The sequence below is a fragment of the Microcaecilia unicolor genome, chromosome 1, assembly GCF_901765095.1.
Source record: "Microcaecilia unicolor chromosome 1, aMicUni1.1, whole genome shotgun sequence".
NCBI classification, from domain to species: Eukaryota; Metazoa; Chordata; class Amphibia; order Gymnophiona; family Siphonopidae; genus Microcaecilia; species Microcaecilia unicolor.
In genome coordinates, this window is record NC_044031.1 from 49,174,127 (window position 1) to 49,409,350 (window position 235,224).

Sequence of the window (235,224 nt, forward strand, 5' to 3'; positions counted from 1 at the left end):
GCTCTGGATGTGAAGGACAAAAGAAGCAGTGAGTGGTCAGCTAGTGCTATTTTGAATTTCGGTGCCAGCGGATCAAGAACAATCGGACATTCCACCTACTTGGAAAACTCTTGAGCTGCCCTAGTATAAAAGAGGGGCTGGTGGGAGGAAATCTTTATTTTGCTTTTGCTGGATTCAAGTAGTAGGGTTACCGACCCAGCTTCTGTGGCAAGGAGGACAATGGCATTTCCAAGGAGAGAAGGGGGTTATGCCTAAGGAGGCCTCCCTTTTAGGGAACTCATTTGTGCCTGAGGGAAAGGGGAAAGGCTAGTTAAAGCCTCGTTTAGTTTAGTGCATCTTGCCCTTGGTATACCACCTTTCTGAGGTTTTTGCAACTATATTCAAAGTGGTTTACATATATTCAGGTACTTATTTTGTACCAGGGGCAATGGAGGGTTAAGTGACTTGCTCAGAATCACAAGGAGCTGCAGTGGGAATCAAACCCAGTTCCCCAGGATGAGAGTCCACTGCACTAACCACTAGGCTACTCCTCCACTAGCAACATTCCATGTGGAAGCCTGCCCTTGCAGATCAGTAATGCGGCCGCGTAGGCTTCTGTTTCTGTGAGTCTGACGTCCTGCACGTATGTGCAGGACGTCAGACTCACAGAAACAGAAGCCTGCGCAGCTGATCTGCAAGGGCAGGCTTCTACATGGAATGTTGCTAGTGGAATAGCAACATTCCATTTAGAATCTCAAATAGTAGCAACATTCCATGTAGAATCTCAAATAGGGAAATGGAACTGGGACTTGATATACCACCTTTCTGAGGTTTTTGCAACTACATTCAAAGCGGTTTACATATATTCAGGTACTTATTTTGTACCAGGGGCAATGGAGGGTTAAGTGACTTGCTCAGAATCACAAGGAGCTGCAGTGGGAATTGAACTCAGCTCCCCAAGAACAAAGTCCACTGCACTAACCACTAGGCTAAGGGCTATTGTCTCTTTAAACACCATAGCCCCAGGCCACAATACACATGATTTTCTGTCCCTGGTAACTTATTCCCAGTGTGAATGCAGGAAGTTAATGTAACCTAGTAAATAATGCCCTTGCTTTTTTATTTTTTTAAATTAAGGTATATGTGATGGACTTTGTCTTTGGAAATAAATGGTCTATGACCCTTCATAAACTGTTTACTTCTAACAGTGAAAACAGGGAATATTGACAGTCTGACAGAGATAACACTTTGGCACCATTTTCTCCTGCTACCCCTTCCATTCCAAACCTATTTCTTCATACTTTACACACAAGCATCAAAGCGGTGATAAGCTGGTCCACAGTCCACTTCTGTCCTAAATACTTTTGCAATTCAATTGTTGCGATTCTCTTTATTTAGGTATAACCGTTAGGCTGTCCCATTAAAATTCAGCTGATCCAGAATCCAGCTGCTAGACTTATTTTTTGTAAGTCTTGTAGTGAACATTTGGGGAATTGCATTGGTTGTCGGCACAGACTAGGATTCGTTTTAAGGTATTATGCCTAGTTTTTAAAATTCTGGAAGTAATTGTCTGGAGGATTTGTCCCATTTACTCAATACTTTAAGCTCTACTGTGACCACCACGATCAATCAGCTCAGATATTCTCACATCAATTGCTGAAAATTGGGAATGGAAAGGTGCCGGTTGATCTGACCTCAGGACGAATTTCATTGCCTCATAACTTCTGCAATTTAGTGACCTCAAAAGAACAATTGGTTGAAAAAGTATTTCCCAATATTCAAACCAATTATAAGAATCAAGATTCGCTGAGTGAACGAGCTATTCTTGCGGCCAAGAACAAAGACGTCTATGAACTGAACAATATTATTCAGTCTAACATTCAAAGCGAGCCACTCACATACAAGTCCGTCGACACTGTTCTGGAAGCAGATGAAGCGGTTAATTATCCAACAGAATTTTTCAATTCACTCGATCTGCCAGGGATGCCACCGCACGTACTACAATTGAAAATCGGCATGCCAATTATCATGTTGCGAAATATCAACCAGCCAAAGCTTTGCAACTGCACGCAGCTTGCAGTAAAAAAATTAATGAGCAATGTCGTAAAAGCAACAATCTTCACAGGACCTTTCAAAGGTCAAGATGTCCTCATTCCTCGCATTCCTATGATTCCAACAGATATGCCATTTCAATTTAACAGATTGCAATTCCCAATTTGATTGGCGTTTGCAATCACCATCATGCAATCACCACCAAAGCTCAGTGCCAATCTTTAGAATTCACCCGTTTACATCTACACATGGATTGCTTCTCACATGGACAATTATATGTTGCATGTTCTACAGTCGGCAAACCAGACAATCTCTATCTCTGCACACACAATGGAACAACAAAAAATATTGTATACCCACAAGCATTGTGAAATTAAACATATTAGAAACGTGTGCTTCCTCTTTTCTTTTCTTTCTTTTCCATTTAACCAGACTGAGCCACAGCAACGCGTGGCCGGGTAAAGCTAGTAATAAATAAATAAAATTGGGGTTTGTGTAGCTGCATCTCCTGTGGGTTCAGCATCTCTCCCCATCTCTTCCCTCCATCCCCTGCAGTCCAGGATATCTCTCTCTTATTCACTCTTTCCCTACTCCCGTCTGGCATCTTCCCCACCCCCCATAGTCTAGCATCTCCCCTCTCTCTGCTCAGTTCCCTTTCCCTAAAGATCCAGCACCTCTCCTGTCCTCCTCCCCCTGCAAGTCCAGCATCTCTCCCTCTCCCTTCCTTCACATCATCTCCATAGGTCCAGGGCCTCTCCCACTCTCCCTATAGGTGCAGTACCTCTCCCTCTTCCTCCCTTAGTCCCCTGCAAGTCCAGCACCTCTCCTTTCAGCAACTCCTCTTTCCCGCTTCTTCTCTCAGCTCCCTCCCTGGTCTTTCAAATTCAATGTCTTTGCCTGGGCCAATTTGGAGCCATTCCTCTGCAGTGTCCTGCCCACACATAAACAGGAAGTTATGTCAGAGGGTCTGGATGTAGCAGAAGAAAGGTTCCAGGTTGGCCCAGTGAACATGTTATCGCTGCCGGCAAAGAAACCAGAATTGGGCTGAGAGAGTTGCTGGAGGGGAAGAAAGAGAAGCAAAAAAGATGATGCAAAACTATACAAAAACAAAAACCCTTCCTTTGTGTGCCTGCCCTCTGATACACCTCCAGGTTGCTTATCACACATTTACATCAGTTGAGAACCGCTGCTCTGTGGTATAAGGGGGCAATTTTATAACAGGGTGCCTCCAGTTACAGTACAGTCTTTAACATGCAAAGGAAGCAGGCCTCTTTAAACTGAAAAAAGAGATCTGGAATGAGGAGTCCTAGGATTTATTTATTTATTTATTTTATTTATGTGTTACATTTGTATCCCACATTTTCCCACCTATTTGCAGGCTCAATGTGGCTTACATAGTACCGGAGTGGCGTTTGCAGACTCCGGTGTGAACAAATACAAGTGATGTTATGGTAAGATAGTGTTCGTGTGGCATAGCCACATTAAGGAATCGTTCATTGGAGGGTTGTGTTATGTCCATTATGTATTTTAATTTTGTTGTGTTGCAGGGATCCATTGTCTAAGTTGGATCAGTAGGGTATGCCTTTTTAAACAGATGAGTTTTTAGTGATTTCCTGAAGTTTAGGTGGTCTTACGTCGTTTTCATGGTCTTTGGTAGGGGGTTCCACAGTTGAGTTCATATGTAGGAAAAGCTGGATGCGTAAGTTCATTTGTATTTAAGTCCTTTGCAGCTTGAATAGTGTAGGTTTAGGTATGTTCGTGATGATTCAGATGTGTTTCCAGTTGGTAAGTCAATCAAGTTTATCATGTATCCCGGGGCTTCACCGAGGATAATTTTATGGACCAGGATGAAGGGGAGAAGAGATAAACTCAGGAGTAATCCCAGGAAATATTTCTTTATCAAAAGGGTGGTGAAGATAAGGCCTGTATACAACTTCGAGAAAACATAGGACAAGCACAGAGGATCTCTAAGGGAAGAAAAAAAGATTGTAGACCTTCCTGTCCCTTGGTAGCTGGTATGGCCATATGGTCTTTTTCTGATGTCATTTAGGGAAGTGGGTGGGAGAGAGAGATAAAATATGGGAAATATCCCTAGTTAGTTATGAATGAAGGCTCATGGAGAGAGATCCCAGTCCTGCTTCCAGTTGAGTAGAAAGGAAGCCCATAGGAGCGAAAGGAAACCACTAGGTCAAAAAATAAAATGCAGTTCTCTGCAAATAAGTTCAGCACCAATCAAAGAAAAGGATGGGAACTTGAAAAATTTCTCCTTATTTTTTTTTTGGTTGAAATGCTTTCCTCATCTGTGAACACTAAAGAAGATACATACATGTTTGGCACAATGGCCTGGCATTAGTGTAGTATATTATCATAAAGGCACCCTGGGTTCTTCAGCTTGACAGGGGCTTGATTCACTGGAAAAATGGTGTTAGTAGACCCAAAAAGGGAGACTGAGGCCTGTTCGTTAAATCAACACCTGATGGTCAGTCTATTGCAGAGTCAACACATTACTGTCTCCTATCTTGATGACCACATGAGGTTTCAGAATTACAAAGAAAAAGCACAGCAGAGAAATGTACAAGTACAAAAAAAACCCTAAAGTGAGGCTGTGCATGATAGCTCTGAAAAGAAGGTCCCTTCCCTCATAATTCCAGTCTGCTGGGTTACCCAGCAATAAAGACCCAAGGAAGAATGCTCATGTAGAGAATCTATAGAGGTCAATACAAATTGAATAAATAGTCTAGAAAGTGAGATGCAAATATACAAAAACATATAACCTTCATACTAGCAGTGCACTAACCTAATTCTCCTTTTCTCATACAAGCAGAGTGCACTAGCCTAATTCTCCTTTTTCCTTTCTGTTTATTTTCTCTGTTTGCAAACCAAACTGATAAAGTTCATTGACTGTTTGTGAGACAAACTTGTTTGCTTCACCATGAAGGGTAGAACATTCTCCGGTATTGTGTGCGCATTTTGTTGGTTTGTTAAGCAGCAGGTAGATCACAATGATGCTCTGGGCTGCAGTACTGATCCTGGTTGCTGGTTCTGCTGTGGCAGCACCATTTTCCGAGACTCGTCCGGTGCCCAAGGAGGTGGCTCGTGCTGCCGTGGAAGTTTACAATCAGCAGAATGAACAGGCAGCTGCATTCAAGTTGCTGAAGCTTGTGCTTGTGAAGAAAAAGGTAATGATTCTCACTTACGTTTCAGTACTTCTGTGGCGATTTGCTGGGGTTCTTTTACAAAGGCATGCTAGCATTTTTAGCACATGCTAAACTTTAGAGACGCCCACATATTTTTATGGGCGCCTGTAGCATTTAGCGCGCACTAATACCTTTGTAAAAGACACCGTCAGTCAAGCAAGCTCCTATAAGTGTCCCCAAATTTTGATCTTGATCATTATTTTAATCGATGGGGCAAGTGAATGCATATTTAGTTGCAAAATAAAATCACTTGTGGAGGAGCAGCCTAATAGTTAGTGCAGTGGGCTGAGAACTTGGAGAACTGGGTTCAATTCTGAAGGCGACGAAACAGTGTGATAAAGCGGTGGCCGTAGCTAGAAGGTTGCTAGGCTGTATAGAGAGAGGTGTGACCAGCAGAAGAAAGGAGGTGTTGATGCCCCTTTATAAGTGGTTGGTGAGGCCCCACCTGGAGTATTGTGTTCAGTTTTGGAGGCCGTATCTTGTTAAGGATGTAAAAAGAATTGAAGCGGTGCGAAGAAAAGCTACAAAAATGGTATGGGATTTGCGTTACAAGATGTATGAGGAGAGACTTCTTGACCTGAACATGTATACCCTGGAAGAAAGGAGAAACAGGGGTGATATGATACAGACGTTCAAATATTAGAAAGGTATTAATCCGCAAACAAACCTTTTCCGTAGATGGGAAGGCGGTAGAACTAGAGGACATGAAATGAGATTGAAGGGGGGCAGACTCAAGACAAATGTCAGGAAGTATTTTATCACGGAGACAGTGGTGGATACTTGGAATGCCCTCCCGCAGGAGGTGGTGGAGATGAAAACGGTAACAGAATTCAAAAATGCGTGGGATAAGCATAAAAGAATCCTGTTCAGAAGGAATGGATCCTCAGAAGCTTAACGGAGATTGGGTGGCAGAGCCGGTGGTGGGAGGCGGGGCTAGTGGTTGGGAGGCGGGGCTAGTGCTGGGCAGACTTCTACGGTCTGTGCCGTGAAAATGGCAGGTACAAATCAAGGTCAGGAATACACATAAAGTAGCACATATGAGTTTATTTTGTTGGGCAGACTGGATGGACCTTACAGGTCTTTCTCTGCCGCCATCTACTATGTTACTATGTAATTCCTGCTGCAGCTCCTCGTGATCCTAGGCAAGTCACTTAACCCTCCATTACCCCAGGTACAAAACTTAGATTGTCAGCCCACTAGGTACAGAGAAAGCACCTGCAATAATATATGTAAACCATTTGGGTTGTACCCACAGAAAGGTGGTAAATGCAATCCATGACCCTTTACCCTTTTATGCTTTTCATTACTCCACAAAAGAAACTGAATGCAAGTCTTGTGATCTGGAGCACATGACACAAATTAAGATGATGGATTCCAACTGGATTCTGCAGATGTGCTACAGATTTAGCCACACAATCCTAGACTTATTTTGAATGCAAGTGCCCATACCCCATGCACAGCCCACACGCACAAAGATAATACTGGCTTCTTTGGAGACCTGCAATCAAAGCTTTCTTTGCTCCTGCCCTGATACTCTTTCTGTATGATTAAGCACATTTCCCTCAGCTATTTAAATTGAATGCACCCATCTTCCTAGGTTCTGTCTTTCTGGCACTATCCAGCTTATTTTCAAAGGAGATCGCCAGCCATCTTCCAACACAAATCGGGAGATGGCCGGCGATCTCCTGAACTCGGCCAAATCGGTATAATGGAAAGCCGATTTTGGGCGTCCCCAACTGCTTTCTGTCATCGGGACGGCCAAAGTTCCCAGGGGTATGTCGGAAGGGTAGTGAAGGCGGGACAGGGGTGTGCCGGGGAGTGCTTAAGAGACGGCCGATAATGGAAAAAAGAAGGGCCCTCGGCCAATAATGGAAAAAAGAAGGGCGTCCCTGGCGAGAATTTGGTCCACTTTATTTGGTCCCTTTTGTTTCAGGTCCAAGTCCCAAAAAAGTGCCCAAACTGACCAGATGACCACTGGAGGGAATCGGGGATCACCTCCACTGACTCCCATAGTGATCACAAACCCCCTCCCACCCTCAAAAAAATAACTTTAAAAACTTTTTTTGCCAGCCTCTATGCCAGCCTCAAATGTCATACTAGGTCCATTGCAGCAGTATAGAGGTCCCTGGAGCAGTTTTAGTGGGTGCAGTAAACTTCAGGCAGGCAGACCCAGGCCCATCCCCCACTACCTGTTACACTTGTGGTGGTAAATGTTGAGCTCTCCAAACCGCCCCCAAAACCCACTGTACCCACATGTAGGTGCCCCCCTTCATCCCTAAGGGCTATGGTAGTGGTGTACAGTTGTGGGGAGTGGGTTTGGGGGGGGTTGGGGGGCTCAGCACACAAGGTAAGGGAGCTATGCACCTGGGATCAATTTGGGAAGTCCACTGCAGTGCCCGGTTGGTGTCCTGGCATGTGAGGGGGGCCAGTGCACTACAAATGCTGGCCCTTCCCACGACCATGTGGCTTGGATTTGGCCAGGGCTGAGTTGGCTGGCTTCGGTTTCCATTATGGGCGAAAACCGAAGCCGGCCATCTCAAACCCGGCAATCTCAACATTTATGTCGAGATTTGGCTGGCCCCAACCGTATTATCGAAAAAAAAGATGACCGGCCATCTTTTGACGGTTGGCTCCACCCATTTACGGAGCCGGCCACGGAAATGGCCAGCCACGGAGATGGCTGGCCCCATTCAATTATGCCCCTCTATATCTCCCAGAATTCCCAGTGTCAGGGCAGCTCCTCTAGTGGTTGGATGAATGCTTTCAGGAAAGTAACACACAATCTTGCACTCTCATTTTTGTATCACAGACCAACAATACCCTACTCTTTAAATGCTATTCATAAAATCCATCTGAAATAGAGCACAAGATCCACTGTTTTTCTTTTTTTTTAAACATTTTATTTGATTTGGCAGGTCATGCATATAACAGGCAATAACTAGTATAAATACATGATCCAACAAGAGAAACAAGTGGTAAAAAAAACAATCAAGAACAAATTACAAACTGGCACTTTGTAAACATGAAGTAAAATGGGTTTACAGGGTTCTACAATCACAATAAGCTCAATACTTGTTCCATACCTTGGAATAAACATCACATCTGTCTTTGAAAGTGTAAGATAACTTTTCTAGCAGGGTAAAATAACTATCAGTGTAAGATAAGTTTTCTATCTTTTTTGGTGATTGAAGTAATTTGGTTGTCCAGTGATGCATTTGTATGCTGGTGATACAATCCTCATTCTAAGAGGGCAGTAGTGCAAAGGTCTCATCATTTCCATGTGACTGTCCTGAGTTCCCCCATCCTTCTCCTTTGCCAACTTGGCAGGTGTAGCTTTCAAATGCCAGCATATCTGCGAAATGCACAGGTAGTTTCTACTTGTGGACTTTGCACCAAATTTCAAGGTGGAAGTTCACACATGCTTTCACTTTGAACATGACCTGAAGAAAAATACTTGCACACATCTGCTTTTTTTGGTGCAGGTACTTTTCTTTTCATCTAAAAATATGTGCATACTTTTTAAAGGTAATAAATAGAAACAAAACAAAAAAGAAAAAAAAAAGATGATACCTTTTTATTGGACTAAATATATTTTTTTGCAACTGCATCTTTGTGGGTCCAGCATCTCTTCCCTCCATCCCCCAAAGTGCAGCATCTCACTCCCCCCCCCCCCATGGTTTGGCATCTTCCCTCTCTTCCCCTCACCTGCTTCTCTCACCTGTAGTCTGCATCTCTCCAGTTCAGAAAATTCAAATGTACGTGCCTAGTTCCAAACTCTGTCCCTAAAAATAAGTCCTCCCTGTGTCTAGCGGTACACTGGGGGTTAATTCTAGAATGTAGTCACTAACATTCAAGCGCTGATTACGAGTTTAATCATTTAGAATACCAGCATATACATGTGCATGTGTGCCAAAAATCGGCCTAAGCACTATTGTATAAACACGTGCATCATACATAATGCGTATTTTACAGGTAGATGTACAAATAGGGAGAGTCTGGGTGGAGTGTGGGTGAGACTTGCACACAAGTAACTTTTACTCCGGCATCCCTCTATATCTCTCTTGCTTACTTACACCCTATTCTCCTGGTAGGACCCTCTGCTCCTCCCAGGCCAATAACCTCACAGTCCCTTCCCTCAGTACCATCTGTCATAACTTTTTCCACTCCCGTATTTTTTAGCATAGCAGCTCCTACTTTGTGGAATGCTCTCCCCTCTGTTTTATGGCTTGAGGAGTCCTTTGCAAGGTTTAAATGTGGCATAAAAACTTTTTTTTCATTTCAGGGTGCATATCCTTCATAAAGCAAAACAGATGGGTTGCATCCACCATAAACGGTGTATATGCTAATCAACCAACTGTGGATAGAAAGTAACCAAAAAAATATGCAAAAAGGAAGAAAATGTCTCAGAGAACGTCTGTGAACATAAAAGAATTTTTCTTTCACTGTGTCCCAACAGACAAAAACTTTTAGGCCCCTGTATACAAAGCCATGTGGTAATGCTGACACAGCCCAATTACTGTACCTTACTGGCTACCCCCTCCCACCTTGCAGCTCCCCACCTCTAAGGAACCCATGCGATCACAACATAACTCGCCCCTCAATGATGTCAAAACCCCCTTTCCTCTTCATAACCATCCCCAATCAGACCCCTCCCCATTCCCGATCTCTAGAAACCTCCTCCAAGTCACTTTCATGCAACCAATTTTCTCCTCCTTAACTAAAAACCCACCCTCAGACCCTCTACCCACCCGTAGGACCTACCTGGAGGTGATTGTTGGCATGTAGAGGGATTGGGTTGGAGCAGTTCCCCTTCTGCTCTCACCATCTTTGGCTTCAAGATGGCATCAATGACCTCTAGCAGTAGTCTCGTGGTACTGCAACTAGGAGTCAGCCTTCCATATAAGAGTGTTTTGAAGACTGCTTAGTGCAGTCAGTAGGTATCATTCTACACACTACTGTTAAAAAAGCTATACAAGTTAGTCACTAGGTTTCACAGTAGAATTTACAATAAAGAAAATAAAATATATAGCTGAATATGAAGAGTCAGCCCGGCAGGGATGTGGCAGCAAGGAGAAGGGAATGATTGTGAATACATGTGGAGAATACCTCATGGAATAATTCCCAGTGCTTTTGCATGTGTGTATTGTAGTGTCTGTGCATATATGTGTCTGTATTTTGTTTGGGTATATGTGTATGTCTTTCATGAATATACGTGTCAGTAGAACTGTATGCGTGTTGATTTTGGTGCTCTGTATGACTGGCAGAGGAGATAAAAGGGGAGGGCAGTTTGAAAGATACAATTCCCTAACCGCTATGTTATTCATTTTAAGTATTTATATACCGTTTAGGCTTAAACAGTTTCATTTTACAGGTACTAGGACTGTCCCTAGTGGGTTTACAATCTAAGTAGTACATTGTACTACTGTTGTACCTAGGGCAACGGAGAGTTAAGTGACTTGCCCAGAGTCACACGGAGCTGCTTAGTGAATTGAACCCAGTTCCCCAGGATCTCAACCCACTGCTGACCATCAGGCAGTAGCGGGAATCAAATCCAGTTCCAAGGTCCGCAACCCGCTACACTAGATGCTGACGCCGCTCCCTTAGAAATGCATTAGGTCATATTTTGAAGACTTTATTTCTCTGGAACCTCCAATCTAATCTGGCCCATTTTCAAAATGGATTTTTTCTTCATACCAAATTTGGTCTCACTGTTAAATTTTAAGAGTTCTGTTGGGTTGCAAAGAATAATAAAATGAAAGAAAATGTGATGATATATCAAGCCATTAGATGCCTCTGTCAACAGATTCTAAAGATGGAGTGTCCCACAGCAATAGATTTTAATTATTTATTTATTTCATTTGTATCCCACATTTCCCCCACCTAATTGCAGGCTCAATGTGGCTTACAATTTTCCGTCATGACTTATGTCATTTCAGAGTACAAATACAATTAGTATTGTTCTCACTGATGGGGTGACGTCCACGGCAGCCCCTCCAATCGGAACCTTCACTAGCAAAAACCTTTGCTAGCCCTCGCGCGCCGATGCGCACCGCGCATGCGCGGCCGTCTTCCCGCCCGAAACCGGCTCGTGCCGGCCAGTCTTCTTTTCTCCGCGCTCGGTACGGTTGTGTTTGCCGTTCGTGCCCCGAAAAGTCGACCTCGTGCATCGTTTTCGACTCGTTTCCGTGAGAAACTTTGTAAATTGTTTCGGAAAGACCTCTTTTGGTTTTTCCCTTCCTGTACTTCGAGTTTTTTTCGCCCCGGTAAGTTTTCTTTCGTCGTCGGGGTAGGCCTTTATTAGGCCCCGGTTGAAATTTCCTTCCCGCTATTTTTCTGGTGCCAAATTTCGCCATTTCGACTTTTGATCTCGCCGGCGTGATTTTTCCGCCCATGACATCGAAGCCTTCCAGCGGCTTCAAGAAGTGCACCCAGTGCGCCCGGGTAATCTCGCTCACTGACAGGCACGCGTCGTGTCTTCAGTGTCTGGGGGCTGGGCACCGCCCTCAGGCCTGTAGTCTGTGTTCCCTTTTACAAAAGCGGACTCAGGTAGCGAGGTTAGCCCAGTGGAACATTTTGTTCTCGGGCTCTTCGTCGGCATCGGCACCGGGGGTATCGAGTGCATCGACGTCTTCAGCGTCCAGACCTTCATCCTCGGCTGCCAGTGCATCGAGGCATCGGCCCTCTGCATCGGCGCTGAGACATCGGACGACTGTATCGACATCGGTGGTACCGGGACCTCGTCTGCTGATGTCGTCGGACGGTGGTGCTTCGTCTGGAGTGCAGGTGAGGGCTGTCCATTCCCCTGCTGGTGGCGGTGAGCCTTCGGGTGGGTCTCCCCCTATCCTGAGGGCTCCTGCGGTACAGCCCCCCCGAGACCGACCCTCTTCGGTCTCGGCCCTGAGGAAGAGACGGCTGGATTCTACGTCCTCCTCGTCGGTGCCGGGAAGCTCCGGTGACATGCTTCGTAAGAAGTCGAAGAAGCATCGACACCGGTCCCCTTCCCGCGTCGGCACCGAGAGCTCTGGGTCGCCGAGGGAGTCGGCACCCAGCAAGCATCGGCATCGAGAGGACCGCTCACCCTCTGTTTAAGAGGTGTCGATGCGCTCCACTCTGGACAGCCCGGAACAGCCTCCACGCCCGGAACAGGTTCTGACGTCGACGCCTGCATCGACTTCCCTGCCTTTTTCTGCAGCCGCTCTGAACGAGAGCCTCCGGGCCGTTCTCCCAGAGATTCTGGGAGAGCTGCTGCGCCCTACCCCTCCGGTACCGTCGGTGCTTGCGCCACCGGTACCGTCGAGCGTGGCGCCAGCTGGTCCATCGCCCGGGGTGAGGTCGTCGGTGCCGCTTGCAGTACCGACTGCCGTCGCCTCCCAGGAAGGCTCCCCGACTACGTCGGCGGAGGGAGCTTCGCCGATGCGGGCCAGGGAGTCTACCTCTCGATGCCCCCATCGTGGACGTGGTTCCACAGAGTCGAGCCGGGTGCGGTTGCAGACACAGGTTCGTGAACTTGTGTCTGACACCGAGGGTGAGGCCTCGTGGGAGGAAGAGGAAGACATCAGATATTTCTCTGACGAGGAGTCTGAGGGTTTTCCCTCTGATCCCACTCCCTCTCCTGAAAGACAGCTTTCTCCTCCTGAGAGTCTGTCTTTCGCTTCCTTTGTCCGGGAGATGTCTACGGCCCGGTGGTTGTGGAGGACAAGCCCAGGGCTGAAATGTTTGAGCTCCTGGACTATCCTTCTCCGCCTAAGGAAGCGTCCACAGTACCCATGCACCATGTCCTGAAAAAGACATTGCTGGCGAACTGGACCAAGCCTCTAACTAATCCCCACATTCCCAAGAAGATCGAGTCCCAGTACCGGATCCATGGGGACCCAGAGCTGATGCGCACCCAGTTGCCTCATGACTCTGGAGTTGTGGATTTGGCCCTGAAGAAGGCTAAGAGTTCTAGGGAGCATGCTTCGGCGCCCCCGGGCAAAGACTCTAGAACCTTAGACTCCTTTGGGAGGAAGGCCTACCATTCTTCTATGCTCGTGGCCAAAATTCAGTCCTACCAGCTCTACACGAGCATACATATGCGGAACAATGTGCGGCAGTTGGCGGGCTTGGTGGATGCACTCCCCCCTGAGCAAGCCAAGCCTTTTCAGGAGGTGGTCAGGCAGCTGAAGGCGTGCAGAAAATTCCTGGCCAGAGGGGTGTATGACACCTTTGATGTTGCGTCCAGGGCCGCTGCTCAAGGTGTGGTGATGCGCAGGCTCTCATGGCTGCGTGCCTCCGACCTGGAGAACAGACTCCAGCAGCGGATTGCGGACTCGCCTTGCCGTGCGGATAACATTTTTGGAGAGAAAGTCGAACAGGTGGTAGAGCAGCTCCACCAGCGGGATACCGCATTCGACAAGTTCTCCCGCCGGCAGCCTTCAGCATCTACCTCTACAGGTAGAAGATTTTTTGGGGGAAGGAAGACTGTTCCCTACTCTTCTGGCAAGCGTAGGTACAATCCTCCTTCTCGACAGCCTGCGGCCCAGGCTAAGCCCCAGCGCACTCGCTCTCGTCAGCAGCGTGCGCCTCAGCAAGGCCCCTCGGCTCCCCAGCAAAAGCAAGGGACGGGTTTTTGACTGGCTCCAGCAGAGCATAGCCGACATCCAAGTGTCAGTGCCGGGCGACCTGCCAGTCGGAGGGAGGTTGAAAGCTTTTCACCAAAGGTGGCCTCTCGTAACCTCCGATCAGTGGGTTCTTCAAATAGTCTGGCAAGGATACACCCTCAATTTGGCCTCAAAACCTCCAAATTGTCCACCGGGAGCTCAGTCTTACAGCTTCCAGCACAAGCAGGTACTTGCAGAGGAACTCTCCGCCCTTCTCAACGCCAATGCGGTCGAGCCCGTGCCACCCGGGCAAGAAGGGCTGGGATTCTATTCCAGGTACTTCCTTGTGGAAAAGAAAACAGGGGGGATGCGTCCCATCCTAGACCTAAGGGCCCTGAACAAATATCTCGTAAAAGAAAAGTTCAGGATGCTTTCCCTGGGCACCCTCCTTCCCATGATTCAGGAAAACGATTGGCTATGCTCTCTGGACTTGAAGGATGCCTACATGCACATCCCGATACTGCCAGCTCACAGACAGTATCTGCGATTTCAGCTGGGCGCACGTCACTTCCAGTACTGTGTGCTACCCTTTGGGCTCGCCTCTGCGCCCAGGGTGTTCACAACGTGCTTGGCTGTAGTAGCAGCAGCACTTCGCAGACTGGGGGTACACGTGTTCCCATATCTCGACGATTGGCTGGTGAAGAACATATCCGAGGCAGGAGCCCTGCAGTCCATGCAGATGACTATTCGCCTCCTGGAGCTACTGGGGTTTGTGATAAATTACCCAAAGTCCCATCTTCTCCCAGTGCAGAATCTTGAATTCATAGGAGCTCTGCTGGATTCTCGGACAGCTCGCACCTATCTCCCAGAGGCGAGAGCCAACAACTTGTTGTCCCTCGTCTCGCGGGTGCGAGCGTCACAGCAGATCACAGCTCGGCAGATGTTGAGATTGCTGGGCCACATGGCCTCCACAGTTCATGTGACTCCCATGGCCCGCCTTCACATGAGATCTGCTCAATGGACCCTAGCTTCCCAGTGGTTTCAGGCTGCTGGGGATCTAGAAGACGTGATCCACCTGTCCACGAGTTTTCTCAAATCCCTGTATTGGTGGACGATTTGGTCCAATTTGACTCTGGGACGTCCTTTCCAAATTCCTCAGCCACAAAAAGTGCTGACCACGGATGCGTCTCTCCTGGGATGGGGAGCTCATGTCGATGGGCTTCACACCCAAGGAAGCTGGTCCCTCCAGGAACGCGATCTGCAGATCAATCTTCTGGAGTTGCGAGCGATCTGGAACGCTCTGAAGGCTTTCAGAGATCGGCTGTCCCACCAAATTATCCAAATTCAGACAGACAACCAGGTTGCCATGTATTACGTCAACAAGCAGGGGGGCACCGGATCTCGCCCCCTGTGTCAGGAAGCCGTCAGCATGTGGCTCTGGGCTCGCCGTCACGGCATGGTGCTCCAAGCCACATATCTGGCAGGCGTAAACAACAGTCTGGCCGACAGGTTGAGCAGGATTATGCAACCTCACGAGTGGTCGCTCAATTATCGTGTAGTGCGACAGATCTTCCAGGTGTGGGGCACCCCCTTGGTGGATCTCTTCGCATCTCGAGCCAACCACAAAGTCCCTCAGTTCTGTTCCAGGCTTCAGGCCCACGGCAGACTGGCATCGGATGCCTTCCTCCTGGACTGGGGGGAGGGTCTGTTGTATGCTTATCCTCCCATACCTCTGGTGGGGAAGACTTTGTTGAAACTCAAGCAAGACCGAGACACCATGATTCTGATTGCTCCTTTTTGGCCGCGTCAGATCTGGTTCCCTCTTCTTCTGGAGTTGTCCTCCGAAGAACCGTGGAGATTGGAGTGTTTTCCGACCCTCATCACACAGGACGAAGGGGCGCTTCTGCATCCCAGCCTCCGGTCCCTGGCTCTCACGGCCTGGATGTTGAGAGCGTAGACTTTGCCTCTTTGGGTCTGTCGGAGGGTGTCTCCCGCATCTTGCTTGCTTCCAGGAAAGATTCCACTAAGAAGAGTTACTTCTTTCTGTGGAGGAGGTTTGCCGTCTGGTGTGACAGCAAGGCCCTAGATCCTCGCTTTTGTCCTACACAGACCCTGCTTGAATACCTTCTGCACTTGTCTGAGTCCGGTCTCAAGACCAACTCTGTAAGGGTTCACCTTAGTGCAATCAGTGCATACCATTACCGTGTGGAAGGTAAGCCGATCTCAGGACAGCCTTTAGTTGTTCGCTTCATGAGAGGTTTGCTTTTGTCAAAGCCCCCTGTCAAGCCTCCTACAGTGTCATGGGATCTCAATGTCGTTCTCACCCAGCTGATGAAACCTCCTTTTGAGCCACTGAACTCCTGCCATCTGAAGTACTTGACCTGGAAGGTCATTTTCTTGGTGGCAGTTACTTCAGCTCGTAGAGTCAATGAGCTTCAGGCCTTGGTAGCCCAGGCCCCTTACACCAAATTTCATCATAACAGAGTAGTCCTCCGCACTCACCCTAAGTTCTTGCCAAAGGTTGTGTCGGAGTTCCATCTTAACCAGTCAATTGTCTTGCCAACATTTTTTCCCCGTCCTCATTCCTGCCCTGCTGAACGTCAGCTGCACACATTGGACTGCAAAAGAGCATTGGCCTTCTATTTGGAGCGGACACAGCCCAACAGACAGTCCGCCCAATTGTTTGTTTCTTTTGATCCCAATAGGAGGGGAGTGGCTGTATGAAAACGCACCATATCCAATTGGCTAGCAGATTGCATTTCCTTCACTTACGCCCAGGCTGGGCTGGCTCTTGAGGGTCATGTCACGGCTCATAATGTTAGAGCCATGGCAGCGTCGGTAGCCCACTTGAAGTCAGCTACCATTGAAGAGATTTGCAAAGCTGCGACGTGGTCATCTGTCCACACATTCACATCTCATTACTGCCTGCAGCAGGATACCCGATGCGACAGTCGGTTCGGGCAGTCAGTTCTTCAGAACCTGTTTGGGCTTTAGGATCCAACTCCACCCCCCGAGGGCCCTGTTTGTTCTGTTCCAGGCTGCACTCTCAGTTAGTTGGTAAATTTTTTAGGTCAATCTCAGTTATGTCCTCGCCGTTGCGAGGCCCAATTGACCATGGTTGTTGTTTTGAGTGAGCCTGGGGGCTAGGGATACCCCATCAGTGAGAACAAGCAGCCTGCTTGTCCTCGGAGAAAGCGAATGCTACATACCTGTAGAAGGTATTCTCCGAGGACAGCAGGCTGATTGTTCTCACAAACCCGCCCGCCTCCCCTTTGGAGTTGTGTCTTCCCTTCTCTTTGTCTTGCTACATATGAGACTGGCCGGCACGAGCTGGTTTCGGGCGGGAAGACGGCCGCGCATGCGCGGTGCGCATTGGCACACGAGGGTTAGCAAAGGTTTTTGCTAGTGAAGATTCCGATTGGAGGGGCTGCCGTGGACGTCACCCCATCAGTGAGAACAATCAGCCTGCTGTCCTCGGAGAATACCTTCTACAGGTATGTAGCATTCGCTATATATATATATATATATATATATATATATATATATATATATATATATAAAACATGGATGATATCATAAACAGGTGGAAAAGGGAAAACATACAATTGGTATCATAAATTGAACATGGATTGCACAATAAGTTAAACAATAAGATATAGGGAGAAAATAATCCGATTGTTAAGTAAATGATGGTGAATTACGGTTCCAATTTTGCTGTTTTTCTCCACTACCAGTTGGCAGTACAGATAACAACCAGTAGCAACCTGGTTCAATCACTAGGGGGTTCATTTTTGAAAAAGAAAAAGGTCCAAAAAGAGTCATAAAGCAACAGTTGGTCAAATTAATTCTCAAAATGCCCAAATCGGTATTTTCAAAACCTATTTTGCAGACATTTGTCTATGCAAGTCATCTGCAGTGCATCCAAATTACATACTACATAGAGCTCTGTGGACACCATCCAGCTTATAATTGAAAAAGAAAAACGTCTATATTGCGACCCAAATCGGGAGATAGACGTTTATCTCACAAAAACGAATAAAGCGGTATAATCGAAAGCCGAATTTGGACGTTTTCAACTGCACTCCGTCGCGGATGCGGACAAAGTGGATGGGGGCGTGTCGAAGGCGTGGTGAAGGCGGAACTGGGGCGTGGTTATCGGGCAATCAGAGGTGGGCGCCTTTCGCCGATAATGGAAGAAAAATATGCGTTTTTAGCGAGAATTTAGGGCACTTTTCCTGGACCCTGTTTTTCCACGAATAAGGCCCCAAAAAGTGCCCTAAATGACCAGATGACCACTGGAGGGAATCGGGGATGACCTCCCCTGACTCCCCCAGTGGTCACAAACCCCCTCCCACCACAAAATATGCCGTTTCACAACTTTTTATTTTCACCCTCAAATGTCATACCCACCTCCCTGGCAGCAGTATGCAGGTCACTGGAGCAGTTATTAGGGGGTGCAATGGACTTCAGGCAGGTGGACCCAGGCCCATCCCCCCCCCCCACATGTTACACTTGTGCTGGTAAATGGGAGCCCTCCAAACCGCCCCCCCCAAACCCACTGTACCCACATGTAGGTGCCCCCCTTCACCCCTTAGGGCTATAGTAATGGTGTAGACTTGTGGGCGGTGGGTTTTGAGGGGCATTTGGGGGGCTCAACACCCAAGGGAAGGGTGCTATGCACCTGGGAGCTCTTTTACCTTTTTTTTTGTTTTTGTAAAAGTGCCCCCTAGGGTGCCCGGTTGGTGTCCTGGCATGTGAGGGGGACCAGTGCACTACGACTCCTGGCCCCTCCCACGAACAAATGCCTTGGATTTATTCGTTTTTGACCTGGGCGCTTTCATTTTCCATTATCACTGAAAAAACAAAAACGCCCAACTCACAAATTGTCGAATAAAACATGGACGTCTATTTTTTTCGAAAATACGGTTCGGTCCGCCCCTTCACGGACCTGTTCTCGGAGATAAACGCCCATGGAGATAGACGTTTTTGTTCAAAAGATGTCTCCAATCGATGCTGGTCTTGTATTAATCATATAGGAACTTTAGACCACTTAATATATCATTGTCCACTACTGGATGAATATTGGTCCTGCATAGAGAAAACAATTTCTCACATTTTAAGCTTAAAGATTTCTTTAACTTACAAAATCATAATTGCAGGGGAATTTGGTATTAATACCGCAATGCCATCACATATGTTTAAATTACTACGTATATTGATCCAATTGGCTATAAAATTGATCTATCAAAATTGGAAAGACTTTACAAAGTTAACTCATGAAATGTGGTGGAATTCAGTATGTCTAATTGCTAAATATGAAAAAGTAGCAGCTGAGAAATGTGGCTCCCTTATAGCATTTAATAGAATTTGGTCTCCTGTGTTTAAATATTCATCCAGTTAATTAATAAATAATGTAAAGGTACTATTCATATATAGGCATTAATTTATAACATCTGATATGATTGCATACTCCATACGTATATAGTCAGTGTACATTGACCTATTTATTAAATTGTTATTGTCATTGGTACTAAATTTACTGTCTGTTATGGAAAAATTAATCAAAAAACTGATTGAACAAATTACAAGAGAGAGTGCTGGGGGCATTTCAGGGGCAGGATTAGAGCGTTCCTAACACTTGGACATTTTATAGCCATCATGGAACAAAACAAAAATGTCTAGGGATAAAACAACAACATTTTGATCTAGACCTGTTTTTTAAAATGAATAAGGCACACAGATGTGCCCTAAATGACCAGATGACTACAGAAAGGAATCAGGGTGGACCCCCCTTACTTCCCCCCTGATCTCTGACACCCTCCCCCTCCCAGATATGTGAATAAAAATAGAACTTATCAGCCTCTATGACAGCTTCAGATGTTGTGTATTGAGAGTGTGACTGAATTTAATTAATTAATTTAAGAAGCCTCTCGCGTCTTTTAGGGCTTCTAGAGGTGTGGCTGAGAGCTGTATGGAAAAGCTCCTGTTTTAAAAATAAAATAATTTAATATATCAACCAATATTATTAATAGTTTGATAATCTGGTGTGGCTTGATCAGCCAATAATAGGTCACACTGAGAATTTTTGTCAAATGTGTAAACTGGGGTTCATATTTAAACCTGTTATGCTGAAGTGGATTGTGTGAGAAATAATTGATTTAAAAAAATCTCTACAGACATCTAAATAAATTACTTTGAAAAGGAAAAGTAATTAAATTAATTTAAAAATACAGTGAAATTTAGAGCAGCTGTGGGCTGTTCTGTTTCAGAAGACTTTATAGTCACTGAGTTTGAATAATAGTCTCAGTAGTTCTGTAAGTGAAAGAGAATCATACTGAGACTTTTAAAATCCTTTTGAAAATTATTTGTGGGAGGGTTAGCATAGGATTAAATAATTATACTTTTTTTTTTTTTTTAACTGGGGAAAGCTAGATAGGGAAGTAATTTAGGAGTTTGGTACTTTTTTGGGGTCTTCCCAGGTATTTGTGACCTGGATTGGCCACTGTTGTAAACAGGATGCTGGGCTTGATGGACCTTTGGTCTTTCCCAGTATGGTAATACTTATGTACTTAAAATTCCATGATTGACTGAATGGTGTAGGTTTTTAAAAAAACGTTTTTAAAGTTTAGTGTAGTAGGTACCCCGGATCTGGTTCCTGGTTTCATCACGTCTAAGGTACCCAATGATAAAAGAAAGGTGAAGACCAGAAGAAATACAAGAAAGCTGGAAGAAATAGCTAAGTTATTTAATTCAACTATACAAGTACATAAAGGACTGACACACAAGAGACTAGCTAATATATATATATATACTATATAATAAAACGCACCTCCAACGTTCTACTACTACTACTATTAAACATTTCTATAGTGCTACTAGACTTACGCAGCGCTGTACAAATTAACATGAAAAGACAGTCCCTGCTCAACAGAGCTTACAATCTAAATTGGACAGACAAACAGACAGCTAGGGGTGGGTAAATTGCAGTGGTAGGGGTGATAAGTGAGGGTGTTGAGTAAGAGAGTCATGGTTAGGAGTCGAAAGCAGTAGCAAAGAGGTGGGCTTTAAGCCTAGACTTGAAGACAGCCAGAGACTGAGCCTGACGTACTGGCTCAGGGAATCTATTACAGGCATAGGGAGCAGCGAGATAGAAGGAACGGAGCCGGGAGTTAGCAGTGAGGGAGAAGGGGGACGACAGGAGACATTTACCCAGCGAACGGAGTTCACGGGGAGGAGTGTAGGGAGAGATGAGAGCGGAAAGGTACTGAGGAGCTGCGGAGTGGATGCACTTGTAGGTCAAAAGGAGAAGCTGACTGCATGGCTGAGGCATTCCTGCTCTCTGAATCCGTCTCCTGAATTGACATCACGTACTTCCGGGTTCGTAATAAGCAGAAGTGACCAACCACACGAGGTTTCTCGGCTTCAGAATGTTGGAGGTGCATTCTACTAAATAGGATTGGTCAGTTCCTTGAAGCATAGCCAGAGCTCAGCGTCCTGCACAGTAACGCTCAGACACCAGAGAGAGGGGGGGGGGGGCCTGACACCAGAGAGAGGGAGGGGGGGGCCTGACACCAGAGGAGGGAGGTATCTCTGTCACACACACACTGTCTCTCACACACACTCTCTCACAGTCAATGTCTTTCTCTCTCTCACTCTCACACACTGTCTCTCTCACACTGTATCACATTCACTCTCTATGTGTCATGTGGAGGGGCATAATTGAACGAAAATGTCTATCTACATGGGCGTTTATCTCCGAGAACGGGTCCGTGAAGGGGCGGACCGAACCGTATTTTCAAAAAAAATAGACGTCCATGTTTTATTCGACAATTTGTGAGCTGGGCGTTTTTGTTTTTCAGTGATAATGGAAAATGAAAGCGCCCAGCTCAAAAACGAATAAATCCAAGGCATTTGTTCGTGGGAGGGGCCAGGATTCGTAGTGTACTGGTCCCCCTCACATGCCAGGACACCAACCGGGCACCCTAGGGGGCACTTTTACAAAAACAAAAAAAAGGTAAAAGAGCTCCCAGGTGCATAGCACCCTTCCCTTGTGTGTTGAGCCCCCCAAATCCCCCTCAAAACCCACTGCCCACAAGTCTACACCATTACTATAGCCCTAAGGGGTGAAGGGGGCACCTACATGTGGGTACAGTGGGTTTGGGGGGGTTGGACGACTAAGCATTAAGCAGCACAATTGTAACAGGTGGGGGGGGGATGGGCCTGGGTCCACCTGCCTGAAGTCCACTGCACCCCCTAACAACTGCTCCAGGGACCTGCATACTGCTGCCAGGGAGGTGGGTATGACATTTGAGGGTGAAAATAAAAAGTTGTGAAACATCATGTTTTGTGGTGGGAAGGGGGTTAGTGACCACTGGGGGAGTCAGGGGAGGTCATCCCCGATTCCCTCTGGTGGTAATCTGGTCATTTAGGGCACTTTTTGGGGCCTTATTCGTGAAAAAACAGGGTCCAGGAAAAGTGCCCTAAATTCTAGCTACAAACGCATACTTTTTTTCCCATTATCGGCGAAAGGCGCCCATCTCTCCTCGGCCGATAACCACGCCCCAGTTCCACCTTCGCCATGCCCCCGTCAACTTTGTACGCTTCCGCGATGGAGTGCAGTTGAAAACGTCCAAAATCGGCTTTCCATTATACCGATTTATTCGTTTTTGTGAGATAAACGTCTATCTCCCGATTTGGGTCGAAATCTAGGCGTTTTTCTCTTTCAATTATAAGGTGGACAGTCACTCACACACTCTCTTGGTCTCATACACTCAGTCTCACAGAGAGTCTGTGTCTCACACACACTCTCTCGCACACACTGCATCTGTGTGAAACACACTCTCTCTCTCTTACACTGTGTCTCACATACGCACTTGCACACACTCTCATTCTCACACACACACACTCTCTCTCACAGACACACTCGCACCCAGACTCACTCTCTCTCTCTCACACACACACTCGCACATTCACTCTCTCTCTCACACACAGTCACTCTCATATACACTCTCTCAAACATACACACTCCGAGGAAAACCTTGCTAGCGCCCGTTTCATTTATGTCAGAAACGGGCCTTTTTTACTAGCATATTTAATACTTACCTGCTCGTTAGATGAAGAATCTGAAAAATAAATAATCACAAAGAATCAATTCCTACAAATTAGAGGGATTTTATAATAAACTATTGATGATAAATCTGGTAAGGGACAGATGTATATGTGTGAGCGAGTCTGTTAAGGTGGTTTAAAAGGGTAAATTTGTGCAGCAAATGAGTGTGAGCTAAGGCATGAGTGATTTAGTTAAATTCCGAGCCCTGCGGTGGTTTGGGGCTCAACGCTGAGTGTCTATATGTGTGAGATAACAAAAAGGGCTGTAAAGGTGGGAAAGATGTGGTTGAGAATTGAGAGTTTTGACAACTAACAAGAATGGCTGTTGGGATTATACTATAGATTGGGGAAATTAGGGATTCATGCTTATCTGTTCATTTTTTTAAATAGTTAAAACAAAAAATTATGAATTGATGCAGGGCATATTCAAAAGGGAGCATTCACGTAGGGAGAGAGTTCCTTGTTATTGAGTTGTTAAAGTCAGGATATTAGAGTGAAGTGATATAAGCAAAACCTAGGCTTGATGCCGGCCAACGCAAGCAAGAGAAAATTTCAAGCAGAGACATTATAGACATAGAGAAATATAAAGAGAAAAAGAGAAGAAGAAAAAACGTACTTGTTTCCAGAGCTGTTGTTCTCATGAGCATTCTGAAGAGCCTGTAAGACAAATTTATTCACAAAGAATCACTCTCAGAAGGGAAAGGGTTAGTCAGATAACTTGTTATTTCCATTAAACTGCTAGAGATAAGTATTAGAATTACTTATCTGATGTTTCCGTAGAGTCTTGGCATGATATGACGTTGATATGTTCTAAAAGTTCTGGAAAGAGAAAGACAGATAAAAGCCTTAGTTAATTTGTATAAGTATTTCCAAATAAAATTTATACATATTGTTAAACTCCCTGGTTGGCGTAGAGTTCATTTGGGGAAAACACTGTGAAATAATTTGTACCATCACTGTAATACCTTGCTCCACCACCAGGGGGCGTACACTACATTTAAATATTATTTGCGCTAATATTTGGTGCGCATGTTGTTTCCCGGACTAGATCCCTCTGAATATTCTGCGCAGATTAAAGCCAGTGCTAGTCTAGCGCTAATTGGCTCTAGCACCGGCATTAGTTCTGAGCATTAGCCTGTTAGAGAGCTGGAGATGTACTCTGTAGAATGGCACAACTGTATTCATACCTACCTACCTAGTCCATATTCATATCCTGAAAATTTCTGTGGAAGAGAGAAGGGAAAGTATAGATACTGAGGTATCTTATAGGCTTCCAAAAGGTAACTACCACTACCCCAATTGCAGAGGACTCAAATACAAATCACTACACGCATCTACCTTCACATACCTCTGCACAAAATCATGGAATAAACTTCCAAATGCTATAAAAACGCATGACTTGACAACTTTCCGGAAGTTACTGAAGACGCATCTGTTCGAAGAGACTTACAATAAAAATCCTCCTTAATGACTTGATTCCATTCTATATCTAAACCAACTAAAACTGATCCCTTCTCATTTGATTATGTTAATCATATTATCACTATTGGTCATTATATCTTACCTGTTTATTTTGTATTATGTAAATCATTCTACTGACCTATCTACCTAATTTCTTACACAGTAATATGTTAAATTAGACCATACCTCTTACTCTGTTTATGTTTATACCTTTTGCAACATAGTGTAAGCCACATTGAGCCTGCAAATAGGTGGGAAAATGTGGGGTACAAATGCAGCAAATAAATAAATAAATAAAATAAAACTAACTAGTATTTTTTCATAGAAGAGGAAGCTCAATGGCAATGGGTGAGGTGAGTTGAGGAAAGGAAAACTCAAAAGCAATGTAATTAACTTTTTCATTCAGAGGGTTAAAGGACAGCTGGAGCAATAGGACAACAGAAACAATATTGGTGGCAAGGCAAGGATAGGGAAGGGGCATGGGGGGCAGTGTCAGTGACAGATCAGGACTAGAAGCAGCAGACAGCTCCACTGAGACAGACTGGGTGGACCATGCAATCCTTCTGTGCTGACAGCAGTGCGTCTGTACTTTCAACTGTACTACATTTATAGAGCGAAGCTTCGCCTATCCACCACTTTCCCTTTTTATTTATTTGCAGAACTTTGATTGGGGAATACATTTCAGCATCAACTTCACAGTAAAAGAGACCTACTGCCAGAAAACTGCAGCTTACAATTTGCAGAACTGCAAGTTCAGAGAAAATGGGGTAGGTATAATTCTGCTGATATAATGATGAGTTCTTCTAGATAGATTGTAAATATACGTGAAGACCCATTTTACATAGAATGGAGGGATCAGAACTGAAACATCCAGGTTGGGACCTGCTCAGTTCCAGCGGTGCTTTAATGATGCAGAGCCCTGCCTAAAATACCTGCAGGAGTGCATGTGCATTTCCTGGCACGTACAGTGGGAGTGGCCGTTTTAGAAATATACATGGATAAAATGAACAGCATGAATCCAGCATTTCCACGTGGAAATGGCGAGTCTACAGCTTCATAACAACCAAGATCAACAACATTTAGGCTATCTTAAATTACAACCATTTTGTAATGTGATCGGTCAATAAGTAATCATAGGTCAAGAAAAACCTCTCAAAGAAAATCATGTAAGGTAGATTTAAAAAAATATACTGAATTGATTTGCTCCTTTCTGACACTGACAGGCCAGCTATGACCCATGACCTACATAGCTAAAGGCTCAAACTTCATCTTTCTGTATTATTGCTGAGAGCTGTAAATGCTGTGAATACAAGGTCATGCTGAACCAGCAAGGAGTGCTCGTCCTCTCCCTGGCAGAATTGGTGCCAGCTCAGACAAGGTCATTAAGAATGTATTTACAGTTTGAGAGGGAAGAAGTGTTGAGATTTTAGATAACACTATGATAAACATGGGTACTGGGGAAATTCCTGTAATGAAATGGCGACCAAAATCTTCGGTAAAAGAACCTTGGATTTATATTATAAGATGCTGTGTTCCATAAACATTTAGATACTGTGTTTCATTCTATGTAAACAATAAAGTAAGACAGAAATTAGCTGAGTAACAAGGAAATCAGCTGAAATTGCAAGTTGGGAGAGGGATTTATGCTCAATCCACTGTATATAAGGCACTGCTATGCTGTATTAGAGGCAGAGATCATCAATGGTGAGTGTGTCTTCACCACAGTGATATCTCTTCCTTCCATAACAAATGCTGCCATTTGTTACGGCCTAATTACTTTACCTGATTACTTAGCCTAATTACTTTGTCTAATTACCCTGCCTGATTGCTTTATCTAAATTGCTTTATTGCCTGATTGCTTTATCATCATCTATATTGGAATAAAGACTATTCCTCTGGAAGGAAAATAGCTTCTGTCTTTTCTGTCACCCCATATCTTGGGGGTGGCTGGTCCATTGTATCTTGGGTGGGTGTAAGGAGGTAGAAACCCTATTTGCCCCACATTTCCAAATTGTATATTTCTTATGGTAAGTAGATATATCAGAGAAATAATTCCCACATAATTACAGCCCTCACTGATGCTAGGTTGTCAGAGGGGGCCATATAAGAACAGACTCCACTATAAACAATACAAAACTTTAATAATCAATTATAATATCTACCAAACAAGCTTATGCACAAAAAAATAAATATGCACCAAATTTCTCACCAATATTAATGTAGAAAAAAAACAAGTACTTAACTTTGGACGCACAGCAAATAGCATAGCTGTGTACTTGACTTTTATCTGCTATACAATTCCAATAAATCCAAAGCTTCAATTTCAAGTCTTCAAGTTAATAAAGAAGATACTTTTAATTAACAGTATAGCATGAAAATGTTTGTCCACATTAATATTGATGAGAAACTTGGTGCATATGTATTTTTTGTGCATGAGTACATGGGCTGTATAAGAGACATTCCCATATTCTCACTAGCAACTGTTCCCCCTTCTAGAACAAATTCCATTCATTCAAGCAGTTGCCGCTGACCCTCTCTCTCTGTCTTCAGGCAAGTCAGACCCTGTCTCAGGACAGCATTTACCCGGTGATTACCGGGCTCTAGTTTCTTCCCCTTCCCCCACTTCCTGGCACTGCATTAACTTTAGGGTCCTCTTCCCCCTGGGATGGGCAGCTCATTTACCCTTGCAGCCAGTTATCTGTGAGGAAGGTCTCTCCTCCCCTCAGGCAGGTTGCTCTCCTTTCTCCTCCTCTCCTTCAGGGAACAGCAGGCTTTTTACCTTGGGGTCTTGTCTTCCCCAACAGAATGGCTCCACCTGTTTCCCAGTCTCACTTTGTAGTTCAGGGTATACTGCTTAGTGAGTCAGGGGAATTGGGTTGATCTAAATCCTGGCTTGTGTAACTTTGACAGTGCCAGCATGTGAGGGAACAAGCTGAACTCTGGAAGCTACCGTAGTCCTGCATCTCCCTCCCTTCACAAACGTTTCTCACATCACAGGGTTGCTGGCAGCAACAGCTGCTCATAACTAACCTGGAAGCCTCTCCTCTGCCACATACCGTCCAGTCAAAAACAGAAGTTGCATGGAGTGGTGTGGTACGTGGCAGAGATTCAGACGAGGATCACATGGGCAAAGAAATGCATGGGGGAGGGGAGGAAAGAGGTGCTGCATATGGGGGAGAGGGGAGGAAAGAGATGCTGCACGTGAGATGGGGAGGGAAAGAAAGAGGTGCTGCACATGGGAGCAGGAAGAGCGAGTGTTAATTTTTGGGGAGGAGGGAGGAGAGAGATGATGCATAGTTTGGGGGAGATGGAGAATTGTTGGAGGTGGGATGGGAGAGGAGATGCTGCATAGGGGTGTAGGGGCGAGAGAGGAGAGATGATGGACATGGGGATGGGGTGGATTGGGAGGAAATGTTGTATGGGGAGAGAGGGGGAGAAATGTTGGATGTGGAGGGGAAGGAGGGATGCTGTATGGGGAAGAGGGAGGAAGAGAGAGAGAGAGAGATGTTGGGCCCAGGGCACAAGGAAAAGAGACAGAGCGAGCGATATGGACAATGGAGGAGGGAAGAGAGCTTGAACATGGAGGTGAAGGAGAGGGAGGGTGAGAGATGCACAGGAGGGGCAAGAGCAAAAGAAGGAGATGCTGGATCCAGGGACAGAAGACAGCAAGGGACAATTGGAGGGAGGGAAGAAAGGAAGAAATGCTGGATCCCAGGGTAGAAGAGCATGAAGATTCTAGGGAGGGGGGGGAGTGGAAGGGACATTAGGCTACAAGGATGGGGAGGGGAGAACGAGGGAGCAGGTGCTAAGCTAGAAAGGTTGAGGGAGGAAAATGGTGCAAATGGTGGATTTGGGAGAGGCCAAGAGGGGTGGCAAGGAAACAAATGAAAGGAGGATACTGATTATGAGGTGGGTGTAGAAATATGGAATGGAGAGTTGATTAAAGATGGAAGGCTGGGGGAAGGAGTGAGATGAGGAATGGGACAGCTAATGAGTGAGAGAAAGATGGAATTTGATAAGTAGCTGAAAACAAAGGAGAAGGATGAGAAAGAAGGTGAATTTGAGTGAACAGAGAGACAGCAAAGAAGAAAAAAAGAGAGAAAAGAACTAAAAAGCAAATATCAATATGTCAAAGGTAGGTGTAGTGAGGGAATGGAACAAGAGAGGAGAAAAGACAAATGGACTGCAGTCGCTTAAAGGAGAATTAGCAGAAGACAGACAAGAAAGCAGAAAAGAGAAACTGGTACCAACATGATGGAAAAGTAAAATGTCCAGACAACAAAGATAGAAAAAAGCATTTTATTAAACTAAATATGTTAGTTTTGGGAAATGTGCATACCAGAGGTCTTTGTATTGTGTTCAGTAGTAAAGGAAATGCATACCTGTTTTTATTTCTGTAGTGTTACAGTACATGCCAAATTTAACTTCTTGGGGTTCCCAGTTCAATTTTTGTGATCTTGTTCTGTATTTGGTGAGGGTCTGTTGGTATGATAGTAATGCAGGTGGGGAGATTGGGGGTGAGGCAGGGATCAGGAGGGCCCCTCCTTTATTTTCTGATCTGGGCCCCAGCATGTCTAACAGCAGCTCTGACCCTTGTTATAGTTGGTGGAGATCTCCAAGCATTGCCAGCTGAGGACCTTCTCCAAAGTCAACCAGAACTCCCTTGAGTCACTGATAACTATGCATGCGTAGGGTGCTGACATGGGTGGCTCAGGGATATTGCTGCTACCTGCCAAACTTGGTAAAATGGAGTTCTGGCCACCTTCAGGGGAAATCTTCCACTGACAGAGCTTGAGGATCCTCATGAGCTAAAGTATTGATATTTTGAGTGGTGAGGTGCCGGGGGAGGGCTGAAGAATGGGAGTAGGGTAGGGGTAAAAAAAATGTTGTGCCCACCCAATTTGAGTTCAGGCCCACTCAAAATTGGCTGTCTGGCTACACCACTGCTTCAGAGGAGGTCCTCAGCTGATGGAGATTGGGGATCCCCACCAGCTACAGCAAGGGTCAGGACCAGGGGCGTAGCCAGACACCCAACTTTGGGTGGGCCTGGACTCAAGATGGGTGGGCAGAAGAACCCCTCCCTGTCCCACAGGTGATTTGGTCTCTCCTTGTCTCACCTGCATGCCATCTGCTATTTACAAGGTATGCAGGAGGAACAGTAGTTGGGAGTTTTCAGCTGGTGGGGCTAGGGAATCAGCATAGGTGTGCTGCTACTGGGTGGGCCTGAGCCCAAAGTGGGTGGGCCTGGCCCACCCAGGCCCACCCTTGGCTACGCCACTGGTCAGGACTAGTGATAGACATGCTAGGGCCCAGGGCAGAAAATAAAGAAGCTCCCCCCCCCCCAATTCCCTCTCTGCCTCTTCTCCAATCTTTCCATCTACCATTACAATCACACTGACAGACTCTCACCAAATACAGAATATTTGTCTTTTCTCTGTTCCATTCGCTCACTAGACTTGCCTCTGACATATTGATCTTTCCATTTTTGTTCTTTCCTGCTCTGTTCACTCAAATTTCACTCTTTCTAACCCCTTTCCTTCTTTTTACTTTTCAGATACCTATCAGATTTTCATCTCCTTTCACCTACTAGCTCTTCTATTCCCCATCTCACTCCTTCCCCAGCCTTCCATTCCCTTCCATCTTCAAACTACTCTCCATTATCATAGTTCTACCCCCCTGTAATCACTATCCTCCTCTTGTTCATTTCCTTATCAACCCCCCTTGGCCTCTCCCACATGGTTCCACCATCCCAGTGTCTCCATCCTTACAACCCTTCTAGCCCAGCATCTGCTCCCTCTTTCTCCTCTCCCCACCCTCCACCCCCTCTCAGCATCTTCCTGTCCCTTTTTTCTTTCCTTTTGTCCCCTCCCCCAGGGGCCAGCATTTCTCCCTCTCTTCCCTCCCACCCATATTCCAGCATTTCTCCCTCACTCCCTTCTACCCCTGGATCCATCATCTCCCTCTTTCTTCTCCCCTCCTTTGCAGCATCTTTCCTTCCCTCTCCTCCAACCTCATGCTCAACATTGTTCCCTCTTTTTCCTCTTCCATCTCTCCCATTGTCCACCATCTCTCTCTTTCTCCCTTGCATCCCTTGCATCCCATATCTCACATCTCTCTCCCCTGTGCAGCATTTCTCCCTCCCTCCCAAGTCTAACAGTTCTTTTTCTCTTGTCCAGTACAGCATCTCTCCTTCCCTCCCACCCTACCCTACATCCAACAATTATCCCTCTCTCCCCCCTCCTTGCAGCATCTCTCCCTCTATCCCCACATGTTCAACAATGATCCCTCTCTTCTACCCGCCAATGTAGCATCTCTCCCTCCCCTCCACTCCCATGCCCAACCATTTTCCCTCTCTCCTACATCTCCCATGCATCATCTCTTCTTTTTTCCCTCCCCTCCACTCATCTCCACTGCCCAACAATTTCCCAGTTTCCCTCTCTCCAACCCCCACTCCCCTCATGCAGCATCTCCCCTTTTCCCCCTCCCCTCCACTTCACTCCACTCTCATGCCCAACAATTTTCCCTCTCTCCAAACCTCCCCCCCCCCCCACCCGGTGCAGCATTAGGAAGCATTGCAGCACCTTTCAAAGGGTCGCCTGCAGCGTTGCTGCCAGTTGACCCAGAAGTCTTCCCTCTGCCGCGTTCCTCCCAGGAAATTACATCATAGTTGGGGGGGGGGGGGAAGACGTGGCAGAGGGAAGGCTTCCGGGTCAACCGGTAGCAGTGGCAGTGATTCTTACATGCCAGCGACCCTTTAAATGGGCACAGAGGCAGAAGGAAGGCTTCCAGGTTATCCGGCAGCAGCGGCAGCGATTCTTACATGCTGCTGTTGACCCTCTGAACGGGAGCAGCTGGAGAAGGAATGACGGATTCAGGAATCTAGCTTGCTCCAGCATTGACAAGAGTGCACCGCTGCTGGGTGGGCCAGAGCTCAAACGAGTGTGCCCAGGCCTATCCGTGGCTACGCCCCTGCTTGGAGCATGCCACAGGCTCCATAAGTACATAAGTAATGCCACACTGGGAAAAGACCAAAGGTCCATCGAGCCCAGCATCCTGTCCACGACAGCAGCCAATCCAGGTCAAGGGCACCTGGCAAGCTTCCCAAACGTACAAACATTCTATACATGTTATTCCCGGAATTGTGGATTTTTCCCAAGTCCATTTAGTAGCGGTTTATGGACTTGTCCTTTAGGAAACTGTCTAACCCCTTTTAAACTCTGCCAAGCTAACCGCCTTTGCCACGTTCTCCGGCAACGAATTCCAGAGTTTAATTACGCGTTGGGTGAAGAAAGATTTTCTCCGATTTGTTTTAAATTTACTACACTGTAGTTTCATCGCATGCCCCCTAGTCCTAGTATTTTTGGAAAGTGTGAACAGACGCTTCACATCCACCTGTTCCACTCCACTCAATATTTTATACACCTCTATCATGTCTCCTCAGCCGTCTCTTCTCCAGTTGATCTGTGATGTGCCTTCACCTGTTCACCACCAGGAATCCTCTGTGCCCATCTTAAAACTAGAACAAAATCCCACTCATGTATGAACCGAAAGGGAATGTGTCTCAATGCTGTCAAAATCTTCAATCAGCAATCTTCCATTTAACAAAATAAAAAGTTATAACAAATTTCAAATAAACACCTGAAAGATTCACTAAAGTGTGGAAGGAAAAGCCTTCAAACCCAATTTTACAATAACTTCAAGACATTCCACACTTCAGTGACTATCTCAGATGTTCGTTTGAAATTTGTTATAACTTTTTATTTTGTTACATGGAAGATTACTGATTGAAGATTTTGACAGCATTCCCTATCGGTTCATACATGAGTGGGATTTTGTTCTACTTTTAAGATTGCTTTGATCCTCTGTGCTCATCTCAGGCTTTACCTAATGGTTAGTGCAGTGGGCTGAGAACCTGGGGGTTTGATTCCCTTTGCAGCTCATTGTGACCCTGGGCAAGTCCATTGCCCCAGGTACAAAAACAGATTGTGAGCCCACTAGGGACAGAAAAAAATACCTGCATATAGTATATGTAAACCACTTTGGTTGTAGCCACCGAAAGGCAGTATATCAAATTCAAGACCCTCCTCCCCGACCCCTTCACTAGCTTTGTTTCAGTGACCATCCCTGGAGGTCATTCCATCCTAAAGGGAAGCTCTATCAACACAAGCACAATCCTGTAAATAGCTCCTGTATTGAAGAGGTAGCTGGCACATATGCACAGAACAAAAACAAAATCACAGGAAATATATTCATATACGACATTTTTGTTTTAAATTGCACAGGAAGATCTCGTCTCACCTAAAATTGATTGCAGGTTTAAAATGCCCATTCATTTAAAAACAAATTGTGGCTGTCTGGGTTGTGTCGCATTCAGGTAAGTGAAACCCACATTTCGGCCATGATGCTGTGGCTTTTCTTCAGGGTGGTATGAAGTCTGCAAGATTGTCTTTCTATAGTGGGTCCTCAAACCTGACTGACTGGCAGGCTGCCGTTTGAGGTGGGCAGTTTCAATGGAGCAGTTTTGATTCTGGAAGGCAGGAAGATTCATTGATACATTTTAAACTGTGGAAGGCAGGAAATTTTTGGCGGGAAAGACAACCTTGCAGGCTTCACATCACCCTTAAGAAGACACAGCATGATGACTGAAATGTCAGTTTCACTTACTTGGATTTGACACAACCCTGTCAACTGTGAAAGCCTAATAGAACGTATGTGTGTTTTGTCCTGCTGATATGCCTGCAAATCTAAAAAAAATATATATGTATATATATATAAATAATATATATTATGACCTGGGACAGTAACATTATAGATTATGTAGTCAACCAGGAATAGTTTTGGCTACTTTAAAATTCAAATCAGATGATTTTTCTGTAGATTCTAATTGATGGATGTGGACTTCAGGGAAATGTGGAAAAGCCCAAGGCTCTTAGAAGTTCAACTAAGCAGATTTCTTTTTATATTTGTTTTTTTCTTACCTACCAGCTGGTGAAAGATTGCTTTGCTGAAGCTACTGTTTTGGATTTCGTTCAAGATTTACCTTTGACATCTGTGGAGTGCCATCAGCATAACGTGAGTTCAAGAATGACTGTGCTTTATTATTTTGGAACTGGACTTCCTTTACACTGTCTACACTAAATGGTTGTGAAACTATGGATTAGGACTCACACAAAGGTAGTAAAGGGGCTGCAAGTGGAATCTCAGATGAAACGGCAGTTGGGGGGGGGGGGGACACCACAAAAACGACAAGTTGAAAAGTACATGTGCAGTTGAGATTGGAGCACGTCAATAAGTGAATGAGTGAAAGGTGCTGTAAAGACAAGCAGGGGGACTAGATGAATAAGTAGACTAGGTGTTATCATTTATCATTTATTCATTTTATATACCGTTTCTTATTGCAACTGGCTGGGGCTGAATAAGTAGATTGGGAGTATTAGTGACTTATGGGGCTGAAGAAATGGATGGAAGGACAGAGTGAATGGGCTGAGGGTTGATCAGTGGCAGGTGGCTGACTTGAATGGATGTTAGGGTTCTGAGTAGCATTGAGGCCAAATGAGTGCATGAGGCAGGACCAGCATAACCTATGGACCAGGTGAGGCTCTGGTCCAGGGTGCCAGAGATAAAGGATGTCAAACGCCTGAGTCTGTGATGTCTTATAGTTTAAGCTTCCCGTTTCATCCTTCCCGTTTCATCTGCCCGCAACCTCGGAGTCATCTTCGACTCCTCCAACTCCTTCTCTGCGCATATCCAGCAGATAGCCAAGACCTGTCGCTTCTTTCTCTTTAACATCAGCAAAATTCCTCCTTTCCTCTCTGAGCACACCACCCGTACTCTCGTCCACGCTCTCATTACCTCTCGCCTTGACTACTGCAACCTACTTCTTACTGGCCTCCCACTTAGCCATCTATCCCCCCTTCAATCTGTTCAGAACTCTGCTGCACGTCTTATATTCCGCCTGAACCAATATACTCATATCACCCCTCTTCTCAGGTCACTTCACTGGCTTCCAATCAGATACCGCATACAGTTCAAGCTTCTCCTTCTTACCTACAAATGCACTCAGTCTGCAGCCCCTCATTACCTCTCTACCCTCATTTCCCCTTACGTTCCCGCACGTAACCTCTGCTCACAGGACAAATCCCTCCTTTCAGTACCCTTCTCCACCACCGCCAACTCCAGGCTCCGCTCATTCTGCCTCGCCTCACCCTATGCTCGGAATAAACTTCCTGAGCCCTTACGCAAAGCCCCCTCCCTACCCATCTTCAAATCCTTGCTCAAAGCCCACCTCTTCAATGTTGCTTTCGGCACCTAACCTTTATACCTTTCAGGAAATCTAGACTGCCCCTATTTGACTGACTGTACATTTGTCCTTTAGATTGTAAGCTCCTTTGAGCAGGGTCTGTCCTTCTATGTTAAATTGTACAGCGCTGCATAACCCTAGTAGTGCTTTAGAAATGTCAAGTAGTAGTAGTAGTAGTAGTAAGCTGGCCCAGAGCTTACCTACAGGCGTTGTTTGTGCAGGGACAAAAAGACTAGCTGACAACCCCCCCCCCCCCCCCCTCTCTCTGTCTCAGTCCACCTTTCCCCATCTACCTTTAAAGGCAGTTTTTCTCTCCCAAACACAGACAGCATTTTACCTAACACTACCTGCATCAGCTCCAGTGTCTTCCTTCTGCCGTGCTCTGGCTCCTCCTTTGACATCACTTCCTGTTTCCACAGGGGAGCGGCTAAGGGAAGACACAGGGACTGATGTGGGTACCATTAGGTGAAACGCTGTCAGTATTCAGGAAGGGAAAATTATCTTTAAAGGTAGGCTGTGGGGGAGGATGACTTGAGAGGGGGACACGTCAATGGGAGAGCGCTAAACTAAAAGCTGAAGGGGACAGAAGCAGCTCTGGTCGGAGAGAGGGAGGGCTGGAGCTGAAGGGGCAGAGGCAGTGCTGGAGGGAGGGAGCTGAAGGGGACAGAGGCAGTGCTAGAGGGAGGGCTGAATCTGAGTGGGACAGAGGCAGCGCTGCAGAGAGGTCGTGAGCTGAAGGGGACAAAGGCAGCACTGGAGGAAGGCTGGAGCTGAAGGGGACAAAGGTAGTGCTGGAGGGGGAGGGAAGGGAGGGAGGGAGGGAGAGCTGGAACTGAAAGGGCCAGAGGCAGCGCTGGAGAGAGGAAGGGAGAGCTGGAGCTGAAGAGGACTGAGGCAGCGCTGGAGAGAGGGTTGACTAGAAGGGAACAGAGGAAGCACTGGAGGGGAGGGAAGGAAAGGAGAGTGATATGCTGCATGACACAGAGGGGGCAATGCCAGACTTGGGAAGGGGTATATGGAGACAGAGGGATGATGCTAGACATAGGGGAGAATAGGAACATAGAAGGGAGATGCAGTACTTAGTGGGGGCATAGGGATACAGAGAAGTGATGCTGAACACAAGGAAAAGGGATAGGGACTTAGAGTGGTGATGAAGAATGTGAGGAGACGGACACAGGGGGGATGCTGGACAGGGAAGTATAGGGAACACAGAGAAGGGAGATGCTGAACATGAGGAAAGATAGGTACACAGAGATGGAAGAAGGATGGATGAAAGCATGGAGAAAGAAAAAATGTCAAATGGGCAAAAGACCCTGGTGAGTGTGTTGAGAAGACAGAGGGAAACAGAAACCAGAGCCTGTGACCAACATGATTTAAAAACCTAAAATGACCAGACAACAAAAGGTAGAAAGAAAATTATTTTCTACTAGTAAAAAAGGCCTGTTTCTGACACAAATGAAACGGGCGCTAGCAAGGTTTTCCTCGGAGTGTGTGTGTTTGGGAGAGTGTATGTGAGAGTGAGTGTTTTAGAGTCAGAGTGAAAGTGTGAGTCCAATCCATGCTCCTCTGTCACCTGGCCCCTCCATTCATCCCTATCCAGCAATTCCGCTGTCTCCCTGAGGGCTGCCCTGCAATCCATATGCATCCATGGCCATCTGTCCCCTCCATTCATCCCTATCCAGCAATTCCCCTCTCCCTGAGTCCTGCCCTTCCAATCCATGCCCATCCATGCTCCTTTGTCACCTGGCCCCTCCATTTTTCCCTATCCAGCATTTCCCCTCTCTGCCTGAGGCCTGGCCTGCAATCCATATCCATCCATGGCCATCTGTCCCCTCCATTCATCCCTATCCAGCAATTCCCCTCTCCCTGAGTCCTGCCCTTCCAATCCATGCCCATCCATGCTCATCTGTCACCTGGCCCCTCCATTCATCCCTATCCAGCAATTCCGCTGTCTCCCTGAGGCCTGCCCTGCAATCCATATGCATCCATGGCCATCTGTCCCTTCCATTCATCCCTATCCAGCAATTCCCCTCTCCATGAGTCCTGCCCTTCCAATCCATGCTCCTCTTTCACCTGGCCCCTCCATTCATCCCTATCCAGCAATTCCCCTCTCTGCCTGAGGCCTGCCCTGCAATCCATATGCATCCATGCCCATCTGTGCCCTCCATTCATCCCTATCCAGCAATTCCCCTCTCCCTGAGTCCTGCCCTTCCAATCCATGCCCATCCATGCTCATCTGTCACCTGGCCCCTCCATTTTTCCCTATCCAGCATTTCCCCTCTCTGCCTGAGGCCTGCCCTGCAATCCATATCCATCCATGGCCATCTGTCCCCTCCATTCATCCCTATTCAGCAATTCCCGTCTCCCTGAGTCCTGCCCTTCCAATCCATGCCCATCCATGCTCATCTGTCACCTGGCCCCTCCATTTTTCCCTATCCAGCAATTGCCCTGTCTCCCTGAGGCCTGCCCTGCAATCCATATCCATCCATGCCCATCTGTCCCCTCTATTCATCCCTATCCAGCAATTTCCCTCTCTCCCTGAGTCCTGCCCTCCCAATCCATGCCCATCCATGCTCCTCTGTCCCCTGCCCCCTCCATTCATCCCTTTCCAGCAATTGCCCTCTCTCCCTGAGCCCTGCCCTCCCAATCCATGCCCATCCATGCTCCTCTGTCCCCTGCCGCCTCCATTCATCCTTTTCCAGCAAGTCCCCTGTCTCCCTTCCATGACCCCCCCTTGCATCCATGCTCCTCTCTCTCCCATGTCCCAGCCTGGGCCGCCCTCTTCTTCCCCCCCCCCCCCCTTCGCATCCATGGTGTCGTTTCTCCCCTGCCCTCCCGCTCCCATTGTTTTTCTTTTGTGACCACCCTCTTCGCTCCCCCCAACATGGTTTTTATTTTTTTTTCTTGTTTTTAAATGTACCTCCGTGGTTCCGGCAGCGAAGCGTCAGGGAAGGAGGCAGTGCTCCCGACGTCTAGGTTTCCCTTCGCTGTGTTCCGCCTTCTTTTGACGTCATCCTTGACGTCAGAAGAAGGCGGAACACAGCGAAGGGAAGGCTAGACGTTGAGAGCGCCGCCTCCTTCCCTGACGCTTCGCTGCCGAGCGTTGCAATTGGATGAGTGTCATTGCTCCGCCCTCGACGTCATCACGTTTGACGCGTGGGCGGGGCAGACACAATGCGATCTCACCCCCTTCACTTTTGGCTAACAGAGGCTTCATTCGAACGTTGGAGGTGCGTTTTATATAGAGAGATTTTATGATTAGAATTTGTGAGATTTAAAATGTGTATTCTGCCAGAGCTGGTGTTAGATGTGGCTAGGGCTCAGGGCAGAAGTTAGGGAGGGAAGTACATAAGTATTGCCATACTGGGGCAGATCAAAGGTCCATCAAGCCCAGCATCCTGTTTCCAACAGTGGCCAATCCAGGTCACAAATACCTGGCAAGATCCCAAAAAACTACAAAACATTTTATACTGTTTATCCCAGAAATAGTGGATTTTCCCCAAGTCCATTTAATAATGGTCTATGGACTTTTCCTACAGGAAGCCATCCAAACCTTTTTAAAATTCCAATAAACTAACCGCCTTTACCACATTCTCTGGCAACAAATTCCAGAGCTTAATTATATGTTGAGTGAAGAAACATTTTCTCGGATTAGTTTTAAATTTACTATATTGTAGCTTCATCGCATGCCCCCTAGTCCTAGTATTTTTGGAAAGCGTAAACAGACGCTTCACATCTACCCGTTCAACTCCACTCATTATTTTATAGACCTCTATCAGATCTCCCCTCAGCCGCCTTTTCTCCAAGCTGCTCTAGCTTTTTCTCATAGGGAAGTCGTCCCATCCCCTTTACCATTTTCATCGCCCTTCTCTGCACCTTTTCCAATTCCACTATATCTTTTTTGAGATGCGGCAACCAGAATTGAACACAATATTCGAGGTGCGGTCACACCATGGAGCGATACAAAGGCATTATAACATCCTCATTTTTGTTTTCCATTCCTTTCCTAATAATACCTAACATTCTATTTGCTTTCTTAGCCGCAGTAGTACACTGAGCAGAAGGTTTCAACGTATCATCAACAACGACACCCAGATCCCTTTCTTGGTCCGTGACTCCGAACGTGGAACCTTGCATGATGTAGCTATAATTCAGGTTCCTCTTCCCCACATGCATCACTTTGCACTTGCTCACATTAAACGTCATCTGCCATTTAGATGCCCAGTCTCCCAGTCTCGTAAGGTCCTCTTGTAATTTTTCACAATCCTCCCGCGATTTAACGACTTTGAATAACTTTGTGTCATCAGCAAATTTAATTACCTCACTAGTTACTCCCATCTCTAGGTCATTTATAAATATGTTAAAAAAACAGCGGTCCCTACTCTCTGTTTTCTATCTTTTAACCAGTTTTTAATCCACAATAGAATACTACCTCCTATCCCATGACTCTCCAATTTCCTCGAGTCTTTCATGAGGTACTTTGTCAAACGCCTTCTGAAAATCCAGATACACAATATCAACCAGCTCACCTTTATCCACATGTTTGTTCACACCTTCATAGAAATGTAGTAGATTGGTGAGGCAAGATTTCCCTTCACGAAATCCATGTTGACTTTGTCTCATTAATCCATGCTTTTGAATATGCTCTAATTTTGTTCTTGATAATAGTCTCTACCATTTTGCCCGGTACCGACGTCAGACTCACCGGTCTATAATTTCCCAGATCTCCTCTGGAACATTTTTAAAAAATCGGCGTTACATTGGCCATCCTCCAATCTTCCGGTACCACGCTTGATTTTAAGGATAAATTACATATTACTAACAATAGCTCCGCAAGCTCATTTTTCAGTTCTATCAGTACTCTGGGATGAATACCATCCAGCAACGACAAAGAGAGTCCAAATCTCCCGTAAAAAAACACCAAAAAACAACAAGAACGGAAGATGTACAGAAAGACCAAACTAAAATCACAGGTGTAAAAAAGCCAAATTCCTTTATTAAGACCCTACACAGTCCGTGTTTCGGCCAAAGAGGCCTTCTTCAGTGGTCTTTGAAGATGGATACTTATTGAAGATCCTGAATATGGCCAACTCTGCCGCTACCCCGCGTCACAACCAGATCAATATCCGGCACGCCAACTACATTGTCCTACTGGTGCATCCAGAGCCTGTGACCAGCATGATTTAAAAACCTGGGTGGGCACGTGATTTACTGCGTGTGGAGTTCGTCGTCTTTCGCTTTAAAGCGCCGCTGAATTTGATGTACCTAAGGAGGTTACAGTTCTTAATCAAACCTCTTTGGATGCACCAGTAGGACAATGTAGTTGGCGTGCCGGATATTGATCTGGTTGTGACGCGGGGTAGCGGCAGAGTTGGCCATATTCAGGATCTTCAATAAGTATCCATCTTCAAAGACCCCTGAAGAAGGCCTCTTTGGCCGAAACACGGTCCGTGTAGGGTCTTAATAAAGGAATTTGGCTTTTTTACACCTGTGATTTTAGTTTGGTCTTTCTGTACATGAATAACATCCGGTCCAGGAGATTTGCTACTCTTCAGTTTGTAGAACTGCCCCATTACATCCTCCAGGTTTACAGAGAATTCATTAAGTTTCTCCGACTCGTCAGCTTCGAATACCATTTCTGGCACCGGTATCCCACCCAAATCTTCCTCAGTGAAGACCGAAGCAAAGAATTCATTTAATCTCTCCGCTACGGCTTTGTCTTCCCTGATCACTCCTTTTACTCCTCGGGTCATCTAACGGTCCAACCGATTCTTTTGCCGGCTTCCTGCTTTTAATATACCTAAAAAAAATGTTACTATTTGTTTTTGCCTCCAACGCAATCTTTTTTTCGAAGTCCTTCTTAGCCTTCCTTGTCAGCGCTTTGCATTTGACTTGACATTCCTTATGCTGTTTCTTATTATTTTCAGTTGGTTCCTTCTTCCATTTTCTGAAGGATTTTCTTTTAGCTCTAATAGCTTCCGTCACCTCTGCTACTCTAGCCTCAAGAGAACGAATATGTTCTCTGAGAGCTAGGAGCTCTTTGCATCGGGCACACACATATGACATCTCACTAACTGGGAGAGATAATCATACATGTGACACTCAATGCAAAAGACTGGATAGCACCCCTTTCACTGCTGGACTGCTGACTCCATCTTAGTGTTTTTGAGTTTTTCAATAATTTAAAACTTGCTACAGTATTAAGGATATTAGCCTAATATAAAGGTGTCTTTTAGTTTATATAGTATATTGTATGATTTATTTAGTGTTTCCTTCTTAGATGGTAATGAAATGTATTTAGAACTCTGTAAGAGCACTCCTTGCTTGTTACCCTAATTACAATAACTGACTATAAATGAAGAGTTGTCCTAGGGGTGGGGCGGAAAGAATAAACTAGATCCTGCAGTGCCTGCTAGATTCTATCTGTTGGACACTTTAAATTTAGATGCAGGAACAGACACCCAACGTGGGTCTGCCGTTTCTCATGCCCAGCACTTAAGAGCAAACACAGGCTTTCTTCTACTTCCAAAAGCAGTCAAAACCGGCAGATTTTGCAGAACGAATTACATGAGAATCTTGCGATATCCTCTTTTCCAACACTCTAATGCCTGCTCTGACCTGGCGTTATTTTTTTGCAGCGGTAAGGCAGTTTCGTTTCTGTGTATGTGACTGATGTATTCTGTTAGCATGAATTTTCTATGTAGCACTCTGTAGTAATTTGGCAGGCTTATTCAATATTCCCCAAGAGTGGAGGGGATAAATGTGAGGGGGAAGGGGAGACAGGGGTTTGTTGATCCTTGTTCTGTATTGGTTGTTATTGTTTCTTTTTATACTTTAATAAAATGAAAAAAAAAAACTTAGAGAAGCAGCTGCAAAGATCAAAAATTTACATCAGATGTGGATGCTGTTTAAAAATACCAAAATAAATCTTAAAACTGAATCAAAAAACATCTTATTTTATTTCATATATATATATTTTATTATATTGTTACTAACACATTATTCACACTGCATTCAGTAATTTATAATGGAGGAAAAAAAAGACCTCAAAAGTCTTTATGCAAGTGTAATTTCTTCATGCTGGCACTTTAAAGACTCCGTTCATATCATTGGTGAAAAAACCTCCACTGGTTTAAACTTATTTTCAATCATCCAACATTATATTTTGTGTTAAGGAGTGAATCAAGACACTTAGCTTTATGAATTGCCCAACGAGGCTCTCCATTTCACTCTTTACTAAAGGCTTCCTCAGGGGACTAAGTGCCTTTTTACATCTTACTGATCTATCGTTGTCCATTATACTTACTACTACTACTTAACATTTCCAGAGCGCAACTAGGGTTACGCAGCGCTGTACAATTTAACAAAGAGAGACTACATGGCTTTGTTTCATTAATCCATTTTTTAAAATATACTCTGTAATTTTGTTCTCTACCATTTTGCCCGGCACCGATGTCAGGTTCACTAGTCAATACTTTTTTGGATCACCTCTGGAACCTTTTTTAAAAATCAGCTTTACTTTGGCCACCCTCCAATCTTCCAGTATCATGCTTGATTTTAAAGATAAATTACACTTTACTAACAGTAGTAATACAAGTTCATTTTTCAATTCTATCAGTACTCAGGGATGAATACCATCTGGTCCAGGTGATATACTACTCTTCAATTTGTTAAATTGCCCCATTACATCTTTCAGGTTTACAGAGAGTTCATGCAGTTTCTCTGACTCGTTAGCTTTGAACACCATTTCTGGCACTGGTATCTCTTCCAAATCTTCCTCGGTGACGCCCGAAGCAAAGAATCTCCAAACATTCTATAACATTATGCCTAATTCCTGGGACACGCCCCTTTTTGAGTTGTACACTAGCAAATTTAGGCGTGCATGTTATAGAATAAGATGTAGGGCAGATGTGTGAATAACTCTTAATTACTGCCAATTAAGTGCCAATCAATTCCAATAATTGTTAGTGCCTAATTGACTAATTAGTTTACGTGCACATCTGAGATCCACATCCAAATCTGGGCACCTAACTTTGGACAACTTACACAGAATCTGGGGATAGGTGCCTAACTGGAAGGGTGGCATTTTATAAATGGCACCAAGATTTCAGCACCAGAAAAAATTGGCATGGAGCACAATTCTATAAACAGCGCACTTGAGTTGAGCACAATATATAAAATAGTGCTTAGAGCCTATTTCCGCACCAAAAGTTGGGTGCTGGTATTTACACCAGCTGAAACCTGGTGCAAACACAAGCACCTAACTCTGGGCAATTTGTGTTCAATTTTGGTTGCCACATCTCAAAAAAGATAAAGTGGAATTAGAAAAGGTGCAGAGGAGGGCGATGAAAATGATAAAGGGGATGGGATGACTTCCCTATGAATAAAGGCTAAAGCGGCTAGGGCTCTTCAGCTTGGAGAAAAGGCGGCTGAGGGGAGATATGATAGAGGTCTATAAAATAATGAGTGGAGTTGAACGGGTAGATGTGAAGCGTCTATTTACGCTTTCCAAAAATACTAGGACTAGGGGGCATGCGATGAAGCTACAATGTAGTAAATTTAAAACGAATCGAGAAAATGTTTCTTTACTCAATGTGTAATTAAACTCTGGAATTCGTTGCCAGAGAATGTGCTAAAGGCGGTTAGCTTAGCGGAGTTTAAAAAAGGTTTGGACGGCTTCCTAAAGGAAAAGTCCATAGACCATTATTAAATGGACTTGGGGAAAATCCACTATTTCTGGGATAAGCAGTATAAAATGTTTTGTAGTTTTTTGGGATCTTGCCAGGTATTTGTGACCTGGATTGGCCACTGTTGGAAATAGGATGCTGGGCTTGATGGACCTTTGGTCTGCCCCAGTATGGCAAAGCTTATGTATGGTGCATAAATAGGGCCATTCCATAAGCCCAGGTGCAACTTTTAGAAACACCCCTGCCACTCCCCTTTTAAGGATTTAGGCATGTGGGTTTATAGAATAGGGTGTGGGCAGATGCATGTGCAAATTTTAATCATTGCCAATTAACTGCAATAAATTGATCGTTAACATCAATTAATTGCAATTAAATGGCTCATAAGCTAATTCATTTGCGTGCAGAACTTTGATCCGCACGCAAATTTCACTGCTGAAATCTCAGCACCTTATATGGAATCCGGGGGTTAGTATGTAATTAAGATTTTTGCATATGTGTGAAAAAACAGTCACATATTTTTAAGCAGACTAACTTGTTCACTTTCAGAGTACACCTATTAAAGGGCGTTTCTCAAAAATACAATGTTTGAACATGTTGACTGTAAGCAAGACTTAAGGAAAATATCTGCTTTTTTTTTTTCAGGTGACAAGACAAAGAGCAAGAGGTGCACCAAATACCAGGAACCAAAGAGTCAAGGTGCAACCTCAAGCTATGTCAGATGATCCGAAAGTGACAGTGAGGCACTTCCATTCCTCCTTCACTATAGCAGCGCAGTCAGCAAATGTGTGAAGAAAAAGACTAAAACTGTGATCCCCCCTGAAGAAACTTGAATTTATTCCAGAAAAATGGCATCACGATTGTTACAGAGGATGACGGGATCACTTTGAGGGTGCTTACTTTCCTATCATACTAAAGGTTTATGGTTACTCAGTGGGAATAATTCATAAAATTTAATTTCATGTGTGTTCAAAGTACGAGAGTTGTGGTGGATTGTCTGTTTGTCTTTGTCCTTGTTTGGAGCCTGCTTTGGCACTGCTTAGTGCCACATTGATCAAGGGAGAAAACATAAGGTAGGAAGAGCGCTCCCCCACCCCACCCCACCCCACCCCAATCAAGCTTCATGGATGGTAGGTGAGGCTCATGTCTTTAATTCAACCATTAACCTAAAGTTGGAAGTAATTACCTGTGTGGCATCCATCTGACACCTTCTTTTGGGGCTTTCCTAATCAGGCACCCTGCACATTTTGCCAGCTAGGACTATCTTTAAGAGATGCCAATGGTGCTACTGTAGGTTGGGTAGTTGGAGAAGGGAGTTGGGTTGGATGTATGGGCCCCACCTTTTCCAGACACCAGTTCTCTCCTAAAATGGGCAGAAGCTCCTAGAATTATTTGTGTATCCTGCTGCTAGAAGAACATATTTCCAAGTTTTATTTGAATTTGATATAGCACACTCAGGGGTTCCATATAAAAATTATAATAAAAGTTGAAAAGCACTATAATATTAACAGTAAGAGCAAATGGGAAAGAGAGGGTAGGGGAAATGGTAAGTCATGGGAGAAAGAAGGGAGAATAATTGGGGGTAGCAGATTCGTTCACTACTATGTACCAATCCAAGCAGAAGACCAAATTAATGGTGGCCACAGAATGCATCTAAAAAAAGGTTTTCAGGCTTATTTTAAATTTATTAAGGGAGGATTCCAGACGAAGATGTACAGAGAGTGCATTCCAAAGGAGGGTTCCTTCATGCTAAATATTTTACATTATGTGGAAGGGCATAATCGAACGGGGCGCCCAAGCTTTCCTGGGGCCGTCCTGACAGGACGGGTCCGTAAAGGGGCGGGGAAACCCGTATTATCGAAACAAGATGGGCGTCCATCTTTCATTTTGATAATACGGTCAGGGACGCCCAAGTCTCAACATTTAGGTCGACCTTAGAGATGGTCGTCCCCGGTTTTCGGCCATAATGGAAACCAAGAATGCCCATCTCAAAAACGATCAAATCCAAGTCATTTGGTCATGGGAGGAGCCAGCAATCGTAGTGCACTGGTCCCCATCACATGCCAGGACACCAACCGGGTACCCTAGGTGGCATTGCAGTGGACTTCACAAATTGCTCCCAAATCCATAGCTCCCTTACCTTGTGTGCTGAGCCCCCCAAAACCCACTCTCCACAACTGTACACCACTACCATAGCCCTTATGGGTGAAGGGGGGCACCTAGATGTCGGTACAGTGGGTTTCTGGTGGGTTTTGGAGGGCTCAACATTTACCACCACAAGTGTAATGGGTGGGGGAATGGGCCTGGGCCTGGCCCCACCTGCCTGAGGTGCACTGCACCCACTAAAACTGCCCCAGGGACCTGCATACTGCTGCGATGGACCTAAGTATGACATTTGAAGCTGGCAAAAAAAAAGTTTTTAAAGTTGTTTTTTTGATGGTGGGAGGGGGTTAGTGACCACTGGGGGAGTCAGGGATGGTCATCCCTGATTCCCTCCGGTGGTCATCTGGTCAGTTCAGGCACCTTTTTGAGGCTTGGTCGCAAGAAAAAACGGACCAAGTAAAGTCGGCCAAGTGTTCGTCAGGGACGCCCTTCTTTTTTCCATTATCTGCCGAGGACGCCCATCTGTTAAGCACGCCCCCGTCCCGCCTTCGGTATGCTGCCGACATGCCCCTGGGAACTTTGGTTGTCTCTGCGATGGAAAGCAGTTGAGGATGCCCAAATTTGGCTTTCGATTATGCCGATTTGGGCGACCTTGGGAGAAGGATGCCCAACTCACGATTTGTGTCAGAAGATGGGCGCCCTTCTCTTTCGAAAATAAGCCTGATAGTGTCAAAGCAGGCTTGTCAATGGGTCTGTACTGTAAGATGATTATTTTGTGAGGAGCGAAGGGATCTGGAGGGTATGTAAGGTATTAGGAAGTGGGTCAAGTAGGGGGGAATCTGGAATGGTAAGTTGTTTTTTTTATAGTTCATTCAATGTATTAGCCTAAGTCCCCATGGTCTTCTCTCTTTAGCTTTTGTGATGGTTTTAACTGGTGAATTTCCTTCTATTTGGAAGACAGCGGTCATTAAACCTATTTTGAAAAAGCAATCACTCGATTCTACTCTTCTTCCTAGATACCGACCTATTTCTAACCTTCCTTTTCTTTCTAAGTTAATGGAAGAAAATTGTTCTTGATCACCTGTCTCAACACGTCAGATCTGCACATCTCCTCCATCCCTTTCAATCTGGCTTTCATGAAGGCCACTCTACTGATACTATTATTACATCTCTTCTTAACGATCTTCATGCTGCTTGGGCCGAGGCAAAATTTCTCTTCTAGTCTCTCTTGATCTCAGTGCTGCCTTCAATCTTGTTGACCAATCTCTTCTCTTATTTCAGCTTTCTTCTATTGGTATCTTCTTGGGGGTAGTTCTTACTTGTTTTATTTTATTTCTTGAAAAATTGATCTTTCTTTGTTTTTCAACCTAGTTTGAGCTCCTGCTCTTATCCTCTTCATTGTGGTGTCCCCTAGGGTTCTCTCCTATCCACAATGTCATTCAATATTTTCTTGGCTCCCTTAGCTACTTTAATCCAGTCCTTCACTATCAGATTTTATACCTATGCAGATGGTATTCTCCTGGCTTCCCATTATAACCCTTCTAATCCTGACCTCTGGCCCCTTCAGCTTTGCCTGGATGCCGTGTCGGCTTGGCTGACTTCTAATTGGCTACTTTTAAACTTTGCTAAATCAGTAGCACTATGGATCTCAGGTAATATGTCTCCCCCCCTCCCTTGCTTCTTCCTTAAATGGTGTTCCCCATTTAATTGACTCTTTTAAGTTTCTCGGAGTCGCCTTTGATCCCCAACGTTCCTTTGCACATCATATTTTGGCCACTGTTATGTCCTGTTTCTTCTTCCTTTGCTGAATTTGGTCTATCCGTAATCTTCTTTAAGACTCTTCTTGTGTTTCTCTCCTCGCCTCTTTAGTTTCCTCTCACCTTGACTATTGTAATGTACTCTTAGCTGGCCTCCTTAAAACTTCCCTCTCCCATTTTCAGACATTTCAAACAGTGGTGTAGCCACAAGTGGGCCTGGGTGGGTCGGGGCCCACCCACTTAGGGCTCAGGCCCACCCAATATTAGCACACGTTTAGCGGTAGTCGGTGGGGATCCCCAGCTCCGCCAGCTGAAGACTTCCCCCTGATAGTAACAAAAATGCTACTGTCCACAATACCGGCACCTGCGCATGCTCAGCTTTCGGCGCATGCCTGCTACAGACTGCCAAGGTGGAAAGGAGCATTTTTTTCACCAGCTGAGATAATGTTTTTGGTTGGGGGGGGGGGGTGGTGGTGGTGAAGGGAACACTTGGTGCCCACCCACTTCTTGCCTAGGCCCACCCAAAATCTGTTGTCTGGCTACACCTCTGATTTCAAAACACTTCATTTGCTTATTCGTGCACAAAGATTAGATCATGTCTCTCCCCTCCTTGCACACCACCACCAGCTCCCGATCTTCTTTCGTGTTCAATTCAAGCTTCTTATCTTGGCCTTTAAGGCTCTTCACTCTGGCATCCCCTCTTATCTGGCTGCCCTTATTTCTCCATATGCCCCCACTTGCTCTCTCCACTTGGCCTCTGCCTTTCCATTCTCAACGCTCACCTTTCACATCTTCAATCCACCCGTCACTCTACCTTTTTTTTTTTGTTTTGTTACATTTGTACCCTGCGCTTTCCCACTCATGGCAGGCTCAATGCAGCTTACATGGGGCAATGGAGGGTTAAGTGACTTGCCCAGAGTCACAAGGAGCTGCCTGTGCCTGAAGTGGGAATTGAACTCAGTTCCTCAGTTCCCCAGGACCAAAGTCCACCACCCTAACCACTAGGCCACTCCTCCACTTCTGTTTAGTTCCTTCTCTTTGGAATGCCCTTGCTTTGCCTTCAGAACAGTCTCAATGTCGTTTTAATTCCTAGTTGAAAGCCCACCCGTTTAAACTGTCTTTTCTCTTTACTGCCTGCCCGGGGAGGAGGCCCTGATTTGAAACCACAGTCTACTCAATAGTGTGTACGTTTTTTTTCTCTTCTTTCCCTTTCCTATATATTTTGTAGTTCCTTTCTATCTGTTTTTACTTTTGGAGATTGTACACTGCTCTTATGGTTTCGAAGAGCGGTGTATCAAGTTTTTAATAAACTAAACTAAATCTGACCGTGATTGGGTTCTAAGACTTTTCTTTTGCTATCGTGATGTTGTATTTCTTGGTTGCAAGGTCAGAGTTTTCCCTGATGTGTCAAGATCTATGCAGAAGTGTCGCCAGCAATTCTTGAAGTTACATCCTTGTTTTCAGCTATTGGGAGGGTTATATTAGCTTAACTTTCAGTATAAATGTGTTGTTAATTTGAATTCGGTTAAATGTATTTTTTTGATCCTGTTTATCTTAGTACTTTTTGGATTCTAAGCTTCCTAGTTCTCCACCTTCTCAGGCTGCTATTCCACCTTTACCATCTACTTTGACTCTGTAATAGATGATTGTACTGGTATCAGTGGCGTAGCCAAGGGTGGGCCCGGGTGGGCCTAGGCCCATCCACTTTGGGCTCAGGCCCACCTAGTAGCAGCACACCTATGATGTGGCTGACAGGGATCCCCAAGCCCCATCAGCCGAAAACTCCCAACAACTCTCCCTGCTGCATACCTTGTAAATAGTAAATCTTTGCCTGCAGTGAGCCAGAGTTGTTCTGCCCACCCATCTTGGGCCCAGGCCCACCCAAAATTGAGTGTCTGGCTACGCCCCTGACTGGTATTTTATCTCCTTTTTTCTTAACAGTTTTTGGATTTCCTGGGATAGTGTCTTGACTTCCTCTCCCTTAATTGAGGACTGGTATGATAGAGGAAGTGATATATTTTCTTTAATTTTGATTATTTGTAATCATTGTTATTATGAGTCTGTAATTTCCTATTCTCTCTCTCTTTTCTGTATCAAGAATTGTTTCTTGGGAATGTATATTAAAATTACTTAAATTACAAAAAAAGGTGATATGATAAGAAACCAGGAGCCAATGTTCAAATCAAAGTATAGAAGTAACATGATCAAATTTATGGGATTTGGTGATTAGGCACACATCTGAAATTTGAAATAATTGCAGTCTATGGAGATTTTGAGCCCTGGAACCTTGGAGAAGAGAATTAAAGTAATCCAGATGCACGATAACTAAGGAGTGGACAAGAGTTCAAAGCGTGGAGGTGGAAAAAAAGATATTGCACTGGATATATTAATCTGAGTTTGAAGAAACAAGTTTTAATAACATTGGTTTTACCTTGACGGAAGGACACAGTACTGTCAAAGGTAACACTGAGGATTTTGATTGCAATGGGGGAATGTGCGTTGCTGACATGATAATAGGGGAAGAGATAGATGGGGCACCAGAGCATCCTAACAATAACACTTTTGATTTGTGAGGGTTAAGTTTTAATTTGTGGGAAAATAACCAGTCTGCAATCTGTGTGAGTTTGTGGTTAAGATTGTTAATTTCTGAAGGATCATCACTGGGAAGAGTGACAAGATTTGAATGTTGTCCCCATAATCAAAAGCAGTAAGGCTGAGGGATTGAATAAGCGTGAGTAATGGGTTCAGTATGGAACCCTGTGGGACTCCACACAGGTAAGATGAATGAATCTGAGATAGATCTTATACTGTAAAATGGCATGACACTATCTTTTAGGTAAGTGGTGAACCAAGCAAGGGCTGTATCAACTATGCTTATAGAATATAGCCTTGAGAGGAGAAGGTTGTGACGGGTAGTCAATGTGGGACCTAAGAAAAGCACCAACAAAAAGGCAGCAGACAAACAATACAATACCCGAAGTGTCTGCTGTAACACAAAATGAACAGTAGAGTGTATCCAAGTACTTACAAGGTCTGACCCTGAACAGTCAGACTAGCAATCATTAAGCAGAGATGTGACCTCAGCACTCTTAACCCTGCATATGTATGTTTCACAGGTATCTAACAGGGTCTAAAATACAATCAATGGACCATCTACTGCACAAAACATCAATTCAAATCTCAAAATAGCAAATAACGAAGAAAGACTATTGAAAAAACACATTGATAGCCAAAAAACTACACTTAAAACTGAGTCCCAATAATATAAATTCCACAAAATTTCATCATCACAAATCCAAAAATGTATACATAAGGCATGGTGTCAGTATCTGAAAAAAACAAAAATAACTTAGCTGACTGTTCCAATGGATAACTCCTCACAGAACTCCAAACTGCAAACTTCTCCTATGGAACCCTCCCTCCCCCAAAACAGTCAATAATTTGACAAAACTTTCCACATCTTCAGCTATTAGACTTGCCAAATCCCAACAAAAGCCCCTTGTTTCACACTACCGCAGGCCATTTTTCAGTGCACCTTAGTAAAAGGACCCCCCCCCCCCTTTATTTCCTAGTGCCTGCAAGATCCAGCTGAAAGCAGCAGGGGTGCACTGAGAATGAAGTCATTAGCTTTTTCATAAGCTATCTGCCTGTGCTCTACCTCTCACCCGAGAACTTCATTGATAAAATGGATTGCCTCTTGAAAGCAGGAACTGATATCAAACAAATACTTGAAAAACCCAGAGTTTGGTACCATAACAAGTACAATCAAGGAACTTGAAAAGATGGGTTACAATTTCCAAGAGAGTGGGATTGGCATTCTGCACTTAAGTGCAAAAAGATTTCAAGCTAAATTGGACAAACTGAGTACATGAAATGTGTCTTAATAATAATGTTGTTTAAAATATAGTGTATTTTTTTGATAACTTAAACCTTATGGGATATTAGAAGATTTTGTTGGTTTGAAAATTGTAAAGAGTAAAGGACCTTAAATCAACTGATGCATGAAGATTTGTTTTTTTGATGTACACAGTCTCTTGTAGTTTTTAAGATCATTCTCTTCCCTAATAGGTATCTCCAGTGCTTGTCCAAGGAATCTCCAGCTGTACGTCTCCCTGCCCCCCAGGGGTGGCTCAAGCCCACCACCCCTCCCCCAGGTAGTCAGCTCCCACTTTTCCCCTCCCTATCCCCTCCCAGATAGCCAGCAACTTTGTTTCTCATCATTTTCCCCTCCAGATGCCCAGCTCTCTTCCCTTCTCCTTTATACTCCTCATAGGTCCAGCATCTCCCCTCCCCCCAGGTCTAGCATCTCTACTTCCTCTCCCTCCACCCACCATCTCGCCCCCTCTTTCTTCTACCTGCTGCTACCTTTTCCTGGGATGCTCAAAAGCTTTCCAGTAGAGAACCTTGCTCAAGCACTGCTGACTCCCGCCCTCCCCTCAACACTCTTCCGGTTGTGGGGGCAGAGTGGGAGGTGGTAGCATTTAAGCATAGGCCTCTAGAACCCATGCAGGTGCTGAGCACTTTGGGAGATGCAGGCAGAGGGAAGGAAAATGAGGGGAGGGAAGATGAGAGGAGGCTTTTCTCCTATGATACCATCCTCTGAATGCTGCTTTCCAAATCACATACCTAGTCTGCCTAGTGGCAGGTCTGGCTGTTTATATCTCTGTACCAACTTACAACCATTCCTTAGTAAAGTAAACTAAAAAAGAAAGATTTGACACACTTGTTTCTGTCATTGTCCTTCCCAAAGCTGAATACCTGAATCCTGCAACACTATGAAACCAAAGAACGTAATGGTCATAACGTAACTCTTCCTCTATATGATTCCCTAATATGCTGTTCTACTTGAAACTGATTCTACCATAACATCACTGTGTAACTGTTTACACCGGAATTGGCGAACGCCTTTATGGTACTACGGAAGCCACATTGAGCCTACAAATAGGTGGGAAATTGTAGGATAGAAATGTAACAAAATAAATACATTTAAAATGAGCAGAGAAAGCGGAGACGTTTAACAGAAAAGCCCAGGGAAAGGAAGAGAAGAGAGAATGGAAGAGATTGTGGCCATGAATGGAAGGGAAGAGAAGAGATAGAAACTAGACAGATTTGAAAAGGAGAAAAAAATGGATGAAAGTTGAATGTGAAAGATGGATAATAGGGCAGGATGAGAAAGAGGAGAAAAGAAGAAATAGTGAATAGAGATTCTGGAAGCAGAGTTCAGAGCACAGGGAAGCAGAACCAGACACACAGAATGAGAAAATCACCAAACAAAGGGTAAGTTAAATGATTTTAGCATTCCCAATCATTGTATAAAGTTGGCTCCCATCAGGGCTGGTTTAACCATTAGGCAGACAAGGCAGTCACCTAGGGTGGCAGCTTCAGGGATTGGAAAAGAGCAGCTGCACTCAAAACAAAAGCATAATAACATAGTAACATAGTAGATGATGGCAGAAAAAGACCTGCATGGTCCATCCAGTCTGCCCAACAAGACAAACACATATGTGCTACTTTTTGTGTATACCCTGCTTTGATTTGTACCTGTCCTGACTGCTACCCAAACTTAAAAGAACCATTAGTTTGTACTTTTACATGAAGGAAGGATGAGTAATTTCCAAGGTAACTTTATAAAGTGTGCACCTATTTTTTACAGAGCTGCCAAATTACCCAGTTCCAGACTGGAGACTTTTGGGCTAGTCCTGGTTTTGAACTTAAATCCCAAAGCATTGTGGAATTTGTAGTCCTCAAACTGCCCATTGAAATCAGTGCTGCAAGTCCCAAAATGCATCTGAATGGGATGGTCAGAAATCCAGGACTGTCCAAACATCTCCAGCCTGAACCTGGGTAACTTGGCATCTTTGCTTTTATATGATCTTTGTGTTGGCTTTCCCAGGGGTGTAGTTTGGGCAGAGCTGAGGGGGATATACATTGTATCAGAGCTGCCAAGTTACCCATTCCAGGAAGGAGACTTTTTTTTTTTTTGGTAGTCCTAGTTTTAAACTTACTTCCCAAAGCAGTGTAGTATTTGTAGTCCATGATTCCATCCACTCAAATCAGTACTGCAGGTCCCATAATGAAACAGGATGCCATACTGTGAAAGACCAAAGGTCCATCAAGCCCAGCATCCTGTTTCCAACAGTGGCCAATCCAGGTCACAAATACCTGGCAAAATCCCAAAAAGTACAAAACATTTTATACTGCTTATCCCAGAAATAGTGGATTTTCCCCAAGTCCATTTAATAACGGTCTATGGACTTTTCCTTTAGGAAGCCGTCCAAACCTTTTGTAAACTCCACTAAGTTAACCGCCTTTACCACATTCTCTGGCAACAAATTCCAGAGTTTAATTACACATTGAGTGAAGAAAACTTTTCTTCAATTCGTTTTAAATTTACTACATTGTAGCTTCATTGCATGCCCCCTAGTCCTAGTATTTTTGGAAAGTGTGAACAGACACTTCACAACATCTACCCATTCAACTCCATTCATTATTTTATAGACCTCTATCATATCTCCCCTCAGCCATCTTTTCTCCATGCTGAAGAGCCCTAGCCGCTTTAGCCTTTCCTCATACGGAAGTTTTTTTGTCGCCCTTATCTGCACCTTTTCTAATTCCACCATATCTTTTTTGAGATAAGGTGACCAGAACTGAACACAATATTCAAGGTGCGATCGCTCCATGGAGCGATACAAAGGCATTATAACATCCTTATTTTTGTTTTCCATTCCTTTCCTAATAATACCTACGATTTTATTTGCTTTCTTAGCCGCAGCAGCACACTGAGCAGAAGGTTTCAACGTATCATCAACGACGACACCTGGATCCATTTCTTGGTCCGTGACTCCTAACGTGGAACCTTGCATGACGTAGCTATAATTCGGGTTCCTCTTTCCACTCATGCATCACTTTGCACTTGCTCAGTTGTAGAAACCTAGGACTGGTCAAAAATCTCTAGCCTGGACCGGATAACATGACATCTTTGCATTTACATGATCTTTGTGTTGGTATTCCCTGGGGTGTAGTTTGGGCAGAGCTGAGGTGGACGTGCATCATATCAGAGCTGCCAAGTTACCCATTCCAGGAGGGAGACTTTTTGGCCAGTCCTGGTTTTAAACTTACATCCCAAAGCAGTGTAGTATTTGTAGTCCATGATTCTGTCCATTCAAATCAGAACTACAGGTCCCATAACTACAGGATGAAGTTGGCAGAAATCCAGGACTGGCCAAAAAGTCTCTGTCTCCTGGAATGGCTAACTTGACAGCTCTCTTGTATCTATGCATTTTATATAAAATATATTATATAAAATATATGTGCCTAGATGCATAGAGTACACACAAGTTTACACCTTTTGGCATTTAGGTGCTGTTGGAGGCTAGTTCTGGAGTCTAGTGCCTTTTTTTTGGATTCTACACCTAGACATGCATTTATAAAATCTACTCATTATATATGAAACATTTTAATAGTTGAAAGCATAACACCCAATTATGCATTTTTACATGACTGTTCAAGCAGCAGTGAAGTACAAGAATCATGGTTCCTAAATTCAATTAGAAGAATCTCCAAAGTTGGGGGAGGTGATGTAGAGACATGAAAGAGAAGTGCAAGGGGAGGCAAGCTGAAGGTTCGTCTAGGGCACCTAATATCCTTGCACAGGACCTTACTCTGTTGTTGCACTAACACCGGCCACCCACTACTTAGAATCTGAGAAAAGACTTTTTATTATGACCTCTAGATGGCAGAAGCAGAAAAAGGTAAGAGGTTTTTTTTTTTTTTTGCTGCTTTGATTTCCAGCTCTATTTCATCATGTTGGTTCTCAGGTTTCCATCCGGGTTGAAGGTGAAAGTTTTTCTGTAGTTTATACATTTCCCCAGCCGCTGTCAGGTCCCTGTGAAACTTGAATCCAGAGCAGTCTGCAACCAGGATATCAGCTACTATAGTTCCTGATTGATCACTTAACAAAGCCTCTTTCTTACTTTCTTTAAAAAAAATCTGTATATAAAAAAGAGTCTGTTTTAGTTTATTGATATAATTCTATAGCCAAGAGGCTTTTAGTGGTAAATTGCTGCATTATGACGTAACAGTATCAGACTCGCTCTGCCCTTTCAACAGTGTGGTTACTCTTCCTTTTTAGAACGTTTGTGGCAGAGAGTTCTAGTTCAATCAGGAACTGCAAGTCTGCATTGCCTCCGCTTCATTTCTTCTTCTTCATTGTCTTCGTAGCGTACAGGCTTTGCTTGCCCTGCTGGTAAGTCGAAGTGCGCTTCTAATTCTACACTAGTAGCCTGACAGGATTTTGTAAACGATTCAGATTTAGTTTGTTTTGTTTTCTGTTGTGAATGTGCAGTCTGGTTCTCTTTGGTGCTGTTTTTCAGAGTTTTGTCACTGCTGAAGCCCTATTCGGGGGTGGGGGGAGTAGGCTGCAAGGAATCAACAATTGGGCATTTAATATTCATCACAAAAGTAAACCGGAGACTCACTGTCATGAAGAACAATGCTAAAGTGCCACGTGGCCCATAAGTATAAAAGAGAACATGCAGCATTTTGCACACACTAAGCATCAGTAACGGGGTCTCAAAGTGAATTGGAAGTAATCCCCTCTGTTCATATTATGTCGTGGGAGTGTAGGCTCATGGTTAGAAAACCAGGTTGAGAACCTGGTTTTAGCTAGAGTTTAAATTTTGCTCACTCTGTAATCTTGGGCGAGTGGAGGAGTGGTTTAGTGGTTAGAGTACCAGTCTTGCAATCCAATCAAATCCCACTGCTGCTCCTTGTGATCTTGGGCAAGTCACTTAATCCTCCATTGCCTCAGGTACAAACTTAGATTGTGAGCCTTTCTGGGAACATATCCAGAGTACCTGAATGTAACTCACCTTGAGCTACTACTGAAAAAGGTGAACAAAATCTACTATAATAATTTGCACCTCCAGCGTTCTGAAGCTGACTCCGTGGCAGACTGAAGTGAAGGATTCGTAACTCTGTAACCATCTCTCTCTGTCCTGCCCTCGCATCAAAACGTGATGACGGCGAGGGCGGAACAGTGAGAGGGAAGGGAACACTGCAGAGTTGCTGGGCAAAGGAACGCGACATCACCAGCATGAGGGACGTATCAGAGACTGTTCTGCGCATGCGTCACTTCACAGGTCTCTCCCAAGCCACCCAGCGATTCTCCTCTCTCCCCTGCCCCCCCCCTCCAGCCACCCAGCAATTCTTTCTCGCTCCCCTGATTACCTCCGTCGAAGCGGCCGCGTCATTGAAAGCCCTGCCCGTCTCCAGCTTTCCCTTCGAGTTTGTTCCCTCAGGGTCCCGCCTTCTGACATCATTTCCTCTTTCTGTGAGGGCGGGACTCTGAAGGAAGGCTAGAGATGGGCAGGGCTTTCAACAACGCGGCTGCTTCGACGGAGGTAATCAGGGGAGAGAGGAGAATTGCTGGGTGGCTGGAGGGGAGGGCAGGGGAGAGGAGAATCGCTGGGTGGCTGGAGGGGGGGCAAGGGAGAGAGGAGAATTGCTGGGTGGCTAGGGGGCAAGGGAGAGAGGAGAATTGCTGGGTGGCTGGAGGGGGCGAGCAGGGGAGAGAGGAGAATCGCTGGGTGGCAGGAGGGGGTGAGCAGGGGAGAGAGGAGAATCGCTAGGTGGCTGGAGGGGGCGAGCAGGGGAGAGAGGAGAATCGCTGGGTGGCTGGAGGGGGGGCAGGGGAGAAGAGAATCGCTGGGTTGTTGGATGGGGGCAGGGGGGAGAGAGGAGAATCGCTGGAGGGCGGGCAGGGGGGAGAGAGGAGAATTGCTGGGGGGGCAGGGGGGAGAGGAGAATCGCTGGGTGGCTGGAGGGGGAGCAGTGGAGAGAGGAGAAACGCTGGGTGACTGGAGGGGGAGCAGGGGAGAGAGGAGAATCGCTGGGTGGCTGGAGGGGGGGGGGTAGGGGAGAGAGGAGAATCACACACACTCTCTTTCACAGACACACTCGCACCCTGCCTCACTCTCTCTCTCTCTGTCATACACACTCGCACATTCACTCTCGCACACATTCTCTCAAACATACACACTCCGAGGAAAACCTTGCTAGCGCCTGTTTCATTTGTGTCAGAAACAGGCCTTTTTTTACTAGTAAATAATAGCCACTTAACTCTTTATTGCCTAAGGTGCAAATTTAGGTTGTTAGTCCTCTAGGAATAGGAAAATACCCACTGTACCTGCATGTAATTCACCTTGAGCTATTACTGAAAAGGTGTGAGGTAAATTTTAGGAAGAATGTTAAATATTTAAAGTGTACTAAGACATATAGAAACATTTGCCTTCAAAGTAAAGATTTAATTTCTGGGAAATTGCTTTCACCTTCTTGGACAATAAACATTTTCTTTATTGTGCCATGATAAATGCCCTTTAAGTCATCATTTCAAAAATAACGTGTTGTTTTTTTTTTTGGCGTGGTAGTTTTCTCTTGTTCCTTTGGGCTTTTGGTTCAGTCTGAATTAGTTTTCATGTTTGGTTATGTTTCCATGAGCCTCCATTCACAACTACTTAACCGTTATTTTCGTTATATCCTCCTCCCGGGTTAGGGTGTCCACTGAAGTATCAGCCCCTCAAAGGAAGTCTTATGTCTTGAGTTTTTTTTTTCCTTATGGTATTTAACTCCTTCCAGCGCATCCTAGGATGCACAGGGCAAGGGCTGTGCACTGCCATTTTGAGAGCGCCAGAGGCAGGAGGGAGGAGACATTACTCCTGCCCTCCTGCAGATATAAGGTACATGGGGAGGGGGGAGCCCATCCACTTGACCACCAGGGATTTTTGGTTCAGGGGTCACTTTGGAGGTGGGGGGGGGGAAGGTAGGAAGCACAAACAGCTGCCTGTTTCCCTCCTTTCTGACTGCTTCAGAGAGCTGTAAAATCTAACTCTTGAGCTGTGCATCCCTCCTGCAGATGTAAGGTACGTGGGGAGGGGGTCACTAAACCACGGGGGGGGGGGGGGGGGGGGGGGGGAGTCCGTCCACTTGACCACCAGGGATTTTTGGTTCAGGGGGTCACTTTGGAGGTGGGGGGGGGGGGAGGTAGGGAGCACAAACAGCTGCCTGTTTCCCTCCTCTCTGACTGCTCCAGAGAGCTGTAAAATCTAGCTCTTCAGCTGTGCATTGCACAGAATGCTCATTAGAATACTAATGAACTTGTCATATATTTGCATAGGGTTCTTGGTAGCTGCTAACGGCACACTTTAGAGCCATAGAAAAACCCTGTGTGCATTACTTGGTAGATAACGTTTGCTTTAGACTGGCTACAACCAGTCTGAAGTAAAGGTTGACAGCACAGGCTTTGTGCTTCGGGCTATGAGTTAAAGTTGTATCAAATATTGCCACGTGTTAAAGAGCAACAGTCCTCTGCCTCTCCTCCTCCTTGGCAGTCAGATTAGTGATAGTCATGGTAGGCTGGTAGTGTGAGGACACAGGAAACATACATTCCCAGTCTCTGACTGTTTCTCCACTGCTACCTGTGCTTAACTGCAAAAGAAGGTGCCATGGCAGAAGAGCAGCCAAGGGAACAGGAAATATATGTTATGCCCCTACCCTACTAAGCTATCGCTATTTTGCCTTCTCCAAATTGAGAGGAACTGGAAGGAAATGGAGAGGTACTTGGGTGATAGGAGTCTGAAGGAAGAGAGGCGGAGAGGTACCTGGATGATAGGAGTCCGAAGGGGAAGAGGAGGGACGGTGAAGAATCTGAGGAACAAGAAGGGGCAGAGAGAGTCATTAATTAAATTTTTAAGATGTTATATTTTGCAAATGTGTCTATATGAAATTGTATTTCCTTGTCATCAAGCAGATGCAGCCATTACAGATGGGTTGTGTCCATCAACCAGCAGAGGGAGATAGAGAGCACACTTTTTTTCAGTACCTCATACCAGCTTGCTCTACTGCCTCTCTTCAGTATTCTCTATCTCCCCTAGCAGAGTGGCTGCAGCTTCTTCGAGCTCCATCTACTACTACTACTACTATTTAGCATTTCTATAGCGCTACAAGGCATACACAGGTTGCTCCTGTGCTTTTGCTAGTTGTTAGCAGGGGTGTTGGAGGCTATAGCAGCTTCACTTTAAAGGCACATAGGTTCGCCCTTTTTCTGCCTTACCCATACCTCCGTGGATGTGGACACATTGCTTAGCTTTCCCTGGCCTTCCCCACCAACAGTGGATGCAGGCACATAGGTTCGCCCTTTCCCTGCCTTTCCCACTCACCTGAGCCTCCGGAGTTCTATTTCCCTCTGCTTTCCTCACAGCGTTAAAAAAAAAAAAAAAAGGGAACAGAGGTTTTTTCTTGCCTTTTTCTGTGGGACCGGAGCTGTGATACTCGGTCCAGTGAGGTAAGAGTGTTTTCTGACTCCTCCGGGGTGGGCCCGCAATCGGGGCAATTTTGGCGCGAACCGCCATTTTGAATTTTACCGGCTGTGGAGACAGTAAAGTGCTGTTCCAAGTGTGGCAAGCGCAGATCAGCAGCGGGGATCTGTAAATCGTGCTGTACAGACGTTAGAGCCGGCCCGAGCATGGCGAGCAACGATTCTTCGCGCTCTGAGCTGGCAGCGGGCGCCATTTTGAATTTACCACATGGCGCGACCTCCGCTGAGACGGAGAGTCCTGAGCCCGGGGGGAGGCCTCGGAGTGAGGCTGATATGGGAGATACTAGCCCCAGCAGAGATCCGGGTGCCCAGGGTGAGTTTTTCTCCCCTGATTTTGTCTTATTAATGCATAAAGCATACATGCTTAAAAGAGCTGACTTATACGGTCTGTGCCCTGAAGAGCACAGGTACAAATCAAAGTAGGGTATACACAAAAAGCAGCAAATATGAGTTATCTTGTTGGGCAGACTGGATGGACCGTGCAGGTCTTTTTCTGCCGTCATCTACTATGTTACTATGTATGTTACTATGTTATGAGCTCTCCCACAAAGCCCAGCACGGGCCTCTTCTAATGCCCCCCCCCCCCCCAGTGGATTCTAGCCTGGGTATGCCCTCTGAGGCGTTATTCCCTGATAATTGGCAGAATGTGAAGCGCAGAAGGGCTCATTCCCCTTCAGAGAGTGCTGCACTTCCTTTTTCCCCCCTGTGGTCGGGCTGCGAGGATTTGGAGGACTCTGGCAGGCCTTCATGGTCTGAGGAGCCAGAGTCTGGTGCAGAAGTGACTCAGGATCTGGACGATCCCTCCGCTGTGAGGATTTTCCACCGTGATAAGCTGCCAGCGCTTATTTCTGATGCCCTGCAGGCTCTCTCTATTGAGGACCCTGCCAGTGGCACAGCCTCCTCTGTGAATCCTAGGATGGCTAGTACCAAAAAGCCTGCTCTAGCCTTTCCTTTGCATGACTCCATCCAAGAGCTTATTTCGGCTCAATGGGCTGACCCAGAGGGACCTTTGAAAGTTTCCAGGGCTATGGGGCAATTATACCCTCTGAGTGAGGAGCATATGGCTCGCTTTGCTATACCTAAAGTGGATGCCCTAGTCACAGCTGTGACAAAGAGAACTACCCTCCCTGTTGAAGGAGGTGTTGCCCTGAAGGATATTCAAGACCGTAGACTGGAATCAGCACTTAAATGGTCATTTGAAATTGCAGTTCTCACTATTCGGGCGTCTGCATGCAGTTGTTATGCTGCTAGAGCCTGCCTGGCTTGGTTGCAACAGGCAGTGGAACAGCCCGGTGATGGAGCGGAGCCCTTTTCAGATGTGGCTCCGCAGATGGAGTCGGCCTTGTCCTTTCTTGCTGACGCCCTTTATGATATTGTCAGAGCTTCGGCTAAACACATGGCAGTAGCAGTGGCGGCTCGCCATCTTCTTTGGCTACGGCATTGGGCGGCGGACATGGCCTCTAAGCAAAGGTTGGTGAAGTTGCCCTTTCAAGGCCTTCTCCTGTTTGGTGAGGAGTTGGAGAAAATTGTGAAGGGCCTGGGTGAGGCTAAACTCCAGCGCTTGCCCGAAGATAGGCCTCGGCCTTCCTCTAAGGGTGCGGCGGTCCACTCCTCTTACAGACCTTGCTTCCGTGAAGCTCGAAGGTACTGCCCGGGGCGTTCTGCTGGGTTCACTTCTCATGCCCGTGTTCAGCAGAGGAACTCCTTTTGCTCGGACAAATGTTCCACAGCCACTGGCTCAAGGCCTGGAGTTCAGGGGCGACCCTCTCAATGATGGTGCGCTGGCCCTCTCCTCGAGTCCTGTCATCGGAGGACGTCTTTCCCTCTTTGCCGAGGAGTGGGCCAACATTTCCTCAGATCAGTGGGTCTTGGACCTGATCAGAGACAGTTACAGAATAGAATTCGACGCTCCTGTAAGAGACGTGTTTGTGGAGTCCCGATGTGGTTCTGCCGCCAAACGGGCGGCGGTAGAGGAGACTTTACAAGGTCTGATTCAGATAGGGGCCGTGTCCCCGGTACCTCCCGCCAAACACGGCTGCGGCCGCTACTCTATCTACTTGGTGGTACCGCGAAAAGGAGGGTCTTTTCACCCTATTCTGGACTTAAAAGAATTAAACAAGTCCTTGAGAGTGCGGCATTTTCACATGGAAACCCTGCGCTCCGTCATTGCGGCGGTACAGCCAGGAGAGTTTCTCACGTCTCTGGACCTGAAAGAAGCTTACTTGCACATTCCAATTTGGCCCCCGCACCAGAAGTTTCTGAGGTTTGCGGTGATGGGAAAGCATTTCCAGTTCCGGGCCTTGCCTTTTGGCCTCGCCACAGCTCCCCGCACTTTTTCGAAGGTTATGGTGGTAGTAGCTGCCTTTCTAAGGCGAGAGGGTATTCGGGTTCATCCGTACCTGGACGACTGGCTCATTCGAGCAAACTCCAGAGTAGTCTCAGTACTTCAATCTCTGGGCTGGGTCGTCAATTTGGCCAAAAGTCACCTGACCCCCTCGCAGTCTCTAGAATATTTGGGGGCCAGGTTCGACACAGCCTCGGGGTATGTGTACCTACCCGAGCAAAGGCAGTGCAAGCTTCAGAATCAGGTCCATCTGCTCCTGAGGATGCCCCGCCCGCGAGCTTGGGACATTGTCCAGCTGCTTGGATCGATGACGGCCACCATGGAACTGGTGCCCTGGGCGAGAGCGTACCTGAGACCTCTACAGTATGCTGTACTCCAAAGATGGTCTCCAGTATCTCAGGATTACCAATGCAGACTCTCTTGGCTCCCTGCGGCCCGACTCAGCATGGAGTGGTGGCTCTCAGACAGCATGCTGCGGTGAGGAATGCCGCTGGCGCTCCCCGATTGGTGCCTAGTGGTGACAGATGCCAGTCTGAAAGGCTGGTGCGCACATTGCAAGGGGAAGCATGCCCAGGGTCTATGGACATCCGAGGAGTCGGAGTGGTCCATCAACCGCCTAGAGTTGAAAGCGGTGTTTCAGGCGCTTCTGGCCTTTCAAGTGACCCTCGAAGGATTGGCTGTCAGAGTGATGTCGGACAACACGACAGCAGTGGCCTACATAAATCGACAAGTGCAGAGCTCTAGCCGCACAGGCCGAACAAATTTGCCACTGGGCCGAGCTGCATCTACAGTTTCTGTCGGCAGCTCACATTACAGGTCAGAGCAACGTGCAAGCCGATTATCTAAGCAGGCATCAGATCGATCCAGCGGAGTGGGAACTTGCAGACGAAGTGTTCCTGCAGATATGTGCCAAGTGGGGCAAGCCCATGATGGATCTAATGGCGACAAGCTCCAGTGCCAAAGTCCCATGTTTCTTCAGCAGACGGAGAGATCCTCACGCGGCGGGGTTGGATGCCTTGGCTCAACCCTGGCCTCCGGGCCTACCGTATGTGTTCCCTCCGTGGCCCTTGTTAGGGCGAGTGCTCCTGCGGATTCGGCTGCATCCAGGAGAAGTGGTTCTTGTCGCCCCGGATTGGCCCAGGAGGCCTTGGTATGCGGACCTCCGACAGATGCTTGTAGAGATCCCCTTCAGTTACCTCTGGTTCCCAACCTGTTGTCACAGGGTCCGTTGACCATGGAGGACGCCGGCCGATTTGGTCTTATGGCCTGGCGATTGAGAGGGCGCAATTGAGAGGCAGAGGCTATTCCAATAAAGTAATTACCACTCTCCTGCAAGCCCGCAAGCGTTCCACTTCCGTGGCTTATGCCAGGATTTGGCGCCAGTTTGAAGTCTGGTGTGCTTCCAGAGAGATCACACCCCTGTGGGCTCCTGTCTCGCTGATTTTTGCAGGATGGACTTTTGCAGGATGGTGTACAAAAAGGCTTGGCCTATAATTCCCTGCGGGTGCAAGTGGCAGCATTGGCCTCCCTGCGTGGCAAGGTTGAAGGCGTGTCTTTAGCTGCTCATCCGGATGTGGCACGGTTTCTTAGAGGGGTGTTTCGGCTCCGTCCTCCTGTGCGTGCACCTTGTCCAGCTTGGAACCTGGGGCTAGTGCTGAAGGCCCTTCAGATGCTTCCTTTGAACCGCTTCGGCGTGCTTCAGAGAAAGATTTGACACTGAAGGCCGTCTTGTTAGTGGCCATTACTTCGGCGAGACGGGTGCCAGAGCTCCAGGCGCTGTCCTGTAGAGACCCTTTTCTGCAGTTTTCAGAGTCCGGGGTCACGGTTCGGACCGTGCCTTCCTTCTTGCCTAAGGTGGTTTCAGCGTTTCACCTAAACCAACCTATTTTTCTTGCCCTCCTTTGTCGAGGAGGAGTTTCCAGAATCTTTTGGGCAATTGCACCTGTTGGACGTGCGCAGGACTCTGCTGCAGTATCTGTGAGTTACTAACTCTTTCAGGACCTCTGATCATCTGTTTGTTTTGCTATCAGGTCCTCGCAGAGGGTCTCCAGCGTCTAAAGCCACTATTGCCCGCTGGCTTAAAGAATCTATCTTTTCAGCTTATTTGCTTGCCGGCCGGCCTGCGCCTGATGCCTTTAAGGCGCATTCCACTAGAGGAATTTCCTCTTCTTGGGCTATCAATAGAAATCAAACAAAATAAAACATGGAAAAGAAAATAAGATGATACCTTTTTTATTGGACATAACTTAATACATTTCTTGATTAGCTTTCGAAGGTTGCCCTTCTTCGTCATTTCTTCGTTATTTCCGATCTGAAGAAGAAGGGCAACCTTCGAAAGCTAATCAAGAAATGTATTAAGTTATGTCCAATAAAAAAGGTATCATCTTATTTTCTTTTCCATGTTTTATTTTGTTTGATTTCTATTGATAACCTTAAGAGTGGACTAACACGGCTACCACACTCCTCTACTCTTCTTGGGCTGAAACTGGAGCACTCTCTTCAAGAGATTTGTAGTGCAGCAACACGGGCTTCTAAGCTCTCTTTTGCCCGACATTACAGGCTGGATGTGGCTGCCAGGAGGGACGCACATTTTGGAGCGCAAGTGCTGGCGCGTGATGTGGCTTGTTCCCACCCTATCTAGGGATTGCTTTGATACATCCCATCTGTAATGGCTGCATCTGCTTGATGACAAGGAAGGGAAAATTAGGTTCTTACCGTGATAATTTTCTTTCCTTTAGTCATAGCAGATGCAGCCATGATCCCTCCCTGTCTGATGCTATCTGCTGTAAATCTATTTCAGGTTCTGTTCGTGTTTCCTGGAGATTCCGTCCTTGGGAGAAAGTCGGAAAACAGTCTTCAGGATTCTTGTTCAATTAAAGGAGGATGACTTAATTCCCTCCAGTTTCATGTTTTAGAGGATGAGTTTATTCCCTCCGGGAGGATGAGTTTATTCCCTCCAGTTATGTCTCAGTGGAGGATGAGTTTATGCCCTCCGGGAGGATGTTTCATTCCCTCCATTCTGAGTTAATGCCCTTTGTTATAGGGCCATCGTTCGCTGTGAGGAAAGCTTATGTTATTCCCATTGCGGTTTGCCATACTGCTTTTGAAGCTTCAAATACTGAAGAGAGGCAGTGGAGCAAGCTGGTATGAGGCACTGAAAAAAGTGTGCTCTCTATCTCCCTCTGCTGGTTGATGGACACAACCCATCTGTAATGGCTGCATCTGCTATGACTAAAGGAAAGAAAATTATCACGGTAAGAACCTAATTTTCCCTTCCATTTGTTGTAAGCCATTCTAGGTAGTCTTGTGGAACTAGAAGTATAAGATTAGTAAGCCAAGGACAAACCTTTACTGGGGTCAAGCCCTGGTGGAAGACCCATTGCTGGGCTACAGAAACGAAGCTGGGAAAGGAATGGGGAGGATGGAAGGGGCTTTGGGGATGGAAAGAGGTTGGGAACCAAAGGGGAGAGGGAAAATGTCCAAACAAAAAAACCCCCAAATTAATTTGATAAAACAAAACGGAAAAATGAACAGACCCACAACTAGTTGAGTCCAAACAGAGATTCCGTTGCCTTGGGCTTTGCTACTACAGCCATTTGAACTCACTTTGGGGTCCTTTTACAAAGGCGCGCTGAAAAATGGTCTGCAGAAGTTTAGACATGGGTTTTGGGCACATGCAGAATCTTCTTCAGTGCACCGATAAAAAATGCCTTTTTAAAAAATGTTGCCGAAAATGGACGTGCAGCAAAATGAAAATTGCCGTGTGTCCATTTTAGGTTTGAGACCTTACCGCTAGCCATTGACCTAGCAGTAATGCGGTAACCAGGTGGTAATGACCTACGGGAACCAAATGCCACTTGGCGCACATCTGATACGTGCAGCCGAAAATAAAAATTAATTTTCGAACGTGTGTATTGGGCTCGTGCCAAAAATGAAATTACCACAAGAGCCATCTGGTAGCTGTGTGGTAACTCCATTTTGGCGCACGGGCGTGCATAGACGCTTACTTGGCTTAGTAAAAGGGGCCCCTTTAATTGTTGCTCATACACTTGGCCTATTTTTAGATTGCACTTATGTTCTTTAATCTTTTTTAAAGGCATGTCACATCAAAATGGCACTGCGAGGACTGTCAGCTACCAGTCTGCTTCTTCATGGTATGAAATGTTCTTGGTCACTTAAATTCTTGACAGTGGCAACATCTAGCCCGGAGTCACCCAAGCAGAAGGCAAAGGTTGTTTATGCCAGCTCGACCAAAGAGAATACCACTCTAGTGAATTATTTACAGCATTTGGGTGTTGATGTTGAAATGGTAAGGAGGAGGCAACCTGGAGTTCTGAAGAGGATGATCACGCACGAGCAGAGAGTGGTTCAGTTTCTGCAGGACAAAGGAGCTAGCAGAGAAACAGTAGCCAGCATCATCTCACGCTATCCACGTGCCGTCACACGCACAAATGAACACCTGCAAAAAAAATGGGAGATCTGGCAAAGTATTTTAAAGACAGACTCGGAAATCATTGAGATTGTGGAGCGCTCCCCTGAGTCCTTTTTTCGTTCCAGTGACAACACCAACTTGGAGGAGAATATCAAGTTTCTCTCCTCCCTGGGTCTGTTGCCCAAAGATCTGTGTCGTTTGTTATCCAAGGCTCCAAGGACATTCTCTAATCGGTCTGAGCTAAACATGCAGATGGTAGACTTTTTGAAAGATGTCTGCCTTTCTTTAGGCGGTGATAGCCCAGAAGAGTTTGTGATGAAGGTCCTCACTAAAAATGTTTTCCTTCTTATTCGGAGCACTAAGCGAGTGAAGGCTAATATCGAATTCCTGCAGGCATTTCTCGGACTGAAAGATAAGGAGCTGCTGGTGCTGCTGCATGGGTATGGTGCTGATGTTTTAGACCTTTCCACTGAGTACATCAAAAGAAACTGTGGAAGTGCAAAACAGAAGCTGCAGTCTTTGGGGTGCACTGAGAATGACGTCATTAGATTTTTGATAAGCTATCCGCCCGTGCTGTACCTCTCTTCCAAGAACTTTATTGATAAAATAGATTGCCTCTTGAAAGCAGGAATTGATATCAAACAAATACTTGAAAAACCCAGAGTTATGGATACCAGTGTTGGTACCATAACAAGTAGAATCATGGAACTTGAAAAGATTGGTTATAATTTCCAAGAGACTGGGATTGGCATTCTGCACTTAAGTGCAAAAAGATTTGAAGCTAAATTGAACAAACTGAGTACATGAAATGTGTCGTAATAATAATGTTGTTTAAAATATAGTGTATTTTTTGATAACTTAAACCTTATGGGCTATTGAAGATTTTGTTGGTTTGAAAATTGTAAAGAGTAAAGGACCTTAAATCAACTGATGCATAAAGATTTGTTTTTTGATGTACACAGTCTCTTGTAGTTTTTAAGATCATTCTCTTCCCTAATAGGTATCTCCAGTGCTTGTCCAAGGAATCTCCAGCTGTACGTCTCCCTGCCCCCCAGGGGTGGCTCAAGCCCACCACCCCTCCCCCAGGTAGTCAGCTCCCACTTTTCCCCTCCCTATCCCCTCCCAGATAGCCAGCAACTTTGTTTCTCATCATTTTCCCCTCCAGATGCCCAGCTCTCTTCCCCTTTATACTCCTCATAGGTCCAGCATCTCCCCTCCCCCCAGGTCTAGCATCTCTACTTCCTCTCCCTCCACCCACCATCTCGCCCCCTCTTTCTTCTACCTGCTGCTACCTTTTCCTGGGATGCTCAAAAGCTTTCCAGTAGAGAACCTTGCTCAAGCACTGCTGACTCCCGCCCTCCCCTCAACACTCTTCCGGTTGTGGGGGCAGAGTGGGAGGTGGTAGCATTTAAGCATAGGCCTCTAGAGCCCATGCAGGTGCTAAGCACTTTGGGAGATGCAGGCAGAGGGAAGGAAAATGAGGGGAGGGAAGATGAGGAGGCTTTTCTCCTATGATACCACCCTCTGAATGCTGCTTTCCAAATCACATACCTAGTCTGCCTAATGGCAGGTCTGGCTGTTTATATCTCTGTACCAACTTACTACCATTCCTTAGTAAACTAAACTAAAAAAGAAAGATTTGACACACTTGTTTCTGTCATTGTCCTTCCCAAAGCTGAATACCTGAATCCTGCAACACTACGAAACCAAAGTACGTAATGGTCATAACGTAACTCTTCCTCTATATGATTCCCTAATATGCTGCTGTACTTGAAATTGACTCTACCATAACAGCTTTGTGTAACTGTTTACACTGGAATTGGCGAATGCCTTTACGGTACTATGTATGCCACATTGAGCCTGCAAATAGGTGGGAAATTGTGGGATAGAAATGTAACAAAATAAATTTAAAATGAGCAGAGAAAGCGGAGAAGTTTAACAGAATGCCCAGGGAAAGGAAGAGAAGAGAGAATGGAAGAGATTGTGCCCATGAATGGAAGGGAAGGGAAGAGATGGAAAGTAGACAGTTTTGAAAAGGAGAAAAAAAATGGATGAAAGTTGAATGTGAAAGATGGATAATAGGGCAGGATGAGAAAGAGGAGAAAAGAAGAAATAGTGAATAGAGATTCTGGAAGCAGAGTTCAGAGCACAGGGAAGCAGAACCAGACACATGGAATGAGAAAATCACCAAACCAAAGGGTAAGTTAAATGATTTTAGCATTCCCAATCATTTTATAAAGTTGGCTCCCCATTAGGGCTGATTTAACCATTAGGCAGGCAAGGCAGTTACCTAGGGTGGCAGCTTCAGGGACTGGAAAAGAGCAGCTGCACTCAAAACAAAAGCATAATAGATCCTGACTGCTACCCAAACTTAAAAGAACCATTAGTTTGTACTTTTACCTGAAGGAAGGATGAGTAATTTCCAAGGTAACTTTCTAAAGTGTGCACCTAGGTTTTTACAGAGCTGCCAAATTACCCAGTTCCAGACTGGAGACTTTTGGGCTAGTCCTGGTTTTGAACTTAAATCCCAAAGCACTGTGGAATTTGTAGTCCTCAAAACTGCCCATTGAAATCAGTGCTGCAAGTCCCAAAATGCATCTGAATGGGATGGTCAGAAATCCAGGACTGTCCAAACAGCTCCAGCCTGAACCTGGGTAACTTGGCATCTTTGCTTTTATATGATTTTTGTGTTGGCTTTCCCAGGGGTGTAGTTTGGGCAGAGCTGAGGGGGATATACATTGTATCAGAGCTGCCAAGTTACCCATTCCAGGAAGGAGACTTTTTTTTTTTTTTGGTAGTCCTAGTTTTAAACTTACTTCCCAAAGCAGTGTAGTATTTGTAGTCCATGATTCCATCCATTCAAATCAGTACTGCAGGTCCCATAATGCAACAGGATGAGGTTGGTAGAAATCCAGGACTGGCCAATAAGTCTCTGTCTCCTGGAATGGCTAACTTGACAGCTCTCTTGTATCTATGCATTTTATATAAAATATATGTGCCTAGATGCATACAGTACACACAATTTTACACCTTTTGGCATTTAGGTGTTGTTGGAGGCTAGTTCTGGAGTGTAGCGCCTTTTTTTGGATTCTACACCTAGACATGCGTTTATAAAATCTACTCATATATGAAACATTTTAATATTTGAAAGCATAACACCCAATTACGCATTTTTACATGACTGTTCAAGCAGCAGTGAAGTACAAGAATCATGGTTGCTAAATTCAATTAGAAGAATCTCAAAAGTTGTGGGAGGTGATGTAGAGACATGAAAGAGAAGTGCAAGGGGAGGCAAGCTGAAGGTTCGCCTAGGGCACCTAATATCCTTGCACAGGACCTTACTCCTTTGTTGCACTAACACCGGCCACCCACTACTTTGAATCTGAGAAAAGACTTTTTATTATGACCTCTAGATGGCAGAAGCAGAAAAAGGTAGGAGGTTTTTTTTTTTCCCCTGCTTTGATTTCCAGCTCTATTATGGTTCTCAGGTTTCCATCCGGGTTGAAGGTGAAAGTTTATCTGTAGTAGCTGATACAGTTCCTCATCCTGTGTAACTTGAATCTAGAGCAGTCTGCAACCAGGAGCTACTGTAGTTCCTGATTGATCACTTAACAAAGCCTTTTTCTTACTTTCTTTTAAAAAAATCTGTATATAAAAAAGAGTCTGTTTTAGTTTATTGATATAATTCTACAGCCAAGAGGATTTTAGTGGTAAATTGCGGCATTATGACTTAACAGTATCAGACTCGCTCTGCCCTTTCAACAGTGTGGTTACTCTTCCTTTTTAGAACGTTTGTGGCAGAGAGTTCTAGTTCAATCAGGAACTGCATTGCCTCCGCTTCATTTCTTCTTCATTGTCTTCGTAGCATACAGGCTTTGCTTGCCCTGCTGGTAAGTCGACGTGCGCTTCTAATTCTACACTAGTAGCCTGACTGGATTTTGTAAATGATTCAGATTTAGTTTGTTTTGTTTTCTGTTGTGAATGTGCAATCTGGTTCTCTTTGGTGCTGTTTTTCAGAGTTTTGTCATTGCTGAAGCGCTATTGGGGGAAAAATAGGCTGCAAGGAATCAACAATTGGGGATTTAATATTCATCACAAAAATAAACCGGAGACTCACTGTCATGAAGAACAATGCTAAAGTGCCACGTGGCCCATAAGTATAAAAGGGAACATGCAGCATTTTGCACACATAAAGTATCAGTAACGGGGTCTCAAAGTGAATTGGAAGTAATGCCTTCTGTTCATATTATGTCGTGCGAGTGTAGGCTCATGGTTAGAAAACCAGGTTGAGAACCTGGTTTTAGCTAGAGTTTAAATTTTGCTCACTCTGTAATCTTGGGCGAGTGGAGGAGTGGCTTAGTGGTTAGAGTACCAGTCTTGCAATCCAATCAAATCCCACTGCTGCTCCTTGTGATCTTGGGCAAGTCACTTAACCCTCCATTGCCTCGGGTACAAAGTTAGATCGTGAGCCCTCCTGGAACAGAGAAATATCCAGAGTACCTGAATGTAACTCACCTTGAGCTACTACTGAAAAAGGTGTGAGCAAAATCTAAATAAATAAAAGCCACTTAACTCTTTTTTGCCTAAGGAGCAAACTTAGGTTGTTAGCCCTCTACGGATAGGAAAATACCCACTGTACTACTATTACTGAAAAGGTGTGAGGTAAATTTTCAGAAGAATGTTAAATATTTAAACTGTACTAAGACATATAGAAACATTTGCCTTCAAAGTAAAGATTTAATTTCTGGGAAATTGCTTTCACCTTCTTGGACAATAAACATTTTCTTTATTGTGCCATGATAAATGCCCTTTAAGTCATCATTTGAAAAATAGCGGGGGTTTTTTTTTTTTGGCATGGTAGTTTTCTCTTGTTCCTTTGGGCTTTTGGTTCAGTCTGAATTAGTTTTCATGTTTGGTTATGTTTCCAGGAGCCTCCATCCATAACTACTTAACCGTTATTTTCGTTATATCCTCCTCCCAGGTTAGGGTGTCCACTGAAGCATCAGCCCCTCAAAGGAAGTCTTATGTCTTGAGTTTTTTTTTTCCTTATGGTATTTAACCCCTTCCAGCACATCCTAGGATGCACAGGGCAAGGGCTGTGCGCTGCCATTTTGAGAGGGCCAGGCCCAGAGGCAGGAGGGAGGAGACATTACTCCTGCCCTCCTGCAGATGTAAGGTACATGGGGAGGGGGTCACTAAACCACTGGGGGGGGGGGGAGCCCGTCCACTTGACCAGGGAATTTTGGTTCAGGGCTCACTTTGGAGGTGGGGGGGGGGAGGTAGGGAGCACAAACAGCTGCCTGAGAGAGGCATTAACTAAATTTTTAATATGTTATATTTTGCAAATGTGTATATATTAAATTGTATTTCCATTTGTTGTAAGCCATTCTAGGTAGTCTTGTGAAACTAGAAGTATAAGATTAGTAAGCCAAGGACAAACCTTTACTGGGGTCAAGCCCTGGTGGAAGACCCATTGCTGGGCTACAGAAACGAAGCTGGGAAAGGAATGGGGAGGACGGAAGGGGCTTTGGGGATGGGAAGAGGTTGGGAAGCAAAGGGGAGAGGAAAAATGTCCAAACAAAAAAAAGCAAATTAATTTGATAAAAACAAAACGGAAAAATGAACAGACCCACAACTAGTTGAGTTCAAACAGAGATTCCGTTGCCTTGGGCTTTGCTACTACAGCCATTTGAACTCACTTTGGGGTCCTTTTACAAAGGCGCGCTGAAAAATGGTCTGCAGAAGTTTAGACATGGGTTTTGGGCACACGCGGAATCTTCTTCAGTGCACCGATAAAAAATGCCTTTTTAAAAAATGTTGCCGAAAATGGACGTGCAGCAAAATGAAAATTGGTGTGTGTCCATTTTAGGTTTGAGACCTTACCGCTAGCCATTGACCTAGCAGTAACGCGGTAACCAGGTGGTAATGACCTACGGGAACCAAATGCCACTTGGCGCACATCTGATACGTGCAGCCGAAAATAAAAATTAATTTTCGGACGTGTGTATTAGGCTCGTGCCAAAAATGAAATTACCACAAGAGCCATCTGGTAGCTGTGTGGTAACTCCATTTTGGCGCACGGGCGTGCATAGACGCTTACTTGGCTTAGTAAAAGGGGCCCCTTTAATTGTTGCTCATACACTTGGCCTATTTTTAGATTGCACTTATGTTCTTTAATCTTTTTTAAGGGCATGTCACATCAAAATGGCACTGCGAGGACTGTCAGCTACCAGTCTGCTTCTTCATGGTATGAAATGTTCTTGGTCACTTAAATTCTTGACAGTGGCAACATCTAGCCCGGAGTCACCCAAGCAGAAGGCAAAGGTTGTTTATGCCAGCTCGACCAAAGAGAATACCACTCTAGTGAATTATTTACAGCATTTGGGTGTTGATGTTGAAATGGTAAGGAGGAGGCAACCTGGAGTTCTGAAGAGGATGATCACGCACGAGCAGAGAGTGGTTCAGTTTCTGCAGGACAAAGGAGCTAGCAGAGAAACAGTAGCCAGCATCATCTCACGCTATCCACGTGCCGTCACACGCACAAATGAACACCTGCAAAAAAAATGGGAGCTCTGGCAAAGTATTATAAAAGCAGACTCAGAAATAATTAAGATTGTGGAGCGCTCCCCTGAGTCCTTTTTTCGTTCCAGTGACAACACCAACTTGGAGGAGAATATCAAGTTTCTCTCCTCCCTGGGTCTGTTGCCCAAAGATCTGTGTCGTTTGTTATCCAAGGCTCCAAGGACATTCTCTAATCGGTCTGAGCTAAACATGCAGATGGTAGACTTTTTGAAAGATGTCTGCCTTTCTTTAGGCGGTGATAGCCCAGAAGAGTTTGTGAAGAAGGTCCTCACTAAAAATGTTTTCCTTCTTATTCGGAGCACTAAGCGAGTGAAGGCTAATATCGAATTCCTGCAGGCATTTCTCGGACTGAAAGATAAGGAGCTGCTAGTGCTGCTGCATGGGTATGGTGCTGATATTTTAGATCTTTCCCATGAGTACATCAAAAGAAACTTTGGAAGTGCAAAACAGAAGCTGCAGTCTTTGGGGTGCACTGAGAATGAAGTCATTAGGTTTTTGATAAGCTATCCGCCCGTGCTGTACCTCTCTTCCAAGAACTTCATTGATAAAATAGATTGCCTCTTGAAAGCAGGAATTGATATCAAACAAATACTGGAAAAACCCAGAGTTATGGAAACCAGTGTTGGTACCATAACAAGTAGAATCATGGAACTTGAAAAGATTGGTTATAATTTCCAAGAGAGTGGGATTGGCATTCTGGACTTAAGTGCAAAAAGATTTGAAGCTAAATTGGACAAACTGAGTACATGAAATGTGTCTTAATAATAATGTTGTTTAAAATACAGTGTATTTTTTTGATAACTTAAACCTTATGGGCTATTGAAGATTTTGTTGTTTTGAAAATTGTAAAGGGTAACGGACCTTAAATCAACTGAAGATTTGTTTTTTGATGTACACAGTCTATTGTAGTTTTTAAGATCATTCTCTTCTCTAATAGGTATCTTCAGTGCTTGTCCGAGGAATCTTCAGCTATATGTCTACCTGCCCCCCAGGGGTGGCTGAAGCCCATCACCCCTCCCCCAGGTAGTCAGCTCCCCTTTTCCCCCACCCTATCCCTTCCCAGATAGCCAGCAACTTTGTTTCGCCTCATTTTCTCCTCCAGATGCTCAGCTCTTCCCTTCCCCTTTCTACTCCTCCTAGGTCCAGCATTTCCCCTCCCCCCCCCCAGGTCTAGCATCTCTTCTTCCTCTCCCTCCACCCACTTTTGTGTCCACCATCTTGCCCCCTCTTTCTTCTACCTGCTGCTACCTCTTCCTGGGATGCTCAAAAGGTAGTTCGCAGTGGCTTGGGGCTTTCCAGTAGAGAACCTCACTCAAGCACTGCTGCATCCCACTCTCCCCTCAACACACTTCTGGTTGTGGGGGCAGAGTGGGATGTAGCAGCATTTAAGCATAGGCCTCTAATGGAACAGCCCATGCTGGTGCTGAGCACTTTTGGAGTGGCAGGCAGAGGGAAGGAAAATGAGGGGAAGGAAGATGATGACCACGACTCAGGTAGGGAATGGGAGATGAGAGGATGCTGTCCTCCTGTGATGCCACCCACTGAATAAAAACATATGTGTTGCCATACTGGGACATCAAGCCCAGTAACCTGTTTCTGTCAGTGGCCAATCCAGGTTAAAAGTACCTGGCAAGATCCCAGAATGCTACAATACATTTTATACTGCTTATCCTGGAAATAATTAGTAGGTTTTCGCCAAGGCCATCTTAATAATGGCTTATGGATTTTTTTTTTAAACCTCACTAAGCTAACTGCTTTTACTGCATTCTCTGACAACTAATTCCAAAGTTAATTACACGTTGAGGGAAGAAATATTTTCTCAGATTTGTTTTAAATTTACTACGTTGTAGCTTCATTGCATGCCCCCTAGTCCTAGTATTTTTGGAAAGAGTAAAACAGCGATTCACATCTATCCATTCCACTCCACTCATTGTTTTATAGACCTATATCATATCTCCCCTCAGCCATCTTTTCTCCAAGCTGAAGAGCCCTTACCGCTTTAGTCTTTCCTCATAGGGAAGTTGTCCCATCCCCTTTACCATTATCGTTGCCCTTCTTTGTACCTTTTCTTATTCCACTATATCTTTCTTGAGATGCGGTGACCAGAAGGTGCGGTCGCACCATGGAACGATACAAAGGCATTATAATATCCTCTTTTTTGTTTTCCATTGTTTTCCTAATAATACTTTACGCTCTGTTTGCTTTCTTAGCTGCCACTGCACTCTTGAGTAGAGGTTTTCAACATATCATCAACAGTGACACCTAGATCATTTTCCTGATCGGTGACTCCTAACTTGGAACCTTGCATCACATAGCTATCGGACGAATTCCTCTTTCCCATATGCATCACTTTGCACTTGCTCAAATTAAATGTCATCTGCCATTTGGATGCCCAATCTTCCAGTCTTGTAAGGTAAATTTTCACAATCACCTTGCGATTTAACAACTTTGATTAACTTTGTGTGTTCAGCAAATTTAATTACCTCGCTAGTTATTCCCATCTCTAGATCATTTATAAATATATTAAAAATCAGCGGTCCCAGCACAGACCCCTGAGGAACCCCACCATCTACCCATTTCCATTGAGAATACTGACCATTTAACCCTACACTCTGTTTTCTATCTTTTAACCAGTTTTTAATCCACAATAGAACACTACCTCCTATCCCATGACTTTCCAATTTCCTCTGGAGCCTTTTAAAAATCCAGATACACAATATTGGACTGGCTCACCTTTATCCACATGTTTTTTCACCCCTTCAAAGAAATTAGATTGGTGAGGCACGATTTTCCTTCATTAAATCCATGTTGGCTTTGTCTCATTAATCCATGCTTATGTATATGCTCTGTAATTTTGTTCTTTATAATAGTCTCTACCATTTTGTCTGACACCTACATCAGGCTCGTTAGTCTATAATTTCCCGGATCACCTCTGGAGCCCTTTAAAAAAAAAAATCAGTGTTATGTTGGCCAGTCTATAATGCAGCTGTCAAAGTCAGATACCTAGTCTGCCAAGTGGCAGGGCTGGCTGTGTGTATCTCTGCACCAACTTACAACCATCCCTTAGTAAACTAAAATAAAATCCCGAAGCTGAATTAAAATGATCTGGTAAACCAGAGAAGTTTAATAGAATTCTGAGAAAAAGTTTGAACACTCTCTCATATGAGTTATGTATTTTAGCACAAGTTATACTCAAAACATGATTAGGTCCTAATTTAAACCCTTATAAAAGAGGAGGAGGGGGGGGGAGAGAAATCTTTTAGTCATAGTTATTTTGATTGTTCAGCAACAAAATTCACATACCTTTTCACACAGGGACACTTGGAGGTGGAGTTACATAAAAGAATTGGTTGAATGATGCTAGCAATTTTAATGCTGTGGAAGTGAGTGTGATATATGGAAATGTAACTTTGGCTCTCCCCCCCCCCCCACTGCTCCCACCTAAATACTTTTGTCTAGAGACCTCACTGTCTTCCAAACGGGCATAGCCAGACACCCAATTTTGAACAGGCTTGAATCCCAAGTGAGTGGGCATGGGAACCCCAGTCCCAACCGGCAGTTCCTCCCCCTTCAGGCAATTTGGCACGTCTTAACTTCACTCCTACAACTCTCCCAGTACTTTGAAAATCCTTCAGTGCTGGGCTGGCAGTGAGCAGTGACTCATACCAGCTTCTTATGCCAAACCTGAGCCTTTTCTCTGATGCAGCTTCTGATCTTTTGACCAAGAAGTTGCATAAGAGGGAAGGCTCGGGACCATCAGGAGCAGCTGGTGTGAATTGCTGCTAGCCCAGCACTGAAGAATTTAAAAGGTATCAGGGAGGGGTTGGGGGAGGAAGTTAGAGATGCCGGGAGTCTTCACCTAGGGAGGGGGCTTTGTAGATCTCTGCCAGCCACATAGAAATGAATGAGAAAAATAAGCTTTCCAGTGAAATACTAGGAAAATGATCACAAACTTTAATAAAAATCACTTCAAAATCCCATTTTACAGTGTTCCAACCACACTCTATTTTCCAAATTTAAAATAACTTAAAGTACAAGGCACTATCACATTTCCTTGTAAAAGTGTTCAAAAAAATTAAAAATTCCTAATGTCCATTTCAAAAATTAAAATATGACCTCAGCTTCTGGTATAAGTGAGTAGAGTCCAAACTAGAGAATGACGCGGGGACAAAGTTTGTCTCTGTCCCCGCCCCCGCGAACACTGTCCCCATCCCCACCCCGTCCCCACGAACTATGTCCCCATCCATAGAAGCCTCAACAGTTTGATTTTATATTTAAATCTTTTTATTACAGTATAAAAATGAACAATAATAAAGCAAAAATAGAAGATACATCCCCCCATCTTCCCTCCCTCCTCCCCTGCTTTCATCAAGTGATCCCCTCCCCTACATTCCCTCCAATAAGTAAAAAACAATCTTTTGTCCTCCACCTTTTAAGGCACTGCCTATCCAACTAAAATAGCTTTAGACTTGTTACAGATGGACCAACAATAAGCAACAGATTTCCTTGTTTTGTTTTGAGTGTACTGGATGACGGCTGCACGGGGGAGTGGAAACAGAGATTGAGCAGATTGGCTTCCTTGCTTACAGTGGACTACATAGGCTCACTCCCACTCCTGTCTATTAAACCTCGTCACAGCAGGTCATAGGTTTGCTTGCCTTGTTTTGTTTTGAGTGTACTGGATGACGGCTGCGCAGAGTAGAAACAGAGATTAACCTATCTGGCTTCCTTGCTTACAGTGTGTGTGGATGGACTAGATAGGATCACTTCCTCTCCTGTCTATTAAACCTCCTTGCAGCAGCTTATAGGTTTGATTGCTTAGTTTTGAGTGAATGGCAATGATGGCTGTGCAGTGTGGGGGAGTGGATACAGAGATTAAGCAAATTGGCTTCCTTGCGTACAGTGGACTACATAGTCTCACTTCCACTCCTGTCTATTAAACCTCCTCACAGCAGGTCATATGTTTGCTTGCCTTGTTTTGTTTTGAGTATACTGGATGACGGCTGTGCGGAGTAGAAACAGAGATTAACCTAACTAACTGGCTTCCTTGCTTACAGTGTGTGTGGACTAGATAGGCTCACTTCCATTCCTCTCTATTAAACCTCCTTGCCCTGACGGCGGCATCCTGGCCTAATCACTGCCTTTGGTCTAGAAGACTGTGAGAGGGGGGAGGGAGAGGTTTGAGGGAGGGAGCAGATGCAGGGAGGACAAGAAATGACAAAGTTGAACAGGGAAGAAAGAGGAGAGAGAGAGATCAGAATGATACTGGAACGTGCAGGGGAGCGAGAATCAGGCACTCTGCAGCAGTGTTTGGGGAGGCAATGCCCCCCTTCGCCCTCCAAACCATTGATTCGTCCTCCCCCTTGGACCCAGCCCCAGAGTCTTTCATTATCTGACAAACTGCTTCTTATAGTCCTACTGGTAAGACGTGGAGGAGTGGCCTAGTGGTTAGGGTGGTGGACTTTGGTCCTGGGGAACTGAGGAACTGAGTTCGATTCCCGGCACAGGCAGCTCCTTGTGACTCTGGGCAAGTCACTTAACCCTCCATTGCCCCATGTAAGCCGCATTGAGCCTGCCATGAGTGGGAAAGCACGGGGTACAAATGTAACAAAAATAAAAAAATAAGTAAAGTAGTGCACGACTGCACGTCTTCTTCAGCAAGGTCTGGCTGTGCCAGGGGTGTAACCACGGGTGGGCCTGGGCGGGCCTAGGCCCACCCAGTTTGGGCTCAGGCCCACCCAGCAGTGGAGCACCTTTATCAGCACGGCAGCGGAGGGAAAAGGCTGAGCTCCCATGATCCTGCATCTACCTCCCTCTGTCTCAGCAGCGATAGCGATTCATACATGCTGCCTCCTGCTTCTAACCTGGAAGCATCTCCAATGCTGCGTCCCACCCCATTATCAAAACTTCCTGTTTCTGCTGGGGCCACCAAAACCCTTATTCACACCCTTGTTACTTCTCGCTTAGACTATTGCAATTTACTTATAAGTACATAAGTAGTGCCATACTGGGAAAGACCAAAGGTCCATCTAGCCCAGCATCCTGTCACCGACAGTGGCCAATCCAGGTCAAGGGCACCTGGCACGCTCCCCAAACGTAAAAACATTCCAGACAAGTTATACCTAAAAATGCGGAATTTTTCCAAGTCCATTTAATAGCGGTCTATGGACTTGTCCTTTAGGAATCTATCTAACCCCTTTTTAAACTCCGTCAAGCTAACCGCCCGTACCACGTTCTCCGGCAACGAATTCCAGAGTCTAATTACACGTTGGGTGAAGAAAAATTTTCTCCGATTCGTTTTAAATTTACCACACTGTAGCTTCAACTCATGCCCTCTAGTCCTAGTATTTTTGGATAGCGTGAACAGTCGCTTCACATCCACCCGATCCATTCCACTCATTATTTTATACACTTCTATCATATCTCCCCTCAGCCGTCTCTTCTCCAAGCTAAAAAGCCCTAGCCTTCTCAGCCTCTCTTCATAGGAAAGTCGTCCCATCCCCACTATCATTTTCGTCGCCCTTCGCTGTACCTTTTCCAATTCTACTATATCTTTTTTGAGATACGGAGACCAGTACTGAACACAATACTCCAGGTGCGGTCGCACCATGGAGCGATACAACGGCATTATAACATCCGCACACCTGGACTCCATACCCTTCCTAATAACACCCAACATTCTATTCGCTTTCCTAGCCGCAGCAGCACACTGAGCAGAAGGTTTCAGCGTATCATCGACGACGACACCCAGATCCCTTTCTTGATCCGTAACTCCTAACGTGGAACCTTGCAAGACGTAGCTATAATTCTCACTGGTCTTCTGCTCAATCATCTTTCTTCTCTCCAATCTGTTCAGAATTCTGCAGCTCGACTTGTTTTCCGCCAGAATCGTTACGCCCACACTAGCCCTCTCCTCAAGTCACATCATTGGCTCCCTATCCGCTTCTGTATACAGTTCAAACTCCTCTTGCTGACCTTTAAATGCATCCACTCTATGACTCACTCCTCACTACCTCTCCTCTCTCCCTACATTCCTCCCCGTGAACTCCGCTCTCTAAACAAATCTCTCTTGTTGTCCCCCTTCTCTTCTACCGCTAACTCCAGATGTCGTTCCTTTTGTCTTGTGGCACCTTATGCCTGGAACTGTCTTCCTGAACCCATATGTCTAGCTCCTTCTTTACCTGTTTTTAAATCTATGCTCAAAACTCACCTTTTCACTTCTGCCTTTGGCTCCTAACCGTTACTCATTTGCCCCCCTCCTCCCTGTTCCTCTCTACCCTGTAATTCCCTTCCCTTGCCTTGCCTATAATGTCTCATCTGTCTGTTTCCACCTAGATTGTAAGCTCTTTGAGCAGGGACTGTCTCTCTCTATGTCAAATGTTCAGCGCTGCGTGCGTCTGGTAGCGCTATATAAATGCTAGTAGTAGTAGAGGAGACATTTCAAGATTAGCGGCAGTAGGCAGCATCTGGGAATCGCTGCCGTAAGAGAGAGGGAGACAGATGCAGGATCGTGGCGGTGGTAGGCAGCGTCTGGGAATCGCTGCCGCTGAGAGAGAGGGAGGCAGATGCAGGACTGTGGAAGCTCAGCCTGCTTCATCCAAACCCGGGGCTGTTAAGGGTGGTGCCCCATTGAAGCGAGAATGAGCGTTGGGGGGAGGTCTCCTTCCAAAAGATAGATGCTGCATTGGGGGGGGGGGCATGAGGTGGAGAGGGGCAAGAGAGAGAATTGTGGGACATAGGGTAGAGAGGGGTAAGAAAGGAAAAAATCTTGCATGGGGAGGGGAGAGGGATGAGAGAGGGAGAAATGTTGGACATAGGGGTAGTGGGGAGGGAGAGATGGTAAATGTTGGACAGGGGGTGGTGAGGAGGGGAAGATGGTGAAAAATTGGACATGATGGTGGAGGGCAGGAAGAGATGCTGTAGGGGGAAGCGCGAGATGTTGGATGGGGCACAAGGGAGGGGGAGAGGCAGAAATGTTGGACATGGCAGTGGAAGGGAGGAAGAGAGAAAATGCTGCATGGGGGGAGGGGGGAAGAGAAGTGTTTGGACCCATGGCACAAGAGAGGGAGAAATGGTAGAAAGTGGGAGAGAGGGAGATTGGACCTGGGGGTGAATGAGATAGACCTCTATCATATCTCCCCTCAGCCGCCTTTTCTCCAAGCTGAAGAACCCTAGCCCCTTTATCATTTCCTCATAGGGAAGTCGTCCCATCCTCTTTATCATTTTCGTCGCCCTTATCTGCACCTTTTCTAATTCCCTTCCACTATATCTTTTTTGAGATGCGGTGACCAGAATTGAACACAATATTCTATTTGCTTTCTTAGCCGCAGCAGCACACTGAGCAGAAGGTTTCAACGTATCGTCAATGATGACACCTAGATCCCTTTCTTGGTCTGTGACTCCTAACGTGGAACCTTGCATGAAGTAGCTATAATTTGGGTTCCACTTTGCACTTGTTCACATTAACCGTCATCTGCCATTTAGTCTTTTAAGGTCCTCTTGTAATTTTTCACAATCCTCTTGCGATTTAACCACTTTGAATAACTTTGTGTCATCAGCAAATTTAATTACCTCATTAGTTACTCCTATCTCTAGGTCATTTATTATTATTATTAGCATTTGTATAGCTCTACCAGACGCACGCAGCGCTGAACACCTGATACAAAGAGACAGTCCCTGCTCAAAAGAGCTTACAATCTAAATATTTATAAATATGTTAAAAAGCAGCGGTCCCAGCACAGACCCCTGGGGAACCTCACTAACTATCCTTCTCCACTGAGAATACTGACCATTTAACCCTACTCTCTGTTTTCTATCTTTTAACCAGTTTTTAATCCACAATAGAACACTACTTCCCATCCCATGACTCTCCAATTTCCTCTGGAGTCTTTCATGAGGTACTTTGTCAAACGCCTTCTGAAAATCCAGATACACAATATCAGCCGGCTCACCTTTATCCACATTTTTGTTCACCCTTTCAAAGAAATGTAGTAGATTGGTAAAGCAAGATTCCATAGCGTCCCACAGATCAATCCAGAGACGAGTGGGTTATGTCCCCTTACCAGCAGATGGAGATAGAGAGAACTTCAGAGTCTTACTATATGTGGACCTGTGCAGCCAGCTTAATCTCAGTATTTTCTCTATCTCGGCAGGTGGATGGACATATCCTGTGCAGCTCTCTGGATTGGAAGCTCCTAACCTGTTCCCTCAGGATTAGTTGAGCTAGGGGTTCGTGGCCAGGTTGGGCCAGTAAGCGGTACACCTGGTGGTGCCAGGTCCCTCCCCTACACCTTTCCTGTCTCCATGCTTTGGTGGCATTCCTTGGCTCTGCATTTATGATTCTCCCTGCACTCCTGCCTCTTTAAAAAAAAAAAACAAAAACAACAACGCACAGAGCGGAAAGAAGTAGCAGAGATTTAGTAAGGACATTTCAGCTCCGTGCTGGACACAGCAGCAGTTGGTAATTTTCCTGCCTTTGGGCGCTGTTTTCTGCTTGCATATGAGGTGCGTGTCATTTCATTTTTTAATCGTTTGGAGTTGTTCATTCAACCCTGAGCACGGAGATGTTTTATTTCGCTGTGTGGGAGCTAGCAGGGGCACATTATTTCAGTGCGCCGTTATTCTGGGCATATTTCAGTGCTTTGGTGTGCCTGACAGTCCGTGCTGTAGTTTTGGCGGGCTGTCGCAGTCGCCATCTTGTGCTGGGGCTTACTGCGTGGTGCTCTGCCTTCAGGTACTTTTACGTTTCGCCGGTCAGGCTGGCCTTCGGTTTTTCGGAAGCGCGCTCAGAGGCCTAGCGGAGATTCTTGGGCTCAGGGTGGTAGGATTTTTTCCGACCCGACTTCTGATCGTGGCTGACCTGGCGAGGGGGAAGGGGAACGTTTGTTCTACCCCCCCCATCTTTTTTTCTCGTTGAACTCTGGGTTTCTGGAGTGTTTAGCTTGGCCCTTTTTTGGTGACAATTGCCTTTCTTCCGCTGTGTAACGGTTGCAGTGAGGACATTTCGGGGGCGGCACCTCGTTTTCCTCACGGAACGGCTTGGGTCACAGGTAACGTGGCTGCTGGCTTTTTGGTTTCCTAGTGTAGGAGCAGCAGGGGAGCGTTTTCACTGGGCTCTCACTAGCCATGCACGTTCCCGGCCCTTACAGTGTGTATGGGGCAATTTTTCCTCACTCCTGCTGCTGGGTTGATTAAGGATTTCTCTCCTATGGCCTAGTGTAGCAATTCAAGTTTTTTCTGTGGGGGGGTGAGGTTTATTTTACCTCAGGTTCCCTCACTGGCTAGCTTTGGTACGCAGCTAGCATGTTTAGCTACATAAGTGCATGGTTTTGCCATGTTGGGACAGCCAAGGTCCTGTAAGGCCAGCCTACTGTTTTCGGCAGTGGCCTATCCAGGTTTTGAGTGTCTGGCTAATATATTTATTTATTCTGTTGAACATGGTGCTGGAAGATCTGTTGTGTTTGACTGCAGCTAAGGCTCTCCTTTCAGAGTTCTCCTGGTTACCATGGTAATCATGCCTCTAGAGGCTGACATGGCAGTTTTCTTCCTCCTGTGGTTTTCAGGTGCTCTGCTTCCTGAATAGGTTTTTCTCCTCTGAATGTGGAACCTTATTTTAGCCTCTAGACATGGAGGCCTGCTCCGTTTGCTGACACCAAGCCGTGCTTGGTCTCTAAGACTTTGAGGGTGTTTTTTTGTGGGCTTTGCTTAGTCTCCGGACGTTGTGGTCTGTTCTGTTTTTCAGGCTTCTGGATTTTTCCTTTTCCGGATTTCTCCGTGGACGCATGCTAGTGTTCCTGGGTCTGCAGTAGGCAGCCTTTAGGGGCCCTGTGTGTCCACAGCACTTTGCTTGGTAAGGGTTTGCAGGGACAGGCATTGATCTGGTGGTACGCTTTATTTTGCTGGGTATGCTCTCCCTTATAGTGGCATTTGCCAGTCTTCTGGGTGGCTGCATCTTACAAGTTTGCTTCTGTGCTGCAGACGAGTTTCGGCCTCAGGCACTTTCTCGCTTCCTTAGTTTCCACCTTTAGGGGTGGACTGGTAGGCTGCGCAGGGGAGCTGGTGTCTGTGTGGCATGGTAACTGTTTGCTCTGGGCCACAGATTGCTAGGGTGTTGTCTTTCCTTTCGCCATCTGGGGGTGTTGAGCCTTGCCCTGTCTAGGGACGTCAGGCCCTGCTCCTGTCTGCTGGCGTCTATCTGGTTTTGTCAGGACTGCACGCCTGGTGGTGTTCGCCTTATAGTCCTTGTGTGTGGCTCCATCTAGGCATACTCTTCTGGTGTCTCAGGATGTTGAGCCTGATTGCGGCTCGGGACCTCGTATTTTGTTCTGTCGCAGAACATTCCTCTTTGCAGCGTCTTGGGACGATAGTTGTGATAGGGTTGGAGTCATTGAGGTTTGTTCTGGCTGAGGCCGTTGAAACTTGCTTCGGCTGTAGACGTCGAACCTAGCTTCGGCTGAGGTTGGCGGAAATTGCTCCGGCTTAGGCCGTCGAACCTGGCTCCGGCTGAGGCCGTCGGGCCTTGCGCCGGCTGCGGCCGTCATTTTCTACATCTCAGAACATTGAATCTTGATCCACTTGAGACCATCTGGCTTTGGGCCGGCTCTGGTTCTTGGCATTTTTGCAGCAGTTGGGTATTGCTCTGGCTACGGCGGTTGAGCTCGTATCTGCCGACAGCAGTAGAGCCTTGTTCCGACTGTGGCTGTCCAGTTTTTCTGTCTCTCAGCTTCAAGCCTTGCTCCTCTTGAGGCCATTCGGATTTCGCCGGGCTCTGGTTGTTGAGCCTTGCTCCATCTGTGGCTGTCAGGCCTTGGGTCTCGGGCCATGGTGCCATACTTTGTTTCTGTATGTCATACCTTGTTCCATTCCAGGCCGGCGGTCATTACTTTGTCTTGGGACGTCCAGAATCGCCTTGGATGGGGCTGTCGAGCCATGCTCTTTTCTGTCTCTGATGGGCAGACCTTGTTCTGTGGTTGGACGTCGAGCCTTGGGGTTTCTGCAGGCGCTTGTTTCTACTCTTTCGCGGGATGACAGTAGGCCTGTGATTCTGAGTGGCGGGGCTAGTATGATCTCTGCTGGTGTTGGTTTCTGCTATGGTGGCGTTGACACGTCTCTGAATATGTGGGGCAAGGGCAGCCGTAGGGGGACGGCGCTTCCTATCGCTGAGTAGCGAATTGGACCATTTCGTGGGTTTTGGACTTCTTTTTGGTTCAGCCAAGCTACTCTTCCTCAGCTCCTCTCGAGACTTCTCAGACTTTGGCTAACGGGCTGGTCTGGGGCCCCGCAGTATGTTTGCTGCTGTTTTTGACTGCTTCTCTTTGCTGGGCATGGTCTTCTTCATCTTGCATGTAGAGTCTGGCCTGTCCGGCAAGTAGATTTTTACTCTGTCTCTGGAGACGGCTATTTTTCTATTTCTGGAGGGCAGTCTTTTCCGGATCCGGGATAGCTCGTTCAGCTATTTTGGATATACCTGAATTCAGTTCAGCGGGTTGCAATTGGTCTGGTGCTGGGTGTCCAGTTTTCCTGTTTCTGGGCCTTTCCCTTCCAGGCTTTGGACTTCAGTCTCTGTTGCTTTAGCTGGCTTGTCTCTGCCGTCCGCCTGGCTTCATGGTTGCCTGTCGGACATGTTCCTCCGTCAAGCTTTGCTCTTATCGGGGGGGGGGGGAGGGGAGCCTAGTGTTCTGGTCTGGGTCTCTCCGTTGGACATCTAGGGTGGTGTTCTGGCTGTGGCTGTTTGGCTCTGGCTCCTCGCGGGAGTCGGGCTGTGGTTCTTTCTTATTTGACTGTGCCTACTAGATGGCCTTCTTTCTCCCTTTGGGAGCAACCCAGGCTTTCTCTCGGTCTCTCGAGAGTAGTGTCCTTTTGGTCAGTATGGCTTCTCAGCTCAGTCTGCAGTTATTTGCTTCGTAGCAGATCAGCATGGCGATGGACACTCCTATCGTTCAGGCTGGACCAGTCTCAGGAACTCTTGAGCCTTTCTGGGCTCTGCTTTTCGTTGTGAGTCATGTCCTCTTCTACGGGATAATGCAGCGACCGTTCTATATTTTTGTCCGTTTCTCCGTGATCTGGGGAATGCTTTTCATTTCATCTGGTGATGGTGAGTCCTCTGGGAGTGTTGGATTTGCTCCGTCCTCAGTCTTGAGATTTGGTTCAGGTCTGTTATCGGGCCTTGGTCTATTTGGAGTTCCCACCCTACTTCGGGGACTGCTTTTGTACATCCCACTCGTCTCTGGATTGATCTGTTGGGACTAATGGAAAGAAAATTATCAGGTAAGAACTAATTTTACCTTCCATAGTGTCCCACAGATCAATCCAGAGGCCTGCCCTTTGATGGTTTTGGGTCTGTATAATTTCCCTTGTTATGAAGGGGCTGTTTATTCCTGTTCTGGTCCATTAGGTTCTGTCCTTTTCTAAAGGACCAACGGGAACTAAACGAAAACTACAGAGGATGGAGCACTATCATGATTCCAATTCACAACTTAAGTGGTTTCCCTCCCGCTGTAGCGGTAGAGGAAGAGCCTGCAAGGGTTATGTGGAGGCAGGAGTGGAATTTGTTGTTGGATTTGCTTTTCATCTTCAGCTGCTTTGGTATCGACAATACTGAGATTAAGCTGGCTGCACAGGTCCACATACAGTAAGACTCTGAAGTTCTCTCTATCTCCACCTGCTGGTAGGGGGACATAACCCACTCATCTCTGGATTGATCTGTTGGGACTAATGGAAAGAAAATTATCAGGTAAGAACTAATTTTACCTTTCCCTTCACTAAATCCATGTTGGCTTTGTCTCATTAATCCATGCTTTTGAATATGCTCTGTAATTTTGTTCTTTATAATAGTCTCTACCATTTTGCCCGATACAGACGTCAGACTCACCGGTCTATAATTTCCCGGATCTCCTCTGGAACCTTTTTAAAAAATCAGCGTTACATTGGCCACCCTCCAATCTTCCGGTACCACGCTCAATTTTAAGGATAAATTACATATTTCTAACAATAGCTCCGTAAGCTCATTTTTCAGTTCTATCAGTACTCTGGGATGAATACCATCCGGTCTAGGAGATTTGCTACTCTTCAGTTTGTAGAACTGCCTCATTACATCCTCCAGGTTTATAGAGAATTCATTCAGTTTCTCCGACTCGTCAGCTTCGCATACCATTTCTGGCACTGGTATCTGACCCAAATCTTCCTCGGTGAAGACCGAAGAAAGAATTCATTTAATCTCTCCGCTATGGCTTTGTCTTCCCTGATCACCCCTTTTACTCCTTGGTCATCTAGCAGTCCAACTGATTCTTTTGCCGGCTTCCTGCTTTTAATATACCTAAAAAGAATTTTCCTTTGTGTTTTTGCCTCCAATGCAATCTTTTTTTCAAAGTCCCTCTTAGTCTTCCTTATCAGCGCTTTGCATTTAGCTTGACATTCCTTATGCTGTTTCTTATTACTTTCCCACCATTTCAATATCGACACAATACCAATACAAAAAAAAAATAAACCTTCACAATTTTTGCAGTGTTTTTCACTTGTAACTCTTAACACTAGCATAACATCTCAAATCACCAGAGTTACAGGGGCAGTTCCTTCAGCCCCTTTTTCCTGTAAAAGAAATGTTAATGTCACAGTTAAGGCACCAGGCTAACCAGTCCAAATCTCCCTACTTCATACCCTTACCCATATCACTTAGGGTCCAGGTTTTATTTTAATTGAGCAGGGTGCGGGTAGAGGGTCATGGACTTGATATACCGCCTTTCTGATAAAACCAAGGTGGTTTACGTATATATTATATGCAGGTACTTTTTCTGTCCTCAGCACATCTTGTCTTGGTGGGGGGACATTTTAAAATCCTTTCATCTCACCGCTCCCAAGCATAATAACCAGTATTGGGGAACTAAGGCCATGGCCAGATAGTCTTCTATGGTCTGGATCCTGCAAATGAAAGGTGAAGAATCAGCAACTCCAGTTTGGTGCATCATTCTCTTAGCGTAAGCTGCAAGTGAGTGTACTGTTAGCAATACTTAAGAGAGAAAGAGAGAGGAGTGGCCTAATGGTTAGTCAGTGGGCTTTGATCCTAGTGACCTTGGTTCACTTCCCACTACAACTCCTTATGAGCTTGGGCAGTCAATTAGGGGGTCCTTTTACAAAGGTGCAGCAAAAGGTCTGAGCTGGCATTGGTATGTGTCTTAGACGTGCGTTGAGGCCTCCTTTTACCACAGCGGATAAAAGACAGATTTCCCCTTCCACTTTTGTCTCACAACACCCCTCCTCTTTGGGCTAGACAATATCCCTCAGCATTACTATCATTCTAGTGGCTCCCTAAGGAAATCTCCAGAACTCTATCCTGCAGCAGTGGGACTTTCTAGGAGGTTACAGATGGTTCAGTGAGCATGAGGTGGTTTCTAGTCTTTTTAAAGACTACTCCATCTCTTCAATCCTTTGTGCCTTTTGACACATCATCTGAAGTATTTGAGTTCTAATATGTACAATAAGACTTGATGAAGCTGCTTTTACCAAACCACAGAGTTGAGTTGAGTTTTATGAATAAACAATGTGTCTGACATCTTTCATCTCCCTTGCGGTTTTTGGAACAGTTGGCTATGCTACTCTCTCGATATCTTTGACTGCTCATAGTGTTTCACGTTCCTCCACCCTGGTGGTTGACCTTCATTAGTTTACCTGCATCATGAATAAAAGTCTTTATCAGCACACGTGTTAGGAAACAGTTACACTTCATGCCTTTTTACACTGGCCCCTATATGGGACATTCAGCTATAGCAAGGGTTGTCAACCCAGCACTCAGGACGCACCTAGCCAGTCACGTTTTCAGGATACCTACAATGAATATACATTAAATAGATTTACGTGCAGTGGAGGCAGTTTATGTAAATTTGTCATGCATATTCATTGTGGATATCCTGAAAACCAGACTGACTGGTATGTGCCAAGGACTGGATTGAGAACCCCTGAATTACAGTGATTAATCTCCTACAATGGAGCAGGCAGATTGATTGTGGGTTGTAAAATGAGTGACCTTATTACTCCTTTTTGGTTGAATTACATTGGCTTCTGTAAAGCTTTGTGTCAGGTTCAAGTTTCTCAAACTTTTCCAAACCATGCATCTTCATCTCTCACCATTCGTACTTGGCCTTTCAGTGTTATCAACCTTGACGTAGTTTGCGCTCACACAATAAAAGGCTTTTGGAATGTCCTTCACTTAGCTGAGCTTTGTCTGACATCTACTTGATCATGATTTATTTTTTATTTATTTATTTATTTATTTATTTATTAGCCATCTTTTTGAAGAGATTCACCCAAGGCAGTGTACAGCAGGTACAGTTTAACATAAAACTTACAATATTGATAGCAGAATAACAACAGTAAAATGACCAAGTATAAACGTAAATACAATAAATGAGGTAAACTTGAAAACAGAAAATTGAAACCTAATAATAGGATTAACATGAAACAGGATAAAAAATAGACACATTTAACAACACTGAAATTCAAATAACATTGTTACAATACTAATGCTTTTCTACAATACAACTTACCATATAGCTGAGGGGCCAAGTGCAGATACATAGATGAGGGACAAGATGCGTGGTACAGAGTCAGTTGGGATAAATAGATGGTTGGCTAAACTCAAGGCAAGTTCTTTAAGTTACAGTGTATGTAGCAAGCTAGTCCAGGTGCAGAATGATGTATAGTCAGTCACCCTGTGTATTAAAGGCTTGGGAGAACAGCCAGGCTTTTGCTTGCTTCCTGAAGTAGAGGTAGTCTCGAGTTATACGCAGCCTTTCTGGGAGTAAATTCCAGAGCGTGGGGTCTATTCCTGAGAAGGCTCGCTGGCAGGTATCACATCGTACAATTTCTTTTAATGAGGGGACAGATAGTGATGATCCTTGAGAGGATCTTAGCGGTCTCAAGGCCCTGTTTTCTAAGGTGTGTTAGTGTTTATAGCGTGCCTACATCATGTAGGCGCATATAGGGATATTGTAGGCACGCACATGGTTAATGCACGTTAACACGCCTATAACTGCATAGTAAACAGGGCCCTTAAAGGTGTACAAAGGGCTAATTCTTTTTAATTACTTGCTGGCAGAGAATAGGAAGGAAACATCTTTTAGGGGAAAAAGTCAAAATTTATAAAGCTTGATAAAATATATTTTAGTGTTTCACTTTATATGATTGTTAGTGGAATGTTATTACCTAAAAGTGTAAAGGAGAGGTGAACATATTTTAATAATAAGAACAACAACAAAATATGATACCATTATGGACCAATTCACCAATGCTGTAGCTACACAAAATTCTATGAAGAATCAGGTTTTAACAACGTTTACTATTTCTCAAATGGTTTTGTACTTCTTTTTATTATCAAAAACATATTAAGAATTATAACACCCCCCCCTACACACAAAGGATAATCTTAGAGAAGGGGGTAATTCAGTAGATCTTTGCGTGCGTCTGGTAGCGCTATATAAATGCTATTAGTAGTAGTTGTAGTAGATCTTCATGTTAGTAGTGAAGTGACAATTGTCAGAGGAGGGGTTGGGAGGTGATACTGGAGAGCTGGTGGGGGGAGGGGCATAGCCTCCTTTTCATTGCTGTTGGCTAACTCCTCCTCCTAACCACCTACATATGTCTTACCTTAGTCTGCAAGACTAGTAACTGGAGGTAGTTGGAATTTTTAGGTGGGAGCTATGAGAGGGGAGAGGATTGTAAAGGTGCTCATAATTATTTAGTGTTAGTCCATTCCTGTTAGTGTTTTACAATTTTCCCACTATAATTATAATTATTTCTAGTCGCACACAAGAGGAAACCAATGTGTCAATTAGCTGGTTAGGAACTTCTATTTTCCTGCAACTCAAAACAAAAATATGAGAAAAAAAACCTGTGAATTATCATTCAGTGCCAAAAATAAACATGCTATTTGCCATTTGAAGAAATCGCATGCCTCCAATCCCAAGACAGGCATGTGTACTACTGGAAAAAGCATCAGAATGATAAATAGTAGTAGTAGTAGATTCCATATCTCACAGAGTGCATTGCTCCACTTTCATCAAACTAAAGTTGTCGGAAACAAAAGTAGTTTGTCCCAAGCCAGGACCTGTAGTAACCAGAAGTATTGTTTTCAGGGAAGCCGGACCCCCAGTTCCCATAACAACTTCACTACAGCTTGGACCTCGTGCACTGTGTAGACCCAACCAGAAAGATGTTCGTGGAATTGAATCATTTACTGAACAGTGACTTAGATAAGCTGAAACAGGTAAGAGTCTCGGGGTGGGGGGGGGGGGGGGGGGGGGGAGGGAGTTTCAAATGATGGCTTCCTGGATATAAAACTCTGTTCACGCACATTGGAAGTAAAACAAGGCAGCAGCCTCTGAATGGGGTAGTGCAGAAGAATCTAAGCATTCCTTACAAAGAAGATGCCAGTGTGTTGGATTTGTTAGGTTATGATGGTATCTGATAGCGTTTTTAGCTTTTATTAAGTAGCTGGTTGGCATCATTTTGTCTTGCAGTGCATTCTAAGTGTGACATCAGCATTACCTACCTGCAGCAGTTTCTTCTGTGGTCACAGGGCTTTGGGAGATTGGAGGGAGGTGCAGGAAAATCACCCACAGAAAATAGACTCTCAACATACTCAGGACAGTGAGCACAAATTAGAAACTGAAATCCTCAGCAAGCCAAAATGCATGCAGTGCAATGCCTGAGAAATCAAAATAGAAATGCACGTCCATCTGTACTATGCGGTGAGACGTAGGCACAGGATAAGCAGTTCAGTCAAGGATGTTGAGCTTGTGTAGATGGCACCTCGGAGGTACTAACCCAGTAACTTCCCCATATTCAAAGCGATTTAAGCGGGCAGAAAAGGCTTCCGCCTACTTAAATTGTTTGGGGCTGCCCAACCACTGATATTCAGCCAACACTTAACCGGGCAGTGCCCATGAATATCGGCTCTGACCAGCCGTGTCCAAAGGGGACAGGTCGGGGCCTTTACAGGGGGCAGAGTTGGGGAGGAGCCAGGAGTTAACATGGGTGCTGGCCAATATTCAGTGCCAGTAGCCGCATAGCTAACCGGGTGAACTTAAGACATTTCAAAAGCTGTCCTAAATTCAGCCAATTAGCTATGCAGGTGCCGGTACTGAATATTAAAGATACAGCAAAAAGCATCAAGAGCCTTCAGAAACGGGACACAGTTCCTTTTATTATAAAAATTGACTTTCCGATGTGGAAGTATCACAAAGGAATAACCTTTCATCAGTTAGAGTAGTAATTTGTTCTAAATCGGAATCGGTGTGTCATTTCAAGAGGCTGGTTAAAGGGACACCATAACACATGCACATAGTAAAAACTTGTACTCCATTTGCTGATACAATACCTACTCGGAAGTGGTCCATAGATGTGGCAGTTTTCATCTAGCTTTTTTAGAATCCACTTCTTGTCCCAGTTCTCGATGCCAGTTATTGAATATATTGTCAAAGTGCCAATCATGTCGCAAATAACCCAGCCATCTATGAAGTTCAAAGATTCACCGCATTCATACGGACACTAACATGTTTAATTTTTAAACATGAAGGATTCCGTTTCAAAAGGGTTTAACTGAACAGAAGATGCTCTTTGTTAAAACCCACCAAGCCAGCCATTTACCAGTATTCCACGGCACTTAAGCAGATACTGCTGCTGAATATTGCTTATGACTACTGTGGCACTATCCGGTTAGTTCTGGGGCGATCCGGGGCAGAGCCAGAGATAACTGGGCAGTGGTGATATGCAGGTAGTTGGCTGATTATCAACTATTGTTTAGGTCAGGGGTATTGAGGTCGGTCCTCGAGGTCTGCAACGCAGTCAAGTTTTTAGTATTTCCACAATGAACATGGATGAAATTTATTTGCATGTACTGCTTCCATTGTATGCAAATAGATCTCATGCATATACATTAGGGAAATACTGAAAACCTGACTGGGTTGTGGACCTCAAGGATCAACATTGAACAACCACTGGTTTAAGTGATGTCAATCGCCCTCAAGAGCGAACCTCCCACCCTTCTAGGTTCCCCCTGCTTCCCTGTGGCCTAGTATATCAAGAGCAGGAGCAATCCTCGCTCGTTTCTACCCATGTCGGCTTCAGGTTCAAAGTTCATCAGGCCAAGATCACAAGGCGGTGGCTCCCTGGTCAGTCTGGTGCTCTAACCACTAGGCTACTCTTTCACTCCACCTTCTTTGCTTTCTCTAGTCTTTATCTTCCTCTCCATTCCACCTCCCCCAACTTCTCCAGTATAATGGAGCCAGCTACTGCAAGAGATGGTTGCAGTGGTTCCTGCATACCCTAATGTGTCTCGTTTGCATGCTGTCCCTGGCTGCACCAGTTTCTCTACACCTCACTCTAACTCCTGGCCTTGCTCAGCCCCTGGACTAGAAGCAGCTACTCCTCTCTCTACTGCGAGCTGACACTCAATGAATTTTAAACAGCTGGGTTTTCAGCCCTACTCCTGTGTACAATTTCTTTATTTTACTGTTTTCATTCGCATTCTCTGAGACCAGAACATTCAGTACTGCAGAGCCTGTTCTAGTAGATAGCACTGTAAGAGAATTTCTCAGTTCTTATTATTATTGCATTTGTATCCCACCTTTTCCCACCTATTTGCAGGCTCAAAGTGGCATAGTTTTGTTAACACAATTAGTCCTGGATGTCAGGTACAATTATTGTTGTACAGAGATTAGTTAAGGGAAGAAGTGGAGAATAGAAGGAAGGCATTTATTAGATATAGTAGACGGTAGGTTTTCAGCAGTGGATTAGTAAGGTTCTGGGTTTTCATTGTATGCTTTGTTGAAGAGATATGTCTTGAGGGATTTGCGAAAGAGAGTTGTTTCGTTGATTGTTTTCAGGTTTCTAGGTAATGCGTTCTTCATGCAGGGGCTATCATTGCATGGTTAGCACCATCTCCAGCCCTCTATGACCTATGAAGGGAAAACAGCCATTTTTGGAGAAATCAGCCCCTGTTTTCCTTATTACTTATTTTTAAAATGTTTATTGTCTATGTTATAGTGTAACTCTTTCTCTTGAAGGAGGAATTGACATTGATTTGCGACATCAAGACAGATGGCAGCTTCCTTGTGCATCATTTTCTCTCTTTTTATCTCAGAGGTATGTGACCTATTCTTGAAACATAAACCACTACAGAATGCCAGAGGGACATGTAACTTGGAGTCAGCCTTTAGGATAATTCCCCTTATAGAAATGTATTTTAGGGTTAGCTCTAGGGCTTTGATGTTGCTGTTTTATGGTTATGCATTTTTAGACACATTTCTCCAAAAAGATAAAGCGCTGATTGATGAAGGTCTGTTTGTGCTTGTGTAAACAGATGCATGTGGGCTAAAATAAAACAATGGCTTGGAAGGAGTATTGAGCCACAGGGTAGCAGGGACGTTGGGCCCCATCACCTGAAACTCAGTAGGGCCATGACAGTGCTGCTGAAGAGTAAGTAGAGGTTCTAACACCCCTGTCAGAAGCAGTGCCACCCCCCCCTACCCTAACGGTGAAACTGTAGTTGGAAGGAAGGTAACTGACATGCCATTAATTGTCAATCATTGTAGGCCAGGACTGTTTCAAGCTGAGAGGTGATAAGAGATGAGGGGCAGAAGGGAAGAGAAAGTGAAAGGCAAATAAGGGTGAGAAAGGAGGGTAGGGTAGATGAGAGGAGAAAGGAGGTGATGAGAAGGGATGCTACAAGGCAGTGGCGTTCATAGGGGGGGGCGCGATGGGTGCGGTCCGCCCCGGGTGTACGCTGCCCCGGGGGGGGAGGGGAGGGGGGGGGGGGGCCGCGCGCGCCTGTCCTCCGTTGTTCCATGCTTCTTCTCTGCCCCGGAACAGGTTACGTCCTGTTCTGGGGCAGAGAAGAAGCATGGAACAACGGAGGACAGGCGCGCGCGGCACCCCCCCCCCCCCCGGCGTGGGTGTCCTTTCGCCGGGGGGGGGGGGGGGGGCGCATCGGCGATCCGCCCCGGGTGCCAGCCCCCCTAAGAACGCCACTGCTACATGGAGAAGAGGGGAGGGAGTTAGAGAGTTGAGGGGAAGGGAGAAAATGTTTCTCTCTGATAGAGGCCTGTTCTGCACACAACAGCCCCCATACCTAAACATTTATAAATATTCCCTACCTGAACACACACATCCTTCCCCTTCCTCCTCCTCTCCCCACACACATACAACTCTCCCCATGGCTCATGTATACCGCAAATACGCATGCCCCTTACACAGAGAGCTACGTGCTTAACTTTCCCAAACTGTTTTAACACAAACATATACACCACCTAACCAATAACACAAATGTAGGAAGGGAAAATGTGCCTTTTCGTCACACTGTAAGGGGTACTTTACAACTTGTACATATTTTGTTTTCTTAGTATTTTTTCTGTTATCCCTCACATATTCCCTCCCTTAGGCCGTTCTCAGTGGAATGGTGTGGGAAGTTTCCTCTGCACTAATGTTTGAGCAATTCTGATAGGTCAGGCCTGCCCTGGTCCCAGTGCAGTGCATGTTGGCCAGTTTCCTTTATTTATCCATCAGGCTTTGATATCTCATGGCTCTTAATTAGAAAGGGATTGCTCTTTTTCTGAGGTGTGTTCACTGTGTGGATAATCTACCCATCAGAGTCTTTTTAATCTGTGCCCCTGTCCTCTAGTATTCCTTCTTATGCATGATGTGTGAGTGGAGGACTGTACAGGGCTATTCCACTCTCCTAAAACTACAGACTACCTTTTTTAAACTATAAAGTTTGTCTTTGAAGCTGTTGGTATGTTTTACCCAGGTTTGTGAGCCTGCTGATGTTTAGGGAACACACAAAACTTAGAAATCTTTCGACTTTGGCTCTAGTAGGCAAGCTGAGGGTTAATTAAAGAGGGAAAACCTTTTCATTGCTGCATTTTCTTCTTAACATGCTCGAAAAGAAGACAGACCTAAAGAGTAATGATGGCTTAGTTTTAGAATTTATTCCCGCTTGCTCAGCCTGATGCCTGGAGCTATAGTTTCTCTCTATATGTTAGACCCCCGCCCCCACAATCCAGCCACTAACATTATAAAATGGGGTGTGTTTGTCTGAGCAAGGAACATCTCTCACTAATAAAGGATAAGATTTGGAGTCTTGTTACAGACAGGCTGGGAACAGAGCGCAGCCTTTCAATTTTGTGTACATATTGTTTCAAAGTTAGTCAGGTCAAGGGGGATCAGTTTCCTTGCTGTTTATAAAGGATTACATGTTGATTTCTTTTATTTTTTCCAGCTGGCTGTAAAGTATGTTTTGTGGCCCTTGTCCAGTCCTTTAGTCACTACAACATCGTAGCGCAAAAGCTGGTAAGATCTTCACACCTGGAATCTGTTTTACATTCAAGCACTAAGGTGGGAAGTTATCAATGTAGGCTGCGGTTAAAATAAACCAGTACAACAAAAGAAGTGGGAAGGTGACCAAGGATACCAAAGACTGGAAGATGTATGTTGGTAAAAGGGAGTTTATTGAAGTACGAAGTATTCCCGTCTTTGGTATCCTTGGTCACCCTCCCACTTTTTTTGTTGTTGTACTGTTGTATTTATCGTGGGGCGTTTTGAGTTCTCCGTCTTAGGGCGGATTTCTTCTTATACGGTTAAAATAAAATCGTCTATATTTTAGCAGAGAGTCTCATTTTATTCAATGATACCCTGTGCTAAAATAGCACAATATGGTAAAATACCTCATCTTTACAGTAGCCCACATTGATAAATGGCTTTTTTTTCCTCTTCATCCTTTACTGTTTGTAAAGAACTGACCTGATAGAGCAGCACTCTTATGACACAAATCACCAGCTCACAGCCGATGTAGCCATTTTTCAAAGCAAAGTTTTATGTGTTTTTAATATTTCTGCTTTGGTAATGATTGTAATATCATATCCCCAGTGCAGCCAGGTGGCAAAGCAGCAACCTTTACCCCATACGTCCCCCTCCCACATATTGTGGATTCTCAGTTAAAAAGACCAAGAAGGAACCATCTCCAGCTGATACCTCAGACCCTATTCTTGGATCTTAGTCAAAAGGCTAAGAAGCAATCGGAGAAAAAATACTGATGCAACTGACCATGAAATGTCAAGTTTTTCTATACCCTGCAATGAGATCTCTAGAAAAGATACGTTGTCCACTGGTTTCACTTATTTAAAACAATAGTTAATGAGACTAGCTATTTGGCACAGAAGACTGAAAGGCTGAGCACAACTGCAGGGCTTTAACGCCAAGTCAAGAGGAGGCATAGAGAGTTACCATTAAAGCCTGTTTTTTTCTTTTTCCTACAAGCATACATACAACCAATAATTAACTGCACAGTTTTTGTGGCTTAAACAAATGACATCCCAGGCCCTCCACTTCATTCCCTTTCCCCATGCATCTTGAAGATGGGAGGTAGGAGCGATGCAATCTAGCAAACTTTCAGCACCTGACCCTGTGCTATGTGGGATCAGTCAGCCAAATAAGGGAATTTTTGCCTTATTTGGCAAACTGACCCTGTTATTATGCAAGTTGGCAGCACAGAGGCTAGAGTGAATTGAAGCAGGATGTTTAAGGCACCAGCATGGCAAGAAACAGCGGCACTTAATCATGCACTCCTCTGGCTGTACCATCTCAAAGGTCTTCCTCTGAGGCTCTTGCATGTCTTGCAGGCCACCCCTTCACCGCTCTGACAGCGCATATGCACTCTTTCCCTGACATTAGAGGGGCGGGGACTCTCAACACCCTGTCATTCTAAGTGTCTCTTTGTCTTTTCCCATTAGTCTTTCATCATGATTAATAATAATATCAAATATGTTTCACAGATAATGTGTTAACCCCCGAGGTTGATGGATTTTCTTCTTCATGATTTGAGCTCTACCTAACGGCTTGGGAATCATGAAGGTATCACCTGATAACACATGAGGAGCTCACCAGTGAGGCTGTCTGTAGTTGGGCTGTTGTAATTTGTTCTAGTTTTAGACAGACCAGATTTCTTCTGCGTCCTTGTGGTATTGCACCTAATTCCCTGATGACAATCTGTAACACTATTGATTTTCTTTTTCCAAATTCTGTGAAGTTGTAGGATGATAATTCTTGTAGGGTTTTTTTTATTTTCTTTTTGTGGCTGCAATATTTCTTATTCGCCTTGAACCTGCTATGGTGGGGTAAGGCGGGTTAGAAGCATTTTATTATATAGTATAGTATTCTTACAATTTTTGTATTTGCAAATCATGATGTTTTGCTGGGTTGTTTGAACTTTATATTGATTAACGACGGTTACTACCAGAACTTTACCTGCTGCACTTCTATCTTTGCCTCGGAGACAGGAGTAGCCTTCTGGAGGTCTCTTGGGGGGGGGGGGTGGACCCTCGAACAAATCTTTACTCCCCCAGGCAAGAAAAGACTCTGGCTACTAAATAAATATTAGACTTAATAAATGTTTATTCAAAGAAGCCAATAAGCAATTATTCAGATATTAAAGAAAATAAAAACCCCAATAGAGTTAATATGTAGCAAATAGAGTTTTCCCTGGGAGCTGTCAATATGTCCACCACTGAGGCCCTCCATCCTTAGTTCTATTTCCTCTTATATACATTTTCTTTCCTTTTTCATTATCTTAATTACCCTTCCTACTTAATGAATCCTGTTCCAGTACTTTCTACCATCTTCCAGCATCTATCATTTATTCCCTCATTGCATGTACAGCTAGGGCCTGTCATGCACCTAAGCATAAGTTTTCATTAGATAGTGGTTTGACCTATGTCCTTGTTATGCACAGTCATTATGCTAGTGTCCGCCACCCTTTTGCTGAAGTTACAATTTCACCCACACCCACTTACTTCTCCTTCTGATTGTTTATCTGGATACTGCAGGTGTCCTTAGTCATAGGAGTCTCTCAGGCTCATTTTCGAAAGAGATGGACGTCCATCTTTCGACATAAATTGGCACTTGGACGTCCATCTCTCAGACATGTTCAAATCGGTATAATCGAAACCCGATTTTGGACGTCTCTAGCAAAAGTCCGTTGCAAGGACATCCAAATCTCAAGGTGGCATATCGGAGGCATGGTGAAGGCGGGACTTGGGCGTGCCTAAGACTTGGATGTGTTTGAGCCATAATGGAAAAAGGCAGAGACGTCCTAAACTAAAACTTGGACATCTTCACCTGGACGTGTTTTTATTACGAATAATGCACAAAAAGGTGCCCAAACTGACTAGATGACCACTGGAGGGAATCGGGGATGACCTCCCGTTACTCCCACAGTGGTCACTAACCACCTCCCACCCTCAACAAACTTCATTAAAAATATTACGTGCCAGTCTCTATGCCAGCCTCAGATGTCATACTCGAGTCCATGATAGCACATGCAGGTCCCTGGAGCAGTTTTAGTGGGTGCAGTGCACTGCAGACAGGTGGACCCAGGCCCATACCCCCCCACCTGTTACATTTGTGGAGGAAACAGCGAGCCCTCCAAAACCCATCACAAAACCCTCTCTACCCACATCTAGGTGCCCCCTTCACCCGTAAGGGCTATGGTAGTGGTGTAGATTTGGGGGGGGGGGGGGGGGGTTGGGGAACTCAGCACACAAGGTAAGGGAGCTATGTACTTTGGAGCATTTTATGAAGTCCACTGCAGTGCCCCCTAGGGTGCCCGATTGCTGTCCTGGCATGTCAGGGGGACCAGTGCACTACAAATGCTAGCTCCTCCCACATCCAAATGGCTTGCATTTGGATGTTTTTGACTTGGACGTCTTTGGTTTCAAAAATTGCCGAAAGTCAAAGACGTCCAAATCCAAGGACGTCCTTAGTATTTTCGAAATGAAAGATGAGCTTTTCCCCGCCTCCAGATTTGGACGTTTTACAAAGACGTCCAAATCCCAACTTAGACATTTCTTTCGAGATTGCCCCTCTCTGTCTCTTAGTTGTTGACCAGCAACTTATCACGTTAGCATAGGCCAAATGTCAAACCACAAATTTCTACAGCCTTAGAAAGGTAATTACATAGTAACATAGTAAAGTAACCCAGAGAAACAAATGACTATAATGGATACCAGAAAAAAAATTACATTTCTATCTGTCTTGCAATTTCATGTCTGCTCCCAGCTCAGAAAAGCAAAACAGCTATATTAAAATAAAAACTAGAAATATAGAGAGTTTGCACCTTGCACTGCTTACTGCGGCATGAATAGACTGGATGTAAATGCTGAATTGATTTGCCCAATGTGATTTTTTGTCATTTTTTGTAGAGGAAAACTTATCTAAATAGAGAGAAAGTTGTTGATTGACATACCATTTCATTATTTTTGTAAAGATAGGAATACTCAAGAAAATGCTGTAAAAGTTTTATATAGGTTGTACTTGACTCCAGCGCGCCTTCACCACATGTTTCCGAAGGTATCACCATTGGGTTGGAGGGAATGTGGACAGAAGGATACCATGGGTCATCGCTGGTGGTCATGTGTTAAGGCTCGGGCTTTCTGGAAGGCAATTCAACACAGACTCCAGGGCTGGCTCTCTAAGCCTATAAAGTGGTCACCTGAATTTTTTTCTTTTTCCTAAAAAACCTCCAGGCTTTACTTAATCTCAGACCTTATTGGTTCTCCATGCTATGTCGGCCGTTGGGGTCACTCTGGCCGCTCAGTGGGAGTCTCCTCATGTTCCTTCTTTGGTAAAATGGTTAAAGAAGGTGTGGTACATCTGTGAAATGGAGAGGCTTTGGGCCATGCGTCGTAAAACTTTGTCCAAGTGGGAAGCTATTTGGGAACCTTTTGTGTCGCATTGTTTGTGTTGAGTGCTTGAGGTTGGAAGGTGGGGGATGTTGTTTTGGGTTGGGTTTTTTTTTGCTTTCTTTGGGGTGGGAGGTAAAATACAAAATCTTGTTAGAAATCTTAGGAGTATATTGTAAGTGGATACTCTAGGTTTGAGAGTTTATTACACCTTTTTTTATTGCTTCCATTGATCATTTGACTTTGTACTGTTTTACACTTGTGTTGTATTTGCCTATGTTGATGGCCGTGGCTTATTTGCTTCTGTAGTGCCTCTCAATAATTAATAAAGACTTCTATAAATTAAAAAAAAAAAAAAAGTAGGAATATTCGCCACCTGCCTTTAACTAGATGGTAAAAGCCATATCCAGAAACTTTTCGTTTTGGAGTCAAGATAATCTTGCCCATATTTGTTGGCAAAGAGCCTGATTGCAGTAAAGCATTTATCCTTAAAAGGAGCCATTCTAAAATTTCCAGCGGAATGGCAGGCAATAATGACACCGGGCTTCAGTCTAAGAATGTGAGCATTTTAATAGAAATGACTTAAACTCATTGCATGAAATTAGCTGAAAATTCTCCCAGACCTGATCTACATAAATAAGTGGATCTGAAATCAGAGTATCTTTTAATAACATTCTGAACCAGCTTAGACTGAAGCACTTCTGATCAAATTAGTGCAACCTGATTTGAAAAGGATGGTTGTAAATTAAAAGCATTATCTGTTTGCTACGTTTTACAATTTAAGAAGATCAGAATCTATTAATTTACTGCAGTAACATTTCCTGACATCATTCATTTTCCTTTTGTAAAGCTTAAAAGATGCCCTCGAAGATAGCCTAATTTCAGGGTCTTTACTTTTCCACCATTGTCTCTCAAGACGGCAGCAATTTTGTTTCAAGGTTTTCAGTTCTTCTGAGAACCGTGGTGTTTTTCGCACCCCATTAAACTTCTACCTGTTCATTTAGTGCTATGTACTCGAACTCTCCTTTCTTTTTAGGCTTCTAGCATTTGTATACAGACACTTCAAATTTTGTTTTTTTCTTTGCATCTACAAGCTGCTTATTTATTTTATTTATTTATATTTATTTATTTATTTATTGTATTTGTACCCCACATTTTCCCACTTTTTTGCAGGCTCAATGTGGCTTACAGAGTATGGAAATGAGAACGTCGTTACATGATTTAAGAAAACAGTTGATCATAAGCTGAGGTGAAAGAGGAATTCAGATGGAAAGGTGTTAGGTAGGTCGTGTGAGAGGTGTTTTTGGTGTACTTGGGTAGTTTAAGGAATGATTTGTTTCATTGAGGGTGACTTTTGTAGGCTCTGTTGAAGAGATGTGTTTTCAAAGCTTGGCGAAAGCTTGTTAGATTGGTCATGGTTTTCAGGGCCATGGGTAAGTGCGTTCCAAGACTGTGTGCTTTTGTACGCAAAGATAGTAGCATAAGCCTATTTGTATTTCATTCCTTTACAGCCGGGGAAGTTCAGGTTGAGGAATTTGCGGGCCGATCTTTTGGCATTCCTGGGCGGTAAGTCCACTAGGTTTAGAATATAGAGTGGGGCATCTGCATGAATGATTTTCTGTACAGTCGTGCAGATCTTGAACTCAATTCGTTCCTTGAGCGGGAGCCAGTGCAGTTACATTTGTATCCCACATTTTCCCACCTATTTGTAGGCTCAATGTGGCTTACATACTACTGCTACTACTACTTATCACTTCTATAGTGCTATAAGGCATACACAGCGCTGTACACCATACATGAAAAGACAGTCCCTGCTCAAAGAGCTCACGATCTAAATTGGACAGGCAAACAGACAGAACAACTAAGAGGTAAGGGAATTAAAGAGGTGGGGATAAAAGGGTACAGGGCAAGTGAGTAGTGGTTAGGAGTCAAAAGCAGTGTTAAAGAGGTGGGCTTTTAGCCTGGATTTGAAAACGGCCAAAGATGGGGCTAGACGTACAGGCTCGGGAAGTCTATTCCAGGCGTGAGGTGCAGCAAGATAAAAGGAACGGAGTCTGCAATTAGCAGTAGAGGAGAAGGGGACAGACAAGAGAGATTTATCCACAGAATGGAGAGGGTGTTTGCAGACTCCAGTGTGAGCAAATACAAAGTGATGTGGTAAGATAAAGTTCATGTGGCACAGCCACATTAGGGCATCGTGTAAGGGAAGAGTTGTGGTATGTCCATTAGGTACTTTAGATTTGTTGTGTTGCAGATATCAGGCATTTATGTTGGATCGGCCAGGTTAGTTTTTAGTGTTTTCCGGAAGTTTAGGTGATCATACATAGTTTTCAAGACTATTGGTAATGCGTTCCATAGTTGTGTGCTAATGTAGGAAAAACTGGATGCGTAGGTTGATTTGTATATGAGTACTTTGCAGCTTGGGTAGTGCAGATTTAGGTACATTCGTGTTGATTCGGATGTGTTTCTAGTTGGCAGGTCGATCAAGTCTGTCATGTATCCTGGGGCTTCACCGTAGATAATTTTGTGAACCAGAGTACAGATTTTGAAAGCAATGCGTTCTTTGATTGGGAGCCAGTATAGTTTTTCGCGGAGGGGTTTTGCGCTTTCAAATCGCATTTTTCGGAAGGTAAGCCTAGCTGCCGTGTTTTGAGCGGTCTGAAGTTTCTTTAAGGTTTGTTCTTTATATCCTGCATAGATCCCATTGCAGTAGTCTACATGGCTTTGTACCATTGATTGTACCAGGTTGCGAAATGTTTCCCTCGGGAAGAATTGCTTCACGCATTTGAGCTTCCACATTGGAACATTTTCTTTGTTGTGGATGTCACTTGGCGCTCTAGTGTTAAGTAGCCATCCATAGTAACGCCGAGGATTTTCAGGCTGTCTGAGATGGGGAGGGTATAATCTGGGGTGTGGATACTTAGAAGTTAACAGGGATAATGTGCATCCTTTACTCTGCTCTCCCCTTAAACACTCCTGGCTTTTTTCACCATTGTTGAAACCTCTCTATTGGGATTCCCTCAATGTCCTGTTTCAGTAGTATCCTTCAAGGATACGCCACACTGAATCATGCACCCCTGGGTGACTGTCAGATTCCCCCTCCCCCCACACACATTTAGTAATCTGCGTGGCTTAGTACCATTGATTGTATCAGATTGCGAAATATAGCCCTCGGGAAGAATGGTTTCACGCGTTTGAGTTTCCACATTGAGTGAAACATTTTCTTTATGGTAGATTTCGCTTGGTTTGTTCATACACACTCTCTTCCGTGAACGGTGCTCTATCCACTTCAATCTCATTTGTACTTTTTCCAGTCCATCGCGGTCCTTCTCCAGGATTTTCTTCTGTGAAAACAGAAGTATCTATTTAGCAAATTTGCTTTTTTTTCATCATTATCCACATAGCGGTTCGCAGTATCTTTTAGTCTCACAATTCCTTTTTTAGTCATTCTCCTTTCACTAATATACCTGAAGAAAATTTTTCCACCCCTCCTTACATTTCTAGCCATTTGTTCTTCCGTTTGTGCTTTCGCCAGACGTATCTCTCTCTTGGCTTCTTTCAGTTTCATCCGGTATTCCTCCTCGTGTTCCTTTTCTTGAGTTTTTTTTGTATTTCTGGAACGCCAACTCTTTAGCCTTTACTTTCTCAGCCACTTGTTTGGAGAACCATATCGGTTTCCTTTTTCTCTTGCTTTTATTTACTCTCCTTACATAAAGGTTTGTGGCCCTATTTATAGCTTCTTTCAGCCTGGACCACTGTCCTTCCACTTCTTGTATTTCCTCCCATCCCATCAGCTCCTTCCTCAGGTATTCCCCCATTTTAATAAAGTCAGCATGCTTGAAATCCAGGACTTTGAGTTTTGAGTGGCCACCCTCCTCTTCAGCCGTCATATCAAACCAAACTGTTTGATGGTCACTGCTGCCCAGGTGGGCACCCACTCGGACATTTGACACATTATCCCCATTTGTGAGTACCAGATCTAGCGTCGCTCCCTCCCTCGTGGGTTCCGTCACCATTTGTCTGAGCAAAGCACTTTGAAAAGCATCCACGATCTCTCTACTTCTTTCCGATTCCGCAGACGGAACCTTCCAATCTACATCCGGCAGATTGAAATCTCCCAACAACAGCACCTCTCTTTTCTTCCCCAACTTTTGAATATCAGCAATCAGATCTTTATCTAGTTCCTCCAATTGTGTCGGGGGTCTGTAGACAATACCCACGTGGACAGAGGTTCTATCCTCTCTTTTTAAGGTGATCCATATCGCTTCTTCCTTTCCCCAGTTCCCTGTCATTTCAGTCGCAGTGATATCATTTCTCACATACAGAGCTACTCCTCCACCTTTACGCCCCTCTCTATCCTTTCTAAAAAGATTATAGCCTGGTATGTTTGCATCCCATTCATGGGAACCATTGAGCCATGTCTCTGTGATTGCAACTATGTCCAAGTCTGCCTCCAACATCAGGGCATGAAGGTCATGAACTTTATTGCTTAGACTGCGAGCATTTGTGGTCATCGCTTTCCATCTACATTTCCTAGTATGTGTTTCGGTTTTAGTGATTTGGGGGTGTCTTTTCTCTTTGGGTACCTTCATATCTTTTTGTTCCACCTTCCTTGCTTTTTCTTTCGCCTCAGTTTTATTTTAAGGAACATCACAGTGCTGTAGTGGAGCAAAAGAATTCTGTAGGGGCAACACTTGTGAGGGCGGATGCTTCTGTGTCACATAACGAAGCCTGCCTGAGTCTACTGTGAACCATCTATTCTTATGTGGTATTATCCTTTGAGGCAGTGGTGAGAATTTGGTATGGTTCTGTGCAGTATGATTTTGTGCAGTCCTAGAAGTTGCTTTAAGTGCATTCAATTCCTGCTTTACTTTGCTGAGTTCCTGTTTTAAACTATCAAGCTGAAGACAGACAGGACAAGCTTTAAGTCTCCAGAAGCTTGGTCTTGAAACTAAAGCACCACAATTATTACAGAGTACAATACATTTTATGCTGCTTATTCTAGAAATACTGTAAAAAGAATTAGGCGTTCTACTTGTTAAGTTGTCAAAACTCAGCAAACAAATACAAAAAGTAGAAAAATAGATAAGTGGGTGTCACACAGTACAATACAACTTGAGTTTTGGGGATGTCTCATACAGTGGGGGAAATAAGTATTTGATCCCTTGCTGATTTTGTAAGTTTGCCCACTGACAAAGACATGAGCAGCCCATAATTGAAGGGTAGGTTATTGGTAACAGTGAGAGATAGCACATCACAAATTAAATCCGGAAAATCACATTGTGGAAAGTATATGAATTTATTTGCATTCTGCAGAGGGAAATAAGTATTTAATCCCTCTGGCAAACAAGACCTAATACTTGGTGGCAAAACCCTTGTTGGCAAGCACAGCGGTCAGACGTCTTCTGTAGTTGATGATGAGGTTTGCACACATGTCAGGAGGAATTTTGGTCCACTCCTCTTTGCAGATCATCTCTAAATCATTAAGAGTTCTGGGCTGTCGCTTGGCAACTCGCAGCTTCAGCTCCCTCCATAAGTTTTCAATGGGATTAAGGTCTGGTGACTGGCTAGGCCACTCCATGACCCTAATGTGCTTCTTCCTGAGCCACTCCTTTGTTGCCTTGGCTGTATGTTTTGGGTCATTGTCGTGCTGGAAGACCCAGCCACGACCCATTTATAAGGCCCTGGCGGAGGGAAGGAGGTTGTCACTCAGAATTGTACGGTACATGGCCCCATCCATTCTCCCATTGATGCGGTGAAGTAGTCCTGTGCCCTTAGCAGAGAAACACCCCCAAAACATAACATTTCCACCTCCATGCTTGACAGTGGGGATGGTGTTCTTTGGGTCATAGGCAGCATTTCTCTTCCTCCAAACACGGCGAGTTGAGTTCATGCCAAAGAGCTCAATTTTTGTCTCATCTGACCACAGCACCTTCTCCCAATCACTCTCGGCATCATCCAGGTGTTCACTGGCAAACTTCAGACGGGCCGTCACATGTGCCTTCCGGAGCAGGGGGACCTTGCGGGCACTGCAGGATTGCAATCCGTTATGTCGTAATGTGTTACCAATGGTTTTCGTGGTGACAGTGGTCCCAGCTGCCTTGAGATCATTGACAAGTTCCCCCCTTGTAGTTGTAGGCTGATTTCTAACCTTCCTCATGATCAAGGATACCCCACGAGGTGAGATTTTGCGTGGAGCCCCAGATCTTTGTCGATTGACAGTCATTTTGTACTTCTTCCATTTTCTTACTATGGCACCAACAGTTGTCTCCTTCTCGCCCAGCGTCTTACTGATGGTTTTGTAGCCCATTCCAGCCTTGTGCAGGTGTATGATCTTGTCCCTGACATCCTTAGACAGCTCCTTGCTCTTGGCCATTTTGTAGAGGTTAGAGTCTGACTGATTCACTGAGTCTGTGGACAGGTGTCTTTCATACAGGTGACCATTGCCGACAGCTGTCTGTCATGCAGGTAACGAGTTGATTTGGAGCATCTACCTGGTCTGTAGGGGCCAGATCTCTTACTGGTTGGTGGGGGATCAAATACTTATTTCCCTCTGCAGAATGCAAATAAATTCATATACTTTCCACAATGTGATTTTCCGGATTTAATTTGTGATGTGCTATCTCTCACTGTTACCAATAACCTACCCTTCAATTATGGGCTGCTCATGTCTTTGTCAGTGGGCAAACTTACAAAATCAGCAAGGGATCAAATACTTATTTCCCCCACTGTAGATAATGATTTGGCTGTATATTATGACAAAAAACTTTTGTCTGTCAGCCGTAACAGTCTTTAATCATTGACTACCCCCTCCATCCAAATTTAAATGAAAATAGATATTCATGTGAAAAAGTACTTAGGGCACACACTTATAATGGTAGGAAGAAAACTATTTGAACTACCACTAATCAATTATCAGAATAACTTATCTTATATATCTTGTGAATATAATGAGGAGCATCCAGGAACCTTCGTTCTAGAAATAAGCAGTGGATTTTCCCCAAGCCCATTTTAATAATGGTCTGTGGAAATATTTTCTCCGATTCATTTTAAGTTTACTACTTTGTAGCTTCATTGCGTGCCCCCTAGTCCTAGTATTTTGGGAAAGAGTAAACAAGCGATTCACATCTACCCATTCCACTTCACTCATTATTTTATAGACTCATACATACATACATACATAATATATTCTAAAATCTATAACATACATTTCAGATACTCAAAGGACATCAGCACATACATTCTTAAACATATACATGTTTGCTGGCCTGCAGTCTGTAGGATAAACTATTGGAACTGCAGGAGCCATTTGGGCTTTAATTTTAGTGATCAAGTACATGAATTTTGTGAATATATTAAAGGCTGTGGAAGAAAACATTTACATTGCTTTGCTTTCCTCCAGGGAGTGAATTTGACTACAGCAAAAGAGCGGGGACAGCTGGTATTCCTGGAAGGACTGAAATCCTCGGTTAATGTGTTGCTTGCTGACGGACAGAAATCGGAACAGAAGAATCCACTTCAGTTTTTAAGGTACTCTTTTGGGCTTCCAGCTCAGTCAGAACTGGCCTTCATTTGCAGCTACCGTAGGGTTTTATTATATCCCCTTCCCTGACCAGCAACAGTTTTTCACCAGGGGCCACAATCAATTGCTCCCCCCAGAATCCAGCTACTGTAGGTCATAAATCATCACTAGATGTTACTGCTGTGCAGTGGCTGAGATTTTCTCTCCTCTACTCTATGGTTTTCGATCACTCTCTCCAGCTAAAATGTACTTCTGGCAAAATAAATAATTATTGTAAAAACTATTCAAAATAGGCTCATGTGCAAAACATTTTTGTAAAAACTTAACGTAAACTGGTACTAACAAACAGACATGAAGCTCCCCCCCCCCTCCAAAAGGTTACTGTAATTATAGTTTTATACCAAGTCACCCACATATAGTGTGTGCAACACGTAATTGGGCCCCTTCTCCAGTTCACACGCTTAAAGGGCCCGATCTCGTGCATTGGCATCCTCCCCCGCCACCCAGTACCTCTCCTCTTGCCACAATCTGTGCAGTGCCAGTACTTTCAGAATTAGTATAGCAGACTGCTTCAGGTAATCTTGAGGGCCTTCCTGCAGCTGCGTCCCGCCCTTGCTGAAGTAAAGCCACGGGATTGGCTGAGCAGCCTGCTACTCAGCAATAGCTGCTTCATCCAAGCCCAGGGACCTTCCTTCAGCTGCGTCCTGCCCTTGCTGAAGGAAGGCTCTGGGATTCGCCGAAGCAGCCTCCTATTGCTGAGAGCTCCAGCCCAGCACTGTATAGATTGTGCAAGGAGAACTTTTAAAAGCAGAGGCGAGGTACTGGATGGAGGGGGGAGGACAAAGAGAGAGAGATGCTGTATGGTGGGAGGGGGGGGCAAGGAGGGAGACAGGGGCTGTATGGTGAGGAGGGCAAGGAGGGAGACAATTGCTGTAGGGTGAGGATGGTAAAGAGGGAGACAGCTGCTGTAGGGTGGGGAGAGCAAAGAGGGAGATGTTGCATGGTGGGGGGGGGCAAGGAAAGAGACAGGTGCTGCAAAGGGAGGTAGAGAAGAGAGCGATCCATTGAGGGGGGTGAGGAAGAAAGGAGGCATGGAGAGGGAAAGAGGTGCTGAACTTTAGAGGGGGGGAGGACGAGAAAAGAGAGAGGTGCCAGGTCTTGCAAGGAAAGAAGGAAGAGGGAGAGGTGCTGGTCCTGCAAATGGGAGACAGAGCAGGAGTGAAGGAAGAGGGAGGAACACTTGCTGCACCCCTGGGGAACAGGGGGAGGGAAGAGAGAGGGTGAGATGCAGGCCAGAAGAGAGAGACAGGAACGAAGAGAGAGAGAGAGATGTTGGCTCGTGGAGAGAGGAGTGACTGGGGACACACAAGACTTATGCTGGGCAGGGCAAGAATAGGGACACAGAGATGGGAGATGCTGAACAGGACGGCAATGTCCAAAATCATGTCCCAAACATTAATATATTCAGCAGGATATTTCCGGATATATTCAAAATATATACAACACGATATCTCTCATAATCTTATATAGACACTTGTAGGGATTATCAGAACTACATGCATCTCGCAACCATATGAACAATCTTCTTCTAACGTTATAAACGAAATGGTGCAGTGCAAATCCTCATAGAATCCCACTTTTATTCTTGTGTGTATATACTTTTTTTTTTTTTTCCAAAAAATGTTCAATTTTGTATTCCAACTCGCACGTTATAACAAAATATTTTGGCATAGCAAAAATGCTCTTTCATATAAACTTATCTTTAGTGGCAGCAACATAAAGACGTCAGGGAACCCCCTCCGACATGGCCAAGTTTCGCATAATGCTTTATCATGGAAGAGGCTCGCTGCAACGCAAAAAAGTTAGTAAAAATTGTGCTGACATCAAAAACAGTTTCTTACGAACTTAAAAATTTAGAATAGATTATGTTCTTTTACCATTACATCCTTCATATGCTCCTGCATAAAAAAGATGGCTGCGGCATTTCAGCGCGAACCTCCCATTTAAATAAGCTACAGCTGATCACAAAAGAGACTCCAGGATTGGATAACCAGCTAAGAACTTCAGCCAATCAGATTAGACCAACGACCACCAGTCTATTTCAGAATTAAGACAGTCAGGATACAAAGTTTTAAGCTGAAAGATCCATCTTTGTTCCTTAAAATTTAATAACTGAGCAGTGTTACCACCCTCCCACCCTACACATATATGATCAATGATTCTTCGTCTGAGATCTGTAAGAGAATGATGATGCTCTAACCAATGTTGTACCAGTGGTGCCGAAAGTACTTGATTTTTTTTATATGAGATTTATGTTCATTCAGACGCACCTTAATAGGTCTGCTAGATCTCCCTACATACATTTTCTGGCAGGGACAGGGAGGTAAGAGAGGCGCTGCAGGAGACAGCCGCGCGATTTCCGGTGGCCGGGGACGATTGGGCACGTCCCCAGATGTGGGACGGTGAATCGTGCATTTCCTGGGAGATCGGGGCCTGTTTGGGCCGGTCACGGGGTTTTGAAGGTGGCGGAGGAAAGCCCAGTGTTTGCAGGGCCGGTTTTGGTGTCGTTCGTGTGGGGGAAGTTCGGGGCGGCCGTCTCGATGAGCGGGAGATTGAGGCGTCCTTGCAGCTGTTCTAGTGGCCGGTTTTCTGGAGGGGGGCCAATTTCAGGGCCGTTCTTGGGGCCGGAGGACCGGGTCGAGCAGCCGTTCCGGTGCAGGAGTGCCGAGGTTTTGCGGGGACGCCGAAGAAAGGTTTTGGGCCGGAGAGGGAACGGCGTGCAACTGGAGCCGGGAGGTAAGAAGAGAGGACGTCAGAGGGGGTGCACGCTCCCAGTGGGTGCGCGCCTCATGCACTAATCGGGAGCGTGCACCAACCCGTTTTGTCGGAGCTCTGGTCGGGCCTAGAAGCCTGGGCTTTGATTTTTGACCGGAGTTCCAGGCAGAATGGTGGTTTTCGGGGCATTTTTTGTTTTTAGCTCCGTTTTCCGTTGAAGACGTGCGGGACCGGATTTGTTGGTTGTGGTCACGTAAGGAGAAATTCCTGTTTAAAGTAAGGGGTCATTTGGCCCGAAATTTTAATTAATTTATTTTTTAAATGTGAGAGATGTGGTAGCCGTGTTAGTCCACTCTTAAGGTTATCAATGGAAATCAAACAAAATAAAACATGGAAAAGAAAATAAGATGATACCTTTCTTATTGGACATAACTTAATACATTTCTTGATTAGCTTTCGAAGGTTGCCCTTCTTCCGATCTGACGAAGAAGGGCAACCTTCGAAAGCTAATCAAGAAATGTGGAATGTTGGTGTGGGGACTGAAAATGGAATGCTGAGAGAAGTGTGATGATGCAAAGGTTGTCAGTCACTCTTTCTTAGCTCAGGGATACACAAAAACATAGCTTAAGCCCTGAAAGAGAAGGAATTTTAATTAATTTGATTTTGAGGAAGTTATTTGGCCACAGTTACCCTGCTAAGCTATTTCACTAGTGGTGATCTTCAAGAAGAGTTAAGGAGATAGGGTTTTGCCTACATTTCCTTTGATTAAGCACTAGGTTTAGGAAGAAGTTTGACACAAGGACCGACGGACGGACCCCTGAGGACATCAAGGGCCCCCACGCAAGAGAGTCTACACTGCCAACCAGAGTGGAATCATAACTCAGCTAAGTGGCATTATTGAAAGCAGGGGCGTATCTGCGTGGGGCCACAGGGGCCTGGGCCCCCGCAGATTTCGTCCTGGCCCCGACGTCAGACGCCGAACTGGATTCAACCAATCAGCACTGCAGCGTTACTTCCTTGAAGCACATGGCCACTGAGGAAGACGAAATATGGAGATTGCGGGTCGGACCTCGGCTGGCGGGGGTTGGGGCCCCCCGCCAGCAAAAGTAAGCAGCGGGGGAGGGTTGACGGCGGGGAGGGGGTGGAGAGAGGCGGCGGCGGCGGGGGGGGGGGAGGGAGGCAAAAATGTGCTCCCCCTCTCTGGCTCTGGCCCCCCCTACCGCCGGATTCCAGATACGCCCCTGATTGAAAGCAAAGGAAAATTTTGAGAAAGAGAAAGACTAAATGTTGACAGGGAAACTAAACCTATACTTAACCTTAATTATCCGTGGAAGCTGAGGAGTGCGATAGAAACTCTGAAAAACAAAATAATAACCAAAGAATCAAATTCTTGGGATACTAGAAAACAGAAAGAAAAGTAACAGAAGGAAATTTAGTGAATTGGTTTTTAAACAGATACTTATCTGATGTTGGGTTTATGCTGAAGGGAAGGGTTCTAGAACAAAAACAAAAAATTAATTAAGGTTACTTCACACACTGTTCTTAAAAAGATGCATAGTTAACAGTTGTATTACCTACGAGAAGAAGTGTTACATTTGTTTGTTTACTTTACTCACAAAGAAAAATGTTTAAAATTAAAACTGTTACACTGTTTAAAAGTATATGATGTTCTGCATGGTCTCTTATTTAATTTAAGAAAGCATCCTAAACTAGTTTATTTTCCTCTCTCGCGCTTAGAGGACGAGAGACGAGGTCAGTGAACCTGAATCATTCCCTGTGTTCCGTGGTGTACCCCAATACCAGCCACGACTACTACCATCTGGTTTTGGGTAATGCACCAAGATTACAACGGAACTCAAGGGGGTGGTGACATTATCCAGAGGCCTTCTGCATGCCTGTCCTAGGCATTACTGCTAAGAACGGGAGGTTTAGAATTTAGGTACATCGCACTAGAACAGGGGTAGGCAATTCCAGTCCTCGAGAGCCCCACGCAGGTCAGGTTTTCAGGACATCCAAAATAAATATGTATGAGAGATTTGCATGTACTGCCTCCTTGGTATGCAAATCTATCTCCTGCATATTCATTGTGGATGTCCTGAAAACCTGACCCGCCTGAGGCTCTCGAGGAGTGGAATTGCCTACCCCTGCACTAGAACAAAGGCAGTTTGTTCCACATTTCAACTGGAAAATTTCATAAATTCCTGCAAACTGTCCATTGGAAAGCTGTTTTGCTCAGAGAGCATGGTGATTGGTCTGTGCATCTCAGGTACTCTTTGGCCTGGTGGCTACTTCTGTAATGAGAAGGGCAATGATAGTTAATAGTGCTCCTAAGAATTAAAAAAAAAGAATCTGTCTTCACTGTAAGCTATAGATAGGGGTGGCCTCTTTTATATGTATCTATACAGCACTGTATCTGAGTAGTAGTAATGACTGAATCAGTGACATTGCCACAGGTGGGCCGGGGTGGCTATAGTCCCACACACTTTGGGCTCAGGCCTAGGGCACACCCTTTCTGCAGCTGGTGGGGATTCCCAAGCCCTGCCAGCTGAAGAGCTCTCGAAAGTGCCCAGAACTCCCTCCAGCACTGCTCGGCGGTCATCAGCTGTTTTCCTGTACTGCTCTACACCAGCACTTGGTGGAATCTTAGTAAGCCAAACGCCTCAAAGAAAAGGGTTTTGTGGGGCATCGAGAAGAAAGATTCTGTTCTCACCTTTACCTCTTAGTGCCTGACTCTGAACAATTGCTATAACCTCTGCACACACAAAAATAGCTCAGAAAAGTGATGTTTCCTGGTAACTCTCATTCGTTTGATATCTATTAGTCTTAATTTAGGTTCTGGGTTGTTGTTTTTTCGCAGGACTCAGTTTTAGTTATGAACCATGAAAAACTGTTTTTCTTTTTTTTTTTTTTGTATCAGTAACACGTTGCTAAAAGTGTATTTAGTGGGTAATATGAAACTCTCTGTTGATGGACATAATGCTTCCTCCTTTCTATTCCCTTATGTGTCTGTCACACATGCACCTTATTATACCATAATATCACTCTGTATTTGTCATACCGGAAAGGCGATGGCCTCACGGTACTATGTAAGCCACATTGAGCCTGCAAATAGGTGGGAAAATGTGGGATACAAATGCAACAAATAAATAAATAAATGCTAAAATCTGGGGCAAGAATGGGATTTTACAAGTGGCTTCTGCATTTCACTGATAAATCCCATTATCCTCTCACACTTGTGTCCCTCTTCATGTGTCAGTTTTCCCGCCCCTCTTATCCCCTCATGCAGGTGCTGGTCTCTTCTCCCTCCATGTAGATTCCTAACTTGATGGCTGGCTGAAAAGAAGTTTATTATTAGCACCAAGTCTGTCCTTCCAAGGAACAGCCTGGTAAAAAGCCTGACATGGTAACAGACCAGCGTCAGCACGTGGGCTTGTTTCTTTAATAGCTCACACTTTCCAGTGTTTAGTTCAGAACACATACACCTTGTCCATGTTCTGATGCACTGATGGTGACACACAGACACAGCTATAAACCAGGCACATAGCCTTCTTTCCAAGCACCGAATAAAGCAACAAATCCAGATTCATTTCTGCTTTGGCAAGCAAGCTGAAAGGTTTCCACCTTTGTAATAAAGCACTCGTAAATCAGAAAGGGCAGAGGTTTATTTTTAATGTGACTAATTGGATTATTTGCAGCCAGAGAATTTCAGCAGCGCAGGTTATACAGTGTGAGTTTGGAATTTTGTCAGGGCATTGGGTTTATTTGTTCTTTATTTACACACTTTATTTAAAAAAAAATACAATTCAGGGTGAAAATAAACAATACAAAGAAATGAACAAGAAAAAAGCAATAGCATGTTTTATCATTGTGTTTAACAACCACATAAGACAGGACCATGGTGGAAATCCAGAGCCACATGTAGTAGACCTCAGACTTGCAAGAAAGTTAAATTTTGATTCCTTTTAAACAGGAGTGTGAACATAGAAGTGAAAATCCTTATTCCTTTATCTAAATACAGAGTCTTCCTTAGCGTTTCACACACTAGTCCAGAACTTGGGGATGTGTCCACATCGTCCAGCAGGTGGAAATAGAGACTGCAGAATTGTGGTATGCTCTGATAGTACTGTGTACAGCTCCTGCAGTTCAGTACTTTTCTATCTCCAGTAAGTGGAAGACAGTGCTCTTCAGCTCCTGTATTAGGCTGGCAGGCTAGCTTCAGAAACTCACCCTTTTCATTTCTGTACCTTGTTCAACTTCTTCTCATTGTTTCCTTACTGTTGTCTCCTGGTTCATCTTATCAGTTGTTTCTAAAGTTTTATTTGTTTGGAGTTCATGTAACAGAAGAAGGATGATGGTATTCTAAGTATCTACTGGGGCTTTTCCACTGCTTCATTACACATACTGAACTGTAAGATATACACACAGTACTGTTAGAATACACTACAATTCTGTATTCTCTGTCCCCACCTGCTAGATGATGTGGGCACAACACCTGCAAGTTCTGGACTAGTCTGCAGGGACTAAAGGAAAGAAAATTAGCAGGTAAGCTATATTTCTCCTTATATTGCATCTCCTTTCCAATACCTGTGGCCACTGAGATCCTAATCTTCAGGAAACTGTAATGATACATAGACATTTAAAAAAAAAACAATCCCAAAGATTTTTCTTCTCCTTTTCTTTCAGTGATACTAGCTGTGACCTAAAAGTCCTGTATGATTTTGTCCGAAATTCTCTTGCTTTGTCGAGCACCAACACCTGGAAGTGCCCTGTGTTGCTGGTGGATGATGTGAGCGTACTTCTGAGCTTGGGTGTGAATACCATTCACTTGCTGGATTTTTTGCATTACTGCAGAGCAACCATCTGCTCCCAGTTAGAGGTATTAATTGAGGGGTGGGGTGGAAGTTTCAGTGTATTGTTTATCTATCTTAATCAGCAGAATCTTTTTTTCTCTACTCCCCAAAGTAATTTTCCTTATCCTGCTAGACCAGTCCAGACGAGTAGGTTAAGCTCTCCAACCAGATGGAGGCAGGCAACATAAGTACATAAGTATTGCCATACTGGGAAAGACCAAAGGTCCATCAGGCCCAGCAGCCTGTTTCCAACAGTGGCCAATCCACGTCACAAATACCTGGCAAGATCCCAAAAAAGTACAAAACATTCTATATTGCTTATCCCAGAAATAGTGGATTTTCCCCAAGTCCATTTAATAATGGACTTTCCCTTTAGGAAGCCATCCAAACCTTTTTTTAATTGTCAACAATTTTTTATTAATGACCGCGTAAAGAATACATATATGCAGTTTCAATGTTATAACACTCAGTTAGAAAAGATTGTCTACAACGAGTATATAGTACTTCACACCATCATCAATCTTTTCAATTCTATGTTTCCCCCTCCCCTTATCTCATAGGTAACATTTGAACTACCAGGCTTTAAAAACTAGATGTTCAACTTTTGAAAAATAACAGACCTCACCCAATAAAGCTTCTTCAAGTTTAAACCATGTACTGTGACCTGTCATTTATCTTCTCATCCAAACCTTTTGTAAACTCTGCTAAGCTAATAGCGTTTACCACATTCTCTGGCAACGAATTCCAGAGTTTAATTACATGTTGAGTGAAGAAACATTTTCTCCGATTCGTTTTAAATTTACTACTTTGTAGCTTCATCGCATGCCCCCTAGTTCTAGTATTTTTGGAAAGAGTAAACAGATGCTTCACGTCTACCTGTTCAACTCCACTCATTATTTTATAAACCTTTATCATATCTCCCCTCAGCCGCCTTTTCTCCAAGCTGAAGAGCTCTAGCCACTTTAGTCTTTCTTCATAGGGAAGTCATCCCATCCCCTTTATCATTTTCGTCGTACCTTTTCTAATTCCACTATATCTTTTTTGGCAACCAGAATTGAACATAATATTCGAGGTGCGGTCGCTCCATGGAGCGATAAAAATGAGGACGTTATAATGCCTATGTGTTTTCCATCCCTTTCCTAATAATACCTAACATTCTATTTGCTTTCTTAGCCGCAGCAGCACCCTGAGCAGAAGGTTTCAACGTATCATCAACGACGACACCTAGATCCCTTTCTTGGTCTGTGACTCCTAACATGGAACCTTGCATGACGTAGCTATAATTCAGGTTCCTCTTTCCCACATGCATCACATTGAGCTCAGTGACATCATCATCAGTATAAGGCATGCTGCAGCTGTGAAACTTGCCAGTATTCTCTACCTCTAGCAAATGGTTCCAGTGTGGACAGGTGCATCAGGCATTTTTTTTTTTGGTTCTCAGGCCTGACTCCCTAGGGTGCAGGCTGCAACTTGTAGCCCTTAGGTTGAGTCCCTTTGGCTGCTTAGAATTCTCAGGGATTAGTCTGTGGATCTTTACCCTGATAGAACTACAGGTTGCTTCCCCTGCCTCAGGACCTCACTTGGGGTGGGGGTGGAGTCTTGCTACCTAGTGTGACTGCCTGTTTTTGGTAGAGGTCTCCAGAGGCCATACCAGGAGGTGTGAGTGCCTCTCTGTTAGGTTTTCCATCCCTTCCAAGAATCTTACTCTCCTGTTGGGGTAGTAACCTTTAAATCTTGCTTCTGCTACTGTTCTCTGAGGAATAAAATGACAAAAACAAAAAAAGACTGAGGCCAGTGGACAGTAGCTCAAGCCCCCCCAGTATATCTTGGAGGCGTTGCCAGTGACATTGTTCCTTGTACTATGTGGTTGAGTTTCTGAGGATTTGTTTGCAATATGCTCAAGTTTGCTTTTTCAGATCTGCTTTGACAATAGTATACTGTCAAATTCTAAGGCTGCACCACTCCTTATAGTGGTAATGATGTTGCTGAAAACTCAGTATTCTCTTCTGGTTAGGGAGCATAATCCACTCATGTGGACTGGGCTAGCAGGACTCAAGAAAAAGAAGTTGGCAAGTAAGAAGAAATTTCAGCTTTGTGACTTGTTACAAATGTTTTATCTTAAAAAGTGTTCTGTTTGCAGTTTGTTTGTTATAAAGAGGGAACTTTCTGTATACTGTATGCCATATGTTAATTCTCACTGAACGCTGAGGAAATCAGGTAAAATGCATTTTTAGCATGCTATTCTTTTTTTTTTTTATGTAAGCTGGGTCATCAGAACCAGGCAGCTCTGCTAAAAGAATGTTGACAGACTTAAGAACGTAAGCGTTGCCATACTGGGACAGACTTGAAGATCCATCAAGCCTAGTATCCTGTTGCCAACAGGGGCCAATCCAGGTCACAAGTACCTGGCAAGATTCCAGAACAGTAAAACAAATTTTATGCTGCTTATCCTAGAAATAAGCAGTGGATTTTCCCAAGTCCATGTTAATAATGGCTTATGGGCTTTTCTTTTAGGAAAGGAGCCAAACCTTTTTTTTAAACCCTGCAAAGCTAACTGCTTTTACCATCGTCTGATAATGAATTCCTGAGTTTAATTACACGTTGAGTGAATACATATTTTCTCTGATTTGTTTTAAATTTACTGCTTTGTTGCTTCATTTCGTGCCCCCTAGTTCTAATATTTTTGGAAAGAGTACGTAAGCAATCCACCTCTACCCATGTACTCCACTCAGACCTCTATCATAGCTCCCCTCCGCCATCTCTTCTCCAAGCTGAAGAGCCCTAGCCACTTTAGCCTTTCCTCATAGGGAAGTCGTCTCATCCCCTTTATCATTTCCATCACCCTTTGTACCTTTTTCTAATTCCGCTATATCTTTTTTTGAGATGTGGTGACCAGAACTGCACAGTATTTGAGATGCGGTCACACCACGGAGCGATACAGAGGCATTATAGTATTCTTATGTTTGTTTTTTATTCCTTTTCTAATAATTCCTTCTTTAAAATTTGTATTTGAGAGTAGCCTAATGGTTAGTGCAGTGGCCTGAGAACCCTGGGTTTGATTCCCACTGCAGCCCCTTGTGACTCTGTCACTTAACCCCAGTGGCGTTCCTAGGGGGACTGACACCCGGGGCGGATCGCCCCCGGAACAGCGCGACGCCCCCCCCCCCCCCCGGCGAAAGAACTCCCGATCCCCCGGCAAAAGAACCCCCCCGGGTGCACGCCCTGGGAGGGGGAGGGGTGCCGCGCGCCTGCCGGCTCTTTGTTTTCATGCTCCCTCTGCCCTGGAACAGGAAGTAACCTGTTCCGGGGCAAAGGAAGCATGAAAACGAAGAGCCGGCAGGCGCGCAGCGTGCACCCGGGGTGGACTGCCCCCACCGCCCCCCCTTGGTACACCACTGCTTAACCCTCCATTGCCCCAGGTACAAATAAGTACCTGTATATATTATTTAAACCGCTTTGATTGTAACCGCAGAAAGGGAGTATATCAAATCTTTTTCTGCCGTCATCTACTATGTTATTATATGTTACTATGTAAATCCCATCCCTTTAAAGAAGAATGTGGGAGAGATGTATGTTGATATCTGCTCAGCTGTTATCTGTTTTGTAGCTTTATCTTCATAACATAAAAAACAGTGCTTCCCTCCCCACCCCCACCCCCAAGGATGGCCGCTTTTATATTAAAAAGAAAAGTCTGAACAGATTGAGCATGCTTAATGCATTATTGTGGGAAGGACACTTTGATCTGGTTCCAGGTCCGGGAAAAGTCAATGTGAGCTTTGGCTGGAGAAGAGTTGTTGCAATGCCTGGACTACTGAGGGAGGCGAGAGGGAAGCCGGGGGAAGGTGCTCCTCCCTTCTCCTCCCTACATTCACTAGCAGCTTTAGTTGTGGGCCCTACCTTTCTTATGTTGTCTACTTCCAACGGAAATTTGCTAGCTGGCCCCTCCAAAAGAAACGTGATGACCTAGGGTAAAGTGACAGAGTAGATAAAGAGGTAGAGAGAAGTGTTTATAAGAGCTTGTCCGGTTGGGCGGCGGGGATAGTGTTGGGCAGACTTATAGGGTCTGTGCCAGAGTTGGTGGTTGGGAGGCGGGGATAGGGCTGGCCAGACTTATACGGTCTGTGCACTGAAGAGGACAGTACAAATAAAAAAGTAGCACATATGAATTTATCTTCTTGGGCAGACTGGATGGACCGTGCAGGTCTTTTTCTGCCGTCATCTACTATGTTATGTTACTCCAGTAAGACGTTTTACTGTTTTTTTTTTTTTTGATACAGGGGAATATGGTGGTGTTAGTGCATAGCAGTGATGACTCTGAAGATGAAGAGAATGAACTGCTAGTGAACTATCTCTGTCATCACAGCAACTTGATCCTTCAGGTAGAGGGCCTGGCCACTGGCTTTTGCAAGGAAGTACATGGACAGGTAAGCCTCAGAAACAGAATTTTAGCTAGACTTTGGGTTTGAGGTGGTCAGAGATAAAAAGTGGCCATCTACAACAGCACTTGACTATTCTGTAAAAGAACAAAGGTTTACTTGGATTTCTGACTGGGCTTCAGACAAGAGCTCTAAATATACTGCATTAATAGTAAGACACAGACTTACTGATATAAATGTATGTTTGTAGCTTACTTTTAAGATTTTGCTTGCTTTGAACAAAAGCAAACGAGGCTTTGGGAATTGTTAAAGAAGACAAGCTTTCATTGGAAGGACAGAGTATGATTTCTGTGCCTGGTTTCATGTTACTGTGTTGTTTCTGAGCAGTTCCTAAACTGTGGCCCGGCCTGTGGAACTTATTTTTGTGGCTGGAGGAGGAAGGGTTTTCTTTTTTTTTTTTTGTCTTTCTTTCTTTCTTTCATTCTTGGCAGCAGCAAAAAGGTTTACTGGTTTCCCTAGACCCTCCCAGTGGAGGATCAAGATGAAATATGAAATGGCTGGAGGAAAGGAGGTGACTGGGTATGAGTGAAAAGATGGGAGAGAATGAGAAAATGAGGGGGAAAGCATAAATTAGAGTGGAGGAGAGGGAATATACCACTCACATACATCATCTCAGGGCAAATACAGGGTTGTCAGGGGTTTGAAAGAATTGCCAACATCTGAGAAATCTACAATTATTATTATTCACACTCTTGCTATCTGCCTCCTCTCCTTTCCTACAATGTCAAATGATTGAACTGTAAAATAAACGTGGTCCACGACTTATCGGATTCATAAGAGGATATTTGGCTACGTGGACCATCTTATGTTGTTTCCAACAGTGGCCAAGCCAGGACTTTTCCTCCAGGAAATTGTCCAAACCTTTTTTAAACCCAGATACTCTAACCGCTGTTAATACATCCTCTGTCAAAGAGTTCCAGAGCGTAACTACTCATTGAGTGAAAAAATATTTCCTCCTATTTGTTTTAAAAGTATTTCTATGTAACTTCCTTGAATGCCCCCTAGTCTTTGTACTTTTTCAACGAGTAAAAAATTGATTTACTTCTACGTGTTCTACACCACTCAGGATTTTACAGACCTCAATCATATCATCCCTCATTCGGCTCTTTTCCAAGCTGAAGAACCCTAACCTCTGCAGCCTTTCTTCGTATGAGAGGCGTTCCAATCCCGCTATCATTTTCGTCACTCTTCTTTGAACCTGTTCTAATTCCGCTATATCTTTTTTGAGATGCGGCGACCAGAACTGAATGCAGTACTGAAAATGAGGTTGCACCATGGCATTATAGTATTTTTGATCTTATTCACCATCCCTTTCCTAATAATTCCTAGCATCCTGTTTGCTTTTTTGGCCGCCAACGCACATTAAGCAGAAGATTTTTGCGTATTATCTACAATGACACCTAGATCTTTTTCTTAGTTGCTGACCCCCAAGGTGAATCCTAGCATCAGGTAACTATCAGGCTTATTTTCGAAAGAGAAGGGCGCCCATCTTTCGACACAAATCGGGAGATGGGCGTCCTTCTCTCAGAGTCGCCCAAATCAGCATAATCAAAAGCCAATTTTGGGCTTCCCCAACTGCTTCCCGTCGTGAGGACGACCAAAGTTCCCGGGGCGTGTCGGAGGCATAGCGCAGGTGGGACTGGGGTGTGCCTAACAGATGGGTGTCCTCGAGCGATAATGGAAAAAAGAAGGGCGTCCCTGACGAGCACTTGGCAGGCTTGGTCCATTTTTTCTTACGACCAAGCCTTAAAAAGGTGCCCGAACTGACCAGATGACCACCGGATGGAATTGGGGGTGACCTCCCCTGACTCCTCCAGTGGTCACTAACCCCCTCCCACCCTGAAAAAAACAACTTAAAAAAGTTATTTTGCCAGCCTCAAACGTCATACTGAGGTCCATCACAGTAGTATGCAGGTCCCTAGGGGGGGGGGGGGGGGGAGGTGTGTGTGTCTGCGGAGGCATAGTGAAGGCGTGGACATCCTTCTTTCAAACATTTTGGATGTCCTGAACTGCCCGGAATGGAGGAGTGGCCTAGTAGTTAGAGCACTGGTCTTGCAATCTAGAGGTGGTTGGTTCAAATCCCACGGCTGCTACTTCTGATTCAAATAAATAAATAAAGGGGGTGTCGGAGGCATAGCAAAGGCATGGACGTCCTTCTCACAGAAACATCCACATTTTGGACGTCCTCAACTGCCCATTGCAGGGACGGAGGCATAGCGAAGGTCCTAACACTTGGACGTCCTTCACCCATACTCTTAAAAAAAAAAAAAAAAGACGTCCCTGATGAGCACTTGGATGTTTTCACCTGGACTAGTGTTTTTCTAAGGTTGTAGACTGCTATTATACACGCAGCTTGTCTGCGTGTATGACACCGTCTTTGCATGCGCAGAGCAGCCACGCATAACACTTGGCTGCTCTGCACTGGCTTCCCCTCCTTAGGAAGGAAATCGTGTGCAAATGAGTTAACAGTGAGCAGCTCATTTGCATGCGATTTCCTTCATGCATGCCCATTCCTTTCCGAATCGCTAAGGGATCGGTAAGGGAAGGTCTTTTTCCGTTCAGTTAGTGCATCTGGCTGAAGGTAAGGGAGCTATGTACCTGGAAACAATTTGTGAAGTCCACTGCAGTGCCCCTTAGGGTACCAGGTTGGTGTCCTGGCATGTGAGGTGGACCAGTGCACTATAAATGCTCACTCCTCCCATGACCAAATGGCTTGGATTTGGTCGTTTCTGAGATGGGCGGCCTTGGTTTTCATTATCGCTGAAAACCAGAGACGACCATCTCTAAAGTCGACCTAAGTGTTGAGATTTGGGCATCCCCGACCGTATTATCGAAACAAAAGATGAAGCAGCCTCAAAATCTACTGTTGTTTGTTGGATTAAGGAGGCCATAGAAACAGCTTTCCTCCTGAATAGCAAAGAGCAGGTCTCAGAGTTCACTTGACTAGAGCTCAGGTGTCTTCTTGGGCAGAAGTTGAGTAGTCAGTCCTAAGAATATCTGCAGAGTGACCACTTGTTCCTTGCTGCTTTCTTTTGTGAAACATTGCAAGATTGATATTCAAGCCAGAGGAGATGCTGTCTTTGGTAGAGCTGTGTTGCTATGTGCCTTGTCTTCCACCCAGTGAGATAAAGATTTGGTACATCCCATCAATCTGGACTAGTCTGGCAAAATTATCAGGTAAGAGCAAATTTCTTCTCCTTTATCATTCTGTTTCCTTAAGTCCTGGTAGTCCAGTTCAGGATGTATTATTATTAGCATTTGTAAAGCGCTACCAGATGCACGCAGCACTGAACGACTGATACCCTGGTTGTTCTAGGCTTTCAGGCTGCCCTTACCTGTTCATTATGCATAGTTTTCTTTAATGTTCTGCAGAAGGTTCCTCAGTTGATAATAGGTTCCATGTTTATATAGGTTTCTTTAGTTAATTCTTAGTTTTCGCATTAACATACTGGGAATATTCCTGGCTGGCCCACCTGTTATACTGATGATGTCTTCAGAATCTTCAAGTCTCCACCTCTATCTGCTGATAAAGAGACATAACCTATAGGTCTGGACTGGTCTAGCAGGACTCAAGGAAAGGAACTGATCAGGTAAGAGTAATTCTCGCTATCTCTGCAATGAATATATGTTTTTTGTTTGGCCACCAATAGACTGAGATAGATTAGCATACCTATTGCGTTCCTTGTATGCAGAGCCTACTTATGCATATTCATTACAGATATCCTGAAAACCAAACCAGTTTGTGGCCCTTGAGGACTTGACCAAGTGCACTCCTGTTTAGATGTTGCCATTGTGTCCTCAGGGGCTGTGAGCACACCGCTGTGCAATGCTCAACCCTGACTGGAGCAGAAGCTGGCCATGGGAATTGAACCCAATTCTTTTCCGTGGCAGAAAGTCACTGGACCAGCCTGCTGTGTGTCTTTTTTTTTTTTTTTTTTTTTTAATGATGTATGTGCTTATTTTTGGAGCTCCTGACAGATTGTTTTAGTAAAGGAATCTTGTTTTGGAGAATTTTGTTTTGGTATCTGCATTTTTCTGCAAGGGGGGGTCCTCAAGGACATATTTGGGAACCATTAGACTACACAGTACCATCGTTTGGGGAGGGGTGGGGAATGAAGATGAGAAAAAAAAAAGTTTAGACAGTCACCCAATTTGGTCTACATTTTGCTCACTCACAGGCTGCTTCAGGGGTATGATACCAGAAGTGGGAATGCTTGAGAACTTAAAATCCCAACTTAACTATGCTGTTTTCATTGAGAATAGTCTGTGTTAATGCTGCTGCAAGCATTATTCTGCTGTACATTCTTCATCGTTAAGTTGGGATTGTAAGTTTTCAAGCATTCCCACTTCTGGTATTATACCCCTGAAGCAGCCCTTGAGTGGGTGAAACGTGGCCCATGTTGGGTGATTGCTCCGAAACAAGATTACTTTATTAAAACATTTTGTTTGGGATCTTTTTTTCTGCATTATTTTGGTGCAAATCTTTAGAGTCTCTATTTGCTGGAAGACCCCCCCCCACCCAGTTGAGTTAGTTTATCCATAATGAATGTGCATGAAAGAGATTTGAATGTAGTGCAGGCCAGTGCATGCAAAATTTATTTCATGGATATTCATTGTGGATATCGGTGGGAGTCCTCCAACACAGGTCTGAGAACCACTAATCTAGTAAGCAAGTCCTCATCACATTTCTGTGCAGATTTTGGGCTCTGATCTCTTTTGTGTGCTATAAATAATTGTATCCATTATTGTGCATATTAATGCAGTATGAATAATGTTCCTAATGCTGTTACTTGCTTTAAGAAAATTTACCCAGTTCTAGTTCATGCTCCAGTGCATTTTAAGATACTTTCTTAAGTAGAGGAGTGTGGTAGCCGTGTTAGTCCACTCTTAAGGTTTTCTATTGACAAAGATACTTTCTAAAATTATTATTATGAAGCATTTATCCTGTAATTAATATAATCTAATATATTTGACACACGCCAGATAAATGTAAGCACAAAAACATTTTTTAGCAAATACTTTTATTTAGTCTGGCTATTCAGATCATGGAAATAGCCATGTGTTTGTGCAGACTGGGAAACACTTCTCTTACTGTTTTCTTCCTTGGCAGTTAAGAATCACTTGGAAAGGATCATGTCGTCAGAAGGGGGAGAAGGATGTTGTGAAAGATTACCAGTACAGAATACATGACAAAACAGTCACATTTTTTGCCCGAGGAACATCTGCTGCAGTGCTATGAGCTGTTGCTTGGGACTGTTCTTACAGTTTTATGACTGTATTTCATTATACTTTTCTTCATGTAGATATTGTCTCTGCGCAACTATATACACAGTGGGACTGTGTGTGCTCAAAGGTATTTTGTTTTTTTTCCTACTGTGCCTTGCTTCTGCTGCTTGCTGATATATGGTTTGGAATCTGCCTTAACTGGGGTAAGCTGCCAAGAGCCTTCATTTACAGCCACCCAGCGTTTTTTCTCAGTTTTATTCCCTCAGCCATCCATTCAAACCATTGCTATGACGCTTTCCTTCCCAAGAGATATGGATGCTTCCTCTACAACATTCCAAAATCCAGCCAACTAGGAGAGTCTTGGAATCGAACCTGGTATATGCTAGCCTGGATGCAAATCTGTTACGTTTTCTTTTTCTTTTTAATGTTTTAGGCTTACAGCACTAGGAAATGTGGCCACATCCAGTTCCCTCTCCTGTCTGTACTTACCCTGTGACCTTTAACAAGTCATTTAACCTCTTGGTTAGGGTTACCATATGGCTCCAGAAAAAAAGAGGACAGATTAAGCCAGTCCAGGTTTTACTATTGCTTTCAAAGGAAGTAAAATCCGGACTGGCTCAATCGATTCTTTTTTTCTGGAGCCATATGGCAACCCTACTCTTAGTGCTTGAACAAACGGTTGCCTGCTCTATAGGAACAGATATTGTAATCATGTGAGTTTGTGAATACTTATTAACTGCAGAGTGCTAGTGTACACAGTTTACTACTACTACTATTTAGCATTTGTAAGTACATAAGTAATGCCACACTGGGAAAAGACCAAGGGTCCATTGAGCCCAGCAGCCTGTCCACGACAGCGGCCAATCCAGGCCAAGGGCATCTGGTGAGCTTCTCTGGAAGTTTCTCTGGAACTCAGAAACAGAACCACATTCATAGTGACACTCCACCTCTTCTGTTTATAAATAAACTAGCCGTTAAGCCCGTTAAAACGAGCGAGATTTGTGTTTTGCAAAATGTAATAATTCTTACCTCCATCCATGTGCAGCAAACCTGCTCTCTCCCAAGCCCTCCCCCCCCATCCAGCAACCATCTTCTCTCCCCTGCCCTCTCCCCATGTCCAGCAGCCCTCCTCTCTCCCCTGTCCACCGATCCTCCCCCCCCCCATATCCAGCAGCCCTCCTCTTTTCCTTGGCCTCCTCCCCTCCCCCGTCCACCAACCCTGCCCTCCCCCCATGTCCAGCAACCATGCCCATCTCCCCCCTGTCCTTCCCCCATGTCCAGCTACCCTGCTCGCCGAGCCCCTTGCACTGACCTGACAGCGCCTCTCACCTCCATGTGAAAGCGCTACAGGCAGCAGCAGATCGCTCTGCTGTTGCCTGCAGCGCTTCCACGTGGAGGTGAGAGGCGCTGTCAGGTCAGTGCAGAGGGCCCGATATGGATGGGGGCAGGAGCGGCGACGGGTAGGGTGGAGGTTGGTGCGCGCGATGTTCATTTCCAGGCTGCAGCGTCCGACAGTCCGACTCCGTTTCCCTCTCTGTTCTGCCCTCTGATGTCATCACATCTTGACGCGAGGGCGGGACAGAGAGGAAGTCTCTACTGCCCATTTGCAGGTGAGTCGGTCACTTGCCATTTATATGTTTGATATCTTGTTCTGGTTTTTCAATAATAGCAGATTTCCATGTAATTTCAGCCTGAAACATTTTCTTTTCTGTGTTGTAAATAGTGCATGCTTTTGGGAAATAGTGCACACCATTATGAAGAGAAATCACTATTGGGAAATTGCACACTGTTAATGATGTTGTTCCTGAAATTTATTTATTTGTTGCATTTGTATCCCACCTCTTTGCAGGCTCAAAGTGGCTTACAATACATCATGAGTAGTGGAAGAATGCTAGTAGTTGAACATTTAGTATTGCAAGATCTTGGTCAGCATGATGAAATAAACAAACAAAACAATAGAGTAATAGTATACAAGCAGATATTATAAAACAGTTCTGAATATAGATGTGCGAGTTGTGTATATTCACATTTGTTGATCTTTGTGGTACGCTTTATTAAAGAGATGGGACTTCAGAAATGGAAAGAAAAAGTTATTTCCCTTTGCGGGTTCACTGTGGTTTACAAACGGGTTTTATAATACAAACATTAAAATAATTATAATACAAACAAAATAAAAAATAATCAACAAAAACTAAAAAAATATAAAAATAAACCCATGGAAGAAAAAAAAACAAACAAACCAAAATACCCTAACAAAGCGAAAATTCCCATAAATGACACAGAAAACTAGATAATACAAACAACCTGTATTAGTACCACATATGTAACCTTCAGAGGTGTGCAGCCCCAAAAGTTTTATTTATTTAAACACAGATTTGCATTAAAGAAAATAACACATCCTGAAGAGAACGCGTGCAGTGTCACACTGTATGATGCCCTGTGTTTACCTAGGAAAATTTTAAATATGCATGAAACCATTCACATTTTAACATAGAAGAAAGGATTTGGTGTACTGCTGCTGCGGCTAAGAAAGCGAATAGAATGTTGGGTATTATCAGGAAAGGTATGGAAAACAGGTGTGAGGATGTTATAATGCCGTTGTATCGCTCCATGGTGCGACCGCACCTTGAGTATTGTGTTCAATTCTGGTCGCCGCATCTCAAGAAAGATTTAGTAGAATTGGAAAAGGTACAGCGAAGGGCGACTAAAATGATAGCGGGGATGGGACGACTTCCCTATGAAGAAAGACTAAGGAGGCTAGGGCTATACAGCTTGGAGAAGAGACGGCTGAGGGGAGACATGATAGAGGTATATAAAATAATGAGTGGAGTGGAACAGGTGGATGTGAAGTGTCTGTTCACGCTTTCCAAAAATACTAGGACTAGGGGGCATGCGATGAAACTACAGTGTAGTAAATTTAAATCAAATCGGAGAAAATTTTTCTTCACCCAACGTGTAATTAAACTCTGGAATTCGTTGCCGGAGAAAGTGGTGAAGGCGGTTAGCTTAGCAGAGTTTAAAAAGGGGTTGGACGGTTTCCTAAAGGACAAGTCCATAAACTGCTACTAAACGGACTTGGAAAACTCCAAAATTCCAGGAATAACATGTATAGAATGTTTGTACGTTTGGGAAGCTTGCCAGGTGCCCTTGGCCTGGATTGGCCGCTGTCGTGGACAGGATGCTGGGCTCGATGGACCCTTGGTCTTTTCCCAGTATGGCATTACTTATGTACTTATGTACTTTAATTAAATGTCATCAAACATGCCAAACAGCTAGTTTATTGGGCTCAGTAGAGTCTGTGTTCGTTCAGTCTAACTTTATTCTAAGTAGAAAACAGCTGCCTAAATACATAGCAATCATAGATTGATTATTTATTGACTGTCCTTATGAAGAGATTCACTCCTTATGGTATACAGCTTGACATGAAACTTTAAAATTTTTGTTAACAGCTTAACAAAACATGATCGATTGTACATAATGGGACAGACCGAAGGTCCATCAAGCCCAGCATTGTTTCCAACAGTGGCCAATCCAGGTCAAGTACCTGGCAAGATCCCAAATTAGTATAATACACTTTATGCTGCTTGTCCTACAAATAAGCAGTGGATTTCCCAAAGTCATTTTAATAATGGCTTAATAATTTGCTTTACAAACCTTTTTTTAAACCCCACTACATTCTCTGGCAACTAATTCCAGAGTTTAATTACACTTTGAATGAAGAAATATTTTCTCCGATTCATTTTAAATTTACTACTTTGTAGCATTATTGTGTGCCCCCTAGTCCTAGTATTTTTGGAAAGAGTAAACAAGTGAGTCACATCTACCCATTCCATTCCACTCATTATTTTATAGACCTCTATCATATCTCCCCTCAGCAATCTCTTCTCCAAGCTGAAGACCCCTAGCCGCTTTAGCCTTTCCTCATAGGGAAGTCGTCCCATCCCCTTTATTATTTTCATCACCCTTCTCTGTACCTTTTCTAATTCCACTATATCTTTTATGAGATGCGGTGACCAGAATTGCACACATCACTCCGTGTGGTGTGACCGCACTTCGAATATTAAGGCATTATAACGTCCTCACTTTTGTTTTTCATTCCTTTCCTAATAATACCTAACGTATTTGCTTTCTTAACTGCCACCGCAAACTGTGCAGAGGGCTTCAACATATCATCAACGATGACGCCTAGATCCCTTTTCTGGTTGGTGACTTGTAATATGGAACCTTGCATTACATAGCTATAGTTCAGGTTCCTCTTTCCCAAATGCATCACTTTACACTTGCTCACATTAAAAGTCTGCCATTTGGATGCCCAGTCTCCCAGACTCGTAAGGTCCTCTTGTAATTTTTCAGAATCCTTTTGTGATTTAACATCTTTGAATAACTTTGTGTCATCAGCAAATTTCATTACCTCACTAATTACTCCCATCTGTAGTTAATTTATAAATATGTTAAAAAGCAGCAGTCCCAGCACAGACACCTAGGCAATCCCACTATCTATCCTTCTCCATTGATAATACTGACCATTTAACCCTCCTCTCTGTTTTCTATCTTTTAACCAGTTTTTAATCCACAATAGTACACTACCTCTTATCCCATTACTTTCTAATTTCCTCTGGAGTCTTTCCTGAGGTACTTTGTCAAATGCCTTTTGAAAATCCAGATACACAACATAGACCTTTATCCACGTTTGTTCACTCCTTCAAAGTAATGTAATACATTGGTAAGGCAAGATTTCCATTCACTAAATCCATGTTGGCTTTGTCTCATTAATCCATGCTTTTGAATATGCTCTGTAATACAACCAATAAGGCAAACTTGGAGATGGCAAATTGAAGCCTAGAAATACAGGTTCTCTTGTTCTGATGGGTGTTGGATATAACTTAGTTTGTTCCTTAAATGAAGTAATAATTTAAAGTGTTTACTCCCCTCATTGGTTTCCCTGGTTATTGCATATCAGTCACACTGAATGGTTTCTGAACATTAAATAAAATATAATTGCCCCCTAAAATTAATAATTGGTTGCATCAATTTTATCAGCAATAGTTGCAACCAAACGCTTCCTGCAATTCTGGTCACCGCGTCTCAAAAAAGATATAGTGGAATTAGAAAAGGTATAAAGAAGGGCGACGAAAATGATAAAGGGGATGGGACGACTTCCCTGTGAGGAAAGGCTGAAACGGCTAGGGCTCTTCAGCTTGGAGAAAAGACGGCAGAGGGGAGATATGATAGAGATCTATAAAATGAGTGGAGCAGTGGCGTAGCCAGAAGGCAATTTTTGGGTGGGCCAACAGGTTGGATGGGTGGGCACTAGAGTTGCCAACTTTTTTGAAACAGAAAAAACAGCAACCTGATGCACCCATGCTCTGTCCCTACCCCACTCCCCATAATTTCAATGAGGGTTGCAGTGCAGGCTTCAGTGGCTGCAGGCCAATTGAGAGCTAAGGGAAGTACAATAGACTGCACTATTCAGCCCCACTGAGCCATGGTCCTCCAACACATATATGGTATTGAAGCCAAACACATTCTGCATCCAGAGAACCTCCTGGTCCTCCACCAACAATGGATACAGAGCACAGCAAGGACAATTCTCCATAAAATTCATCATAGAAAAAAAATGTGTTTTCTAGTGTACTGTTTTGGGATCTTGAAGGTCACTTGTGACCTGGATTGGCCACTTTTGGAAACAGGATGCTGGGCTTGATGGACCTTCGGTCTGTCCCAGTATGGCAATACTTATGTGGAGTTGTGAACTGCCTAGAACTTCTGTGATAAGTTTTTAAATATATAAATAAAGAGTTCAGGTCCCAGCTTGAGCTTCTGTTCCTCAGGCTTGCTGCGACTACTATTGAAACATCATATGTAACCATAGGATACAGGCTGAGGACAGCACTGCCTCTGCGGCTACATCTGCTGCTCACAATAAGAAGGGAGCCACATCTGTGGCTGTCTGCCATGCAGGGGCATTGCCAGACCTCGGCGGGAGGGGGGGGTCCAAAGCCCAAGGTGGGGGGCACATTTTAGCCCGACCCCACCGTGGAATGTGCTGGACGTCAGGACTCACCGCACAGATCAGTGAATGCGCCGTAGACCGGCGCTGAATAAGACTAAGGCTGGCGGGGGTTGGGGACCCCTGCCAGCAAAGGTACCTTGCAATGGCGGCGGGGGAGGGGCAGTCAAAAGTAGAGGGGGGCAGGACTAAATCTTTGGGGGCCCATGCCCCCCGTGGCCCTACCTAGCTACGCCCCTGCTGCCATGGTTAGTCACTGCAATCTTTGCTGGGTGAGTAGATATGAAAAAAAAAACAATTATTTTATTAGGCAAAATGCTACATTGTTTTTTATGCAAAAAATATGAATTAATGGTCAATAAGTACTAAGCATGAAATTATGGATAAAGTTGTAAAAAAGTCCCAGTTCCAGTTTGGCAGCCCCTGTGCTGCCTTGGAGGAGGGAGGTCTCCTAAAAGGAGAGTATCACCCTGGTGAAGTAGGAAGTAATCCTGTAGCCAGAACCTGTCCACCAGGGGATGCAATATCCTCTCACACTAAGGATGTGTCTCTAGGAACCTCTGCCCAGGAAGAAAAGGTTAGGACAGCTGTTGTAGTTGGTGATGCGATCATTAGGCATGTAGATAGCTGGGTAGCTGGTGGATGTGATGATTGACTGGTCACTTGCCTGCCTGGTGAGAAGGTGGTAGACCTCATCTGTCACCTAGATAAGATTTTAGATAGTGCTGGGGAGCAGCCAGCTGTCTTGGTATACGTGGATAACAATGACATTGGAAAATGTAGGAAGGAGGTTCTGTAAGTCAAATTTAGGCTCTTAGGTAGAAAGCCGAAGTCCAGATCCTCCAGGGTAGCATTTTCAGAAATGAAGAAAAGAAGATAGCTTAGCTTTTAAACTAAATTGTATGTGGGGGGGGAGGGGGAATCTGACAGTCACCCAGGGGTGCATGATTCAGTGTGGAGTATCCTTGAAGGATACTACTGAAACAGGACATTGAGGGAATCCCAATAGAGAGGTTTCAACAATGGTGAAAAAAAGCCAGGAGTGTTTAAGGGGAGAGCAGAGTAAAGGATGCACATTATCTATCCCTGTTAACTTCTAAGCATTGACACCCCAGATTACACCCTCCCGATCTCAGACAGCCTGAAAATCCTCGGCGTTACTATGGACGGCTACTTAACACTAGAGAGCCAAGTGACATCCACAACAAAGAAAATGTTCCACTCAATGTGGAAGCTCAAATGCGTGAAGCAATTCTTCCCGAGGGAAACATTTCGCAACCTGGTACAATCAATGGTACAAAGCCATGTAGACTACTGCAATGGGATCCATGCAGGATGTACAGAACAAATTCATCCCTACTGTCAGTGGCGTACCAAGGGGGGGGCGGTGGGGGCGGTCTGCCCCGGGTGCACGCCGCTGGGGGGTTGCCGCGTGCCTGTCGGCTCTTCGTTTTCATGCTCCCTTTGCCCGGAACAGGTTACTTCCTGTTCCGGGGCAGAGGGAGCATGAAAATGAAGAGCCAGCAGGCGCGCAGCACCCCCCCCCCCCCCCCCCCGCGGCATGCACCCGGGGGGGGGGGGGTTTCGCCGGGGGGGGGCGTCGCGCTGTTCCGGGGGGGGGGCAGGGCGCATCGGCGATCCGCCCTGGGTGTCAGCCCCCCTAGGAACGCCACTGCCTACTGTACCCCTTCCCATCCTCCTCTGATTACACACTTCACAGTCCGTTCAATCCCCTCATTCTCTCTTTATCCCCATACTACTCCTTCAATCTCCCCCCCCCCCCCCCCCCCCCCACACATGCACACTCATTTCCCTTCCCTTTCCTCCAATTCCTTCACTGATTCTATCCTTTTAGCATTAGGGTCACCAACAACAGAGGCAGAGGGGCCCGAAAAGCCAGAATAATAAGTAGCAAGACCAAGAATCTGATACAGCAAGTACCAGAAGAAGCAGTTGGCCTGACAAGCTTTCACATCTTGTCTTTTTTACCTTGTCCGTTCTGAAGGCCTTGTGGCTACTTCTGTCTAAGGCAGCAGTTTTCAACGCTCTGACACACCACTGTGTCATGAAGCACAGCTAGATATGTTGATTTGACTCCTCTACACTCCAAGAAAGCTCCAGACATCCAGTTGTATAGCCTTCTATGAGAAGCAACCCGGACAGGAATTAAGCCTATGTGACATGCCCCCTAGCACCCCTGCTCTGCTCACTGTGCTGCAGTCACCACAGAGGAGACAATGGACGAGGAGCAATTATTGCTCTCCTTTCTCTCTTGCACCCTGTGCAACTGCACGGCCCTTTCCTTCTATCCCTGAGGAAGGAGAAAATGGCCAGAAACATGGGTCTAGTCCAACCCCTAGGCCCCACTCCTAAGGAGGTAGAGCAAGCACTATGAACCTGTTCCACCCCAAAGGAGGCAAATGATATCAGGAGGCACAGACCATTTGCCCTCTCTTTTCATCCACCCACTCCCCAAGATGGCGTAGAACAGAGGCATGGCTCACTATCCATAAAGAGGAAGAGGTTTCCCAGAGACATAGGACCATTTAGACCCCACCACCAAAGAGTCAGAGTGGGGGAGGTGGAGGAGAGTGGCCTGATTCTGATTCCAGGGAGGAGCCCCTGTTGTTTCTCCTGTGTGCTACTTGGAGGGAGTAAGTAAAGCGGGCTTCTTCCTCTCTATTGTGTATGTATGGTTACGCTTATGTTTATTTAAGCGTTTGATATACCGCCTGCCAGAATCCGACCTAAACGGTTTACAGTTACATAAAAAGCATTGCTCAGATAGCACAGTTAATACAATCACTCAGGAGGGGGTAGATAAAAGGTTTAAAACAAAGACATAGAGAGAAAGAAAACTGCCAAGCAGTGCACCTTCTATTCATTCAGCCCTAACAACTCAAAAGAAAATTTATGACTTTACTAGCCCATAAGCCAATTCATAAAAGGTTCTGATCTAATATGTTTTGGTAACTCATTCTAAAGTATTGGAGCCAGGTAGAAAAATGCTGAGGCTCCGAGTACTTTCATAACGCCTTCTCTGTAACAGAGGAAGAATAAGTTGATAACCATCCAACGAGTGCAAAAACCGCATCGGAATATATGGAATGTGTATAACCTATCTTTACAATCTGTGCATGAGAGAGAAGATGAGGAGAGGAAGTGTCATCATCTGAAGGATAACAAAGAAATGAAAGCTGTAGTCTTCTGCTTTTTGTGGACTGCTTGGCATCATTTGCAGACTACATCTTCATAAGTACATAAGTATTGCCATACTGGGAAAGACCAAAGGTCCTTCAAGCCCAGCAACCTGTTTCCAACAGTGGCCAATCCAGGTCACAAATACCCGGCAAGATCCCAAAAATGTACAAAACATTTTATACTGCTTATCCCAGAAATAGTGGATTTTCCCCAAGTCCATTTAATAACAGTCTATGGACTTTTCCTTTAGGAAGCCGTCCAAACCTTTTTTAAACTCCGCTAAGCTAACCGCCTTTACCACATTCTCTGGCAACGAATTCCAGAGTTTAATTACACGTAGAGTGAAGAAATATTTTCTCCAATTCGTTTTAAATTTACTACATTGTAGTTTCATCGCATGCCCCCTAGTCCTATATTTTTGGGCAGCGTGAACAGACACTTCACCTCTACCCGTTCAACTCCACTCATGATTTTATAGACCTCCATCATATCTCCCCTCAGCTGCCTTTTCTCCAAGCTGAAGAGCCCTAGCTGCTTTAGCCTTTCGTCATAAGGAAGTCGTCCCATCTCCTTTATCATTTTCGTCGCCCTTCTCTGCACCTTTTCTAATTCCACTATATCTTTTTTGAGATGCGGCGACCAGAATTGAACACAATATTCGAGGTGCGGTCGCACCATGGAGCGATTCTTTGTTTTCCTTGTTGGACTACTGAGGAACAACACCATCTGAAGGATGACAGCTATTTCTTCGGCTCCTCTCACCATGCATCAATTTAGTATACCATAAGTGACTATCCATACCCAACATTGCAAGCATCATGAGTGCAGAGGGGGGAGGGGCAGAAAGCCTATCCAGTAGCCCAGACACAACGTTGATGTAAAGGACTTCTCATTGCTGATCTGCTGTTAGTGATCTGTCACCTGTTCTTTAAATTATCTGTAGTTCATAAAGATTGCGGGGTGGCCAATGTAATGCTGATTTTTAAAAAGGGTTCCAAGGGGGGATCTGGGAAATTACAGACCGGTAGCCCCGACTTCAGTGCCAGGCAAAATAGTGGAAACTATTATAAAGAATAAAATTACAGAACACATAGACAAACATGGATTCAGTCAAGGTAAGTCTTGCCTCACTAATTTGCTTCATTTCTTTGAAGCGTGAATGAACATGTTGATAAAGATGAGCCGGTTGATGTAGTGTATCTAGATTTTCAGAAAGCTTTTGACAAAGTTCCTCATGAGAGATTCCTGAGACAATTAAAGAGTCATAGGATAGGAGGCAATGTTCTGTTGTGGATTAGGAATTGGTTATTGAACTGAAAACAGAGGGTAAGTTTACATGGCCTCTCAGTGGAGGAGGGTGAATAGTGGAGTGCCGCAAGAGCATTTTGGTGTTGTCAAGAGCATCTTGGCTTCATGTACTATGGGATACTTTTACAAGGGCTGCTGAGCAGAGATGGTGTCCATCTATCAAAGAAGGGAAGAAGTGTTTTCAGCAGCAGAGTGGCTAACCTGCTGAAGAGGGCTTTACACTAGAATCGTTAGGGCAGGGTGATCAAAGCCCCTAGGTAAGTAAGTGAAGCATTAAATACCTCTACACAAATGGGAAAAAGGGGCGTCTGGAAAGCAGTATATACTAATGTCCAAAGTATGGGAAACAAGGTTTTAGATGTTGAGGCTGTGATGGAAGAGGCTGATTTGGATTTAGTGGCAATCACAGAGACAGAATTCACAGAGATCCATGACTGGGATATAGTTATACCGGGCTATGTTGTGTTCAGGAAAGACAGGATAGGAAGGGAGGGGGAGTGGCATTATATATTAAAGATAATATTAAAGCCAACAATTGCAGGGCCTACAGGGTAAGGAAGAAGCACTGTGTGTCAATCTGGAAAGAGGAAATGGCAAATGTATTTACAGTGGTGTGATATACTGGTCTCCTTCACAGGCAGAAGTGGACAGAGATGAGATTTAATCGAAGACATTCAGTATATAGTTGTGAAAGGGGAAGTACTACTAATAGGTGATTTTAATATGCCGGACACTTTGATTGGGTCTTCCCTGCTGTTGGGGGTCCTCTAGAAGCAAGGGAATCTTGGATTCTCTACAGGAGGAACTATTCCAGCAGTTAGTAATGGAACCCACGTGGGATGGGGTCATACTGGACTTAGTGCTTACTGATATTATAGTAAGTGATCACCTGGCATCTAGTGATCACCAGATTGTGTGGTTTAATATTAAGATAGGTGTGGAGAGGATTCATTCAACATTGAAGATTCTAGACTTCAAAAAGCCTAACTTTATTCCGATGGGGGAAAGCAGTGGGCAAAACTGAAATGAGCTATTTTAAGGGCAACAAACCTTTTTGTTAGGAAAGTAAATAAAATTAAGAGGAAAAGGAGGCCACTTTGATTCTCAAAAGTAGTAGCTGAAAAGGTAAGGAAAAGAGGTTAGCCTTTATAAACTACAAGAGATTGCAGAAAGAAGAAGACAGGAAACAATATCTGGAAAAGCTAAGAGAAGCTGATAGAAAAGCAAAAATGCAAATGGAAGAAACAAAATAGACAATACGGTAAGATGGGGGACAAGACGTTTTTTTTAGATATGTTAGTGATAGGAGAAAGTGCAAAAGTGGCATTGTGAGGCTCAAAGGTGAAGTGGAGGAATATGTAGAGGCTGATAAAGATAAAGCGGAATTGCTTAACACAGTGGTTCCCAAACCTGGTCCTTGAGGCCACCCAGCCAGTCAGGTTTTCAGGATATCCATAGTTAATGGAAAAAGTATTTACATTGGTGTGATATACAGAACTCCAACATAATCAGAAGAAATGGACAGACATTAACATATCGTACTGCTAACCCGGCCGGGACACACAGGAGCAAGAGCCCAATGCAGTGGCAGCCTGCCTGAGCCGCCTTCTGCTTTCCTGCCATGGAAATCTTGCCGACACGGAGGCACTACCACCAGGCCCCCCTTGGAGGCTGGGCCTGGAGAATTTTGCCCCCACTCTTGGCAACCCTGATAGTGGTAAGTAGAGTGCTCCGAGGAAAAGGATGTTATCAGTGGTGTACCGCAGGGATCCGTCCTTGGGCCAGCTGTTTTTAACATCTTTGTAAGTGGTATTGTGGAAGGACTGTCTGGTAAGGATTGTCTGTGCAGATGAAACCAAAGTTTGTAATAAGGTAGACACCCAGAGGGCATGAAAAGTATGCAGAAGGATCTGCTGAAGCTTGAAGAATGGTCCACCAGTTGGCAACTCACATATAATGCTAGAAAATGCAGCGTCATACACTTAGGTTACAAAAATACAAGGGAAAAGTATAGTATAGGGCAGTGATGGCGAACCTTTCAGAGCCCGAGTGCCCAAACAGCAACCCAAAATCTAATTATTTATCGCAAAGTGCCGGTACTCATTATGGGCGGAGTCACCACATATGACTCCACCCCTATGATAACCACACCCCTTACACCAGCCATGGCGCATATAAACGGACATCATTGAAAATATTATACTAGTATAGGAGAAAAAAATAACATGATTTTCTTCCATTATAAATCATTTCTGTAAGCTGTTACAGCTCCAGTATACCCAGTGCAAAATAAGACAGCAGATGTAAATTCTCAAATTGGACATATTCCAAACACTAAAATGAAAATAAAATGATTTTTTTCTACCTTTGTTGTCTCTGATTCTGCTGCTCTCTTAACTCTGTTTCCAGGGCTTCCTTTCCATTTCTTTCTTTACTTTCCTCCTTTCTTCTTCATTTCTTGCCCTCCATCCATGTCCAGCCACCCTCCTCTTCCCTCCAGCCACCCATGTCCAGCCACCCTCCTCTCCCCCCTGCCTGCCCGCCCTCCCAGCACCAGGCAGGCCTCCCTCCCACCCAGCACCAGGCCTGCCTCCCTCCCTCCCAGCACCCAGTAGCTCCCAGCACCAGGTCTCCCTCCCACCCACCTAGCACCAGGCCACCCTCCCAGCATCAGGCCTCCCTTCCACCCACCCAGCACCAGGCCTGCCTCCCTCCCTCCCAGCACCAGGCCTCCTTCCCATCCAGCACACAGTAGCACCCAGCCTGCCTCCCTCCCAAACCGACGAAGCACCAGGCCACCCTCCCTCCCAGCACCCAGTAGCACCCAGCACCGGGCCTGCCTGCCTCCCTCCCTCCCTCCCAGCACCAGGCCTGCTTCCCTCCCAAACCAACGAAGCACCAGGCCTGCCTGCTTCCCTCCCTCCCAGCACCAGTGCTCACCGTCCCTCCCTCCATCCCTCCTCCCAGCACCAGGCCTCCCTCCCATCCAGCACCCAGTAGCACCAGGCCTGCCTGCCTCCCTCCCAGCACCCAGTAGCACCCAGCCTGCCTGCCTCCCTCCCTCCCAGCACCAGGCCTGCTTCCCTCCCAAACCGCCGAAGCACCAGCCAGCACCTCCCAGCACCATCGTTCGCCCTCCCTCCCTCCCTCCCAGTACCAGCGCTCGCCCTCCTCCTTCGAAATTGAAAAGGCGTCGGCAGCTACAGCGAAACGCGGCATGTAAAAACAATATCAGCATGCAGTTTTGTTTAGACAGGAAAGCACTCTTGTTCACTTTACTGGGGAGTGAATACCATCCACATTTAGAGTAACCACAGTTAGGTCAGACATATTCCCACAGCAGAATGGAAGGCCTTATACAGCAGTGAGTAGAATTGCTCCTACGGAGCCCCACAGGAAGACATTGACTCCTCTCCACACTGGTAAACACAAGTCCAGCCCGACCCACCATACTAGCATTGCAACTCCGAGACAGCTACAGAACACCCTCCCCATCATACCATTTGTACACACTTCCAGTCTCCTTTTCAACTACCCCTCCCATCCATCCCCTCTTCCGCCTAGCCTAGCCTCCCCTCCTCATCCCCCCAACAAATCCTTGGGCATTGAGCCTCCTCTCATAACCAAGCAGAAGTCACCTGGAGCTTCTCTCTCAAACACGGTAAAAAAACATCTTCCAGCCAGTGAGGAACAACTTAAACTTAAAAGACAATGGGTGGGGGGTGTATTTCTCTGCTTTTAGTGGGAGGAAGAGGGGCCTGGCCATTCTAATGCACAAACAGATGCCATAAACAGGTTCAAGACAAGGAGGGCAAATCTGTTATACTCTTGGAGGATTTGTGGGGGGTGAAGTTCAGTGGCGTTCCTAGGTGGGGGCGGTCCGCCCCGGGTGCACGCCATTGGGGGGGGGGGGTGCCACGCGCGCCTGGCCCCCGTTCGTTCCATGCTTCTTCTCAGCCCCGGGGCAGAGAAGAAGCATGGAACGAACGAAAGACAGGCGCACGCGGTACTCCCCCAGCGGCATGCACCCGGGGGGTTCTTTCGCGGGGGGGTGTCCTTTCACCAGGGGGGGTCACGCTGCATCCAGGGGGGGCGGGGCGCATCTGCAATTCGCCCCGGGTGTCAGCCCCCCTAGGAACGCCACTGGTAAAGTTGATCCTGTGTGCTAGATATGCTCCCAACGTGTATAATCACAGATATTTCTCCTTCCTGATGGCTCAACTGGCAGGACACCCAGGATATAAAGTGATTGTGGGCAGGGACTTCAACATAACCGCTGATCCTGTAATAGATTGCAAACCCCCTAAGAAAAGATTACACAATCATAATAACAAGGGAGTGAATTTTTTGGCTCAGCAACTAGAGTTACTGGATGCTTGGAGAACCATGCATCCGTAAGATCATGACTATACCTTCTATTCTATGCACATAATGTCTATGAAAATTAGATTTCTTATTAGTGGGCATGATTCTTTTTTCTGGGGTATATAAAGGGCTGTCGTACACCCATCCAGGGTCTCAGACCATGCCCCAGTGGGTATATCCTTGAATTTTACGAGACCACATTTGGATCGGTCATGGTGGCTGGTGCCTAATTTGTATGAGGACCCAGAATTTTGCATTTTTTAAGAGCCAAATGGCTGGATTATTGTGTGGAGAATGATACCCCTGAGGTGAACCCTATTATCTTTTGGTATGCCTCGAAGGCGGTGCTACGGGGGCATATTATATCTTATGTGTCTCACCAGAAGAAAGAACAGGAGAAAGACTTGCTCGATTTGACTAGGCGGCTTCAGGCTTTTAGAAGCACCCATATTAATCGTTTGGACACAGTCTCCAAGTTGGAATACCAGGATATTAAGAAGCAGCTTAAAACCCTTTTGAACAAAAAAGCTGAACACTCCTTCTATTATCAGCGGTACTACTTACCACTACTACTATTTAGCATTTCTATAGCGCTACAAGGCATACGCAGCGCTGCACAAACATAGAAGAAAGACAGTCCCTGCTCAAACAGCTTACAATCTAATAGACAAAAAATAAAGTAAGCAAATCAAATCAATTAATGTGAACGGGAAGGAAGAGAGGAGGATAGGTGGAGGCGAGTGGTTACAAGTGGTTACGAGTCAAAAGCAATGTTAAAGAGGTGGGCTTTCAGTCTAGATTTAAAGGTGGCCAAGGATGGGGCAAGACGTAGGGGCTCAGGAAGTTTATTCCAGGCTTAGGGTGCAGCGAGACAGAAGGCGCGAAGTCTGGAGTTGGCAGTAGTGGAGAAGGGAACAGATAAGAAGGATTTATCCATGGAGCGGAGTGCACGGGAAGGGGTGTAGGGAAGGACGAGTGTTGAGAGATACTGGGGAGCAGCAGAGTGAGTACATTTATAGGTTAGTAGAAGAAGTTTGAACAGGATGCGAAAACGGATAGGGAGCCAGTGAAGGGTCTTGAGGAGAGGGGTAGTATGAGTAAAGCGACCCTGGCGGAAGATGAGACGGGCAGCAGAGTTTTGAACCGACTGGAGAGGGGAGAGGTGACTAAGTGGGAGGCCAGCAAGAAGCAGATTGCACTAGTCTAAACGAGAGGTGACAAGGGTGTGGATGAGGGTTTTGGTAGAATGCTCGGAAAGAAAGGGGCGGATTTTACGGATGTTGTAAAGAAAGAAACGACAGGTCTTGGCAATCTGCTGGATATGAGCAGAGAAGGAGAGAGAAGAGTCAAAGATGACCCCAAGGTTTCGAGCTGAGGAGACAGGGAGAATGAGAGAGCCATCAACAGAAATAGAAAACGGGGGGAGCGGGGAGGTGGGTTTGGGTGGGAAAATGAGAAGCTCGGTTTTGGTCATATTTAATTTCAGGTGGCGTTGAGACATCCAGACAGCAATGTCAGACAAGCACGCTGAAGCTTCATCGATAGGGAGGCAAGACTGGCAAATTCATGGCCAATCTGTTCCCACCCCCACCCCCAAAAAAAAGAAACAACTGGTTACGTTCATAAGAGATAGGACAGGGAGGAGATATGCTAAAGATGACCGAGTGGTGACTCAATTTGTTCAGTACTATTCCGCCTTGTATAGTAAAAGAGATTTAAACTCTGCTGATCTGGAGGCTTTCTTCCAAGGCCTGGACCTGCTGAGGTTTGCTGCAGATCATTTGCAGACACGTAGTGTGCCCTTAACTGCAGAAGAACTGATCACCAGCATTAAATCTTTTAAACTCACTAAGGCCCTAGGGCCTGATGGGCTGGGACCGGAATACTATAAAATCTTGCAAGACCTGGTTCCCCCATCTCTTGGTATGATGTGCAACACTGTAGTGGAGGGAAATATGGGGATGCCAGAGCATGTGGCTTATGTGGTTCTGCTTTCCAAGCCAGGTAAGGACCCAGAGCAGGTAGGGTCCTATCGTCCTATCTTCTTGTTGAACCAGGACATGAAACATATAGTAACATAGTAACATAGTAGATGACGGCAGAAAAAAAGACCTGCACGGTCCATCCAGTCTGCCCAACAAGATAACTCATATTTGCTACTTTTTGTGTATACCCTACTTTGATTTGTACCTGTGCTCTTCAGGGCACAGACCGTATAAGTCTGCCCAGCACTATCCCCACCTCCCAACCATCAGCCCTGCCTCCCAATCACCGGCTCTGGCACAGACCGTATAAGTCTGCCCAGCACTATCCCCGCCTCCCAACCACCAGCCCCGCCTCCTGATCTTGACTAAGCTCCTGAGGATCCATTCCTTCGGCACAGGATTCCTTTATGCTTATCCCACGCATGTTTGAATTCCGTTACCGTTTTCATTTCCACCACCTCCCGCGGGAGGGCATTCCAAGCATCCACTACTCTCTCTGTGAAAAAATACTTCCTGACATTTTTCTTGAGTCTGCCCCCCTTCAATCTCATTTCATGTCCTCTCGTTCTACCATCTTCCCATCTCCGGAAAAGGTTAGTTTACGGATTAATACCTTTCAAATATTTGAACGTCTGTATCATATCACCCCTGTTTCTCCTTTCCTCCAGAGTATACATGTTTAGTTCAGCAAGTCTCTCCTCATACGTCTTGTAACGCAAATCCCATACCATTCTCGTAGCTTTTCTTTGCACCGCTTTGATTCTTTTTACATCCTTAACAAGATACGGCCTCCAAAACTGAACACAATACTCCAGGTGGGGCCTCACCAACGACTTATACAGGGGCATCAACACTTCCTTTCTTCTGCTGATCACACCTCTCTCTATACAGCCTAGCAACCTTCTCGTTACGGCCACCGCCTTGTCACACTGTTTCGTCGCCTTCAAATCCTCAGATACTATCACCCCAAGATCCCTCTCTCCGCCCGTACCTATCAGACTCTCCCCGCCTAACACATACGTCTCGCGTGGATTTCTATTCCCTAAGTGCATCACTTTGCATTTCTTTGCATTGAATTTTAATTGCCAAACCTTAGACCATTCTTCTAGCTTCCTCAGATCCTTTTTCATGTTTTCCACTCCCTCCCGGGTGTCCACTCTGTTACAGATCTTAGTATCATCCGCAAATAGGCAAATTTTACCTTCTAAGCCTTCGGCAATGTCACTCACAAATATATTGAACAGAATCGGCTCCAGCACTGATCCCTGAGGCACTCCACTACTCACTTTTCTGTCCTCCGAGCGAATTCCATTCACCACCACCCTCTGGCGTCTGTCCGTCAACCAGTTCCTAATCCAGTTCACCACTTCAGGTCCTATCTTCAGCCCATCCAGTTTATTTAAGAGCCTCCTGTGGGGAACCGTGTCAAAAGCCTTGCTGAAATCTAAGTAGATTACGTCCATAGCACGTCAACGGTTCAATTCTCCAGTCACCCAATCAAAGAATTCAATGAGATTCGTTTGGCACGATTTCCCTTTCGTAAAACCATGTTGTCTCGGATCTTGCAACTTATTGGCTTCCAGGAAATTCACTATCCTTTCCTTCAGCATGGCTTCCATTACTTTTCCAATAACCGAAGTGAGGCTTACCGGCCTGTAGTTTCCAGCTTCTTCCCTGTCACCACTTTTGTGAAGAGGGACCACCTCCGCCATTCTCCAATCCCTCAGAACCTTTCCCGTCTGCAAGGATATATTAAACAAATCTTTAAGAGGACCCGCCAAAACCTCTCTGAGCTCCCTCAATATCCTGGGGTGGATCCCATCCGGTCCCATGGCTTTGTTCACCTTTAGCTTTTCAAGTTGTTGATACACACTTTCTTCCGTGAACGGTGCTCTATCCACTTCATTCTCATTTGTACTATTTCCAGTCCATCGTGGTCCTTCTCCAGGATTTTCTTCTGTGAAAACAGAACAAAAGTATCTATTTAGCAAATTTGCTTTTTCTTCATCATTTTCCACATAGCGGTTCGCAGTATCTTTTAGTCTCACAATTCCCTTTTTAGTCATTCTCCTTTCACTAATATACCTGAAGAAATTTTTGTCACCCCTCCTTACATTTCTAGCCATTTGTTCTTCCACTTGCGCTTTTGCCAGTCGTATCTCTCTCTTGGCTTCTTTCATTTTCATCCAGTATTCCTCCATGTGTTCCTTTTCTTGAGTTTTTCTGTTTTTCTGGAACACCAACTCTTTAGCCTTTATTTTCTCAACCACTTGCTTGGAGAACCATATCGGTTTCCTTTTTCTCTTGCTTTTATTTACTTTCCTTACATAAAGGTTCGTGGCCCTATTTATAGCTTCTTTCAGCCTGGACCACTGTCCTTCCACTTCTTGTACTTCCTCCCAGCCCATCATCTCCTTCCTCAGGTATTCCCCCATTTTACTAAAGTCAGAAGTTGCTGGCTGCCACCCTGGCCCGTCAGCTCAATGCTTATTTACTGTTGATTATTCACCCTGACCAGGTGAGTTTTGTCCCAGGGAGATACACCTCAATGAGTGTCATGAAAGTGATGGAGAAAGCCATTAATAGTATCTCCTGGGAGTATCTCTTTTGCACGATGAGTAAATATGAGTTGGGGGTAACTTCACTGCCTGGGTACAGGCAATGTACATGAAACCCTGTGCTCGTCTTTTGCTTAATGGGAAGCTGACAGCCCTTTTCGAGTTGCATAGGAGAACAAGACAGGGCTGCCCTTTATCCCCCCCCCCCTTTTATTTTTGTTGGCCAATGAACCTTTGGTTACAAAGATATGGACCGTGAACACCTTTCAGGGCCTAATGGTGGGGGAGGAGGGGTGAATGTCATATTAGTCTATTTGCTGAAGATATCCTACTCTATCTTGCACAGGCCCAACTCCATTTGGATCCAGCGCTGGATATCATGAGGGCTTTTGGGTCTCTCTCAGGACTCAGAGTTAACTGTGATGTCTGAACTTCTTCTACCAGCAGGGGGAGGGGGTCAGCATCCTGGCATACCACACTGGCTATCCCTCCCACCACAAAGCCTATGCAGTACTTGGGGGATATACCTCAGCACGAGCCTGGCTACTATGTATCGATCCAATATCCTGCGCCATCTGGAAAGCATTAAAAAATTGTGCCAGGCTGGAAAGATCTCCCTTTGTCGCTCCTTGGTCGAATAGCCTTAGTGAAAATGATTATGGTCCTTAAGTTGCTCTATCCACTTCAAACAATACCCATATGGATAGCACGATGAGAGGAGTTTAAATTTCACTCCATCATCTCTAAGTTTATTTGGAGGGCAAGGGCACTGAGGATCAGTATGGTCAATTCTGGTTAAAACGAGAGGGAGTCTTAATCTATCCGCTATTAGGGCATACAGTGTTGCTGCACTGGTACGTTAGATCCATGGAGGGTACATGGGCTGGCTGAAATTCTTCCCAACATGGTGGGTGGAGGGTTGGACCCTGCTCTTCCATTTTTTCAATCTCCTCCACGCCCAAGAAGGCCTGGCCTTGAAGCACCGTTCTAAGCTTCTTTTTGTGACTCCATTGCAGAAGGCCTGGAGATGGTGCAGCCTTCTGGAGATGATTTCAAGGCTGCTCTTTGTATCTCCTTTTTTTGCAACTAGAGGGCAACTATAATTTTCTACCAGGTTGGGGTAGGTTGGCATTCAGGGAATGGACATTTAGGGGATGCTCCTCATTGCACCAACTGACAGTCTTGGGGAGGAGCAGCTTCCCAGCTTTTTCCCTGGTGCAACAGAAATAGTGATTGCACAATACCTATCTTTTTTCCTATTTTCATCTCTGCCATTACTACAAAACCGTGTCCAGGAACACACCAGGAGATTGGTCTTTGAGTAAGCTGGATATCGTGTTCACCCAAAAGCCATCCTCTCTTAACAAATTATCCTACCGGTATAAACTTAACAAGCTGTATACCTGAGGTTCGGGACTTGCCACCCTACCGGCGAGATGGCAGACAGACCTTAACCAACAGATTACTGAACAACAATTTTTAGAACTTTTTGAAGTTCTGGGTGGTTATGTTAAATCTGCAGATTTGCAGGAGACCCAATACAAAATCTTGCATAGATATTATCTGACTTGGGCTAAGGGAGCTCAGTTAGATCTCTGGGATAGTAATGTGTGTCTCACATGTAAACACCTATTTGGTACATATGTCTATTCCTTTCTGGAGTGTCCTCAGTTGTCTACCTGTAATCAGGCAATCGCTCATATTGAAGCTATGCTATCTTGTTCAGAAGAGTGGAATTAAGGGACATTGTTAGTGGGGGCTCAAATCTGTTTGGAAGTGCACGTATTGACTACACTAAAATGTCGATTTATATATAATCCTATACTACTTATTAAAAAGGTGATTCTGGTGTATTGGATATCAGAAGACCCTCCGCCTATTCAATAGTGGATGGCTAAAATGCAGGAGTTAGCTAACTTTGAAATTCTTGATTACCAGAGGTCCCACCACATGGACAAAGTTATGCTGTCCTGTGTTGAACTTTCACAGACACAGGGAGGGGCTTTTTGTCCCTGGGATCTATCTGAGACAGCAGGGGAGGGGGGAGTGAATGTGTGTATGTGTGTGTGGGGTGTAAGTATGTGATGCAGGGGGTGTGAATGGTGCACATTGGGTGAGTGGCAGGATGGATGTTGGCGGGGTAGCCTATATGTATGCAAAAGGTACCGGTGGTCGAGGTGGACAGTGAAGGTTTGAGATGCCACCCTAGACTTCCCCTATTTTGATGCTGGACAGGGGTCTCTTCTGGGCTTAGGGGACAAGGCAAGTGATGACTCTTGGTATGCATTTTCCTTTTCTTCACACTTTTGTTACCGTCCTTGCTGATGTAATGTTTGTTTGCTTTTGGCTGTTTATTCTATCTACTGGCTTTAAATATTTAAAAGAAATAAACGAAGACCACTCTTCGCCCCGGTCCCCCCCCCAGCATGTGGATACACGGAGAACTGCCCCCAAGCATATTGTGGAAACATGGAGGACCACCTCCCACTCCCCCCCCCCAGACATGTGGATACATGGAGGACCACCCTCTCAACCCCAAACTCAAGCATGTGGAATACATGGAGGACCACTCTCCCACCCCCACTTCCCTAGCATGTGGATACATGGAAGACTGCTCTGAGTTGTGGATATATGGAGGACCCCCCCCAAACCATGTGCATATATGGAGGGCCAAACCCCCTTCAAGCACTTCCCACTGAGAACAAGTTAGCTGGCTGCCTGAGCCTCTCCCCAGAAAAAACCTCCCTATAAGTCCTGAAAGCCTCCCACTACCTGTCATTGCTTCCTGTGCCGGCTCCACAGTTCACAAAGTGGTGGCTGCAAACTCTTGCAGTCATGCGAACTGGCACAGGAAGCAGCAACTGGGGATTAGAGAGTTGCACGGGGACAGAAATTTCACTTGTCCCTGCTGGAATCTAACTTGGCCCCTGTACTAAAATAACCTGACTTGTGGTAAAATAACCCAACCTTTGCCATTGTTCTGGAAATGAAAGATATCAGAAATGCACATTTCCTAAACCTGACACGGTCCGGTTGATAAATAAAATATTTTTTTTCTAGCTTTGAAGTCCGAACATATTATTTTTCCATTTGATTTTCTCCATTTTTTCCCCCCTGCCTTTCCAAGGTCTTTTGTTCATTTGGCATTTTTTCTTTCTCCATGTCTGCTATCCATCTTGCCTGTGTCCCTATCTGTCCTGTCCAGCACCTCTCTTCTGTGTCCTGTTCCAGTCTACTCATGGGTCCAGCTCATCTCCCTCCAGCTCCTCATGCTATGTAAGCCACTTTGAGCCTGCAAATAGGTGGGAAAATGTGGGATACAAATGTAACAAATAAATAAAGATATATGCATACTTTCCCTTTGGAAATTACCCCAAAGTACAAGCAGAACTTTACAACTGCTATTTAATATAAATAATGTTGCCAGTTTATGTGTCTTATAAAGTACGTCCCTTGCCTAAGGACACCTACTTGTACAAATTTAGGTGCATATAGTACAAACAAGAATTGAGAGATCAGAAGGAGGGGGGTATGGAGGAAGAGCTGGTGTTTGGAACATGGGATATTACATACTTACCCATCCAAGAAGAAGAATCTCAACTGGATAGATTGGATGGGTCAATTCAACTTTACCCAAAGTTATTTACTAGGGGGGGTCTTTTACTAAGGTGCGCTGAAATTTGGCCTGCGGTAGTGTAGACACTTGTTTTGGGCACACGCAGAATCATTTTTCAGCACACCTGCAAAAAAAAAAAAGCCTTTTAAAAATCTTTGCTGAAAATGGACGTGCAGCAAAATGAAAATTGCAGCGTGTCCATTTTGGATCTGAGACCTTACCACCAGCCACTGACCTAGCGGTAAAGTCTCACGCGGTTACCGGGCGGCAATGACCTATGCGCATCAAATGCCACTTGATGCATGCCCAATTCGTGCATCTGAAAAAAAATTTAATTTTTCGGACATGCGCCAAAAATGAAATTACCGCAAGAGCCACGCGGTAGCTCCATTTTGGCACGCGTAGACGCTTATGCAGCTTAGTAAAAGGGCCCCCTAGATTAATCCTAACTTCTCTGGGCCAGGAGGTGGCTCAGGGATATTCAATGGCACTTAACTGATCAGTGCTGCTGACTATGCCCACTCCTAACTTTACGCACGGAACATGTTCTTCTCTAACATGTATAAATTTCAGGAATGACCGGCCCTTCCTCTAGGTGCCGGCGGCAGTGTGGAGTGCTGGGCACGTTCAAGCATATGTGGTGGGACTATGATAAGATTCAGCATATATGGGATGCAGTTTGGGAAGTTGGTAATAGGGTACCTCCCAACACCTATGATCGGTGTTATGAGATGACCGTGCTACATGTACAAGCTACTGATCCAGCTCTGTTCATGGATAGAACTCATATTTTCTCATTCTTACTTTTGGCAGCCAGATTGGTTATAGCACAGTACTGGAAGCAACCCCTCCCCCCCCCCCACCCCAAAGTACTTGACTGGATTGCAAAACTACATTACATTATAGAAGGGGAGATGTTTCAAGTGATGATACAGGGACATTTCTTGCCTCAGAGTCTAATACTTGAAGACTTTTATTAACTTAATATGTATTAGATTTGTTGATGTTTTTTCATGATGACTACCTGTATGCATATGCGTGTGTAGGTTTTTATTCCCCCCCTCTTTCTCTTCTTCTAAGGGTCCTGTTATATCAATACATTTGTTTCTCTGTTGTTGTTGCCTGTTTTTAGAGTGTTTGTTTGATATGGCAATGTCTCTTTTAACATGCTGTTATATGTTAAATTTAATAAAATCTAATAAAGATTGAATTATAAAAAATAAAAAAATAAAAACTTTCAGGAATGCCCATGAGCTGACCACAGCCACACCCCCTTTTGAGATTCACGTGATAGAATTTACAGACTATTTTATTAAAAAAACACTTAGCAAGTGGTGTGCGTAAATTCAAATTAGTGCCAATAATTGCTTAACATCTACTTATCAGCACTGATTGGCTAATTAACCAATTGAATTGCTTGTGCAAATCAGAATACGCTCAAGATTGTGCACAACTCAAGTCGCACTATATAGAATTTGGGATTTAGCGGTAATTTTTAGCCCGCTAACCGGTTAAGTAACTGTATAAAGTTGGAACATAAACGCTGCTCTAACTTTATGCAATCTGAATATTGGCAGGTGCCCAGTTCTTCCTGGTGACTGCTGAGACCCACAGATTCAGCGTCAGGAGCCACACATACTCTGGCATTGAATATCTAGGGTCAGGTCAGCCCATGGCTGTCCAGCTCAGACGCTACTTCCTGCCACGGGCTGAATATCGGACATTGTATATTTACAAAACAAGTTTAATATATGAAAGTATGAACTCCAAATGTGCACTCTTATACAATTGTTCTGGGAGATGATCATGATAACTGAATTTAATTATCAAAATCTTGAAGGGAGGGGGTTGGCACCAGAGGTCTCAAAGTTAACTGAGAGGGGGGGGGGGGGGTGGGAGAGAGGCTGAAGGTTCACCTAGGGCACCTTCCACAGGCCCTGTCTATAAATAATGCAAATGAAGGCTCACAGTACCAGATCCCAGTATGCTTTCCACTGAGCTGAAAAGAACAGAAGCCAAGAGAACTGAGTAAAACAAAACACCACACCAGAACCAAAGAATACATTATATTTCTCAAGGTCATCAGCACAGACTGCACTATACAAGATGAGTTATAGGTATTCACTATTGCTGTCTCAAAGGGCTCATAATCTGAAATAAGAGCACAGGTGATACTAACTGGCATTCTGCATATAACACTGTAGGACAGCAGATGAGAGGTGACAGAATGGAAGCAGTTCAAATGTTTCAGGCCACCAGCATAGGTGCCAGCTCCGTGGGTGTTTTGAGCACCCTGAATTTTAAGCAAATACCTTCATTTTGTCTACAGAGGGGTAATCTGTGATGGGTTCAGCAGGCCCAAGCATTCTGAAATGCTGACTCCTATGGGCACCAGAGTGCAATATTTGATTTATCTAGGATGTAATTAAAATTACCTCACAAATGACCTCTAGGCCAGGGATGCAGAAGTTCAAGCCTTGAGTGTCACAAATAGGGTAGGTTTTCAGGATATCCCTAATGAATATGCATCAGATAGATTTGTCAACTAGAGGTAGTATCCATACGGATCTCTCTCATGCATATTTATTAGGGATAACCTGAAAACCTGGCCTGTTTGTGACTCTCAAGGCCTGAACTGCAGTTCTTCTCGAGGCGATTTGCATCCAAAATAATAATACAGTTCTAATTGTAGTACGAATGCTGGAAAGAAATGGAATAGCTGTAGGTTGCAAAGAGTTATAAGAACTTTTGAGATCATACAATTCTGAGATCACTTGCCTTTTGTTTTTTTTTTTTTACTGAATTTATAATTTATTTACAAAGAGTAATTGAAAGCAAATACAATGTTCAAACATTAAAGGTAACAAAAAATAGTGCATGAAGTCCACATCACTGGGAACAACTAAAAGACTATAGATAATTATAGAAATAAAATCAAATTCAATATATTCAATTGCAGGCCTAGCATCCTATATAATAATTTGTACCTCTGTCTGGATGCCTGGGTTCGTAACAGTTCCCATTGGTCCGCCCTGGGGATGACGTCACAGGGGGGACCAATGGGAAGTGAGAGGGGAAGGGAACCCACCACCAGCAACCGGAGGTGAGTACAGAATTGCCCCTCCGAGTTCCATGACCCCCTACCTACCTACCTCCCTCCTTCTTCTTCCACTCGCGTCCGAGTTCCACAGCCCCCCTCTCCTCCGAGTTCCACCACCCCGAGTTCCATGCCCCCCACCTCCCTCCCTCCACTCCTGTCCGAGTTCCACGCCCCCCCTCTCTCCCGAGTTCCACCAGCCCGAGCCTCCCTCCTTCTCTCTCTCTGTGGCCTCAGAGTGCAAGCAGGGCATGTGCAGCTGCCCCTCCGCTTCGTAAGTGCCGGCTGTTCTTTAAAACTTTTTATCTCTTGGTCCGCCGGCAACAATGAACTTGAGCAGGCACGGCATGGTGCTTCACACTGCTTTCGCTTCTGTTTCAGCTGTGCCTCTGGTCCCGCCCTCATTTCCTGTTTGCCGAAGGGCGGGACCAGAGGCACAGTTGAAACAGAAGTAAAGCAAAGGCAGTCTGAAGCGCCATTCCTTGCCTGCTCGACTTCACTGCTGCTGGCGGACCACGAGGTAAAAAGTTTTAAAGAACGGCTGGCACTTATGAATGGGAGGGGCAGCTGCACACGTCCTGTTTGCCTTCGGAGGCCACAGAGAGAGAGGGAGGGAGGCGCGGGGTTGTGCAACTCGGATGACAGTGGGTGCATGGAACTTGGAGGGCACGGGCCGAGAAAGGGGGGGGAGGGGGTCCTGGAACTCCACTGGAAGAGGAGGGCCGGTCCTGGAACTGGAAGGGGAGGGACGAGTCCTGGAACTCAAAGGGGAGGGGTTCCTGGAACCTTGCTAGCGCCCGTTTCCTTTCTGTTGGAAACGGGCCTCTTTTACTAGTATCAAATAAAATAGCCCTATATTAAACCAATATATTCAAATTCAAGGTAACACATAACCTCATTTTCAAAGCACTTAGCCTTCCAAAGTTCCATAGAAACCTAAAGAACTTTGGAAGGCTAAGTGCTTTGAAAATATGCTATACAGCTACCTTAGTAGAAAGGAAACTTTCCAGATGAGTAGGCTCTAAAAATATATATGAATTATTCCCCTGATTAACCAAGCATTTACAAGGAAAGTTTAAAGTATCTCCCACAGTTAAAACTCTAGCAGCAGGAAGGCAACATATCAGGGAACATCTCAACTCTGACCACAAAAGCTAATATCCTTTTTGAAATAGGTTTGCAGAATCTCCAACTTTTTAATCAACAGAAACACATGAAATCAATAATGTAGCTCATTTCTCAATATTATCTTTAGAGGATTCCCGGAACTTAGAGCTCCTTTTACAAAGTGGTGGCACGCTTACTGCTCGCTAAAAAGGAAGTACCGCCGGGCTATAGCAGCAGCCCGGTGGTACTACCCACCCCCAGGGCGCTGTCATATCCAGCACTTCAAAAAATATATTAATTTTTGTAGCACCGGTGTGTACCTGGGCAGAGCCGTGCGCTGCCCCGTTACCACTGGGTTAGCGCAGGAGCCCTTACCGCCTCCTCAATGGGGGGGGGGGGGGGCGCGGTTAGGGTTCCCCCCTGAAATGGCTTCACTTGCCGCACGGCCATTTCTTTAAAAACAAAAATGGCTACCTTTTACCCGCTGTGGTAAAAAGGGGCCTCGGTGCACATTAAAAAAAAAAACAAACATGCACTGATGCCAGCCAGGCTCCTTTTTTGCCGCAAGGCTATCTGGTGTATTTAAATTATCAGCCGCCTTCTTGAGCGGGTACTTTCAATCCTCTAGGAATATAGCACATAGATTTAATATCTAACTCTAATATAGGAAGTTGTAACACATCCTTCATATACATCTTAAAAAGTTCCACAGAAGAAAGAAAATGAGTAGTTGGAAAATTCAATATCCTCAGATTATTCACTCTAGCATAATTTTCTAAAATCTTCAACTGAGGGCTCTGTTTACCAAGCCACAATGTAGGAGCGCTAAAAATTAGTGTGCGCTAACAATAAAGACACCCAGAGGAATATATGGGTCTCTCTAGCGTTAGTGTGCACTAAAAAGTTAGGCTGCCTACAGCACAGCTTAGTAAACAGGGCCCCGAGTATGCAACAAGAGGTTGTCTTTGACTGATGAAGCAACTACTGCCTGGCAAGAAGCCATTTGAGTCTCTAATTTCTCAATATTTTTTTTAAGTATTAAACTTTTCTTCATGTTCTTTAAATTTATCAGCAGGCTCTTGAGAAAATTTACTAAAACATAGTCAAATTATCATGCCAAATTCTTGTCCAATCTAGTAACAGACTCAAAAACATCTTTCAAAGAAATATCTTGGTTAGAAGAATCAGTCCGAGATTGATAAGAAAATGTCACAGGAGTTGGCATTTTAACCAAAGTGGAACCAGCGCTCCTCTGGAGGTTTCCAGATACATCAACCACAGCAGCAATAGAACAACTGCAGTTTTCTCCTTCACCGGAGCACTGTTAGCTTCTGAAAATAACGTTGGTTGTGGGGAATGGGGTAGGACTCCCAGAGGAAAGAGAAGTGTCGAAAGGAGAAAGAATACTCACAGTAGTGGGAATGAATGATATTATTTAACGCTGTCGTAAATGTAGATCCATTGGGCCTTTAACCACTACTGGCAATGGAAAAAAAAATCTTCTTTCCACCTCCTTTCTGGTTCCCCATCGGAGTGCAGCAGAATCCCATGCTCCACAGTGGTGTGACCAAAGGGACGCGTAGCGCAGGAAGGGCTGCCTGTAAACAGACGGAGCGAAGCAGGGCTTCTGACATCACCGGATCCCAACAAGGTGCCCAGACAAGTGCCTGCAGTTACCGGGGGGGTCTCAGCTGTTTCCCAGATGACTTAACAGATTTCAGTATTGTGGGGCAGAGTACAGACCCCAGGGAGAACGTACTCTTTGGGCATGATATAGAGTACCATAACTTTATCCCATGCTCCTCTTGTGCGACAGCCCTGATGTTGTAGATCCTGTCTTCAGCATAAGCTGGCCAATTAATTAATTCCCCACTTGATGCCAGTAAAGAAAAAGGCATTTTAAAAAGTCAGAAAACCTAAGACATAAAAGCAGGGAGTCTGGGATATGTTGGTCTAGCAGGCTGTGCTCTAAACAAGGGCTACAGAAGAGTTAGATTAAAGAATAGCTTGGTATGTAGGAGTATTATAATAAAAGCTCTGACCCCAAATGACACTCAGGCCTAATCTACATACAGAGTATTACATTCCAAACCTGCAGAAATAAGAAATGGTTTCAGGGTAACAATTCTTGTGCCAGTAAAGCAGTTTGTAAAAGCACAAGGTTGAGGCACCTCCTAGCCTACAAGAAAACTTAAGAGCTACAGGAAAATACAACAGGGACATGGTTGGTGGTGTAGGGAACTTGGCATTAGATGTATGTGTTCCAGTGGTGGTGGTGGCTGGGAAGAGGATGTATCCCTGGTTCTAGCACCAGTGTGCTCCTCGGTGTTCTGCCACTAGCTGGAGGAAGTGAGCATGGCTTGCATACAGCTGCAACTGTTTCTTGATATCTACCCATTTCACTTTGCCTGCATCATCCCCTGCCTCCAGGGGCATTTCATCCATCACCTTCCCTGTAAAACAATGAAGCAGAGGTTCCCTTAAATATGGTTTCTGACATCATTTAATAACATTTTGTTTTATCATTAAAGAGTTATTTATTTACATTGGCATTTGGGCTAATATTTAAACAACCTTCTAGATGATAGCTGAAATTAAGTAGAGGTTTTCGCAGATTGGAAGTTATCAATAGAAATCAAACCAAATAAAACATGGAAAAGAAAATAAGATGATACCTTTTTTTATTGGACATAACTTAATACATTTCTTGATTAGCTTTCGAAGGTTGCCCTTCTTCGTCAGATCGGAAATAAGCAAATGTGCTAGATGACAGTGTATATAAGTGAAAACATTCAAGCATTACTATGACAGATTGGAAGTGAAATTTATCATCAGTTAATAGAGGGTACTTTTTTTTTTTGGTTTATTTAGATTTGATATACTGCCATTTGGAATTACATTCATGGCAGTCTACAATGCTAATCATTTACAAAATAAGAAATATAATTTTTGACAGGGAGGGGTTTGTTGTCCACATGTTGGCATCTGCCTGCAAATGTTATTTGTTATTTGTTTTAATTGTAATTTTATTATTTGACAATGTATGTTTTAATTGTTATCTGCTTTGGTTCAGATGGGCTATAAATAATTCAGTGATGGACTGCAGCCAAGATGGAACACTAGTGGCAGAAGGCTAATACGCACACCCACCCGAATCATCATGGTAATTCACAGCTTCCGTTTCCATCCAAGCATTGTCGGTGTTCCTGGGGTCGTCTACATAGCCCCTATAGGCCTGCCAGGAAGAACGGGAACACGGAGTCAGTCACACATGCGAGGGATGTGAAACCCACACACAGTACAATCATCGGAAACTGGATCAGTGAGAAGTGTGAGGGATGAGAAACATTCGCAGATCTAAAGTACAAGGGTAAATTGGTCTTTGCAATGTCTGAGAAAGGGTGAAAGAGGAGAGGGCCCTGAAGGTTATGGAGGGGAAAGAACTGCTTACCACAAAGTGATCCTGGCTGAAGAGCTGCTGAAGCTGCTCCTCCAGCTTTTGTCTTTCTGCTCTGGATTTCTGCAGCGAGTTCAGTGCCTCCTCTCCAAATTCCCGCTTCAGAGTGATGCTGATCTTTTCGCCAGGGTCCACCATCCCCTGAACCAAACACAGCATGAAGAAGGGTGCAGACATGAAAAAAGCTCCATTACAGTTGTACAAACACTTCACATATTACAAGATGCAGTCAGCACTGTCCACATACACCAATGAAACAGTTCCTTCTCTGTAGAGCTTACAAGTAACTCAAGGAAAACACCACAGGAGAACAATGCAGACCAAAGTGAAAGTAGAAATCCACTCTTTAATAGATTTCTACTTTCACTCTGGTCTGCACTGCTGTCCTGTGGATTATCTGCGTGTAGATCACAGCCTCTATGGTTCCATATGGAGGGGCATTTTCGATATGACTTCTAAGTCTGACTTTAGACATTTTACAAAAAACGTCCAAAATCTGAATAAGAAAGAAGTTCATTTTCAAAAAGAAAAATGTCTTTTCTTTTTGAAAATACTGTTTCTAACAAGGTTTTGTGCTTTGGACGTTTCGTTTTTTTGGTCCATTTTCAAAAAAACCCCTGTCCAAGTGAAAAACATATAAAATCAAAGCCATTGGGATGTAGGAGGGGCCAGAATTTTTAGTAGCCTCCCAGGAGATAAATAGGGCACCCTAGGGGGCATTGCAGTGGCCTTCAGAAACATGCTCCCAGGTACACCTCTCACCGTTACTCCCTTGTCTCCTGAACCCCCCCCCAAACCCACAACTGTACACCACTACAATAGCCCTTATGAGTGAAGGGGGCACCTATGTGGTTATGTTACTATGTTACAATGGGTTTCTGGGGAGTTCACAGTTTCCCCCCACAAATGTGACAGGTAGAGGGAGATAGGGACCAGAGTCTCCCACTCCATGGTGCCCTGCACTGCTTTGACCACTACACTACTCCAGGGACCTGAATGCTGTCATAAAGGCTACTAAAAAACTTAAAATATCCCCAAATTACCTCTGGTAAAAAATCCAAAACGTCAATCATACAAACCAGGGTATAATATCCTGGAAATACTGTCAATGAAGGAATTGACCCAGTAGTACACCCAATCAGCGATATGCCTTTATAATTAAATATAAGGAGAGACCTCAGAGTATAAACTCACCCAGGTGAGACAACACAAAGTGTTTAATGTCTCTAAGGGTGGACAAGCATCTCAATCACTGATCTGCTCCTTAATTTATTTGTATTTTTATATGTAATTTTGAGATGCTTGTCCACCCTTAGAGACATTAAACACTTTGTGTTGTCTCACCTGGGTGAGTTTATACTCTGAGGTCTCTCCTTATATTTAATTATAAAGGCATATCGCTGATTGGGTGTACTACTGGGTCAATTCCTTCACTGACAGTATTTCCAGGATATTATACCCTGGTTTGTATGATTGACATAAAGGCTACTAAATTATATTTGTATTCACATTTGTGGGGGGTGGGAGGGGTCACCCCCAATTCCCAGGGCACCCTTTTGTGCCTTATTCACAGGTGTAGCTCAAAATGTCAGCTTTAGTCCTGCACACTTTTGTTTCATTATGGCTGAAACACGTCCAAGTGTTTTGCCTCCAAAGGTGGGATCAGACAGACAGAGAGATAGAGATAGAGAGAGATTGGTGTGAAATCCCAACTTATTGTCTTACACCTGGTTTCACTCAGGGTCTGGAACAATCTTCCTGAATTAACGTTTCTGATTTCCTTCATAACTACCTTCAAACAATTTCTAAAAACCCACCTGACAACTGCTTTCAAATGCAAACCTGCCCTCCCCATCACTCCCAAACAAATTTCACGTAAATATTTCTATGTGGATTCGAAAAAGGGGCATGGGCGTGTCAGGGGCATTTCTAGTGTTATAGAATTTGGGGGATCCATGCCTAATCTAGGTGTGGGGATTTATACCAGGGTTCAGTTGATACAAATTCTCATCCCCAAAATTGAGCGCGGATCCTGACGTTAAGCACTATTCTATAAACAGCGTCCGACTTTATGCGCCATTTATAGAATAACGCTTAGCGTGCTTTTTTCGGAACCCAAATTTGGGTGCCATTTATAGAACTGAGGCCGAATTTTGTAAAGTCTGGCACTCTGAGAAAGCCTTTGTATGCTTTATGTTTTAGAACTGCCTTGCAGGTAAAAGGAACTGGCAGTATATACGTTTTAGAAATAAAAACATAGTAGGCTCCATGGGACAAAGGTGCTTACTGTATGTATTCATCTTGTGGTTGTGTTTATCTACAGTAATAGTAATAGGGGTAACAGGTACTGCCTTGCCTAACTACAGATCTATTTTCCCCCTAATAGAAATTCCTATTACATTTCCACTGTGACCAGTCATCTGTCAATGGGTGAAAGTGAAAGAGCAAAAGAGAATACTGGCCTACCATCCTGATTCCACTTCAGAGGCCATGTTTGCTACTCATTGTCCATATATCCTCAAATGCCCACCCATTGGAGTATACTGTATGTGTTACAGAGCAGGGACTGTCTCTTCTATGTATCAATACAGTGGATTTACATACATCTCTCTATACATCCACAAACACACAAGAACATAAGAGTAGCCATACTGGGTCAGACCAATGGTCCATCTAGCCCAGTATCTTGTTTCCAAACAGTGGCCAAACCAGGTCACAAGTACCTGGCAGAAACCCAATTAGCAGCAACATTCCATGCTACCAGTCCCGGGGCAAGCAGTTGTTTCCCCATGTCTGTCTCAATAGCAGACTATGGAATTTTCCTCCAGGAACCCGTCTAAATCTTTTTTAAAACTCAGATATGCTAACCGCTGTTACCACATTCTCCGGCCAAGAGTTGCAGAGCTTAACTATTTGTTGAGTGAAAAGATTATATATATATACACACACACGCACATATATATATATATATATAATTATATGCAGGTACTTTCACTACTGGGTTCATAATCTATGTATTAGCACCTAGGGCACTGGAAGGTTAAGTGACTTGCCCAGGGTCATAAGCGGGAATCAAATCCAGTTCCCAGCTTTGCAGACAAGAGAAACTTGCTCAATGACCACATTAGATAGGGTGCGAGAAGATTAGAAGCAAGATAATGGGGAGCTGCAGAGTGAATGTATTTTCAAGTGAATAAGAGAAGCTTGAACTGTATGTGGGAGCCAATGTAATGACTTGATAAAGAGAAGTTACATAGGGGGTTACACTGTTGGAAGGTAAGTCACGCTGTTGAACTGTGAATGGATTGAAGGAGAGACCTGGGAAAAGCAAGTTGCAGTAGCCTAAGCAGAAGGTGATGAGAAAATTAATAAGGGCTTTGGTATGGTAGTTTATTTAGAAAGAGAAGGCCAAATTTCAGTGATGATTTAGAGAAATAATTATCAAAAGAGTAATGATCAAACTATTAATCAAAAACATTTATTGCAGAAATCAATGATTAGTCATCCATTCTGTAAACAAATAATCAGAAAGCTAATAAGTGTATTTCCAATGAAAATGCTGAAGGTTGAGTGCATTATTAAAGCACTGTTTAGACACATACAGTATAAGAAACAGTGGCAAATCATTTACACATCTACGCATCATTCCCAAATGTATTTTTTTTTAAATATTTTGTTTCTTGTTCTGAAGTTTATAAAAAGAGGCATTTTTGTTATGACATCTAATTTCGGCTCCAAAATCCAAATAGGAGATAAGGTCATTTTCTATTTTTTTTCGAAGATACTGTTTCGAACAAGATTTTGTGCTTTGGAAGTTTTGATTATTAGTTCATTAAAAAAAAAAAAAAAAAAAAAAAAGAATAAGTGCAAAATGTAAAGATTCATGCGATGGAGGTGTATTTTCAAACACTTAAACTTACAAAGGTTACTATGGAATTTTGTAAGTCTACGTGCTTTGAAAATGAGTCCTTAAATGTATTGCTAGTAAATGATTTTTTGCAAAAAATTATGTTTATTTGGTCACTATTGTTTTTGATATTGTAGAATCATTATAGGACCACAGAATGCCCCATTTCATTAATCTATAGCGCAGATTAAGAACCAACACATTTTGGCAATTATGAATGCATGTAGAGGAGAGAGAAGAGGCAAAGATGAACCAAAGGCTACAGGCTGAGAGGCCGGGGGAAATGACAGCGTAACCAAAAAAAAACAAAGAAGAGGGGAAGTGGGTTTCAGAGGAAAAATGTCATCATAAGATTGCCCTCCACTTGTGCTTAACCCAGGAAAAGCTCATCCCCCATTTCCCTCTCAGTTATCAGAGCTTTTCATGGCATGAAGATGATGCGGACTGTGCTTACCCCAGGTATGGCCCATTCCCCACAGTCTCTCCTCTTGATGGCTACAAACTGTAAAATGTGTTTGCCTGAAACTGAGTGGCTCTGTTTAGTCCCATTGCCATCCCTTTTCCACCTGCAAAGAATCAAACAGAGACGATAACAGGCCTTGAATTTAGAGGAAAGATTTCCTCCCTCTCTCACTCTTCCCATCTCATCCCCTATATCTTGTTTTGCTTCGCCACACGCACAGGACTTTATCGTTTTCCTCTTGGGTGCAGTGTCTCCAAATGGATTAGCTTTGCACATGACCGTAATGAACCTCATTCCTAACCCAGGGTATGTGGAGTATGATTTCAGTCTCTCAAATTAAAGCTAGAGCTCAATGTAGTATTTGCATCACGCCAAAGAGAGCTTTCTTCTGCAGTTGATAGGATATAATATGTATAGGTGTGCTTGAGAATTGCTTTTAATCAGTCATATGGTGCCCAATACAATAATACTTCTGTATCTTTTTGTCGTATTTTCTTAGCCTCCAACTACATTTCTTGGTACTTGAAGATCTTGTCTCTCCACACAATTCACACAGTAACCCCTTGCAACCACCTCCATTATCAATGCTGTTCTCTTATTTTTCTCCTTTACCACTAAATCTGGTTTCCTTGCATCTAGCTTTTTATCGATTAGAACACTGATGTCCCAGGTGATCGTAATCTCTTCATTATCCATAATTCTCTTAGGGTCATGATCCCAGTGCTTTCCCAGAACAGCAATACTGTAATGTTTGCAAAGGTTTCAATACATGAGATATGCCACTTTCCTGTATAGAAATTGTTTCCCCATCAGAACTCCGCAGCTAGTTATGGGATGAGTAACTTTCCAGCTTTTCCTAATAAAATCTACGCATGTCCCTTTCCCCAGTTGTATCTATGCTGCAACTATCAATCTCTCATTCACAGATTTAAGTTCACCTCTCCTTAACCATTTGTGTGTCTGGTTTTGATTAACACACATTGTATATCCCACTGCATTTGTGTATTTACCACTAGTTTTTCCTCGTTTGCTGATCTAACACTTTACTTTTTTTCTCTTGCTTTCCAAATTCTGTGGCTTCCTTCCCTACCTTTGCTGATGGATTCTCACTCATTCCTCCTGGATCAAACCTCTGATCCACATACGTATATAAGCAGGTTCTATAAATGTCGTGGATGTTTAGGCAGTTTCTATAAATGGCACATAAACTGGCTAGGCGTATTCCATAAATAATATCGAAATGTTATTTATTTATTGAGACATTTATATCTCACATTATCCCAAACAAGTTCGGGCTCAATGTGGTTAATAGGAAACAATTATTACAGTTCAATGCATTTAATGTGAGCATACACAAGAAATGAACAATAAAATATATATATATATATATATATATATATATAACACCTCTGTATAATAAGCAAAAAAAGATATCTAATATGCATAGGAACTAACAAGCACTACTGCAGGTGAGGGACTGATCAAATAGAAATACCTTCAGCAACTTACGAAATAATCAGTAACATATCACAATGGATTTGGAAGAGTTCCTTTACAGAAATCCGCTTAGCAGCTATTTTTTTCCACACCGATTTTTTGGCAACTTTTATAGAGTTCAGTCCATAATGAATAACTTGGAATTTATAATTTCAACCCTGGTCTGAACTATTAGAATACAGAGTGATCCCCTTACCCTCTTCACAGACATGAAGAGACCTTTCTGCAATTAATTATTTCCCTGCCACGGTTTGCTCCTAACACCCCAGCATCTTGCACTGGCTCACCTGGTTATAATGGGATCAGCAGCATGATTTGGGCCCCAACGTCCCAGCAGGCCCCGACCAGCGATTCCAGTGCGGCCCGTGGGATTCCTGAAACGAAGGACACCACAAAGAAATCAAGGAAAGTTCAGAGACAACAAAAACACTGACCCTACACAGCATGAGGGAGAGGAGGGATGGTATTAGAGACGGTAGCCATAGGAGATGAAGGAGAAAGATAGAGGGAGGAACCAGAGATCGTGACGTGGAACAACTTAAGTGGCCGTGCTTGTCAATGTAGCAGGGAAATGCAGAAACTACATGTACCAGAAGGCAATGGAATCACTGGCTCAGGCAGTAGAGGAGCTGAGGAAAAACTGGGGAGGTACCTCCTTATTGGAAGGGAAGGGAGAGGGAGTCTCAATCAGTCCAAAACTCTGCTGCGCGACTCATTTTCCGCCAGAGTTGCTATGCTCACATTAGCCCTCTCCTCAAGTCACTTCACTGGCTCCCTATCCGTTTCCGCATTCAACTCAAACTTCTCTTACTGACCTATAAGTGCATTCACTCTACCGCTCCCCAGTACCTCTCCACTCTTGTCTCTCCCTACGTTCCCCCCCCTCGGGTACTCCGTTCTGTGAATAAATCTCTCTTGTCTGTCCCCTTCTCCTCTACTGCTAATTCCAGACTCCGTTCCTTTTATCTCGCTGCACCTCACGCCTGGAATAGACTTCCCGAGTTTGTACGTCTAGCCCCGTCTTTGGCCATTTTCAAATCCAGGCTAAAAGCCCACCTCTTTAACACTGCTTTTGACTCCTAACCACTACTCACTTGCCCTGTACCCTTTTATCCCCATCTCTTTAATTCCCCTGTCTGTTTGTCTGTCCTATTTAGAGTATCAGCTCTTTGAGCAGGGACTGTCTTTTTATGTATGGTGTACAGCGCTGCATATGCCTTGTAGCGCTATAGAAGTGATAAGTAGTAGTAGTAGTAGAAAGTGGGTGTGTGTAAGGGATCAAAAGGGCTATAGCAAAACATACTGTTTGGAATGGCTGTGTGAAAGTAAAGCAGCTTAATTAAAGATACAAGTTTGGATGCTGAAGAGGGAATATTGCATGTTTTAAACTTGATAGGAAGCAGCAGCAGGTGGGATTATGAAAGAAGTGATGCAGCAATCGAAGGTTTTTCTTTGAGCCTTTCTCAAGAGAGGAGCAGTATTAGCAGCCACTGAAAACGAATTTGCATACCTGAAAGATTTATATCTGCAGGGGATTGTGTGATGTTTTATAAGAAGAATAATTCCAATGGGTAAAAAGGTTTACTGAATGCTTTAATAAATATGTCACAGAATATTCATATAGATTGACTTATTTTTTCTCACCCTGTGAATGGACAGTGGGGGGGGGGGGGGGAACCCTCCAAGCTCTGAGCCTTGATTATTCTATTTCCTGCATGGCTTAGATCTGGAGAACAGTTAGTTTACTGACTGTATTTAGGTGTTGGGACTGTCAGCCGGACAGGTGGATGCCTCAGCTCAGCTCTCTAGGCAAGACTCCTTTATCCAATTACTTGAGACTTCCTTTAGGAAGTGCTCATTGGACTACAGGAGGAAATAATGGAGACATCAGAAACAGATTACTAGAGGGAACTCTCAGAGACATGAACTTTAGGAAAGTGAGGAGAGACAATGATTACAAGGCAGAAGGACGAGAGTGTGAGGTACCAGCATTAGTGATCACTGGGAGACAACACCAAGCACCAGAGGCAGTAACAGGGACAGCCACAGCAGGGGATCAAAGAGGAAGGGTGGGAAGCACCAGGGACAGAGACTATAGAGGATCAAGGGAAGAGAGCAGCACCAGAGGTTTGGGGATAACTTCACCTACCTGGGCTGCCCATTCTCTAGCAGATAGGGTCCATTCAAGCTCTTCCTCTGCACCTTCCCATCCAGTTCGTTAAACTTAGGAGAAAAATTCATTTCTCTGGGGGAAGAGGAACCAAAGAAACTGGAATGAAGGGAAAATGTAACCTTGAAGCCCAAACTGAAAGAACACATCCTGAGCTTAACATACAACTCTCTCTTACTGCAGGAGCTAAGAGAAAACAAGATCTGTAAACACAGTAACCAGAAACGGTTGTCACACAGCCGTTGTGCATACAGCTGAAGGGGAACTATTTGCATGAAGACTGTTTTAACAGACCAAATGTAAAAGTGCAAGAAGTCCAAGACCAGCCTCCTCACCCAATGGGAGGGTCAGCCCACACTGGTTGTGCTAGAATTGCGGGTACAGTGTATTCCACAGGCTTGTACTCCGGCCATGAAACTGACCAGCAGACCTTGTCATCTGGCACCACAGCACGCATGATCTGGGATCCTGGATACGGCGAGGTCCGTGCCTTGTTATGAAGGCCTGACATGCTGACAGGGTAGCAGGGTGAAAAGAGATAGACAGAAACAGTTATTTAAAAGAACATTTAAAACATTATTTATAAATTCAAAACACACCAGTATTGTAAATATAGCTAAAACTACAAATACGCAGATGTTGTCCTCCATTAAACGCTATACATCAGGGTAATTTTAAAAGCTATTTTACTGAGTGTAAAAAAAAAAAAAAAAGTTTCAGCTGCATAAATCAGCTGTCTGAAAATTGCTCCAGCCTAAAAGTCCTCAAAACGTGTGTCTTTAGATACCTTGAGGGCTGTTCCCCTGAGTATGTTTAAGCTGGGAGAGCATACAGTGGGGGAAATAAGTATTTGATCCCTTGCTGATTTTGTAAGTTTGCCCACTGACAAAGACATGAGCAGCCCATAATTGAAGGGTAGGTTATTGGTAACAGTGAGAGATAGCACATCACAAATTAAATCCGGAAAATCACATTGTGGAAAGTATATGAATTTATTTGCATTCTGCAGAGGGAAATAAGTATTTAATCCCTCTGGCAAACAAGACCTAATACTTGGTGGCAAAACCCTTGTTGGCAAGCACAGCGGTCAGACGTCTTCTGTAGTTGATGATGAGGTTTGCACACATGTCAGGAGGAATTTTGGTCCACTCCTCTTTGCAGATCATCTCTAAATCATTAAGAGTTCTGGGCTGTCGCTTGGCAACTCGCAGCTTCAGCTCCCTCCATAAGTTTTCAATGGGATTAAGGTCTGGTGACTGGCTAGGCCACTCCATGACCCTAATGTGCTTCTTCCTGAGCCACTCCTTTGTTGCCTTGGCTGTATGTTTTGGGTCATTGTCGTGCTGGAAGACCCAGCCACGACCCATTTTTAAGGCCCTGGCGGAGGGAAGGAGGTTGTCACTCAGAATTGTACGGTACATGGCCCCATCCATTCTCCCATTGATGCGGTGAAGTAGTCCTGTGCCCTTAGCAGAGAAACACCCCCAAAACATAACATTTCCACCTCCATGCTTGACAGTGGGGACGGTGTTCTTTGGGTCATAGGCAGCATTTCTCTTCCTCCAAACACGGCGAGTTGAGTTCATGCCAAAGAGCTCAATTTTTGTCTCATCTGACCACAGCACCTTCTCCCAATCACTCTCGGCATCATCCAGGTGTTCACTGGCAAACTTCAGACGGGCCGTCACATGTGCCTTCCGGAGCAGGGGGACCTTGCGGGCACTGCAGGATTGCAATCCGTTATGTCGTAATGTGTTACCAATGGTTTTCGTGGTGACAGTGGTCCCAGCTGCCTTGAGATCATTGACAAGTTCCCCCCTTGTAGTTGTAGGCTGATTTCTAACCTTCCTCATGATCAAGGATACCCCACGAGGTGAGATTTTGCGTGGAGCCCCAGATCTTTGTCGATTGACAGTCATTTTGTACTTCTTCCATTTTCTTACTATGGCACCAACAGTTGTCTCCTTCTCGCCCAGCGTCTTACTGATGGTTTTGTAGCCCATTCCAGCCTTGTGCAGGTGTATGATCTTGTCCCTGACATCCTTAGACAGCTCCTTGCTCTTGGCCATTTTGTAGAGGTTAGAGTCTGACTGATTCACTGAGTCTGTGGACAGGTGTCTTTCATACAGGTGACCATTGCCGACAGCTGTCTGTCATGCAGGTAACGAGTTGATTTGGAGCATCTACCTGGTCTGTAGGGGTCAGATCTCTTACTGGTTGGTGGGGGATCAAATACTTATTTCCCTCTGCAGAATGCAAATAAATTCATATACTTTCCACAATGTGATTTTCCGGATTTAATTTGTGATGTGCTATCTCTCACTGTTACCAATAACCTACCCTTCAATTATGGGCTGCTCATGTCTTTGTCAGTGGGCAAACTTACAAAATCAGCAAGGGATCAAATACTTATTTCCCCCACTGTAAGTATGCTGAAAGCACACTTTTTAAGCTAAATTCTACCTACACACAAAGCAGGTGCAAGTGGCCACGTGTACTTTGTACCTGCTGCAATTTTCAAAGGGAAAGCAAATATGTATTTTGTTTTTGAAAACTGGTGCAAAGAACACAGGTTAAAAGTCTAGATAGACTTTGCCTCTTAAGAGAGACTCCAACTACTTGTTCCACATTCTGGGCTGGAGAACTGTGCCTGTGGCAGGGAGGCCTGCACTGCAGCTGCCCACCTTATATCTATTCTGTCGTGAAGCAGTGTTTACGTGCGAGCACTGTAAACTGCTTCTTCCCATGTTGTAGCCGTTTTATGGTGGAGCAGCATTTTAAAGGTTATTTGTACCTGCACGTTTGCTCTCTGAAAATGGTGTACAAAGGCTGGTGGGGGCGACAGGTCGAGGATCGGGCGGCGATGACAGTGGAGAGGGTCACTGTGAGAGACACTGCAGTGATGGCACACACCAGACCACGTCGTGACATCACTGGGATGCTGACAAAAGTTAAACGGTCGGGGTGCCCCTCTGGATTGCTGCTGGGAGCCTTGGGCCTAAGACAGAGATTCAAAGTAAGGAAGACACTACTGAGATTCAATGTATTTTGTTCCTCTCTTCACTGCCACAGACAGCTTTCCTATCTACCTCTCATCAGGGAGCCACTTTCCACCGTCTCTCATCACAGGCAGAAATACCAAGTCACTGCCACACCCATATTTGGAAAAACTAAATATGAAAGCGCAAAACCCTTAAGAGAGAAACTTCACTGGCTCCCACTTAAGGAACGAATTGCGTTCAAGATTCACACGATTGTACACAAAATCATTCACGCAGACGCCCCAACCTACATGCTAAACCTCGTGGACCTACCTCCCAGAAACGCCACAAGATCATCCCACAAATTTCTCAACCTGCACTTCCCCAGCTGTAAAGGACTAAAATACAAGCTGATGCATGTCACTACCTTCTCCTACATGAGCACGCAGTTATGGAATGCATTACCTACAGACCTGAAAACAATCAACGAAACAACTATCTTTCGCAAATCTCTGAAGACATACTTCTTCAACAAAGCAATAACCGATAACCTCACTAATTCACCTCAACAACCCACTCAGTTATGAAAATCCATCTCATTAACTACCCTAATCAATCTCTTCCTTCTTCTCTCTTCCCTACTTAATCTCTGCACAATACTACCTGTATCTGATATCTTGGAATGACATTGTTAACAAAATTATGTAAGCCACATTGAGCCTGCAAATAGGTGGGAAAATGTGGGATACAAATGCAATAAATATATAATAATTCAGCCTTCACGCGCCGAGCACCACCTCCTCAAACGCATTGCAGGACCGGTTTCCCCTCACCACGATCCCACCACCTCTTCCATTCTCCTCGTGTCTAGCATGTGTCCGCGATCCGGCATCTCCCTCTCAAACTCATACCTGAAGCTGCCCACCAACAATCCCGCAGGTTTCCTTCTCCGATGCTCCCTCCGTCAGTCACCTCTAATAACAACTTTTCTTCTTCCTGCTCTGCTGCGTCACGCCCAAGGAGGTTGGATCATCTGCCACACCAACCAATACTGTGCTTAGGCAGGCTTCCAAAAGAGACTACTCGGAATTCTGGGATTTGTAGTTTGTAGATCAGTGTACATTGTGCACAGTGCAAGGCAATGGACTGCAATCCCAGTGTCCTCCAGGAAGGGCTCGTTGTAAGTAACTCTTCCACTCATGCTCAGTAGGAGCATGTGAAAATAAAGAGCTCCTTCCTTGGTTGTTGTTTCCCCAATGTGTTTGCAGTGTTTGTAGAAATGGTAGGTGCTATTAATATTACTGTTTGGAGATGTGTTTTTTTTTTTTTATAACTGTTGAGTTTTATTTTGGGAGCATTAGTATTTTCACTTTCTTCCACCTTATTTCAAAGCATGTGCTTAGGAAATACAGTGCCTAGAAAAAAAAAAGTCCTGTTCTTTTTAGCAGTGGAGGAAGCCTATAACTTGTATTTCAGCCTGACCAGCTTTTTTTTTAAAATAAATTAGAGACGTAACTTGACCTTTTATGCATCATTGGGGGTGATAGAGGGGGTGAAGGTGGTTGTGTTCTTTATTGTCAGAACAATTTTATGTTGAGCTTCTGCAAATCATCACACAGACGCTATTCAGATTTTGTGACCTGAATAGGCAGCTTTGTTTTGGTTCCTTTACATGTCCTTGTGGAGTGGCACATACATAAATTTGGTCAGGTGCCTAATGGGATTTTAATGTAGGTGTATAAAAGGGTAATGACTACATTTCACTATTTTATTGTTATTAATAACCCCCCCCCCCCCCATTTACAAAGGAGCACTAGCAGCAGCTGGTGCTGTAATGCCAGCCCAGCCCATTCATTTTGAATGGGCTGTCAGCATTGCCACGCAGCTTTGTAAGCAGGGGGGGGAATTGTTTTGCTGGATGGGCTCCCAAATACTGCCAGTTTTGCAGTTTGTTTGCTGTGCTTCTCAAATATAATACGAATTATACCTTTGTGCTACCCTGATGTCCTATGTGTACTATATTGTATATGATGAGAAACGTTGGGGCTGTGATCAAGTTTAAGCAAAGAGGCAATTTACACAACAGTTATGAAACTTTGAGAAAGAAATAGACTTAAAAAAAAAGTTTCTTAGTCATAATTCAGAATCTGCTGTAGAGAAACCAGGTTTAGCATCCCAGGCTACATTTACATAACTAGATTCAGAAGCACTTTCTGCATTGTTAAATTTCAACAGATAGAGGCTGGGAGGAACAGAAAGGAACTGGCTGCAGCCTCAGGAAGAACAAAGTTAATCACTTGAAACCTTACCATGAGCCGTTGACCTAGTGGTAAAGACTCACATGGTAGCCAGGCAGTAATGACCAACGCGTGTCAAATGCCACTTGGCGCACGTAGCTGACACGTGCCAAAAATGAAATTATCACAAGGGCTACGCCGGTAGCCGGGTGGTAACTCAGAATTGGCATTCGTTGGGCATGCATTAGCGCTTGCGCGGCTTAGTAAAAGGGTCCCTTGCTTCCAGTCCAGATGTCTATGACATTGCTTATTTCCCCTCTATGCTTGGGGCCATTGAAGGGACTCGTGCACTCAGGTCACCGGCTGACAGTGAGGCCAAATACTGCATAGGCATAGCACTCCATCAATGTTTAGGTTATCTGCAACACAGCACTTGAGATTACAGATGTCTGTGCTGGATGTTTCTACGATTCCTATGTGCTTTAACGCTTGGGCATCCACAAGGCCTTCCATAGTGGGGAAATCATAGGCAAATGGCTAGTTGGCAAGGATAATCCTACAACACCTACACCCTTCTAATGACTGATCATCAAGTCCCAGAAGCCAGAGGAGGTTCGGTACAATAGGGTACAAAGTGCTAGCAGGGTGGTCATTGAGCTACCATTTGGGCTTCTCAGAACAAGATTCCGCTGCCTCAGCCGCTTGATGCTGAGCTGTTATACAGTCCCACCAAGGTATGTGACATTGTTACAGCCTGCTACATGCTGCATAATTTGGTATTTAGAAGGCAGATGCCAGAGCCACAACCCAGGCAGCAAGCCAGAGAGGAGGAAAGTGAAAGTTAAGAGGAGGAACCCCACCTGGAGGACCTGCCGCCCCACTGGGACTGCCTGAGAAGCCAACAAATAAGAGAACCTCATCTAGACATTTTTGGTGAAAAAGGTGGAAATCTTTATTATATACAGATGAAAAATGGTGACTACGTCCTCCTCCTAATTGCCAGATTATGCAGCATAAAAACATAGAAGCATGACGGCAGATAAAGGCCATATGACCCATCCAGTCTGCCCATCCTCTGTAACCCCTAATTCTTCCTGTTCCTAAGTGATCCCACATGCTTATCCCATGCCTTTTTAAATTCTGGAACAGTCTTGGTGGGACTGTATAAGAGCTGACTGCCAGACAAATCAAGACAGTGGAATCTAGTTTTTAGAAGCCCAAATGTACACTCAATGACTGCCCTGGTAGCACTTTGTGCCCTATTGTATTGAACCTCTTCTGGCCTCTGGGGGTTGACAATTGGGGTCATAAGCCATGACTTTAGGGGATAGCTATGGTCACCTGTATTGAGAAGAGGAGAGATAAGGTTAGGTAAGGTACACATACCTTCAGTTGTGTGGTGGCCATTCATCCACCTCTGATTTCCCCACTCTGGAAGACCTCATGGATGCCTGAGGATGCCAGCACATAGGACTCATGGCATGATCCTGGACAGTTTCCACAGACATCTGTAATCTCAAGTGCTGCGTTGCAGATAGCCTGTACATTGATGGAGTGGTATGCCTTTCTATTGAGAAATTCAACCTCACTGCATGCAGGTGACCTGAGGGCCACATGAGTCCCATCAATGGCCCCAAACACAGAGGGGAAATGAGCAATGTCATAAAAAGCTGTCATTGTTGCCTGCTGTTCAGCTTCACACATGGGGAAATGGATATACACAATGTCCCTTTTCAAAAAAATCTCTAGGAACTGGCTAATGATTCGGGAGGCAGTTGGCTGGCTGATCCCTGCTGCAGCTCCTAGTGGGGTCTTGAATGTTCCAGTAGCCAGAAATGCAAGGGCAGTGGTGACTTGCAGCGGCAGGGCCCGCCCCCTCTTGGCCATTGGTTCCAGGTGCTGCTGGTGCTCCTCATACAACTGCACTATAGTCTCCTTATTAAATCTAAACTGAGCCACACACTGCTCATCTGTTACATCCAGAAACCTGGTCCTAGGCCTGTTTACCTGCCCCTTCCCCTGCTGGGCCTGTCCCCTCTGGGCCATCACTGTGTGCTGCAGTCACTACCACATACATTCAAAAAAGCAAACGCACAAATTATGAGACACCAACAGTGATAGGGACATACCCAAGACAAGTGGCTGCAGCACACCCCCTACCCACACATGAATACAAACGCTAAGCCAAAGACTACTACACACACCAATACTGATACACCCACACACAAACACCCCAGCTTACATACAAGGATGGTATACAGGATGGGGGAGGGGATAGGGAGAGCAGATAGCAGGAAAAGAAGAATGGACAGAAGTGGAGCAGATGTAGATGAGAAGGGAGGAAGCTGGAGGTGAAATGGATATAGTGTTGGGTCACAGCACACAGCAAAAGCACCAACTAACAGCAAAATGAAAGACAAGCATGCAAAACACTCCCTGGCGTCCTAAGGACAAAATGGTGTCTGCTGCAACACTACTTATAGCACCTGTGGAGAAGGTTGCAGTAATTAAACAACATTTCATCATAACATTCGCCAAGTGGAACCCACACCAAGTAAAAAAAAAAATTTATTTTTTTTTATGATTTATAATTTTTATTGATTTTATATAACTTAGACATAAAACTGTTAAGTGAAATACAGCCAAAAGGTATAATATTACAATTATAGGAAATTCATTCTTTCCAACAAATCTAAATTGGCTTCATTAGACCCCTATACTGCAAAAGGGGGGTAGGAATTAGTGAAGATTACATTATTATTTTCAAACAATAACCAAATAAGAAAATATGGCGCCGTTTCTCACATATTGAAAAGCTCTAATGCTGTTTTGCGTCCAGGAAAGTCTTTAGCTGATCAGGTAGAAAAAAACACATATTTTATTTGATTTAACTTTATAACACATTTACAGGGATATGCAAGGAGGAAGGTACCCCCTAAATCTAATATTTTAGGCCTCATAGAAAGAAACACTTTTCTCTTTTCCTGGGTAGTCTTAGTTACGTCAGGATGAAGCCAAATGTTTTGCTCTCCAAACATGCGGTTAGTTGATTTAAAGTAGAGTCTCAATATTGAATTTAAATCCTGCAAGTAAAAATTTTAAAAAGGTACCTCTGCGACTTGAACCTGCAACCCCTGGATGGCAAGCCAAATGGTCTCTCTACACTACCTGTGTACTAGGATGGTACATGTGTTGGTTGGTTCAGCACTGCAGCTGATTGTTGTGGGGAAAGTAATGAACTTGGTGCTGTTTTCACTTACTCTTGTTAAACCTGCAATCAGAGTTGAAAATCAGCTCTGAGTAAAATAAGCCCCTCATGTTACTGTTCCAACCAAGAGAGGGTATCTCTAGTGGGACTCAAACCTCCAACCCCTGGATGACAAGCCAAGTGCTCTGACCTCAACACTACGTTATCTACCTGGATGGGACGTGTGTTAGATGGTTTTGTCAGTAGTGCAGCTGATTGTTGTGGCCAAAGTAATGATCTTGGGGCTATTTTCTCTTTCTCTCTGTTCCTGTGGAACAGAACACCTATGCTGTAAGCCTGTTCTGCATTGGGAAACCATACCTTGTCAGAACAGCAGGTGGAAGTTCCTAGAATTGGGGAAGCTTCCTCAAAGCTATAGGCTGGCGCATCACAGAGCCAGTTCCCCTTCCAATTGCTGTATTCTTTGAATGGTTTACTACTGACTCGGTCTCAGCTGCAGTGGGGGGAATTACTGGACTTTACTCTCTTGACCACATGTACTCATCTTTTATGGCACAGAAGTTCCTACTCTAGAAACAGCCTTCTAATTACGGGGGGAGACAGAGCTGCCAAGTTGTCCATTCCAGGAGGGAGAAATTTTGACCAGTTCAGGTGTTCCACTTACATCCCAAAACCGTTTTGTATTTCTAGTCCATGATTCTATCCATTGCTATCAGTGCTGCAGGTCCTATAATACACCAGGATGAAGTTGGGAGAAATCCTGGATTGGCCAAACAATCTTCCTCTGGGAATGGGTAACTTAAGAAATCTTGGAAGAGGGTGCGTAGCTATGGGCCCACAGCCTCCCGGGAGAACCGTCACAGTAACCACGTAATAAAGGATACAAAAGGGCAGCGGCTCGGGTGCATCACTGTTCTCAAGCAAAACAACAGCAACTCCCTCTCCCGTTCACCCTCACATCTTTTAACCAAACACAAAACATCTGTGTGGCACACTCGACCACAGATAGCTCTACTGGAGTCCTCTCACAGGACCACTCCCACACCCGGGAGGCACAGTAAACAGTCTGGGATTTCCCAAACACATATTACTCCTTAAGAAGACTTACCATTAAGACAATAGGGCATCACCAGAGGTGTCATGGCAGGAGGGGGGGGGGGGGCACTTTCCCCTAGCTTCCATCTGGTTTCTTGCATTTTGGTAGATGGTGAGGGGCCCATGTCCCTTCAGGGCCAAGCTCACTGGCAGACTGCCCCTGGATGGGTCTGTTCTCCAAAGCCACATCTCTCTCTCCATGACTGAAGCCAGCTGACTTAATTCAGATGTATATGCTGACCAGCTGTGGTAATGGGATTGACACCCACTTTGTAGCATCAGAGATTGGTGTTCTAGCCATTCGACCACACCATATAGACACCTTTTAGGCTAACTGTGACCTGGAAGTCCCACCCCCAATTGAGGGCAACACCCAACTTCCCATCAACCAAGACAAATATGTAGGTTGGAAAGTTCTGAGGAAGTGAAAAGCATGGTTGAGCCATCAACTGAGACAGAGCTAGGTTGGAGAGCTCTGAGGAAGAGAAGAGCATGGTTGGACAAAAAGTTCATATATGAAGCCCAAGCTACAGCAGGACTTGAACCCTACTCTGTAGCATCAGAGATCAGTGTGCTAGCCATTCAACCATACCACATAGACATCTTTTAGGCTGGTTAGTGATGACGCACCTCTCAGCAAAGTAGGGATTGTCTAGCCAGCTGTGACTTTGAAGCCCCCCACCACTACCACCAATTGAGAACAACACCCAGCTTTGCCCATCAACCAAGACAAATGTGTAGGGTGAAGAGTTCTGAGGAAATGAAAAACATGGCTCCTTAGTGGTCCTCGTCAGCCTTCCTGCTCTGACTCCATCTGTCCCTATCTCTCTAGTCGGAAGCCTCTATGGGGGATGGAGGTCCCATAGTCTGCTGAAGGCTGCATGATCAGCTTGGAGTGTTTCAGTTTGGGGGAAGTGTTTGGGCTGCTGGGCAGTGAGCATCTGCTGGATTAGTGGTGCAGTGATCTCTCATTTTCCACCAACACTCTGGAGCTGGTAAAATCAGTTTTTGAAGTGACTGGGTAGCTCTCCTCCTTGGGGCAAGTTGGAGCAGTTGCTGCATTTCTGCAGCGCTCTTCTGTTGACTCTCACCAGTAGGAATGCTTGCCATTTTGACCAAGTGCCGTGTTCTCCCACCGGAAAACTAGCGGCGTGAGAGGCTCAACAGTTAAAGCAGTGACTGGAAGTAGAGAAGGAACAACCCAAAGGTAGATTGAGAGTTGAGATCAGCTCATGCCTGAAAGTTGTTATCAAAGAAAAAAAAACCCTTCAAATTTAAAGAGAAACAGCTGCTGGTTTAGACTGCTTTGAGGTACAAATATAGAAGATCTTTAATCCTTCCTTCTCATAGTCAATTGGGTCTTTATGAAAGCTGCATTTCCACCCTCAGGCATGACAAAACTCGTCTAGTTCCAGTTCTACATTAATAGTCTGACCCACATTCTGTCAGCATGCCCTTCCTTCTCTCTTTTTGCTTGGGTGGGTCAGCTTGCTGACAGACACACACGTTAGGCTTAGCAGTGCTTTTGCGGTATGAAGGCATTCTACTGATAGGGCAAGGGGAAGACAGGATAGCTGGTTCAGCAGCCAGATGCATCTTTCCTCCTCAGAAGGGATTAATACCTTAGTGGGGAGGTAGTTTTTTTTTGGGGGGGGGGAAGCTGGTGACTCACTTTTTAAAGGCTTCATCTTAGGTTATTCTTTGATGGGCCATGAGAGATAGGATTTCCCCCCTCCCCCCACCATATTCTGTAGTCCAGCATGCTCTGGGCCCCACCTTTCCCCTCTCAGGGCTGCTTGATAAAATGTGAGAGTGGAAGAAGGGCTCTCCTGAGGTGGACTTGACTGATGGTGGTCTTAAGGTTCCAAGGCTGAGTGATTATATACCTTCCTGCTGTTGAGAAAAATAACCTCCTGAGGCAACTAGAAGGGTTGTGCATAAAACCCACAATTAGAGGGAAGCACAGTCATCAGGGTCCTACATGGTAGAAAGGCTGGAGTCTCTTGATTACGCAGTCCCTTGAATTTCAAGACTCCATCCAGAATGGTAGTCCTCAGGTAGCTTCCTGAATGGTTGCACATGGATTATTCCCCTAAGGGTTCTGCCACATATCTCTTAGGTAGGGTTCCTGGATTCTTCTGGCCAGATTCAGGCGCTGTCCCCTCAGCAATCCTTTGGCCTAGTCACTTGCCAACTGAGGGTAGCCTGTGCAGGTGTCTGGTTGTTTAGGACTGAGTCAGCTTAAGGCAGTTCATCTGCAGCCAAAATTTGACAGATGTGAAGCCATATGCTAATGTTATCATGTGAAGCTTTTGGATTTTCCTAGTTTTTGGAATGTAGGGGAGTCCTCTTGTCCCTTAGAATGGAGTTTTGTGGCCTAGGGCATTGGGGGCCTAGGTCTTCACTCCCAGTGTCTAGATCCCTGCTTCCTCACTCTCCTTGAGAATGGTTCATTCAATAGGCCCTGAGCCCCCCCAGGGTGATGGATCTGTACAGTGTACCTTGAGCTGAGTCCCAGATATTTTTCAGATAAAGAAGACCTTCACAGTTGCCTCCATTACCTTGGACTGTTTGATTACCAAGTTTCAGTCAAAGCAGTGTGTGGCTCTGGCAATACAGTGTGAGTCCAGGGAAATTTGCATTATCTCCTGGGTCAGTCGCTCATGGTAGAGTCTGTGACGGTCTGAGCTAATAGCCATAGGGTGACAGGGATTAGTCAGGATTAGGAACTTGGTTTTGTCTTTGTTTAGTTTTAATTTGAAATCAGCAGCTGAGGATTCCATCAGATCCAAACCGGATTTGGTATTAGACAAGATTTCAACTATATTGTCTATAAATGGGATGTAAATGGTTACATCATCGGTATACATAAAGGTATTAAAACCTCTGGATTCCAGTAAACTACCTATTGGAGCCATCATTAAATTGAACAGAATGGGGGAAAGAGGGGAGCCCTGGGGAACACCACAAACAGAGGACCAAGGTGGAGACATAAGACCAGTCTACTTTATTTGATATTGTCTAGATTTCAGAAAACCATTGAACCATTGCAGGACTACACAGAGGCCAAAATGATCCATCAAACTTGTAAAATACAGTGGTCAACTGTATCAAAAGCACTAGACATCAAACTGTAGAATTAAATTTTTTCCTACCTAAACTCAGTTCTTTCCTAAAAATTGGCTATCAAGGTGGTAGAGACCTGTCTCTGTACTATATCCAGGTCTGAATCCAGATTGAGAGCTATGCAGAATAGAATGTGAATGAAGATATTCCATAAGTTGAGATGATATCAATCCTTCCATCTCCTTTACTAACAAAGGTATAGAGGCCACCAGCCTATAGTTAACTTCACTCCTTGGAATAGGAGTAAGAATTATTCTGTCTTTGTCTTTAGGGAATAAACCTTGAGCTAGCATAAAAGAGTGATTTAACACAAGATAATGAATGAATGAATAAATCTCGTGCTGATTTCAGTAGTTAACTGGGGCAAGGGAATTTGATTGAATCTAATGATGGTAGTGAAAAGGAAGACCATATCCTATTTGTAGATTTATTACGTATGCTAAGATAATCATCCAAGGCAGAATTAGGGCAATTTAATTCAGCTCAGATTTGATCAATTTTCAGTGCAAAATAGCAAGCTGGTCCGCATATGGGGATAGGTTCATTAATAGCTGATACAAAAACGATCAGTAGACGTGAAGGAAAGTCTCAAAGAGAGAGGTTATCTAGATCAATGCGCTGATGAGGGCTATAGACGAGCAGAGTTTATGAAGGGAGAGAAACCACCCTTAATCCACTGTTTGAGAAACCTAAAGAAGATAGGCTTGTTTGTCCTCTAACGTTCAATCCTTTGTCCAAAGAAATTGTGATTTCTTTTCAAAGCTTTGGTATATTGTACAAAATCCTGCCTATCTTTCCAACAAAGAGATAATGATAGCACACAAAAGGGAAAAGAATCTTAGAGATTTATTAGTTCTATCTGCCTTGCCAGTACCCAGAAAGAATGACATACGTCCAGTGGGTCACTACAGATGTGTTAACTATTCAGCACGCAAGGTTAACACACAAATCAAGATCTTCTTTTATAACCCCCAAGACTGATCAAACCTTTAAGTTGAGGCAGTTCAGCAGCTGTAAAAGTATAGGAGTAGTATACATAGCTGTTCGCCCTTGTGGGCTAATGTATATTGGAAAGACTGCACGCCAATTGAATAAATTCTGAACCGTTTCTAACACAGAGCACCATATGGTTGCTGCTCGGGCTTTCCATGTGCCCTTGATAACCCTGTTTCATTTTCTTTCCTGAGGAGAAGCAGCCCAGTGTGGCTGATAATTAAGCAAGGGTGGTTAAAGCTGTTCGTTTTGAAAGCTCTCATGCCATTCATTAGTCTTGTGATTTAAGAAGGAAACTTAGCCAATGTGAAAGGGTCACACTTTTATTAACATACTGACTTCAACTGCAATAGGTAAACAGCTTACTGGGACTTTTGTGCACTGGTTTCACAGAACGTAATGAACTTGTATTCAATGTCATTTTACTTGTATTCTCTTTTTTTTTTTTTTTCTGTAGGCTGGTACTATGATAGCAGTTGGGCTGGCTATTGCTGCTGCAGGATTTGCAGGTTAGTTTGAGGAAGGGATTTTAAAATTATTATTAATAATAAAAATACTTCTACACAGGTTAGTAATACATCACACTTTCTACAGTGAAGCTGTATGCAAAGTGATTTGGATTTAGCTCCTCAGTAGCTCCAAGCGAGTTACATTCAAGTACAGTAGATGTTTTCCTGCCTCTGGAGGGCTTACAGTCTAAGGGGTCCTTTACAAAGCTGCGGTAGAAAGTGGCCTTAGCGCACCATTATCCAGGTCTTTCCTGTGTGCTAAGGCCACTTTTACCGCACCCAGAAAATGACTGATTTTCTGAATTAATGGCCACACGCTAATGGTGCCATTAGTACACAGCCATTACCAAATCTTAGCTTGTGAGCCTTTACCTCCACCAGAAGCGTAACCAGGTTTTGATGTCGGGGGGAGCAGACCTTTTGTAAAATAGGCGCTAGTGCAAGGCCAAAGGGCCAGATCCGCATAGGTACCATTTCGTTCAAAATCCGTGTGAGGGAGCGACTACTCCCCTTGCATCCTACCTAGCTACACCTCTGACTTCCACTTATTTTGTTGGTGGTAAGGGCTCACATGGTAATCCTGCGCTAATGAGCATGCGCCAGTGTAGACATGCTAATGGATATAGCGTAGAAACTCCCACTCTCTGCCCCCGGACATCCCCCCCCTTGGCCAAAAAATAAAAACAATTTATCACGTGGGTAGCGCACACACATTTGGAACTAAGCGCAGGACGACTGAGCACATCCCGTGGTAAGCCCTTTTAAGTTGCAGTAAGCATATGCTATTGTTGACCGCAGCTTAGTAAAAGGACCCTTAAGTTTGTGCCTGAGGCAATGAGTTTCAGTTACGCATTAATTTGTTTGTCAGTAGTGAGAACACGGTACATTGTCCTTCACCTTGTCCCATTGCACGCTCTGCTACACCGTCACCTTCAAATGACAGAAGACAGATGAGAAAACACTTGGCCTGCCACAGGGCTCTTATTGGATATGTACTGTCTTGTAAGTTTGACCTTTACTTTATGGTAAACTTTAAATTTTTTTTTAAACTATTTTTTTAAAGGATTTTCTGAAGGCATAGCGAAAAAGAGTACTGGTAATGCAGTGTTTGCTGTTCTGGTTAAATAACTTAAAGGCTAAAATTATAGAAATTGAGTACAGAAATACTGTGTTATAAAATTATGGGAAAATGTTTGTCAAATGTGCCATTTATTCCATGTGAATGGGATTCATAAGTGTGTTATTGGCTGGAGAGGTGTACATATATGTGTGTTTAAATTAGTTGGAAGACTGTGGGTGTGCTTTTGAGGGGTACAAGTGAGGTTTCTGAGTAGAATGCGATTGAGGGGTATGCGTGTAGAATGGGTGAGAAGTGTGAGTTACAGCATGTGGAGTAGCCTAATGCTTAGTGCAGTGGGCTTGGATCCTGGTGACCTGGGTTTGATTCCCACTGCAGCTCCTTGTGATCTTGGGCAAGTCGCTTAACTCTCCATTGCCTCAGGTATAAAAACTTAAGATCGTCAGCCCTCTAGGGACAGAGAAATTATTTGTATATATTGTGTACAGCGCTGCGTAGGTCTAGTAGCACTATAGAAATGGGAGAGCGGAGGAAGAATAGGTTAAAAAAAAGTGTGTGTATGTGAGCAGAATTTGAGGGTAAGGTCTGATTGAATAAATGAGATGCATGATTGGAGAGTGTATCTGGGGTGGGAGGGTCTCTGTGTATAAGTGGGTGGTGTATAAGTGGGTGATGATGAGTAAGACTGGAATAGATATCATTCTTTCACACTCTCCAGTCCCTCAGGTTCTTTCTTTTCTCACTTTCTCTGTAGTTTTTCTTCCTTTCCTTTTTTTCTTTTCCCTTAACCTCCTTTTCAGTTCTTGTACTTAGCTCAGTCCACCCAGATTTGCCTCTGTTCTGAGGGGCAGATGCATCAAAGTCCCAGTAAAGCACCGATTGCTATTTCTAACTCATAAAAATTACTGAGTTGGAAATAGGTAGGGATGCTCAAAAGAATCAGCAAAAACAGCAAGCAGCACAGCAGGGGGGGAAGCCAGTCGGTCACCCGAGCATGTGCAGAACAGCCAATCGCTAAGCGTTTCTGCTCAGCGCATGCTACAGACGCCTTTCTGTGTGCATGAAAGCAGTGTGTAGCTTTTTTTTGTTTTCATTTTTTTTGTTAATCTCCGCCAGACTCTCAGCAGCAGTACAGACAGGGAGGGAAGCGAGAGTGAGGCGAAGGAGCGAGTGAAGGGCTGCCTGTATGCATGCTTGGCAAGTGTGGAGGGGGCGGGCTCTAGAGATGCCACAGCTGTCCTCATCCATCCGGCACCTGCTATTTCATAAGAACATAAAAGTAGCCATACTGGGTCAGACCAATGGTCCATCTAGCCCAGTGTCCTGTTCCAACAGTGGCCAAGCCAGGCCACAAGTACCTGGCAGAAACCCAAATCATGGCAACATTCCATGCTACAAATCCCAGGGCAAGCAGTTGCTTCCCCATGTCTGTCTCAATAGCAGACTATGGACTTTTCCTCCAGGAACTTGCCCAAACATTTTTTTAAACCCAGATACGCTAACCACTGCATGTCTCGCTGAACTTCGTGCTCGCTAAACCGGCTAGAACCAGTATAAAAAGCACGTTGCTGGCTCGTTGAGTTTTGTGCATCCCTCTGCCAAGCTGCTCGCTGTTTTTGCAAGTAGCTCTTTTGAGCATCCCTCGCTATTTCCAACTCGTAATTTTTACCGAGTTGAAAATAGCAATCGGTGCTTCACTGGGACTTTGATTCATCTGCCCCTCAGAGACATGGGGGTTCCCTGCTACTGCATTGGTCCATTGGCAGCACATTTTGCTCCTGTAGGTAGAGTCCCAACTCCCTGTCTGCTACGCCTCTCATTTCCTTTGCTGTTTTAGTGTTCATTGGCTGTTGGACGGTGGCTTGTGTGTAACATTACATGCATTGTGTACACGCTGACACCAATAAACACAATGAACAGAATCAGCTACCTTCTATTGTACTAAGAAAATTGTTAGATACCTCTGTCGGTGCCAGCCAATTCCATGTCTTTATGAAACAAAGAGCGATGGGCAACACCACAGATTACTCGCTTACTGGGGTGCAGGTAACACATTTGCAGGAATCAACACAAACTTTGGCTCTAGGGGCTCATTCACCTGCTTCTTTTCTATATAGTCATCTGCCAGCAATGTCCTTCTCCTGTCTGCATAGGACAAACGGGTCATTCCCAAAGAAAAAGAAGGAAGATAAATCTGACATTAGAAATGACAACACTCAAGCACCAGAAGGAGAATATTTCAAGCCTCCAGGACACTTTGACCTTTTAAGTTGCCATATTCCTACAAGGAAACTTAAAATGGGCATTCCATCATGAAGCTGCTGACTGAGGGGCTGATGCAGAAAGCATAACTGTCCAGTTACTGTGGGCTGAACACCCATGTTACCTTTCAAGCAATGCAGAGAGGAGTTGAGCTTGAGCATGAGTATTAACTCGTGCAGCGACATAGTCGTAAAATCCATGTTAATGAGGCCATTAAGTACTCCGTTGAAATGCAAGAAAGGTAACAGTGGATTTTGCAGTGTGGAGAACATGGGAAATTTTCTGCAAGGTTTGAAGCAGTATACTATGGTTGTTTGAAGGTGTCTAGTGGCACCCTCAACTCGGCCCGCCTGCCTCCGGTAGCATTTGCGGTGGTCCCTGTTGTGTAGTGGTTCCCCCTTCCTCTTTCCAACCCAACGCCATGAGCATTATTTATTAGAATTTATTTATCTCCTTACTGAAGAAATTCACCCAAGTTTATATAGCGTGCCATGGTTATTTTGGAGAGCTAATTTCATGGTAGAGCCGTGGCTCTACCGTGAAGCATTCTACATTGGCCCCTTAGAGCCCACCATAAAAGCTTGAGGCCATCATTCTAGACCTTAATGTGGACAGTGGCTTCATGGACCACAGTTGTCAGTTCATTTAATTATGCTGCTATTATCACCCCTTTGCACACCTTTTTCTGCATTTCCCAATGCCTTGCCTGTAGTCTATAGCCTTTCCTCTCCCCTTCTCATGTGTGCTCCGTCATCATGTATATTTACCCACTTTCTGAGCTTACGCATTTGATGAAGTGGACTGTTCCTCAAATAAATTGATTAGTCTATAAGGTGTCACCAGCCTCTATTGTGTTGCTGACCTCAGATTGAACCAGTTATTAACAATACCCTATGAAAGGTGGGACTCACAGGAGTTCTTCCTGAAGTGGAGGCAAACATAATTTTATATATTTATTTATTCATTCTTTTATCTCACAATTATCCAGAAACAAGTTTTGGTTCAATGTGGCTTATATTCAGTTGTCGGTTGGGTTACATATTAATGAGAGAGTTCAGATCAGTGGATGGCATAGGTTGGGTTACATAGTAATGGCACAGTTAACCCATTAGTGCCTAACGTTCCCATATGGGAACAAATTTGTTCCCATATGGCTTATTATGGGAACATTGGGCACAAATGGGTTAATATCAGTGGAACCAGTAAGCGTTTTGGGCAATGTTTGAGAAAACATTGATGTGTCGGTTGTGCAATCAGAGTCTTTCTGGTTGGGCCCAATAAGGCAAGAAATGAGGGGAATTGGTGGAAAAAGGCCCAGCTCGTGGGTTGTAGAACATTTCTAAAGTAGAAAAAGCATTGATAGCATGAGTTTTCTTCAGTAGGCTGAAACTAGCCAAGAGTATTCTTTGGTACCTGGAGCCATCTAGGCATGCTTAATAATACCAGTTGTGAAGAGTTAATACATAGTGTAGATCAGGCCTTGGCAGAGTTTCTTTGGCACTAGAAGCCAGGCCCAAAGAAAGGGCCAGCATCTGAAAATTCCCACAACTTCCTCACCACCAGAGACAGACTCTCTCTCTCAATCCACCCCACTTAGACCCAAGATCTGTCTCCCTTTATCAGTCCCCTAGCCTGTCCTTTCTCTCCCCCATCTCCAATAATCTCTTCATTTTCTGGTGTACAGGGGCAACAGCTCTACTCTTCCAGCTCAGTAATGGAGATAGCAGCTTGGGCTTGGCTGAATGAAGCTGATCTTGCCTGATCCTCACACCCCACCCGGTTCACAACTGCCACCATTAAGTTTCTAGTTGGCATGACAACCTGCATCCTGCTTGTGTGTAGCTCTGGTGTAATCTTAATGTTGTTCTATCAGTATTGTTTAGGCCCAATATTAGCTGCTTTTGCTGACCACCACCAGCGCTAAACTCGAAAATTGAATGCCAGGCTATGTCTGGACACCGGCATTGAATTTCTAGGTTTGCGAGCCTGCTAACACACAGTTGGTTAAGTGTGATATTCAGCTCTTAATTGGCTATGGGTTAACGCATAAAGATAAGACTGACTATTGTGTGGTCCTGTTTATGCAGTTAACAGACCAAATGCTGCCTCCACTTCTGGAATGCCTCCAAAATAGCCAGTTTTGAGTTTGGCGTTAACAGGTTAAGTGCCACTGAAAATGACCAGTTAGCCCCGAACAGGCGATTAACTGGCCAGGAGCTGATTCTGGCTAGTTAAATTACGTTGAGTATCAATCCTTTTGTTTTTATTGTGCAAAGAAACTGTATTTCATTTTATAAATAATTTCAGTGTTGGTGACTGACCTCTTTTTTTCCCCTCAAAGGTCGTTATGCCATCCTAGCCATGAAGCAGATGGAGCCCCAAGTAAAGCAAGCACTGCAGAGCCTGCCAAAGTCTGTAAGTCATCTCCTCAGTACTACTAGGCCTTTATGAGTATTGCTGGTGTTTTGATTTTTTTTTTTCCTCATTGTGTGTATGAGTCACTCTTCTCCAGGCTAGGCAATTGTGGAATAGTTTACCTTTATCTGTTAAGCAACCTACTTAGGGCCCTGTTTACTAATCTGCGCTGTAGACTCAATAACTTTTTAATGTGCTATTCCTATGGGTGTCTTTAACATTAGCGCTCGCTAAAAAGTAAACAGAGCTCGTAGTCTGTTTCACTAGCATTTGAAAACTTTTCTTTTTCAAAAATATATTATTTTGTTTTTTTATTGACTGAGTTTATATAAAATTTGAAATTGTAGTATTTATCTTTTTTCCTTTGTACGCTGCTTTGGACTAATATATTTGGGATCCAGCAGACTATAAATGCCTGAGATTGAGATAGAGACTGCTTCTCTGTGGCAGGGGTGTACAGGAGCACATGAACACCATCTATTTCTGTGGTTTAGAAGCCCCATTTAGAAAAACAAAACAAAATATAGAGTTTTAGGACCAGTTTTTTTAGGAGGGGAAACCAGTGCAGAGCAGCCAAGCGTTATGCGTGGCTGCTCTGCGCATGCCAAAGACAAGCTGTGTGTATAATAGTATGGGTATGGGTATGGGTGAAGGGCGTCCAAGTGTTAGGTGCCTTCACTATGCCTCCGTCCCTGCGACGGGCAGTTGAGGATGTCCAAAATGTGGATGTTTCTGTGAGAAGGACGTCCATGCCTTTGCTATGATTCTGACACCCCCTTTATTTATTTATTTGGATTTTGGATCACAAGTAGCAGCAGTGGGATTTGAACCGGCCACCTCTGGATTGCAAGACCAGTGTTCTAACCACTAGGCCACTCCTCCACTCCACTCCCTTGAAATTTGGCCGTCCCTGTGGGGGGGGGGGGGGGGGGGAGGCAGTTCAGGACGTCCAAAATGTTTTACAGAAGGACGTCCACGCCTTCGCTATGCCTCCGCAGACACACACACACCTCCTCCCCCCCCCCCCCCCCCCCCCCCCAGGGACCTGCGTACTACTGCGATGGACCTGAGTATGATATTTGAGGCTGGCAAAAAAAGTTTTTAAAGTTGTTTTTTTCAGGGTGGGAGGGGGTCAGTCACCACTGGGGGAGTCAGGGGAGGTCATGCCCGATTCCCTCCGGTGGTCATCTGGTCAGTTCGGGCACCTTTTTGAGGCTTGGTCGTAAGGAAAAATGGACCAAGTAGTCAGCCAAGTGCTTGTCAGGGACGCCCTTCTTTTTTCCATTATCGCTCGAGGATGCCCATCTGTTAGGCACGCCCCAGTCCCGCCTTCGCTGCGCCTCAGACACGCCCCTGGGAACTTTGGTCATCCCCGCAACGGGAAACAGTTGGGGACACCCAAAATTGGCTTTCGATTATGCTGATTTGGGTGACCCTGAGAGAAGGATGCCCATCTCCCGATTTGTGTCGAAAGATGGGCGCCCTTCTCTTTTGAAAATAAGACTGAAAGGGTCCTTTACTGTCCCTTTAACTTCAGGCTATACCCAGTTTGGCTGCCAGAATCAGTAGGTGCGCTATCTCCTGAGGAGTCCCCTCTTCGGTGATACACCCATTAGGCCCAATAAGCAGGCCAATTTGTCACCCCTCCTCCCAGTCCTCTCCTGTCCACTCGTATACACGAGCCCAAATTACTCTCCAATAATTTTGTACCTTAGGACAGTCCCACCACATATGTTCATCAGTACCTCCTTGCTCACAGGCCCTCCAACAATCTCCCTGTTGCCCATTCCCCCTTTAACTACCTTGGCTGCTTTTACCGGCATCCAGTAAGTTCTGTGGAGAATCTGAAACTGCAGTTGGTTATGTTTTGTAATGGGGGTGCCAATAAATCCATCTCCAATCCTCTTCGCTCAGCAAACACCCTACCCACTGAGCCCATTTCTCCTCCATCGCCCCACTAGTACCTGGCTTCAAGAGGGAAGTTCAGAATAAAGGAGTGACACAAGTTTTTTGCAAGAGGCCTCTTTAAACAGGGCCAATTCCACTGAAGTGGCTTCTCTATGCAGTTTTATTTTGGCATCCCTATCTAGTAGAAATGCCCTCCCTTGAAAGTATTGATAAAAGGGGATTTTGCATCCCAGTAGATCCTGTAACTGACTATCCAGCTCATTTTTGAAAGAGAAGAATGCCCATCTTCCGACACAAATCGGGAGATGGGCGTCCTTTTCTGAAGGTCGGCCAAATCTGCATAATTGAAAGCCGACTTCGCCGTTCCTCAACTGCTTTCCGTCGCGGGGATGACCAAAGTTCACGGGGGCATGTCGGCAGTGTACCGAAGGCGGGACGGGGGCATGGTTAACAGATGGGTGTCCTCGGCCGATAATGGAAAAAAGAAGGACGTCCATGACGAGCATTTGGCCGACTTGGTCCAATTTTTTTTCACGTCCAAGCCTTGAAAAGGTGCCCGAACTGATCAGATGACCACCGAAGGGAATCGGGGATGACCTCCCCTTACTCCCTCAGTGGTCACAACCCCCTCCCACCCAAAAAAAAACAAAAAAATGTTTTTTCCAGCCTCTATGCCAGTTTCCTATGAACAACAGCTGAATCATGAAGTCTCTTCCCTTGTTTGAGAGAGAGCAGTCTTTAATCCAAACTTATAACCCTTTGTTTCAGCACAGCTAAATTTTGCTGTCTTTCAGAAATAACAGCAATAGGACCCTCAATCTATTTTACAAAATCCTGAAACTGCAGTGACAGAGCATTGTAAGACCACCAGACTATCCCAAATAGTTTGAAAATTGAAGTTATCAGGTAGCACTAATGCTGAGATGCTCTAACAAATTCATTCAGTCACAGTTGCTTCCCATGTAAGTTGTTTTATCATCAGGGCATTTGCTGATTGGCTTTGTATTTCTGTACACTCCCATCAAGCTCTGAGCCACCTGAATTGTTTCAGTCTTCTCTTTTCCCACCACGTCATTCTTATGGGCAGAGGTTGATGCTGTCAGCACTGATTCTTTCATCTCCTCTGCTGTTGTGCTTGGTCTTCTGGGGTCTGCAGACACCATTGGCCGCAGCTGTGGCACTTGATCTTCTGGGCTCGGTGATATTGAACCCAGGGGGACTACTCCCTAGAGGATTTACCATTTCAAGGATCTTTAGATATATGAGTCCGTTGGTCCTCAAGTTGCCAAGACCTGACTAGGTACTAACTACAAAAACTTGCCCTTGCACTTGTAACCCATAACAGCTCCAGTAGGTAAAATAAATAAGAAAAACAGGTAAACTAAGCGGGACCAATGTTGTTCGGACATGATCTTGGATTTCTCCCTTAACACATCCCAAGTTTTTACCAAAGGTTGTAAAGGACTAAAATACAAGCTGATGCATGCCACTACCTTCTCCTACACGAGCACGCAGATATGGAATGCTCTACCCACAGACCTGAAATCAATTGTCGAAACAAATAACTTTTTCGCAAATCTCTGAAGACATACTTCTTCAACAAGGCCTACAACGAGAGTCAACAGCTTCACTAATTCACTTTCCCAACCCAACCAGTTTGGAAAATCCATTTCTACTATCACCCGCCTAATCACTTCCTCTTTCTTCCCTACTTAATCTTTACACACTACTAACTGTATCTGATATTCTGTAATGACAATGTCATAACAAAACTATGTAAGCCACATTGAGCCTGCAAATAGGTGGGATAATGTGGGATACAAATGCAATAAATAATAATAATAATCTTAATGAAAGGGAAAGGGGACTTGATATACCGCCTTTCTGATTTTTTTGCAACTACATTCAAAGCGGTTTACATATATTCAGGTACTTATTTTGTACCAGGGGCAATGGAGGGTTAAATGACTTGCCCAGAGTCACAAGGAACTGCAGTGGGAATTGAACTCAGTTCCCCAGGATCAAAGTCCACTGCACTAACCACTAGGCTACTCCTTCACTCCTAATGCTTTCCACTTTGTCTAAAACCTCATTCAAATGCTCAAGAGAAGGCCCTTCATACTTTAGACTGTAAACAGGCTTTCACCTGCTACTTGAACAGAACTGCATCATTCAGGAAGTCATCTATTTGTTTCATTTGATCCAAATAGACCTGGATACTTTGAAACCCTCTGCTCAGTGTGCTGTGACAGCAAAGAAAGCAAATAGAATATTAGCTATTATTAGGAAAGGAATGGAAAATAAAAATCCCTAAGCCAGGCAGGACGCCTGATCATCTCCCTGCTAAATGTCGATGTAGGTACTTTGGCCCGTATATTGGCAGATCGCTTGACTCCCCTCATCCCCCACCTAGTGGGAGACCACCAGGTGGGTTTTGTTAAGGGCTTTCATTCAGTCCTAAATGTTCGGAGATCATTGCTTGCAGTAGCATAGAGTTAGACCACTCAGGATCCATTACTCTTAGTTAGATGCCGAAAAAGCATTCAACCATGTGTGTTGGGACTATTTATTCAATGTGTTGAGATATGAGATATGTGGGAATCACTGGATGGTTTTTGAATGTAATATTAGTGTTATATGCCACTATTGTGGTGAACAGCAAGTGATCCCCTTCATGTCCTGTTGCCAAGAGCACAAGACAGGGTTGTCCCCTTTATCCACTGTTGTTTTTCTTATATTTGGAACCCCTATTACTCTCCATCATTTGCAACCCCGCAGTATCAGGCATTGCGCTTCCCCAATTTTCAGTGAAGGTGCTTGCGTTCGCGGATGACATATTACTCACGCTACCAGGCCTCAACATTCCTTGCCTCATCTTTTAGATAGCATCCAAGATTTCAGTGTGTATTCTGGCTTCCGTCTTAATCTACATAAATCGTAGGCCTTCCCGATTCAGTCATCGATTTGGGACCATTGGGTTGGGGAGTTTCCACTTCAAGGGGCAGTTGGCCAACTCAAGTACTTGGGTATTTATATCCCCTCAGACTTGACACACTTAGCTAATGACTCTTCTTTGGACTTCCATGAGGTCCATGCTTAGAATGTGGCAGACCCTGCCTCTCTCCCTAATGGGACGTGTGGCTATATATAACATGATTATAGTGCCTAAGTGGACATACAAATTACAGGTCCTCCCATTATTTTTGTTCCAGCATGAAGATAGGGTTTTACATCATCTGGTTACCCATGTTTTGTGGAAGGGTTTTACACCATCTGGTTACCCATGTTTTGTGGAAAGGGCATTGCTCCCGGCTTCCTAAGTCTCAAACTTATCTGCCTCACATCCAGGGAGGCTTGAGGGTATTAAACGTTCAATTGTTTTCGGCAGCTAGGTTGCTGATTGGTTCTGCGGTACAACATTTTTTTCTTGTACCATTTTGGAATGCTAGCTCCTGCTGCCACAACACTTTAGCTTTTGACTTCAGCATCATCGGCCAGTTTTAGAACATCATCCCACTTGGCTCCCCTCTTGTCACCACTTTGTCGGGCATGGTGCTGGATGTGCACATTTTTCAAATTGAACTCTTCAGTATCCCCCCTCCTGCCTATATTGGGTAATATGGACTTTCCCATGGGAAGTTCTTCACCATCCTTTTCTTGGTGGAAAGGAAGGGGGCTTTTATATCTCTTTCACATCCTGGCAGAGGACGGCACACTTAAGCCATTTGCTGACCTGAGGGCTGACCATGGGCTTCCTTCTGTTGAGCAGTTTGCCTATATACAACTCCAGCATTATGTTGCCACTCTCCCTAGGGCTTCTCTATCAACTGATTTGTAGGAGATCTTTGGAGAAGCACTTGGCTTGGATGCACATCTATCAATCCCACTTAAATACTATCATAGCCATCTGTGGGAGCATTTGCCTGCATTGGACTATGACAGATTGGCACAGAAATGGTCACAAGATTTGGCCCTTTCTTTACAGGGTACCCATGTCAAGACTTGCTTGTTGAGTGTATATAAATTCACAGTGAGTGCAGTGTTCTGGGAATTACAATTTGTTTGTTATGCGCCTTTATATTTCCCCCCATAGAGCATTTTGAGCTACACTGCATCCTAACGATGATTATCCCAAATGCGCAAGAATTGGAGCACACCTAGGGCATATGTTTTGGTTGTGCCTGCCGGTCTTACGTTTTTGGACCCAATTATGTGCCTATGTATCACAATTTTGGCAAACCTATTGGAAGTTCATGCCATTTCTTTTGTTTGAAGTATTACAATTGCGAGGGCTGGCGCCAGCCGGCATGAAGGCCTTCTTAAAGCATGCATCTCTTTTGGATAAAAAGACTAGTCTAAGCACGTGGCTTTCACCAGACCCTCCCTCCTGAAGGGCTTCAATGATTATGCTGAGCGCACTGGAATGTAGAGACATTCGGGACCTTTATTCTGCCAAGGGTGAACGTTATCTTCAGCTTTGATCTCCTTTTTGGGCCACTTTGACGCCTCTGGCTTGAAGCCATATATTGAATGGTTAACACTCTGGCACAGTCTGTTTGGGCATAGGTTTTGGGTGTATGTGTGGGGGGGAGGTAGGGCTGAGTTATGCTCTTTGATATATAATACTGATATCTGTACAGTCTATGCTGTGTGGTTTGTTCCATCTTGTTAATAAAAATTATTTATTAAAAAAAAAAAAAGAAATATCAGGAACAGCATCAACACAAGAAGATCTGGGGAGAGAGCAGTAGGTCTATCAATAAGCTCTGAAACAAATTGAGGAGAATTGTATAAATGGTGCCTAAAAAAAAAAATCAGCACTGAACAAAACCGCGCTTAGCTCTGTTCTATAAACATCACTTAAAGTTAGGCTCGGTTTGTAGAATATGCGTAGGGCTTGTCCCCATGACTAAAATTTAGGCCTGACCATTTACACCAATGAAAACCTGGTGTAAATGCCCACATCTAGCTTCAGCGCAGATTGGGCATATTCCATAATATTGCACGTAACTTTTAGGAATGCCCACGACCCACCCATGGCCGCCCCCCTTTTTGTGATCCCTGCATTAGAATTTACACGCACCATTTTACAGAATACACTTAAAACTGTACATGTAAATTGTAATTAGTGCCAGTTAGCACCAATAATTGTTATTGGTCAATCATCCATGCCGATTGACTTGTTAATTAAGTTGTGTGCGCAACTTTAGTCTCCATATATAGACTCCGTCCATTATGTGTGGGTTCTTTGATCACTTCTCTGACTTTTAGCTAAAATCAAGGTGTAAGCAACGAATTGAGGCCAGTCCTTTCTTGGCTTTGTGACTAAGATTTAGAGCCTGTCTGATATGGGGGAGGGGGGGGGGTGGCTAACATCCTGCGGCCCAAACAGGAAGATTAAATGTCTTGTTAACAGGTTGTTTTTTTGTTTGTCTTTTTTTAAATCATTGGCAGGCTGTATCTTAACTTTTCACCTACTTCTTCCAAAGAAAACAAACTGAGCGGAAGAACAAATTAAAGTTGGTGTCTTATATTGCTAATTTCTAGAATGCTTTTCTGGGAAGATTCTTCACACTGCTAAGGGAACATGCCTTTTTGTCTTTCACCCCTTGATCGTTAAATGCGTACTGTTTTCTGCACATGGTTCATTTCAGTGTTTTCTTTTTAGGCATTCAGTGGTTATTACAGAGGTGGATTTGAGCCCAAAATGACCAAGCGGGAAGCGGCTTTAGTATTAGGCGTGAGGTACAAAGCATTTTCTTTCATTTTTCATGTTAAGTCTGTGAGGTGAATATATATTAAATATCGTATTGACATGCTGCCGTGAATCACATAGTAAATATATAGCAGGGCTTTCTAATTTTACAGCAGGATATAGATGTGGTAGACAAGTGGGCAAAGGTGACAGTTTTAGAGGGGGCAAGTGTGGGTTAATGCACTTGAAACAAGAATATCACAAGGAAGTGAAGGCAAAACGGGAACTTGGTTCTGCTATATTGCAGCTTAAAGGAAAAGCAGGCAGACTAGATGAGCCTTAAGAATTTCATTTTGCCTTATTCATAATTAAACAGGACAGTATTATCTAACGTTAAACTGCAAAGCAACCTAGGCATACAACCAGCTGAAACTGAGAAAGAGAGTGCAGACTAGCAAGTAGCTGCTTTTAAAGCTAGGCACACATGGATGTGTATTAAAACACTGACAAGAAGCTTATGCTTCCACTATACAAGGTCTTCCCTCTGGGTACATTTTGAGTGCAGGGTTCAGTGTTGTTATTCCTGGGGGGATTCTGTGAAAAATTAAAAAAGAAAGTTATGCGCACACACACAAAAAAAGAAAAATTCTGCAGCCTTATTTGTAATTTTCTTATGTAGAATTCCCACACTATAAGGGCTGACTTCCTCCCCCCCTACATAAAATACCTCCACCATCACCACAGCAGTTTCCCTCCTCAGATTCCACCTTTCTCCATTTTTTTTTTTTTAGCTTGCATCCTTTCCCCTATCCTTCCCTGGTAAGTTCAGCTCCAACTTTCTCTGCCCCTTCTCCAGAATGAATACCTCTCATTTCCCCCCCCCCCCCCCCCTCACTCATTTTATGTTCACCTGTTCTCTACACTCTTTCAACTCTCTGCCTTCTACAGTTCTCTCTCTACACCCTGGATTGTGGCCCTTAAGGACTGTGGTTGCCCACCCCTGGCTTAAAGGAACAGCTGAGACCAAAGTGGCAGAGGAGAAGGAAGCAGTCCATCTTGCAGCCATGCACCTCCAGAGAGAGGGGAGGCAGTGAGGAAAACTGAGCCATGCCACATTGCTGAACATTTACAGCTGCCTGCACAGAATTCTGTACAAAATTCCCCCAGGAGTATTTTATGCCCTCATCCCCAAAAGATACCAAAACTGGGATTGGGAGAGGAGGCAAAACAGGGAAAGGGTAGATGTGCTTATAAGTCGAATGCAAGGAATATTCCCACAAATAGGAATGAAAGTATGGTACACCTTGAATGATTTTCAGAAGACTGTTTGTGAAGAGCTTGCTAAACTAAAAGTAGACAAAGCAATGGGGCCAGATGGGATACATTCAAGGCCACTGGCTCTGTTTCATCACAGTCCACACATTCTCAGTAGTGTTCAAATCTGATCTGTTGCCCAGCTAAAGTTCCAACAGTTGTATCTGTTCACGAGCCAGCCATGCCTTAACAGCTTTTGTTCTGTGACATGGTGCACTATCCTGTTGGAAATGGGTTATGCTCTGAATTAGGGAAAGGGAAATGGGACTTGATATACCACCTTTCTGAGGTTTTTGCAACTACATTCAAAGCGGTTTACATATATTCAGGTACTTATTTTGTACCAGGGGCAATGGAGGGTTAAGTGACTTGCCCAGAGTCACAAGGCGCTGCAGTGGGAATCAAACTCATTTCCCCAGGATCAAAGTCCACTGCACTAACCACTAGGCTACTCCTCCACTAGCAACATTCCATGTAGAAGCCTGCCCTTGCAGATCAGTAATGCGGCCGTGTAGGCTTCTGTTTCTGTGAGTCTGACGTCCTGCACGTACGTGCAGGACGTCAGACTCACAGAAACAGAAGCCTGCGCAGCTGCGTTGCTGATCTGCAAGGGCAGGCTTCTACATGGAATGTTGCTAGTGGAATAGCAACATTCCATGTAGAATCTCAAATAGTAGCAACAGAATCTTAATAGTAGCAACATTCCATCTAGAATCACCAATAGAAGCAACATTCCATATAGAATCTCCAATAGGGAAAGGGAAATGGGACTTGATATACTGCCTTTCTGAGGTTTTTGCAACTACATTCAAAGCGGTTTACATATATTCAGGTACTTATTTTGTACCAGGGGCAATGGAGGGTTAAGTGACTTGCCTAGAGTCACAAGGCGCTGCAGTGGGAATCGAACTCATTTCCCCAGGATCAAAGTCCACTGCACTAACCACTAGGCTACTCCTCCACTAGTAACATTCCCTGTAGAAGCCTGCCCTTGCAGATCACCAATGCAGCCGCGCAGGCTTCTGTTTCTGTGAGTCTGACGTCCTGCACGTCAAAATATCAGTCTCTCCTCTCCCCACTTATCCAAAATACGAAGGCAGCAGCAGTAGTGGCAACAGTGAACACAGAACCCAGATTCAAAAACACGTGGGATAAACACAGAAGATCCTTATGTAGAAAGAGGATGGAATCAAAGGAAAACTTAAATGACCTTCACACCCGTCTAGGCCCTGTTTAATCAGCACATAGCAGCGGGTATAACTCTGGTGACTGGATGGACCATACCATCTGTTGTCATTTACTGTTATTCTGCATGGGTTTTTAGTCTGGTAAGAAGTCCACACAGGTGGAGGAGGAGGAAGCAGTGCCTATGAATGTTATCTGTCTCAAGGCCCTATGTTCAACATTCACCACAAGATATAGATTATGGTGGAAGCTTAGAGAGAGGGGGGAGCAGCCCTGTTTGTGGGGCCTATTCACTGATGATGTGACCCGCGTTTGGAATCCTGACCCCCAGCCAAGGCATTAAAAGTTTGAAATGACTTTTAAATGTTATCTTGGTTCTTTGGAAAGCTGAGTGCTGCTGGAGGAGCCTTTTGATTTGACGAGGAGGGGGAGCCTGAGGTTTGAATTAATGTGGATGGTGATAGGGACTTCTAGATTCAGTCGCATAACACCAATATTGAGACAACTACACTGGTTACCGATGTTTCACTGCATTCAGGACAAAGTGTTATCTTTGATACATCAAGCATTGTACTTGCCGGTGCCATTTTATTTCACTCAAACTGCACGTGCCTATCGTCCGAAATGATCTTTGCAGTCAGAGCATGCTATGCATCTCTTGTTAGATTTAGTGGCAAAAGTTCTTTATGTTTCAATAATTTTTATTGGAGGAATCACATAAGAACATTTCCATACAGAACTTGTCTACTTATTTGTCTGACATTGTTGGCACGATACCTTAAGTTTAGAAGCACATTGCATATTTATTTATTGCATTTGTACCCCACATTATCCCACCTTTTTGCAGGCTCAATGTGGCTTACAGAGTGAGGTTATGATCACATAACAGCAGGAAACTCGTGTCCTTTCAGCCATCCTTATTATCTCTCCAGTAATTTTTTACATTTTCATCCCCTCCCCTCCCCCTCCCCCCTCCTTTTCCCTTCCCCCTCACGTTCTCTGTCACAGTCACTTTTCACAGTCCTCATACTCTAGTTACTTAAAGCAGTATCTATTTCACATGTTCATTATTTGCCCCCTGGCGTGGGGTGTTAGTGTTAGCCAGAACGGCGTCCAGCGGTTCCAGAAAGCCCTGGCGATCAGTGGTCATCGGGCTCTGAAGCTCGTCCTCTCGGTTCGTAACAAGTGGATCATCTGCCCTCTCCACTGAGGCACCGTGGGGCCGCGAAAGTTCTTTATGCTGACACTAGCTCCTCTTCCTTTTCTGTTGCTGGCGTTGAATTGTGGAACACGCTCCCTGGACAAATTCGTCTATGTAGTAATGTGGTACATTAAAAAAAAAAAAAAAAATTGTTGAAGACACAGCTATTTGGTGATGCATTTGGGTAGGAGCAACTTGTTATGATTCTTTAAGGTGAAGAGCAGTACTATTTGTCTGATGATGATTAGTAATGATTGTTATGTTACTTTTTTGTTTTTATGTTTGTACATATGATTTTTTTTATGTGTGGTTTTCTGTAAACCGCTTAAGTTGTAGGCAATGTATACGTTTTTAAAATAAATAAGTATGGGGAGATCACTGGGGTTCAGGGAGAACGGGATATGCAGAGAACTATGATTTTGTTGTAGACCACCTTGTCCTTGAATTGCTTGTAAAGTGTGGATTATTAGTATTATAAATTAAATATAATCTATTCTTTAGCCCCTTTGCACCCCAATAGAAGTTTATTTTGGAGGAAAGCATTTTAATATGAGCTAATAATTTACACATTTTAAAAAAGCAAAAAGGAACTTCATTTTTACCTAGATTTTAAAAGCCTAAGAAATAACATGTACAGTGCGAAGTTATGCATAATGACCTATAAAAACTAATCTCAGTACTCTGCTGCTAAGCTCTATATGACTGTACTTGTGCAAGCCAGAGAAAGTTTGTAGTGTTTTGACACCATACATTTCGTAACATTTGCTTTTTCATTTTCTGAACCAGCCCTACTGCCAGTAAAGTAAAGATCAGAGAAGCTCACCGACGGATTATGATTTTGAACCATCCAGATAAAGGTAAGTAAATTCAACTTGGGCCTCTTCCTATTTAAAAAAAAAAATAAGAAACTGGCTTAAAATAATCTTTTTAGGAACAGGAGGGGAGTTTAATAGACTGAATATAGTGAATGTAAGTACTACTACTATTTAACATTTCTATAGCGCTACAAGGCATACGCAGCACTGTACACCATACACAAAAAGACAGTCCCTGCTCAAAGAGCTTACAATCTAGATAAGACAGGTAAACAGAACAATTAAGGGTAAGGGAATAAATAGGTGAGGATAAAGGACATGGCAAGTGAGTAGAGGTTAGGAGTCAAAAGCAGTAGTAAAGAGGTGGGCTTTAAGTTTGGACTTGAAAGTACCACAAAACTGGCTTGAAATGCTTTGTACCAGAGTACAAGATCGTTGTGCTCCCAGATAATCCCAAACAGTTCATCCGAGTAGCCCAAAGTTCCACTTCAAACATGGAAGGTTCCTCGGATATGTGAGTTGTCTACCTTTTTCTTTCCAGCACTGTTTAATGCTTATTTCTAGTGCAGACATAGGCAGGAGCAGTGAAAGGAAATAGAAATATGCATAGGCTCAGAAAGGGCAGATCAGGGAAATGATCGAGCCTTTGTGGGATGAGGAACCACAAACTGAGAGGTGAACTAAGCCTGCCAACAAAGAGAAGTCTTACTTACTGAGGAGGGGTAGGGAGCAGTGAAGGAATGTGTGAGAAGGCCTGCAGAGAAGGCAAACTGACCAAGGAACCTGCAGGGGAGTGGATGAGAACAGAAGGCTGGTTGAAAGGATGCGAAGAGTCGAACAGGTTCAGGGAGTGTAGGAAGCTGGCCTGATGAAGAAGACTTGCTGGGGCCAGAGCAGAAATTTGTGAGGGGGCTCTAAACCTGCCAGTAAATTATATCTCTGCTTGGAGCTCCCTGTGGCACAGCAACTGATGGCAACAACCCTAGTTGCACTCTTCCCCTTCCCCTCCCCCCCAAATAGTGGCCCTGGTGTGGAGTGGAATAATCAGAGCTTATTAAATCAACCTAATACTCATGCTGGAGGGGAAGAATTTAAAATATGCAGAGGGACTAAAGAGGGGAAAGAAAAAAAAAAAAGAAGATGAGAGGAGGATATTAAACGGATAGCCACATCAGACTTCAGAATTCCCAAACCACTCTTTAACCACATGTGCAAAATAAAAGTTAAAAACAGCAACAACAAAATCAAAACAAAGAATATAAACTGGGGGATAATACTTCCAAGATCTCAAGTCAAGAAGGAATAGTGTTGACTTTGCCAAGAATACTCCACAGTCAAGCCGCACTGTGGGCCATAGCATAAATAAGCAGAGTTAGGTTTCATTTACCAGCTTCATCCTATCAGTCCTGGGCAGCCAGCTCGAGTTCCACAAATGTGTACGAAATAGCCGGGTCGTCCTGTAGGGGTCCTTTACTAAGGTGCGCTGAAAAATGGCCCGTGGTAGTGTAGACACATGTTTTCGGTGCGTGCAGAATCATTTTTCAGCGCACCTGAAAAAAAATGCCTTTTTTACATTTTTGCTGAAAATCACCGCGGTAACTCTTATGTTGGCGCACGTTGGGTGTGCATAGACTCTTACGTGGCATAGTAAAAGGACCCTGTAGTGACAGAAGTCATTTTACAGTGCAGGTATGCATTTTTGGCTAAGTCCGCCAAGACCAAAATCTTGGCTGCATTAACTGTGAGAAGGTGCTGGCCCTAAGCTCTTGTTAAGGTCTCCAGAGCCTTAGTATACTGAAGCCGTTCATCTACAATAGGGCAAGGATGAGAATTCTTCACAGAATGAGATGGGAGAGGGTGGGTCACTCGTGTCAAAAAGGCATGGCTAAGGTGATACATAGCACCTGAAGCAGGCTGTTTTCAATAGAATCGATCGTTGAAGGGCCTTTGCATCCCTCTGGAAGAACGAAATGTGTATGTTGCTTCTGTGGTTAGAACTGGGCTAGTGCTGGGCAGACATGTACGGTCTGTGCTGGGGCTGGTGGTTGGGAGGCGGGACTAGTGCTGGGCAGACTTATACGGTCTGTGCCGGGGCTGGTGGTTGGGTGGCGGGGATAGTGCTGGGCACACTTATACAGTCTGTACCAGAGCTAGTGGTGGGAGGCGGGACTGGTAGTTGGGAGGCGGGGATAGTGCTGGGCAGACTTATAGGGTCTGTGCCAGAGTTGGTGGTTGGGAGGCGGGGATAGGGCTGGCCAGACTTATACGGTCTGTGCACTGAAGAGGACAGTACAAATAAAAAAGTAGCACATATGAATTTATCTTCTTGGGCAGACTGGATGGACCGTGCAGGTCTTTTTCTGCCGTCATCTACTATGTTACTATGTTAGTTAGGTACTCTAACACTCTTTTTACAGTCTTAATCTCCATTTAAGTTGCATCATCTGCTTGATATTGAGCTGTTCACCCAGATTCAGCCATACAGAGTCGTCCTTTTGGGTGGCCATTTTACGTGGCCTTAGTAAGTTGGGCTTGGCACCAAAGAAGCAGATAGAGTGCTATTTTTTCTTTGAATTTCATGAAGTTTACATGATTACACTTTTAAAACAATTGCTATGGGGATGCGGAGTTGGCTTATAGTGTGTGAGGAGTGGGGGAGTAGCCTAATGGTTAGAGCACCAGTCTTGACATCCAGAGGTGGTCGGTTCAATGAATATAAATTGGGGAAAAATCCCTATGTTGTTGTAAATAAAGGTTTAAGAGGCCAGATCCCAGATGCTCTTCCAGTTTAGCTGGACGTACAAAGGAGGAGGAAGAAACTGCCAGTTCAAAAAAAAAAAAAATGCGTGTTTGGGTCTTCTGTCATGCGGCAATAATTTGTTTTATTTTTTTAGGTGGATCCCCCTATTTGGCAGCCAAAATTAATGAAGCTAAAGATCTACTGGAAAGTCAAGCCAAGAAGTAAAAAAGCTGAAGAACATTTATGAGCCATTTGCATAGGGAAGAGTTTTTTGGTTTTGTTTTGTTTTTTACACCATGTGTATCTTAGGATAAATAATTTTGATAAGAAATCATTCTAAAATAAATTACAATAATACATATTTATACAACACTTGTATCTGCTAATTGGCACTCTATATGTTTTACATATAACTAATTAGGGTGTAAGCTATGTTTTAAGAATCAGTATTTCATTTCATTAGATTACATGGACCTCCAAATTTGGTTAATTCTGTCTTTGTAAAACATTTCTCCTGCTACAGTGGAAAAAGGAGAGACCAGATTTTCTTATTCTGTTCCCCACCCCCACCCACCCCAAAAAAACAACAAATGCAATGCTAAATATCAGATACACGTAGCAGAAATTATAGATAGTTCAAGGCAATGCTCAGCAAGGCTGGTTCAGGCTAACCAAAATATGTATGTTAACTTGGTTGCTAAAGAAAGCTATGAATATCCATTGAGTAACTGTAAAAAAAAAAAAAAAAAAAACTAACAAACTTGGAAGATGCTGCTCCCAAGTGACCATGGGGTCCTTTTACAAAGGCGGGCTGAAAAATGGCCTGCGCAGCTGTAAAAAAATGGCTTTTTAAAATTTTTGCCAAAAATGGACGTGCAGCAAAATGAAAATTGCCACATGTCCATTTTGGGTCTGAGACCTTACCGCCAGCCATTACCCTAGCGGTAAGGTCTCATGCGGTAACCGGGCAGTAATAGTCTACGTATGTAGAATGATGATTACTGCTCACACGCCAGAAAATAAAAATATTTTTCAGCGCACCTAGCGGACGTGCGTCAAAAATGAAATTACCGCAAGGGCTACGCGGTAGCTGGGCGATAACTCAAAATGAACACATCAACACCCCAGGTTACTCGCTCCCTATCTCAAACAGCCTGAAAGTTCTCGGAGTAACAATCGATCGAAACCTTTCACTAGAGAACCAAGCGAAATCCACCATAAAGAAAATGTTTCACTCAATGTGGAAACTCAAACGCGTGAAACCATTCCTCCCAAGGGATGCAAAGAACAAATCATAAAGAAACTTCAGACCACACAAAACATTATATTTGGCTTATATTTGGAAAAACATGTTTTGAAAGCGCCAAACCCCTCCGACAAAAACTGCATTGGCTCCCAATCAAAGAACGTATTGCTTTCAAAATCTGCACAATAGTTCACAAAATTATTTACAGCGAAGCCCTGGGATATATGACAGACCTCATTGACCTGCCAACTAGAAACACTACAAGATCATCACGTTCATACCTAAATCTCCATTACCCAAGCAGCAAAGGACTCAAATACAAATCAACTTACGCATCCAACTTTTCCTATTTAAGCGCACAATTATGGAACGCACTGCCAAAAGTAGTAAAAACTATGCTTGACCACTTAAATTTACGAAAGGCCCTAAAAGCAAACCTGTTCAGAAAGGCATACCCCACCGAACCAACATAAAAAATCTGGATATCTGCGACATAACGAAACCAAAGACCGTAATGGACCTATCCAAACTCTTCCTCTTCCCCCCTAAACTCCCCCCAAGTATTCATCATACCTGAACCTTATTCTACCATAATATCACCTTGTATTTGTTCATACCGGAACTGGCAAACGCCGTTACGGTACTATGTAAGCCATATTGAGCCTGCAAATAAGTGGGAAAATGTGGGATACAAATGTAATAAATGTAAATGTAGGTACCTACACGGCTTAGTAAAAGGGCCCCTTAGTGCGTATGAAATGCAAAGAAGCTCAAAGGTTTATTTATTTATTTATAGCATTTGTATCCCACATTTTCCCACCAATTTGCAGGCTCATTTGCCGTAATGGCGGTTGCCATTTCCGGGTAACAGAATTACAATGGTATTGCATTAAGGTGCATACATGGTAACATACTTGGAACAAATCATGGTATAGATATATATCATGTGCATCTATACATGGTGAGGAAGACTATATTATAGTAATGCGTGAAGGTTCCTGAGTAATAAATTGGATTGTAACATACATTAGGTCATCGACTATGGAGATGACCTAATGTATGTTCTTAGCATTTAGAAATCCTTTTATGAAAGGGTTACTGCTGACCCAACGTGGCCGCCGGTGGTAGTTCCAGCTCAAGCTTACACCATTTGTGGCATGCCAGAAAATATTTTTGTTTTTTTTTGTCCATGGTGCTAACCCGGCTGTAATCAGGCGGTTACTACTGTGTTACCACGGCCCTTACCGCTGCATGGCCACACAGTAAGAGTAATCTTACCGCATGGCCATTTTTTAGGGGGAGGCTTTTTACCCACTGCGATAAAAAGGGCCCCCGCCGCTACCACAGAGCCCTTTTTACCACAGCTTGGTAAAAAGGACCCCTAAGTACACACCAAGTTTTAGTAAAAGGGCCCCTATCTAAGTAAAAGGCAATATTGTCATCTTAAGCTTTTTGAATGGTTAAAATAATTTTGGCCAAGAATTCACCATGGTAGAGAGGTCTTTTTTTTAATTTTTCTTTCTTTAAAATTGCTTACATGTACATTTATTGAATAATTTTATAACTGGTCACCTAGGTTGGGAGGGCAAATAAATGCCTATTTTATAAAGAGACACAGGTGCCTACATGTCTTCATAAAATTACTTCACAAAAGTGTACAAAATTGCAACTAAAATAAAGCTCTGGATATTTATACCTGCTCAGAAGAAAGTGTAAATGTGTGCTGCTGAAGTAATCATGTAGGTGCATATTTTATAACTTATTTGCCTACTTCATGACACAAACCGTGGCCCTGAATTTGACTAAAGCCAAGTTGCATAAGAGTACGCATATTCTTGACTCTTTGCTTACACAGGGAGTAATTTTATAAGGGGCTTTGTGCACATATAGTTGCATTCATGTGCAAAAAAAAAAAAGCCTTTATTAAATTACCTCCATAGCTTTCTACATGCATAAGTAGGCATTTATAACATTGTCCAGGGGCTATACATACAGAGAAGATTGAGCCAGCATCACATAGCCCATACTTTGGCCAGTATATATGTAGGCATTCTTGAGGGTGGAGAATAGTTGGAGTTGGGATGGGATTGGCAGTTATGTATTTGCAAACCATACACACATGTGCCAGTTCTTACCAGTACATATACATACAAGGTTAGACCTGCCTCGCAGCAGGTATGACTTTGTTCAGGAGCTTCCTGGTAGAGTATTTTTAAAAAGCATAGAGGTAAAATGTCAGTGGGGGTTAGATAGATATTAAGTGTCGTAGTTGGGGTAAAGCTTGAAGGTTATAAAAGTGTTTCACAGAGCACATGGTCTTTGGTTGCTTTCATCCCCACTGGGGCCCCTGAAGAGAGGGGGTATCCTGGATAGGCCCAATAACCTAAGTCTGAACGAAGAGGAAGGGATTGCCAACAAAAGCATAACTGGATGAGCGGAGTGCTCGGGGGGGATCCAGCCCTGGAGCAGGACAGGAAAGATCCTGTTTGGTAGCAGAGACAGCAGCTCAGGGAAGTGCATCTCTGGAGGAGAAGACAGACAGGGAGGTCTGGTCCTGAGTGGGTCCGTCAGCTGGGGAAAGGCCCAGTGGGGACAGCATGTGGCAACATTATGGGTGAATCTTTTCACAAGGGCAGTTAATCTCCATAAATAAGAATTATAGATGATATATATTACTACTATTATTACTTCGGGGGGGGGGGGGGGGGGTCACTGTTCCCTGTAAGCTGTGGGAGTTCTCCAACTGGGGGTGGTGCTTAAAGGAGAAATTAGATCTATCTTGCTAATTTGCTTTGCTTTAGTCCCTCCAGACTGGCACAGAAAATGACTGATGTGAATAGAGAGGTGCATCGAAGGGAGGAACCCCAATAATCCCACCGCAAGCACACACACACTCCAAAAACCATGTCTTGACGACGCTGTACATCAATTCTGCAATGCTTAAAAAAAGAATGCAAGGAAGACCACGTCACCACTTTACAGATTTCTAAAGGAGGCACTAAGTGCTCAGCCCATGACAAGACTAACCCCTGGTAGAGTGTGCTTTCAGTCCTAGGTTTACCTGAAAGAAGATAAGTGGAAGCAATCATTTCCTTAAGCCACTTAGAAATGGTGGGTTTAGACACTGCCAGTCCTTTGCAGGAACCACCAAAAAGCAGAAAAAGATAAGCCGATCATCTAAATTCCTCCGTAGGCTGCAAATATTGTTTGAGAACTCTTCTGATATCTAGTTTACACAAACGTTGCCATTCTTCTGATCCAGAGGAAGAACCTAGCACTGGCAAAACCACTGCCTAATTTAAATGAAATTCTGACAATACCTTAGTAAGGAAAGAAGGTAGGGGCTGTAAAATTACCCACGTCTTAAAAAAAAAACTCTAGAAAAGGAGATTGGCAGGAAAATGCCTGCAACTCCGATACGCACCTAGCTGAGGCAATGGCTACTAAAAATACCATCTTGAGTGTCAGATTTTTAAGGGAACAAGTCGAGGCTCAAAGGGAGGCCTCATAAGGACAGAGAACTAAATTGAGATCCCAAGCAGGAAACACGGATCTAGGAGGGCAGATCAGTCTCGCTCCATGCAGAAAACGAACGACATCCAGGTGACTAGCCAAGGATTTCCCTTTAATTTGACTGTACCTTAACAGAAGCAAACACCAAGGGATTCTTTTACTAAGCCACGTAAGCATCTAAGCACACCCAATGCGTGCCAAAATGGAGTTACCGCCTGGTTACCATATGGCTCTTGCGGTAATTTCATTTTTGGCATGTGTCCGATGTGCATGGCCAAAAAATAATTATCGAATGCTAAGTAGCATTTAACGCGTGTAGGTCATTACCACGTGAGACTTTACGGCTAGGTCTATGGCTGGGGTTAAGGTCATAGACCCAAAATGGACGAATAGCAATTTTGATTTTGCCGCACGTCTATTTTCATCAAAAATAAAGGCCTTTTTTACAGGCACACTGAAAAATGGTTTAGTGCATGCCCAAAACCCGCACCTACACTACGCAGGCCAGTTTTCAGTGCACCTTAGTAAAAGGACCCCCAAGCCTTTGTCAAAACCATCCTGTAAAAAAAATCTAAGCTCTGAGCCACTGAAGCTTGAAGCAAAGAAACAGCCTGATCAGTACACCAAGACTCGAAAACATGCCAAGTTCGAATATAATTCAGAGAAGTTGATTGTCACAATGCTTCATTCACAACATCAATCACGTTCACTGAGTAACCTCTTTTCTTCAACTGTGCCCTTTCAAGGTCCAAGCCGTAAGACAAAATCGAGCCAGATCGGGACGAACTACTGGACCCTTGCCTGCACTAATGAGAGGGGGGGAGGGACTCAGCCACCCAAGTGTGACACCCTTGAGGCTTACAGAGAACCCCCGTGGACCTCAGCCTATGACTGCTAACAGAAATGCCAGTGCTCAGAAGAAAATGGAAAGCCTAAAGATTAAAATCTTTTTTTTTAAACCAGGAAAGAGAAAGATTAGCAAGATAAAAGTAAGAGGCTGAAGGGCTAACCATCTTCCACCTGCTGGAGACCGAGAATCTGAATCTATTTGACTCTGATGAGAGTCAGAGTTTTGTCTCCACCTGCTGGAAGACATGCACAACCCATCAGTCATTTTCTGGGCTGGTCTGGAGGGATGCTAAGGAATCTTATGTTTTCAATTGCTAAGGACAGCCAGGTTCCCTGGAGTCCTGCAGAGCTTGCCTGTCTCTCACTATTAAAAATGTGATAGTGAAACAGCAACATCCATTGGCAAGACTGTACATGAAGGACTCCCACACAGCTTAGAGGGAGCAATGGTTGGGAGGGGGGATGTTCTTAGGTGATTGGGGTTTCTCCATATATACACACCTGTAATCTTTTACCTGTTATGTATCTTTAAATCATTTTATTACTAATTTGGTAACATACAAACATGACAGCAAGGCTGAGGAAGGGCATCTAAGAAAAAAAAAAGTTTGTAGCAGAAAGACTGTTTTGTTATTTTATTTAAAAAATATGTAGTTTACATATATGAAAAATAATCACCTCAATAACTTGATCTGTAAAGACAAACATTACCATACTGTACAATAGAATAATGGAATGCAGAATAAAAATCTCTGGAAATATGCTTACTTTAAGATACATATAAAAATACACAGTCTGTGGCCGTTATACTGAGAGTTCAGAATTTTTTGTAAATAAAAGACATCCATGCTATCTCTTCATTAACCATAATATAAAAACCTTACTATAGCAGGTGTATCTATGAGGGGCTGTGCAGCCAGAAAATTTTCATTTCATGTAGTTTCCAGGCATGTTCTTTTATTCTGTCAGAAAAAGACTGTCATTAAAAGCACACACTCTTGACAGCATACAAAACAAAAAAATTACTGTGGGTTTTTCCTGCTTGTTTTCATTTGCCATGCAATGATATGGGATCTCTCATCTAAATGGTCAAAACTTTCTTTAAGAAATAGCAGGGACTCTCAAACTATCTGCAACTTCCTGGCTACTTAGATGGCTCAATGCACTTCATAACGCACAATTTCTCCTTGTTTCTTCATTATTTCGCACCAATAAGGGGTAAAATGTTTTCCAATGTTTAAGAGTGAAGCTATAAGTCAAAGATACAAGTTAAGCTGTATATGCTTACTTTCTTATGTATTGGTCTTTCTCTGTGCAAGAAGGAATGAGACTGATCTTTTATCATTTCCTATGGATATTTTTGTCTAAATAAATAATGAAGAAAAAAGGAGAAATTGTACGTTATGGAGTGGATTGAGCCATCTAAGTAGCCGGGAAGTCACAGATATGATATGGGATATGTCATTTCAAATGAATGCGCATCCGTTGAATCTATATGTAAAGTGGAAAAAGCTAAGCCATCACAGAAAACAAAAAAGGAATGAAACCCCCCCCCAACAGTCTGACCATGTGCTTACACATATAAATAACATAAAAAGACCACAATCCCATCTTTTAATAAAGAAATTACAGGAAACGGGAGAACAAACATCTTGTGCGCAACGTGGCTTACGTCCAGACTACCAAAGGTACTCTTGGATGAATGGGATGTGTGAAATTCGAGCAGCTCTTTCTTAGCTACTGTACCCTCATGGCGACTTCCCTACCACTGCTGAGGGCCATCTGTTTTGTGTGGCGGCATATCCGTCCCATGGTGGAGGAGCAGAGGTGTTTTTTTTGCTGGCATAAAGCCCATAGCCAGTTAAGCCATCTTATAGCCCATTTTGGTCTAAAAATGACAAGGAGAACACCTGCTCTGGCTTTGCTGGATAAAAGTCATCCTGAATTTGAAGCACAAGAGTTTGCTCTTCACAGATACTGGCCACGGGCAAGCTTCGAGCATGCAATCGGGAATTAAAAGAAAAGTATTGTTCCATAAGCACCGAGGTAATGTTCAATGTGTGCAAGTGTAGTCAGTTACCATGGAGCTGTCCCCAAAGCCTTCAAAATTGCAGAAAGAGCAGAACTAAGAGTAAAAGCAAAACCATACGGTAACATTTCAGTTGTCTGCAAAAATCAGAGAAACAAATGTAAACCCATGCACTTAACCCCCTTGAAAGGCGGGGAGTCAAAAATAATGTCATTAAAAACCAGTTAACACAAAGTCAGACAGTAAATTCTTAATGTTACTTTTGAAAATATAAACAGCAGCTCATGATAACCTTGAGACTGTTCTAATCATTGCTATACATTAATTCTTCAGTGTTTCTTTCAAATATATATAAAATAAAAATAGGGGTGTAAAGCTGGATTCTTGTTAGTTTATTTACACTCTCTCACTGTTTTGTTCAGTCATATTTCATGTGCAGCTCTTAGTTAAGGAAAAGGCATAAAAGAGAGAAAGCACTTATTACAGTTCAGCTAGGTGAAAATCTCCCGTCTAGCTTTAGACATTTAACCTAATGAGCCAATTCGTGCCAATAATTTGGGTACTAAATAGCACCAATTTTGGATTTCTGCACACATCTTGATATTCCATAGCGCACAACCCAAAAGGGGGGGCGTGGCCTTGGGAAGTGCATGGGAGGGTCAGGAGTGTTTCTAAAATTTGCACACAGTGTTACAAAATACCAGGAATGTACACCCAAATTAGGAGCCAGGAATTACACCTGGTTGAGCAGACTTAAGTCCTGGTGCCCAAACTGGTGCTCATCTTTGAGTGACCATTGTAGAATAGCACTGAATGCTGATTTTTTTTGCAAGCCGATCTTTGAGTGCCATTTACTGAATTTAACCCTACAGCTTAGATTCAGTAAATGGCGCTCAAATATCGATGCCACGAAAAAAATCAGCCCTAAGCGCTATTCTAGAAAGAGCACTGTGAGATGAGCACACTTTATAGAATAGTGCTTAAGGCCGATTCCCACACTTAAAAGTTGAACACCGGAATTTACACCTACTGAAACCTGGTATATATGCTGGCATGGAATTCATCACATTTCAGGGTGTAAATGGTGCTATTCTATAAAACTGTGTGCAGCTTTTTGACATGCCCATGAAACGCCCCCCTTTTGAGATATGCGTTAGAGGATTTAGGTGGGGGTATTATAGATTAGTGTGCAAGGAGATGTGCGTGCAAATCCAAACTGGTGCCAATTAAGTGCAATTATTAAGACCTATTAATTCATTGTCGATAGTTTATTAACTAATTTAGTTACGCGCGAATCTTGAATCTGCGCCTACATTTTGGCACCAATCTTTTGGTGCCCTATATAGAACCTGAGGGTAAGGGTTCTCCTGAAAGCTCAGCTTGTACAAGAAGCTCGCTCCTCCCAGCATCCATTTCATGCCAGACGTAGCCATGAAGTGAGTGATATCAGCTCATCTCCTACTTCTAAGCAGGAATGAGCTCAGATTTCTAGAGCAGCGTAAAATGACCACCACCACCAGCAGGCGTTTCATATTGAGGGTAGGATTGCTACAGTTCAAAGAGCTTAACTGGCTTACAGTGTTGTATAGTAACCAGTTACTATACTTAAGTAAAAGTTTTGTTACTTTTACTTGTAAAGTAGTACGGGATAACATTTGTTACTTTTACTGAAGTAATAATTTCACCAATTTTTACTACTTTTACTCAGTTACATCTGATGCTTACAGTTAAAAGTAAAAGTGGAAGCAAGATGTAAATGACAATTCTATAGTAAACCAAATGAGAACAACACTGCTGGCTGGACATGTAAAACTATAGTTTTTTTTTTTTTTTTACATGAATTTGACTTGAGGCATAACTTTACATTATGTTCATAAATATGGCATTATCCCCTGGAAATGGCACCGAAATTTAGGCGTGGATCCAATTTGCACAGGTTAACGAAACTGGTTAATGAGCTATGAACAATTAATTAATAAGCCTTAATAATTGCACTTAATTGGCACTAATTTGGATTTGGGAGTGCATCTTCCTGTGTGCTATAATGCCCTGCGCCTAAATCCTCTAGCGCATATCTCAAAAGGGGGGGGGGCGTGGCTAGCGGAGGGACATAGGCGTTACAAAAAGTTGCATATGGTTTTATAGAATAGAATCATCTATGCGTCAAAATGCTAAGAATTCTGTGCTGGCATTTACACCAGGTTTCAGCTGGCGTAAATTCCAGGGCTCAACTTTAGGTGTGAGAATTGGCGCTAAGTGTTATTCTATAAAGAGTGCTCATCTTGCAGAACCTTTTATAGAATAGCGCCAACTTTTTACAGCACCAGTTTTTGAGCGCCATTTACTTAATCTAGTCCCCATATGTATTTTAAAAAATATGTGGTCCTACCAGAAAAATGAACATGTGGCTAAAATTCATCATGGCTCCTGTGGGAGCTTCGGGTCTAAGTACAACACGAGACTCTGTGGTATCTTATCTTACATGTAAGTTGCTTAGGTGACTGAAGATAGAAAGAGGCTGCAAGGGGACACTGCCATCCCTAAAAGACTCATTTCACAGTCCTGAAATGATTTGCTGAGTAACGATATTTAAGGTCGCTCTTCTTTTACTAATGATCTTTACATTTATATGGTGTTTTTATCTAATAAAAGACACCAGTCTGTTGTGTAATCAAAGCACTTGCAAAATTTGCATAGTCACCTCCTGAGCCAAGTGTGCAGGCTGAGGCAACAGATAATATTGATTTATTGCTCAAAAGTAGCTCGGTAAACTCAGGCACAGAAAATTTACTGACCTCAAATCCATAAACTAGTCCGTGCCAGACTCGGTACTTTTCTCTTTCATTGTACTTTTCTAATTATTAGATTATTTCTTCACCCCCAAAATAATGTTGTTATACAACAGAAGACTGTAATGATAACCATGTATGTAACCCTCTCAACAACAACTTCACTCATGTTCAAGGCAGTAGAGCAAGAAAAAGAAAAATACTAACACACCACATAATCCTTTCTGCAGGATGTGTCAAAAGGACAAGAGATGTCAACTAGTTCCATCTGAATGCAGGGTTCAATGTTGACAACTTGTTAAAGATAAGAGCAGATTTTCTCTAGGTCACCAGTATACTAAAGGTTTCCCTCCATTTCCCCAGTATTTATATATGGCGCTGAAAGATCGGCGACGAAATTTAAGTGTGGATCCAATTTGCGCATGTAACTAAACTGGTTAAAGAGCTGTCAACAATGAATTAATAGGCCCTATCGATAATTGCACTTGTCACTAATTTGGATTTGCATCTTCATGCACGCTATTCTAAAATGCCCCATGCTTAGATCCTCTGGTGTGTATCTTCAAAGGGGGCTGGCCAGGGGCAAGGCATAGGCATTCCAGTTCTGCACTGAGTTACAGAATAGCCCCATTTCTGCGCCAAAGTTCCAGAAGTTGAGTGCTGGCATTTACAGCAAGTTTTAGCTGGTGTACCACTCAAAGTTTTGGCATGAAAATTATTTTTTTTTCAGTGCCAACATTTTAGCGCTATTTATAGAATCCCCTCCTTTGTGTCTGTGGAGGAAATGCTTAATATGTATATCCCTAAGATTTAAAAGGCTCTTCTGAAAAAGTAAAAGAACTGAGGAAAGCAGTCCACCCATCCATTGTCCTTTCAAAAAGCACATGTTGGTGAGAAACCCATTTCCTATCCTTAAGGAACAACTACAGTGGTGGAAATAAGTATTTGATCCCTTGCTGATTTTGTAAGTTTGCCCACTGACAAAGACATGAGCAGCCCATAATTGAAGGGTAGGTTATTGGTAACAGTGAGAGATAGCACATCACAAATTAAATCCGGAAAATCACATTGTGGAAAGTATATGAATTTATTTGCATTCTGCAGAGGGAAATAAGTATTTGATCCCCCACCAACCAGTAAGAGATCTGGCCCCTACAGACCAGGTAGATGCTCCAAATCAACTCGTTACCTGCATGACAGACAGCTGTCGGCAATGGTCACCTGTATGAAAGACACCTGTCCACAGACTCAGTGAATCAGTCAGACTCTAACCTCTACAAAATGGCCAAGAGCAAGGAGCTGTCTAAGGATGTCAGGGACAAGATCATACACCTGCACAAGGCTGGAATGGGCTACAAAACCATCAGTAAGACGCTGGGCGAGAAGGAGACAACTGTTGGTGCCATAGTAAGAAAATGGAAGAAGTACAAAATGACTGTCAATCGACAAAGATCTGGGGCTCCACGCAAAATCTCACCTCGTGGGGTATCCTTGATCATGAGGAAGGTTAGAAATCAGCCTACAACTACAAGGGGGGAACTTGTCAATGATCTCAAGGCAGCTGGGACCACTGTCACCACGAAAACCATTGGTAACACATTATGACATAACGGATTGCAATCCTGCAGTGCCCGCAAGGTCCCCCTGCTCCGGAAGGCACATGTGACGGCCCGTCTGAAGTTTGCCAGTGAACACCTGGATGATGCCGAGAGTGATTGGGAGAAGGTGCTGTGGTCAGATGAGACAAAAATTGAGCTCTTTGGCATGAACTCAACTCGCCGTGTTTGGAGGAAGAGAAATGCTGCCTATGACCCAAAGAACACCGTCCCCACTGTCAAGCATGGAGGTGGAAATGTTATGTTTTGGGGGTGTTTCTCTGCTAAGGGCACAGGACTACTTCACCGCATCAATGGGAGAATGGATGGGGCCATGTACCGTACAATTCTGAGTGACAACCTTCTTCCCTCCGCCAGGGCCTTAAAAATGGGTCGTGGCTGGGTCTTCCAGCACGACAATGACCCAAAACATACAGCCAAGGCAACAAAGGAGTGGCTCAGGAAGAAGCACATTAGGGTCATGGAGTGGCCTAGCCAGTCACCAGACCTTAATCCCATTGAAAACTTATGGAGGGAGCTGAAGCTGCGAGTTGCCAAGCGACAGCCCAGAACTCTTAATGATTTAGAGATGATCTGCAAAGAGGAGTGGACCAAAATTCCTCCTGACATGTGTGCAAACCTCATCATCAACTACAGAAGACGTCTGTCCGCTGTGCTTGCCAACAAGGGTTTTGCCACCAAGTATTAGGTCTTGTTTGCCAGAGGGATTAAATACTTATTTCCCTCTGCAGAATGCAAATAAATTCATATACTTTCCACAATGTGATTTTCCGGATTTAATTTGTGATGTGCTATCTCTCACTGTTACCAATAACCTACCCTTCAATTATGGGCTGCTCATGTCTTTGTCAGTGGGCAAACTTACAAAATCAGCAAGGGATCAAATACTTATTTCCACCACTGTATACTCTGGTTACTAATTCTTCTTCCTAATGTCAGCATCTCTAGCATCCCAAAGAATCATAAAGGACATTTTGGCAAATACATATATGTCTATCTTACTTATGTTTCTATTTCTATAAGCAAAAATGAGGAATTCTAAACAAAACTGAGTTGGATTAGTGTTTAAATAGTGCTTCCAAGTTTGAACTGAGATTGAAAAGTTTATCTTTACATAAATTCCTTTTTTTTTTTTTTTTTTTTACTTTAAGCAGTGTGAGTAACGACGGGAATATCAATTTCAATGCCGGACATGCGGGATCGTGCTGAATAGGATGGTGTGATATAACTGTGCATACCGGGAGCCTGGGAATACAGAGGCTGCCAGAAGGGGGAAGGCAATGACTTGCATGCACAATACCAGAGGAACAACAGAAAGGAAGTGAAGTACATGCCCCCTGAACTGCCAATAGCAACAAACACAGCCGAGTCGTAGGCAAAAACGGGTCCATATTTCCGGTTCAAGAATTCATTATAAAATATAACCCAGATGGATGGAATTAAACTGATGGTACCAGCCAGTACAAACAACAAACCAGCCACAAGATGACACCCAGCACTGTTTATGAGACACTTCACGAGTTTCAGGTTGGGCACGTTAGACCCAAAGGTTGTGTTACATATTCCGATCAAGCAAAGTATTAGTGCTGAGGAAGCAGTCAGCATACTAATTGGAAGTGCAAACTGGAGGACTCGTAGGTCCAGCTGGTCAACTGTGGCATACCAGTCTCTATCATATAGCACACACTCGCTACTGCTGTGATAGCGGGCACATTTCACCCACAGGCCAGTGTACACAGTCACGTTCTTCTCACTCCGGTTGAATGTGTAGAGCTTCATTTGCCTCCACTGGGGCAGAAGGGTAGCAGCAAAGAGTCCTGAAATTGAAGCGGTGCCACAGACGAAAGCCAACAGGGTGGCAGCATGAACTTCTTGGCACCCCATGGCGATCTTGATGAAAGCACCAACCTGCCGAGAACTGGAAAAACAATACACACAGGTTAAGGGCTTGTAGAAGATTTATGACTTTCTAGAAAAAAAAAAAGACTGAAGGCTGATTTGCTGCCGAGGGCTTTATTCAGAAATGAGCCTATCCCATAAAGCAAAAAGATATTAAAGTTAATCAAAAACAAAACTGAATCATGTACCTTGACTAAAACATGTTTATTAGGCTAACATATGTTTTAAGATGCAAGCTTTTAGAATTACTAACGTCTCTCCAGCAGTGGCTTATGCTCAGAGTATTCAGTGGAGTCTCTCCCCTCATGCTTTTTTTTTTTTTTTTGGTTTACCGGGTCAGCGGATTGGTTGCTGGCAACAGGGATGGGACTCCGCCTCCTGAGCTCCCCTAATAATAATAATAAAACTTTATTTATAGCCCGCTATAACTTTAAAAGCCTAAGAGGGGAACAAATACTTAAATTTCCTTGTGTTTGCCGTATAGTATTTCAGTCTAAGAATTTTCAGTTTTTTATCCTAAGCAACTAGAAGAGTTTTTGATTTCAAAAGGAGTGATTACAAATGTGGTGGTTTAAGTAACAAAAAGCACACTGTTAGAGATAATTGTGAGAAAGCGAGTAGGTCAAAGTGAATCCCGTGTAGAATACTTATTTGAATAATTAAGCTTTTCTTAATTATTTTTTCTCTTTTTTCCTTTTTGGATTCATAATTACTAATTTATTTTAAGGTCGATAGATTGATTTGTGATTTCCACCTATGTAACTAGGTTTATATGTTTTTTTTTTCTTCTTTAAGTATTTGTATTACAATTACCATATTAATTCTGTATGGAATAATATATAAATTAATAAAAGATAATTAAAAAAAAAAGAGGGGAACAAATCACATACAAAATAAATAAAAAAACTTCAGTATTGTATCGTAACATTTATACCCCGCGCTTTCTCACTTATTAGCAGGTTCAATGCGGCTTACAAATATAACAGGTTTACAAGATAACACAAAATGAATAAATCAGCTGAATATATTATATAAAGAGGTGGACAATAGAAAGTGGGTAAGTAAGATGGGTAAGGGAGGAAGGTGGTAGAGGTAGGGAGTGGGAAGAGGGTGTAAATTGGGATAGTGTGTTGTTAATTAAGGAAGAATGTATAATGATGGTTGGAAGAGGGATGAAGTCAAAAAGGATAAATGTGGAAGCATATTTCAGGTTCTGTCATAAAGTCAGATCCGGGAAGTGCAGAAGGATCTAATTTAAGTCAAGTCCTTTGTGTAGGCTTGCTTAAAGAGGTAAGTTTTCAGCAGCTTCCGGAAGGGTAAATGGTTATTGACTGTTCAAATTAATCTTGGTAAGGCGTTCCAGAGCTTGCTGCCTATAACGGAGAAATTGGATGCATAATATGTTTTAATAATATGTAGAATTATTGAATCCCTGTTTTTTTTTTTTTTGGTTTATCGTTTGCAGGTCAGTGATTGGTTGCTATCATCATGCCAGCAACAAATCGCTCCCCAAGCCACCCGCCGGCATGCTGGTTTTTATTTTGTTTCCTCCCTCCCTTACCATCTCTGCCGGGAAGTGTTTTAATTCTATAGAAAACCCGTGTGGAACTGGGGCTCTCTGCATGCTGCAACTGCTTCCTCCGTGCCAACCCCACCTCCTCTGAAATCTCCTTGGAGGAGGTTATATCTGAGAAGGTGGGGCTGGCCTGAAGGAAGCTGTTGCAGCGTGCAGAGAGCCCAGGTCCCATCCGGCTTTGCTATAGAATTAAAACCGAAGCTGCACGACTTTGCTGCAGAATTAAAACTGTGGCCTGGCAAGAGACAGTACTGGAGGAACAAAACCTTCAGCATCCTGGTGGGTGGCTTGGTGGTGGTGGTGGTGGGGGGGGGGAAGATACAGGAGCACTGTTGGTAGAAGAGTAAGACAGGGTAATGCTAGGTGGCATGGAGGAATATGTTGAATATGAGGGGGAAGAAGAGTTGCTGCAGGGGGAGAAGTGAGAGGGAAAATTGCTGAATATGGGTGGGGTTGAGAGAGGGAGGGAGAGGCTCCACAGGAGTGGTGAAGGGTGGGAGAGGGAAAAAATTTGGACATGGCAGTAGAGCGACGGGAGAGATGAGAGGGGGAAATGTTGAACATGGTGGTGGTGGTGGAGAGGAAGGGAAGGAGGGATGATGCTGCACAGGGTGGGGAGAGAGGTGTAACATCATGAGAGCGAGAGAGAGCGAGACAGACAGACAGAGAGAGATAGTGCTGGTGGAGGAGAGGGAAGGACAGATGCTGCACAAGAGAAGCGGGAGATGTTGGATCTGGAGCAGAATGGATTGAGGGAGACATGCTAGATAATAGGTGGGAGGGACGAGAGAGGGAAAAATGCTGGACCACAGGGGAAGGGAGAGAGAACAGGAAGATGCAGGGGACGGTGGCGTAGAAAAGACAGGGAGATATCAGGCTACGAGGGTGGGGAGGGAAAAAAGGAGGAGCAGATGCTGGGCTAGAAAGGTGGAGAGAGGGAGACACTGGGAATGACAGAAACCATGGGAGAGAAGCTGGGAAGGGGGGCTGGCAAGAAAATTAATGAGAGAATGGGGACTTCAGGGGGTAGAAATATGGTAATGGCATGCAGACTGAAGATGGAAGGGAATGGAAGGCTGGTAAGGAGAGATGGGGAATGGGAGAGCTAGTGGGTGAAAGAATGAGATGGAAATCTGATAGCTATCTGAAAAGTAAAAAAGAAGGAAAAGGGTTAGGAGTGCGAAATTTGAGTGGCCAGAGAGGCAGAAAAGAAAAAAAAGAAAGGAAAGGAAAGAGCTAAAATGGAAAGATCAATATGTCAGAGGCAAGTGTAGTGAAGAAATGGAACAAGAGGAGAGAACAGACAAATGAACAGAAGCCACTTCAAGGAGAATTAGTAGAAGACAGACATGAAAGCTGGAAAGAGAAACTGAAACCAACACGACAGAAAATAAAATATCCAGACAACAAAGGTAGAAAAAGCATTTTGATTTTTAAAAAATGGAATATGTTAGCTTTGGGAAATGTGCATAGCGGATGTCTTTTTTATTGTGTTCAGTAGAAAAGGAAATGCATTTCTATTTTTCCAGTGCTGCAGTACATGCCGAGGTTCCCAGTTTAATTTTTGTCTAAATATTTTTATTTCTAATTTGTGATTTCCTTGTTCTGTATTTGGTGAGGGTCTGTTAGTGTGACTGTAATGGCAGATGGGGAGATTGGAGGGGAGGCAGGGAGGAGAGGAAATGGGGGGGGGGGGGCAGGGGGCTCTATTTTCTGCCCTGGGCCACAGCATGGCTAACACCAACCCTGACCCTTGCTATACGTGGTGGGCATCCCTAAGCCCTGCAAGCTGAAGACCTCCTTTGAAGGTAATCAGAACTCCCTTCTACTGAGTTCAGCAGATGCGGGCAGCATCCTTCAGCCACCAACAAGTAAGCATGCGTGGGGTGCCAGCATCAGTGGCTCAAGGCGTTGCGGTGCCTGCCAAGCTTTGTAAAAGGGAGTTCTGGCCATCTTTGGAGGAAGTCTTCAGCTGACAGTGCTTGGGGATCCTCATCAGCTAAAGTACTTATATTCTGAGTTGGGAAGTACTAAGAGAGGGGGAGAGGGTAGGAAGAGAGTGTGCCTACCCACTTTGGCTCAGGTCCACCCAAAATTGGCTGCGTGGCTACGCCAGTGGGTGAGGCACTTCCAGCAACCCCCCCCCCCTAAAACTATCCTCTTGCTCCCATTTATTTATTTATTGGGATTTATTAACCACCTTTATGGAGATTCACCCAAGGAGGTGTATAGCAGGTACAGTTTAACATAAAACATACAATTTTGTTAACAGCATAAAAGTAAAATAACCAAGAATAAACATAAATACAATAATTGAGGTAACTTGAAAACAGTAAATTGAAACCTAATAATAGAACTACTGTGAAACATTAGTATTATGCTAACATTGTATTACATCTCTGGTATTTGAATTCCAATGCTGTTAAATGTGTATATTTTTTATACTGATACACCTAATAAGCATGCATTAGAACATTCAACTAACATAGATATGATGCTAAAGATTTTCTAAAATACGATTTACCATATAGCTGAGAGCAGATATATGATGCACTGTCACACCCCTTCCTCCTAATCACGGTTGCTGGGCCACTTAAATAATGGGGGCAGTGCGGGGTCTTCTCTTGTCCCGATTTCTCTGGTCATTTACTGCATGTAAAAGGTAGCTTACCGTTAATCCTACCTGGCTGGCTCAGTGGCAGTAGACAAATACTGTAAAAGGAAAGGAGAGGACGGGGGCAGAAGGGGAGACAGAATAAAGCAAGGGTGCGGAGCAAAGGAAGTTTGGTAAAACAAGGGAACACAACAGAGAAGGCAGTGCCAAATGGGTAACATCTCTTGTACAACTAGAGACTAACATCACAAAATAAAACAAAAAATTAGTAAATCACAAATCAGAAATAGCAAAAACTGAACTGGAATCCCCAAGAATCTTCACTTTGTATGCAATAAACACTGGAGAAATAAAAAACAGAATGCATTTTTCCCGTATTCTGCAAAACAGAGATATCCGATATTCGTATTTCGTTGTTACCCATGAAGAATAATTCAGAAAACTCACCTAATTATAGAGTAGAATTTAGGGTCCCTTTTACAAAGTTGCAGTAGTGATTCCCAGCGAAGCAAATGCGACAAAGCCCATTCAATTCCTATGGGCATTTGCCACATGGGAATCAGTACCGTGGCTTTGCAAAAAGGAGCCCTTATTCTGCAAAATGTAGATATATGAATTAATCATAGCTATAAGAAATGGTTGTTACTTAACTGCAAATGTCAATGGTTTCTATTAGATTCTTTTGTCAACAATTAATAATCAATGTACTAACTACTTGTCAAAACCATTTGTTGCTCTTTTCTGTTGTTCTTTTTATATCTACTTTTTAAAATCAGTAAAGATACATGAACACAAAACAAGAAAAATTCTGCATAACCGTGGAAGAAAGAAGGGAAACACAGGTATCATGCCACCATGATCACGGACTATAAGTACATAAGTATTGCCACACTAGGACAGACCAAAAGTCCAGCATCCTGTTTCCAACAGTGGCCAATCCAGGTCACAAATACCTGGCAAGATCCCAAAAAAGTTCAATACATTTTATGCTGCTTATCCCAGAAATAGCTGTGGATTTTTCCCCCGTCAATTTAATAAAGGTCTATGGACTTTTCCCTTAGGAAGCCATCCAGACCTTTTTAAAACCCCGCTAAGCTAACCACTTTTACCACATTCTCTGGCAACAAATTTCAGAGTTTAATTACATGATGAGGGAAGAAATGTTTTCTCAGATTCGTATTAAATTTACTACTTTGTAGCTTCATCGCATGCCCCCTAGTCCTAGTATTTTTGGAAAGCGTAAACAGACGCTTCACATCTACCCATTCCACTCCACTCATTATTTTATAGACCTCTATCATACCTCCTCAGCCACCTTTTCTCCAACCTGAAGAGCCCTAGCCGCTTCAGCCTTTCCTCATAGGGAAGTTGTCTCATCCCCTTTATCATTTTCGTCACCCTTCTCTGCACCTTTTCTAATTCCACTATATCTTTCTTGAGACGCGGCGACCAGAATTGAACACAATATTCGAAGTGCGGTCGCACCATGGACCGATACTACTACTACTTAACATTTCTAGAGCGCTACTAGGGTTACGCAGCGCTGTACAAATTAACAACTAAGGACGGTCCCTGCTCAGAAGAGCTTACAATCTAAAGGACGAAATGTCAAGTTGGGGTAGTCTAGATTTCCTGAGTAGAGGTGTTGTGATTAGGTGCCAAAAGCGACATTGAAGAGGTGGGCTTTGAGCAAAGGCATTATAACGTCCTCACTTTTGTTTTCCCTTCCTTTCCTTATCTAACATTCTATTTGGGAAAGGGAAAAAGGACTTGTCCTTTCTAAAATGGCTGCTGCTTAACGGTCTAAAGTACCGTTAGCTCCCTGAATCAACCCTAAGGAAAGCCGTTGTTTGACTGCAGATTGGCCCTATTTTGTTTGTAACAGCTTCATTCGGTGCCTCGGAGTTTTGCTTATCTCTTTTCAACTGGCCTCGGCACGAAACACAGTAAGAAATATATATATTCACCATAGGGAGCGGCTGTCCGTTGCTCCTGATCGTCAGCTGGTCGGTTGGCCGACGGAGAGCCCATTTGCAACGGCGGTACGGTGGTGGGTGCCAGAGTGTGAAGACCAGCTCTTGAGCGGGAGCGGTGCAGTGCTGGGAGCTGGTTGGGCTGGTGGTCGGCTCGTCCTGGTCCAGTTTTTCCCTCCAGCCTTTCTCCAGGCTGATGGCGTCTCTGCACTGTGGGCCTTCTTCCTGCAAGCTCCGCCCGAGCCACTCGCCGCTCGGCTTTGTCTCCGGACCGGGGTCATCTCCTACATTGCCGTCCCAGCTGCTGAGCATTGACAGCCGCTTTGCGTTGGGGAGCCTTCTTGAAGAATGCTGCACATTGTGCTGGTCCCACTTTCTTCTGGTCCGCCGGTCCCCGCAGTGGGCTGTTGTCTGCATTCACTGTCCGGTTCGATGGGATCCGTTTCCAGTCAGCTGTTCCTGTTGGAGATTTGGAGAGAGGAGTCGATCGCAACCTGTCTTGGAGGGCGGAGTGGATGGATGTAGAGTACAGATTATCTACAGTGTTTTGTCGCAACGAGTCAACACCGTCTCATCCTTTGGAGCTCAGTCTTGGCTCTCACATGAAATCCATTGCTCTTTAGCAGCTTTACATTGACCATTTTAGTCTCCATCGTTTCTACTCTTTCTTTCTCTATTTTAGTTATTTGTCTATTTAAATATTGTATTTGTATAACCACTGGATGGGCGCTAGCCTTTTCAGTCTACTGTAAGCCACTTTGAGCCTGCATTCTGTGGGAAAAAGTGGGGTAAAAATGCGATAAATATACCGCCTTTCTGAAGTTTTTGCAACTACACTCAAAGCGGTTTACATATATTCAGGTACTTATTTTGTACCATTTGCTTTCTTAGCCGCCACAGCACACTGAGCAGAGCATTTCAACGTATCAACAACGACAACAACGAGGTCCCTTTCTTGGTTGGTGACTCCTAACGTGGAACCTTGATTACATAGCTATAGTTCGGGTTCCTCTTTCCCACATGCATCACTTTGCACTTGCTCACATTAGACGTCATCTGCCATTTTGACACCCAGCCTCGTAAGGTCCTCTTGTAATTTTTCACAATCCTCTTGCAATTTAACAACTTTGAATAACTTTGTGTCACCAGCAAATTTAATTACCTCACTTGTTACTCCCATCTCTAGATCATTTATAAATATGTTAAAAAGCAGCCACCCATTCTGCCTCGCCTCACCCTATGCCTGGAACAAACTTCCTGAGCCCCTACGCCAAGCCCCCTCCCTACCCATCTTCAAATCATTGCTCAAAGCCCACCTCTTCAATGTTGCTTTCGGCACCTAACCTTTATACCTTTCAAGAAATCTAGACTGCCCCAATTTGACTGACTGTACATTTGTCCATTAGATTGTAAGCTCTTTGAGCAGGGACTGTCCTTCTGTGTTAAATTGTACAGCGCTGCGTAACCCTAGTAGCGCTTTAGAAATGTTAAATAGTAGTAGTAGAAGTGGTAGTAGTCCCAGCACAGACCCCTAGGGAACCCCACTATCTACCCTTCTCCATTGAGAATACTGACCATTTAACCCTACTCTCTGTTTTCTATCCTTTAACCAGTTTTTAATCCACAATAAGACAGTACCTCCTATCCCATGACTCTCCAATTTCTTCTGGAGTCTTTCATGTGGTACTTTGTCAAATGCCTTTTGAAAATCCAGATACACAATATCAACCGGCTCACATTTATCCACATGTTTGTTCACCCCTTCAAAGAAATGTAATAGCTTGGTGAATCAAGATTTCCCTTCACTAAATCCATCTTGGCGTTGTCGCATTAATCCATGCTTCTGAATATGCTCTGTAATTTTGTTCTTTATAACTGTCTCTATCATTTTGCCCGGCACCGACATCAAGCTCACCGGTCTATAATTTCCCAGATCTCCTCTGGAACCTTTTTTAAATATCGGCGTTACATGGGCTACCCTCCGATCTTCCAGTACCACACTGGATTTCAAAGATAAATTACATATTACTAACAATAGTTCCGCCAGTTCCTTTTTCAAATCTATCAGAACCAAAGAATTGTCTTCGTATTATCTCTGCACTGTATACACATCTTTCTATGCAATATTTTAGTAACACATACAGCTTATTTTTAGTACGTTTCTAGAATCTAGACACACAATGGGTCAAACTAGCACTTATTTTAAACTTGCTATTCATTATGCTGTCTTTCCATAATATATCTGTTATGAATCTAATGTATGCGCATGCATTTTTTCTGTCTTTGGGAGGAGGAACAAGTTAAGTCTGCCCTATTCTTCCTTCTTCATAGCTTACCTCTGCAAAAGCTGCTGATGGATGTAGCAGAAATGGATATGACTGCAGCATGCCACCCAGAGCCAGGGTGTTTATAAGCCCCTCCTCCCTAAGGAGACAAGCGCATTCTACAACCTGATTAAAGATCCTAATAAGCACAAAAACCACAGCCCCCTTCCTTCTCTTCTCCCTTGAGTGGAAGCATCAATAACATCACTTCTCTCTTACCTGCAGCTGCAATCCGGAATCTGAACAGTTCCCACGCCTACGCCACGGAGGGACCCTTGCGTCACTAGCGTGTGCGACACCACCACATTGGCTCGTCATTCCTGCGCCGACACCTGTTACCAGGGCAACCAAGGAACTTTGATCGAGAACTGGAGACAGCATAACGTCAGAACGTTGAAGCCACTTAGGTTCGTTCCTTGGTTCCCCTTTCCCGCGCAGCCGTCGTTCTGCTACACTCAAAACAAAGCAATCCTACCTATGAGCTACTGCATCCACGTTGTCGTTTTTATAGTTGGTAGCATTTTTATTTAATTTCACTTATATTTTCAAACATCCCAGCTTGTGCAACATACAGATCTACACAGAGGAAGTATAATAACGGAAGAACTTTTCATAGGTAGAGTAGTAGTTTGTTATGTGGAAGCTCAAACGGCTACAGCCTTTCTTCCCAAGGGAAACCTTTCGAAACCTAATACAATCAATGCAGGGGCGTAGCCAGGCGTCCAGAGCCCCCCCCGGTGCCGCTGACCCCCCCCCCCCCGCCATTGCCAACCCCGCCCCCCACCAACAACTTTGACGGCCCTCTCGACCCCCCTCCTGCCGACGACCACGACCCTCCGCCATCACCATGGCTACCTTTGCTGGCGGGGGACCCCAATCCCTGCCAGCCGAGGTCCTCTTCTTCCCTCGAAGGCTTCGTTCTGTTTATTATTATTATTAACATTTGTATAGCGCTACCAGACGCACGCAGCGCTGAACACCCGACATAGAGAGACAGTCTACTACTACTACTATTTAGCATTTCTATAGCGCTACAAGGCATACGCAGCGCTGCACAAACATAGAAGAAAGACAGTCCCTGCTCAAAGAGCTTACAATCTAATAGACAAAAAATAAATAAAGTAAGCAAATCAAATCAATGTGAATGGGAAGGAAGAGAGGAGGGTAGGTGGAGGCGAGTGGTTACAAGTGGTTACGAGTCAAAAGTAATGTTAAAGAGGTGGGCTTTCAGTCTAGATTTAAAGGTGGCCAAGGATGGGGCAAGGCGTAGGGGCTCAGGAAGTTTATTCCAGGCGTAGGGTGCAGCGAGACAGAAGGCGCGAAGTCTGGAGTTGGCAGTAGTGGAGAAGGGAACAGATAAGAAGGATTTATCCATGGAGCGGAGTGCACGGGAAGGGGTGTAGGGAAGGACGAGTGTGGAGAGATACTGGGGAGCAGTCTAAAAATACAGACAGACAAGACAATTAAGGGCGAGGGAAGTACTGGGTGAGAAGGAACAAGGGGGGAGGCAATTGAGTAGTAGCTAGGAGCCAAAAACAGTGCTGAAAAGGTGGGTTTTCAGCATAGATTTGAAAACAGGAAGAGATGGAGCTAGACGTACAGGCTCAGAAATTTTATTCCAGGCATAGGGTGCCGCGAGGGAAAAGGGACGAAGCCTGGAGTTAGGTGTTTCTGACATCCTGCACGTTGTACGCCAGCAAAAGTAGCCCACAGCGGTGGCGGCGGAGGAGGGTCAGCAGCGGGAGAGGGGGTCGAGAGGATTGTCGACAGGGGTGGTTCAGGGCTAAATCTATGGGGGCCCAGGCCCCCATGGCCCCACGTAGCTACGCCACTGGTCCTAAGTCATGTAGATTACTGTAACGGAATCTACGCGGGATGCAAAGAACAACTAACAAAAAAACTCCAGACCGCCCAAAATACAGCAGCCAGGTTGATATTCAGCAAAACATGCTTCAAAAGCACCAGACCCCTTCGAGAGGAATTGCACTGGCTCCCAATCAAATAACAGATCATCTTCAAGGTTTGCACTCTAGTCCAGAAAATCATATATGGCATAGTCCCAGGATACATGACAGACCTCATAGATCTACCAACAAGAAACAGAGTTGGGTCTGCAAGATCATACCTAAACCTACACTACCCAAATTGCAAAGGACTGAAATACAAAACAGCCTACGCATCCGGCTTCTCCTACATAAGCACACAACTATGGAATGGCCTCCCAAAAGCTGTGAAAACAATCCATGACCACCTGAACTTCAGGAAATCACTAAAAACCAACCTCTCTTCAAAAAGGCCTACCCCAACGACCCTACGTAAACTTCTTCACCCAAAGCACAGCATGCCTAATGATCGCACTGGACAACACACAACTTTCATCCCTTCCGACCCTCCACATACAGTGGGGGAAATAAGTATTTGATCCCTTGCTGATTTTGTAAGTTTGCCCACTGACAAAGACATGAGCAGCCCATAATTGAAGGGTAGGTTATTGGTAACAGTGAGAGATAGCACATCACAAATTAAATCCGGAAAATCACATTGTGGAAAGTATATGAATTTATTTGCATTCTGCAGAGGGAAATAAGTATTTAATCCCTCTGGCAAACAAGACCTAATACTTGGTGGCAAAACCCTTGTTGGCAAGCACAGCGGTCAGACGTCTTCTGTAGTTGATGATGAGGTTTGCACACATGTCAGGAGGAATTTTGGTCCACTCCTCTTTGCAGATCATCTCTAAATCATTAAGAGTTCTGGGCTGTCGCTTGGCAACTCGCAGCTTCAGCTCCCTCCATAAGTTTTCAATGGGATTAAGGTCTGGTGACTGGCTAGGCCACTCCATGACCCTAATGTGCTTCTTCCTGAGCCACTCCTTTGTTGCCTTGGCTGTATGTTTTGGGTCATTGTCGTGCTGGAAGACCCAGCCACGACCCATTTTTAAGGCCCTGGCGGAGGGAAGGAGGTTGTCACTCAGAATTGTACGGTACATGGCCCCATCCATTCTCCCATTGATGCGGTGAAGTAGTCCTGTGCCCTTAGCAGAGAAACACCCCCAAAACATAACATTTCCACCTCCATGCTTGACAGTGGGGACGGTGTTCTTTGGGTCATAGGCAGCATTTCTCTTCCTCCAAACACGGCGAGTTGAGTTCATGCCAAAGAGCTCAATTTTTGTCTCATCTGACCACAGCACCTTCTCCCAATCACTCTCGGCATCATCCAGGTGTTCACTGGCAAACTTCAGACGGGCCGTCACATGTGCCTTCCGGAGCAGGGGGACCTTGCGGGCACTGCAGGATTGCAATCCGTTATGTCGTAATGTGTTACCAATGGTTTTCGTGGTGACAGTGGTCCCAGCTGCCTTGAGATCATTGACAAGTTCCCCCCTTGTAGTTGTAGGCTGATTTCTAACCTTCCTCATGATCAAGGATACCCCACGAGGTGAGATTTTGCGTGGAGCCCCAGATCTTTGTCGATTGACAGTCATTTTGTACTTCTTCCATTTTCTTACTATGGCACCAACAGTTGTCTCCTTCTCGCCCAGCGTCTTACTGATGGTTTTGTAGCCCATTCCAGCCTTGTGCAGGTGTATGATCTTGTCCCTGACATCCTTAGACAGCTCCTTGCTCTTGGCCATTTTGTAGAGGTTAGAGTCTGACTGATTCACTGAGTCTGTGGACAGGTGTCTTTCATACAGGTGACCATTGCCGACAGCTGTCTGTCATGCAGGTAACGAGTTGATTTGGAGCATCTACCTGGTCTGTAGGGGCCAGATCTCTTACTGGTTGGTGGGGGATCAAATACTTATTTCCCTCTGCAGAATGCAAATAAATTCATATACTTTCCACAATGTGATTTTCCGGATTTAATTTGTGATGTGCTATCTCTCACTGTTACCAATAACCTACCCTTCAATTATGGGCTGCTCATGTCTTTGTCAGTGGGCAAACTTACAAAATCAGCAAGGGATCAAATACTTATTTCCCCCACTGTATACCTCATTCGATCACTATACAACCTTGTATTTGTTATCAACCAACTGGGCAAATGCCTAACGGTACTATGTAAGCCACATTGAGCCTGCAAATAGGTGGGAAAATGTGGGATACAAATGCAACAAATAATAAATAAATTATAAATCATAATCACTGTGTCATTCGGAGGGTCTGGTCATAAGGACACCCTAGCATGTGTTATATTCTTGCAGAGATTTTTTTTTTATCCTGGTAAAGGGCCACTAAAACAGACATCATGTTATGAGAATCAAGTGTACAACATTCAGAGTTTCTATTTATTTATTTACTTATTTATGACATTTACCACCCACATTAAACATGAATTAGGTTGAAACCTGAGAGCATTTAAAATCTTTTCTTTTTCCTGTGCCTAGATCAAAATAGATGGTTTGTAGGAACTTGCTTCTTTTGTTTTGTGGAATGCAGTGGTATATTATAAAAATGCACTTAATATTGTTTATTACTACTATTTAAAAGAGAGATATTCAATAATGAGGTCAGAGCTAACTTCATGCACAGGTCCAGAGTCAGTCTAAATGTGCCAACATTTTCCATTCCAGTTCTGTGTATATATTTATTTCTTCTGTAATTCATTTTTCAACAGCATTTTCTCTATTATCCAAATGTGAACACAATTATAATGTTAATTAATAAGTTTTTATTGTTACAGAATTCTATTATTCTTTCTCACTGTACTTCAGGTCATAGGAGCCAACTTTTCAAAATGATTGGGGGTTCTTAATTTTTTTTTTTTTTTTTACAGGTGGTGCATTTGTCCCCCCTCCCCCTTCTCCTCAGAGTTCCAGGCCCCCCCTCTCCTCAAAGTTCCAGACCCCCCCTCTCCTCAGAGTTCCAGACCCCAATCCCTCCCTCCTTCCTTCCTCAGAGTTCCAGATCCCCCTACCTCCCTCCGAGTACCAGACCCCCCCTCTGAGTTCCAGACCCCCCTCCCTCCGAGTTCCAACTTCCAGACCCCCCTCCCTCCCTCCCTCCGACTCGAGCTCCAGCCTGACCTCTTCTCCCACTCCCACAACAGTCCTTCGCCTGCTCCTCGCCTTCCTGCATGCTGCCCATAACTTAAAAGTCATCTTACCGGGGTCCCGGCAGCAGCAGTAGTGAAAGGCGAGTGTGCGCAGGCTCGGTGAGTCGGAGCTAAGTTCAGCCTGCCTTCCTTTCTTGTTGCTCTCAGCTTTGCCTCTGGTCCTGCCCTCATTTCCTGTTTCCGCAAGGGCGGGACCAGAGGCAAAGCTGAGAGCAACGAGAAGGGAAGGCAGGCTGAAGCGCCGACTCGCTGAGCCTGCTCATGCTTGCCTTTCACTACTGCTGCCGCTGGGACCCCGGTAAGATGACTTTTAAGTTATGGGCGGCATGCAGGAAGGCAAGGGACAGGCGAAGGACTGTTCTGGGAGTGGGAGAAGAGGTCGGGCAGCGGGCTGGCTCCTGGGGAACTTCCGGTTTCGGTGGGGAAATATTGGGGGTGCTCGAGCACCCACAGAGTCGGTGCCAATGCTTCAGGTTTTGGCACAATATAAGTCATCACAAGGACAAAATAAAAGAAAACCAATGGATGTCAGGAAGTATTTTTTCACGGAGAGGGTGGTGGATGCTTGGAATGCCCTCCCGCGGGAGGTGGTGGAGATGAAAACGGTAACAGAATTCAAACATGCGTGGGATATGCATAAAGGAATCCTATGCAGTACGAAGGGATCCTCAGAAGCTTAGCCGAAATTGGGTGGCAGAGCAGGTGGGGGAAGAGAGGTTGGTGGTTGGGAGGCAAGGATAGTGGAGGGCAGACTTATAAGGTCTGTGCCAGAGCCGGTGATGGGAGGCGGGACTGGTGGTTGGGAGGCGGGAAATACTGCTGGGCAGACTTGTACGGTCTGTGCCCTGAAAAAGGCAGGTACAAATCAAGGTAAGGTATACACATATGAGTTTATCTTGTTGGGCAGACTGGATGGACCATGCAGGTCTTTTTCTGCCGTCATCTACTATGTTACTATGACTGCATTAGGGGCATACAGTCCATTTGGTTATGTTTAAACAAATGAGAGAACTGCATGAAAGAAAATATTTATTTTTATTATTTTGACTTATGAAGACTACTTGTCCCTGAAACATGCTCAAAACAGAATAATCTATTTGTACAAAAGAGATAAGGTGAAGATGTGATTCCATGCGCCCCAATGACAGAAGTTTAATTTTACTTCCAATCTTTATGACACTAGGCTTCCCGAGGCAGATTACAACAGTTAAGATGAACCCCTCAAATAAATAGGATTTCCTTAGCGTAAGCAGCATATGAATCCAGAGCCAGGTGGGTTGTGACCATCTACCAGCAGGTGGATAGAGAGCACTGATTTGAACTCGGTCTTATTGGATGGTATGTTCCTGGCAGCCTCAGTATTCTCTATCTCCAGCAGACAGGTAAACTGTCTTCTGCCTTCTCCTGGCTTCTTCTGGATGCGGGTTCTGTTCCAGTTATCCAGTTCAGCTAAGCTTGGGGGTGCTACTGTGACCTCACTCTCAACAGTTTAAACTCACCCTACAGTACCCAATAAGATTACCTCAGATGAGTTTAAACTAAAACGGGAAATAAGATACACAAATATTAAACTAACCCCGTACCCCTTTTCCTAATAAATAGGGTAGGAAAATGTTCTAAAAAAAATTAAACTCAGAGATGAAAATGAGTTTTACAGTGAAATTTAACATTTTTCACAAAGAAAGCTTTTATCAGTTAAGTATGAAAATGCACTACATGAAACTTTTTCAATTAATGTTGTTTGAAATAAACTTAAATTGTAAGAAATTCTTACTAAGAATGATACTTTGTGTATATATTATTTTTTTTATAGGCAGTCCAATTACTTCAACTGAAGCTGGTAAGTATATTAACCTTTTATTGTATTTATCTCCCTTTCACTTTCCCTTTACTTCTGTACAAATTATTATTTTTTAAGTCTTTAAAGTCTTTGGTTTCTCTAGTCTTCTACCACTCTCAAATTATGAAGGCAACTTAGCTGAAGTTTCTAGCTTTCTTGTATTGATCTTCTTTCTTGGCCTTTCTTTTCGTTGGGTACCGTCTCTTCTCATTTGTATAGACTTGATAGTAGATTCGGTTCAAACTCCTACTACACTATCTCAAATAACTCAAAGAGAGAGAACCTATTCCCTATTTATGAACTTAAATGAAACTTCTTTTACTAACTACCCCAGAAAAATAAATATATAATTAAGGTTCCCTACGCTTAAACCGCTTTGAATGTAGTTGCAAAAACCTCAGAAAGGCGGTATTTTAAGTCCCATTTCCCTTAAACCTACCCACAATTCATTTTTTTTTCAAATTGAATTCTTAAACAAACTCAAAGTTGGTATCTTTTATAATTAAATAAATATATTAAACCAGCTTTTAATTCGGTGCTTATTAATTTTAATATTATTTTTTGTTATTAATGTACCTCATACCAACATTTATTAGATTTCAGGCTTCCAAAATATAATTCAGAGGACTTTAAATACTCTCTGAAATCTTATTAGCACGGTATTACTCAGACATGTGCTAAAATTTATTTACTCAAAATAATTTTAATTTTTATTTCTCTTCAGAGAATATCAGCAGACTTCAGTAATATTAAACAATCAGCTGTCACAGTAAAACTTCTAAAACAAATTGGTGTTACTTAGAAGTTGTGAGGAGATTACTAATCTCACCAATTCCAAATAATAATAATATATTTTTTTATTTTATTTTATATCTGAGTCTTTTAAAACTGAGTTTTACTAATTTAGAAATACTTTAAACTCAGTAAGATTTCTCAGACACTCTCTTCCACACATTCACCCTATAGCCAAAATCAACTGCGAGGCTCTTTAAGATTAACTAGCACTAGTTTTTATTCAGACTCCATTTCATATCATAAATTACAATTTTTCTTAAATTTTAAAACAATTTTTAACTTTTCCGGACAGACACCATCTCATATGTCTTTCCAATAGCTTAAAACTTACCCAACTGACTAAAACCAACTGTTTAGAACTCTACATATACTACTCCCCTAAGCAAGGCTCATATATGGTTTTAACCTCCACCTTAACCATATATCATATAGAAATCATTCATGTTTTTTATCGCCTCAGCAGTGCACATGACCAACTTCACTCTTTTATTGGACATTCAATAGCACCCAAATCCTCACTGGCGATAATATTTTGTTAAACTGTTTCTTCATTTACTTATTTAACAGTTAAATAAGTAAATGAAGAAACAGTTTAATAAAATATTATCGCCAGTGAGGATTTGGGTGCTATTGAATGTCCAATAAAAGAGTGAAGTTGGTCATGTGCACTGCTGAGGCGATAAAAAACATAAAAAACATATGAATGATTTCTATATGATATATGGTTAAGGTGGAGGTTAAAACCATATATGAGCCTTGCTTAGGGGAGTAGTTACAGTTGAAGGGCTCTTAAAGAGAGAGTTAGTGGTGCCAAGTACGTGCGGTTTCAAACAATAGAACTCTACATATGTCATTCCCAGTCTCGAGCTGAGAGCCATGAGCCCCTCCCCATAACATCCACAAACACCTCAAAAAATACAGTTTTACCACTCTACAAACATTTTACCACACACATTTTTACACAAATATATAAATTCCCCGGATGTGGAATCAGTATGGCCACTACACTGCCATATGGTCTGAGAGCACCTGTTGTAGTCAACATATCCGCAACATAGATGTAGCCCTGCATGCCCCAATTTTGAATGAACGAAGTCTATCCCAGGTGTAAAGACCAAATTCCCCGTAATAGGTAAGAAATCCGAACAGCTAGGCGAGCACTGCCAATAGTGAAGTAAGGTATACCAAGCTGTCCTCATAGGTTTTAACAAGACACTATTTTTAAGGGTTGATGACAAATCCGCTCCTTGTGCGTGTAACAGATAATGGGGATGTAGTGGGTAAAACAATGTTTTTTCCATTGTCCAAGGTGTATAACTATCCGTCTCTAGTACTCAATCACGCAAATGTCTAAGAAGACATGCCACATTGTATTGATGAATATTGGGAACCCCCATCCATCCAGTTGCCCAGGACCCATAAAATAAATCCATACGTATTTTCGGCTTCCTTCTATTCCAAAAAACTTTATTCAGCATGCGGTTTAGTGCCTTAATACCCCTTTTCAGGATCCACAAAGGAAGCTGTTGAAGGACATACAACCACTTCGGAAATAGGGACATACGGTATAAACTAGTTCTACCATGAAATGATAAAAGTAGAGTCTGCCATATCCGCAATTGCTGCTTGGTAGAGCGCAACAAATGTTTGATATAACTCCCCTAGGTCAGCCGGTAGCTGTATACTTAAGTAAGTAAAATGTACATCCGTCCATGACAAGGGGAAAGAATCTCCCCAACTCTCCCGAACCAAGGGCGTAGTTGGCAACGCCTCCGATTTATCCATATTCAAGCGAAACCCTGAGAATTCCCCATATTCCTGAAAACTTTCCAGCAATGTTGGAAGTGAAGGTCAAGGGAGAAGCCAAGTGTACCAAGAGATCATCCGTAAAAGCTGATATTTTAAATACCTCTTCCCCTACCCGCACCCCCCTAATATCTGGATTGGTTAAGATCTCTCTAATCAGGGGGTCCAGGGTCAAGACAAAAAGCAATGGGTACAACGGACAACTCTGCCTTGTCCCCCTACAAATGGAAAAAGGTTGTGACTCAGAGCCATTAACCAACATAACTGCCCTCAGATCATGATACAGAGCACAAAGCGCATAAAAAAAAACACCCTGAATGCCATACTTCTCAAGAACTTTAAACATAAATGGCCAGGCCACTCTGTCGAAAGCTTTTTCTGCATCAAAGCTGACAAGAAGTGGTTATCATGATGCCTCCTCACCACTTCCAATGAGGTCAGTATCTGCCTAATGTTTTTAACTGCATGTCTATCCCATACAAATCCCACCTGAGGAGAGGCGACGATGGTTGGTAATACTCTAGCTAACCTATTAGCTAATATCGAAGCCAAAAGCTTGGCCTCAAAACGCAAAAGTGAGATGGGTCTATATGAACCTGGTAGAGTGTGGTATCTACCTGGCTTAGGGAGCACTATGATATGGGCCAATGTCAGAGATGGGGTAAGTCATTTAGACACAATAAACTCAAACATGGCTGTAAGAGGTTGAGCGATATCTTCTACTAATAGTTTATAAAATTCTGCTCTATATCCGTCTGGCCCAGGTGTCTTAAACCGAGAGCTATGTTTTATGGCCCACACCACCTCATCTTCCTCAATAGGCTGATTTAGAGAAACTGGGCGTGCGTGAGTGTTGGTAGATCAAGACTAGACAAATAAGTTTCCGGATCTAAGTCCCCATCTTGGTCTTCGCTTTATAAAGTTTTTTAAAACCTTAAAGTATCAGTGATGCCCGGAATATCATGAATCACAGGACCACCCTCCCCTTTCAAAGCCAAAATAGTAGATGATGCTGCTGGTGGGTGTGCAAAACGTGCCAATAACCTCCCACTCTTATCTTCATATTTATATAGCTGATATTACATAGTAACATAGTAGATGACAGCAGAAAAAGACCTGCACGGTCCATCCAGTCTGCCCAACAAGATAAATTCATATGTGCTACTTTTTATTTGTACCTGTCCTCTTCAGGGCACAGACCGTATAAGTCTGGCCAGCACTATCCCCGCCTCCCTACCACCAGCCCCGCCTCCCACCACCAGCTCTGGCACAGACTGTATAAGTCTGCCCAGGACTATGCCCGCCTCCCAACTACTAGTCCCGCCTCCCACCACCAGCTCTGGCACAAACCGTATAAGTCTGCCCAGCACTATCTCCGCCTCCCAACCACCAGCCCTGCCTCCCACCACCGGCTCTGGCACAGACCGTATAAGTCTGCCCAGCACTATCCCCGCCTCCCAACCACTATCCCCGCCTCCCACCACCGGCTCTGCCACCTAAACTCGGCTAAGCTCCCAAGGATACATTCCTTCTGAACAGGATTCCTTTATGTTTATCCCATGCATGTTTGAATTCTGTTACCGTTTTCATCTCCACCACCTTCCGCGGGAGGGCATTCCCATAGCAATCCGGACAACACCCATATATACAAAGTACAAAAAAAAACATTAATATATGTATTCATTCAAAATTACCATTCATCATGGGCACTGCTCCCGACACACATATCACAGAAAATCATAAAAGTATATACAGTGCACTCCATTTAAGTGCACGTCGGATAAGCGCATGCTCTGTTTAACTCGCACCACTGATATGTGCAAGATTCGCTTATATGCATGGTTTAAGACCGCTCCTCTGCAGGAAAGACTCTGCATAAGTGCACACATGGAAAATGGAAGCTGATTGGCACGTGACAAAGGGGCGATAAATTTGAAATCTCACTGGTTAACTGCCACAGGCAGAACAAGCAAAAGAATGTTGTTAGAGTGTACACTGGAGTCATTGTCGTCGTCGCACAACTGTAAGACTTTAACACTGGCTGAACGAAAAGAAGTTCTTAAAAAATTAGAAAACAAACAAAGTCAAGCATCTATTGCTAAAGAATATGGTGTCAATCCCAGTCAAATTTCACATATCTTGAAGCAGAAAGATCAGCTTCTGGAAGACTGGCAAAACAATACAAATCCACACAGGAAACGTAAATGGGCGGGAAAAGCTGAGGATGTAGAAGATGCTCTTCTTTGGTGGTTTTCTCAAGTCAGGAGCAGACAGTTTCCTGTCAGGGGTCTACTGCTTATGGAGAAAGCTAATCAGCTAGCTGAAAGTCTTGGACTAACTGAATTCAAAGCCATTGTTGGATGGTTGGAAAGATGGAAGGCGAGGAACAACATAAAATTCAAGAAACAGCATGGTGAAAAACAAGACGCTGATGACTTTGGTGCTGAAAATTGGGTTGTTTCAGTTCTTCCTACCATCTTGAACGAGTTTGCACCTCATGACATTTTCAATGCTGATGAAAATGGTCTCTACTGGCGAGCGATTCCTGATGGAACACTTGCATTCAAACAAGCCGAAACTACAGAAAGTAAAACGTCGAAGGACCGACTGACGATCCTCCTTTGCTGCAATATGGATGGGAGTGAGAAGTTGGAACCACTCATCATTGGAAAGAGCAAACAGCCCCGTTGCTTCAAGAATGTTAAGCAACTTCCTGTGTCATACGAGGCTAATGCAAATTCATGGATAACTGGGGAAATTTGGAAGCAGTGGCTAAAGAAGTTAGACACTAGAATGCGGGCACAAAAGCATCAGATTTTGTTGCTTTGTGATAATTGTGCTGCACACAGTGATGATGTCAGGCTGTCTAACATCAAGGTGGTCTTCCTGCCACCAAACACTACCTCTTTGTTCCAACCTATGGATCAGGGCATAATAGCCAATTTCAAAAAACATTATCGGGCTCTTGTGCTTCGTCGTCTGATGAGCATTATGGATGACCAGACTGGCAAGGATAAACGTGCTGTTGAACTAGCTCGTAATCTATCACTGTTGGATTCCCTACATATGCAGAAAGAAGCCTGGAATCATGTTACACGGGCAACCATTGTGAACTGCTACAAGCGGGCAAACTTTGTTAAGGATGTGGAGAGGGAAGAAACAGATGCAGCTGTTGCAAACGCGTCAGATGAATAGGCTATTGACATCCCAGACGGTGTTACTGAAGAGGAGTTTCATCACTACGTAGCTGTTGATTACGATCTACAAACAGCTGACGACAGCACTGATGTTGAGATATGCACCTACACGCAGGCAACGGCTGATGATGAAACAGATGATGAAAAGAGCAGCGAGGCACATGCTGACGAAATTCAACAACCTCCTGTCACTTTTGCAAGAGCGCTGGAGAGTCTCAACACCGTGCGGGCCTATCTGGAGGCCACTGGATGTCAGTGCTATGACAGTTTTTACCGTCTGGCAGTCATAGAGGCATATTTTCAAAGCACTTTGGGAGGCTAAGTTCCATAGGTTTCTATGGAACTTTGGGAGGCTAAGTGCTTTGAAAATGAGCCTCATAGTCTATGGAACTCACAGACACAAGAGTGTACAGAGGACTATGACTGATTACTTCAAGTAAGCCTAACGGGTGCTAGCAAGGTTATCATGTAATGCGATTATGTTTTTAAGGGAACCGTTAGGAGAAATGTTATGTCATGATAAGTAATAATTGGGAAGGGTGTATAATGAGTAATAAGCTCCAGGATTATGAGATATGGATTGTTTTATCTGTTTTTTTTTGTTTTAATCTTTCTTTTTTGTGATTTTTATTTATAGTATTTTTTAAAAGATAAAGAGTACGCAGACTCCATCCATGTCCAGCATTTCTCCTCTCTTCCCTCCCCTCCATCCATGTGCATCTCCTTCCTGACTTCCCTCCCCTCCATCCATCCATGTCCAGCAACTCTCCATTCTCCCCTGCCCTCTCCTACATCCACCCATATCCAGCAAAATTTCCTCTCTCCCCTGCCCCCATTCATCCATCCATCCATGTCCAGCAACTCTCCATTCTCCCCTGCCCTCTCCTCCATCCATCCATCAATATCCAGCAAATTTGCTCTCCCCTGCCCCCTCCATCCATCCATGTCTAGCAATTCTCCTCTCTCCCCTGCCCTCCCCTCCCCTCCCCTCCATCCATCCATGTCCAGCAATTCTCCTCTCTCCCCTGCCCTCCCCTCCTGTCCAGCGATCTCTTCTCTCCCCATGCCCTCCCCTCCTCTCCTGTCCAGCGACCTCTTCTCCCCTGCCCTCCTCT

General features: G+C 44.3%; 7 protein-coding genes across 12 annotated transcripts; 5 read left to right on the forward strand and 2 right to left on the reverse strand.

The window, feature by feature from the left end:
- Nucleotides 1-4,981: 4,981 nt before the first annotated feature.
- On the forward strand, nt 4,982-44,335 carry LOC115466040 (cathelicidin-1-like). The gene is made up of 4 exons (XM_030197011.1): nt 4,982-5,210; nt 25,036-25,143; nt 33,362-33,448; nt 44,006-44,335. Exons 1-4 carry the CDS (start codon nt 5,034-5,036, stop codon nt 44,150-44,152), a joined length of 519 nt encoding a protein of 172 aa, XP_030052871.1. The 5' UTR covers nt 4,982-5,033; the 3' UTR covers nt 44,153-44,335.
- An 11,052-nt stretch (nt 44,336-55,387) lies between these two features.
- ELP6 (elongator acetyltransferase complex subunit 6) lies at nt 55,388-126,032 on the forward strand. 2 transcript variants are annotated; one of them, XM_030197058.1, is made up of 8 exons: nt 55,388-55,465; nt 91,077-91,207; nt 94,008-94,086; nt 96,218-96,288; nt 108,076-108,203; nt 115,654-115,846; nt 120,098-120,244; nt 125,367-126,032. In XM_030197058.1, the coding sequence occupies exons 2-8, from the start codon at nt 91,154-91,156 to the stop codon at nt 125,493-125,495; spliced, it is 801 nt and encodes a 266-aa protein (XP_030052918.1). In that variant the 5' UTR covers nt 55,388-55,465; nt 91,077-91,153; the 3' UTR covers nt 125,496-126,032. The 2 variants fall into 2 exon arrangements, with proteins under 2 accessions (XP_030052918.1, XP_030052910.1); XM_030197050.1 differs by lacking the exon at nt 55,388-55,465 and adding an exon at nt 70,177-70,259.
- LOC115466046 (transcription termination factor 1, mitochondrial-like) lies at nt 55,395-67,451 on the forward strand. Its single transcript, XM_030197023.1, has 2 exons — nt 55,395-55,465; nt 66,033-67,451. Exon 2 carries the CDS (start codon nt 66,049-66,051, stop codon nt 67,174-67,176), a length of 1,128 nt encoding a protein of 375 aa, XP_030052883.1. The 5' UTR covers nt 55,395-55,465; nt 66,033-66,048; the 3' UTR covers nt 67,177-67,451.
- Nucleotides 70,193-91,131, forward strand: LOC115466052 (transcription termination factor 1, mitochondrial-like). Its single transcript, XM_030197035.1, has 3 exons — nt 70,193-70,259; nt 72,558-73,974; nt 91,077-91,131. Exon 2 carries the CDS (start codon nt 72,574-72,576, stop codon nt 73,699-73,701), a length of 1,128 nt encoding a protein of 375 aa, XP_030052895.1. The 5' UTR covers nt 70,193-70,259; nt 72,558-72,573; the 3' UTR covers nt 73,702-73,974; nt 91,077-91,131.
- Nucleotides 126,033-153,787: 27,755 nt separating the features above from the next.
- On the reverse strand, nt 153,788-168,196 carry NUDT9 (nudix hydrolase 9). 3 transcript variants are annotated; one of them, XM_030197081.1, is made up of 9 exons: nt 168,116-168,194; nt 167,018-167,221; nt 164,559-164,735; nt 164,203-164,298; nt 162,341-162,427; nt 160,548-160,659; nt 156,181-156,327; nt 155,880-155,964; nt 153,788-155,182 (listed from the first exon to the last, which is right to left on the reverse strand). In XM_030197081.1, the coding sequence occupies exons 2-9, from the start codon at nt 167,152-167,154 to the stop codon at nt 155,034-155,036; spliced, it is 990 nt and encodes a 329-aa protein (XP_030052941.1). In that variant the 5' UTR covers nt 167,155-167,221; nt 168,116-168,194; the 3' UTR covers nt 153,788-155,033. The 3 variants fall into 3 exon arrangements, with proteins under 3 accessions (XP_030052941.1, XP_030052933.1, XP_030052949.1); XM_030197073.1 differs by having other exon boundaries at nt 164,203-164,322; XM_030197089.1 differs by lacking the exon at nt 167,018-167,221 and having other exon boundaries at nt 164,203-164,322; nt 168,116-168,196.
- Nucleotides 168,197-168,400: 204 nt separating this feature from the next.
- DNAJC19 (DnaJ heat shock protein family (Hsp40) member C19) lies at nt 168,401-199,357 on the forward strand. Its single transcript, XM_030189891.1, has 6 exons — nt 168,401-168,486; nt 178,321-178,372; nt 184,054-184,127; nt 191,704-191,780; nt 196,217-196,287; nt 199,140-199,357. Exons 1-6 carry the CDS (start codon nt 168,484-168,486, stop codon nt 199,208-199,210), a joined length of 348 nt encoding a protein of 115 aa, XP_030045751.1. The 5' UTR covers nt 168,401-168,483; the 3' UTR covers nt 199,211-199,357.
- A 12,539-nt stretch (nt 199,358-211,896) lies between these two features.
- LOC115466082 (claudin-12-like) lies at nt 211,897-221,689 on the reverse strand. 3 transcript variants are annotated; one of them, XM_030197110.1, is made up of 3 exons: nt 221,633-221,689; nt 217,027-217,151; nt 211,897-212,945 (listed from the first exon to the last, which is right to left on the reverse strand). In XM_030197110.1, exon 3 carries the CDS (start codon nt 212,909-212,911, stop codon nt 212,174-212,176), a length of 738 nt encoding a protein of 245 aa, XP_030052970.1. In that variant the 5' UTR covers nt 212,912-212,945; nt 217,027-217,151; nt 221,633-221,689; the 3' UTR covers nt 211,897-212,173. The 3 variants fall into 3 exon arrangements, with proteins under 3 accessions (XP_030052970.1, XP_030052961.1, XP_030052979.1); XM_030197101.1 differs by lacking the exon at nt 221,633-221,689 and adding an exon at nt 221,426-221,538; XM_030197119.1 differs by lacking the exon at nt 217,027-217,151 and having other exon boundaries at nt 221,633-221,673.
- Nucleotides 221,690-235,224: the final 13,535 nt, after the last annotated feature.

Bases quoted from the DNA above. Each gene is read 5' to 3' on its own strand.
- LOC115466040 (XM_030197011.1), top strand. From the start codon at position 5,034: ATGATGCTCTGGGCTGCAGTACTGATCCTGGTTGCTGGTTCTGCTGTG. The intron at 25,144-33,361 runs GTAGGTATAATT...CTTACCTACCAG, and splicing joins GCAAGTTCAGAGAAAATGGG to CTGGTGAAAGATTGCTTTGC. The intron at 33,449-44,005 runs GTGAGTTCAAGA...TTTTTTTTTCAG, and splicing joins TGGAGTGCCATCAGCATAAC to GTGACAAGACAAAGAGCAAG.
- LOC115466046 (XM_030197023.1), top strand. From the start codon at position 66,049: ATGGCACTGCGAGGACTGTCAGCTACCAGTCTGCTTCTTCATGGTATG.
- LOC115466052 (XM_030197035.1), top strand. From the start codon at position 72,574: ATGGCACTGCGAGGACTGTCAGCTACCAGTCTGCTTCTTCATGGTATG.
- ELP6 (XM_030197058.1), top strand. From the start codon at position 91,154: ATGTTCGTGGAATTGAATCATTTACTGAACAGTGACTTAGATAAGCTG. The intron at 108,204-115,653 runs GTACTCTTTTGG...CTTTTCTTTCAG, and splicing joins AATCCACTTCAGTTTTTAAG to TGATACTAGCTGTGACCTAA. The intron at 115,847-120,097 runs GTATTAATTGAG...TTTTTGATACAG, and splicing joins CCATCTGCTCCCAGTTAGAG to GGGAATATGGTGGTGTTAGT.
- NUDT9 (XM_030197073.1), bottom strand. From the start codon at position 167,154: ATGTCACGACGTGGTCTGGTGTGTGCCATCACTGCAGTGTCTCTCACA. The intron at 162,428-164,202 runs GTAGGTGAAGTT...CCTTCGTTTCAG, and splicing joins CTAGAGAATGGGCAGCCCAG to GAATCCCACGGGCCGCACTG. The intron at 156,328-160,547 runs GTAAGCACAGTC...TGTTTGGTTCAG, and splicing joins GGGAATGGGCCATACCTGGG to GGGATGGTGGACCCTGGCGA.
- DNAJC19 (XM_030189891.1), top strand. The intron at 184,128-191,703 runs GTAAGTCATCTC...TTTTCTTTTTAG, and splicing joins TGCAGAGCCTGCCAAAGTCT to GCATTCAGTGGTTATTACAG. The intron at 191,781-196,216 runs GTACAAAGCATT...TTTCTGAACCAG, and splicing joins GCTTTAGTATTAGGCGTGAG to CCCTACTGCCAGTAAAGTAA.
- LOC115466082 (XM_030197110.1), bottom strand. From the start codon at position 212,911: ATGGGGTGCCAAGAAGTTCATGCTGCCACCCTGTTGGCTTTCGTCTGT.